Below are 233741 nucleotides of genomic sequence, written 5' to 3'. Positions count from 1 at the left end.
TTGAAAGTGATCTACTTGCTCTTTGGATATGCAAGATACTGTTATATATTATTCACTTGCTGCATATCCTTAAATGTGGTACTGTGTGTACTGTATAGAATAAATGTAAATCTTAATACACAATTTGAAACAAAGTATGTAGTATTTACATAATATATACAGTACATACTGGTGCTATGTTATACAATGTGTGTATGCATGTGTGAGATACCATATAACTGTAAATGTAATGAATGGAGAGATGGACTGAGGTTTCAAGTTGTAGGAAGGAGGTTCCTTGCTTTGGGCCCATCACAGCAAAGTTACAATGAGATGTGAGAATATTATCCCTAAAAGGCGGCTGTTGTATGAGCTGAGGACCCGGAGGTAGTCTCAGATGCAGGTACTAGGAGGTGGTCACTGGTGTAGACAGGGCCTACACTTTTAAATATATATTACATATAAAAAACTACTGTAAAGTATTGTATGGTTTCAAAGTTAAGTTATCAAAAGTTAGGCAATGTCTGAATTAAGGTTGCCTATGCAATTCAGCCTTCTGCCATATGCGTTGTGTTAGTCTTTTAACTTGCAAGGTGTCACTTTTCTTTAACCCCCACAGGACCCTGCCTCTTTCAGTGCACAGAATAGGTAGGGCCCCCGGAATGAGTAACTTTTCAGTATTTCTGTTTATCCTCGTTCATTTGGTAGCCAAATGCATAATATTTACCACATACCATTTAAACCCTGCACTGCATACAAAATTATTCATTTCTTCATGGGCTTTTCTATGACACACATCACTGTAGTGTCAGAATGCTTCACAAACTTTAAGGTAACTTGGTATCATCAACTCCACTTTAAAGATGGGAAACTGACTAATAGAGAGATTAAGGCCAGAATTGTCCGGCACCCAACTTGTGAAACACTTGGGACCTGATTTTTTTCAGAGCATTTTTATAGCACTTTATATGTTCAGTGGATGCACTGACTTCAGTTATGGTTGTAAGTGCTCGGCACTTCTGCAAATCTGGCCCCAGATGTTCCCTGGTGGGCACCTAAAAAAAGAGAGAAACACAATTGGTGGCCACCTATGAATTTTGGTCTAAATGACATAGGAACTCTGTGGCAAAGCAGGGATCGGTTCCAATTCTCAGAATGTCATCCAGTTGTCTTGATCATAAGACTATTATCAAGGTTCCTTCCCCACTCTGAACTCTAGGGTACAGATGTGGGGACCTGCATGAAAGACCCCTTGAGCTTATTCTTACCAGCTTAGGTTAAAAACTTCCCCAAGGTACAAACTTTGCCTTGTCCTTGAACCCTATACTGCCACCACCAAGCGTGTTATACAAAGAACAGGGAAAGAGCCCACTTGGAGACGTCTTCCCCCAAAATATCCCCCCAAGCCCTACACCCCCTTTCCTGGGGAATGCTTGATAAAAATCCTCACCAATTTGCACAGGTGAACACAGACCCAAACCTTTGGATCATAAGCACAATGAAAAATCAGTCAGGTTCTTAAAAGAAGAATTTTAATTAAAGAAAAGGTAAAAGAATCACCTCTGTAAAATCAGGCTGGTAAATACCTTACAGGGTAATCAGATTCAAAACGTAGAGAATCCTTCTAGGCAAAACCTTAAATTACAAAAAGACACAAAAACAGGAATATACATTCCATTCAGCACAGCTATTTTACCAGCCATTTAAACAAAAGGAAATCTAATGCATTTCTAGCTAGATTACTTACTAACTTTTTACAGGAGTTCTGAGCTGCATTCCTGATCTGTTCCCGGCAAAAGCATCACACAGACAGCCAGACCCTTTGTTTCCTCCTCCCCCACAGCTTTGAAAGTATCTTGTCTCCTCATTGGTCATTTTGGTCAGGTGCCAGCGAGGTTATCTTAGCTTCTTAACCCTTTACAGGTGAAAGGGTTTTGCCTCTGGCCAAGAGGGATTTTATAGCACTGTGGACAGAAAGGTGGTTATATTTATATAACCTTCCCTTTATATTTATGACAACTATCCTTTCTCATCCTGCAGTTCTTTGCCTCTTTCACCACATGCCCTCCTCAAAAAATGAGGCAGGCATCTTACAATCAACTGCCTCATTCACTACACAACTCTGATTCATTCCCAAAGCACCATCTACACTGTGCACTGAATGAGGCAGAAGTGCGGGGGGAAAAATAGTATGTGATACTGTAACTAAAGACTGTATCATAATGCATGTGCACAAAGGGACCAAATTAAGGTTGCACAAGCTTATTTCCTAATTTCAGGATGCTTGACTTTGCAGTCGTTTACAGTGGGTTTTTTTTTAATGTAGTTCTTTAACTTAATTTAAGTTTTTTTTTTTTTAAAAAGCAAACAAGGGAAAAGAAAACAAAAAGGAATTCCATCATACGAAGCCATACTGTGACAACACACAGGGCTACTCAGCAGTGTTGGAACCTTTAAATCCACAGCAGACTTCTGCCACTTGAGCTCATAGAGTAACTAGTAATAGTAGTTGGCTGTTATCCTCTCTGGACCAATCGCTAAGGAAGATGAGAGACTTTGCAAGTGGGTTTCACGGATATTTGCTAGACAGCAAATGTTGGGACTCAAAGTCCCTATGTTTTGTTTTACACTTTAGAGGGGAGCATTCTCAAGTGGATACAGACTCTTCTGCCCCTTTCTCCCACTTCCCAGCTTGACCCTTTTCGCTTATCTGCTAGCATCTCCCCTTGTTATCTTGTTTCTCGGCTCCTGTCCATCCTCTAGCTTACACCTGTTTCCCCTCCGCTTCCCCCCGCCACCCCTCTGCTCCTCAGCCTTGTGCAGTTGCGTTAGGCTGTGTCCTCCTGTTGCCTGGGTGTCACCTGGGAAACCATTTAAACACTGGAGAGAAGGTTTCCATGCTTTGTTCTGCTGCTCCATCAGCCTCAGGCTGAGGCAATTGTAGGGAAAGTTCTGCTCCGCCCCTGCAGCCTTGGTCTGGAGCATGGTCGGTGAGCTCTGTGAAGGTGGAATATGCAGTGTAAACAGAATCTTCTGAGATTATTGTTAGGTAGGTCTCTAACAAATCTCTGCTGAGCATGTGCACAGGGTGACTTTCAGAGGCTTGTAATTTGGCCAAATTTGGGTGGATTTTCTCTGCAATAAACATCTTTCTGACACCCCCCCCCATGCCAAATTCCTAGCCCTTGCTCCAAGGCATAGAGGCTCTAGAGCAGTGGTTGGCAACCTGCGGCCCATCAGGGTAATCCGCTGGCGGGCTGCAAGACAGTTGGTTTACATCGACCATCCGCAGGCACGGCCGCCCGCAGCTCCCAGTGGCTGTGGTTTGCTGTTCCCGGCCAATGGGAGCTGCGGGAAGCGGAAGCCGGGCCGCAGGTTGCCCACCACTGCTCTAGAGCTTCTCAGCTAAACTGCTATAAGAATTTTTTAGCATGAGCAAAACAATGTCATTTCATGTAACCTTGATCACAGAAACAAGAACTATTTTGATGAAACGTTTAAAAAAATCAGCCTGAGGCAGACAGACCCTGGCTTGGAGAATTTCAGCCTGGATGGTTAAAGTTTGCAGTTATAAGCAGCTGAAAATCGGGTCTTTATAATGGAAATGCTGGGCTGCCTTGACTTTATTGCAGGTCCTGATGGGTATATAAGTTCTCTCACAGTTGCCTGTAGTGATCCTACCCTCACACCACAATGTACCTTTGCTGGGGTGAGTCCCAAGCGTGGAACTTCTTTTCTACCCCGCCCGCACTTTATGCCTTGTGAAATCTTTCAGGACATTCCCTCCTTTTTGAGAGCATTTGTTAAAGTCGAGGTTTTTATTAATTTTGGGGGTGACCATTGCTCCTGTATTTTATTTTATCTTTTTTCTTTTGTATTGAGTCACCATGTAATCACTTTAACAAGGGTGATTTTTGTTACAATGCTTTCATGTATATTTAAAAATGGTTTTGTTATGTGGTGTCCCAAGCACTGGGGATGGGGGTGGTGTCTTTAGCAATAAGCATTATATACACTGTGTGTATTTGTTATACTTGGAGAATAGGTATGGAGCACTTGACAATGGTGAAAATATACTAGAATAAAGAAAAGCGTGTTTGTCTGGAAGATGTTCTGCACCAGCCTGGGCAACTCATAACTACTGGAAAAATGTGAAATGTACATGGAGAAAATGAATAGTGCAGGAAACATGAATATAATGAACTTCCAAAACATGCTATATAATCAAGACTGTGTGTATGTGCATTTGGGATGCTATTAACAGTAGATGAGTTAACACCGTTTTCTAGCGATTGGTTGATTAACTAAAATCTAGTCTAATGCAAATTAAGCGATTAAACAGCTACTCAGTCTTTTTCAGACTTGCTCACAACCGTCTCCATTCTGTTAGTGCCTCTCAATGCATTGTCACTGAAAGGTCTGAGAGAGGCAGCACTGAATGGCTTAATCTTCCATGAGAGAAGCAAGGTATTTTCTTTTACGGTTTGTTTTATAATAGCAATAATGTTGATTGCATTTTAATATACTCACAATAAAGGCCTATTGAGATTGGTTAAGTGCCTGGGCTCCCTTTTGGTGAACTAATAGTTTCAACAAGCTGATCTATGCTTTATATACTTTGGAGCATTAGGGAACTGTGTCTTAATTGTATAAAGCCTGTCAACTAGTTTTGTGTACACATTATTCGATTACATTCAGAGAGACAAGACATTGATTACTGTTACAGCACTTTGCAACAAGTCTACTTAACCTTTCTAATACTTGCCTCCTTTCAACCAAATTTGTCAGAGATGTAAAATGGGAGGGTACCTTCAAATGAAGTGGCCTTTCAAATATGAAAGATAGTGTGGCTGGGCCAAATTCAGACCCTACTGTAAGCAGCTGCACCATTATTGAAATGAATGGAGGTGCATCGGCGTCTTTATGCCTGGACTGTTTCCTTAATACGCTCCCATTTGGGTTGAAACTCCAGTGGATTCTGCTTCCTTCACCTTTCAGGCATACCCAGGGGTGTGAATACATACAGTTCTATACATTTAGCTTTTGTAATAGCTAAAAGATGCATACAATGGCAATCTGAAAAACTGCACAAGGTCACCAAATGGATACATGAGAGGAAAGCCGTTATTCCTATCTCTCTCCTTTGAAGCATCAGAGATGGTCGTGGCTGGAGATGCTTGGCTGGCTGGTTCATGCTGACATGCTCAGGTTCTAACTGATTGCCATATGTGGTGTTGGGAAGGTCAGATTGGCAGGGACCTTTTGGAGTTTTTTCACTTTCCTCTAGCATGGTATGTGGGGTTAGTTGCTAGGATCATCTGGGTATGTCTCAGTTCATAGAATCATAGAAGATTAGGGTGGGAAGAGACCTCAGGAGGTCATCTAGTACAACCCCCTGCTCAAAGCAGGACCAACCCTAACTAAATCATCCCAGCCAGGGCTTCGTCAAGCCGGGCCTTAAAAACCTCTAAAGATGGAAATTCTACCACCTCCCGAGGTAACTCATTCCAGTGCTTCACCACCACCCTCCTAGTTAAATAGTTTTTCCTAATATCCAACCTAGACCTCCCCCACTGCAGATTGAGACCATTGCTCTTTGTTCTGTCATCTCCCACCACTGAGAACAGCCTAGCTCCATCCTCTTCAGGTAGTTGAAGGCTGCTCTCAAATCCCCCTCACTCTTCTGCAAACTAAATAAGCCCAGTTCCCTCAGCCTCTCCTTGTAAGTCATGTGCTGCAGCCCCCTAATAATTTTTGTTGCCCTCCGCTGAACTCTCTCCAATTTGTTCACATCCTTTCTGTAATGGGGGGCCCAAAACTGGACACAATACTCCAGTTGTGGCCTCACCAGTGCCGAATAGAGGGGAATAATCACTTCCCTTGATCTCCTGGCAATGCTCCTACTTATGCAGCCCGATATGCCGTTAGTCTTCTTGGCAACAAGGGCACACTGCTGACTCGTATCCAGCTTCCCATCCACTGTAATCCCCAGGTCCTTTTCTGCAGAACTGCTGCTTAGACAGTTGGTCTGCAGCCTGTAACAGTGCATGGGATTCTTCCTTCCTAAGTGCAGGACTCTGCACTTGTCCTTGTTGAACCTTATCAGATTTCTTTTGGCCCAATCCTCCAATTTGTCTAGGTCACTCTGGACCATATCCCTACCCTCCAATGTATTTACCTCTCCCCACAGCTAAGTGTCATCCGCGAACTTGCTGAGGGTGCAATCCATCCCATCATCCAGATCATTAATGAAGATGTTGAACAAAACTGGCTCCAGGACCGACCCCTGGGTCACTCCACTTGATACTGGCTGCCTACTAGACATCGAGCCTTTGATCACTACCCGTTGAGCCAGACTTTCTAGCCAGCTTTCTATCCACCTTACAGTCCATTCATCCAATCCATACTTCTTTAACTTGCTGGAAAGAAAACTGTGGGAGACCATATCAAAAGCTTTGCTAAATTACCTTGTATTGCAAGGGCCTCACACATTGGTGCACCTCGGTCCCTCCCATTCTCTGCCTGTGGCATACAAGATCTAATCTCCTGAGGATTGTAGTACAGTAAAACCTACCAAGAGCAATCACTCATGGGAGTTAGCAAAAGTGGTTGCTTGTAAGAGATGGTCTCTCTTCAAAGGTTTGTTGTAAAATGGGCACTTTTACAATGTACAGAAAGGCTATTATTGTTTCCGATGTTTCATGTTTAACTTTAATTGCCTTATAAATGAACATTACATTATGCAATACAGTACTGTATTGTATTTAAAATTTAAAACGGCTGTTTAGAAATATAGTGACAAAGAAATCATCTGTAATTTATATAACTTGATTAATTTTAAAAAAACACAGCCAGAAACAAAAATCAACGTGAAACCAAACCTGACAAAAGCCTGGGAAAAGTGATTCATGCTCAGAAATAAATCTCCCCCTGCCTGTTACAGTACTCTATAATATGCATCTTTCCACTCCTCTTTTTTTGTGAGCTTTAAAGATGGTACTCAGTAACATCAGTCTACGATTTTACTTTCCCTGGACTCATCAGAATGGGATGAGGACTGTTCCCTCAGTTATAAATATGTTTGTTCGGTTTCATAGACTTGGAAAAGCGATGGCATTTTTAAAAAATAGACACTGTGTATGCATCACTTGACAAAGTTGGCCATTTGGCACTGAAAATCCAAAGTTCTCCCTGAGCCACGCTGGAGTCTCCCATTTTGTTTGGCTCATGTAATCGATCGAGGCCTCATTTTGTACACTGCTGGTGTACAGCCAGGCACCAGTGGTAAAATTTTTCGTGCACAAAAATCTTTTATCCAATGGAGCCTTGTGCATGCAGACACCATCACAACTGCACAGACATGTTGGTGCTGGGAAAGTGTGTGGGAAAACTGTGTGTGCACAAGTGGAGACTTGAGGCTGCACAGAAAATCATTTATCCCTAAAGTTTTCATGGTTTTAGGAAGTCACCTTATCATTCCCTTTCTTCCCCAAGCCCAATAGAGAATGCCCAACAAAACTCATAGTCTAGAGTTTAAGAGCCACTATATTTATTTAGTTATTGCAAATAGTTATTGGAAGTCTAAGAAACTGTTTCCAGGGGTAGTTTAATGATCTCTAAATCATTACTGCGTGGAATGAAGTCTGCCAATATGGTCGTCTAAACAGTGAACAGAGACCCTTTCCCAGTCCCTGTCCCCTGCCTCCAATCATTTCTACACTAAATTAAGGGGTACTTCCATCTTCAGTGGAGATAGGGCTGAGGTGATGACAATATTGTGGACCAGTCCATCCTGTCTCCATTTTTTATCATGTTATTGGCTGGGATTCATTTGTTTTGAATTTCAGGCTGGCCATAGACTTCAAATGCTTTTAACCATTTTTGAAGAATGTGGATTGCACAAATTGCTCTGTAAACTACTTTCACCCGCCCCAAGAAGCTGTTGCATCCCATTGAACATGCCTGTACCAAGATTCATGTCTGGGCTTTGACGCAGATCTAGCTCCGCTCAAGTGGTGCTGAATGCCAGAACTCACCAAGTCAAGCTTGAACTCACCAAGCTGAGCTGGGATGGCCCAGGGGATGTTTTAAGGAACTAAAAGTAATAGCGGTATCAGTGATCCTGGCTGGTTCAGCTAGGTATGTTCTATAGTCAGCTTTTACAAGGCTTTCTGCTCCCAAAAGCCAGGACCTGCTGGCATTTCTATTGTACAGACAATAGAAGCTTTTTTCTGTATTGCAGAAGCCACAGCAGGTCTTGGCCCTCATGTCCTGGGTCTTGGGCACAGAAGGTAATAACACCACTTTCTTTGGATAAAATTCATTGACGCCACCAAAATGCACAAGCTGTACAAAGTCACCTCCTGAGGTAGTTCACCCTCAATCCTGGAAATGCCTTCACAAACCGGCCCCCATTCTCATAGGTACAACCCCTTCCACCCTTCCTCATACTTGTCCACTGGGTATTTATTCATTTCAGATTCCCTTTCAAAACTACATTTCTTGCTTTTAAAACCCTCCACAGCCTTGCCTCTCTCCTCCCCTCCTTATTCCTTCATCTGTTAGCCCCGGTCTCCTTTTAATTGCTTTACATACAATCTTCACCCCGGCTAGTGCAAGAGCCTTCTCCTCTGCAACTCTTTCCATGCCTCATCTTCTTTGTCTCCATCTCTTTTCAAATCTCATCTTAAAACACATCATTGCCTCCTTGCCTGTGCTACTTAATTCCTCTCCTGATATTGATTATGAGCCAGCTGTGCCACCTTTCTTCCCAAAAGTCAGCACTGCTCACACAAGTCCCAGTGGAATTACTTAAGCAAGAGCTTGCCAATGAAGTAAGCATTACACAGACAAGTCCTCAGATTTTAATGATGATTTACACATTAGGGGGATTTCAATGCCAGGATCTCATAATATTTCACAGGTATTAATAAGAGAGGCCTCATGTCATCCCTGTGAAATAGCTAAGTATTATTATTCCTATTTTATAGATAGCAAAACTGGGGCAACAGAGAAGTTAAGTGACTTGCCCAAGGTCACACAGCAAGCATGTGGCAGTGGAAAGAAGAGAAGCCAGGTAACCTGATTCTGTGTTTTTTGTAGTGCAATAGTGCCTGCAGGCCCCGACTCTCACTGGACCCCATGGTGCTAGGCACCATGCAGTCACATAGTAAGAACAGTCCCCGCTGCAGAGAGCTCATGTTCTAACTAGACAAGACAGATAAAGGGTGGTTAGCTTTAGTTATGTAAATGTAGTAACACAGCAGACAGAGTGTGTTGGTTATGTGTCTGGTTGGCTTTCAGATGCAGATCTGTACTGTACTGATACTGAACCGTTTTGTGAAGACACACAGGTATAGTCCCAAAAAGAAACTAAACTGCATCTGGTCTGGAGCCAAACATTTTCCAGCTGGGATGAAAAATATTATCCCTTGCTGTGCTGCCACATTTATCACTTATTGCCTGTCAGCAACATGCCTAGCACCGTCCATTCATCTGAGTTAGCCACGGCCTATATGAGTTAGTTCAGATGCACGCAATATATAGCAGCTGACACTCTAAGCTCCCACTCGGCAAAGTCTAGGTCCTTTTGTGCTTTAATTATGCTTTTGCACGTGGGTTAAATTAAGCCCTCCAGTCTCCTCCATTGTATGTTGGCTGTTTGTTCTGCTTGTTCTCCTTTCAGGTGACTAGATGTACAAGTGCTCCCTGGAGAGGAGAGGAGAGCTGGCTGACGAAGAAATCCACTGGGGACGTTCCAGGTGAATGAGGCCCTCAAGATTTTCTTAGAAATATAACCTGCGTCAGTCACCCTATTTAGTGCCCAGTCTACCAGCTCATAAGTGAATCTGTTCAAACAATGGCTGCTATAAAAGTCTGCCAGAAGCCAGTGCAGAGCATGCAGGGTCTTGATCCCTCAGCATAAGAAGGGATCATAGCTCCTGCATTGAAAGATGGGCCCCGTACTTCTCAGCACCCTTTTTTTCTTTATTAGCACAGCATCAGCCAATATATTCGGTAAGTTTAGCTTTACTCCCTCTTGTCCCTTATGTGTGTCAGGCTGGAGCCATGCTGCGCTTGCCTCTGCCTGAGAACTTGGCACTGATACTCCCCTATTATTGATTATTTGTATTATGGCAGCACCTACAGGCTCAGAATTTGAGCAGGGCCCCATTGTGCTGGGCAACACACCATGAAACAAGACTGATCTTATTTACCAAAGAGATGTGCCACTGACTCAGTGGTCACTGCACTGCCAGGGCTTTGAGCTTGGATTCCAAGCTACGGCCCATGCTCCTGGGGCCAGCAAAAGCTCCGATTCTGTGATGTCAGCATGCACCTGTCTCAGGGAGGTGTGACATGGGCTGATGACTCCAAAAGAAGCTGCTGGAAGGACTGACTGGCGAGCACAGATGCTTGGGTGAAAAGTATGGGGCGGGGCAGGGGGGGGAATACAAAGGATCCTGGAGGATGCCCTCAAATTTAGGCACCCCAGTTATTCATATTGATTAACCATTATTCCATTTTATGATGAGACTCGTGATCTCTGGTGCGTTAATGTGAGTACACCAGAATCTCAACTTGCATTATTTAAAAAAAAAAAAAAAAGTTTCTCGCCTTCATGGTTACAGAGAGAGGCTCAAAAACGTGACCCTGGAAGGTAAATAAATATCGCCTACTGGTGAGTGTCTGTTACCTGCCCCCTGCTGTGCTAATCCACAGCAGATGTGAGTTGATACTGCCCCAAGTCTTAGAGGCTTGGTTCTTTCGGTCAAACTGTGGCAGCTCATGATTTTTAGCTCTGGTGGCCTCTGATTCAATCCCTGCTGTGTTGGCCAAGTGGGCAGCCATCAGGCAAACATGACCCCAAATGGATTATTTCTCAGAGTTCATTCTTTTAAGATAATCTCATGATTTTTTTCGGGGTGGGGGAACTAGCTTGTGGTTTTTGATCATTAGGAGTTGGGAATAGCTGGTACAATCTCCTCACTGTGAGGTCTGTTAGACTGTGGAATAATCTCACCAAAGAAGGGGAAACCCCACTGTGGTGTTTAAAACCAGACTCAAAATGGCAGCACAGACGATAGTGTTGGAGATGATGCTGAGCCAGGCTCAGGATCTAACAGGAAGGTAGAGAAATCTCAGTGATCTCCTTCCCTGTTTATTGCATGCAGAGTACCAGGCTGAGTCCCAGCCTCTCCGCCCCTGTGAGCTCCAGAGGGAAAAGGCCTTTTTGGAAGGAGAACTCTACGTCCCCCAGTGCTTGGAAGATGGCCAGTTCCGGTAAGATAGGACAGCCACCTGTGGACCCAATCCTGTACCACTGAGGCAAAGGGAGTTCTGTGGCTGAGTGGGATGGAACCCCAACGTAGTGGATAAGGAGGGCTGTGCTCCAGCTTCAGACTCTGTTGAATGAGTTCTGTCTCTCTCTCGTCTGCAATTATCTGTGGGGTCCCTACTATTAATAAAAAAGAACAGGACTGTTTTAAATGTGGTGGGCCAGATTGTCCTTTGCACAACACACCTGGTGGGTTCCAACACAGGGGGAGAGCATCTTACATGGGGTTGCTACTTTCCCTCCCACAAATGTGGTGTGGTGGGGAGGGGTTGGAGTCAAAGCTTTGCCACCCCCAATGTGCTAGCCTGCATAGCTGAGCTGGAGTGAGGAGGGGGGGAAGTAAACTGTACCAGGTATAGGGCTGGCACAGTTCATGACTTCCTTGGAGTGAAGGTGGAGACCAGCAACTGGATTGGGACTCTCAAATTACCAGACTGGCCTAGATTTGAGCTAGAGCAGAGACTGACCTGTGCAGAGTGGATCTGGATCTGGATCCAGAAAGGAAAGATAGTCTTGTGGTTAAGGCGCAGGACTAGCAGTCAGAGTTCTGCTATCAACTTTCGGTGCCACCAGGGACAAATCACATAGGCCCAGATCCTCAGATGTATTTAGGCACTTAACTCCCTTTGAAATCAATGGGAGTTGGCGCCTAAATACCTTTGGAGATCTGAGCCTTAATCTCACTGTCTTTCAGTTCCCCATCTTCCCAAATAGGATAACAATACTCTCCGACCTCACGGGGCATTGTTAGGGTAAGATCATTAATGTGTGTGTGGTGCTTAGATACAAGAGTGATAGAAAAGCCTATAATTAAAAATTAATGCATTATTTACAAAACGAATCTGAGCTTTCCCTCTATATGGGGCTGTTCAGGCCTGAATCTAAATGAACATATTGTAGATCTGATAAGCGGTTGCACAGCTAGGGACCCATCGTAGTACGGGCTGGGCACTGAACTGAATGAAGACAGGAGGGGCCCTGTGAGAATTCCAAAGAGATCCCATCAGTTAGATCTGAATAGCCTAGAAGCCATTTCTAGGATATAGTTCTTCCTCACGCCATTGCTGTGTTGTCACATTGTTCTTTGTTCTGTGACCGTCCCATTGCTGACAGATATATTTCATATTGATGGACAGTTCTGTTGCCAATAGAAAATGATGATGTGTGTCTTCTCCCCAGGACTGTGCAGTGCAATACGAATGGCCTCTCCTGCTGGTGTGTAGATGCCAATGGTATTGAGGTACCAGGCACTAAACAGACTGGAGTTCCAATAGCCTGTAAGTCAGAGGTCATCACTTTTTTCATGTGTGGTGGTAAAAAAGCTATTTGCATCTCAGTGTGACAACCATTGAAGTCAAGTGGCCTTTGGCCATTGACATCAATGAGAGCAACAGCAGGCTCCTGGTGATTTATCGATCTTCCTCAGTGGAAGCTCTTTAAGTTACTCAGGACCTGATCATGCAAACTTTACTCACCTGAGCAGTCCCTTCTTGTGTGAGTTATCCCAGTTTAATCAATGGTGGCCTTGCAAGGGCACAAGGAGAAAGTGTATGTGGGGGGGGGGAGGGTGAAACAGAGGCCTTGGGCCCCCATTCCTCACAGTTTGAGCCTAAATGGGGCATAAATTTTCAAAAGCAGGTGCCAAAATTTCACATACAAAAAAATTCAAGTAACATGTGGCAATAGCATATGCAAATGTAAGCTCCATGTGGGATTTCCCACTGTTTCCTTTGCACTTCCATGATCAATTACTTGTTTTAGTAGGAACAATTACTCATTTACTTTCTAAGGGCTAAATCTGCCTTCCAGTGCCACACCCAAGTAGTCAGGTTGGGTGCAAGGACCTGGGAGGAATTTACTACAAAACACCTATTGTCTTTAATAGGAACCGAGTGACTATGGCTTTAATAGCAGCTGGGAGGAGAATTTGCTCCTCCTCAGGCTCTTAAGGGAAAGAGCAGGAAATTGACATGATACAGCATTGTTGTGGCTTTAGTCACTCCCAACCTTCTGGTACAATTTCACTTCACATGGCTTCACACCCCCTGAGTTTGGATTTTGAAGCTCAGACCATCGGCTGGTGTAACGTGAAGTAATGTCACCGATATGAACAAGTCAATTCTCATTTAGGCTGGCTGGTGAGTCATAGATTCAAAGGCCAGAAGAGATCACTGTGGTCATCTAGTCTGACCTCAACTCAGTTTGATAATCTGCCCTTGAAAACACGCAGTAGATCTCACCTGAACCAAGCAGGGTTTGCCTGATTTCAGCGGACGTCAGGTAGAATCGCTGTGTTTCTCTTGGGTAACTAAAACCATAAATCCTTCCCTGGTCCCCACAAATGGTGAGTTCAATCTGAAATTTATCCCAGGCTCTCTTGCAATATTTGATCACTCTCCTGGGCAAACCTGGCTGAGCGACAGAACAAATTCATGGTCTCAGTGTGGCCCAGAGAAAACTCAGATGTCCTCTAGAAAAATAAATGGTTTTGTGCCCAGCAATCACCTTCCGCTAATGATGCCTCTTTGGTATTGTAGGTTTATCCTTTTGCCAGCTCCAAAAACAGCAGATCTTGGTAAGTCATTACATCAACAGCAGCAGCACCTCCTACGTCCCAGAGTGCTTGAATTCAGGGGAGTTTGACCCAGTGCAGTGTGATGTGGGGCCGGGGCAGTGCTGGTGTGTGGACTCTGAAGGGATGGAGATTTACGGCACAAGACAGACGGGGAAGCCAATGCAATGTAAGTAAAGTTCAACAAAATGTGGATTTGATTTCATGTTTGGAGGAAGGGAAATAAAAAGCTTGTATGTGATGAATGGCAGGTCATAAGCTTGGCTGCCAGGAAATTTCAGGGTTGTCTTTTCCAAATCATGGGATGATGGTAGCATGTCCAGATAACTTGCATCCAAGAGCTGGATGAGGAGCTTGCTGGACTGTTAATGTTGATTTTCAATAAGCCTGGGAGCACTGGGGAAGTTCCCAAAGACTGAAAGAAAGCTAACATTATGCCAATATTTCAAAGGGGTAAATGGAATGACGTGGGTAATTATAGGCCTGTCAGCCTGACATTGGTCCCAGGCAAGGTAATGGAGCAGCTGATACAGGACTTGATTAATAAAGAATTAAAGGAGGGTAATAAAATTAATGCAAATTAACAGGATTTATAGAAAATAGATCATGTCAAATGAACTTGATATCTTTTTTTTTTAATGAGATTACAAGTTTGGTTGATAAAGGTACTAGTGTTGGTGTAATATACTTAGACTTTTGACTTCATACCACATGACATTTTGATTAAAAAACGAGAACAAATAAAATTAACATGGCATACATCAAATGGATTAAAATCTGGCTGATTGATAAATCTGAAAATGTAATTGTAAATGGGGAATCATCATTGCTCAGGTGTGTTTCTAGTGGGGGTCCCACAGAAATCTATTTTTGGCCCTCCACTATTCAACATTTTCATCAGTGACCTGCAAGAAAACAAAAAATCATCACTGATAAAGTTTGCAGATGACATAAATATTGGAAGAGTGGTAAATAATGTATCAGGTCGGTGATACAGAGTGATGTGGTTCGCTTGGCAAACTGGGCTGTGTTGTCAGGTGTTTGGCTGCATGTGTGTGTGTGTGTTCTCTCTGTGTGCTGCCCCCAGCCCTGCGCAGACAGCTGTCACGGCAGACCTCGAGCGAACCAGCCAATGGCCACAAGATCTGATAAGGTACGAAGGCACCTGGCCAAGTTTGTTGTCGACAGACCACGGTCCTAGCTCCCCGGATCAATGTCTACAGTTACACTAGCATGTGTATGCCCATGACAATTGACACAGCTCAGTGAATGGCGGGACTTTTCATTCCCCCCCTAGACTGGCCAAAGACACTCCCCCTGAGATACCTTTTTATACACCGATAAGAACGAGTTACGTATTGCCCCTCTGACATATCTGGGTGCCACCTGTTGGCTTATACTTATTGGCTCATTCAAAACATTTCTATCCATCATGCTTATCTTTAGGATGGGTCAGCATGTTCCTGTTACCTTTGGTGAATGTGTTTGGTATTGAGGCGTTCTGGTACCACCCTTCTGGAATGTGTTTACGTGAGTGCCTAGCACTACTTAGGAATGTGTATTTCTGCAATATCAGCCCTGTTCTTGCCAGATCCTGTGAGCAGGGCCTGCCTCTTGCTCACAACTTAACTTTGCTTTATATCAGCAAAGCTTGGACACTACTTTAGCCCAGGCCTCACACCAGGTCTCTGATATAAGGGCTTATGTCTCAGGCTCTCTTCCTACTACAGGCTGAAGCAAACAATATGCTTTTGAATAGTTCTCAATGTGAATGTATGCGTCTGGAAACAAAGAACATAGGCCATACTCGCAGGATGGGGGGAGTCTATCCTGGGAAGCAATGACTCTGAAAACGAGTTTGGGATGGGATGGGGGAGCTAATTAGCTGAACATGAGTTCCCAGGTGCTACACTGTGGCCAGAAGTGCGAATGTGATACTTGGATGCATAGACAGGGGAATCTCAAGTCGGAGGTTATTTTACTCCTATTTACGTATATTTACGGAGGCATATTGGGCACTGGTGCAACCACTGCTGGAATACTGTGTCCAGTTCAGGTGTCCACAATTCATGATTAGAAAGGATTAGAAAACCTGCCTTATAATGGCAGACTCAAGGAGCCCAATCTATTTTGCTTAACAAAGAGAAGGTGAAGGGCACTTGTGGGAAGGTGAATTCATGACAGTGGATACTTGTTTTCCATCAGGTCCGGGGAGCTGCGAGATCCGAGACCGTCGCATTCTGCATGGAGTTGGGGAAAGGAGCCCACCACAGTGCTCAGCAGATGGAGAATTTTTGCCTGTCCAGTGCAAATTTGTCAACATGACGGACATGATGGTCTTTGATCTTGTTCACAGTTATAACAGGTAGGAGCAGACATTTCTGCAACTGAGTGGCAATTCTGCAGACCTCTGTGAGTCATTACCTCCTTGCACATTCCAACTGTAGGAGCTTGATGGGTCATCTGTTTCCCAAAAGCGAATAGACATATGTTCGTTTCCTCAGTAGCCGTTTGTGCTTTAAAAACCAGAGCCAGCTCATCAACCCCACAGGCCATGGAACCAGAGTATCCTTACACACTCTCAGCTACCTCAGTGTGATTGTCTTTTGTGCAGTGTCTGTCATCCAAGGCAGCCCTCACCGTACAGAATGAAATAACGCAATGAACGAGCTAGATCAGAGTAGCGGGAGAGAGAAATTAAGAGGGGACGGATAAGAGATGAAAGATGTTCCCACTGGGGAACGGGACACAGATGCAGAATCAGTGAGGAGGAAAAATACAAAGAGGCTGTTTCAGCTCTCAGGGGTGGCAGCTCAGAGGCTCTTGCACCCACAGTGGTGAGGGTGCAGGAAAGGGCATGGCAGCAAGTCAGCCAGTGGGAGATGAACAGAGGGTGCAGAGAGGAGTACAGACGGAGGCCAGGGCTCTTTCATAGCTGAAGCAGGCCGTTGGTGGGCTTTAAAACATTAAAACACACAGAGGGGGCGGCTCTCTTTTTGCACAGCTGCTGCTGAAGTGGAGTCCAGTTTTTCTGTGAAACAGTTTTGCCTGCCTCTCTCTAGTGTGGCTAAATGGTCAGGACTTCAGACTCATTGCTTGCCTCTTTCCACTAGAGGGCAGTAAAGTAAACCTAATGCCTCGCTTCTGGCTAAAGCCTATTCCAGTGAATCTTCTTGTCCTGAGTTTTGGCCTTTAATTTAAGCAAAAATAAAAGTACTGCAAGGCAGGCCAAGTGCCTGGTGCAAAGTTGTCAATGTGTCAGAGGAGGCTATTTTGGTAAGTGAAGGATAATGTGTCTGTGTCACTAGCTGGCTGGTGGGTATGGACTACCAAAAAGGCAACTAGAGTGAGGAAAGGGATGCTTTAAAATGACATTTTGTTGTTCCCATTGGGAGTTTTGCCTGGAAAGTGGCTTCAGGACTGGGTTTGAATAGCTTCCATATCACCGTATAAATCTAAGCAAGATTGTTTTTACTTCCAGCTTTCTACCCTTCTCTCTAAGGAACTTACATAGACAACTGTTACTGCAGCATCTGAGCGCCTCACAGTCTTTAATGTATTTATCCTCATAACACCCCAGTGAGGTAGGGCAGTGCTGTTATCCCCATTGTGCAGATGGGGAACTGAGACAGAGAGAGGCTAAGTGACTTGCCCAAGGTCACGCAACAAGCCTGTGGCAGAACAGGGACTTGAAACCAGGTCTTCCAAGACATAGTGCCCTAACCACTGGGTTATCATTCCTTTGCACCCTAAGAATGATACTCAAGACATGAACATTCTTTTCTACCTAAAAACCCCCCAGCCACAATAATCAAACTTACCCTGAAACAGATCAACCTTACAAGAATGGAAGTAAATAAAATCAACCCAGAAACCCTACTCCAAGCATAATAAGGAGAGGAGCCAGGGACTCAAGAAGTCCATGGGGGACTTCGCTGTTGCTATTGATTTTCCATGGAAGTTGCTCAGATGCTGTGGCGATGAGCAGCAGCACAAAATCCAGAGATAGAAAGGTAAGAGTTGGAGAGCTGAGAACTATTTTCTTTCTGCTTCCCACATCATTTCCTCCGCAGTAAAGATTCTGGGGCAGATCTCTCAGCTGCTGTAAATTGTCATAGCTCCATGAAGGTTCTGCCTCTCTGTGTTGTTTGGTTGTTGAGGTACAGAACACAACTCAGCCACTTTTCTTGACACTGGGTGTGGTCAGTAAATGGTAGACACAATTGGAGCTGCACAGTCTGATGGTAAAAGGGGGCTTTCTTAGAATCACTGAAAAATGAATAACAATGTAAGCCAAGACCCCTGATGATACCAATAAATCTGTGTTTATCTCCTTTACTTTTCCATTTTCTTTACATCTGCTCCCGTCTCAGAACACACAGGACAGAAACACGAACATGGCCACAGTTCACACATTTGCTTCACCATTTTTGTGACAGGGTATGAGAGCTAAGATCTTGGCCATTTTGTCATTATCCACTGCTGGACAAAGACAAGCAAATAATGGGAACAATGGTAAAAAAAGGAACAGAGACTGTAAGGGGTGGATTTTCAAAGCTGGGTGCATGCAGTCCTAGACGCATTCTTATGTGGGCCTGATTTGTACTTTTTGCGTTTTATTTTGTCATATTCTGACTTCAGGACAGAAATGACCGATACCAGGATATGACCATGTGTCTATCCACACATTACACATGGCATAATTTGGTGTGTAGTCCATTTTTCAAATTGAATTATTAAAAGAAAATCCTGTGCAGAAATGTATTTACCCAGCAGCCTTTTTGAAAGCCGTACAGGTTCAGATGCCATGGTGATAGGCATGGAAAAAGAACCTGAATTGACTAGAAGACTCCCATTGCATTTAGTCACACTACTCTCATAAGAACAGAGGATGTGCCACACAAGAGCACACCATTGGTTGAACAAGTGTGGTGACCTTTCTTCTGAAAATGACCAATGCTTGGTGCTTAAGAGGAACCTGAAAGCACCAGCAATGCACCAAGTCACTTGTGCCACTCTGTACATGGGGGACAGGAGCAGAATTCTCTGGCCTGTGCTGTGCAGGAGGCCAGACAAGATCAGCATACAGGTCCCTTCTGGCCTTAATAATTTATTACTGAATTTCTTCCTTATCCCAATAACAATCCAGCTATGTCCTGGGGCATGAGATTTGATTGCTCTTCTTTTATCACGCCAACTTTATTGTTAGTGGGCAGATTCTCTCTTGGGGTGTGGCAGCAACACCAGTGTAAAGGGGCCCCAAAGATGATTTAACCAGCCAGTGGAGTATGAGTGATCATCTGTGGTGTGAAGCTGACATGGGGCTCTTACATCTCTCCTCCCATCTCACTTCTGGAAGCATGGCCAAGACAGCCCTATGCCAGAGTGATACTTGGCTGTATATTTGGCCTCTTGGGAATGTTGCAGCCTGATGTTAGTCAGAGCAGCCCCAAGGCTACTGTAGTATCCACGAGCTACTGCATGGGGGACCAGCCCTGTATACAGCTGCAACAGGACCAGGGGAGTGCAAAGAGGAGCTTCAAACTGCCTTTGTTCCCTGACCAGTATCCCAGGGTGCAGTCCAGTATGTATCTACTCCTCCATCCACCCTGTCTCATGTTTTTATACAGCACGAATCACCATGATATCTAAGGGTGTAATACATTATTTCTGCTTATAAAAGCATCCATCATTGTTGAAAAGCCTGACTAGATTATTTGATTCTGTTTACTTCTTTGGTAGTGAATTTCACAGCCCTTTACTGGATTTCGTCACACAACTGCACACAGCTGGGAGTTGGGTGCCTAAACCACATTTAGGAATATGAGCATGGATGTATAATGCTAATCTCATTGCACTAACACATGGGGAAACTGTTTCATTTGCCATAATACCTGAACCTAGAATGTTGTATCTTCTATTTGCTTGAAGAAGCCCTGATATATCTGTCAGCTAAGACCACACAGATGTTTTTTTCAACTCTGACCGTATTAAGGTTCCTTCTTAAATCATTCCTTTGCTGGAATCTGGCTATCGTCACTACTAGAATATGTTAAAAGAATCCAGAGCTCCTCTGATCTCCAGAAATAAGAGTCAGTCTCACTTGTAATATGTTTAAAAAATAAACTTTCCTTTTAATCCATTGACCCATGTTTTCATCATGTAACAGATTAGTGTTAGTTTTTATTTGCTGTTCCATGCTTAATTCAGTGTGGAAAGCAGATGTGGGGGGGAAAACAACCTCTTTGTTTAGGCTTTCTGCCATCTTGTGTGGCTTTGTGGAAAGCTGCTAATGAGTGGGTATTCGTAATTACATTTGCCTCACTGACACATATTTTACAATTTTTGCTGCGCTTTCAAAGGTTGGACCAGGATACAAAATTATCTGTCAACATTTCTACCACCTTCATCATTGTAGTACATTAGGTACTAATAAGGCTAAAAATGGCCTGAAATCGGTCCAAGAAATGACCTCATTGCCCTTTGCTCATTGGGTTCTGTTATCCAGAACGATGGTGCTTAGGCTCATTTGTTGAGGAAACACATGTATAAACTCTTGTAGCATATAGTGAGCAAGGCAAATCTTGGACTAATCCTGATCTGTGAGGAGCCAGGACACATTGCTCCATAGCCTAAGGCCTTGTTAATAAAAGGAAACACTAAAATTTGGATCACAGTGGAGTAGGGTTGACATAACTAGCCCCAGAAGTGCCATAATGCCTTTGTGCTGTGATCCCTGCAGTGGGAGTTTGGAGAAGAATATGATTTCTTTGTTATTGTCAAAGGATCACCATGAACTTTCCACTTCATAACCCGCTGCTTTTCCTTTTAGGTTCCCAGATGCATTCCAGACATTTAGCTCCTTCAGAAGCATGTTCCCAGAGGTCTCTGGGTACTGTTACTGCGCTGACAGTCTGGGGCGGGAATTAGCAGAGACTGGTAAGTGCCTTCCAAAATCTGGTATGTCTTAGCAACGGGACTCAGAATTCCTCAAAGAAGGGTACATAATGAACAAACACAAGGACCACAGCTTCATTTCAGTGAGAAAGCTAAGGGCTAAGCTGGAGTCATCTGTGAGCAGGCACAGCGGCCGATTGTCACCAGATACATATCTGTGGCAAGATCACTTAAGGATGGATATTACTAGCTACATTTTCTCATTAAGAGAGTGGCTGACCACAGCATCATCAGTTGCATTGGCCAACCCAGGTTGGCATCTTCCTCGGCTGCGTTGCCCAGCCCAGTTTAGCTGTGATCAAAAGTCATTTTCCCATTGTTGTTGAGTCCCTTCTGTCAATAGTCCAGTTCCTACTGGGCTGGTTGCATATCCGAAAGCCACCCTTCCAACCGGCCATCTCATTGGCAATCTCAGCAGAGAGGTGCAGAACTGAATGGACCTGGAGACTGAACTACTTCCTTCCCTGTAGAGCAGGAGTTCTCAACCTTTTTCTTTCTAAGCCCCCGTTCCCTCCCCCAAAGTGCTATAAAAACTCCACGGCCTACTTATGCCACCACAACTGGTTTTCTGCTGGCATTAGGAGGTAGCAAGAAGGGTAATTGCCCGGAGCCCCATGACACGGGGGCCCTGTAAAGCTAAGTTGCTCAGGCTTCGGCTTCAGCCCCAAGTGGTGGGGCTCATGTCCCCGGTCTTCAGCTCCATGCAGTGGGGCTTCGGCTTTCTGCCCTGGGCCCCAGCAAGTCTGTTATAAAGAGGATGGGCCCCAGCAAGTCTGTGAAAGTAGAACAAGAAGTAATCAGCTTAATCTTCAGCAGGGGAGATTTAGGTAAAAATATTAGACAGTAGGAAAAACGTTCATACTATAAGTGTAGTTAATCACTGGAATAGGCTTCCAAAGGAGGTTGTGGAATCCCCATCACTGAAGAATAGGTTAGACAAACACCTGTCAAGGGTAGTCTAGGTTTACTTGGTCCTGCCTCAGGGTGGGTTAGGGACTAGATGACCTCTTGAGGTGCTTTCCAGCTCTACATTTTTGTGATTCTTACACTGTATGTCCAGTCACCCATACACAGTTACAGCTTGCTTAGCTATCACAAAGCAGCTCAACCCAGCCCCTTTGGGGTAGATCATGCAGCCCTTATTCATTTAGGTAGGCGCTTACTCACACAAATAGTCTCCTTTAGCTCAGTGGAGCTACTTGTGTGAGCAAATGTCCATCATCTAGCTTCATAGTTCGACTGATGGAAGAGTTGATGTTTGTCTGGTAGGAGGCATCCATTTCTGTCACCTCTCAGATGTGTATGAATGGCAGATGAAGCCTCTCTTTTTAAAATGCCCCCCTGTGCTGAAAGGCTCTCTTCTCTCACAGGCTTGGAATTGCTGCTTGAGGAAGTTTATGATACAGTTTTCACCGCATTGCAACCTGCCCACACGTTTACTGAGACCAGCATCTATCGGATTCTGCAGAGACGGTTTCTAGGGGTGCAGCTAGCGACCTCTGGCAGGTTCAGATGTAAGTAGCACCAGACTGGAGTCCCATGGGTGACACAAGAATTCTGGAATGCAAGTGTGATCACCACTCTCTTGGCTGGCACACTGGGGACTGAACCAGGAACCTCCAGAGCTAAAAGCATGAGCTGCTTCTACTTGAAATGAAGAGCTAAGCCTTTTTAGCTGGGGCTCTGCAGACCAGGCACAGTGTGGGACTTGTAGCACGCACTCAGCATGAGAGTGTTATGCCTCTGTACTGAAGCAGGTATTCTTTCGGCTACACGGAAATCATTTTGCGTTTCATATTTTCGGTGTTAGTTGATCATTCTTGGGGTCAGGAAGGAATTTTTCCCTCTCATGTGGTTAGCATTGTGAAATAGACCCTGACTGCATATATTCAGACATGACAATTGTCAACAGAGAACAAAGCACGGACTCTCAGCACCTCTAGCACCGTAACAGCCACTAGAGAGAGGCTTGATCGCACGTGCTAAGACACTGTACTACAAGTGGGTAGGTGCATGATGGGAGTTTTACATCATCCTCTAAAGCTGGTACAGGTATAGACCATTATATACCCTCTGGCAGATGTAAAATGAGTTGGTGGCCTTGGATCCATTCCTAATGTACAGATGTCCACAGCACAGACAGCATTCTTCTTAATATTTGCAGCAGAGAGACTAGGGATTGTCCTGTCCAGGAAATGCAAATACCATCCTACCAGGCCCAGGGTAAGAAAATGTGGGACTGGCTCATATTGCCATTGCCTACTCTGGACCCATTGCATGGATAAAGAGAGATTGTATACTCTGTCCATCCACTTGGTACCATTCATTACGTTAAATCCACTTTAAAAGCAAATGCTTGTGTAGCCCTGCACCATTGCCCACTGAATGAGAAATTACTGCATTTACAGTTATGCAATAGCTATTAAAATGGCTGAAAAGTGTGTTGAAGTTTTAGTCTGTATCGTTTACTTTGAGGAAGTAATTCTAACAATTTAAAAAAACCTGAGTATCGGGGCCTTCCCTGAACAATTGTCAAGGAGTTATTCAGACATGACAGAACCAGGACTGAATGTAGATTTGCTCCAGCACTTAACACTTTTCATCCTTAACCAGCAGCGTTTCTCTTCCAGGCCCCTCTAAATGTGAGGTTGAGAGGTTTGCAGCCATTCGCTTCAGACATGCTTATAGTCCGTCTTGTGAGGATAATGGGGACTATGCCCCAGTACAGTGTGAGCAGGAAGGGCCGTGCTGGTGCGTGGACCCTGAGGGGCGGGAGATCCAAGGAACAAGGAGGCAAGGGCAGCTCCCGACTTGTGGTATGTATTGGAGTGATATAGTAATAAATTCCCAGCACTAATTTTCACATAAGGTGTACAAACGCACATTATGTATCCTCCTCAGACCTCCTGGAAGATTTGTTAGATTCTGGGACAAAATACCACAGTTATTGTCAAAATATCCTGCAGGCTTCTATTTTCTCTCCACCCCTTTTTCTTTTCTGGCCCCACAGTTGCACAATACACAGTCCTTTGAGAGAACATCAGCACCACCAAATAGACTTCACTTCCTGCCCACCCAACCCAGTGATGGTCCCCTATCCAGGACCTCATGTCAGCCTCCCTCTCTCCTAGCCTTTATCCTGAAATGGGAGTGTTCCCTGAGTGAAAGGTGCAGCACCAGTTCTCTCCTCAGTATTGCCAAGCCCAAGCATTCAGAAATCATGAATCTGGCACTGAAAATTCATTAGATTTTAAAAACAATAAATGGTGGGTTCCTTTTATTTGACCTCCTGATTTTGGCTCCTTTTGGGTTCAGATTTTCAAGCATTTTCCCCTAATTATGACAGCTAGAAAGTTACATTTGTTTTAAAATAGAAGCTGAGATTCACCTGACTCCAAGAGCTCAGACTTTAAGAAAAACACCCAATATCACAAGGCTTGTGACAAAATTGCAAGTGTTGGTGACACTGCACTTGTGGTTTAACCCTCTTTTTCTGCTGTGATGCCTCTGGTGTGGGGGTGCTTTGCTTCTGTGATGCCTCTGGTGTGGGGGTGCATTGCATTGGTCTCTTTCCAGCCACCTTGTTCCCTATTTCTGTCCCTGTTTTACTTGACCATAAAGGTTGCCAAATCCCATAGAAGCAAATGAAGAAAAGGTGTGTGAGCTGCCATGTCATGAAACGAGGGAGATTTCATTAAGGAAAAAAAATGCATCAAACTGGAGCACAAAATGGAAGATGACAGCAGAAAATGTCAAAGGGGTCAGATGGGGGCAGGGAAGGATTTGTTTAAAACCCTTCATTCTGGAGAGAAATGCCTAAATGTTCAGGTTCATGCTGGAGGGTTGGGGCTACAAAGGCTTAACACAGGCAGCCTTCGGAAAAATTAGTTTTCTGTCTACTAGACATAGTTATGCCATGTAGACAAAGAAACAATCAATTCTGGGTGTCACTCATGATCCAGAGTCACTATAATCTTTAGGCAAAGATGGGCTTACTGTAAAATGAAAATGTTTGCACGCCTTCAAGGCTGACGAGCAAGGATATTGCGAAAGAGCCTCTGAGAGGCCTCTGCATCTGGCGGGGCTGGTTGTTTTCTCTCTGACTGTGCTCCTCTGAGATCTGCTGATGGGTTTTTGTGACATAACTTGAGGCTGCTTGAAACTCAGCTATGCAGATTTTTTTTTTGGCAGACTCAGGAAATCTAAGCAGAGAAATTGGAGATTCTGCCAATGAACCACTGAACAGGAATTTTCACAAGGATATATTCTTAGGGAGACTGTTCTAGCAGCCACATGCAATACAATCATCGCATTTTTTTAATCTACCACTTTCTGATATTACAGTAGTGTGTTGTCAAGCAGACTGTCTTCTCTTTACATGCTGGTGTGATTTGCTTCAATGAGGGGAGGGGAGAGCATTTAAGAAGCATGTATTTGTTTCTTATTGACATTTTTGGGGATGTGAATTTTGTATTGGTGAAAGGTGCTGGCCTATTTGATCCCTTGAAGGACCTCCCCGAAAAGTAACGCAAATAGCCACTAAAAATAAGGAAGGGGAGAGCTACTGTTATACCAATAAAATAAAAACCAGCAGGAGCTTATTAAAGGGAAAAAGGCAAAATACCACATTTATTTGTGAATACAGAAAGAATCATAGTAAGCAGTTAGTTATAGCTATAACATTCCATTCAGTCTCATATTTATTCACACATTCATTCATACAAACACACACACACAGGTTCTGCAAGGTTGTTATCATAGTTACCAGCCTTAGAGTTGCTCATGCCAAGCCACTGGCCAGGTGGCCTGGACATGAGGAGGGAGCAGGGCCTTGTCAGATGCTCATCTGATGCTCCTGGAAGTTGGTTTGCAGAATCAGACCCCAAAGTTCTCACTTTTTAGAGTCTATTTTTATAGGAATTTCTTCCTATGCCAGTCTATGGGAATTGCTTCATCATACTGTTGCTGAATCAATCAGCAGATAGCACATTCCTGAAGGCTCTGTGCTGCTAGATGTTATCTTGTTCTTTGGTTCTCCCATTCTTGAGGCTGTTGGGTGGATTCCAGTCTGCCCTCTGGGGGTCCTCTAGTTATTTTCACTTGACACCTTCTTCAGCTGATGGACACTGGATTCTTAGGCTGGCACCTCCCTGATCATTCAGTTATTATCCACACCAAGCATCCATCCAAATAGAATCATAGAATATCAGGGTTGGAAGGGACCTCAGGAGGTCATCTAGTCCAACCCCCTGCTCAAAGCAGGGCCAATCCCCAATCAAATCATCCCAGCCAGGGCTTTGTCAAGCCTGACCTTAAAAACTTCCAAGGAAGGAAATTCTACCACCTCCCTAGGTAACGCATTCCAGTGTTTCACCACCCTCCTAGTGAAAAAGTTTTTCCTAATATCCAACCTAAACCTCCCCCACTGCAACTTGAGACCATTACTCCTTGTCCTGTCCTCTTCTACCACTGAGAATAGTCTAGAACCATCCTCTCTGGAACCACCTCTCAGGTAGTTGAAAGCAGCTATCAAATCCCCCCTCATTCTTCTCTTCCGTAGACTAAACATTCCCAGTTCCCTCAGCCTCTCCTCATAAGTCATGTGTTCCAGACCCCTAATCATTTTTGTTGCCCTTTGCTGGACTCTCTCCAATTTATCCACATCCTTCTTGTAGTGTGGGGCCCAAAACTGGACACACTACTCCAGATGAGGCCTCACCAATGTCGAATAGAGGGGAACGATCACGTCCCTCGATCTGCTCGCTATGCCCCTACTTATACATCCCAAAATGCCATTGGCCTTCTTGGCAACAAGGGCACACTGCTGACTCATATCCAGCTTCTCGTCCACTGTCACCCCTAGGTCCTTTTCCGCAGAACTGCTGCCTAGCCATTTGGTCCCTAGTCTGTAGCGGTGCATTGGGTTCTTCCATCCTAAGTGCAGGACCCTGCACTTATCCTTATTGAACCTCATCAGGTTTCTTTTGGCCCAATCCTCCAATTTGTCTAGGTCCCTCTGTATCCTATCCCTGCCCTCCAGCGTATCTACCACTCCTCCCAGTTTAGTATCATCCGCAAATTTGCTGAGAGTGCAATCCACACCATCCTCCAGATCATTTATGAAGATATTGAACAAAACCGGCCCCAGGACCGACCCCTGGGGCACTCCACTTGACACCGGCTGCTAACTAGACACAGAGCCATTGATCACTACCCATTGAGCCCGACAATCTAGCCAACTTTCTACCCACCTTATAGTGCATTCATCCAGCCCATACTTCTTTAACTTGCTAACAAGAATACTGTGGGAGACCGTGTCAAAAGCTTTGCTAAAGTCAAGAAACAATACATCCACTGCTTTCCCTTCATCCACAGAATCAGTAATCTCATCATAGAAGGCGATTAGATTAGTCAGGCATGACCTACCCTTGGTGAATCCATGCTGACTGTTCCTGATCACTTTCCTCTCGTGTAAGTGCTTCAGGATTGATTCCTTGAGGACCTGCTCCATGATTTTTCCGGGGACTGAGGTGAGGCTGACTGGCCTGTAGTTCCCAGGATCCTCCTTCTTCCCTTTTTTAAAGATTGGCACTACATTAGCCTTTTTCCAGTCATCCGGGACTTCCCCCGTTCGCCACGAGTTTTCAAAGATAATGGCCAATGGCTCTGCAATCACATCTGCCAATTCCTTTAGCACTCTCGGATGCAACTCGTCCGGCCCCATGGACTTGTGCACGTCCAGCTTTTCTAAATAGTCCCTAACCACCTCTTTCTCCACTGAGGGCTGGCCATCTACTCCCCATGTTGTGATGCCCAGCGCAGCAGTCTGGGAGCTGACCTTGTTCGTGAAGACAGAGGCAAAAAAAGCATTGAGTACATTAGCTTTTTCCACATCCTCTGTCACTAGGTTGCCTCCCTCATTCAGTAAGGGGCCCACACTTTCCTTGGCTTTCTTCTTGTTGCCAACATACCTGAAGAAACCCTTCTTGTTACTCTTGACATCTCTTGCTAGCTGCAGCTCCAGGTGCGATTTGGCCCTCCTGATTTCATTCCTACATGCCCAAGCAAAATTTTTGTACTCATCCCTGGTCATATGTCCAACCTTCCACTTCTTGTAAGCTTCTTTTTTATGTTTAAGATCCGCTAGGATTTCACCGTTAAGCCAAGCTGGTCGCCTGCCATATTTACTATTCTTTCAACTCATCGGGATGGTTTGTCCCTGTAACCTCAACAGGGATTCCTTGAAATACAGCCAACTCTCCTGGACTCCTTTCCCCTTCATGTTAGTCCCCCAGGGGATCCTACCCATCCGTTCCCTGAGGGAGTCCTCTATCTCTATTTTAATTACAATTGTTAATACAACAAAAGGGCGGGGAGTCTCTGGGTGCTGTTTCTGTTGTTAGAGTATTGCTTTGAGTCTCTCTGTGAATTTCTTTGAGAACAGACTCTGTCTTAGAATGTACTAACACAATTAGCAGCTTGCAAGTTTCACACATAGAGGGAGAGAAACGGTACCAAAACCCAAGAGACCTCTTAATTAGTAATATCCTGGAATTTAAACTATGGGGAATCAAACTCATTTGTGATTTTAATACAGAACTTCTTTAATATGATCCAACACTACAAAAGGACAAGGATCAACAAATTAAGGGAGAGAATTCAAAAGCAGGAACGGGAGTGCAGGCTAGAGGATGCAAATGAGGGAACCAGAAGGGGACACCAAGCACAGATCCTCCATCAAGGGGCTGGCCTACTGGAATCCTAGGAGGTGGTGGGTGGATCCCACCAGAGCTAAAGGCCCACTCCCTCAGGTGAGGGGAGACAACAAATGAAAAAACAAGAACAGGAGTGAGGGTTAAAAGTTCAAAACGAGGGTCTGGCATGGGGACATTGACCAGAGAATCTCGGACAAGTTGCTGGATTGATAGCCTAAAGGACCGAAATGTTTATCCACAAAGCAGGTACAACATGTGCAGGATCTGTGCAAGCTACCCCACCCATGTGCCTCAAATCTGCCTTCGGCTCTAGAAATGAAATGGTAGTTTAGTCTCTGTGGCCTCAGCAGAGGCTGCCATGAACACTAACAATGATGACTGTGGGTTCTAGGATCTTTGTGAGATGGTGGATTCTCACCTGCCCCAGGGAGTTCAGCAAAGAATCACTACTGTGACTTGGCCCTCCAGCTAAGCCCCAAATCCTACAGCTCTGAATGTCACCAAGCCATTGCCTGGTGACCTGACCACCACAGAAAGGGGTCGGGATTGGGGAGAGAAAGAGTACTTAGAAAAGGGGTGTGTCAGTATTTAGTTTATAATCCTCTACACCCAAAGTCTTTAGTCCCATTTCCCTATTAGTTCACTTACCTCTCAGGCAAGTCCACAGTTTCCTAGGGAGGCTAGTCCCAGCCAGTGCCCTACCCTCCCCAAACTCATTTCCTTTTCCCCCAGAGTGATTGCCTCTCTTCTTGCCCCTTCCTGGGGCTGTTTTTCCTTTAGCCCTCCTTCACCTCTCTGTCTTCTTGGATGCTGCCTCTCCTCCTCTCTCTCTTCCCCCCCACACCCCCAGGATGAGCTGGGTCTGGTTTATATAGACCGACCCCACAACTCTCCTATTCCCACCAGCCTCTGAGAAGATTGGTTGATGGAATCATCTGCTTGGGGATTTCCCCCTTCCCATGTGACAGCTCATTCTATGTCACCAACTCCAAAATATTTGTCTCCTTGTTTTCCTGTGTCCAGGTGAAGATCGAGCATGTGCCTCAGAGAGACAGCAGGCTCTGTCGAGGCTTTTTTATGGACCCGTTGGGCACTTCAGTCAGCACAGTTTATTCGACACCCCAGATATGAAGTCAGAGAATATAGACAGGTTTTCGAGCACTTGCCCTCCTTCCTTCAAGGAGTTGTTTGTGGACTCTGGATTGCTATCTCCTATCACAGAAAAGCAGGATGCCAGCCAGCTGTTTGCACTAGAATCCATCCTCAGTGATGTTGTCAGAGGGATGTTTCCATCAAGACAATTAGCTCGAGTTGCCCTTCGGTTCACCACCAACCCAAAGCGCTTCCAAGAAAACCTGTTTGGAGGAAAGTTCTTGAAGAACCTGATCCAGTTTAACTTTACGGGAGCGCTCGGCACTAGAGGGAAATTCAGCATTGGCCAGTTTTTCCAGCAGGGAAGCTTGATGGAAATGGACAACGGAGGAGGCTTTGCAGAACGTCCCGAGGGGCTGTCACTGGAAACATCAAAGGAGAGCTTCAATTTGAGTCAACCTCTTGTGGACAGCTTTGGCCGCACAGTTAGTTTACAAAACAATCAGAATGGGGTGGAATTTCTTGCTTCTCTTCTGGAACTTCCCGAGTTTTTTGCCTTTTTACAACATGTTATTTCTGTCCCTGAAAACATCGCTGAAGATTTAGGTGAGGTGGTAAAAATGGCTTTAAAGTCCAAAGATTGCACCGAGCAGCCCATGGATTTGTTTGTTCCGACGTGCACCAAAGAGGGGAGGTATGAGGAAATTCAGTGCTATGCAGCCACATGCTGGTGTGTGGACTCACGGGGTAAGGAAGTCCCAGGCTCAAGAGTGCTAGGCAAACGTCCAAGATGTCCCACTGCATGTGAGAAGCAAAGGGAAAGTCTGCAAAGCTTGAAACAAAGCCAACCTGCAGGGTCTGATCTGTTTGTTCCCTCTTGTACCAAGGAAGGAGACTTCCTACCAGTCCAGTGCCATGGAACGAATTGCATCTGTGTTGATTTGGAAGGCAGGGCTATTCCAGGAACAACAAGAAAAGCTGGGGAACCCATGCAGTGTAAGTCTGGGGACTGGTGCTTTAGAAGGGTTTATTTTTTTGGTAGGGATTGTGCTGCTGTTCATGCTGCTTCTCCTCTTATTCGATACTGGAAATATATGGGCTAGTATGTGAGAGCACCACTGCCCTCTGCTGGAAAGAATCAGAAGTGGTTCAGCACGTGTTCATGTAGCCCTCTAATGGTTGGGGGATCACAGAGAATATTGTATCCTCAAATACTTCTAGAGATAAGGAAGAGTCCCCCTTAGCACAAGTGGGTGTAGGGCCTGCACATTCAGAGCAGAAGGATGTGAGCTCTGTCCTTGTTAATGAGCATGTCTCTGAGTTCTGCCCCTGCTGATGTCCTTGTGGCTAGTGTGAGTGGTATAGCTAGTCACTATGAAACGCAGTGAGTCCATGCAATTGATACATCATGCTCTGCTCACTGTCTCTAGAATAGCCTGCCTTTCAGTAGGGTGGACAGCTGCTTTTCTTGTGGGACAAAATAATCCATGCAACTGCCTTTGACCCACCTTCTGAGCTAAAACTGTGAGCTGGTATTACTTGAACTACAAGACTGTGTCCCTCGACTGCTAGCTGTAGGAAACACGTTAACTTCATGTGTGCACCAGCCACTAAAGGGGACAAAGGCCAAAACACCTAATGTGGGTCCCACAGTCAGGTCAAAACATTGAGTGTCAAATGTTACCTGTCTCTTATATAGTGATTTTCATCATAAATGAATCTGATGATTAGATGTTCTTATGCCTAAGTATGACACTGGGCATAAGCCTGTAAAATGTAATAACAGCCCCCCTCAGCTCTTCTATTAATATGATACAATGGCAGAGTGAAGGGCCTTGGCTAAAAAAAGAGGTCTTATATCGACACCTAAAGCTTAGTGGGCTCGACCTATGGCAGATGGGCAGAGGAAGCTGGTCCCAGAGGCCCAGGCCCCTATTGAGAAAAACCTGCTGCACATTGTGGAGAGTTCAGCAGCAGAAAACAGTAGCAAAGCAGTGGGCAGATTATCACTGCCATGATGGTCCAAACAGGGGGAGAGGGATCTCAATAACTATGTCCTGCAGCATTTAGGGGTTCATTGATTGCAATCTATTACCTGTTTGGCCCACAATCAGAAGCAAACAGGTACCATAGCCAGGGGAGAGCATGGAACACTGGTGTTTTAGGCTCATAATGCTCTGCTGGACTCAAAGAGACGTGCTATTACATTTTGCTGTTTCTATCGAGCCACTAGCAAGTGTTAACAAAATGAGATTTGGCCCTGACGGCAGTCGTGGCCTCCAAAGGAGACAAACTGACGTCTGTGCTTTGTTTGAGGGCTGAAAGTACATCCTACAAATGGCTGTAAAATTTAGTTGGTGAGAGAAGTGAGGCTAGGAGTTGAAATTTCTTTTTAGATTGGGGTGAACACGTTCAGTAGGACTTTGCTACACAAGTATTCCCAATGGTATCTATGGGGCTTGGTTTTTACTCCAGCGGGAGTTATCTGAATAAGGATGGGAGGGTAGATTTTCAAAGGTATTTAGGTACCTAAAGATGCAGGTAGGCACCTCACCTCCTTAGGTAATTTTGAAAATCCCATTTGGTGCCTACCTGCATCTTTAGGTGCCTAAATGCCTTTGAAAATCTGGCCCTGGGTAAAAACCTCAGGATTTGGTCCTCTTTTAATAATGGGACAAATAATAATAATTGCCCCAAAATAGTCATACTAATCATTAGCAGCAATAAGCAATTTCTCTAAATGTGTTTGCAAAGTAACCAAGTTCAGGTCAGCTTGCATCACATACCTATGGTGCATTCCTGAGATGGTTGAATGTATATTTTCCTTTCCCTAGGTCCAAGTGCTTGCCAAGTAATTGCTGCTCAAGTTTTTCTAAGGACGGTGCAGCTACTGTTGTCAGACCCACACGCGCTATCTCAGCTGTCCAGTGTTTATGTCCCACAATGCAGCACCAACGGTAACTGGAGACAGGTGCAGTGCAATGGCCCCCCTGAGCAAGCTTTTGAATGGTACCAAAGGTGGATCACCCAGAATAACGAAGGCAAAACTCTGCCTGTTGTTGACCTGTTGAACATACTACTTGAATATAAAGAATCATCTTCCCAAGGCTTTGCAGCCTTTATTAAAGGCTTGTATGTGGCTGGCCACCAGAATATCTTCCCAGCATTGGCCAAGTATTCTTCTTTTGCTGCTCTTCCCCCTGGAGTGCTGGAGGGCAATGTGACAGTTGTGTCAGAGAACATTTTATTGGATCCATATACATTCTGGCAGCTTCTGCATGGTCAGGTCACCCATTACCCGGGGTCCTACACTGATTTCAATGCCCTTTTAGGCCACTTTGAACTGCGCAGGTGTTGGTGTGTTGACAGCAAGGGAGAAGAACTGCAAGGAACTAAGGCTGAGGCAAACAAGATCCCAGCATGTAAGTAACATGACAGAGTTTCTCGTTCTTTATTTACTCCAGTAAGAAAAAATCATTTAGAGAACTACAAAGTAGAAACTTACTGACTCAGGGAAGGACCCATTGATTCCACAGTCACCGCTAGCAAACAACTGTCTTTTGGAAAAGAATAGATTGCCCCAACTTTAGTATCAGGGAGTGTGGTGTATTGAAAACTGTTCAAATGACAAGCTATCACTTTAAGTTTCAAGAGGTTTCCTGCTTCTGCCTGCAGGCTAGGGAACTCTTTAGGCAAGCATGAAATCTGGGTTTTCTGCAGTCAGTCTGCAGAAGACCCAGTTGGGTCCAAGATGGACTGAGTTGTGCCTTTCTGCCTTAGGTAGCAGCCTGCTCTCTCTCTCGCTCGCTCTCTCCATTGATTGTTGTGTGTTAGATTTCTGGATTCTAAAAAATGAAGTAGTATTAAATTGCAGCCTTTCCGGGGGAGTATTTATGTTTTGTTTCTAACTCTGTGTGTGTATGACGTGAACATAACATGGAGAAATAAAATACAGCAAATCCTTTCTGTGGAAAAAAATGACAGACAGCCTTATACCAGGGTCAAGTAGATTTTATAATAGTTACCATTTTTGGAATTTGAACACAATCAAAACACAGATCATGAGAAGGAGTTGAGCAAGTACAGATGGGTGTGGGTCGTATGGAGGTAATAAATGCAAGTTATGAAAGCGATTTGTTACGTGAACTTCTCATACAAGCATTATGTTAATGATAAAATAAAAGCACTATAAAGTAAGGTCAGAGGACTTTTCTTTGCCATTCTTATTACTCAGTGTCTTTATGCCATCAGCTTGATTCAGAAAAGCAAACCTCTTTAGGAAAGCACTTGAGCATGTGCTTAAGTCCTTTTGAGGCCAATGGGACTTAAGCATGTGATTAAAGTCAAACACATGCTCAAATGCTTTCCTGATTTAGGGCTTTAGTTAGCATGGTGTAGTCGGATGCTGCAGCGATGAGGACCATGTAAGTACCTAGATAGATGGGCTGGATTTTCAAAAGCACACAGCAGTGACCTAATCCTGCTCCCATCAACTCAATGGCAAAACTCCCATGGAAGTCAGTGGGAGAAGAGAAAGGCCAGCGAGGAATGCTTTTGAAAATCCCACCTGCACAGGCTCTGACTTTGTCATTTCCCAGGGTGGGTGTTTGATCCCTGCTCCGTCCCAGGCCCTGCCCCCACAACACCACTTCCCCTAAGGCCCCACCCCCACCCTGCCTCTTCCTGCCCATGCCCTGTCCCACCTCTTCTTGCCTGTGCCCTGCCCCTGCCCTGCGTTTTCCCACCCCATTCTGCCCCCTCCTCTGAGGGCACCCTGCCCTCGCTCCCTCTTCCCTCCACTAAACCGCTGAACAGCTGATCGTGGCAGCCGTGAGGTGCTGGGAGGGAGGGGGAAGAACTGGTGGTGAGGGGAAGGAACTTATCAATGAGGCTGCCAGTGGGTGCTAAGCACCCACTATTTTTTTCCCGTGGGTGCTCCAGGGCTGGAGCACTCACGGAGTTGGGGACTATGCCCACCTATATATCATGTTGCTACCAAAGCAGTGGCGTTCTGCACTGCACCACTTGGGTAGATGAGCTGTGAGATAGCCCTGGGAACTAGAATCACCATCTTAGTTCTTCAAATGCTTGGAGGAAAGGACAAAGGGTGGAAAACTTCCAATGGGGGAAAGAGCACACAAAAACTCAACTATGGGTTTGGGGGGCAGGACTAGAAGAAGGGAGATATTAGATTAACACAGAGATATAGTTGCAGAGAAGCTTGCATGGAGCCTGTTCACAGTATGCCTGTCTATAAGAAATGAGTAAAAGACAAAGTATAGAAAATGCAAATGACAGACCATATGCCAGTCATCACCTTGGACACTTAGCTTGTATGTTGTATCCTTTCTCCCAACCTTTGTCTTAACTGACTCAAGGCAGGGACTGAGCCTTTCTGCCTGTTTACATGGAGCCTAGCACATTCTGGGTCATGCTTAATACAAATAAAGAATAATAATAAATAACTCTTACTGATCACTTATTTCAGGGTGTGTGTGTACAGAGGATTTTTCTTTTAACTGATGCAAACCAAAGTAAATATAGAAAGAAACAAGAAATGTTAAGTAAGAGACTCTTGAATATGAATGTGTGAATCTTTACTGGAGTAAGATAAAGGTTACTAAAACAACCCTTTGCTGTACATACAGGCCCTGGTGCATGCGAAAGTGTAAAGAAGGAAGCTATGCAGTTCATTGATGAAGCAGAACAACTCATCCTAGCTTCGAATGGCTCCCACATTCCTTTGGGACAGAGCTTTTTAATGGCAAAAGGACTTCGACTAACAGACAACGATCTTCTTCATTTTGCGGAGACCTTTCAATCAGGGATCGCGTTCTCTGAAAAGCTGTTGGCAGGAAGTGACTATGCAGTCCGACTGGCAGCACAATCAAGTAGGTTGGGAGGAGTAGAAGTTGGTAAAATTGATTGAAAGTAAACTTTCGGAGAACAGGGCTTTTGCTTAAAGGGGAGTAGTGCACAAACTAGCCCCAAACATGATCTGTCTGTACTAGAGCTCTATAGGCCAAAATCAGCCTTGCTGAAAGTGGATGTAAATCCATCAGAGTTAATGAAGTTTCAACTGCTTACATCAGGGCTGAGTTTGACCCTTTTTCTTATGTAGCACAGTGGGTGACATTAGAATCTGGACATTTCCCATTCATTAAATTTCCCAGTGTATTTGTAATATTTCCCCTTCTAAATAAAGGGAATAGAGTAGGGTGTCGTACATGTGCTTTTTTAAATAGCATCCATTTGAGGAATGGGTATAAGGAATTTGACCACATCCAAAATATCCTGGTTTGTTTATTTTTTTTTATAGCCTTGCATTTCTACTGGCGGAGTCACTTTACTTCAAAAGGTTCTGCTGGACAAGCTACGCTCCTGGGATTTCATCCTTACATTCCCCAGTGTGATGGCCTGGGGAACTGGGAACCGGTCCAATGCTACAAGAGTACTGGTGAGGCATCACTTGCGAAATACTCACTGCTTCTTGTTGAGATGAGTAAAGGCAGGTCAGACTGACATATAATAAAATTAGAAGAAATAACATCACAAGTTATTTCTTAACCAAAAATATATTTGCTGCATGTTATTTTAAATATATATCTGTATTGCTAGGAGAAAGACTATGGATGCAGCATGAAGATACTTGGCCAAATTCTGCCCCTCTGGCTCTCTGTTGTGAGGAATCCCTGGGCAGCATAAAGCTGGCATACCGGGCTTTATCACCCATACTCTTCCAGGTGTAGGGAGTATTCCTGGGGGCCAGATATGGGAAGGCAATCAAATAGCCCCTTGAGGTCTGTTTTACCTGAAGTAATTTAGAACAATCTTTAGGCTAATCTAAATTATGGCAGGGAATGGCTCAGCTGCCGCTCAGCTCTAGCTGGGCTTAGAGTCCCCTTTTCCCCTAACATTGGGCCCATTGTTGACTGCAGCTTGGCCAGACTGAGTGTTGCATGTTCATACAGCAACAACGGAAATAATATTCTGAACTTTGTTATTTTTAAAATTAATTTTCTTATAAACCTTACAGGCAATCAGCCGAATTTTCACCCGACTTATTACCCTATAATAATTCAAGTGATTCCAGTAAAGTCTTGTGGGTTAACTGAGCTCAATGTGTTTGTGCGCTGATCACGTGGTTTACTCTTCAAAAAATGTGCCGGACCGAATACAATAAGAAATACCCTGAATCTTCAGCTAAAGTACAATCCCTCTGATGCAGAAATTGGAAACTTTTTGGTTTTTCTTGCCAAAATGAAAAACTGACAAAAAAAATTAATTTTAGGTGCAAAGAAACATTTTGTTCAACCCCCAAATATTTTTTTTTAGGTTTTGTTTTGTTTAATTCTGTGGTTTTTTTTATCCTTTTAAAAATAATCTAGCTAAATTTAGAAACAAAATGTTATTTCTAAGCAAAAAATCAAAACATTTCATTTAAAAAACGTTGATGCTAAATGTTTCAACTTTTTTATAACAAATATTTCTATTTTTTGGAGGAAACTATTAGCTGAATTTGTCCTGAATTCACAAATAATTTTGGTGGACCCAAAACTGCATTATTATTATTTTGGTGAATAAACTATTCATCCAAAAAATTCACCCAGCTTGCTCTTCACTGATCTGGATTGTGGAACTAACCATTATATTGTTTTCACGGTGATGCTGCCACATGGGCTGTGTTCAGTATTCCAGCCAGCAACAACAAAATCCTCCTGCAGTTCAGATCAGCATGTGATAATAACAAAGGAAAGGGACATACATTTTTCTAATGTACGGCTGCTGCTATTTCTTGCCTAGGTCACTGCTGGTGTGTGGATGAAAGGGGACGCTACATTACAGATTCTCTGATCATACGCTCAGCACACTTCCCAAAATGTAAGTTAATCTTTTCTTCCTACAATTTTCCCTATTCTTAGCTGACACATGCATATATTTTAGGTTTTTTTAATTGAGATTTTTAGTAAATCGCATATAGCATAACACAAGGTTGTTGTTTTTTAAAAAAACCTTCATAAAAGAAAGCAAAGGGAAGACAGATGTTTTGTTTTGTAGCTAGATGAACTGTGTGTGTCTGTCTCACAGACTATTTAGAACGTAAGAACAGCCATATTGGGTTCCTGGTTCATGGCAATGAGTTCCACAGGTTAGTTGTGCGTTGTGTGAAAAAGTACTTCCTCTTATTTGTATTAAACCTGCTGCCCATTAATGTCATTGGGTGACCCCTGGTTTTTGTATTGTGTGAAAGGATCAATAACACTTCTCTATTCACTTGTTTTCCACACGGATCATGATTTTATAGACCTCCATCATATCCCCTCTTTCTAAACTGAACAGCCCTGCTCTTTTTAGTTTCTCTTCATATGGAAGCTGTTCCATACCCTTGATCATCTTTGTTGCTCTTCTCTGAACCTTTTTCAGTTCCACTCTTTCCTGTTTGAGATGGGTGACCAGAACAGGACACAGTATTCCAAGTATTGTGCACCCCATGGATCTACATAGTGTCATTATGATATTTTCTGTTTTATTTTCTTTCCCTTTCCTAATGGTTCCTAAAATACTGTTAGCCTTTTTGACCACTGCTGCACTGAGTAGATGTTTTCAGAGAACTGTCCTCGGTGACGCCAAGATCGCTTGCTTGAGTGGTAATTAGCTGATTTAGAATCCATCTATGTATATGTATTGTTGGGATTATTTTTTCCAATGTGCATTACTTTGCACTTATCACTGTTGAATTTCATCTGCCATTTTGTTGCCCAGTCAGCCAGTTTTGTGAGTTCCTTCTGTAACTCCTCGAAGTCTCCTTTGGACTTAACTGTCCTGAATAATTTTGTATCATCTGCAAACTTTGCTGCTTCTCTGTTCACCCCCTTTTCCAGATCATTAATATGTATGTTGAACAGCATAGGTCCTAGTACAGATTTCTTGGGGGATCCCACTGTTCACCTCTCTCCATTGTGAAACTGGCCATTTATTCCTAGCTTTTGTTTCCTATCTTCAACCATCAGTGATACTTGAGATGACCTTCCTTCTTATCAGTTGGCTACGTAGTTTCCTTAAGAGCCTTTGGTGAGGGATCTTGTCAAAGACTTTCTGAAAATCCAAGTCCACATATTGACTGGCTCACCCTTCATCCATATGCTTGTTGACTCCCTCAAAGAATTCTGATAGATTGATGAGGCATGACTTCCCTTAACAAAAGTAGAACTGACTCTTCCCAACAAATGTTTTTCTGTGTCTGATAATTCTGTTGTTTGCTATAGTTTCTACAAATTTACCCGGTACTGAAGTTAGGCTCAGTGGCCTGTAATTGCCAGGATCTCTTCTGAAGCCCTTTTAAAAAATCTGCAATATTTGACTTCTACATTTACCCTTTTGCTTGATAGAATTTAGGAATGGATGTGTTTTTTTTCAAGGAAGTCTTTTATTTTATTCCTCAGAAATTGAATCTACAGTGTGATTAACTGGGCTAATGTGTATGTGCACTCCTGCACTCTACTGCATGGAGTTGGGATGCTCTGCTGAGCTTCAGAGGCTCTTTACTGCTAACATCAAATAGCAATTCTTGGCCTTGATGTAGCAAAGCATTTAAGCATGTGTTTAACTTTAAGCACGTGAGTAGGTCCCTGACTTCAATGGGACTTGTCACATATTTTAAGGTAATCATGTGCTTACGTGCTTTACTGAATGGGGGTTGTAACTCAAATGGAAAAGGCATAAGCTTTTGGAGTATACGGATTTGAGTTCTCTCACTGCTCTTGTTGTGAACTTGCAGGTGGCATGGTCTGCAGAACACTGATAATAATGAAAACTTAGGTGGCTATAGATTTGTTTCAACAGAGTATAATTTCTTTTGCATCCGAGATGCATTCCTTTTCTGTAGGACCTCTCAAATTCTTTCAATATCTAGGAACCATGTTACTTTTCCCACTTTTAAATTTTGTGAAACTCATTTGGTCTTTCCATATTGCATGGCTGATAATACTGAGTTTTCTGCCAGGAGACATAAAATTTGAAAAACCTGGAATATTTTCTCTTATGATTCCATTCATTGTGATTTAGTTTCTTGGTCAGCTCCAAGACATGTGTTTGTAGGTTCTGATTTTCTTTGAATAGGTGCCAGCAGAGATTATTGGGCCAACTCACCAGAAGTCAATGAAGTTACTCGGGGGATGAATTTGTCCCATTACTACTTCGTCCTTGTTTGTTTGCCACGTTTGCTAATATAGGAGGCAGAATTAACACTTAACAAAGAATTCACATGGCAGCTGCCAATCTGAGACCATGGGATAGTACAAAGAAGATGTGTATGAGATCTGAGATGTTTAGGGTGACCATATTTCCCAAAAGGAAAACGGGGAACACTGTGTGGGGCTTGCTCAAAGCTCCTCCCCCCACTTCCTGCCAGGGCTGGCCCAAGTTGCTTGCCCAACCCTTGCCTGCCCCCCTGCACGAGGCTGGGGTTGCTGCTCACCCGAGCTCTGCCTGCCCCCTGCCTGAGCCCTGCCTCCCCCTTGCACGGGGCTGGCATTGCAGCTCGCCCACCACACATTCCTCCACACTTCACTTTTTGTCAAACACGGCATTTGTCCTGTTTGCTCTTGCCAACTGATCACTTTTGCCAAAAAACTCAGGATGGCCAGAACTTAAAAAAGTATCTGTCCTGGCCAAAACTGGACATATGGTCGCCCTAGTCATATGCTGCCTCATTCAGGAAGGCATGAGGAGATCAGATTTATGTCCTTCATGCAGCCGTACATTTTCTCTCTCAAAGGCCAGACATCATGTCAGCGATCTCGAGCCAATGCGTTAATTTCCAGCTGGAAACAGAGCGGATCAAAGCTCAGCGCTACTGCTGCAGACTTGTTCATCCCCTCCTGTCTTGAGGTAAATGAGTATAACTGGAGGATGGGGAGGGAAGGGGCAAACTGAGCCTTCCCTACCTTGTTTAATGCCCTGGCAAGGACACAGGCAATTGCAGTTCCTGTGCTGAGGCGCTTCCGCCACACCCCCCCGGGGGTTCACATCACCCTTCAGGTGGAGGCATAGAGGTAGGATGCTGAGCAGGGTCTGTGCCCAAAGGAGAGTAGATGTCACCCTCCTTAAAGGATGGCTTAATGTGCTCACCCTCCACACAGGGAGCTGGGGAGGAGACCGTGTCTCCTGAGCTGCCATTCCGGATGAAGCTTTCCCTGGACAATGTGGCTCTGCTCTGGCCCCAATGAAGAAATGTGCCTAAATGACACTATTCAGTTAACTGAATTTTAAGAGGAACTTTCCGATGATTTCTTCCAATGGAGGGGAAGATTTGGGCCTCAGAGACAGAAATCAGTTCTGTCTGGTCCCAGGACAGGCTCCGTGGGGCTTTCTAGTTATATGACAATGATCCCAATGGGGCTTTGAAGAAGGGGACAAAGGATAAAATGTAATTTTAAACCCAGGCTTTTATAGGATTTCCATATGAATTCTTTGTAAAGGTAAGTGCTGCTTCTCTCAGGGCCCAGTTTTCTCTGCTGAATCAAGCTTGTGGGCTTAAGAGCAGCTTTAATTTGATTTTTGTGGTTCATCTTGTCACTGCTTTCTTACATGAAAGTGGAAGATGTTTTTCACTGTAAGGTCCCATTGGAAGAAAATATAAGGGATAAAGGATTTCAGGAAAGCAGGAAGTTTCTCAGGGAGACACTATTAAAGCCACAACTGCAAACTATCCTGATGCAAAGGAAAAACAGGAAGAATAAAAGGAGGCCAATATGGCTCCATCAGAAGCTTCTAAAGTGGAAACATGGATGAATTGCTAAAGAGAATTACAAAAGGATAGCACCAGCATATAGGAACCTAATCAGAAAGGCACATAATGAGTTACCCCTAGAAAGTGTAACCTTTCTGCCAGGTGGAGCCAGGAGCAACCAGGGCTGGGTTCAGTATCTAGGGGTTCCTTTCCACTATTACAACACAGAACTGGCTTGAGTGCCCACCCAGTAACCTGGGAAATTTATACACCACCCCTTGGGCGCCTCTGAGAGGCAATACTTCCCCACTTGCAAGCACAGAGTTTGAGTGTAGAAAAGAAACTTTTAATAAAAGAAGGGAAGTAACTTGCTATTAATTCGGGAAAACACTGCAAACAGGGTTCATAAACATAAACCAGGAGTAAAAGACCCACCCCCAAGTAGGTTGGGCAGTGTCCTTTTCCCCTCAGGTTCTTAAGTCCAGCAACCCAAAAGTCCCTTTCACATGCCCGACCCTTCTCTGCACCCCTCTAACAGTTGCTGTCCTTGGTCAGTGCAGACCCAGAGTTCAGAGGTACATCTGCAGAGTTCACCTCCCCCACAGGTGGCGTAAAGAGGTACCTTATTCACTCCGCTGCTCGGGCACTTGCTCACTGCCCCTCTCTGCCAGCTACCCTGCTGACCGCTCCTGCTGGCCGCCTGCTTGCTGCTTCCACCAGCCGCCTGCTCACTGCTCTCGCTGGGCCTTTCCACCAGCTGCCCTGCTGGCTGCTCGTCACGGCCCTCCGCCGCCACCCTGCTGGCCACCCGCTAGCTGCTCTTGTCGCGCCTCTCCACCTGCCTGCTCCCGCTCATTGTGCCTCTCCGTGGCATTAGCCACTTGTTCACCTGCTGACTGTCAGTCGCCTTCTGCTGCCACCTGCCTCTCTGCTATGACCTCTGCGCTCCAGTCTCTTAGTAATGTTCAGCTCTGTTCGGACTGGGCAGAAACACTGCCCCATCTCCAGTGATTTCAGCTCTCAATGTTTTTTAGCTCTTAGCAGGCAGGGCAGAAAATTGGTTAGTCTCTAAGGTGCCACAAGTACTCCTAGTCTTACCACAAGTGATTTCAGCTCCGATTGAGCATTTAACATAACAAAGAGGCTCCTAATGACGCCTGTTTAGCTCTATTCTTTGAACAGTGGGGAGGAACAGGTTAAACCCTTGATGAGTGCAGCCTCCTGGTTGGATATACCTGTACCCAGCCCTCTTACTTTCACAGGGCTCTGACATGTGAACCCCTGGCTTAACGAGGTTCTTTCAACTGAAGGTGGCCTCCTCATTTGGGACAGATAAAGCACAGTCCTGCTTTCCTCTGTTCCTACAATAATTACAACATTGGCAATCATATTTCACTACCCCTGCATTCAGTAATAAGGAGATTTGTACCCAACACCAGCCAAAGTTGATCACTTTGACACCACTGTATCTGTTGAATATGTAGGCAGAGCAGGAGCAAACGGTATTTAAATAAACACAACCAAATCATTCCCCCTCCCAGCTAGTTGTCAGGGAAGCATTCATTCAGACTCTGCTTGCACAAGGAACATAAAACAACGTTCTCAACCAGGGGTCCATGGCCCCCTGGGGGGCTGTGAGCCGGTTTCAGGGGGCTGTGAGGCCCTGCAGCTGAAGCCCGTGCCCCAAGCCCTGGCACCCCTGTGGGGCTGAAACCAGGAGTGGAACTGTGGGGCTGGAGCCCCATCGCTCCCCACGGGACTAAGACATAAGACTCAAGAGGTCATTGTAGCATTCTCCTTGATGCTGGTGAGGCCTCACCTGAATTACTGTGTCCAATTATGGGTGCCGCACTTTAAGAAAGATGTGACAACTTGGAAAGAGTCCAGAGGAAAGCAACAAAAATGATACAAGGTTTAGAAAACCTGACTTATGAGGACAGCTGGCCATGGTTTGTGTTGAGAAAAGACCTGATAAAAGTCTTCACATATGTTAAGGGCTTTTATAAAGAAGTTGATGACCAATTGTTTTCCATGTCCACTGAAGGTAGGTCAAGAAATAATTAGCTTAATCTGAAGCAATGGAGACAGGGTAGATATTAAGAAAACCTTTCTAACTCTAAGGGTAGTTAAGTTCTGGAAAAGGCTTCTAAGGGAGGTTGTGGAATCCCCATCACTGAAGGTTTTTAAGCACAGGTTGAACAAACACCTGTCAGGGATGGTCTAGGTTTACATGGTCCTGCCTCAGTGCAGAAGGCTGGACCTGATGACCTCTTGAGGTCCTTTCCAGCCTTACATTTCTATGATTCTATGGCCAAGGCTTTTGAAATGTGGGTTCTGTTGCACATTGCGTGTTAACAACAGCCCTGTGTAAAGTACATCATCCTACAGTGACATTGTAATTTGTCCATCTTAGACTGGAGAATATACTACGCTACAGAAATCAGACACAGATACTTGGTGTGTGGATCCCACGTCAGGAGCCATAATACAACACAGCAGCAAGGATTCAGATGGCAGCCCCCAGTGTAAGTACTGGTATTCACCAACTTGCTGGCTAAACCATTTTGAAACTCAACATTTAATGCCTCAGTCTGACAGGTTCTCTATTACACAATGGGGAGTTGAGAGGCCTGGTTCTGTTCCTGGGCCTGCCACTAACTTGCAGTGTTCCCTTGATCAAGTCAACCTCCTTAATCTTATGTACTCGATAGTTGTAAATTGGCTTAATTGAGCTTCACTGATGTATATCAGCTGGAGGTCTGGTTCCTGGATTTTACAGTCCCATGGCTCATACTGAGGTAAAAATTATGAGGAAGTCTCTGAGTACCATTGAACTTCAAAATATCCTCCTCCAAAGGGTGTAAAATAGCATATGCACAAAATCACAGGATGTACAAAATATCATCTATTTACATGGCAATCTGTGGACAAGCTCCAGGCTCATGTGAGATTCCACAGTTACTATGACACCCCAAAATTGTGCCCCGTAGCTCAGTGGAATAGGGAACAGGCCTATTTGGACATCTGGGAACCTTTTATATTCTTAAAAGATAGGTATGAATCTGTCCCTTTTGCCTGTGCCATTTAGGGCTTTGAGTACATTAAAATACATTTAGTTTTTTTATTAAAAAAAATTTCAAGATGCCTTCAATACGTCTTGCTACTGGCTGAATAAATCATTACAAATAATTTATTTAACAAATTTTGCTTTTTTTATGTTTGCAAATTGTCCACAAAAAAGATTGTAAAACCCTTGAATTTATTCTTTTCGCTGAAATTGTTTGTGAATAATTTCTGCTTTCAGACTGTTCATTATCAGTGGATTGTGAATATACACAATTTACATATGCAATACAAGCTTAGTTCCCAGTTCTGCAAGATCTTACATCTATGTAATTTTACATACATGGTCAGTCCCATTGAGTAAGAACCAGGCTGAACACTTTGCCCCAAGCTGGGATTGAGTTGATTGGAACTATTCATTAGTGTATGGTTACGTGTTCATAAGTGTTGGCAGGGTTGGGAGATTAAAATTAGATTTTTTGTGTGTATTAGTGTTAATAAATAGAGCTTGTTGGGAATCTTCTAATGAAATATTTTGGTCAGAAAATACCAATTTGTCAAAACCAAGACAGTTCACAGGAAAGAGTTATAGAATCATAGAATATGAGGGTTGGAAGGGACCTCAGGAGATCATCTAGTCCAACCCCCTGCTCAAAGCAGGACCAATCCCCAATTTTTGCCCTAGATCCCTAAAATGGCCCCCTCAAGGATTGAACTCAGAACCCTGGGTTTAGTTTTCATGGATCTCCAGGTTCAAAATAATTAAACAAATAAATCTGGGGAACAAAAGTTTGAAATTGATGAAACATTTTCAAAATGATAAATTAATTTTTTTTGGTTCAAAATGACTTTTTGTTTGAAAAAATTAATTAATTTATATTTAGGCTTGACAGAATTCGATTTTTATTTTTTGTATAATTTTAATGGATAATATCAATGTCTATCTTTGATCAAAATTTTAATCAGTCAAAATGTTCATAGTTGCTGTAAATTATGGGGTATGTGAGTGAGGCAATGAGAGGGCAGACAATGATTATTTAATAACAGTAGATTTTGAAATTCAAAAAGTTAAAGCTCTGTAAAAACACAAATGGTCAACATCCTATGTCAAAGTGTACAAAGTAAATATCCTTGAATCAGACTCTAAAAGGTTCTCAAGCAGCCTTTTTTTTTCACTTTGACTATCTGTAAATTTTGATTATTATTGATGGAAATATTTTTTCATAAGTTTGTGAAATTAATGTTGACTGATATTTACTAATAAACAAACTACTCCCTCCAAGCCTCTTTATACTAAAATAAGGATTAAAAAAAAAAGAATAAGTTAAATATATAAAAAGGTCAAAATCAAAATGTAACATTTTGAAATGATTAAAATGAAACATTTTTTACTGACATGATCCAAAAAAGTTTGATTATTGTTTTGCAAAAAATTTTGAGATTTCAACTATTTGTACCAGTTCAGGCTGGCAATACTCATGGAAAGTGAACACAGAAAGTGCTCAAGCACAGTTGAAGCAAAACTGTTTTAAATATGAACAAATATCAGTATCATCAGTACCGTATTTATACAAGATCCACTTTATGAAGATTCAGATAGCTTGCATATTAATGGTTCAAAATGGCAGCACTTTGTAGAGATAGTAAAGTTCCATGTATATCTATACTGATACAAACTTAACTATGGTCTCATGACGATTTGTCCATTATAATCTCTCTGTTTCCTTCAGTAATAGCCCCAAATTTAAAGTACCATTATGGTAAGATGTAGCGTTTTGGACAATTACTGGACATTACTGAGGTTCATTTCTGTAATTGCTCAGAGTTTCTCCTTTTCTGCTCTTCTTTCCCTTGTAATCAATCTCTTGTCTTTAAAGGTCCTGGTTTCTGTAGTATGCTGAAGTCCAAAGTTCGCTCACGAGAAATTGGCAAAGGATACATCCCTCAGTGTGAAGGGGACAACGGAAACTTCTCACCAGTGCAGTGCGACCAGGATCAGGAAAGCTGTTGGTGTGTCTTTGAGAATGGAGAGGAGGTGCCTGGAACACGAGTAAGAGGAGAAAGGCCAGCATGTGAAAGTGAGTTGTGGCAACAGTCAAAATAACTTTTACACAAGGTTCAGATCCAGAACAGGACCCTGATCTAAACTTCCCCAACATTTAGCTGTGTTGAGATTTAAGGTTCCTGTTCAATCTATTATAGAGATTTATTTTTATTTATCTATGTATTTAGAGGCTCCAGCCAGGCTGGGCACATTTTCCAAACTTCTTTAAAGTTCAGAGGGTTTTGTTAGGTTGAGCAGGGGAGAGGGCTTTTGGATTCAGTGGCCAATCTTAGTGATAAAGAATAGTCAAGACAGATGAGTCAGTTATGCTAATCTAAGAACCACCCTGAACACTTTGCCCAAGACTTGAACTGAGCCCAGTCTCAGCCTGCCCTTGGATTGAAAAAAATTTAACTGGCTGGGGAAAAAAAAGTATATTTCTGCAATTCCTACTTTTGGCCTTTGACCAGGATGGTAAAGTATATTGGCCAAAACACTACATGTTCACGGTGTATTTCCTGTATCACCAAAGCCACAAAGATCTGCAATTCTGTCAAGATTTCCAGCATGATTTCAGAGAGGTTTGGATAAACTTAATTTCCAATAACTATAATAGATTCCCCATCACTGAATTGAAGCGGAACAAATTAAACATTTTTCAATAATATGGTCCAAATTGCAATGATAAATTCACAGAAATTAGATCTAGAAAAACCTCTTTACAGCCAGAATTATCCCCTGCTGGATAGTCTTGTGCTCTTTGTTCTGTTTTTTAAATGAATGTTGTTGGTAGATTTGAAAAAAGACCAAACTACAAGAAAGTATTTAGGATTCCCTATGTGATTCTGGGATTTGCAGAGTTCTCCCATATCTAACTATTTCAACACAGGGCTGCTGCAATGTATGTTAGTCACATGGATGAATCCTTTAGAAACTTGGAAGCGAATGTACTATATTACATTGCAGCAACAGAGCATTCTGTAGGAGAGATCTTGTGAGAAATCATGACGTTTAGGGAGCCTAGGAAGCCAGGATGCTTTGAGAGCGCCGGGAGAGCAGCAGGGAAAGGTGGAACAGCTTTCGACAGGCTCCAGGAAGAGCATGAGTTGACAGAAAGGACGAGTGGAGAAGATCCATACTAGATCCTAAATTCTGAAGTCCTTTCTCTGTCCTTTCTCCCATTGAAGGTCAATAGTAGTTTTCCCTGAGTATGGGCTGAAGATGGACTTCAGAAGCTACACTCGAAGATGTTGGCAGGTTTTGCATGGGTGCAGGCTCCAATTTTGGAGGCTTCAGTGCCCACTAGGTTTTTCTCCATCTCTAATGGATCCAGGCACAAGAGTGATCAGTAACAATTCATAATTTAGATACTTCTCCAGCCCCAAATTGTTAGAAATACGTATTGTAAAATCTCACAAGAATAGGTTTTCTTGCAAGATTTCTGTTACCTTCTGGTTATGGTCAGGTTATGAAGATACCCTGAGAACAACCTTTCTCCTGGAATTTTGTCACATCTATTTCTGGAAGTGCAGAAAAAAATAATAAAAAAAAGGATAAAAAAACGTTAATGGAATGTTTTTGCACTTAAACAATTTGGTTAGAGTTTAGGATGAAGGTTCAGGGGGTTCTTACATTCCTACAAGTGGCTTGTCCATCCAGCCTGTAACTCCTTGTTGTTAAGAGCTCTGGAATAGGCCTGAGAAGTAGCCCAAGTCTTTATCACTACCCTGGACATATTTCCAAGATGGGAAGATGGCCTGTCAGCAGATGAATAGTGGGAGAGTACAATAAATCCATATTCCTATATCAGAAAAGACAGCGGTAACTTTCAAGTGCACATTGAATACAATATGGTTTTTATTAGACCAATCAGTTCCATAATAGCTGGGTTCCCATAGCTCATTTTCTGCCTCCATATAATAGAGTTTGATAGAATCCAATATTTTCTTGTTGATGTGTATGTCATGTTAATTCCAAGTATTCTTCATATTCCGCACCATCCACATTCCAGCTTTCCACTACTGATAAATGGAGTGGGGCAGAAAGAGAGACAGAATGCCCTGAGTAGATTCAGACGCAAGTCCCTGGATGTGACGACTTTCCTAGGTAGATCGTTAAAAGTGCTGGGGAGAGAGGAGTCAACATTCTATTTAGTGACCATTACACCACAGGGATGAATTGCCAGTGACCGGATGGATGGTGAAAGGCACTGTTCATTCCTCCAACAACAACAAATGGGCTTCAGACATGTAAGAATGACAACATGCCCTTTCTCTCGTGAGCTGCTGGTCAGCCTAACAAGAATGAGGAAGGAGCTGGAGGCTGGACCAAACAAGGAAGTTACTGATTGGGCTCAGTAATGAGGGACCCAAGTTGAAACCTATATATGATACAGAAAATACAAAGGGAGTACAGCCAACAACTCCAAATGTTACGTTCTTTGGGGAAAATTCTGCTCTTGATACACCAGCACACCCCATTAGAATTAACCATACTGGGCCAGTATAGATGAGAGCACAATGTGGCCTGTTGGTTGTGAAAAATATTAGAGCAATACAGAAGACAACAGGTTGGTTTTACATTGACCTGTGTGAAGAGCTATTAATAGAGGTTGCCCTAAACGCCTACGATGACAACAGTTTAACTGGTGGTGATAGAAATTACCTGTGTTATGTGTTAGAACTGATGGTGTTGTGCTGACAATTGTATTTGTCTCCAGAAGTCTCAGGAATTGCTCTGGGAGTTTGTAAAGCAAGCGACCACCTCCCTTCCTGGCCTCTGGCTTTGGGCTTATGAGCTGATCTGGAATCACTAAGAGGATAGGCAATCTTGCAATGACCTTTTTACTGAGATATAGTACACTTCATTTTTTAAAAAGGTGCAATAAGGGAAACTTGTAAAGTAGCATAAGAGCTGGAAATTAAGACAATGAGCAACTGATATTCTTCTCTTCGCTCCACACCATAATGTTCGGCACTGAAGAGTGACAGGAAGAGGAGGTGCTATGACACAGTTAGTGTTTGGGAAAACAAGCTATATTTGGCAAGCAAATGAGCTTTCTGATGGGAGGTCAAGAGAGTTGGATGAAATTGATATGAAGGCCTTTCCACTCTAATGGCCAAATATACTTTCAAGCCATGCATGCAGTAGTCTCTGACTACATCCCAGTCCAATGCCCACTGAAGTCAGTGTAAGTCCTTTCATTGGCTTCAAAGGGCATTGGATCAAGACCATTGACATCAGTGGGAACTACATGCCTAGGTCTAGCACACTGTGTGTGCTCCCCTTGGAGGTGATGAGGGTCATTTGGAGAGTTTATCCTGAATGAATGTTTCATAGTTTTATCTTTCACATGTTCCTTTTCTTCCCATCTTCCCAGGTCCCCAATGCCTCCTGCCTTTCAATGTGTCTTACGTGGTCAATGGAGCACTTTTCTGTGCAATCATCTCTGATCAAAACCAGAGTTCTCAGAAGTGCCAGCTGATTTGTCGTCAAGGCTTCCATAGCGCCTTTTCCAATGCGACATTCCTGTGTGATAGAGAGAGTCGCCGTTGGATCTCAGAACCTCCCCTCTCTCAAAGCTGTCAGAGTAAGTACAGCTGCTACAGAGGAGTGTTCTCTTATTTAACCAGAGATCAATGTTTAGAAGCCACCCATGTTTAGTTCCTGCACCTTCACCAGGGATGATGCAGGGGAAAGTAAATAGATTTAACAGAAGCTGCCCTCATTTTGAATTACAGTAAGAGGAGAAAGTAATTAGATCCGTGGCTTCTAATTAAGATGTGCAGTAGGTCGATCTTGCTCTCTGTCTTCATCCTCATCTTCATCTTTGCCTTTCAGCTGCTCCCATACCTGGAACAGTCTTCTTATTCTGTAATAATAGAGATATAAATAGATGGATATTTAATCTACATGCAGATTTTTCTCTGTAAGTGAAAAGACATGGGTGTCATCAAATGGCTCTGATGGAATCACTTGCTTCTGAAAGAACAGATGAGTCCCAGATGTCTGAATCTGGCAGAACTCAAATGTTTATTTGCATAATCAAGTAATTTTGTTACTTCTGTGTCTTTCTGCAGCAATCTGTTCCCTAAGGTTATTGCCATCTTCATTGGCTGCGGCGTGGTGTTTTTGTTGTGTTCAAGAATAAAAATCACCTCATATCTTGGAAGCTGCATGTGTCGTTCTGAACTCATGTGGCCAGTTCTTTCTTACCACTGGCATTGACAATGATTTGGACAGAAATGGGGTCCGATCAAAATGTCAAAGCTGAACACTACTGAAGTTTGAGGTAATATGGATCAGATCTGGAACTCAACTTTGCAGCTGGTTTCAAACATTCCTACCCACAACAACGCACGCACCCCAGCACACACACACACACACGGCCCACCACCCAAAAAATAAAATAAAAAGTTAAACACACTTGGATCTGGATTCTGGTCTCAATCTAAAATTTGATTCATCTTTCACCCTAAGCCTAAGCAGTTGTCTCTCTTTATTTTTAAACATGTTCTGAATGACTTTAGTGTTTGCAGAACAGGGGTTGATGCAAGATCAAAACTTGGCTTGCGGTGTCAATGGCTTTTCTATACCCCTCACCTAGGTAATTTTGAAAGGCAGCTTTGGTACATGTTGTGTCATAAATATTAAGGGTACTAAACACCCTTTTTTCTTTTTCAGAACTCCAGTTATTTCAGAATGTCCAAGCTCAAACACACTTTGAGCTATTGCTGCCTTCTGAGAAGTCCTGCAGCTCTGACTACGCTGGTTTACTGCAGGCATTCCAGATCTTTATATTAGATGCATTGAAGGCCCTTGGTTTCTGTCACATTCAGGTATTTTACTTCTCTTTTTCTGGATGGGTGAAAAAAGTGTGCAGCATCTTATGTTCTGGACATGAAAAGGTGGAGACAAAAAATATGGGGTCTTATAGATAACCCATTTACAGCTAGCTGATCACAGACCAAAAATCTCCCAGTGATCATTTGGAGTCTGAATTTTTCCACAGACTTCCAGGACTTTAAACAGACTTTCAGCCACGGAGAAGAGTGAGCAGGATTATATTCTGACTCATGCAGCGTCAGCTAACATTACACATTATAATAAATCTCAGTGTTAGGACATTTATTTTGATAATCAGGGTCAAATTGACCATTCTTGAATTTCATTTCATTACTAGTATGTTTTCTCATAGGTGGTCTTGCCTGAATGTGCAGTGCAGTGGCTTTCTCCGAACTATGATATACTTCTCTTATGTTAACCCTTTCTACTGTGTGAACTTCAACCCTTTGTGGAAGACCAGCATAAGGCCTATGCATTGCTTAAGTGGTACATAGACACTATGACAGCCCTTTGCAGAAGGGTGAATTTCACTCCACCATGCATAACAATTATTTCATTTCATACGCAAAATTCCAGTTCTTCTGCTGTCTCTTACCTGTTAAGGTTCCTACAATATAAAATTAAATCAGTATTAAATATGGAATATGAACCAGTTTGATACTTACAGTATTCCATTAATGCTGCTTAAAATTGTTGCTGTACTGTGGTGGGCAGCTTCAGGTCAAGCTGCAGATTCTTCCTGCTTGATAGACCTGTTCTACTATAACCAACATGACATTTACAACAATTACCCTACCCCCCCAGTCCACTCCCACAATACCAGTGAATCCTGTCACAGCTGGGGTGTGAGTGGCTGGTCTAGTGGGTGGAGACAGCATTAGGTCTAGTGGGTAGAGCTGCAGCCAAGGATCAGAGCTGGAGTTGGAAGCCAGAAATCAGAGCCAAAGTCAGAAACCAAAGCAAGGTGAAGGAACAGGGTCTGTCATAGCAGCCAGCTGGGGATCTAGCTAGGTGCACAGACAACTTCCAGGTTTCCCCTCCAGGCTTAAGTAGCATGCCTGGACCAATCAGGGATCCGGGGAGCACTGCCAGGCAGGTTCTCTGTGGGTGGCATATCCTGTGGTGCTTGACCCCATGAGACTCATAGCCCGTCAGTCACTACTCTGCCAGAGCTCTTGAGTGGTGGCACTGATGTGTCAGCAACCAGTGGACCCAGGTTTTAGCCCCACACCTACCTAAGGCTGAGATGCGTATCATCAGAAAAGAGAAAAGGTAAGAAAATTTCGTGGAGCCTACTCGGAACCTTGCCATGCCAGTCAGATAAACTGGAAATTACTCAGACATGAGGGTGATGGGGGCCAGTTCAAAAACCTTAGATAGGGAGTGAAATCTCCTGTGTGTTGCGTTGTCTATGCCACAGATATTGTGACAAAGGAAAATCAGTTAAGCAGTCTTATTCTGGTACAAGTAACAGTAAATACAATAAGTATAGTAAGCGCAATACATCTTAGAGTCAATATCTGGTTTGTGTATAAAAAAGATCTTGGATAAAAATTTCAAAAGCATCCAAGTGATTTAGAAGTCCGAGGTCCATTTTGAAAAGGCACTTAGAAGCCTAACTCTCACTGAAAGTCCATAGGACTTAGGCTTCTCAATGCATAAGTCATTTTTAAAAATGGGACTTAAATGATTCTGAAAACATCCCCTCTTGTCAAATGCTTGTTTTGAGCACAGGCCTGTGTAAATATTCTGATACAGAGGCAGCAGGGAGGGTGAAAAGGCCGCAAACCTTAAAATCTGTCTCTTTTTAAAAATTATTATTAAGGTAAATACGTTTGGAAACCCGGGCTCAGTTTCTGTTTGCGATGATTCTGCTGTGCTGGTGGAGTGTTTGAGTGTGGACCGACTGGGGGTGAACGTCACATGGAAAGTTCAGCTTGAAGGCATCCCAGCAGAGGGTCTCCCGGATTTACATGATATTGGTATGTCTCCTCCCCCGCCCCCGTTGATGTTTCTATTTATGTAGCCTGTTTGGCTGTTAATTCTACTCCTCTGCCTACTCCTGGGAGAGAATAATGAGCTTAAAAACTGTCAGGAATGCCAAGTGGCATTGGGCGGCAGTCCTGGAATGTTTTTCCCCTCACTCTGAATTGGAGTTGAAGTTTAAGGCCTTCAAAATTTGGCTCTGAGAAAAATCAATACATGCCTATTTTCAGGCTGTGACTACACTATGAAAAGGAATCATGTCTGAATATACTTATTAAACAGGGCTCCACAACCGAGCCTCCCTCAGCTGGTGTTGAGAATTGTTGTGTTTCTGACATGGGCAGGCTCATCCCAGCTGTTGCACTGCACTGGTCATGTGCCCAACAGCAGGAACAGCTGTGTTACATGTGACTTGAGTTGGACTCGGTGGAAGCCATAGTTTGCACCTGTTGTCAAACTTCCTCCCCAGTACTGTTGTATTCTATATAGGTTCTTATGCTGCCTTCATCACCATAGTATCTGCGTGCCTAACTCTTTACATCCCAAATCCTGTGTCAAGTACGCACAGTCCATCACTGTGGTTGCTGAGTCAGGTACAGAATCAGGGCAAGGCAATCCTTTCTTGACTAGAAGCTGTGGACACTGCTGGCCTCTACCAACGTAGAAACAAGAGACAGAGCATTTATTCCAAGCTCAGGTGTGCCTCATGCTGGCCTGTCTGCAGTACTGTGGCTTCGGAATGCCATTCCCAGCATTTAAAAAACAACAACCCTACCTCCACAAATTCCCTCTTCTAATTTGGGAATTTCAAGACTCCATGTGCCTTCCAGATCGGAACTGAGTTCAAAAGTCTTTAGAACTTGGCTCTGAGTGGAGTGGTTGTGTGGTTACCGTACAATTACACGGTCTGTTTGTGTTTACATCCGTTTGGGGAAACATGAATATTAAATTGTTTGCGTATGGTGGATCAGCGTACAATTATGTTCAGTTTTATATTCAAGTTTATTCTGAAAAGTCTTCTAGAGTATTGAGAATACATTTTGTCCCTGTCCACGCTACAGTTCCCCCCGCCTCCCACCCTCACCCACCCCGTCTTGAAATGCTTTTCAGGGAATGATTGAACACTACAACAACACAGATGAAAATATGAATTTAGCCTGAATTGATGTAAAATGTCCCATTTTTCTCATACTGGAGCTATTCTATACACCTGAATGACTGCAAGGGGAGAAGAAAGGTCAATTAAAGTTGCACCAGCTTCAGTTTCTTCCTATTGTAACTGTTCCCTGCACACTCACAGAGAAGCATCTTGGTTCTCCTGTCTGCACCTTGGCTGTACTGTATGTACAGTTTGTGAAGACAGGAAGAATTTTCACCTGCATCCCTGGAGCACAAAATAGCTTCACAAGAAGGTGTTCCTATCAAGACATAGTCAGTAACATTACAAAACATTTCCAACAATTTTTCTTCCTCTCTTCTTTTTGTCTTGAGGATGGCTTACTATCCCACTGGAATCCAAGGACCAAAAGTTCTTAGATGATTCACTGATCAGAGAATCTAGGGATTCCCCAGTGGCATAGCAACTTCCATAAAACTGTTCTATCCACTGTATCAAAGGCTATACAATTCATGATTTAGTTGGGGATTGGTCCTGCTTTGAGCAGGGGGTTGGACTAGATGACCTCCTGAGGTCCCTTCCAACCCTGATATTCTATGATTCATATAAAGCGGTGACTGCCATTTGACTGGCAGTTCTACAATGACAGGTAGGGTTACTATTTGATCTATACATGATGTCTCCTGTCAGAACCTCGTCTGTTCTTGTCTTAACTTTGAATCTACCAATTTCTTTATTCTGTCTAGAATAATACATGTAAATACCTTACTTGGGATAAACAGCAATTGAATTCCCCTCCAGATTTTACACTGACTGAGGTTTCTTTTCTTTGGTAGCTTCATTATATAACCATTTTCCCATTTGTTTGGTATTTTTTCTTCTTCCCATATCTTTTGTAAGAGGCCTTTCAAAATATTTACTGTGTTCAAGTCATTGGCTCTACTCTCTATTTCTGCTCTGGGGCTAGGACTTAATTTGACATCCAGATCTTCTCCTTCTTTTGTACCTGGGGGATTGGACACTGACTTGCTATTCAGTAGTTGACTAACGTACTGTCTCCGTGTATTTAATTGTTCTGATTACTTTGTTTTTAAGTTGCCGTTATTGCCTTTAATTGGTTGGTTGGTATTGTTTTTCTTCCTGACAACTGTCTAGTGATGTTGCAGAGTGTCTTTGTGTCATTTTGTGCTACAGTGATCTATGCATCCTCTGCCATTTTGTATATAAAGTCTTGTTTGTCTTTCCTAACACTATTTTTAGCCTCTCTTTCTTTATGGCATATTCCTCCTGGAGTCACTGTATCTGTGTTCTTGTTTTTGCTTGATTTAGTTTAATTTTCTGTCTTTCTTCTATTTTCTTCCATGTATCCTTACATAACCATTCATTGCGATGTTTATTCCTGAATCCCCAGTGCTTCTTCACATGTTTTAGTGAAAGTTTTCTTTACCTGTTTCCATTTGTGTCACCATCTCTCTTCTAGGTATATTTGAATTGAGTTGGATTGAGTTTGTTGAACTGAGCTGTGTGTGTGTATGTCTAAATTTCCTTAAGTTACAGATCATATTAATATGTTGCAGCAGTCCTTAGAACTATTATATTAACAGATTCGTAATTTAGTTTTATATAACTATAACTAACTAACTAACTAACTAACTAACTAACTAACTATATATATATATATATATATATATATATATATATATAAAATTATATATACTAAGTTACAAATCTGTTAATATGATAGTTCTAAGGACTGCTGCAACTTATTAAAATGATCTGTAACTTAAGGAACTTTAGACATGTGCTTGGTGGTTTGATTTTCTGTTGCTTTCCTACATGAGAATTCCCTCCAGCTGTCATTTAGAGATTATTTTTCTTCCGCTGCTATAGTTTTTTTTACTGGAAAATTCAGAGGGGTATCTGCATGTGTAAGAGACTAAGCTGTTTGTTCATGCTTTCAATTATTTAGACAATTTTTGGCAAAATCATTTGCAGAGAGCTAATTGTTATATGGCAAATTCCAGTTACCTGCCATTGATCTCAATATTATTCTTTATGTCTGGGATTTAACACAACTGTTGATTCAATGTGTATCTCAACATTGGAAAAATGTATTGGTAAAAATTAAAGGAACTGTTGCAGTGAGGACATAAGCACTTGGCCCTCTATTGCCCTAGCAAAAGATCTGTGCATATGAACCACTTCAACCATAAGTGAAACTTAAGTGGTGCATAAGCCTTTTGTAGATCCTGTGCACGTGCGTGAATTTCATCCACATATCAGAATAACGTATGGACTATGGATAAGAAAGTGGGGTCACCCATACACGTGTGCTGCAGGTATAGAGTGTTCTTGCAGAATAAGCATAATAATACTACAGTCTCTTCAGTGCAGCCATCTGTACAGAGTTGCGTCATTAGCTGCCTGCACGTAGTTGTGAAATTTTCCCACTTAGTTTAGCTGGAAAGATACTCCTAGGTTACAGCACATAGTTGGGAAACTTAGACACAGAAGACTGCAGAAGTACAATGATTGATTTGAGTTGGCTGCTCTGCTGAAAATAATTTTACTGTAGGATGCACGCTTTCGCATACCTAACTCTCTGTTTATGCACATTTTGCTGTCTTTGAAAACCCAGCATTCACAGTCCGGAAGCTGTCGTTCCATTCAGGAGAACCCAAGTACAGTACAAAATGTACTCCTGGGATGCTTCCTGTTTGCTGTATTACCACCCTGGGCATCAGTTATAGCTATTCGGAGGCCATTTAGAAGCTCTCAACTTGCAAATTCATAGCAACAAAATCCATGAACATTTCAAATGAAGCCATAAAGCTTCTCAGCAAGAGTTAGCAAACAAAATCTCCTCCAAGAGCCCTGCTCTGTCTCTCTCTCCTGGCCCATCCAAACCAAAGAATCCACACATACTTAGTGTAGGAGACTGTCCTTACAGAAGCAATAGGATAGCCAGGTTGTTTGGTCACAGAATAAAGGAAAGGGAAGGATACTCGCGTTCCCCTGGAATACAAGTCTCCAATTAATCTTTATCCTGAACTACAGGGCAGAGGGGCTTGGTCATCTCTGCACAGGTAGGTATCCAATCTTGCGCCGCAGGGCAGTAGAGGCTGGTTGCTACACTGTTAAAGGTCAGGAAGTTATTTGCCACTCCCCACCCCCGCCCGAGTCTGATCTGGCTTCTTTTTTTATCTCCTTCCTCTGAAGCATCAGGGATGGCCATGGCTGGAGATGAGTCACTGGCTGGGGTGGGCCAGCACTCTGAAGTCTCACCAAGCATTCTCTGTCTCAGGAGCTTGGCTGGCTCGTTCTTGTTCACATGCTCAGATTCTAATTGGTCACCATATGTGGGATCGGGAAGGAATGTTCCCCCAGGTCAGATTGGCAGGGACCTTGGGGGTTTTTCACCTTCCTCTGCAGCATGTGGGTGTGGATGACTTGCCAGGGTTATCTGGGTATATCTCACTTAATCGGTTCCCTGACACTGCAGAAGCCTTGAGCATTGATGCATCTTGGTCCCTCCTATTCTCTGCCTGTGGCACATAATAGCTTAGTCTCCTGTGGGCTGTAATACTTTGATCTAATTTTGGTTGTTGGGTTTAGGGTCCAGGTGCTGGGTGGTGGAGGTGGCCTGTGATATACAGGAGGTCAGTCTAGATGATCTAGTGGTCCCTTCTGGCCTTAAACCCTATGACTCTATGATTCTAAGAGAGAGAAAGCAATATCCACTGAAACAATATGTACAGGTTAAATCTGATTATCCAAACCTCAACTCTCTGAAATTCATGTTATCCTGAACTGGATTCTGTGTCCCAAATCTGATAGAAGACTAAACATTGAATTTTGTTCATCTGAAATACCAATTACCCAGAGGTGTTACTAATGACTGGTTATTGTTTGTATTAAATAGCACCAAGCACCCCCAACCAGGTTGGGGCCCCACTGTGGAAGCATTATACAGATGTCTACACATCAGCTGTCCCCTGAGGCATCTGGAGAATCTGAATCTATCTGTACCTTTTCTATAAAGCTTATCAGCCTGGTATTATTTTTTTGCATCTAGATCCAATATCATAAGTGTGCTGCTCTATTTCTTTTTCCTTTAGAAAAAGCAATTGTTGGGGAGAATCTCATTGGACGCTTTGTAGCACTGATTGAAAGTGGTGGCTTTGTGCTACACTTGGACTCCAAACGGTTCCCAGCAGATACATCCATTCATTTCCCCCGAGATGAAGATTTTGACCTATCTCCCAGTGTTCAGCTCGGATGCAGGAGTGGATTTCGAAGAAGTTCATCTCTTGGGAGAGCAATCCCAAATTCCCAAGGATGTGGTATGTTCCCTTTTGACTTTCCCTCCTTTGTTGCTGTGGTTACTGTGAGTCAGTGCAAAGTTACAGTTGGAACATAAATAAGCAGCTTTCATTGGTACACCTCTCAAGTGTCAGTCTTTAGCTATGGGTGGGGTGTGTGAGGCACCAATATGAATTCAAAGCCCTCGCTACTCCTGTGCTACTCTTGCTATCCTTAAAGTGCAGTTACACTCTGAAAAGTGACTCTCTGCAAAGGGCAGCATTAGATTCTGTGTCTGACCCTCAGACTTTATCTGAAATGTGCTCAGTTTATAAATAAGAAGATCATGGTTTTGGAAGTTCAGCCTGGTATCTGAAAGTCAGGGGAGGCTCTTTCTGGCTTGTGCACCACCACTAGTAATGAAGGCTCTGCTAAAACGTCTGGTGGTGATGCATGAACCAGAATAGAATCCAGCTCACTGAGCAACTGCAGAGGTGCCAGCAGTCCTGGGATCTTGTATTCCTGGGCAAAGTCCCAGGCAGCTGGATGAGCCAGTACAAGACGCAGATGGAAGTTCTCTCAGCCCCGGCCAACACACAACCTAATAGCAGCTCTGCCCCCTTATTCCCCTGCTGTTAGGTTTCTGTATCTCCTTCTTTCCTGGACACTGACTCACGTTCCCCCTAGTTCCCCTTCCCTTAGTGACTTTGCTCCTTCTGTCATTTTCCCCCACTATTCCTGCATGCTCCAGTCCTCCAGAAACTCTGACCCCCTCCACTCTCAATGGCCCATTGAGCCCCAACTTCCCCAGGGCCCACATCTCCCAGCTGGACAGAGATTCCTCAGAACTAGAGGGTAAGAGCAGGGACAGCTATCCTCTGGTGCAGGAGCAGGAGATGGGGTTGGCCAATCTCCTGATGCAACGATACTCTTGGTGTGGCAAACTTCAGCATTGTCTTGCTAATTTTTGAAAACTGTATCCATTTAAAGCCCCTGACCATGAATAAATTCATATGAAGACAACCTGCCAGAATAAACTCACAGGGCCCTGTTTTCATTGGGAGAATTCCCCTATGGTTGGCATATTACAGGGGCAACAAAAACACTGAAAGCTGCTTGATGTCACTATGGTCAAACGATCTGACTGGTATAAACAGGGTGAAATTCACCCCAGTACAGAGAGCCAGGCCTATGCACTGCTTAACTCCCACCGAAAGTCTGTTTTGAGGGCTGTGGGTGGTGCAAAGAGGTGAATTTCACCCAGAAGGAGCACATCTGCAGAGTGAGATGGTGCCATTCTGCCACAATCCTTTGTCAAACCCCAGACACCCTTTGTTTGCTTTCCCTGGAGCCTGATGGGAGTTCACTGTTATGTCCGAGAGCAGAGAATAAAAACAGTTATGCCCTGGCTTTACTACACCAGATAATACCGACAACATCTTTAGTTAGTTTCAGTCCCATATTGCTCTGTTTAATGCTCTTTATTAAAAAAAAAATCGCAATGCCTTACAATGCCAGCTAAGTAGCTGGCCTGAAAACACAAGTTGGAGTTTTTATTTTTAAAGTTCTGAACATGCTGCAGCCCTTTGATGCTTTTTATATCTTAAAGAGGAGAAAAAAAAACCAACAATAACAATAAGTAACCAGATGATAAGGAGTGACGCTCCTACCTTGCTGTCAGTGGGAATACTGGCAAAACATTTCTTTTTCTTTCTTGTTTTAAAAGTTTTATGAATTTTAGTGCTGGTGAAAGGTTCTGGGTGGAAAGCCCTGGTGTCAGGTCTACACTATAAAGTTGTAAAGTTTCACTACACCAGGATAGTTAAAGCAGTAAACCCCTCTTATGGTGGCTGTAGCTGCACTGGTATAAAGGTGCTGTTATACCTATTCATGCATGGGAAGAGGAATAAGCTATCCTGATGTAACTGCATCTACCTTCGGGGTTATACCAGTATGACTGTTTTAATAAAAAAAATTCACCCCCCTAACCAAAGTAGTTATACTGGTACAAAAACTGTGGGTTTGTCTTCACTAGGAGAAAACGTGTTCCTAACTCATGTCAGCTAATATGTGGTCACCTAAAGTCTATGGGGAAGCCTAGGATCTTATTAAAGGGGAAAAGGCAAAATGCCACATTTATTGTGAATACAGAAAGAATCATAGTAAGCAGTTAGTTATAGCTATAACATTCCATTCAATCTCATATTTATTCATACATTCATTCATACACACACACAGGTTCTGCAAAGTTGTTTTCATAGTTACCAGCCTTAGAGTTGCTCATGCCAAGCCACTGGCCAAGTGGCCTGGACATGAGGAGGGAGCAGGACCTTGTCAGATGCTCATCTGTTGCTCCTGGAAGTTGGTTTGCAGAATCAGACCCCAAAAGTTCTCACTTTCTAGAGTCCATTTTTATAGGAATTTCTCCCTATGCCAGTCTATGGGAATTACTTCATCATGCTGTTGCTGAATCATTCAGCAGATGGCACATTCCTGATAGCTCCGTGCTGCTAGATGTTATCTTGTTCTTTGGTTCTTCCATCCTTGAGGCTGTTGGGTGGATTCCAGTCTGCCCCCCGGGGGTCCTCTGGTTGTTTCCACTTGACGCCTTCTTCAGCCGATGGACACTGGATTCTTAGGCTGACACCTCCCTGATCATTCAGTTATCCACACCAAGCATCCATCCACATACATCCTCTATCTCTATTTTAATCACAATTGTTAACAAAGCGAGATAAATACAACAAAAGGGTGGGGAGTATCTGGGTGCTGTTTCTGTTGTTACAAAGTATCACTTTGAGTCTCTCTCTGTGTGAGTAGTTGTTACAAAGTATTGCTTTGAGAACAGACTCAGTTTTAGGATGTACTAACACAATTAGCAGCTTGCAAGTTTCACACAGAGAGGGAGAGAAACAGTAAAAATAAGAGACCAAGAGACGTCTTAATTAGTGATACCCTGGAATTTAAACTATGGGGGATCAAACTCATTTGTGATTTTAATACAGAACTTCTTTAATATGATCCAACACTGGAAGTTGCTACAATTTTTTAGTCATGGGTGTCAATTTTATTCTGGGGGAATGTAATCAAAATATTTGGACAGCCTGGACTGTACATCTCCTGGGTTTCAGAAGTCTGAGTTTTGCTCAGCTCAGCATTCTGCAAGGGACTGACAGACCACCAAGAAAACTTAACTTGGTGTTAAGGTAATTTTTTGCCATTGAATTTAATGGAATTCAGTGCACAGAGCAGGAGGACTTTTAAATGTAGTGGATCTTTTATACCTATCATGTATAAATACTACAGAAAGTGAAGATCAGGAATATGTGTTAGCTGTAGCATTAAAAGTACAATTAATTTTGATGGCTCCTGTTTTGTATTGTGGTGATTCTACCAAACTTGAGAAACGGTCAACTGCCTTTATAAAAGAATGTCTTAATGGGCTTATGAAAGAACTGTTGAGTGGGGCAAAATGCTTCATGGTCCAGCTTTTATAGGGATTTCATTTTCTAGTTCTTAGTCTAGAAATGCAGCTGTGCCATTACTTGGTGAAGCCAGTAGGTCATGGCCTAGGAGTCTCTAAACACAGGTTTTAGCAGGTAGAAACTCCTGAGTTCTTATCCTGATTCTGCTATTATATGTTGTTTATGGTTACTAACTATTAAGCATCACAGATGTGCCCTATGGCAAGTCATTTATCCTTTCTGGCTTAGTTTCCCCATACGTAAAATGGGGATGATGATAATATTAGTAACTTATTACTTAGGAGTCTTTGTAAAGTGCTGTGAAGATGAAAAAAACTCCATCTGAGACCGATTCTTCAGTCAAAACCTCAATAGATTTACCTTTACATGCGAAATATAATTAGCAGTGAAAGCCATTTTCCTTGCTCTTTTCTCTCTTTCCTGGTCCAGTTGGTTGTTGAGCTACAAAATATTTTCTCAGATCCTGAGCTTATTTATTTAATGAGTTGTTTTATTTCTCGTTCCATGACATTTTCCCCTTGCTACAGGGCAGTTTGGGTAGCTCTTGATGGCAGTGAGCCATTCTGATGGTCTCAGGAATTTGTTGTGTTCAGTGTATTCCTTCTGAGACATGCACTGCACATTAATCTTCCTTTTCATCTCCATTACATTTTCCTTCCTGTCATCTGGACAAAGAATGTAGGCCATACTTACAGGACAGAGGACTGTATCCTGGGAAGCAATGACTCTGAAGAAGATTTGGGGGTGGTGGTGAATAATCAGCTGAACACGAGGTCCAAGTGTGACACTGTAGCCAAAAGAGCTATTGTGTTCCAGGTGTGTATAGACACAAGAATCTCAAGTGGGAGTAGAGAGATTATTTTGGCCTATATTTGGCACTAGTGTGACTGCTGCTGGAATACTATGTCCAGTTCTGGTGCCCACAATTCAAGAAGGATGTTGATAAATTGGAGAGAGTTCCGAGAATGAGCAACAAGAATGATTGATTAAAGAATTAGAAAAGATGCCTTATAATGGTAGATTCAAAGAGTTCAATCTATTTAGCTTAACAAAGAAAGAGGTGACTTGATTAAAGTCTGTAAGTATCTAGATGGGGAACAAATGTTTTATAATGGGATCTTCAGTCTAGCAGAGAAAGGTATAACATGATACAGTGGCTAGAAGTTGAAGCTGGACAAATTCAGACTCAAAATAAGGAGTAAATTTTTCACGGTGTGAGTAAATAACCATTGGAACAAGCGTCATGGTAGATTCTCCATCGTGACCATTTTAAAATCAAGATTGGATATTTTTCTAAAAGGCATGTCTAGGGATTATTTTGGGGAAATTCTGTGGTGAGTATTCAGAAGGTCAGACTGGATAATCACAATGGTCCCTTCTGACCTTGGATTCCATGAATTTGTTGCTTCAGGTTTGCATGTATTGGAGGTCTATAACAGCATTTTTTCCTGACTGGCAGATGGATGTTTCTTTTTTCGTGTTTGCCATGTCTTAGTTTACTCTTATCTGCTTTATCATTACATTGACTAATCCTAATCTATAAAGTATTTTGTGGATATAGTTCTATGTCAATTTGAGGTGATCAGTTGTTGTTCATAATTGAACCTTGATGAGTGTGGCAACAGAAATCTCATGCTTGTCTAAGGTGTTAGTGGAAAAATAATTTTAAATACAGGCAACTAGTGGCTTTGTGAGCTTGGAAAAGCTTTTAACTTCAGGAGGACAATCTGAGGCCTTTCATGACACCATTTTATCAGTCACTTTTGTGTTTGGTGGTGATATGAGGTTCAATAATATGATATGATACGATATGATATGATATGAGGTTCAATAAGGATAAGTGCAGGGTCCTGCACTTAGGACGGAAGAACCCAATGCACCGCTACAGACTAGGGACCGAATGGCTAGGCAGCAGTTCTGCGGAAAAGGACCTAGGGGTGACAGTGGACGAGAAGCTGGATATGAGTCAGCAGTGTGCCCTTGTTGCCAAGAAGGCCAATGGCATTTTGGGATGTATAAGTAGGGGCATAGCCAGCAGATCGAGGGACGTGATCGTTCCCCTCTATTGGACATTGGTGAGGCCTCATCTGGAGTACTGTGTCCAGTTTTGGGCCCCACACTACAAGAAGGATGTGGATAAATTGGAGAGAGTCCAGCGAAGGGCAACAAAAAGGATTAGGGGTCTGGAACACATGACTTATGAGGAGAGGCTGAGGGAACTGGGATTGTTTAGTCTGCAGAAGAGAAGAATGAGGGGGGATTTGATAGCTGCTTTCAACTACCTGAGAGGTGGTTCCAGAGAGGATGGTTCTAGACTATTCTCAGTGGTAGAAGGTGACAGGACAAGGAGTAATGGTCTCAAGTTGCAGTGGGGAAGGTTTAGGTTGGATATTAGGAAAAACGTTTTCACTAGGAGGGTGGTGAAACACTGGAATGCGTTACCTAGGGAGGTGGTAGAATCTCGTTCCTTAGAAGTTTTTAAGGTCAGGCTTGACAAAGCCCTGGCTGGGATGATTTGATTGGGGATTGGTCCTGCTTTGAGCAGGGGGTTGGACTAGATGACCTCCTGAGGTCCCTTCCAACCCTGATATTCTATGATTCTATGAATTCATGCTAGTTCCCTTTTCCATTTAGAATTTTCTGTAATTTGTATTAAAATTGTTTCAAACAGAGATCAGTCTGAATCAAAAAGCTGCTGGGTTCACAACTGAATTAGCAGTTCAACCCTTTCTCTCTGATAGACTCTACCCAAACACTGGTATCCCCAGACTTTGGGGTATCTCTGAGGTGCCTATCTCCATGAGGTCGAAGCACCAGACAACAATTAGAGGAAGCATTTAGCATATCCTAAAGGAACTAAGAAAAGGAGGACTTGTGGCACCTTAGAGATTAACAAATTTATTTGAGCATAAGCTTTCTTGAGCTACAGCTAACTTCGTCGGATGCATACAGTGGAAAATACAGTGGGGAGATTTATATACACAGAGAACATGAAACAATGGGTGAGAGTGATCAGGTAAGGTGAGCTATTACCAGCGGGAGAGCGGGGGGGAAAAACCTTTTGTAGTGATAATCAAGGTGGGCCATTTCCAGCAGTTGACAAGAACGCCTGAGGAACAGTTGGGGGGGGGGAAATAAACATGGGGAAATAGTTTTACTTTGTGTAATGACCAATCCGCTCCCAGTCTTTATTCAAGCCTAAGTTAATTGTATCCAGTTTGCAAATTAATTTCAATTCAGCAGTCTCTCATTGGAGTCTGTTTTTGAAGTTTGTTGAAGAAGTGCCACTTTTAGGTTTGTAATCGAGTGACCAAAGAGATTGAAGTGTTCTCCGACTGGTTTTTGAATGTTGCTATGGGTACCCGCATGGCCCCACGGTATGCCAACATTTTTATGGCTGACTTAGAACAACGCTTTCTCAGCTCTCGCCCCCTAACGCCCCTACTCTACTTGTGCTACACTGATGACATCTTCATCATCTGGACCCATGGAAAAGAAGCCCTTGAGGAATTCCACCATGATTTCAGCAATTTCCATCCCGTCATCAACCTCAGCCTGGACCAGTCCACACAAGACATCCACTTCCTGGACACTACGGTGCTAATAAGCGATGGTCACATAAACACCACCCTATACCAGAAACCTACTGACCGCTATGCCTACCTACATGCCTCCAGCTTTCATCCAGACCACACCACAAGATCCATTGTCTACAGCCAAGCTCTACGATACAACCGCATTTGCTCCAACCCCTCAGACAGAGACAAACACCTACAAGATCTCTGTCAAGCGTTCTTACAACTACAATACCCACCTGCTGAAGTGAAGAAACAGATGGACAGAGCCAGAAGAGTATCCAGAAGTTACCTATTACAGGACAGGCCCAACAAAGAAAATAACAGAACGCCACTAGCCATCACCTTCAGCCCCCAACTAAAACCTCTCCAACGCGTCATTAAGGATCTACAACCTATCCTGAAGGACGACCCATCACTGTCACAGATCTTGGGAGACAGGCCAGTCCTTGCTTACAGACAGCCCCCCTACCTGAAGCAAATACTTACCAGCAACCACACAACAGAACCATTAACCCAGGAACCTATTCTTGCAACAAAGCCCATTGCCAACTGTGTCCACATATCTATTCAGGGGACACCATCATAGGGCCTAATCACATCAGCCACACTATCAGAGGCTCGTTCACCTGCACATCTACCAATGTGATATATGCCATCATGTGCCAGCAATGCCCCTCTGCCATGTACATTGGCCAAACTGGACAGTCTCTACATAAAAGAATAAATGGACACAAATCCGACGTCAAGAATGATAACATTCAAAAACCAGTCGGAGAACACTTCAATCTCTTTGGTCACTCGATTACACCTAAAAGTGGCAATTCTTCAACAAAAAAACTTCAAAAACAGACTCCAAGGAGAGACTGCTGAATTGGAATTAATCTGCAAACTGGATACAATTAACTTAGGCTTGAATAAAGACTGGGAGTGGATGTGTCATTACACAAAGTAAAACTATTTCCCCATGTTTATTCCCCCCCAGCCCCCCACTGTTCCTCACCCGTTCTTGTCCACTGTTGGAAATGGCCCACCTCGATTATCACTACAAAAAGTTGTCCTCCCGCTCTCCTGCTGGTAATAGCTCACCTTAAGTGATCACTCTCGTTACGGTGTGTATGGTAACACCCATTGTTTCATGTTCTCTATGTATATAAATCTCCTCACTGTATTTTCCACTGAATGCATCTGATGAAGTGAGCTGTAGCTCACGAAAGCTTATGCTCAAATAAATTTGTTAGTCTCTAAGGTGCCACAAGTACTCCTTTTCTTTTTGCGAATACAGACTAACACGGCTGCTACTCTGAAACCTGAATCTAGATAGAACAGCACCAAGTTTCAAACTCATATATGGAAGTGTTAGATCCAAGGTTTTGGTTTCTCCCATTTTAGGGGTATAAAGATTGAGTCCAGAGCTGTAGTTTAGATCTGGGGTTTCTTTCAGGCTCTCCTCTTGCCTGGTTAACATGTATAGATTTTAAGCTAGAAAGAGACTATTATGATTATCTAGTTTGACCAGAATAACACAGGCCACAGAACTGCACCTATTAATTGCTTCATTGAGCATAATTTGTGGTTGAACTAGGGCATATCTTTTAGAAAGACATCCAGGCTTGACAGCTTTATTTTTGCTTTAACCTTTCATCTTTTTTCCTTGCTGTTCACTTTTTGCTTCTATTAAGTAAGAGTATAAACGAGATATAAATCTACTCTGCCTGTTTACATACATGTGATATCAGGCACATACAACTTTCACTCTGTGACTCTACAACAAGAAACAGAGGAGAGAATTCTAAAAAGTTTTTCTCCTTTTAAAACTTTAAATGGTTTAACTCATCTCTCTGTCATCCTCTGCATTCTGCCCCCCAATGGCTTGTAGATTCTTTATTTCATCTGTAAGTAAAAAAAATAGTTTCTTCCCTTCAGGTTCTTTTTTATTTGTATGATCCCTTCTACATACATTGGAAAACCTCTTTAACAAATGTAACAAATAGGTTGGTGTTCTGAACATACGTGAGAGATGAGTGTCCTGTCTCTTCCAGGATTTTGTTCTGCCTTAATTGATTTTAGATATGTGTCGTGCCTGGTTTGCCTGGTTTGGTGCCCATTGAAATGAATCCTCCAGTCCCATGACTATCCCAGACTCTCCTACTGGAACATGACAAATGTGAAGAGGAATGAAGGAAGATGGTTGTTATTAAGCTGTCTGTCATTCTGATTTATCACTGAGGCATTCCAGTGAGTTAGTTAATTCACAAGGCAGCATGTTGGCTGACTAAACGCAAATACAGCACATCCACCCTGTGGACTATAGTGGTAATGGCCAATGTTCTACTAGAGTTACTCTTTGGTACAGGTTTAAATTTCTGTCAACACACTGGGCAAGAACAGAAGTGAAATTTTGCACCATATCATTGTCCCAAAATATACATTTGATGGTTTTTGAAGGAGACCTACATCTGGAAAGCAGCTGTGAAATAGCAAGTAAACACACTCTCTGGTAAATGTGTCTGAGGCTCATCTGTGGTGGTGATACTGGTCCGAGTGATCTGAAAGGAAAGATGGTATTACATGATTGCCCAGAAGACAAGTAGTCATCTGCTTCATATGCAGACTGTCAGCTGGAAAACTTGCTCTTGGTTTTCTGAAATGCTGAACTCAGAAAGGTATTGTTAACCTATGGGGAGGAAATCTTTGTGTTGTGGTTGTCATGTATACAATAAGTTAGTTGTCTTTAATCCAACAATTACTTTCCTGCCTGGAACTGCTTACCAACAATTTCATTACCAGAATTTTTTAATGAAAGCATTACCATATGGTAGCTTTCCCCTGAGTTTTTCAGAGTTTCTGCTAATGTGAATTTTCCTATTTTTGTCTGAAGCCTGTGTTGCATTTTGCAATCTGCCCCCACAATTGTATCTTATTACAGATGGACCTGATCCTCAACATTCACTCTTGGAGTCAGGTCCATCAGAGTTTGATGTGCTCTGGTTTGAGGGTCTTCTTTTAGACCCATCTGAATTAGGACCCTGGTCTAGGTTCCCTGGATTCCAGTCACTGGAGGCTTTAGGTGAACATTTTAAGTGGGGCAGTGTTGGTAAACCCTCCTAAGGTGCACATGTGTTCATCAAGGTCTTGCTCCAAAACCCATCAAAGTCAATGGTAAGTCTACTGAAGCTGTGTTCTGCTTATGAACATGTGTATGGATGTCTGAAATGGTAAAGTTTCAGTTGAATTCCATAGAACTAATAATGTTTTTTCCTCTGTAGTTGTTTGTCCTTCAGGCAGCTCCTTTCAGACTGACGAATGCATTCCGTGTCCTCCTGGGTTCTATCAGTTGCAGACAGGAAGCTCCTCATGCATCAGGTGTCCTGTGGGAAAAACTACCATCTCTGCTGGAGCTTTCAGAGCTGATCATTGTAAGTGCCCTGATTATCATCCTGGAGGAATGTCATTCAGTATCTACTTGGTGAGAGCTTTGGAGCTTTCACAGAGCTCTTCTTCAGGTCTGGGCTTACTCTCTCTCTCTCACCAGAAGAAGTTACTCTAATAAAAGATATTACCTCACCTACCTCATCTCACTTCACTGAAATTTCTAAGGACCTAATCAAAACTTTTCCTTGATAACTGTGCCCTTCTGTAGCACAACTTTTGCCCATAAAGCAGGGATCAATATACTTAGTAATTTGTATACTAGTAAAATCAACCTGAATTGCCTCTGTTGGCCCACAGACCGATGAAAATAAAAGCAATGATGCCTAAAGGAATGCACAGATTAAATAGGTCAGTTTGTTTTCAGTATCAGCCCTTGCGCAGAAAAGAGAGGAAGCAGAGAGCAGAGGTATGTTGATAACGTGGGGGAAGGTATTTGGGTTGAATTGTTGAAGGAGTGACCTTCTGCATTTTGGCTGGTATCTGTTTAGTTTCGAACCTCCATTGAAGTCAAGGAGTTATGCCAGGGTGAATTTGTCCCGTGGTTTTATTCATATAGGTAGCTCTTTGGGATTGATAAGGAAGGGGGCATATTTCTCATTTATGCTTTTTCCATTAGTATCACCTTCTGCATTACTCCCCAAAACACATGTGAGGAGACTGATGTTAGAGTAGACTAGCTCCTTGGGAAAACTTCTCTCTCAATACAGATTACTTTCTGTGGGTGTATGAACTGGGGGGTTTAGTCAATGCATTCCTTGGGCATTATTGTCACTTAAAGCATGATGCCTTTATCCAGTCAGCTTATGATTAATGAAAAAGTGAGTTGCAATCTCAGAGATAAATGCACACTGCTTTCTCATTTTACAAAGCTACTGGGTTTCTTTAATACTCTTAGCTAATTGGGCTATACCAATTTTTGAATAATAATAATAATTAATAAAACCATACTCTTAAATATATGGGCCTGCCCTCTGTAGGTGAATTTCCTCCTAGTGCCATGGACCAGAGCAAAGCATATGCACTGCTTAAATCCCACTTAAGTCATTTTCTGAAGTAGGAGGTGGGATTCAGCAGCACATTGGCCTAAATGCTGGTCCTTTGCACAACAATAAATGTTATGCCTTTGGCTTTATTCCCCTTTCTCCTCTAGCTTGCTGTTGGTAGAGTGCTGTCTCTTAAAAAGTGCTGAGGATTTGCTGGGCTCGGTACGGGGAGAAGAGTGAAATCCTGACTGTCATTATGGATTTGTTCCTTTGTGGAGTGGAGGAGACCTTTGGTCACTTCTGAATCACTAAAAGCTCCAGTTAGCACTGGGAAAAGCATTTTAAAATATAAAGCAAAGCTCTTTGCAATTTAGGAATATCTAGGAGGACTTAGTTCTCCAAGAACAGGGGAATAAAAAAAAATAGCAGCAGCAAATTGGTTTGGTGAGATCTTGTGGCTCCTTATGACTGTTCTTGATATTTCAGCTTCCCATTGTAGTTGGCACTGCACAAACACACATAAAAACATGCTTCCTTCTCTGCAGAACTTGCCTGTGCGGTAGGATCCTAAGGAACCCACCGTAATCTCTCTGTGGCAGGGACTTTGTTTTTGTTCCGTGTTTGTGAATGGTCCATGGTTTGCACATGGTCCATGACTAGGGCTTTTAGGCTCTACCACAATGCAAATAACAATAAAAATCATTTAAAGTGATGGAATGGCAACTGCGAAATGCTCACTGTAAATGACATGAGAGAGCCCCTGCCTTCAGGCAGTAATAAGCATCCATTTCTTCTAGAATGTCGTTGTCCTACTCATACACTGAATGCAAGATACATAGTGGCCCAACTCTTCCCTTTCATGTGACAGGTATCACAGACTGTGAGAGAAACAGGCAGGGTTTACAGTGCAGTGAAGATGGACAGTATAGACCTTCCCAGGCTGATCCCATCACTAAGAAATCCTTCTGTGCTGATAGTCTTGGAATGACACTGGACTGGACTGAAACAGACTACCCATTGACAGATTCCCAGTGCCTAGGTAGGTATCAGAAAACTAATTGCATTCACTTTGATCCTATGCAAGTAACTTCTCCTTAACAAAATTCTGGTTTCTAAGGACAGCTGAATCTGAAAGGTTATGGAAATTCACTTAACTATAAGTCTGGTCTGTTACTCTCTTCCTCATCCCACATGCCTGCCATTTCCCCTGCTGGTGGGTTTATTTACTACACTGGAGAAAACATTATTTTTGAAAGGGAAGGGGGTGAAGTATGTTCATAAGTACCCTTGGATAATTAACAAATTGTTTGTATGAACATCTCTTGTTCTCTGTCTGGTGGAGTCATTACAGTATAATGTAACAGAACCAGGGCAGAGTGAAGGATTTCCTAATGTAAACAGCACTCACGGTTGCTCTCATAAGACCTGCTCTGTAGTGTTAGACAAATGAACACATTGTCACTGTTTATTATCACATTTTGGTACACTTGCTCATGTTGTGTAGTGCCTTACTCCATGAGTGATCCCAGGTAAGTCAGAGGACTGGACTCCAGCATACATAAGGTTAGTTTAATCTGTCCCTTAATGATTAATAATTAGATTTTAATTGATATTTTTTAAAAGTTATTTATAAATGTTGCATTATTGTCAAGATACGAATCTACAGCCACAGACTAGATTGTATACAGCATCCAGAGCAGCGGAACAGGAATCTCAAACATAAAATGAAATAAAACAGATGGTCACTATGGAAGGCTAGGAGACAATCCATTAAAAGTTCACAGACAGAGTAGGGAAAAGCAGCATTTCAACATGCTAATCATACCATATATAAGGAGATGTTAATAACTACAGGAAATAATCCATCACACAACCCAAAACTTGCTTGTGGTCATTTGCAATCATGTTCCTCAGCCAGAAAGCTTGTACTTCCCCCTCAACCAAAGTGATCAGTTCAGCCTATAATTTTGTAACTCTGGGCTTTATCATGCCATCAATGGTGCAATTAATGAGGATCACTACTTAAAAAATGATGGCATGGTACTGTCTTCTACCAGTAATTTGGTAACACATTTTTGGTATGTGTTGAATGAAAGATGTATGAAATGAAAATTTTCAGTAGTGAAGGAATTGACAGAACAATTTCATAGAATCATAGAAACATAGGACTGGAAGGGACCCTCGAGAGGTCATCTAGTCCAGTCCCCTGAACTCCTGGCAGGACTAAGTATTATCTAGACTATCCCTGGCAGGTGTTTGTCTAACCTGCTCTTAAAATCTCCAATGATGGAGATTCCACAACCTCCCTAGGCAATTTCTTCCAGTGCTTAACCACCCTGACAGTTAGGAAGTTTTTCCTAATGTCCAACCTAAACCTCCCTTGCTGCAATTTAAGCCCATTGCTTCTTGTCCTATCCTCAGAGGTTAAAAAGAACAATTTTTCTCCCTCCTCCTTGTAACAACCTTTTATGTACTTGAAATCTGTTATCATGTCCTCCCTCAGTCTTCTCTTCTACATGCTAAACAAACCCAATTTTTTCAATCTTCCCTCGTAGGACATGTTTTCTAGACCTTTTAATCATTTTTGTTGCTCTTCTCTGGACTTTCTCTAATTCTCCACATCTTTCCTGAAATGTGGTGCTATTTTCAGTCCTGCAGCCCAAGCCCTGTGTCAAGGTTCCTCCCCCACTCTGAACTCTAGGGTACAGATGTGGGGACCTGCATGAAAAACCTCCTAAGCTTATCTTTACCAGCTTAGGTCAAAACTTCCCCAAGGTACAAAATATTCCACCCTTTTGTCCTTGGATTGGCCGCTACCACCACCAAACAAATACTGGTTACTGGGGAAGAGCTGTTTGGACACGTCTTTCCCCCCAAAATACTTCCCAAAACCTTGCACCCCACTTCCTGGACAAGGTTTGGTAAAAAGCCTCACCAATTTGCCTAGGTGACTACAAACCCAGACCCTTGGATCTTAAGAACAATGAACAATCCTCCCAACACTTGCACCCCCCCCTTTCCAGGGAAATGTTGGATAAAAAGCCTCACCAATTTGCATAGGTGACCACAGACCCAAACCCTTGGATCTGAGAACAATGAAAAAGCATTCAGTTTTCTTACAAAAAGACTTTTAATAGAAATAGAAGTAAATAGAAATAATAAAAAAAAAATCCCCCCTGTAAAGTCAGGATGGTAGATACCTTACAGGGTAATTAGAGTCAAAACATAGAGAACCCCTCTAGGCAAAAACCTTAAGTTACAAAAAAGATACACAGACAGAAATAGTTATTCTATTCAGCACAATTCTTTTCTCAGCCATTTAAAGAAATCATAATCTAACACGTACCTAGCTAGATTACTTACTAAAAGTTCTAAGGCTTCATTCCTGGTCTATCCCCGGCAAAGACAAAATATAGACAGACACACATACCCTTTGTTTCTCTCCCTCCTCCCAGCTTTTGAAAATATCTTGTCTCCTCATTGGTCATTTTGGTCAGGTGCCAGCGAGGTTACCTTTAGCTTCTTAACCCTTTACAGGTGAGAGGAGATTTCCTCTGGCCAGGAGGGATTTTAAAGGGGTTTACCCTTCCCTTTATATTTATGACACCCTGCAAGCCTGAGTCAACTGACCTGGGCTCAGACTTGGTGCTGCAGGTTTTTCTCTGTGGTGTAGAAATATCCTCACACACCTAGACAGTTATAAAATCACTGCTGCTTAAGCAGTTCTGATTCCATCCAGTAGAGGCCAGTAGCTGATATGTGTACTAGCTTTACACATTATCAACTAGGAGAGCTAGCTAATTTTTTTCAAATTTCAAAATGCTGACGCTTCAAAACTTTAAAATTCAGGAAGAATGTCAATGGCATTTTCATAAAATCCCCTTGATTTCTGAGCAACTCTAGAACTTGTTGATTTTTTTTTGCAATTTCAACCATATTTTGCATTTCAAACAAATTCCAATTTTTTAGTTAAAAAAAAAGGGGGGGGGAATGTGGGTGCTTTTACTTTTTCCATCCTGACCAGCTCCATTAACTATATTGTAGAATGGGACATAATTGTGTAATCTGGGGTGGCTGATACTGCTTCGAGAGAAGATTGATAGTGGAAGGGGGTGGATAAGATTGACCCAATAGCTCTTCTCTCTTTCTAAGCTATCTGTCTTCTGGGGAAAAAAAATCTTCTTCTTAAAATAGAAAGTGATAAATTATAACAAAATCTGGGCCCACCTGGGGTGTCCTCATTCCCCCTATGTTGCAAACTATGGGCACTCAGAATTGTATGGCAACAGCATGGATGGAATCTACATCTTCCTCCGCCAAGAGTATAGACCCTTATCATTTGAATTAAAAAGGAATCTTCATTAACAGTTATCAGAACAGGGCCTATGAGACACAGCTGTGCAATTCTATTTCCATCCCGACAGTGATGAACAACCAACAGCAAATTCATTAACGTTAGGGCTGGTTGAACGTTTTTCATTATGCAGGGTTTTTTTGACAGAAAATATATTTTTGAAAAAAAACCATAAAATTTTCAGTTTTCAACATTTTTTATTTCAATTTTTTTTCATGAAACAAAGTATTTAATTTTTAAAAACGTTTTTGTGTCTAGGTTTTTTTTTGTCCCACTGCTCCCTAACTTTTTTTTTTTACCTCTCTCCCTTTTCCTGTGGAAATTTTTTCTTTTTAATTTTTTTAAAGAGAAAATGGGAAGCTCCTTCCGGGAAAAAGACATTAAACAAACCTCTAACATTTTCATCCAAAAATGAAAAACCTTCCTGAACATTTTCAAACAAAATTTTAAAAATGTAGTTTATTTTGACTTTTTCCTGAAAATTGAAATCTGTTTAAGTTTTGTTTTTTTAACCAGCCATAAAGACAACAGTCATTCAGCCTGTGCATTTGAATAGAAGGAATTAACTGTTCTGCGTGGAATGGTTTTGGCATCGTACTTTAAGAAGGAAAACTTTTCTCCCCCATCTTACCCCCCTCAATCCCCTGCCTTTCAACCCTCTTCCCAGCCTCGTTAAAGTGCAGGATTTTTTGGTGTTATGTTTTTGGCTTACTCCTTTGTTCTTTCCAAGCAGAAAATGACAGTTTTATCAAAAGCACCTGTTGACTCAGCTTTGACAACAACAAACATTTGTTGTCAATTAGCGCTGGCTGTTTTGCTTTAAGAGGACAAATGATTGTTTTAAAAATTGATCCTCAGCTTTTATTCTGTGGTTTATCCAGACATTTCTGGACAAGAGCTCGGCTCTTGGATCCTGGTGTAACATCTCTTCTTCACTATTCCACTCAGATGTGCAGGGGAATGAGAGCTGAGCCTGCAGCTACTCCATGCAGAGAGCTCTAGGGGCTGAGTCCAGCTCAGGACGTCTGGTTGCTTTGGCTGTGTTAGACCCAGGGGAGGCTCTATTGACAGTCAGTCTGAAACCTCCCCTCGGTTGGTGGTCGGCCAAGGAAAGGAGGTGGTCAGGCCAACTGGGTGATGCTGCTGGCTCAGCTCATCCCCTACACTCCCGGAGAGACCTTAGCGGATACTATGGGCCAGAAGTCAATGCTGCTGTGCTGATTTACACCCTCTGAGGATATCTCCCCACTCCCACCCCGGTGGAAACCCAAAGGGAGGATACATTTCACCAGGTCACAAGGGAATTAGCTGGCATGAGAACCAGACTATAATTTAAAACTCTTGGAGCTGTGGTCTGACCTCCCCACCCCTCTGCCCCGCCCCTTGTCGAGTGGCTGAAGGATTTGCAAGGATCCAAGAGGAGAAGTTTCTGCTCTCTCCAAATCTTTGCGTGTTCGTCCAATTTATGCTCTTAGTGACGCTAAGGTAAATCTGTAGTAACTGTTACCCTTAGGGGAGTGGACTTAGTTCCGATTTATATTGGTGTGTCTGAAAGCAGAATTTGCTCCATTGCCTTTGTGTTTCATGTCATCACAAGAAAGAAGTAAAAACATCAGTCACAGCACTTTTCAATCTACCCCATCCAACGGTTTTACCAACCTGCTGGTGACTTTTCTTCTAACGTCACTCTCTCCATTTAGCTCGTATTCCCTGTACTGTAATAGAATCTCCGCTAACGACCAAAGAAAGTCAGGATATTCCACACAGACTTCCACATTCAGTTTTCCCTTGCTTCAGAACTTGCTGTTGTACTGGAGACCATTTCTGGGATATTTGCTTTAGCAAAGTGTCTTTGTGTAGCAAAATGATTTGGACTCTGCTTCCATGACAAGATTGTATTATTTGGAGTTGTTATATATCCAGCATGACTAATTAAATTGTCTTGTTTTCCTTTCCTCCTCTCAAGGACAAATATGACAATCATTTTAGGGTCATGTTCAGTTGGAGGGAAAGAAAAGAAGCATTTATTTTTCACTTTTCCATCTACATGGGAATAAATCTGGCTTTGATGAACCAAAAACCTACCAGGTTTGGAGGGATGCTATCCAGGGCTTTCTTCCCCCCCCCCCCTTTTAAAAAAAATTCACAAGTGAATTTATGGCTATGAAAAGTGATTAACTGGCACTGCTACAGACTGCCATCACTGATTTACATGCAAGCACATCTCTCACTTGGAGGGATAGGTCCATCAATGGGTGACAGGGGATGGATCACTGGATGATATCCTGTTCTGTTCATTCCCTCTGAAGCACCTGGCATTGGCCACTGTTGGCAGACAAGATACTGGGCTAGATGGACCTTTGGTCTGACCCAGTATGGCCATTCTTATGATCTTCACTCAGAGAGAAGGTAGCTCCCTTTCGGTGTATTCTTTAACATCCGAGAATAACAACAGGGAAGATGCCTGGTTCTCTGATGGGCCCAGTTGCATGCTAAGGGCCACATTCAGATGTGATACACACCATATTGTAAATTTATCTCACATTAAATTAATTGGACTCAGTTAAACTCCCTTTGAGCTTCTGACTGATCTTTAAAGGAAACTAATCTTACATGCCAAGGAGACAAAGAGAGTTATAACAAGATATAAATTAATTCTTATTATTAATTATATTCCAGTAACTCCTAGAGGCTCCAAGTGAGATTGAGGCCCCATGGTGCAAGACACTGTGTGTGGTGAGAGAGACTCCTTACCCCAAATATCTTACACTCAAAGGGAACTACAATCTTCTCTGTACATTTGAGGTTTGTTTCAACCAGTGAAAGTGGTCACATTTAGGTTGGGTGGTTGCAGATCCTACGTACACACAATGCGTCAGATTAATAACCTTATTCATTAACTCCTTGGCTCCCTTTTCTCTACTCAGCCCAACAGTAAAATGAATGCTTATCCCCAAATAGAGCTCACAGTTTGCATAAACCTGAAGACTGAAAAGCAAGAAGTCGCCTTCTTGCCCATTTATGGCCTCGTTCTAATACATTCTGCTTCAAACAGAGACCTGGCCCTGAGCATCTAATATCTCCAAGGAGAGTTCTGCAACAGTTTGTTTCAGACGCTTTTTCATTTTTTCTGATTGTTTCACAGAAACCTGATATTGTTTGTCCATTTAACTAATGAATCCTTCCCCCTACACACCGTGAGTTTTCTTTTTTTAAGTAAAGTCTGTGTTGAGTTTCTCTGGAAACTGAGGAGCAATGGAAATAACATGCAGGAGACTTGACCATGTTCTCTGCCTTTTAGTGCTCAGAAAATTTGAAAGAGTTCCTGAATCTAAACTGATCTACGGTGCAGAAGATGCTAGGATCCTTCGCTCAGAAACCATCCAAGGAGACTCCCAGAGTGCACTCTTGCAGTGCATTTCAGGTAAGGGATGGCTCTCAGCAAATGTGTGTGGCATACGGTGGAGGTCACCAAAGAGGACAGCTTTCAAGGACTGAATTTACTGCTATGCCTTAGCCTAGCATTGTCTGACTTTCCGTTCAGCAGCAAATTCACTGTGGGAGGATCAGTGTTTGTTGATCTTCCTCTCATATCAGAGAGGACGTCTGTTTGTGAATGTGCTTTCAATTACCATGTGGCCTTGGACGAGTCATCAATGGTCTGACTTTCAGAAATGCTAAATGTTCATAATTCCTGTTGACTATGGCTGGACACTATGGGTTTCAGTACCCCTAAAAATCAGACCACTCACCTCTCTGTACATTGGCTCTGTACATTGCCTATAAAATAGGGAAAAACAATCCTTGTTTACCTCACAGGGACATTGTGAGTTTTAATATTCATGCATGATCACCTCTGTTTGCAAGGCAAGTAGTCCTTTGATCACCTCATGTGTCCTAACTTTGGGGCTAATTCAAAGCCCATTGAAACCAACTGGGAATCTTTTCGTTGATGTTAATGGCCTTTGGATCAGGCCCTTTTATGTTTGGAAGTGAGAGAGTTAGAAGGCAGAAAGAGATAGGAGAGTGTTTTAAAATCACACAGGAAAGTGAATACAACATCAGCAGGGGCTGCAGTGAGGAGGAGAGGCACAGAAAGGGAGGTGGAGGGGGACGGTGGCTGAGCAGCAAAAAGGATCCTGGTCTGGAGGCACTTGGCATGTGTTTCAGCCCCAGAAAGTGTGGTGAGACTAGTCACACAGCTTGGATAGAGAATTCTGACTACTGAAAAAATGTTTGTGCCAAACCATTCAGGGCTGCAACACACTATGCACAAAATGTTCATTGAACAACTTCCAGTAACAGTCTTGCACCAGTCTCTTGGCAGGCAATAAGTGGAGAAAGAAAAAGGGGCTAAATTCAACGGAGAAATAGTTGGCCAGGAATCCTTTGACCAGCTTTGGTTTCTTGAGCAAAGGCCACAGCACTCTTACAATCCAGGCTCATTACATTACATACCAACTCTCAATCAAGATAGTTTGTCCTCCAGCTCAATCATGAGTAACTAAAGCCTGGTCTATATCCCTGGGAGCAGGTTATCCCATATCTGCCTGCTGCTGGGTTTCTTGCACCTTCCTCTGCAGCAGCGGGAACCGGCCACTGTTGGAGACGGACTACTGGACTAGGTAGATGTGGGGGGTCTGATCCAGTCTGGAAATTCCTGTTTCTTTTACACATTGCACTAGTTTAACTAAAGGTGTGATTTTTAACTGATTTAGCTAAACTGCTGCAAAACTTGTGTGGAGTCTTAAATCAATTTGTACCTGGGTTATGTCAGTTGAGCTCAAGGAGCTTCGTGACCCAGTGACGCTAACTCGATATAAGCTAAATTTAAAGTGATTTAAGAGTGTCCAAACAGGGTTTTGCAGCAGTTTAGTTAAATTGGTATAAATTGATTTAAAAACCTGTTTTAGTTAAACTGGTGCAAGTTGTAATATAGCCGAGGGCTATAGTTCAAATCCAGTAAGAGGAGTCTTTGTGTATATAGAAGACATAGCTATCAGCCAGCTGGAAACATGTGGCTTTGTGTAAACGAAATGGTGAACCTTTACATTTCTTTCATGCTTTCAGACTGTGAGACGGATGAGTCATGTGGCTTTATCACAGTATCTGCTCCAGGTTCTGAGGTGCTGTGTGAACTGCACAGTGCTGCTGAAACCAACTTCAACTGTACCACTTCTGGACTGGTAAATAATGACACTTCTTTAAAATGCATAGCCTGGACAATACCTGATAGCCAGAGAGAGAACCCATTGTCAGAATGCCAGGGAGTTTCCTGACTGTTTAGATGTTGTGTTCTATTATGGTAATGGTGAAGTGCTGGTGGGTTAGCAAAGACATTAGAGTCAAGGTTTTCCAAAAGTGATTTTTGGGTGCCTCTGTGTTTGGTTGCGACACCTTAAAGAGGCTTGATTTTTAGAAAGTGCTGGACAAACACCCACTAGAAATCAGGTCCCTTTAAGGAGCTTTGATTTCAGCACCCTAAAATGGAGGTACCCAAAATCATTAGTCACTTCTGAACATTTTGGGAACAGCAGAGTGCTCTCTAATTCATGCATCCCTGTCATGAATAGCATCCCCCCAATATTGCATCAGAGTATCAGTAAAACCGACAGTGAGATGAATTAACATGTCCAGAGTGTCACACTGAGTCAGTGGTAGAGTCAGGAATAAAACACAACAATCTGGGCTCCAAATCTCCTGTTCTAACTCCTGGACAGCACTGCCTGCCCTTATTGCATGTGAAATAAGGAAACTAATCTTAAATTTGCTGGACTGCCACCTATATTGGTCTTTCCTAGAAGATGTTTGCCTCCCCTGAGCTGATCTGCTACAACTCCAACCAAATCACCATTCACAAACTCCCATTCTTCAAAGATCTAGGCTATGCGAACACTGAAACAGATAATCGTGTCACTTGTCAGATCTTTGTCCATTCCTACAGTCCAGGGTCTTGAGCTAGATGGCATTTTGCCACTTTCTTAAGGCAACTCATTGTTTACGAAACTACGCTGTCATTGTTAATACGGTAGAGTAGCATCAAAGAATTATGCCCTGAGCTGATGGAATTGTGATCAAACAGCAGAACTAGAGGGCCTCAGGGAGTTGTGGCAACTATGAACAGTATATACTAATTCATCATCCTCATAAGCTTGAATAGACTGTATTTTCCCGGCTATGAATTAAAGCACCTTTATAGTGTCTCTGTCTGTCTCAGATGAAAGGTGTTATGGGGAATTCTGATGCCACTAGCATTGCTAATCTTAGCTGCCTGCTTAAAGTGAGGAACCCAGAGAAGGATGAAGTGACCGTGTATCTGAAAAAAGGTAGGTACTGAACCTCCACTGATAGGTCAGTTGTCTAGAAAAGTGAAAAACGGACCCTGCCAACAGTTAGGCCTCAACTCCATAAGGACATAGTCTTTGCAGGGTCAGGCACCGAATAGCAGCACGACAACCTCCGTCAGTCTTCCAGAAATAACGGATAAAGGTTTTTTGATTCTATTAAGATTTATTTTCTTGTAGTGTGATTTATATATAGGGAGCTTGAGTGGGTTTTTTTACCATCCTCTGGGGTGCTGAGCAGGAGTTTAGGATCAGGTGGGTATGTCCCACACTATTAGTTCCTTGGAACTGAAATGTGGGGCTGGGGGTGGAGGGTGAGAGGGCAGGGGCAGATGAGAAGAGTAGAAAGGCATTGGTCATTCTTAGCCTATTCTCTTACTTCTGTGTTTCTGTATGATGGGGAGTCTTTAGTTAGCCTAGGTTTTCTGTCTTTTTATTAATTACAGAAATCCGACACAATATTATAAAGAATCATATACAAAATTAAAATCTTGTTCTAATTTTTCCTCCTTAGTAAAACCTTAGATCATTAAAATGGAATTTGCTTTTCACCATTTATGCTCTATACATTTGGCATTTCTCCTGGCTTGGGCAGTAATACTAGATTGGTCAGTTTTTAAACTATTATTATTATTATTAATTAGTATTACTGTAACACCTCGTCTTAGATCAGAACCCCATTGTGCTAGGTGCTGTATAAACACAACATTCAGGGGAATGTTCATATTTTAAAAAAAGTCATCAAAATTTCAATAATATCACAAAAATATTTCTATTCAGATTAGATTTAGCAAAACCATTTTTATAATATCAAAATATTGGGGCCTAAAACTCAACATTGTTCACCTTTTAGGCAACTACAAAATGTTATAAGAATTATCAATTCCATTGGCGGAAAAGCATAGCAACATGTGGGCATGTAGAATTACTATGTTATGTAGTGCCTCATTTCATATCTCAGGATCAGCTAATGCTCTGTTGTAAGTGTGACTGAAGGTGATTATATCTGAAAGTTTCTAGGTTGATTATTTTAATTATATTATTTCCTCAAATTTTCAGGTCAAGACAGCGCAAAGATAATTATTTTAACAAAATAAATGCAGCCAAACCAACCAAACAAAAACAAACCCAAAGCCCTACAAAAAACACATTTAATAGGGCACCTTTGATGCCTTTTCCTTTACAGTTTGAGTCAATCTTTAATGTCAAACATGAACATCTAAATGAATCACACAAAATTTGCACCTGCACCTCTTGCTTAAAAATATCCATTTCTGTGTACAGAGAGTACACACACAATCTTGTGGATAAGCACCCCCATTCAAACCTGTCTCCCTTAATGTCTCATCAGAAGGAACTCTAGAATCTGCTTGGAGCAGATATACAGATTTTTCACAAAAAGAAAGTTCTTGGCAAAAAACAAGTTGCATTTGATGTGTCACTTCATTGTGTCTGTTGTAGAACTGCATTGTTTGGCTATCTTGGCTCATTTTGACACAAATTGTGATACTCTTACACTGAGAAATACCTTGTTCCCCAGGTAATATCATTGACTTCCACAGGACTTACTCATGGTGTAAGGTACCATTCAGCCACACAATATTAGCTGTCCCATGCGTTTTTTGTTCATGTGGGTTTTTTGTTCACTCCTTGCACAAACTCCAAAGCTCAAAACAAACCATCCCAAATGGCAGAGTTCTACTAGGCCTGGGTCCAAAACATCTCCTTTCACTATTTCATTTGATTTCTATCAGAAATCGTAAACTGAGCTCAGATTTGCTCAAAATTAAGTCAAGTCCCACTTGAACCTGGGCAGAGACTTCTGCCTTGCATCTTGGTGTTTTAGACTATCTGAGATTTGAGAAAGATCATAGTAGCCTGAATATGTAATCCTGCTGGTGAACTTAGTGTGAGTTTCAGATTTGTAATGAAACTTAAAGGCCAGAACGATTTCGCTATGTTGGGCTTTTATTATAAAACATAGAGCCAGCTTAGGTCTGGAGATATTCTGCGGCTATTGCTTTGCCTCCTGCACTTGTTGGAACACTCATTTCTTTTTCTTCCTGTTCTGTTCAGGACAAGAATTCACCATATCTGGTCTCAAGATCTTTGAGCTGACGGATTTTCAGAATGTGCTCTCTGGCGTGTACAGCTCAGTGGTTCTCTCAGCAGCTGGCACGTCTTTGACAGACGTTCATCTCTTCTGCCGTCAGGCTTGCAGCCAGGATCCTTGCTGTGATGGCTTTATCCTCAGCCATGTTGTACTTGATGGAGGTAATATTGTTCAAACTGCAAAGGCAAAATAGTATCCCATACAATGGGAAACTTAACAGAAGCAAACCACTGGGTGCAATTCATGCCTGTGCAGAGGGCCAGTGCTATGCCTATGTGCAACTTAAATCCTATTGGCCTAATTGAGACTTAAGTGGCGCATAGACCTTGGGCTGCCCTTTGTCCAGGGGTGAATCTCACTCCATTATGTGGGCAGGCAGAATGTCTAAACACTGGATGTCTATGGTAGTAATCCCCTTTCTGTATTTGTATACATCTTTTAAATGGCACATACTGCAATAATGAGGGTTATCAGCAAGTTTGCCAGAAGTGGGTACTTGTATGTTGATGGGGGAATTAAAATATAATATGAAATGTTTAAAATATAAAGACAGGTTTCAGAGTAACAGCCGTGTTAGTCTGTATTTGCAAAAAGAAAAGGAGTACTTGTGGCACCTTAGAGACTAACCGATTTATTTGAGCATAAGCTTTCGTGAGCTACAGCTCACTTCATCGGATGCATACTATGGAAAATACATTTCCACAGTATGCATCCGATGAAGTGAGCTGTAGCTCACGAAAGCTTATGCTCAAATAAATCGGTTAGTCTCTAAGGTGCCACAAGTACTCCTTTTCTTTTTAAAATATAAACTGATTACCTTTTTCTATGAGCAGGAAAAGGAGCTTTTCAACTTTTTACATCAGGTTATGGTTTCCCAGATACTCCATAATCACTGGAGTCAAACTAGAACTCAGTGAGATGGATGGAGTGCAAAGCCCAACCCAAGTGCAAAGGCTATTACATTGATCAGGGCAGTCTTGTCCATTCTGTCCTCTCATGCGTTCTCTCCCTTGCCTTATCCGTATCCCCTACAGTCCTTCCTAAAGTTAGAATAACAGAGTTTAAAGCCAGAAGGCACCATCAGATCACCTAGTCTGACCGCCTGTATATCATAGGCCACTAACTCAATCCAGCACTCCCACTAAACAAACATGTATCATCCTGTGCAGTGCATCTCACTGGCTTCAAGACTGATCCCAAATATCTTGGCAAGATCATTGATTCTCTGTCAATCAATCAGATTTATGGTCTATCTGCTGTATCATCTTTAAGGGCTATGCTTACCTGTCATGATGATATTCATTACTCAGTGTACATTTCTGTAGCTGTTGCTCTCTAATATAGTGTATCCTGGCTTGGATATTGGGATATGGTCCGAGAGGTCATATCTTTTGAAACCAGATTGAAGTAAATGGTGGTATTGAATCTGGCCCATTTACCACCAGCACTTAAGCATGTGCTTAACTATAAACACATTTAAATCCCACTGACTTAATTAAGTTAAGCATGTGCTGAAGAGCTGTGCTGAATCAGGGCCTCTTTGAGGCATTTGATTTTACAACACGGGTTCTCCAAGAATTGTTCGACTCTTTCTTGTATTTCCAAGCAGTTGATTGTACTTGGCAATGGGGCTGCTCATGGTAGAAAGTGCTATGAATGGGGTTTGCTCACTGGGACAGGGACAGCATGTCTTGAACATTTCTAAAGAATCATGCACTCTTGTAGTGTAATAGATACAAAAAACTGCATTGACAAATCATCATTAATTCTGCAACGGATGATATGTATACTTAACTTTAAGCACAGTACCATTGAATTCAATGGGAATGTTCATAGGTATGAAATTAAATACACTTGTAAGGGCCTGATTTTCCAAGGTCAGAGCCTGAGACTGCAGCACTTAACAGTTAGAAAATGCCAGATCTAGGGTTGTCCATGCAATCGTGACTTTGCCCCTTGTGCATTATAATATGGTCTTTGATTAGATGGGCGAATACTGGTTTTTTCCCAGAGAACATCTGCATTATTCCGAGCACAGGATTTATTTATGCCATGTGAAAATTCAGTGCTTTGCAAATCAATGGCTTTGGATACAAACTTTCCTTTGTGTCAGAATTATGGAAGAAATGTTAGTGTCCCATGTGGCAATAAATATGTGAAAGAAAGTCAGTTTTTAAAGGAATCTTGGCTGGCATTTTAGCTATCATTTTTCTGGAACTTTAATTCTTGGTAACGGATTATGTGTATTGTACACAAAGTCCAAGTTATTAATGAAGGTCTAACAGAGTGTATTTACCAAGATTGATTTTGTTGGCAGATTTGGGGTGTATTTTTTGGGCAAAATGCCGAGATGAATAACCTTTGATGTTTCAAATTCATTGTTAATATACTTGCAATTTTATTTATGATGTGGTACAGTTAGTATATTTCTGCTCTTTCGGGATTGATACCCTGATATTTGTTTTTCATTTCTACTTCCTGTGTTAAACTTCATGATGTATTTCATTGCTTAGTTTTTTGGCTCATGTCATTTTAAAATGAGAGCTAATGATGCAGACCACAGCATGATGATACTGTAGAAAGTCACGAGTCATTCAACAAAGTGGAAGCACAGCAGGCCTGATTAACTAATGTGTAATCCAGTGTAACTCCAGTGAAGCCACTGGATTTCCATCAGCACAAAACTGGAGTAATGCAGTCGTGAATCAGGCCCATCATATTTCTGTTAAGGACAATACAAAACGAAAAGCAACCCAGTATAGTTTTGTACACTTTGCATGCATTCATTGTCAGAATGAGTTGGCCTCCCTTTTATGTGTTTAAGGTCTTACTATCTGAATGTGTGGAAGAGATTAGGAAATGGCTGCACATTATGAAGCTGTCTGTTTACCTGTGATAGCATGTTTGGGTCAATAATGTCTCAAAATGCAGGGATCTGACTGTTATTTTTGGTTAAAAATTTAGCACATTCACTGCTAGTAGGAAATACTTACTTTTACTTATTGAGTGAATTATTAAAGGACATTTTAAGTACATGTAGAATACCTCTATGTCTGAGCCATGACAGCAGCCACAAATCAAGAATGCAATGAGTCTAGATATTATAGGAGTTACATTGGGAGCCAGAATTCTTGGATTCTGCACCTGGCCATGCCACTGACTTACGGTATAAGTTTGGGAAAGATTTACACCTAAGTTGACTGAATTCAGGCCCCTGTCCAATAAAGCATTCAAGCATATGCCTAAGTGCTGTGTTGGTTCAGGGCCCAAGATTGTAAGACTTCTGAGGCCATGAGTGTGTCTCTCTAGGTCTGCTATGAAATGCCTTGCACACAGTTGGGTGGTGTTAATTATTATTCAATGTTATTTGATAAAGTAGAAGGTATTTGTGGTGCCTAGCATCTCTGAAAACCAGGCTACAAGCTTATATGTCTTAGGCATGAATTTAGGTGCTCAGCTTTATGCACTCAAATTTGTAAAAATTGGCCCAATTTTCTGAGCATCCACTTCTCTCAGTTTAAAAAGGGGATAACACTTATCAGTCTCACTGTGGTGTTGAGGTTTATTTAGTGATTACAAAGGTGCAGTATAAGTATTATTACAAACATACAATTCTCTCTTCAACTGAATCTAGGCACTATCCTGTGTGGGTTGATGAGCTACCCAGATGTGTTGATCTGCCACAGAAATGACTGGAGTAGAAACTCAAAGCCTGGAGGAGATGGAATATGTAAAGGGGTGAACTACAATGAAAAAAAGCAGCAGTTTTTATTCAGTCTGGGAGGACAAGAGTTTGCTGGAAGTAAGTAAATATATTCTTTCATCTTAAATTACGTTTGCTAAATTATCCTATACTCACTGTCCACATAGACCCTCCAGCCCTTTTCTCCGTTCCACTCAGTGAAAGCTCTCCCTGACTTCAGTGATAGCTTTGCTGGAATAAGGACTGCAGGATCTGGCTATGTATGAGCCAAGTAGAATGAATTTAATTGCAATGTGCTTAAATCGCAGCAAGGGCGGTTTAGTTTGGACATTAGGAAAAACTTCCTAACTGTCAGGGTGGTTAAGCACCCTGGGAATAATTTGCCCAGGGAGGTTGTGGAATCTCCATTGTTGGAGATTTTTAAGAGCAGGTTAAACAAACACCTATCAGGAGTGGTCTAGATAATACATAGTCCTTGCATGAGTGCAGGGGACTAGACTAGATGACCCCTCGAGGTCCCCTCCAGTCCTACGATTCTATGAATTATCCGTTAGTCTGGTGCATTTGCAGGGCCACCCTGAGGATTCAGGGGGCCTGGGGCAAAGCAATTCAGGGGCCCTTTAATTAATTAAGCGCCTTCTTAATTTTTACTCACCTGGCAGCGCTCCGGGTCTTCGGTGGCATTTCAGCGGTGGGTCCTTCACTTGCTCCAAGTGTGTTCGGCGGCACTGAAGGACCCGCTGCTGAAGTGCCACCGAAGACACTATAGAATACTATATTCTCGTGGGGGCCTCTGCAGGGCCGGGGCCTGAGGCAAATTGCCCCACTTGCGCACCCCCCCCCTCCCCGGGCAGCCCTGGCATTTTTATGACTTAACCTACAAGATGGGCCCCTTGTACTTTATTGTGGCTACCTGTGTTAATGAAAATGAACAGCGTTCAAAACACATTGTTGTACATTGTTCTGCAAGGGCTTTGTTGAACACTTAATTCAGGTCTGTTCAAGTAAACCATCTATCTAAAAACAAAGGTATCCATTGTCTCATTTGTACTGTAGTCAGTGGCTGCTTCCGGATTTCATGTGATCTAAACTCTTGGCATAAATTAATTTTATGACAGTTTAATTTTCAAGGTTTGTAAACTCAAAACCATGTTTCAAAGCCAAGAGATCCTGTGGCTGTGCAGTTATGTGTTTTTGTTACTTATTTAGATTCAAAGGTCAGAAGAACCTTAGCGATACGCAAGACAGATACCTTGTGTGGTGTGTTGTCTAGAGGAACTAAAAATTCTTATTCAGCTTTTAGAGTTAGATTTTTTTTTAAATAGTGAGGCACTGCAACGGCTTATGTAAATTAATTATGTGTTTAAAATATGGGCATGCAGATGCAACTGGTCGATTGTGTGCACGAAGGTCTTGACTCACCACTCTACGGGAGTGACAGCTGGGTAAAAGCAGAGCAATATAGCAGTGAATCAGGCTCAAAATATGGAGTCTCAGATTTAAACAGGATAACTGCATGAGCAAACAGATGAATGTATGCAACTGCTTTTGTACCCTCAACTATATACTGACGGTGTTCAGTTGCCAGGTTTTACCCATCACCATGTATTATGTATATGGAGTTCAGGTACCAGCTTCTGAAAACTTAAACCCAGCATTATCACAAGTGTCCACAATTTTAGCTGCCTCTCAGGGTCCTGATTTTTCAGAGGTGTGGACACCAACAATTACCATTTAAATTGAGTGGTGTTATGAATGCTCAGAACCTCTAAAAGCCAGCCCCGAATATCTCAGCTTGAGTGGCCAAAACCTGGGGCACCAAAAATTGGTGAACGCTTTTGAAAGTAAGGACCCCAGTACTGCAGCTGGATCTGTCTAGGTAGAGACCCAGGCCCTGTGGCGCTTCATTGAATTCAGTGAGATACCATATGGCCATGGGGTCTGCTTGCATAGATCCCATTGCAGGATCAGGACCTTGGGACTTAACTTGTCTGCCAAAGATTCACCATGTGTGAAAAGGCAATAATTGTGCTTCGGGGTGGGGGGGGGGGGGGAAAGGAGAGGAGAGGAGGGGGTGCTGTGTAGGTCAGTTGATGTTTTTACAGCATTTTTAAGATAAAAGGTGCTGACTATTATAATACAGTCTGTTACCAATGCTTTGACTGGTTAGACAGCATTTAAGATTCTTATTGCTGTGCTTAGCTGCTATGTTGATGGGTGCAGTATCAGAATCTATATGGACAGATAGAGAAATGCTGCTTACGGTACTTATGACTTCTCAACAAACGTCTGGTGGAGGTTCTTATACATCCTCAATTACTGCTGTATCTGAGCACCTCATACCCTTTAATGTATTTAGTCTCACGACATCCCTGTGAGGTAGGGATGTTCCCCCTTTTACAGATGGGGAACTAAGGCACAGAGAGACAAGTGACTTCTCTAGGTTTACATGGGAAGTCTGTGGCAGCACAAGGCTCACCAGACATAGGCTAGCACCCGAACTACCAGGCCATCTTTCCTTTAGTGTCATCATACTGTAATTGTTATTGCGTAGTTGTATTAAGCTTTGGAATGTGTTTTGATATAATGTCCTGGCCATTCAGCATAAACCATTTAATTAATTTTAGCAATTGCACTACTGAACATTTCTTTCTTTGTCAGCTTCTGAGCTCTCAGAAGAAATGGAAGGAGCCTTTAGCAGCTTTCAGAGGGTTTACCTGTGGAGAGGTGAGTTTTATCCTGCTGTCAGTTATAAGAGGTTGGAAAAATAAAAGACCAAAAAAATTGGGGCCACATTCTCTGCCAGTGTAAACTGGAAAAGCCATTTGACTTTAAGGGAGCTACACCAGTAGAAAACTTGGCCTTAGACCAGAGTCTTTTCTCACCTACAAGGCATGATGCTGGTGTAGAATCAGTGTAAGCAAGAGGTGAATTAGGCCCATTGTTTCTTAAATCTATGCGAGAAGCTATGGAGATAAAGCCATTTATCTCATTGTCAGCCCCTAGATACCATGGTAATTTGGCATTTTGCAAATATCTAGATAGATTTGTTTAATTATCATGACTCATCACAAGTTTCCATTGTTCCCATTAGATTTACTGCATGAATATCCCCAAACACTTTTTTGCTACTGCTCTAGGAGTACATAGGGTGACATGCTTCTAGAGCCTTGGTATTGATTATTTCCTGATTATGGATATTTACTGAGTTTAGCGGATTCATTTTGGTTCAGCATGGTGGGATTTTCAAAAGCACCTAAGGCAGTTCCAGAGCTTTTGAAAACCCAACACTCAGAATATAAGAACTTCCCTATCAGAACAGACCAGTGATCATTCTAATCTGGTGCCCGTCTCAGCCAGTGGCCAGTGCTCGGTTCTTTAGAGGTAGTTGTAAAGCCTCCTGTAGTGTAATTCACTTGTGCAGTATATATCACAGAGAGGAATTTCTTCCGAACTCCAGCTGGTGAACTGCTTGTACCCTAAAGCATGGGGACTGATACACTAACTGGCCCCAAAACAGGGGCTAAGTGCAGACACAACTGTTTCATCCTTCGGTGAAACTTCCTAAGCTGTTTGCTTAGATAATAACATTGCACGGTAAAATGTTGTTTGTTAACTTGTTGTGTAAAACTCAGTACCAGCAAACTGTTTAGGAACGAATAGTCAGTGTGTTTCATAGAAGAACTGCATCTGGTATCAATATGAGCTTAAGGGACAGTCTTTTTGTTTTGTGTCTGTACAGCGCCTAGCACAATTGGGGTCCTAGTTCATAATTAGGGCTTCTAGGCACTATATTAATACCAATAATACAAAATAATAAATAGCTCTGATTGTGTTCTAGGTTCTGATATGATTACCCGGACAAAATCCTCTGCATGTGATGCGGCTGTTTTACAAACACAGACTGAGCTAATGTTACCAGGTACTGGGTAGTACGGCAGTAGATGCTGGGTGGTGTTGCTGACCTGTGATGTACAGGAGGTCAGACTAGATGATCTGATGGCCCCATTTGGCTTTAAACTCTATGACTCTGTGAAATAACAAGGGCAAACTTCAGATTTGATACATTTCATGTGACAAACAAGGAGGATGGGCTTAAGACAGCGTAGGAGAATGCAGAATTTAGCTGTGAGTGCCCAGAACACTTGGTGTCAAGCCTATTGTTTTTCTCTTTATTGAAGTACATGCATGGGGAATGAGTGGGTTTGGGCAGATTGGTTCAGACAAAACAAGAACCCCCCTGAACCTTCTGCCCAGCTTCTCTTCCTTTTTCATTTTCGCATGTCCCTGCACTTCCATGGCCAGGACAGAAGCGAAAGGTCTGGAATATCAGAGGAGAGCCTGTTCTCATGACAACTGTACAGACTCAGAGGATTTGGCTTCTTCTGATAAGCTTCTGAATGAACATAATGGTCCATAACTATGCTGATTTGCACCAGCTGAGGTTCTGGCCCACAGACTTTTGGGAGCTTAATGGAACCAAGCCTGAGCTCTGAAACTAGAATCATAGGCCTTTTGTCCATAGCCACCTGCTGTTCCAGATTCTGCTCTTGGTTAGGCCAGTGTAAATCCAAAGCAACTCAACTGAAGTCACTAGAGTTTCTACACAAGTGTAAATGAGAAAAGGATGTGGCCTCTTGATGGCAGCGTTTTGGTTCATCTTTACCAAGTTGTAATCCTTCTGTGAAGCTTTGATGAATGTCTGTGGGAGATGCAGCTGTGATTTAAGGCAGGTAAAATGGTAAAACAGGGCAAACTGTTATTGATTTACCTCATATAATTTGCATGAAAGATGAACTAAAATTCCTGTTTAACTGGCTAAGCTCCCATATGATTAGTGGACCATAAGTCTAGACTTTAAAAGGAGGAACAGAAACATTTAAAACATTGACTGAAATTCTTTTCATTTAGCTGCCAAGACTTGAGTTCAGGGCGTTGGGGTTCTACGTTTTCCCTGCAACAATTGATGATATCATTAAAACTTAAAGCAATGTAAGGAATGCAGCTTTCTGCACCGTGCCTTAGGGATGAGTCATATCAGCTACTGTTTCAAGAGGGGCTGTCCCTAAATTACGCAACACATTTTTGGTGATTTTTTTTTCCAAGACCCACCCACCTCTTGTAACTTTTTGTAACACTGAAACAAACACACCCACTTAAGGACCTACTCACCCACTAATAAATTGTTACACAATTTATGGACAGCCCCAGAGAAACCTAGGAGACTGAAGGCTTGGGTCTTGACAGGTAAAAAGACTTCAAGGTCACCTGTTAAAAATACAGAGTGACTGAGAAATCTGGGGAAATATCTGCAAGAGTGAGACTTTTTATTACCGCACGATCATGTTTAGAGCACATGGCAACATTTCTGAATATTTTATGATAAGGGAAAATGAATAGATACAATAAGCACCCTGCACATGTTCAGCCTGAGATATGTGTGAGGTTTAGCATTTGTGATCCAAGTATTAGTGTCTCTTTGGTTTTGTGTTTCAGTTTTTCGCTATTTTAGTGCTTCATGGATTAAAGAACGTGGGAGTTGTACAGGGCCAAAATAATGTGCGGTGTGGTCTGCTCCTCTCTTTTGACAAATAAGCGAGTGTTAATTGACAAACTGGAAGGAGATCAGTGGAAAAACAACAAAAATGTCCCGAGAGCTGCATGGGCTTATTTAAGGGGAACAATTGAAAAGAGACAAAAATAGCTCAGGGACAACAATGGGAAGGCACCACAGTCTACACGCATTTGAAGACAGCATATGTCAGGGATAGAGAAGAATTACTTAAGGTGCTATGTGGGGGTATTACTGGGAGAAATAGGATTAAATTAATAAAAGGAGCATTTTGGCTAAGTATTGGGGGAAACTTGCTGATAGTGGGCTGTTGGATAACTTCCCAAGGGAACTGGTGGAAATTGCATCACTGCAGGTCATTAAAACTAACTTGGCTAACATACAAGAAAAGATATTGTGAGCAATGATCCTACAATGGCAGGTAGATGGACTGGATAAAGTTAACAGCCTTTCCATTTCTTGCTGGTGCATTTATTTTTTTAATTCCTGGTTGATGGAGATGCTGTGATATGAGCATATTCAGCTCCTTAATAGACTCTTGAGAAAAAAGATAAAATACCAACCCAAACACAGTTCAAATACAGAGGCATTATCCCTGGAACAGTCCTATTTAAAACCAACCTGGATATACATTAACCCTGAGAAAAGGTTTCAGCTGTCACACTGTAGAATTCAGAGTTTTACATATAAACAATCCTCATGTATCCCAGATTGTAAATAAATCTTCTTCTTCTTCTTCTTTTTTTTTTTTTTAATGTGGATCAGATTCTGTTATGGAACTTTTTTCCCTAATGGACAACAGCCTGATACAACTAGACCAAAGCCGCTCCCTCCCATCCCAGCAGTACTGGCTCTTCAAACACAAGTATTCAGCAGAGCAGGCAACACTCTGGTGTCTCACACGTAAGAAATCTTAGACCTTTAGTCTACATGTTAGTAGGGAAACAATAATTAATCAGCAGTTTCGGTAGTTACCCTAGTCACGGGTGTTAGAACCCGCAGCATTTATGGATTTTTTCACAGGGAAGGCGCAAAAATTCACATGGGAGTCATGTAATCGCCAGCCTCAATGAGAAGCCACACAGCCCATGATGAGGCTGGCAGGCTGGCACCACTCCCTTGCCGCTCAGTGGCTTTGTCAATTGTGGCAAAAAAAAAATCACTGCTGGTGCATCTTCACGAGCGGTAGCAGCCGTGGAAGCTATAGAGTAGTGTAGACCGTACCCAACTGTTCATACTACCAAGTTAGATGGCGTGTTAAAATCATCTGAGTCTTGCCTACGTTAATGCTGTGGAGCTGCACCAGTGGTGAATTCCAGAACATGAATTTTTGCCAGGGTAGGCACAGTTGTTTGTAAAAACTTGAGTGAGCCCCTAGGTAAAGAAAAGGACAAAAGTCATGGAGTAATGCTCAAAAATGTTTGTTATAAAAGGTGAAGATCTCTCCAGTTTTCCGTGATGCTGGGGTTCAGATATGGGTCTGATGCTCCTCTCATACTACAGAGTCACTCCACTGACGTCGGTGAAGTCACACTGTGAGGGTAACAATGGGGTAAGAGAGAGGAGAATCAGGCCCTGTGTTTGTTTATTGCCTGTTCATCCATTGTGATGTCCCACGTGCCTGACTTTAAAACATTAAAACAACAAAGAAAGGTGACCTGCAAATGAGGAAAAAATGGTTTGCAGCCATTTTTGCTGTTTTAATGATGCATAAACAAACCCTGAAAGGTTTCTTTTAGCCACAGTGTGACCTGGAAATGGAGTAAAAGGTAGTAAAGAATAAAGAAGGCGATCACTGCATAGTTTTCTCAAGTCATCTTCCTGGCACCTGTTATCCCTCTGTAAGACATCGTTCAAATCAAGTTTATTATCTATAGTACATATTTTATGAAACAGCGCTGGCGCAGTGTAGAAATGTTGGGGGATAACATATTTCCATATTTTGGAAAGATGGGTTGCTACGTCTCTGGCTATGTTTACACTGCTCAGGGCATCAGTCCAGTAGCACAATAATTAGCAAACTGGCTTGATCAGTTCTTTATTTTATTTTTTTAAAAGTGCATTAGCACCTTGGAGTTTTGCAAAATTCCTCTGCTGTAGCAAGGAAGGAAGGCAGCCAGCCAGGGTGTGAATTTCAAGGTAAACCACTAAAAGGAAGCAACTCATATGGTCAATCTGCATAAAAGCATTTTTAGTGTATGAGAGAAACTCTCCAGAAATAATTTTACAAACTTTTCATAGGACATTCTGGAAAATGTTTGCTGATACTGCCTTTTTTATTTTATAAACCAGAAGAAATATGCAATTGTTATTGTAGGCTTAATATATTGAATTAGTTTGGAAATCCTCATATCTGTTTCTTGGGTGTTCTGATCCCTGTTTTATAAAAAGATTGCCTAAAACAAAAAAAGACTGTGAACCAGATCCTATTCTCAGCTTTTTCTGTGTAAACCTGGAGTAACCCCACTCATGCCAGGAAATTATTTTGAGTTTATACCAGTTGAAAGCAGAATTTGTCCCTATTTTTTTTTCTTATACAGTAATAGCATAATAAGATCAATAATACACACCTCAATAAAGAGTATTTGTGCTAAAGGTTTAATATTAAGAATGATAAACGAGTGAGAGAGGGGAATGGAGAGAAGGGGAACACAAATAGCTAAGTTTATAAAACTGAGCTGCTTTCTGCCTCTTAGGTTGTGCACAAGAAGATGCATTTTGTCAGCTGGCAGCTCTTTGGAATACCACAAGCACATATTTTGCCTGCATTCTCTATCCAGAGGCTCAGATCTGTGATAATTACATCAACCACATCCCCCAAAACTGTCAGACTGTATTACCTCAGCAGCTGCAGACCGTGTATCACAAAATAGGTGAGCTTTAATTTCTGTGTTAAATTGTATATTTCAGACAGATGTATATTGTATTCCTGGCAGCATCGATCAGCATCTCAGCTTTTAATTTGAAGGATGTCAAATGGGAAGGTAGGAATGTTATAAACTGCAACAAGGAAGACTAGGTGGCTCTGGAAATAACATAAAGTAGCAATCAAAGACTAACATTAGTAACTGAAAGGCATCATGTCTATGTGATGGCCAATGTGCTGGTGATCTCCCTTCAGTTTCTAGTGGAAGGATATTCATAACGCATCCCTGTTAGCGTCTATGTCAGAGGAGCCAAATGAAGCTGCACCAGGAGTCCTCAGACCTTTTCCTAGTCTTAACAGTATTTGAGTATGGAGATTGTCTTTGGATGCCTCCCTTCACATTCACAATCATTGACATCCCTGTGGCAACTGCAGTAATTGCGTTCATGGGAAAAGAAATGTTAGAAAAGTGTTTAAAGTATTTTTAGCTTCCTTATAGCTTCCAGCCCCATAATATCGCTCTGTTTTAAATGAAAGAACCCAACACCTGAAGTACTCAACATTGACTCTATTAAGAGCCGAAAGGGAAGGGGAAGCTGTATAAAATACCCACTCTGCATTCTTCCAGTCTGTCCAGAGATGTTGCATTCAGTCCAAAGTGGACTGCGTAAGTCAGTGGACTGGAATCACTTCAATACAAGTCCCTGCTAGCCTGGGAATTCAGAACCTGAACTTGAGTCCCTTACTTATCAGCCCATCTAGCTGCCATTATAATGCCTGTTGGGCATTCATCCTGTGTAGAAACAAATCTAACTGTCAAACATATTTATTGTTGGTCTAAATTTATCTTCCAATACACTGAGAAATCAGCACTGTGTCGTAGAAATGTTGCTTTCTCTCTCCTCTTTATGTTCGCTTGATAGTATAAAGAAGTATAGTATAAAGTAGTATAAAGTACTATAGTACTTTAGTATAAAGTATAAAGAATGATGTATAAAGTATAAAGAAAGTATGATAGTATAAAGAAGTAACTTTCCCTTTGATTTTTTCAGTCACACTAGAAGGGACTGTGAAGAGCTTCTACACACGTTTACCGTTCCGTAAAGTAACTGGAATCTCAGTGAGAAACAAGATTGATATGAGCGGGAAAGCCGTTTCCGATGGGTATGATTCAACTCAATTCAGTTTTGTTAGCATGGGACTTTGGCCACATCCAAAATATCAAAACCATATAATGTAAATGGAGAGGATCAGGCATATTCATTAAAAATATTAAAGAGCAGTATATCTTTTTGGGAGAATAACCAATATATTACAAATATTAATCACACAATTTTAAGTGAATTTATAATGTATTCATTGTATTATCTAGGTTGTATAATGCGACACCACAAAATCAGTGATTGGCTGGATAGAACTGTTGTCAATAACACACAAAATGCATCTATGCTAATGTTTTCAGTACAGTCACTCTTCTAAATAACAACAGCTGAACTCTCATACATACAATACAAAGAACTAGATAGTGCAGTCAGAGTTTGCAGAATCTGCACAACTCCTCACTGCAGTGTATTGGCTAAACCCTAGGGACCTGCAGACCTAGGGTTGCCAACAGTCCCATATTACAAGGGACATTCCTTATTTAAATAGAAAATTGCCTATCCCCTAATAAATTAGTGCAGGATGCCTTTTATCCTGTACCTCAACATATTAAAATATTATCAGTATGCAAAACCATTTTTATTATGACCTTACCTTCCAATGAGACAAAGTTTGTAAAATTAGACAATGTAGTAATGCAGAGTCGGTCCCAGGATTTACTGAACTATTGTATGTCTAGCATAGAGAATCCCAAACCGTGGGGTACAGCCCCCCTGGGGGAGCACAATAAAGTTATCGGGGGGCATGAAGACTTAATGGGGCCATGCTGAAAGGCTGGAGTCAGAAGGGGGCTGTGTCCGGCAGGGGAAGCAGACAGGGCTCTGTGCAGGTGGTCTTGGCTTCCAGGACCAGGCTCCTTGCCCACCTTGTCCCCCCACTGCTGCAGCTGGAGTAGCCACCACCCAGCGGTTATGCTCGTCTGCTGAGGATGTTGGCAGAGACTCTGTGAGTGGGGAACAGAAGGCTGCACCCTGGGAGGACTGACAGCCCCTCCCCCCCCGCCGCCAGACAGAGCCCCTTCCTGACCCTTGCCCTTCAGCCCAGCTCCACACAGCCCCATCCACTTGCCCTGCCAGATAGAACTGGTGCAGGGAAAGCAGATGGGGCTGCGCTCAAGGACTGGAGTCAGCAGAGGGCCAGTAATCACTGGTGCATCTTTCCACTCCCGTCCCAACCCTGGCCTGTCAGTGTGGCCCTGTTCACTTTCAGAGCTGGGTCCCAGCAGCCAAGAGTGCCTGCCTGCCTGCAGGGAGAGGAAGGTTTCCTCAACTGCCACACGGTTAGTACGCCCTACCCTTTGTGGTACTGGGCACCCCACCCCTGGCCCCTGTGGGTACAGGATATTCCTCCCCCCAGGGGTGCTAAGAAAACGGTTCTGTATTTTTGAAATACAATGCTGGCAACCCTAGGCAGACCCCTGTCGGAATTGTGAGCAAGGCTATAGTTTCAACAGGCTGTAATTGTACTAAAGTCTGGAGTATTTTTTCTTCTTCCCCCTGTTAGGTTTTTTGAGTGTGAGCGCCGATGTGATGCTGACCCCTGTTGCACAGGATTTGGGCTTTTAAATGAGTCACAATCAACAGGTATTCTTTACTGAAGCAGTCAGGGGGCGGGAAGTGGGAGGGGGCCAGGTTGTTTGGGGAGGCACAGCCTTCCCTACCTGGCCCTCCATACAGTTTTGGAAACCTGATGTGGCCCTCAGGCCAAAAGGTTTGCTCACCCCTGGGCTAGGCCCTCCATTTCTCAGAGGTGCTGAAAAGTTAGCTGAGAGACTCCCATTGACATCAATGGGCTTTGGAACTAACCCTATTTTCCTGATGGTGTCCCCACTGAAATCAACTAACTTCATCACTAACTTCAATGGGAGCAGGATCTGGCCCTAAGTGACCTAATGAGTCTTTTCCTTCTCCGATTTCTGAGCCTAAGGAACTTTCATATAATACTTAGTGGAACCAGAAAATATTAATTTTCTTAAAAGTCTTATTTAAAACAAAGTTACCATGGTGATTTTTGTAACTGGATATTTTCCCAGTAGGTGGTGAGGTGCTCTGCTTGACTCTGAACAGTTTAGGAATCCAGACCTGCACTGAGGAAACGGGAAGCACTTGGCAGATTTCCGATTGCAGCTCTCCAGATGTCAGAATATATCCATTTGGCTGGTATCAGAAGCCTGGTGAGTAATGCAGGTGGTCTGCCATTTAGAACGTCTTCTGCATAACGTTATTTATTTGCTTTATAGTAATGCCTAGAGGCCCCAAACAAAATTGGGAACCCATTGTATTAGGAACTGGACAAACACATAGTAAGAGACAGGCCCTGCCTCAAAGAGGCTACAGCTAGAGGAGGCAGACAAAGGATGTATTTTATCCCCATTTTACCGATGGGAAACTGAGGCACAGAGAGGTTAAGTGAGTTTCTCAAGATCAAACAGAAAGTGAGTGACAGAGCCAGGAACTGAACAAAGATCTCTTATATCCCAGTCTAAGCCCTCAGTTTAGTTACAAGGTCATACTTCATTCCCACCATCCAGATTATACTAAGGTTCAGCAGTCAGTAAACCGTACCAATTTTAGAAGCTATACTGGGGTATGTGGAGGCCAATACTCTCTTATCTAGGTCTTGACTTTTGAACCACTGAAGTCAATGGGAGTTTTGTTCCTATGTTTAGTGAAGGCAGGATTATGTCCAGAGTTTAAATACCAATAATACTGCATTTCTAATGTGCCTTGGAATAATTCAGCCATTGATAAAAGATAGCCTATTTAGGTGAAGGAAGTGTTTCCAGAAGACAAGAACAGCATAAAGAGGGAAGTTTATTGGAACTGGTCAAAATATATTTTATTTTCCATAAAAAATGTCAACAAAACTAAATATTATTTCTGATGAAAATTTTCACTGAATTAGTTTAGGGTCAGGGGTTATATGTTGTTTGTTTTTGTTTTTAAAGAAAACTCACAACCCCATAATTTTCCGTTTCGGAAAACTAAAACCAGGGTAATTTAGGTTTTTAACAACTGCAAGCCAAACTTTTTTTTTTTACAAAAACATCAAAAATGTAAATGAAAATGGAAATTTTCTTGGGAAGATGTACATTTAATCAACAAGCCATTTTTTGTCCAAAAATAAAACTGGAAACCTTTCAGTCATCAATAGTAATAATCAGAGTTTCAAGCTACCAAGTAGCTCAAAAATATAAATTATGGTGTTTTTTCTCTACTTACAGAGCAATTCAGTGACAGTCACATTTCTTTTAGAGAAAGAGAACAAAACACAAGAAAGAATAAAAGTAACATGACTGTCAGTTATTAGCACTTAGATATTTAAGTGCCCTGCACAGAAAATATGGACATAACATTTCCACAGCTAAATGGCCCATATTATGCAAAATCTTTCTTGATGACTTTCAGTTACTCTGCTTACAGTAGCTATATTGGTGCACTTGACACCAAGATTGCAAAAAAATGTAAAAGAATTTAGAACACCGAAATCCTCTTGTCCATTTATCTAGTGGAAAATTATAGTCATGTGTTTTTTTGACTTTATATTCTAGGGAGGGAGGTCCCAGGGAGGATAATTTCTAAGTCGGTTGGGGTGAGGCAATGACAGGAGAGGGAGCAGTAGAGTAACGGGATGGTGCATAGGTGCTGAAAATAGGGGTGCTGCTGCACCCCCTGGCTTGAAGTTGTTTCCATTATATACATGATTTACCGTTTGGTTCAATGGCTCTCAGCACCCCCGCTATACAAATTGTTCCAGCACGCCTGGGATGGTGCATTTTGGAGTGAATGTTCTCTTGCTGGTCACCTGTTTTCTCGGAAGTGGACAGGCTGACCTGAGCTACAAAGTTCAGCTCCAGATCTGGATTCAAACTTCCCTGGATTCTGGAAATGTTTATAGATTCATTCATAGATTCCACTGCTAGAAGGGACCATTGTGATCATCTAATCTGGCCTCTTGTGTAACACAGCCAGAGAGAGGCCATAGAACTTCCGCCAAATAATTCCTGGAGCATATCTTTTTAGGAAAACATCTGGGATCTTGGTTTAGGCTCATTTCTGCATAAAACTATTGTTTGTTAGTTTTTTGTTTTTTTTTGTGGTGGTGGGAAACAGGGAAGGAGGGGTAGTATTGTTTTTAGGAAGCCCTGCTTTACACTAAAATGCTCAGCCACCCTGAATTCTCTCTGTGTGGCCTAAAAAATATGCGCCACAGACCTTAGAGAACACGGGGGGAGATTTCTGCTTGCTGGAGGGGTCACTGAACTCTGTTAGACTTGCAGTCTCTTTTTTAGCTTTGCCAAACTAATTAGAATCCTGCCTGCGGGTGGCTGTTCTGCATGTACCACATTGGAGCCTAAATTGTTTATTTTTTCTTTGTCTTCTTGGAAAGTATTAAATTATTCTGAGCAACAAGCTCTGTGCTGTCTGACTAGCTGACCACAGCGTGTGGGCGGGGTTCCACTTTCTCAGGCTTTCCTCTGATGCAGCAGAAACACTAAGGGAAAATGGAGGCATGCCTGAGCCCAATCCTGCTGTCGTTACTCAAGCAGACTACAGTGGGACTAGTTCCATAGAGTTTAAGGCAGAAAGGACCATTAAATCATCTAGTCTGACCACAGCCCATTTAATATCACCCTGTATTGAGCCCAGTAGAGGTATATGCAAGGATTGCTCATGTGGAAAAGGGATTACTATAGCAGGATCCACTGGATATGCAATCCAATCGGTGTGGGGGCTTTGCTTCTGTGCAGAATCCCACTGAAGACAGGGCTCCACAGGGGTGCAAAGGCCTGCTGGGGTGGATCAAGGCCTGCATTTGTACCAAATGACAGGAGTAAGGACCCAATCCTGCTCCACCCCTGTTGAAGTCAATGAAGACTTTGCCACTGAATTTCATTTAGAGCAGGATCACACTGCCGATTGCTTCATTACTGCTATTTTTAAGTCTATTTCCTTTCTCCTCTGTAATACATAGAAAGCTTTCGCTTCTTGTCTCCTCTTTCCAAGGGAGGCTGTTGAGCTAATTGTCTGAAACAGCATTTGAAAATCCTTCTCTGGGTGACTATTGACAGTTTTGGTTATTAGAATTGAAATAACTGAGCAATGAATCCACTATTTACATTATGTTCTGCATTTCACTCAGCTTGGGCATTGAAATTAGGCTGGTCAGTTATGGTTTATGGTAGATTTTCATTGTTTGGTTCTCATGCACTGGCACAACATTTAAACTATAAAATGTGCTGCAGGGACCAATCCTGCTTGGGCGGGGAGATAATCTAGATGGCCTAGTGCGTCCCTTTCATCTGTAAATTCTAGGGTTCTGCCATAGCAGAAAGCCCAGTGGAGGCTGAAGGTACACCTGCTCCTGTGTTCCGGCTGCACAGAGCAGACACAGAATGTCCTCTTTAGTCTTTTGCAGCTTGACTGGCAAAAACGCCAAAGGATTTGTCCCCATTTTGTAGGTGCCCTGTTGTCTCTGTAATCATCCCTAAAACATAATTCAATTGTAGTTAAAATGATTCACTCTTCCTAAAGGGTACGTCATTCTAAGAGGGCAGATAATTTAAAACTATCAAACTTAGATACATATGCACCTTTTAATGTATTTATCCTTACAACACCTCTGTGAGGGAAGGAAGTACTATTACCCTCATTTTACAAAGGGGAAATTAATGCACAGAAAGGCTAAGTGACTTGCCTCAGGTCATATAGGAAGTCACTGACTGAACGGGGGCTTGAACTCACATCGCCTAGGCTAGTGCCTTAACCTCTTGACCATCCTTCTTCTCACTAACAAGCAACCCTGTTAAAGTCCAGAGGAGTTTTCATTTCATTCACTCCAGGCTTAGGTATTATACGGCAGTTCCATCAACAGAAGAAGTCACTTCTTACTGGACAAAGGCACTGCAGAGAGGAGCCTATGGCATAGGCAAAATGGCAAAATGGGGAGCCGAAGAGAGAATGGAGTTCGCAGCATTTCTTTCTCATGGGAAGGAAGTTTTAATGCGTTCCCACTGCCATGCATCAAGACAAAAGTCTGCACAGATGTTAATGCAAATCAAGATATTTGCAGACAAAAATTTGTATCACTTGTGCAGGTGTGTTCCAGCTCCGGGCACTAGAAGTGGAACAATTATGATGAAAGTTTTGAGGCTGAAAAAGAAAGTGTAAAGTCAGTGGCTGAAATCTGGAGGGCCTTACAGACGCCGATGGACGTTTGCTCAAATAAAGTCCTCTGGCTTTAGCCCACTATAAAATATTTATCTTGCTGCTGAAATTTTGCTGAAATCTTTATATATTTCATGGTATGTTGGTATGCAAATAAAAAAGAGCTAAAATAACAGCAAATATGAACAAGCTCTACACCCTACAGCCAGTGTTTGGGAAGCAAAGATATTAAAGTCTGGTTGGTTTGCGTGGTGGATATGCAAATCCCAGAAATGATATTGCAGGTTCAGAGACGATCTAGTTAGATTTAAAAAACTGTCTACCTTACATTGTTATATCAAACGATGTCTTTTTTTTAAATTTTAGCAACCATGACGAAGACTATACCCAATGCGTGCCCACCTGTTCTGTTACCTCGTAGCCCAGAGAACGGTGAGTGTCATAGTGTATTAGGGCAAAGAAAAGAATTGAGGAAAGGTGTAACCTCTATTTTTCATGCTCTGCATAACAACCACTTGTATAACGATCCACTTATGTTTCCTTTTCTTACTCTGTACAGATATAGCAGATAATTTCTTTCTTATGTATCATTTAACCAAAATAGATGAGCTATTGGCTGGCATGATTAGCCTGTGGAATTCATTACCACAAAGGTATTATTGAGGCCAAGAACTTAGTAGGATTCAAGAAGGAGTTAATCATTTATAAGTGGAATGGTAACATCCACCGTAATATTAAAGATGATTTTAAAGGGATATATATACCTTCATATTTTAGTGCATAAGCCAATCACTAACTGATGAGGTGAAGAAGAAACTTCCCCTCTGGGTAAGTTGTTATTGTTCACTGTGGGGTTTATTGAACCTTCCCCTGAAACATTGTTAGAGACACCATACTGGACTAGATAGACCACTCACAATTGCTATATTACTACGTTGTTCAGGGGAGGCTTTACCAAATAAAGGGAATCCAAATGAGTTTTCAGGTGACATACAGGAGCCTGTAATGTACAGTAGCCAATTCCCAAAACACAGAGTTTCAAAGTATCTGGGTTCCAGAATCTGGGAAAATGGAGGATGAAATTAGAGCTAGGATCCTCAATGCTTGACTCAAATGGAGAGAGAGAAGTGGTACCAGTAAGATGAAAAGGGAAGTCTATAAAACAGTGGTTTGACCAGTTTTAATATGTGGTGTTGAGTGTTTGGCAACAAAGAAACACGAGCAAATGATCTATTCCACTGAAACGCAAGTGTTGAGATGAATGAGTGGTGTAAGGAAGAAGGACCATGTAAGGCAGGTAAGAAAGTCCAACAGATCAACACTGAAGGAGGAAGACAGAGAGGCCAACCCAAGAAGTGGTGGTGGGATGTCATAAAGGAAGGCATATTAGCATGTAGTGTGACGGAGGATATGGCATTGGAGGGAGAGGGCTCATAGAGCAGAGCCCATTTTATGGGATTAATGGAAGGGAGAGGAATACAGTAGCCTGTAATGACTGTACACAATTGCAACTCTAAGTTGAAATCTATTTTATTCCACATAAAGCATTGTCTTTTTTTAAGATTCTCTTTGAAATCAGAGAAGAAGGGTGGTGGTGAATCAGGACTTTCACGGTTTCTTCTTTTGTTGTTTCCTGTGATGGTGGAAATAACATGACAAATGTTGATCTGTTGGTTGTATATTAAATTACATTGATCAATTAGAAATTCCAGTGAACACTCTGTGGTTTGACACAATCTGTCTTGACTATGGAGAGATCTCTTTAATGGATGAAGCTTAACTGCTGTTTGTTGGGACTTTACAGCTGTTGTCTTCCAGAAATGCACATAGACTGTCAGCAGGTATGAGGCTTTGCAGAAATGGCTGTCCATTACTATACCATAATAGAAACACATCTGGAACCAACTACATTTAAACTTCTCTGCCAATGACTCGCTGTGTGGGCTTGGGAAAGTCATTTAGGCTCTTTGCTTCCATTGCTCTATCTGGAAAATGGGGATAATAATACCGACTTAGCGCACAAGAATTAGCTAACACTTGTAGAGCACTTCGTAGATATTTAAAGCAGTGTGTAAGGTTAAAGGTTTTTTATTCTTAACTGTATTATTTAAACTTGGTTGTAAGGTCTGTGTAGATGTCGCTGTGTAACAGGAGGAAAAACAGGTGTCCAGATGGGCACGTTCAGAGATGACTCCTTTGGTGTAATACTGAAGTGAGCTAACATGGGTTTCTAATGGATCAGTGTCAAGCTGGAAAATTCCATTCCTTTGCAAACTATCTTTTCACCTGGAAATGCAGAAAAGGCAGTTCTATTTTAAGCCCTCTCTTCCTCCCCTTGTTAAAGGTGGTACTAACCTCATCAGCTTCCTTTTTCATTCTCTTGCTTTAGTGCAGGGGGCTGGAGTTGATGACCTCTTGAGGTCCCTTCCAGCCCTACATTTCTATGATCCTACGACATATGATATTTAAAAATTTGCAGATGACCAAGCTGGGAGGGGTTGCTAACACTTGGAGGACAGCATTAGAATTCAAAACAACCTTGAGAAATTGGAGAATTTGGTCAAAAAACATTTCCTCGCCGTGGTATCTGAGATACTGCATTTTATTTCTCTCCTTAGAATAGGACATAACTAGTTAACTACATATTTCAGACACCATGACGTAGTGACCATTAATAGAGGTTCATTTTTTAAATGGTGACCTCTACATCTATAAACTGTGTCAGTCTTTTTTATACAGAAATATGATATTCATGGCCAAATCAAACAGGCCCCACTCAGTACAAACTCGGGTAAATCTCCCACTTGCCTCAATGTACAGTAAGGAACAGTCCTACACTGGCCAGGGGATGGTTTAGATGATTCCTTAGGCCTTTGCCATCATCTCCTATGGTTCTAATGGGAGATTTTCCCCAAGGAAGAACTGAACAATGGCTGTAAGGTCCAACTGGCCCCATGAGAATACATTTATCAGCATGACGCCTCCAACCTCAGTACAAATGTTTAAAAAATGTGGATGCACCACAGCATCCAACCAGGAGAGGGAGCAGTATGTTATGCTGGAGACAGCCTGAGCGAGGTCACAGGAGAGCTGAAAGCCAAGGGGAATGGAGGGACCAATTTCCTTCTTTCTCCCCCTCTCCTATCTCTCTCTCTCATTCTCAGCAGGTGAAATTTGCTCTTCTGCAGAGGGCCAACATGAGCAAGCACCTTTATGTCTTGCTGAAGCCCACAGAGATGAAAGTGGTGCCTAGGCTTTGTGCTGACCCTTTGCTGTGGGATGAATCTTCTACTTTGTGAATTAGCCCCAAATTAAAGGGCCTGATCCTGGGAAACCCTATAGTCCTTATCCTTGTAAGCCACCCCATTGATGTAACTGGGGCTGCACTGCCGAGAAAGGGCATCTCACTTGACTACCAGGTCCAGAGAAAGGAAAGGGACTGCTGAGGCAGCCTGCAGCGGGGTGGTCACCCGCTCGGCCCTGAAAGGGTTAAAGCTAGCCCTAGGAGAGGGCTGGGGCTGTGAGCAAAAGCTAGGCTGATTGGGGGAAGCAGCCACAGCTGAGCCATGCCCCAATCAGGCCACACCTGGCCCTGTTATAAGGGCTCAGGGAGGAGCTGGGTCAGGACTCTCCCTCCAGCTTCAGCGGGAGAAGGACCTAGCTGCCTGGGAGCCGAGGGTGCAGGCAACAGAGCAGGGCTGGGGAGCTCGTGCCTGGCAACTCCCCAGGCTGCAGGCCCTGTGCAAGGGCAAGCCAGGTACTGGGGTTGCAGAGGCTGCAGCCCAGAGGGTAGGCAAAGGCAGCAGGTCCAACCCCCCGCCCTTTGCCAATGATGAATGGCTTGTACACTGCAGTCTGCCCCAGGGAGCGGGGGCTAGTGGTGACTGGCAGTACCCATAGACTGAGGGGAGGTGGGGATAGAGGGTTGGGGGTTCCCTGGGGAGGGGATATCCAGAGAGATGGTGTAGTGCCAGGGGGCAGTATCCAATATAAAGGGGCACTGGGGTCTGGGAGGGACATGGGGGGCCTGAGACAAGCGGGACACCAGCCTGCAGAGGGTGCTCTGGAGGCTAGAGAGCTAATTCCCAGGATGACCAGCAGGAGGCGCCACGCCGGTGAGTCCTGCCTTGCTACACAGCTTCACACTGTGTGGCATTCTGCCACCAAGTCAGAAATGGGCAATAGTGCAAACCTGGGCGTGCTGTACAAAAATTGTTCACCCCCATTATGGTCAAAGCCTGTCTTATACTTGCAGGTGTTAAATTGGGTGACCCTGAGACACTTTGCCATGTCAATATAGGCACAATCCTTCAATCTTACTCATAGGAGTGATCCTTGTTCACATGTGTTATCCCACTGACTAGTTGTGTGATTAAGGATTATTTACACAAGCAACAGTTGCAGGAACGTGCCTGGAAGTTATTGAATTGGTCTGATGTCTTCCTCCAAATGCTGTGGGTATATCAGAGGTCTAGAAAAGGTACGAACCTTCCCTTTCTCAACATTCTCCTTCAATGTATTTGGCACTTTCCTTGTCATAGTTTGAAGAGTTGGAGTTTACCCTTTTTAAAAACTGGATAAACATCTGGTGCGCTTCTGTTATTGTCCTACACCACTTACTATAACTGGCACCACTGAAAGGACACTTGCTTCCATTTCACATCTGCGCAACTTCATTACTGTGTCTCAATGCCATAAATAACATCTTTGTGTGTAGGTTAAAGTGATTATAGTTATTATATGATAGGTTTAAGAAAATGGTTTATTCCGATTCATTTATAGCCAAGTAGGTTGGCAAAAATGTGAACAAAACCTATTTTTAAAAGGGAAGTGAATCCACGCTGCATTGATGATCTCCAGGGAGCTGGTTTTGGAGAGCAGTAGAATAAAGGCATTTTCTGAGAGGCATCACTATTAGGCCTGAAGGCGTATGCTATACACCAACTGTGTTGAGTTTTCACTGAGTGTTTCCTACCATTGAGGTAGATAAAGTTCTGGACCCCTTTAAATCTGTATTTTCTAGTCATAAAGTTAGAGATGAATGAATTGGTTCTGAGTGGTGGTAGTGGTGAATCAGCCTTAGCCACCTTCTAAAATGCAGACCAAACTGACTCTGAAGTTCAAAAAGATTGGATGACTTTTTCATTATCATGCATCTTTGCTCTTCTTCCTGGCTCTGCCCCTTGGTGTAGAGACCCTGTAACGCTATGGGAAAAGCTGTTCCCATGATCTTCCCAGCCAGAAATCTCGCAAGACAACTTATTTTCATGAGATTTTTCAATTCCGTGTTGCAGTGTCAGGAGGAAGATGCTTTGGAAAAGAATCTGAAGTGTTATGGCATCAAACCTCTGCATTTTTTGAGATTTGTCCATCGCTAGTAAAGACAGCTGACACTTTCATTCATTATAATCATCTTAAAGAACGGTTTCAGAGTAACAGCTGTGTTAGTCTGTATTCGCAAAAAGAAAAGGAGTACTTGTGGCACCTTAGAGACTAACCAATTTATTTGAGCATGAGCTTTCGTGAGCTACAGCTCACTTCATCGATGAAGTGAGCTGTAGCTCACGAAAGCTCATGCTCAAATAAATTGGTTAGTCTCTAAGGTGCAACAAGTACTCCTTAAAGAAACTTAGCCAATGCTGCTCTGTATCAATAGTGATAGTAGCAAATCTGCAATTAATTTGTCTAGTCTGAGTAGCTCAGATATTGATGGTTGTGTAATTGTTATGTTGGTGCTTAAATAGGATGTGGTGTAATTTAACATCATAGTATTTGAAGTGCAGATACCCTAAAATCATGTTGTACAGAAAATATCCAGTCCCTCTGGTCTGGGACTGTGCTTAGAAGGGAGTAACTTGCAGTAATCTTGTGTACCCCAAGTGATGTTTACATTAAAGTCCTTAAGCTTTGAAATCTCCCTCCACTATGTTTTAAAATGAACCAGCCAACTTTTAGTGGGAAAGAACAACTATAAGAGACAGGGTCCTGTTGCAGAATTCAGATAGAGATTCACAACACCCCAAAATTCAGGGGGGGTTGGATTTGGGATTTCAGCTTGATCCGTTACTATAGAATCATAGAGGTTACTTGGAAAATTCAGTTCTAGATGTGAATTTAAAACACCCCAAAAGGTTGGGATTGCTTACATCCAGGTGTTCAGTTTAGCCCAGTTTAAATATAAGGGTCATTTGTGAAATTCAGAGTTTGTCTTTCGAACGTAAATTAGGCATGTCAGATTCGGGGATTTGGTTTACGCCCATCTCTAAGCACATCATGCATTTTTCTCTGAACTGAACTCTATTCATTACAGTGTGTGTGCGCCTCTACTTCCAGACATCAGGGGTGGGATTGTCCAAAGCTTTGGCCTATCTCTGCTCCACTGAAGTCAGTGGAGTCTGTAATTGACTTCACTGGGAGCAGATAGAGAACAGTACTGAGTGCTTTTGAAAATCCGACCCTAAACCTTGCATACCCAAACCATAAAACATCTGGAAGACAGAAGTCCTCTGTATAGATGTATGTGACATCTGTAATTTTTCTATAAAAGTTACAGAGCTGGATGGATTCAGACCACTATAATTATGCAATGCAAGCAATTGCTAGAATGGGGTTAGGAAGAGTGGCATCTAGCCTATACATAAAACAGTAACTTGTCCCATCAGGTACATTCAGCATCTATGTACATTCAACAAAGCAGCACTTCTGTTGACCTATGTGCCTTGTAATATATTGAAAAAGCAATTTCCACATGAGATAAGCTTAGATCAGACTTGGGAAGGCTTTCCTTTGGGTCATATTGGAGAGTGAGTGGGAATGAACCGGGGACACAGGTAGTTAGCTACCAGTTGGCCGATTAGTACTCCCCTTCTTTCCCCCAAGTCTACAGCAATGTGATCAACAGCACAGCAATTAAATGGGTTCGTCCCAGAGTTCACGCTATGTTTGTCACCCAAATGGTCATGATTTTGCATGTATCTGGACTTGAACTCAGCGGCAGGGAGACAGCGAGAAGACAAAGCTGAAAGTAATTTTGACAGATATTATTTGAGAAATGGAAAACATTCCCATAGCAGTAAAATGGAAAGGACCATACATGAATGATGCCAGGGTCAATTCTTTGAGGATTAAGGCAAAGAACGAACAAGGATTGTGCCTAGAAGAGGACACTCTTCATACACCATGTGTGCTCCTTGTAAGTTTGCATTGTGCTTGTATGATCTTTGCACTGCTCCTAATATGGGTTGCAAAGCAGCTGCTGAATTCTCTGTGTTTTAAACTGAAATGAAATGTTTGGATCACTCCCTTTCACACACGACCACTTGTGCACATACACATATATCACACAGGTGGATAAAATCAATTACCCATTAACTTCTAATCAAGTTAAATAAGCCATTTGTATTCCTTGTTTCCCTTGGGGTATGTCTGCACAGCAACTAGACCTCCACGGCAGGCCAATGCCAGCCGACATGGAAGGACAGGGTTTGGGCGGCAGGGCTGTTTCATTGTTGTGTAGATGTCTGGGCTTGGGCTGGAGCCCTGGCTCTAGGACCCTGCGAAGTGAGAGGGTCCCGGAGCTTGGGCTCCAGCCCGAGCCTGAAAGTCTACACAACAGTGAAACAGCCCTGCCATCCCAACCCCATGAACCTGAGTCAGCTGGCATGGGTCAGCTGCGGGGTTTTTTGTTGCTGTGTAGACATACCCTAGGAATAAACCTTGCACAGCTGCTGTGAGGTAGCTATACTGGGCAAAATTCGACACTGGTATGAATCCAGAGTAACTCCATTCACTTTACTAGAATTGCTCTGGATTTACTCCTGTGAGAACAGAATTTGGCCTACTAAGAACTATTTTGCATATTTTGTAAATGGATAAACTGAGGCACAAAGGATATATGATTTGCCTGAAGTCACACAGTGGATGTTATGGAAATATAATTATCCTAGCGAAAATAGCTTCCAACCTCAGCAATGCACCCCAGACATGTTGACTTGCAATGGAATCCAGACAAAGCTCTCTTTTTTTATTACATAATTAGTAATTTGAAGCTTTGTGTCTGAAGCTAGACAGATCACCAGTTCCATGCTGTCAGAACTAGATTATTGGTACTCTGGGCTCTGCAAAGTTGAAGCGTAATGATTATGTAACAATCTGTAGCTTAAGACACATTGCAAAAAAGCTTCTTTTGTTCAAACAACAATAATAATAAAAACAGAATTTTTGAAAAATTATTTAAGTGGGAATTGGAAAAAGAAGTCACCAAAATTTAACCTAGCAAAAAATAAGACATGGATTTCTAACAGTGCAGGCAAATAACTATTGGAACAGATTATCAAGGGAAATGGTAAATTCTGCATCATTTGGAGATTTTAAATAAAGACTGAATATTTTTCAAAAAGATATGCTCTAGTTCACCCACAGAGTATTGGGCTAGATGTAGGAACCGCTGGGGGAAATTCTTTGGTCTGTGTCTTACAAGGGTCAGACCATAATGGTCCCTTCTGGCTTTCAAACAGTGAAGTCTTACAAATCTTAACAAATAAGATTTGCCTTATGATTCATATCATTCGGCCCCTGAGCATTTTGCCTCTTGTTCTGGCCAATACTCGGTGCTTTGAGCGAAGTTGAAAACCAAAGTATAGTGTACCTGGTATGCAATGCAGGGACAAGTTTACAGTCCCACTGATTGTATTTCTAGTGATGGCTATGCTCATTTGTAACTTGAAATTCTGTGTTCCTTCTTAAATATCACTACACTACCAAATTCACTGACTAATTATTTTTAGTTAATTAGGGACAATCCGCCTCCATCGTCATGGGCACAGGTGCCCTGATGTGTAAGAGAAGCAGCATGGTTCCAAAGTGTGTGGGAAGAAGATTAGTGGAGGCTGTGTATACGGCTCGCAGCTCTTCCTGCACTCCCCATTCACAGTTGGCCAGGGATGTGCCGCTCAGACGCAAACAGGCTGAGGGAGGGGGGTGGGTAGGTAGGTGGATTGATCACTGCATGAATCCACTTGACATTGCTCCCCGAAGAGTGGAAGCGGAGGAGCTGCCGAAGCGTCTGCAGCTTCCAGGCTGAAATGACAGCCATGGCACAGCTTTGCAGCAGCTCTTTAAAGTGTGGGGTGCAATTCATTCTGTCTGATCTTCTCATGGGACCCCCATAGGACAGCCTGACCACGTGGGCTTCACACTGAGCACAGGATTTGTCCTTACTAACAAGGGACTTTTAACAAAATATATTTTGGTTTAATAATCCAGTGTAATAAATCACATATTATTCTGAATTCACAAACTGCACCTTCCCCTCTTGGGTTGCTTACATAGTTCAAAGGGCAGTGTCAAGGTGAAACTCTGAGCTGCGATATTTCTCCTGTGTTACTCATGCCATCTTAGATAAATTCTTCTATTACACTGTGAACAGTGGAACAAGACCAATCTGTCAGTTTCACTTCCTTTTTCTCATGAACTAGCAAGGTGTTTCACTGCTAGGGTGAAGAATATGTCACAGCCCTGTTTATGTGAACCACCAAAACTTTCAGCGATAAGGTGCTTCGGATAATGGAGGAACCTGCTGACCAACTTAGAAAAGGCTCTCTTCCAGTGATGGGAGTCAGGAGGAGAACGCTGGCCATCTTTACAGACCGGCTGTCTTGAAACAGGCTAAATCCAATCTTTATTAAACATACACAGCTATAAAATTGCATCTTGCATGGTAGGTGAACTCAAACAGCAGGCATTGCTGTTCACCAGCAGTCATAACACAGCAGCTGGAACAGCGTTCCTCCACCCTACAATTATAGGGAGAGGGTAGTCCCAGGCTTGCAGGCCCCTCTGCTTTATAACCTGCTGAATTGGTGAAACAAACCGAAGTAATTAAAGACCCATCCTGGCCCATAATTTTTCTACTTCTGAATGTCATTTTCTAAAGGACCCACATATGTTGTTTTCTCCATTTGTATATGAAAAAAAATTCTGACTATATGGGGTGTTTTCCTTTGAAAACTGCTGTGGAAAACACTAGGGCCAAATTAAAAAAAAACAAGAGGTGCCTAAGAGTTAGATCCTAAGTCCATATTTAGTTGTGGGCCTGATGCAGGAATCCCTGCCTGAAATTCTATGGCTTGCGTTACATGGAAGGTCAGGCTAGAGGATCAGACCAGTTCCTCTGACCTTAAAATCTATGAATCCATGAAAAACTCCCATTGACTTCAGTGAGAGTTAGAGTAGATGCTGTATATAAATAAATTTAAGATAAGTCAAGGGGTAAAACTTTCAAAAGCATCTAAGTGACTTAAGAATGCAAGTCCCATATTTAGAAGTGACTGAAGGTGTGAAAGTGCCTAACGATGCAGACAGACACCCAGAGGGGTTTACAAAAGCTCTTAAGTTAGTTGTATGCCTAACTCTCATCACTTTCAATGGCAGTTAGATGCCTCTCCTGCTTAGGTGCTTTTGAAAATCCCATTAGGCACTTATCTGTATCTTTAGGTGCCTAGTTTGAAAATGGAACTTGGTCTCCTCAGTCACTTAAGTTTGCTTTTGAAAAGTTTACCCAAGATCTTCTCAGTCAGCCCAAAGGTAAATCAAGGTCTGCTGATGCACCACACCGCTTTTCCTCCTTGACTAGCTATTCCCTCTGAAGTTTGTGCTGGTCTGCTTATTCTGTTTGTTTTCCTATGCTTTGTCTCATAGTGCCTTTGGACTCCTGGCTGCTCTTGGATGCCTCCTCAGTACTTACTGATCCGTCCATCTTAAACTTTGACATTGCACAAGTCAGCAGAGAGTTTTCTGATGACTTCTCCACTGCTAGAGATTTTTGTCTGTCAGGTGAGGAACTGATTTTCTTATATTGAAGATGGCTGTTTTCTTTGGCTTTGTAGAACCTGATGTACTGGCTTATGACAATGAAGCATGTTGTTGAGAACAACCATTTTTGTTTTTTTTTTTAATAACACTACCCTAGCATTACTTGAATTGGGAAGAGGGACCTGACATAATTTACCTAATGAAAGGCCTAACAGAGAGTCATCTGGTGAAGTGGCATACTTTTCAGCTGCTTTTGGATAACTTTGACACCTCATGTGTTCAGAGACCTTCTAGCATCTACTAGCCACCAGGCAATTTAACGAACAGCAACAAAAAATGTTTGAGGAGCTGATGGGATTAATTTATAAGTAACAATTAAAAGATAACTATGTGTAGCTAGGCTAAAAACTGACTAAGACTAGATGTGACCACTACTTTCAACTTTTTGAAGGCTCCAGGAACTGTTTAGGATGGCACAAGGTGGTGGGGGGAGGTATAGTTAGGAGTAATGGGTTGAAATTTAGCAAAGTTATGTTTAAGTTGGGCCTGAATATCAGGGACAAATCTCCCCAATGGGAAGGCCTACTAAACAGTATATCAAAGTCTTCTCTCTCTAACTTCCTATGCTCAATAAACCTTTATTCCCAACAAGTCCTGGGAGAGGGGCTAATAGAAGAAGAGGAAGCTCTGAGTTTGAGTAAAAGCTTCCATTTGGTGCAGAAGGCGCTCTCTCTCTGCAGTGTCATCCCTCCTATTGTGCAGCTGGAGCTGTAATTCCCAGCTTGGGTAGATGTACAGTCGCTAGCTCTGAGATAGTGTACTAAAAATAGCAGCATGGCTGCAGCAGTATGGGCAGTGGCTTGGGGTAGCCACCCGCATACAGTCCCATTTGAGTTCTTAGGTACATACTTAGGTTCCTAGTTCGAGCCATGCTGCCACAGCTACACTCATTTTACTGTGTTAGCTCGATCAGAGCTAGTGCGTATCTGTCAATTGGAGCTGGGAATTATACCTCCGAGCTGCAGTGCACTACTGGGCTTTTCCATTTTATTTTTTTTAAATACTTTTGACCATTGGAAAGAGTGATTTCCAAAGGCAAAAGATGGCAGACAGTGGCTCAGCTCCATCTGAAAGTCAGGGGGAGTTAGGAGCTTCATTTTCCCCTGTGCCTTTGAAAAATCTCCTCTTAAATTGTTTGGGAGGTTTGATATTTTTAGGGTGACCATACATCCCATTTTTGGCCAGGACAGTCCCTTTTTTTTAAGGCCAACCGTCGGGCAAAAATGGGCATTCGTCCCATTTGCTTTGACTGACTGGATCAGTTGGCAAAATGGGATAAATGCCCACTTTTGCCAAAAAAACGGGGTGTGGAGGGCAAGCAGCAATGCCAGGGTTTGAGCCTCCCAGCCTCCTTGGATGTGGGCCGGTGGAGCTTGAGTCAGCCCCAGCCTCACACGGGGAGCAGGCAGGGCTTGGGTGAGTGGCTCGGGCCAGCCCCGTGTTGTCGGGGGAAGGGCTCAGACTAGCACCAGGTGATGTCCCATTTTCCTTTGGGGAAATATGGTCACCCTTGATATTTTCAAAAGACATGGCATCTGCTTGCCTTGCTTGCTTGCTTTCTCCACAGCCTGTTCAAAGAACCAGTCCTGCACAGTGATTACTCTTGAAATCCAGCCATCAGCGATACGATGCATTTTCTACCCTGATACACAGATATGCACACATGGCCTGCAAGGCCACAGCTGTCGAGTTTTACTCAAGGAGCCAGCGACTTACATCTATTGGAGGCAAGGTAAGTGCAAGGCAGTACCATATTGAAGTAGGCTCCATTGTAGAAGCTTGGGGGCTGTTCCGATAGATGGGAGAATGGTGAAGTATCTGGTAGAAGCAAAGCACTAGAGTTGTCACCCATCTGATTTGTATGGGATGGTCCCAGTTTGGGTGGGGTGGCTGTTCTGCATCCAAAAAAGTATGTGAACACCTCCCAAAATATCTTTCATGGTGAAGCCCAAAATCCTCCTCATTGTGATGTTGTATCACAACAGTGGGGTGCAATCAGTTTGGTCTGCAAAAAGACTTTGAAAGAGGGTAAATCTCTAATAATTTAGTAAAATTTTCATCTGTACCTAAATTACATAGAAGCCTAAGTTCCATTAATGTTTAAAGAGACAGGATCCATGAGGCCTAGATTTTAAAAGGTATTTAGGTGTTGCTAACCTCAGCAACTCTTAACTGATTTAGGAGCCTAAATCTCATTTTCAAAAGAGATTTAGGCTCCTGAGTGCCTAAATCCCTTTTGAAAATGAGATTTAAGCTTCCAAGGAAAACAATAATTTTTTCTTTTTCCCCCCTCTACAAACAGATTCATTTGCACCCATCTCTGCACCTGATTTAACTTCATCCGTGTACATTCCATCCCATGGAGTTTTGCTTGGCAGGTCCCAAGTAATCCGAGTTGGTTCTGAGTGGAGAAATGTTAGTCAGTTTTTTGGGATTCCATATGCAGTACCTCCGATAGCAGAGAACCGGTTTCATCCTCCAGAGCCCTTTACCTGGCTGCAATCCTGGAATGCTACTATGGTTCGGTGAGAAGACGCATTGTTGAATAGTCTTTTGATGTCTTTATTTGGCAGTGATGATCTAAACCCATTCAGGCACTCAGATACCATAATGATGAGCATGGTATGAATGACTAGATATGTTGATAAATGATTGTATTTAGGTGCTAACAGAAAAACCACCCTACACTACACACTGCCCAAAGTTGTATTTAACTGTACACCGTATAATATATTATAAATAATACTGAGATTCCAAAATTAGTGCTGCTTCCATTTTATTTCTTTTTTTTCCCCCTACATCTCTCGTATTTCAGCCTTAGTGAGATCTGGAGGGAGTTGATGCAGTTTGAGGTTATTGGTTTTTAACTCATTGAATCCAACAGATAGGCTCTTGCTCAAATAGAAGTCATGGGCTAGATGCAGGAATTACTGGGTGAAATTGTCTGACCTGTGTTATGCAGGAAGTCAGATTAAATAATCAGAAGGGTCCCTCCTAGCCTTAAAATTCTGTAAAAACACATTGATTGAAATGGTGGGAGTAAAATACAAGATTCTGAACATTACTTGTAATGCAGAGACTGATGTTCAGTGAGAGGAGGGCTTGGTGGGCATTGGGCACGTTACCTTGCAGGATTTCATTCATCTTTGTCGTGTGAAGCCAGTTATCGTTAGTCCAGGAGAGCCAAAGTGACCTGTCACAGATATAAATTGATTAATGAAAGACAGGAGATTCTAATGCAGTTGTACAAAATACCTGTGCATCTGGAATCTTTAAGTGTTGAACTTGGGCAACTAGTTAAAAAAAATGCAACAAAAACAAAAATGCCATGAAAGTAGATATATATTTATTTAAACTATTAAAGGGGTTCCTAGCGCAAAACATCTACATTCTATAAAACAGAAAGTACCGTACAACACACGTAAAACCAATCAAACTGAGCCATGCTGCACCAACACACAGGAAGCTGGCATAGGAGCAAATGAGAGGATGGAGGATAGGTCCATCAATGGCATCCCGAGCCTCTGTTTGCCAGAAGCTGGGAACGGGCAACTGGGGATGGATCATTTGATGATTACCTGTTCTGTTCATTCCCTCTGGGGCACCTGGCATTGGCCACTGTCGGAAGACAGGATACTGGGCTAAAAGGAATTTTGGTCTGACCCAGTATGGCCGTTCTTATGAGATTGCCAAAGACATGAACTTTCGCTTGAGCAAAAGTGATCAATTCCCAGCTGGTACAGAGAACAGCAGACTTTTGTCTTAGTAGATGGAGAAAAACAAAGGAGGAAGCCTAACACAGGAATGTTGTAAAGGCCAAAAATATTACTGGGTTCAAAAAAGAACTAGATAAGTTCATGGATGATAGGTCCGTCAATGGCTATTAGCCAAGATGGTCAGGAAAGCAGCCCCATACTGTGGTGTCCCTTAACCTCTGACTGTCAGAAGCTGGGATTGGATGACAGGGGTGGATTACTTGGTAATTGCCCTGTTCATTCCCTCAGAAGCATCTGGCATTGACCACTGTGAGATACTGGGCTAGATGAGCTATTGGTCTGAGCCAGTATGGCCATTCTTCTATACTTATGTAAAAGGGACATGGACAGAGCCACTGAAGGGCCCCAGCTGACCTTTTCTGGGAGAGAGTCCAAGAATTAAAAACCATTGACCAAGACCCGTGAGGCTAGTAATCAAGAGCAGACCTGTGCCAGCCATGTGGGGGACAGGTAATAGCTCCAGTACTTCGGATCTATGTTATCAAGGTCTTTAAATAACACACTCAAGAAGTGAATGCAACTAGAGACTCTTTTGTGGGTGGTTGAAAGCGCTTGGCGTTCGGTGGTCTTGTGTTGCAACATGCACCTGAGCCATGTGGGTGTCAGCAGCGTAACCACATTAGCCACACAGCTTGACAGATGCTCAAGGGATCTGATGAGATGCAGCTTGTTTATTCAGGTGCACGGTGATTATGTATGGTTGATATACACAAACTGTTGCAGTAACATATACAGCATCAATTCTTGGTGACTGCAGCCAAAATGATGTGTACAGTCATCTGCAGTACATGTTTGGTAAGGGCTATCTGCCTCTACTACCTCCATCTAAAAATCATCTCTTTCCTCAGCGCGAAGAATTTGGCTGAGATTTTCAAAGCTGTTGAGGGGTCGTGGGTGCCTTGTTCCCATTAATTTTAATGGGAACTGGCTGTCCAGATCCTTAGGTGACTTTAAAAATCTCAGCCTTTGTCTTTTGTTGTTTTAAGATCAAAAGCACTGTTCATAATTGTAAGTTTAGATGCAAGGAGGATTGCCATGGAGAATCACACAGACCTTAAACTGCCAGGTCTCCTGGTATAAGTAATAATGCAGATCATTATTAGGGCCTGTAAATCATCATAGCACAATATTTTTGTCTCTTTATAACAAAAAATCAAATTGGGAGGCCAACATTACTGATATGAGAGACAGTTTCACATATATATTTATTATCACGGTTGAGCGGGGTCATCCTTGGATAACGGATCTCCAAGAAACAGCAGGTTGGTGCAGCACCTATGATAATTCAGTAGGTGGCGCTATTTCCTCTGCGTCAGTACGGAACCGCTTCTCTTGTATGTTAGGGGAATTCTGGTGCTGGAGTTGCTGTATTTTTGATGAGATGTAAACATGAGGCTCTGATTACTTGTGATTGTTTAAAAAATCCAACCATTGTGTTTTTCATGAATAAGCACATTAGGGTTGTGTCCTGCCCATGTTCTGACCTGAGGAATGCGTATATTGCCCACCCAGATTTTCCCCTGCAAAGTCAACTCAATGTGCTTCTTCAGTTTTAAACTCTTGCATGGCCTTGTTGTGCTACACAGCTCCCTTGTGGGAAAACTCTGTAGAATTTAACAAAAGACGATAATTTTTCTGTAATATATTTGAACCACCCTGAAGAATTTAATAGCAAATTACGTCCCTAATATTGATTTCTGTCAGACAATTTATAAACAACTTAGAGATAATTCCATAGGCTTTTAGGGTAGTTTCTATAGAACCCTATCAGTTCCATTCTTATTAAATTTGTAAGTCCGTAAAGGGTTAAACAGCACAGATGTGGCTGCAATTTAGTATGTGGGATTCCTCTTAGTCCAAAATAGCCCAAATGGTGGTGACCTTTCGACACACGCAAAAGACGTTTGTTTGATGGGGTTTTTGGAGAGGGCTGACAGTATGCTCTCTGTGATGATGAAGGGGTGGAGAGGAGTGTCTGCAGGTGTCTGGCTGATTGAGTTTCTGCTGAAAGAACTGTTTGAATGCTGCTGGGATTTTGTTGTATTTATTGTATTGTTAATGATTTGTTAGGGCACCTCTAACATTGGATATACATCCTTTTTGTTTTAAATCTAAATAAATATATCCTTTCTTTGCCTCCCAAGGGGGTTGTTAGATGGATGCTAGGAATGTGTTTGAGATGCACAGATATAACGGTGCTGTTGAAGGGTAAAAAAATTATTTTATTGAACTTCAGCTCAAAATAAAACAAGCTGCAACAGTACAAAAGTAATGCTGGTTTGTCAGCCAAAATTAACACCGCCTGTATCTTTAGGGCTAGTTGTTGGCAACCTGGAGATGGACTGCACCAATCTTCTCCTGTCAGTGAAGACTGCTTGTACCTGAATGCGTTTGTGCCTGCCAGCATTGTAAGTATCGGGTTACTGGAACATGGTGCAGCAAAATGTTGTTGTCATGTTGTCTGGAGTGGCCCACGAGTGAGAATACCCACCTCAGGGTAGACTGTTAAAATGCAGGGCACAAACCCCAAATTGGTTGAGAGTTCTATAATTAGTTTTCACCAACCGAGTAACAAATGTGATGTCCTCAGGCACTATACAGCTTTAACATGGAGTCATAGACAGTCCCCTTGGGCATTCTGGTCTATTTTGCCACACAGGCAAGCTTGACTCTGTGGTAGGCGATCACTTTACACCAAAGGTCACAAAATATTCAGGTTGCTTCCAATCCCAAAGGACCGGTCACTTATCCCAGGTCAATTTGCACCTTAGATCTTAGACACCAAAGACAACGCTTGTAGCCAATCCTGTAATACATTAACTAAAGGTTTATTAACTAGGAAAAAAGAAATCAGAATTATTTATGAAGTTAAAACAGATAAACATGCCCATACAAATGAGTTGCAGTCTTAGGTTTCAGGTGGTGATAGAGTTGTTGAAATATGCCAGGTTTATATGTCCATTAGGGCTAACTCAGCTTACTTCTGGGGATGTCTTGCTTATGTTTAGGAATCTTTGCCCCTTAAAGTCCAAACTGCATAAAAAGACCCTAATTCTTTCTGGTCAGGAATTTTTATTCTCATTTCCCTAGAGTCCAAGCTGATGAGACGAGCGTTTCTGCATGTAATCTTTTTGGGTGGGGTGGGGGAGCAGCAATTGACCAAGTCTGTGTTCCACAATGGCCCAGTTGGATTCAGTAGTCCTTCCTGATGGGCAGGAGATAACACCTTCTGTAGGAATCCAGCATTTTGCATTAGGTGAAGTTTTTTCTCCTGTTTGGTGAGTTATGGTTTCAGAACAACCTTTTTATAGTTATAGAGCAAATACTTAAGTATTGCCTTATAGCATGGGATACAGAGATTATAAATAGGATTAATACATGCAGCGTCAGAACACTAAACATATTTTTATAAACATATTTTTGTTTCTCAGCTGTGCATTTGTCAGTATTAAGTGAGGCCTACCGGCCTTGGCAGCTGGTCTGCTAGCGTCACAGTTGAATCATTTGAAAATGTTTTAACCACGATAAGCGGAAGTGTTTAAAATGGTATCCATAGCATCCTCGAAGTAAGAGCTGGAGAAGCCTTAGCAATGGTAAGTCACCTAGTCCAGTCTCCTGCCAGTGCAGGACTCTGCCTTACAGTATAGTTATTTGTGCTTTGGCTAAGCTGTGTCTCAGTATGTCTGCAGAGCAGGAAAGGCGAGTGGGCAGAGGAGGAGATACACAAAGGGCTAGTCTGTACTACACAGGCTCTGCTGATGCAGCTGTCACAGTTCGGGGCAATCACATCTGTATTTCTCCACCGTGGTCCACCACTTTAGATTCCCTGCTCTTCAGCCATCACGTCTTCGGCTGAGACCCATGTGTCTCTCCCTCTTTACTGAGGTTTGTCCAGTCTGCACAGTTCCCTCCCTATTCTGTGAGATCCCTGGCAAGCCAGTCTTCCTCAACAGACCAGCAGCTGCACTTTGCTCTCTCCTCAGAGGCCACAAACACTGCAATTGCTACAAGTTATAAGTTAATACACAGCCCTTTCTAAGCAAGTACGTTTATTTTTAAAGTTAAAGCATTACAGAAAATACATATTAAAAAAACAATAAAAGAACCAGTGCGCCTACTAAACTGCTTTACAGAGGTCACACCAACTCCAGTCTTGGGCTCTGGCAGGTGTCATCCTTTCAACCCTTCCCTAAGGATTTGGGGCCCCCATTGGACAGCAGGTCCTGTCCATTTGCTGGATCAGAAAGAAGGCTCCGAGTCAGTTTAAACTCAGGCTATTTATCCAAAAGTCCTGTCTTTGTCTGTTGAACCAATACATGTGAGCCTCACTAGGTGGTGGTACTTCTCTGGTGGCATTACAATTTGACTGAGGCAATTTGCCTAATCACCCCTCTCCAGCTGTTTTTAATTCCTGGAGGGCTGCAGTCATCACATACAACCCTTGTCCCACAATGATGTATAAACTTAATGCAGTAAGATCTCCTAAAGATACTGCAAGAAATTGTTGTATCTGTCACAACTGCTATATCGGAATAGCTATCCTGGCACAGCTCTTTCGTGTAGATGCAGCGTGTATCAACAGAAGGTGGCTTTCTGCCAGCACAGTAGCACCACCTCCCTGAACAGTATTATCTATGCCAACAACAGATGCACTCTTCTCTTTTGTGTCTGTACTTAGGGTTTTGCTAACACAGCTATGTCAGTCACACCCCTGACTGACATCATTATGCCAACAACATGTTGCAGTGTAGAGCTGGCCAAAGACAGGGAAAGAGAGAGGGGGAGAGAGAAAAGAGGATGGGGAAAAGAAAGAAACTAAGGGCAGAAATAGCAGTGTTCCTAAAAACAAGACTCTTTTCCCAAGGGGCGATACTGAATGCCACACAGCTAATAGTGATGATGACTAGCAGTTTAGTTACTATATACGGGCCATAATCTACCCTTGATCTTTGTGGAAACCTCCCACTGATGTCGGTGGAAGGTCTGCTGTGGATTGAGCGTAGTCAGCAGTGCTAAATTTATGCCCCAGCCCACGGATCACAAAAGTGTTCCTCTCCGAAAATGGGCATGGGAGCCTCTGCACTCAGATAAACTGTCAACTGAAAATTTTAAGTTCATCTTTATAAAAAGTAAAAAATAACCCTTCCCACTGGCCTGGGTAGTCTAGCTGAGCTTTTAACAAGAGAGTAAACAGGGACTGGGGGGGCCTACGGTATTGGTATAGGAATGTGCCTAATGTATAAGCATGAATTTCTGCATTCAGTATTCTTTGAGCTGCTTGAGTGCAACTTCCTGTATCTTTTAGAAGTGGCCAACAGTCTGTTTTCCCACTGCAACGCCAGATTATCGACTTTCTGTGCAAAGTCATTGCATCGTAAAAACTTCAGGTCATCGTCTCGGGAAGCTTGCCAGCTCCCTTTCGCTGCTGCTTTCAGAAGAGCAGGGGCTTATTTGAAAGCATCGTGTTTATAACAACCCCAACTATCCAAATGGGCTCTTTTTTTGAGAGAGAGTGAGTCTGTGGACCTAATACTCCTCTCACTCGTATGGGTGCAAATCAGAAGTAGCTTCACTGAGGTCAATGGAATGTCGCATAGGTAAATCTGATATAATGGAGAGAAGGATCAGGCCCTTTATTTTTACAGCAGAAAGTGGGAACAGGATAATATGCCCCAGACTGTCATTTTCATGCTTTTTATTGTGGTAAACTGTTTTTACCCATGTGCAGAGAGCAATAGCTGATAGTTTCAGTCTTGATGAAGTTACAACAACAACAACCAATATGATGTCCCCTGGAGAGAGACAGAGCCCAGTGGCTTGCACAGTAACATGCTGCATCTGAAGTGAAACACAAAATGGGAGCTTCCTCCTGTAGCTGGGAAGCGACTCTAACATTCAAAACTTCGGTGCCCAGAAAGCAGAACACACAGTTACATGCATCACGTAAACTTCCACGTACAGCTAGTATTTCTGAGCTCCTTTTCCTGCCAGTAACCATCCTCGCGTGTCGCACTAGCAAAGCAGGGCTGGGTTTTGGCTCGGGTTGCCTGATGCAGCTCAAGCAGAGGGATGATGGTAGCATTTTGCTGGCCTAAATAAAGAGTTGGATTAATGTCGGCTGTGCATCCTTCAGGGAAGAATCTTCCTCACCTTCCCAGCCTTTCTGTGCCATCAGAGTGGTGCACAGCTCCTAATGCAATCCTGTTAAGGACTGTCACACATCCTGGAACTCAACTGGTTCTGTCAGGGTTAAAATGCTCCTGCCAAGCCCCTTCTGAAATGCCTTGCAGTGGAGCGGAGAGGATAATTGAAAACATTTCTGAACTCCAGAAAGCCTGTCAGAACTGCCTTTTATTTTCCGTGTTTCATGAAAACCAAAGGTGTCGAGGCTCAGGTCGATCATGATGCCTAGCCTAGCTGTGGAAGGCAAAGACAGTTTTATGCTGCTGCCCATCACCATAGTATGTGAGCTTTAACTGCAGAGTTCAGATCTGTGTTCGCATCCTAGTCCCCGAAATTCAGGAGGGCTCTGCTCCTGGCTTTTGGGTCAGGTCCATTCTATCCTGTCCTGAGTTCAGATCTGGAGCCAGAGGTGTCCAGACTTCACGAACCTACAGCCCTGGCATTGGCACTGGGCACAAAGGACCCACTGGTGTAAAAATTTGGCTAGTCCTAACTCATTCTCTTTCTTTCTTTTATGAGAGTGAGGCTTTATTTTGGGCCCAATCGTGCCAGGCACAAATCTGCTCCTGTGAAACGTTGAGCACCCTCTGCTCCCAGGATCAGGCCCATTGGGACTACCAGCTGAAGGCCAACTGCTAGAGCGCACATAGCCAATTAGTGTGGACCCCAGCTGATGACTGGGCATGTGTGCCCTGCACGTTAGCACAAGGGCGTGCCCTCTGAGTCCTTAGGCAGCAGCAGCTCCCCTGGGTGAACCGAAAGCACCTTTCCCACTAGCTGTGCTAGGCTTGTCTCAGTTGAAAGTCTCTCTGCGTGTTTTACTGCTAACAGTTTGACCGTCCATGTGTCATTCCTAAATGCAAAACCAGAACTGACCAAACAATGTTGGTCAATAGCCACATAGCAATCCTGGCTGGTGCCAGCGTTGTGCGTGTGAGGAAAGTGCTGGCCAGTTTTTCCAGTTAGGTGCAGTGTTTTCTGTAGTATTCTTCTGTGTTGCATGTAATAGGCCAGATTCTACTCTCATTTACAATGGAGCATCGCCATTGACTTCAGTGGAGTTACTCCAGATTTCCACCTATGGTCCAAATTTGGTGTGAACCAAAGGCCTTTAGAGTCCATGGAAAGGGTTGGCTTCACTTGGCTTTAGACCAGGCCCTACATTCTCTCTGCCCTAATATGTAGCTGCCACCTGTCTTGGCTCTGTTGGTTAATTGACTGTAGCTCAGGATAGAGAATAAAGAATGTGATAGATTCCCAATTTTTTAAAAAAAATTATTAGATAGCCAATATATAGTATAAAATTAATTGGATACCAAATAAGAACCTGGACAATACAACACATCTCACATTTTGTATGGAATAGTTCATTTGTAATATAAAAATATGGTAGCATCCTCCTGAAATGATTAACTCCAAAAAGTGAAGGAGAGATGATTAGTGGTTGCTACAATTCAATATAAAGATCTGCTTTAGATGACAGCACTAAGAACCAGTAGCTCTGCGCTTGAAATCTGTGCTCATCAGGGGATCACTACCCAAATTATCCCGTGTGCTTCTCAAAAGGTTGGATTAATGTGCAAGACAAACCAACTGGGGAATTTGCCACTTCTCTGTGCAGAATAACCATGGGGAAAAGGAGCCAGTGTATCTAAACCTTGTGTACGGTAGGGCAGATGCGGAGAGTGGGTGGCATTCTGTTTACCCCCAATACTTGAAGGCTGAATCTTCTCAGTAAGGTGCTCCACATCTGTTAGCACAGCTTCTGCTTTCCCCCGTCATCGCTTCTCCTTCCCCCTTGTTATCACTAGAAAATTAGGTCACGTTCTCTAACACGACTTTAAACACAACTGAGGAGTCAGCGAGACTGGGACCGTTTCTAGGGAATCTCTTCTGGAACCACTATGACCAGCTGACATGATGTTATGTGAGATTTGCCCCTGTGATGTTTAACATTGTGTTAGCTAACATGACTCTGCAAAGTGGTGTGTGTTAGACCAGATTTTCAAGTGAAGACAAACCCTCACATCCGCTCTCTCTCCTTCCTTTGTTCCTCCCCTCCAATTCCTTGGCCAGGACCTGCATAATTCTCTGAATGGGACATTGGGGATGAAACAGTCTGAATTAGGCACTTTCTCTGGAGAAGAAAATGCAGAAGATTCAGAGAACGCAGCACTTTTCAGCACTTCTGGATGAAGGCAGCACATTTCCCAGTCACACTTGATGCTGCTTTGCTCATAATAACAAACGTCTGAACTGACTTTCCACCAGACAGAGGAGGGTGCAACACATTTTCAGTTCATAAATCAGGGTCACCCCTTAACAATTAGAGAAAGCTGAGGGCAGTTTGCTACTTGCTCCTGGCCTCTGTTTTTTCTGGGAACTGACACTCCTGTGATGGTTTCCTCCTGCACGGATGGCCACACGTTTGCTGGAAACAAATGCTCAGCCACCTCTTTCGTCTGTGCAAATGGGATCGTCCTGTTTAGTTAATTCCGTTCAGAAAATGACAGCAGCAGAAGCCAGGGCTACCTAGTTCCAGGCAAAAACAAACACCAGATGTGTTTTGGTGCTGGTGTACAGACCACCAGCCTGTCTCTGAAAAACACTAAAGGCTGTCAGGCTGGAGGGAGGTTACTAATGGGATTCTTCAGGATTGGGTCTTGGGACCTATCTTATATAACATTTTTATTAATGACCTTGCCACAAAAAGTGGGAGTCTGTTAAGAAAATTTGTGGATGACACAAAGTTGGGAGGTATTGCATAAAGTTGGGAGGTATTGCCAATACAGAGGAGGACCGGAATATCACACAAGAAGATCTGGATGATGACCTTGAAAACTGAAATAATAGAAATGGGATGAAATTGAATACTGCAAAGTGAATGGTCATGCACTTAGGAACTAACAACAATATTTTTTTCTATAAGCTGGGGGGCTCATCAGATGGAAGCAACAGAGGAGGAGAAAGACCTGGGTGTATTGGTTGATCACAGGATGACTATGAGCCACCAATGTGATGTGGCCATGAAAAAGGTTAATGCAGTCCAAGGATGCATCAGGCGCAGTATTTCCAGTAGAGAAAGGGAATTGTTCCGGAATATTGTGTACAATTCTGGTTTCCAGTATTTAAGAAAAATAAATTCGAACAGATGCAGAGAAGGATGATCAGAGGAATGGAAAATTTACTTTGAGAGGAGACTCAAAGAGCTTGGTTTGTTTACCCTAAGCAAAAGAAAGCTGAGGGGAGATACGATTGCTCTCTACAAATACATCACAGGGAGGGGGAGGAGTTAAAAATTTTAAGTTAAGCAACAGTGTGGACACAAGAACAAAAGGATGTAAACTGGCCATCAAGAAGTTTAGACAAAGCTTTCTAACCATCAGAAGGTTTCTAATCAACAGCCTTCCAAGGGGGCCCGTGGGGGAAAAGAAAAACTTAACTGGTTTCAAGACTGAGCTTATGGAGGGGACGGTATGATGAGACTGCCTAGAATGGCCTGTAGCTGATCTGCGGCTGGTGATGGAAGACGAGCTGGGGAGAGCTCTGAGTTACTACAAAGAATTTTTTCCCAGGAGTCTGGCCGGTGGTTCTCGCCCACGTGCTCAGGGTCTAACTGATGACCATATTTGTGGTCAGGAAGGAATTTCCCCCCAGGTCAGACTGGCAGAGACCCTGGTGTGTGTGTGTTGGGGGGGGCAATACTGTTGCCTTCCTCTGCAGCATGGGGCATAGGTCACTTGCAGGTTTAAACTAGTGTAAATGGTGGATTCTCTGTAACTTGAAGTCTTTAAATCATGATTCAGTCAGAGGTTATGGGTCTATTACAGGAGTGGGTGGGTGAGGTTCTGTGGCTTGCAACATGCAGGAGATCAGATTAGATGGTCATGATGTTCCCTTCTGGCCTTCAAGTCTATGCCTGTTCACTGAGCAAAGGAGGATGGAGAATGATGTAGGAAGGTCCCAGGGGATATAATAATGGGATGAAACTGAGGAATGGAAAATTGAGGCTGCATATCAGAAAATAATTCCTAACATTAGGGCCAGGCTTCAACCTCATGCAGAAAAGCCCACTGAAGGGAGCCATAAAGAGAAGAGAACTCCAAAAGACTCATCCCATGGAGTTTTCAGGTGAGCCATCCCCTGACTGGGTTTGAGGTCCACTAGGGTTTGCAGAGACCACATGGCCAACTCTTGTTTCTGTTCTGCTGTGGTGGCCTCTCTGCTCCCTAGCAGTGCAGCCTCAACAGGAGGGAGTCCCCCTGTAGCTATTCCGTAGAAAGTGCAGAAAGGACCTAGGGAGAGCTGATGCTGCTTTTTAGACACTACCTATGCTGACGGGCGGGATTCTCCCATTGGCACAGATACATCAACCTCCCTGAGAGGCGGTAGCTAGGTTGACAGAAGGATTCTTCCATTGACCTAGCGCTGTCTTCACGGGGACTTAGGTCCGCTTAACTGCACTGCTCAGGGGTGTGAATTTTTCACATCCCTGAACAGCAGAGTGATGCCGAAGTAATTTTTAAGTGTAGACCTGCCTTCAGGAAAATTAATCTAGATTAATTTAAGGTGTGAATTTAAACTATGTTAAACCCCTCTGTGGACACTCTCATTCAGAATTAAAGTGGTCTTAATTTGATTTAGTTTAATGCACTTTTTGGAAGATAAGCTAAATTGAATTCAGGCCCTTTAATTCTGAATAAGAGCATCCACATGGGGGTTTAATACAGTTTAATTTATCCATTTTAAATTCTCATTTTGAGTTAATTCAGTTTAACTTTCTTGAGTATCCCCATGTAGACAAGCCCCATGATTAGGAGGCTGGATTCAGCTTAATGGCACATAGTCCATTCCAGGGACTGGTAACCAGTCAACAAATCGAATTTAATTCTAGGGCTGCTGTCAGGCAGGCAGTTCTCCTCTCCTCAGTGTCTTTTTTTTTTTTTTTTTTTTTTAGCAGTGCATGAAATTTTGCAGATTTTATTGAATTTGAATACAGCACAATCATCAGTGTCATTGCCAGGCAGTTTTGCATTGCTTGGAATGTTTCAGAAGAGAGGATAATCAGGTTCACAGCAATGACCTGAAGGGGACTATAGCCATAGGAGTATCAGTTGCTTTCATTCTCAGACAGACTCATTGTTGCATTAACTTGTCTGTGATCATTACAGGGCAGAAACATGGCTGTGCTGATGTTCTTCCACAATGGTGTGAGTGGTGAGGGTGAGAAAGGGAGGACGGTTGTAGACGGATCATACCTAGCTTCTGTCAGCGATGTCATCGTTGTAACTGCAAGTTACCGTGTCGGAGTTTTCGGCTTCCTTAGCACTGGTAAGTCTGTACGCTGTCATGAATCTATGAACTGCAGGCCAATCACATTCTGCAATGTTTGCTGCCAAAGTGTGTGTGTGTTCTGCCTTTTCATAAGCCAGAATCTTTGAATAAGTGTTTTGGAAGACACATCCAAGGAAAGTCGGGATTGTTGTGTCAAAGGGACATGGAGAGTAGCATGAGCCAAAAGGGGGCACAAAGCAATCATCCCATTTCAAAAGAGCAGCTTGACTTTTATTTACAGATAAAATCCTGGATGTTTGTATGTACAGTAGAACCTCAGAGTTACGAACCTCAGGAATGGAGGTTGTTTCTCTGAACACAACATTATGGTAGTTCTTTCAAAAGTTTACAGCTGAATATTGATTTAATACAGCTTTGAAACTTTACTATGCAGAAGAAAATGCTGCTTTCCCTTTATTTTTTTAGTAGTTTACATTTAACACAGTCCTGTACTGGTGCTTTTTTTTGTTTTTGTTCTCTGCTGCTGCCTGATTGTGTACTTCCAGTTCCAAATGAGGTGTGTGGTTGACTAGTCAGTTCATAACTCTGGTGTTTGGAACTCTGAGGCCCTACTATAAAGGGAAGTGAGCCAAAGAGAAGTTCTGGCTTTAAATCTTAGGGCCTGATTTCCAGAAGTGCTGCCTGACTGTAATCCTAGTTGATGGCCCAGTGGTTAAGGTGCTAGCCTGAGATTTGAGACACTGTGGTTCAATTCCTTGCTCTATTATGGACTTTCGTATGACCCTGGACTAGTCACTTTATCTCTCTGTGCCTCTGTTCCCCATCTGTAAAATGACAGTACTTCCCTACTTCATGGGACTGCTGTGACAATAAGTACATTAAACTTTGTGTAAGATTAAAGATGGGGATGGGTAGTTGCTTGGCACCTCTGAAAATCATCCCCTTGTCTCCTGTACAGGATTTGGCACTATAATGTTCAGTGACCAGTTAAGGGTTTTTTAAAGACAGCTTCATCATCACCATGTCTCTGCCTCACGGAGCCAACAGAGGTCGCCCACATTATCCTCTGACAGATAGGGAGATACCGTCCATCAATATGAGTTGTTACCATTTTCCATTCCAGACACTACAGCAAAATCACATGGTTCATTACTGCAAGCTGGGAATTTGCACACTTTCCTCATCATGCTCTGTAATGCTGGGGACTTCTGCTTCCCAGTGCCTGCTGATCCAGACTCCTATAAATAAATGGTTTGTTAGGCCAAATTTCCAGAAAACAGGTGCATACCTTGCATGGACAAAGTACCCGGTCTGCCTGCACAAATACATGTTTGCACCTACCTATGTCTGTCTGATGACAGCAGTGCAGGTACCTGCTGTTTGGCTTGGCTTTTATTAGGTGTTTTAGATTCATTTTAAACACTTACAAAATATTTTTCTTTCTGCTTATTTGCCTGGCAGGTTTATTTGTCTTTAAATAGGGGGTGGATAAAGGAATGAGGGGAGGAAAAACAACAACTGAGTCTGGAGTTCTGGCCCCTCTTTCCTCTGGCTACTAGAACACTGTTTATATCCCTGGTCTTATACTGTACCTTAGAGTCCTTGCTGCATGCCTTATAGAGTTTCCTGGATTTCTTCATTGGACCCTCAGTCCCCACCACTGCTTAATTAATAATCTATCCTATGCATCTGTGGGGATCTGAGTAGGGAACTAACTCTTTCCCTTTGGTCTTAGTTAAGGCCGCTGCACCTTGCCACATGACGCTTCTGATGATCCTGAGGTTGAGTTTTGCATGTGTAGTGACTCCGCTGAGTTTTGCCTGGTGCGGGGTTACAGCAGCATTTCCCTTCTAGGGTGTCAGGTGTTTTTGGAGCTCATCCCCAGCAATGCCTGGTTTTAGTTCAGCCACCTGAGAGCCACACACTGCAAACTCCTTGTGCATTTTGGTCTGAGGTTGGCAGTGTGCATCTGGGGAAAGTATCACTATGGTTAGTTTTCTGCGAACCGGATGCTTATGAAACTGACACTTCATATTGGCTAGAGCTAGACAGGGTAGATAGGCATTGTGCAAGCTTCCATTATGCAGCACTGCCCACACATCTGCCACTAACCTCCTTCAACCCAGCTCGTCTTATCTTAGTCTCTTCCTGAGAGGAGTCTGTTAGCTGGGCTGAATATTCCATGGTAGCATTGTGGTGTGGTCAGATGTCCTTCTCGGTACTTGGACGAACTCTTCAAGTCCATTTTCACCTGTATTCCAGTTGGAATTAGAATTTGGGTCTCCAGGGGAGAAAAGGGGCAGTGCACAAACCCACCACCTAGACACCAGTGAACAGCAGCGTCTGTAGCGTTCTTTGCCACTGCTGCAGCTGTCCACAGAGACAGTGACTGATCTGTGTGTGGGTGTGTTGGCAGACAGAATGCAGGAGCCTTCTCCCAGCCCCTTGGTCCAGTTCTCACAGGGCAGGGACTGGTACCATCTCTGTGTTTGGGAGAGCTCAGAGGTGCTTGGGGGCCCAAAGGGGACAGGGAGGAGGTGGGGCCACACTTCACAGCAGCCTAGGCAGACCGGGGAGCAACTCCTGCACAATGGGGAGCATGGGGAGCTTCCTGAATACAATCACTCCTATTTCCCCTGAGGGCAGGGCAACTCCTCATCACCCTCACTGCAGGCCAGGGCCAAAATGGCACATTTTGATCTAGTCTGGGGAGAGCTCACACATTCATTGCAGTTAGAAACTTTGCCACTACTGTAGTTACCCTTTATCTTTCTGTAGCACAATGCAGACTCCCTAAGATGCTTTTCTCTAATGTATAGCTGCAGAAAATTACAGTGAAGGGTCCCCAGCTGCTTCAGATACCGTAAGAACTTTTGCCTGGCACACACACACAGCCCAAATAGAAACTTCTGGGAGGTTTTCCTTTTCAAGTACTTGTTGAATTAAATCCTGGCCTCACTGAAGTCAATGGGAGTTTTGCCATTAACTGCAACGGGGCCAGGCTTTCGCCCCTTGATTCTGGCTAAATATAGAAGTGTGAATATTAAAACGCCATATAAGGGGCCCAACACCACGGACGAAGGTTCTGATTCTCCAAGCAAAGGCAACTTCTGGATCCTTTGTTTCCTTATCATAAATTGCAAACTCAGGAACAAATGGGTTAAAGCTAGTAATTTTCTTGCAACAAAAAAGCTACCTTTTCTATTGCTAGCTCTGCAGTTATTCCTGACTCTTATGTGGCAGAGCTGTTTTAGGGCTTGGTGGGTCATGGGTATATACACGTGGTGGTTGCTTTGAGTGTAGAGAAAACACAGATATGGGTTACACCTGCTTTTCTGTACATATTGAAAGGGCACTGTTGTAGGTATGTCTGGATGTAGGCAAAAAAAATATTGTTTAAACAACTTTCCTCATTTATGATACAAACAACACCTGGGGTGGTTAGAACTGAACAAATCTGAAAAACCCAATCCATTATGTGTTGTGTGGTTTGACAATGAAAATAGGCTAGTGCTTACCTTTAAGTTTGATAGAGTGGGATTACTCAGATATTTAAAGTGAAGCCAGTTTATAAGTGTTCTCAGGAATGGAGTCTTAGTAACTAAAGTCACTGACTGTGTCTGGCATAGTCATCTTTGTCCTGACACCCATTTCTTTTCACTCTTCTGTGTTCCTCAGGAATGTGTTCTTTGTCTCCAAATAGATTGTTCATAAGATTTATATCGAGGCCCACCACCAAAGTAGTGAAAACAATTCCTGGTGGACATGGGTCTTCGGTCTAACTACAGTAAATGTTGGTGCATAAATCCTTTGCTTGAGTTCTTTGGTTCATTAAATACATTCCGCAGCCCGTCTGACTCTTGCCAAGACAAAAGAAACTGGTCATATTCCCCTTGCAGTATTTTCATTGTACTAGTGGCTAGGCCTGTCTCTGTGGTTAAAGAATTTACATGGATTTCACTTCCTTAGGTGAGCTCTCATGAGACTTGCAGCAGTATTTAAAATGAGTGAATTGAGTGTTGAATTGACAGCTCTGGATACTGATTATCTCTATCAATAGAACAGGCTATGGCAGTGAAAGCTTTCCCCATTGCTCTGCCATTGTCTCTCAACCCAACATGGCTATAGGCAAGAAATTCTAGTCTCCATGCTCATTCAGTCCTTGTCATTCTTAGCAGAGGGGCCAATAGCTGTGGTGTAGACACCCTTAAGAACTACTAAAGAACCTTAAGACCACTAAAGTTCTATTCTATTCTGATTCTTATATTTCACCCATCACTGTGGTATTGAAGCACCTCATTATATTATGTTGGGGGACAACTATTACAAGAGGAGAGCTTTAGTCACTATTGGCCAGGGTTGGATTTGAACTATTGATCTACAAACCAGAAGGCTTCATATTCCATTACTAATTTGTTCCCCAGAGTGTTTTTAAATGTATCCTTATTTTAAAGATACATTATTTTGGTCTTGGCAATGGAAGGAACAAATATTTTCACCTAGATTGCTATTCTTGGCTGTTCTGTCTCCTTTTAAAGCTTTTCTAGTTTTGAATATGAAGGTTTTGAAGACAGGTAGGTAAATATAAATAGCCTATTGTGAAGCAAAGTCATAGGCAATGAACAATTATTTTCACTTCCTTTTTGATACTTAACAAGGAATTGCTTATTTCTGCTTTTATTGCTTTAAGTTCCAGTTTCTTAGAAATGAGTGTCATTGGGAAACTAAATGCGGGACGGTTTTGGCATTAAAATATCAGGCACTGTTGAATAGTTGGCTGTCCTTTGGGTAGTCCTGGGGAATGTATGGTACTAGAATGTTCTCAGATTTTTTCATTTCCAAAAGGGCTGTGAGTGGTGAATTTGACATAACATAACATTTATATGGGGCCAAACTCAGAGGTGATGTATTCGTTGGGGTTGTATTAAAATACATATTGTATTTTAGTTAGAAGACTGTAAGGGGGTGCAAGGGAATCCAGAGGGTTGTAATTTTATATGGCAAGGGGCTGGACAGGATGGGTACAGGAGGAAAAGATGCTGCAAGAATATAAGTATTGAGAACTGCAGGTACTTGACATTTTGAAGATGAAGCTACCTATTTACGTAACTAAATACGGATTGAGAAATCTAGCTTGAGGCACTCAATTTAGAAAATCTTGGCCTTGGTCTGTAGATAGTATTATAACTTGCTGGTCGACTAGCTCAGCTGCCCTTTCCTTATTGTAGTTTAAAAACAAACAACAAAAACAAAACCCCCACCCCTCCTGTAATTGTAGAATTCATAGCTGCAATGTCTCTGTTCTAAGCTGTAATGTTTTGGGTTATTATTGGGAAATACTGTAGTACTTTGTTTTATATTTTAATAGAGGATGGTAGATTTTTGGTTAATTTCGTTGAGACAGAAAAGTCCCAGCCGGCAGATATAAAACGAAAACAGAACAACATTCATGATTTTTCCATTTGCAGAAAGAGAGAGGTGTGTTGTTGTTGTTACTACTAAGTAAAAACCTCTTTCTCATGGCAATCCATGCAGCTGGAAAAGCCATTCGTTTTATTCATTTTGTATAAACTGGCAACTCTTATATTTTTGTTAATATTCTCTGGGAGCAGAGTGGAACATGCTACTAATATATCACAGAGGCTTTGAAGAAAAGTTTCATCCGTAGTTTGCTGCTCTCATGGTGTTTTAATTGTTAGCCTGCTGTTTCCAATCATCTCCAGAACATTGCCAGAGAATGCATGAAATGCTGAACTCGTTGAGGTCAGCGATAAAGCTCCTATTGACTTCAACAGAGCCAGGATTTCATCTCATGTGCTTGGCTCCACTTTGCTGCAGAACTTGTCAGTGATGCCCTCAACACCTCCCCCCTCCATTCCTCCTTTTATAGACATTAGAGCACTGGACTGGGACTCAGGACATCTAGGTTCTATTCCTGGCTCTGCTACTGACCTGCTGGGTGATCTTGGGCAAGTCGCTTCCCCTCTGTGCCTCCATTTCCCCATCTGTAAAATGGGGATTATGATAGTGCCCTTCTTTGTGAAGTGCTTTGAGAGCTACTGAAGAAAAGCACTTGATAAGATCTATGTATTATTATCACTACTGTTACTGCTCTGTTGCACTGGGAAATGGGACCATATCTCCCCCAGTCTTCCATCACATTCGAAGGCTTTCTGTCTTTGTTTTCCCATATACTTTAAATCTAAATGACTTTTATTTTAGAATGAGGGAAAACACAAAGCAAAAAAAAAGCAACACTAAGTCTCCCCCAGAGAGAACAGTGTGTGTCGCCTCCATACCTGGCTGCATCCGAACTGAACACAAAACAGCATCAGTGTGTAGCAGACCACTAGAAACCTAAAGGTTCAGTACACAAAACTGTAAATTACATAGTTCCAGTATATGGATGTCCAGTAGCTGTCTCCCAGTTCAATTTGAATTGTCCTCAGGGTTCCCAGTGCTCTCTATGGGTTTACTCACGCCTGCCCCTCTGATCTCTCATCCACTTTCTTCCCTATCCCCTCCACCTCCTAATATGGTCTCTCTATGATATGCTGCACTTGAGGATCCTCTTTCATCTATTTTGCTCCATCTAGCTGCAGTCTCACCCCCTCCCCCACATCTGGGCCTCCCAACCAAATGCCTTCTGCACCCCCAGAGTGGAAGTGGTATAAAGTGTGTGTGGGGGTGGGGGGGTGGGATTCGAAGTGAAGACCATCCCATGGCTCCTTGTGACAGTGTGCTGGCTATAGCACCCCAGGCACTGAAGTTGCTGTAGCCCAGAGAAGGGTGCAGACTTAACTAGAGTGAGCCAAACAACCTGTTTCTAGTGGGGATGGCTGACGCTTGGTGGTAACTGCTGGGCTAATGAGGCAATTGGCTCAGTAACTGGGAGGAGATATAATTGGGAGGAGCTCAGAGGGTGAGCTGGAGGATGAACGAAAGCTGTTCGGGAGATTCCATTTACTGTACACCTGTGCTACATCCTGCTATGTTTGGAAACTGAGGATTGAGGGTACGCAAGGTGCAAAAGAAACACACTGCATATTTGTGAGTAGGAGACTACGAAAGCAGGCTAGGCGATGCTGCTCACTGGGTAGCTGAAGAACTGCCCTGTGACGCTTCTCCATTGCAACTTGCCTCAGCTGAGTCTGTTAGATCCTAGGCTCCTTGGGGCATGTCATTTCTTTGTGTCATGTACAGGGCCAAGTACGCTGCCAGTGCCAACAAATAATGAATAACCACAGAGTCCCCAGGCTTGGTTGTAACAATGATGCAGCCGAGCTCTTAAGCTGTCTACACTACCAGGGCTTTAGCTGCACAAGTATGGTGCCGTAGCTATGCCGTCATAACCCCGGAGTGTAGGCGCTGCCTACAGCGATGGAAGGTTTTTTTTCTGTCTGTGTAGGAACACCCACACCCCGGCCCTCAGAGTAATGGTAGCTAGGTCAGCAGGCGCATCCTTCCATCGACCGAGCTGCATCTGCACTGTGGATTAGGTCATCGTAGCTATGGAGCTCGGGAGGGGCGGGGGGGTTCCACACCCCTGAGCACTGCAGCTATGTCAGATTAAATTGTAAGTGTGCACCAGGCCTTAGAGAAGATGCCCCCACACCGGGTTTGAAATGGAAAAGTTTACATGGTCACAGTCTGTGCCCAACCTGTTCGGTAGGGGAGATTTCTGTTTCCAGGGCTCCCATTCTGGCATCCAGTGCCCAGTCTAAATCCCACTGATGTCAATAGAAACTTTCCAGTTGTTTTTAATGACTAGTTACATTGAGCCCCTATGGAATAAGGCACAGAGCACTGAAAACTGTCTCCTTTTATCTCTTGTAATGGAGGCAGCTCTAAGGGGGGTTGTCTGTACAGTGACTGCCATGGAGGAAGGTGCTATAAGCTGTGGGCCTGATATTAAAAAGGTATCATTCCACCACTTAAATGTTCAAGGGTCTTGCATGTATTTCATGTCTGCTTGCAGAGCAGTAATGGCCCTCTTCCCATTTCGTCTAACAGGTTCTAGTGTGGCCCGTGGAAACTGGGGCCTTCTGGATCAGGTGGCGGCTCTGAAATGGGTGCAGAAGAACATTGCTAGCTTTGGAGGAGATCCAAGTCAGATTTCAATAGCAGCTGATCGTAGTGGGGCAGACATTACCAGCATCCACCTACTTGCAGGTGCAGCAGATTCAAATCTCTTCAAGAGGGCATTGCTGATGGTGAGTCCCATTCCTCTGTATCTTAGTAGTGGATACCAATGGAAAAGATGTGAATTAATGTTAACAGAACTAGGGAGTGTGCTTGCTGGTCTTATTTTATACATATCTGCATTATATATTTTATTTTATTATTTTATTTTATTTTAGCCTCACTAAAATATATTATTGTATAATAGCACCTAGCAGCCTCAACTGAGATTGGGATTGCCTTGTGCTAGGCATTTTACAAACACATGGTAAGACCCATTTAAGTGACTGATTTAATCAAACTGACGTTTTGATTCCTGTCACTGTGGTTTTTCATGTATGTATATACATAGAACTGGTTCATAATTTATACAGTTTCCATTCTGCAAATATCGTTGCTGTTCAGCACTTTTTAGACTACATAGCTGATTTGCCAAACATCCGGCCTCTTTGAAGGATCCATCGTCCTTGAGGTATGTTGCCAGTCCCATGACCGATTCACATTCTAATTTTCACTTTTTTTAAAAAGGAAGTTTCTAGTCTTTGTGATTGTGACAGTAACTTGCTGACAGGGATTGCATGTGCTACTGTTTTACACAGCAAAAGAAGTGTCCCCATTCATCTTAACTTGAAGTTAACTCTTAAAACTAACAATGATGATTTAAAGGTGCAGTTGATTTGCATGTAAAATTACTGCAGTATTTCCATACGAAATGGATAATTGAATTTGCAAATGGCTGAGCGAACAAAGGGCAGAAATAGCACTGGTCCTAAAAGTGCACTGATTTTATTTCTTCTTTTAGTGAGTTCAACTATGACTAGACCCATACCTCTCCAAGTTACCTCATTTTGAGGAAAGTTACTTATTTTAGTCCCAAAGTTCAACATGAATATTGTGTTCTCTCACTTTTGGGGGTGGGTGAATATTCGTTATGCCAGAAATAAGGAATCATGAGACTAAGTTTCTAGCAAGAGTTACTTTCATGAAATGAATAAATCCCTTTAAGCATTTTAATTTTTCCTGAATGAATCATTTTTGTCTCCCTCATTATGGTCTTTGTCACATATTGAATCCCACATTTTGATCTTGGCATGTTGAGAGGTATGACATAACCAAGGCCTTATCTATATTGAAAGTTGCACCCGAGAGAGCACAGGAAATGTGAGTGTCTGCTCTGTAACAGATTTAACAAATTCATTTGAAAACTGATTTAGTTAAACCAGTGCAAAACTCTGAGAGGACTCTGATTTATTTAAACCTGACTAATATCCATTTAGCTTAATGAGGTAAGGAATTGAGTTAAGAAATATATATGACCAAGATTTAAATCAAATTAAGAGTCTTGATGGAGCCTTTTATCTTTCTCTTTTATTGGACCAACTTTTATTGGACAAGCTTGTCTCTCTCACCAACAGAATTTGGTCCAGTAAAAGATATTACTTCACCCACCTTGTCTCTCTAATATCCTGGGACCAACATGGCTACAACTACACTGCATGCAATAACTAAGTCAGTTATTCCACCTTTAGTTAAACTAGTGGAACCTTGATAGAGACAAGGGACTTTTGATGAGACATATGCACTGAAGTCACTTTGGAACTGGGACTTATGCTCCACAGTAACTTACCTGCTTTTGAAAGTTTTACACAAGGCCTAACTAAAAATATAGTTTTCCTCCGTCTTTGTGCATAACCCTGACTTATCAGAGAGAGATCTGCTGTGGATGGAGGGTGGTGTATGATCCTAACTTTGTAGTACCAGCCATCAAACCGTAATTTAAAATGTAATTTGTCCCTTTCATTAGAATGAGTTTGACAGCTCACTACTGTACTGTAAATATTAAAATAGTTTCTTGAAATATTCACACACAAAGAGGGGCATGTGCTAGTAAGCTAAGAGTGTGTGTTGTAATGCCTATATGCTAATGATCCCTCAGGTTACCCTAGACAACAAACTTAACATAGCGCTAAATAGCGATTACATTTTATTTTAATGGGGAATAAATACAAAGACGTGATTTAGAAAATGGTAATGCTTCACATATATGCTTCATTGGTTAAGAGCCGGACCCTTCAGTAGCAATATATTAGAGTGTACAAACATCTAGAGTTCCTGAGTCCATTTTGTTTTGTGGTGGTCACTATTTGTAAGTTACATTCACGTTTTAACGCTCCCAAATGTTTTTAATCAGACTATGGACTGTTTACATAGACCACTGTGAACTTTTATCACTAGTGTAGATGATCTGTTATAGGATCTAAAAAGTACAGACATACACAGATTGTGCTAAAAGACAAGTACAGAAGATATCCATAAAGGACCCAATTCTCCAGGGCTCCCTACCTTGGATAGTCATTTAGACCTGTGCAGAGTGGCTGTATTAAATTAAAAAAATCTCAATTCATGTACATGGATGGTACAGTTTTATTCCTACAGGTGTAAATGACTATCGGAAGCTGAAGGCACTGGAAAATCAGGGTTCAAAGGGCCAAATTGTGATCTCATTTACAGACATACAAAAAAAGACACAAATGCATCAGAAGATACTTAGTCTATGATGGTTCAATCTATTGGTCACTAGATGGCTTTAGGTAATATCTAATTGCAGCTGTTCCCAAACTGTGGGTTGCAACCCCAAATGGGGTCGTGCCATCAGCTGATGGGGTCACAGCCATCCCTACTATGCAGAAGACTCCATTTTGATCTGCACAGCATGACCTTACATGTACAGCATGTGAGAGGTCACAATGCATGGAGAATGCCATTTTGCTCAGAGTGACTTCGCATGCACCATACATATGAGGTCACAGTGTGCAGAGGATGCAATTTTGTAGAGCAAAATGGTATCCTCTCTGTGGTGTGACCTCACATATGGTGTGTGTGTGGGGTCACGCTGTGTGGAGGACGCCATTTTGCTCTTCAAAATGGTATCCTCCATGCTGCCTGGGGTCCTGGCAGGAAATTCATTAAAATGGGGTTATGCAGTTAAAAAGTTTGGGAACCCCTCTCTTATTGCTATTTCATGTATCTTTTCAGAAAAGATGTTCAGAAAAAAAATCTCTCTGTTGCTGCTAAACTATTATATAGTTTAAAATAAAAAGCATTTAATATAAATATTATACATAAATATATGCAGCTTTCAAGAAATTAACTTGAAATCTGAGCACTTTCACACAAATTTCAGACATACTGCAACTCACTGTGACTGTAGGACCTAATCTGAACATATTTCACTTTAAAACCTTTGCTTCCTGGTGTATATTACTAGATTGGGTCGGAGCAGCTGAATTCTACTCTGTTACAACCATGTATCCACTTTGAAACCATTTAGCTCACTGAGAAGAACAACTCCAAGATTGCTCTGTCTTGTGATTTCACTTGGCATTGCCAGCAGCTGGGTTAAACCATTGCAAAGAGCAGGTTTGTTTTGTTTTTTTCGAAGACGACGAAATTCAGTCTAGATTCAGTGTCACCAAAGCAGTTCTTGGAAGCTAGATACCAGCTGCATTTTAATTGTCTTTGGGGAGCCAGGGAGCTCCTGATTTCTCTGCAGCAGAGATGGAAATAACTTTGCATCCAGAAGAGAATAGCCTTATTTCTGAGAGTCTTCTAGTGATGCCGTAAAGGTGATGAACAGCAAACCCATCCTTTTCGAATAACACTATGTAATATTCTCTCTCGAGGATGGTGCCAACATAAGGCCTAGTATGAAGGCTCAAGTGAGTCTTAAGTGGTGCCCAAACCTTGCTCTGGCCCTTGGTGCAGTGATTTCACCTTTTGTTGAGTAGTCATTTGCTTCACTTTATCATTTTTTAGTTAGAGTTCCTCTCTCAACTTAAATTATAACCTGTGCATGAGCAAATTAAAGGTGCAGTGTGTTATTATTTACGTACAGAGTGCTGAGATGGGTTGTTTTTTTAAGTATCTGGTTAACATTCAAAATACATACAAAGACAAAACCAGCATTAATTTTGGCTTCATTTCCTTCAATCTCCTCTTTGATCATCCGCTGGTATGCGTGTCTTTCAGCTGTGGTAGGACTGCCTGGTGATCATGGTTTGCTCTTATATCTCAGTTCTTTTTCTGTGGACTGCATCTGTCTCAGGTTCATTCTTCATAATATGTAGTTGGCAAATGGAGGGTACTCTTGCGTTTGCTTCCAGTGTATATGAGAGACTGGCTTTTTTTCTTTCTAGTACTCAGAAAAGAAGAGTTGTCCTCCCCTGCTAGGGAGATGTAAGAGGCGATACTTTCCCTGAGGCCATAGCTGAGACAGGAATCATCCATGGCCAGTGTGTTTTCTGGTTCTTCGTTACTTATCTGCAGCCTTAAAAAAAAAAATTACGTATACTGGATTTACTAGTTTGTTAGTGCTACATGGTTACATATAAGAAAACTCCTGGCTCACAGTTGATTGTGATCAATTCTGTGTCTCATCTGTTTCCTTAAATGTCCCTCATCACAGTAATATCTGAGCAACTTTGATGTATATAAAATACAGAAAAAAAGAACGAAAATCTTTCTTCCCAGCTTGTAGGAGAAATAGCTTGAGTAGTGTGTGGGTTTTGTCTGTGTGAGCAAGTGAATGAGGTTGTTTTGAGGAGAGGAGGGAGCTGCATAGCTTATTGAGAGAAGGTTAAATTGAAGAAATGAGTTGAGCATGTATTTCTAAAATTGATTATTTCTGTATGGTCATTCTTATTTCTTGTGGGAGTAGCTTTCTCTGTCCAAGCCCAGCTCCATGCTTTCATGAGCCCCTCCCACACTGGTTGACAGCATCACAGGTTAGGTGGATAGTAACTGTCTTGGTAGGATCTAGTTGTGGAGGGAGAGATGATCTCTCAGGTGGCTAGATCTAGCTACAGGCAACTAGATTTGTAGGAAAGATCTCTACAGAGCATGCCTAGAGATGTGTTCTATGCTGAAAGGCTTGCTTTTTGTCTGATATTACCTACCTGAGCCTCTGGTGTGATGCCAAACTATCTCCCTCCTGAAACCTGACAGTCTTTCTCCAGTTCCACTCATGGTTCTACAAATCCCATGGAGGGCTTTGAATATCATGAAAGGCATTCAACTGGGCTCTGTATTAAATTAGGAGCCCGTGCAGAGAGCTGAAGTCTGGGATAATTTGTTCATGGTGGCCTGTGTTGCTGCAATTTGGGCAAGCTGAAGCTTTTTCAGATTATGTGGATTCATTCTTAGATATAGTAGGCCAGATTCTCAGCCAGCGTAAACTGTGTGTGTATGTCTTTATTGGGGGAATATCCTTGGCAGACTTCATTGTCAACCACGTTACCCATAGCAGCCCTATATCTGCCAATAAGAACCTGTGGAGGCAGTTAAATGCAGCAAAATTTGCATCAGTGAACACTTAGACTGAAATGTTCAGTCACCTGAGAGATTTGGATGCCCAATTCCCCTGTTACAAAGCCTTCAGTGGCTTGGGAAATTTGGGCCTTAAGTCTTAATATTGACATCAGCAGAAGTGAATAGTTTCTTATTATTTTCTGTGATTGCAAGTATATATTTAACATGTTGAAAATAAGCATGTAGATTCAGATGCTGTGTGGAAGATGTGGTACCTGTGAATGTTTTTCCAGTTGAAGTTTTTGTTCCTCATCACAACAGGCGGTTCTTGGTTCCTCACTGCATTGTTGTTAGTGCACTGAGCAAGACAGGGTGTTGTAAGGGTACAGCACAGACCATCAGGTACCTCTGAATGAAGAAACCAATACAGGATGAGTTATCCAATATTGCGCAATAGCATCTCATTTGCCATCACCAGTGTTTTCTCCACTAAATGTTCTTGGAGATGAGTGTGTGGTAAGTAGAATAGTCATTTAGACGCTGGACAGTGTGGCATACAATTGTTGAATTGCATTATGGCATACTGTGTTAGGTGGTTTTGTTCTTTGTTACTAGCTGTTTTATTGTAACATGCTGCTATTTATGTTTGGGCCTACTTGCTTACCACAGTTCTTACATTGCTATAACTCCAGTGTAACGGCTGAGGGCATCAGACTTTCTAGAGCTAACCACACCCTTTCTGTTAATAACACTCCTGAGCATAAGGCCATACGAGGCCTGTGCACAACTTATCTCCCACCTAAGCCCTATTTTGAGAGTGGTTGAACCTTGTGCTGGCTTTGGGCTCAGGGTGAATAGCAGCCACAGTGAGTAAAAAACAAATCTATTTGTGGCAATGATGGTATGCAGCTAAGTTCCCCGTAAGCTGCACGGTCATGCAGCACACTATCAAGGGCCACGCAGCCGGGGAGAGGTGCCCCTCCCCCAGCCCAGCCCAGCTCCACTGGAGCTGCTGGGGAGAGGAGCCTCACACCCGGCTGGGCCCAGTCCAGCCCTGCCCCACCCCGCCGGAGCTGCTGGGGAGAGGAGCCCCTCCCCTGGCTCGGTCTAGATCCACCGGAGCTGCTGGGGAGAAGCACCTCTCCCCCGGGCCAGTCCAAGCCTGCCGGAGCTGCTGCAGCCCAAAAGAGGTACCTCTCACCCAGCCCTGAGCTGCTGCGGCGAGAGAGGGCTGAGGGGAGTCCTCTCTCTCCCCGCCACAGCCCTGGGGCAGCCTGCATCCCAAACCCCTCATCCTTGGCCCCACCCCAGAGCTCGCACCCCGCTCCCACACCTCTACCCCAGCCCTGAGCCCCCTCCAGCACCCCAATCCCCTCATCCCCAGCCCCACCCCAGAACCTGCACCCCTAGCCAGAGCCCTCTTCCCCCCCCCCACCCCAACCCTCTGCCCCAGCCCTGATCCCCCTCCCACACTCTGAACTCCTCGGTCACACCCCCACCACACATCACCTCATATTGGTGCACATAACAAAATTCATTCCGCACATGGGTGTAAAAAATTAGAGGGAATATTGGTGCAGTAAAGTGCATTGGGGCAGAATGGATTGAAATATACACATGACAAGTTCTTGAAGCTTAGTTCTATTCCTAATTAGGTTCCTGTTTGAGAAGAGCACATACAGGATTCTAGCACAGTTTAAATGTGTATAATGAGGCTTTTGATTTAGTTATATTCTTAAAGTGTTGGTATTCAGAAGCACCTTGTATCACATAGCTTGTTGAGGTTATGTAGAAGGATGTGGACTCTGACTGGGTATATCAGACAAAAGAGGGGTGTTGATTTGGAGAAATAGAGCCGGATTTTGCACTGCCTTGCCATTTGCACAGTCACTTACACCTCACTGAGGTATTTGTATGGCATCCATTACTTTACCCCTCATCATCGTTAATGCATTTAGCCTCCCAAAACCCTTGTGGGAAGGGAAGGACTGTTATCCCCCTTTCATATGCACCTGAGGCATAGAGAGACTGACTTCCCCAATGTCACACACAAAAATTGTGGGAGAGCAGGGATTTGAACGTTGGTCTTCCTGGTCCTAGGCCAGTGCATTCACCATTAGGGCACAACATGGGTGTAAAATGCTACTATTCTGACTGGGTAGTACTTCCACCTACTCTGCTCTCACTCTGCACTGCTGTACATGACTATGCAAAAGACAAAGCGGCAGACAATCAGGTCCATCATGTGTAACTTACCCAACCAAAGCATCAACACATGTTCACCACTGTGAATACTGTAAAATATTCCAATGTACAAAGTAGAGCTGCCCCTTGACTGCTCTAACCTGTGCTAATGAATAGCACTATGTAATTGGTAAATTCTGGGGTTTTTTCCATACACTTATTTCACTATCAATTTTGTATATTCTCAGAGAGGCGAAAGTCATTCAAAGACAAAATGTTGATCATTGCCATTCAGATGTTATGGATTATAAAGTTTCAGATTCTCATGTCCTTTCTTTACAGAAATACTTTTTTTTTTTTTAAAAAAAGGGAAAAATCAACTAACTAAAACATTTCAGAAAAGAGATTAGTATCCTGTCAAGTTTATTACTGCTTCCTTCCACAAACTGGTCTAAAAAATTCCTTTTATCATATTACTACATCAACATACAAGTCATTAAACAGAACATTTTCCTTCCTTTCTTAAAAGTAGGCTTTTTGGCCTACACACAGTATTTCAATTTGGCCAGCATTATGCAAATATTGTGGCTTCACACCTTTTAAATGATTTCATTGTTGTTATTAATTGAAAGACTAGAACCATTTATTCTTCACAAGTATGGTGTGATTAGTTTATTCCAATCCTTCTTCCTCTTTCATTTTAAACCTTTCTGGTTTTCATATGATGTCATTGCAGCACTTACTTAACTGTGGTATTTGATATAAGACTACTTTCTGATCTGAGTTGCACTGACATAAATCTGGAGTAACTCCATTAAAACCAAAGTAGTTTCTCTGGACTGACATCAGTATAACTGAGATCAGAATTTAGTCCATAATGATTACACAAACTTTGAGGTCTTAGGCCATATTTGCTCTGAGTTACACTAATATAAATCCAGAACTAAGCAGCTAAGGCAATAACAGAGTAACTGACTAATTTTCCCAGCATGCACTGATACAAACAAGGTTGTGTAGTATGGTAGGTGTGAACAAGCTAATACAGTTGACACATCATTCCAGGGGGGAAACGCTGTTGTGGTGCTACACTGAACAGTGTTCGCTGTAACCATTATCAGAGTCTGGTTTCATTTAACATGGCTTTGTCTATCTGTACTGCCTGTACTCAGCTGAGCTAAAGTCTTTCTTTCTGCTGGATTAATAGTGGAGGAATGGGGGAGATATGAATTGAGGTATGAAGTGAAGTAAAAAAAATACAGTGGGCAGAAGCCAAATTTCTCTTATTATTTATTTTGTACTACAGTAACACCTAAGATCCTGAGTCATGTCTCAGGACCCCCCTGTGTCATGCACTGCATGATATCTTACAGTTGCTGGTGAAACCTATTGTATTCCTGCAGTTACAAGTCTCAAGGGACTTACCTGAATAGTGATTCACAAGGTCCTCAAGGCACTGAAATGTTTGCCGTGGAGAGATGTAATACCAGTTATTCGGCAAGCGGAAGATCCTGTAATGTTTCACTTGCCTGTGCCGGACTGACAATGAATATAATCCTGCAGAAACAGGAGAACCAAATGACATCAAGTAGTCACAATCCTAGGAAAACAAAGGCGCATTTCACAGACCTCTGTGGATGCTGACTAAAGCGAGACCAGCTCTGAAATGTGGTGCCACAGTAACAGGTGTGCCCTTGAAGAATCTGAAAAAGCGAAATGACCTTTCTGATTTATAGATCTCAAATATAGACAGATGGAGCAGAGGGTCAGCAGTTATAGCCTTAAATCCCTGAAGGAGAGTCATTCTAAAGCTCCAACAATTTTTCCTTTATGCTTGTTGGTAGGATTTTCAAAAGGGCCCAAAAGAGTTAGATGGGAATGAGAGTCCTTAGGAACTTTTGAAAATCCCCACCTGTTTGTTTTTATTTAATTTCTTCCCCTTGCTGTCTTTCCATGGAGCTCTGAGAATTTTTTCACATTTAATTCTTCACCCTGCACTTTTTGGAAACTCTATATCGGAGCCATGTGAGCAGAAGGACTACTATGGACACTCCCTTTGAAACCCATTAATACCATTCCTTAACAGGCCAGAGGGGGCCCTATTCTATTCATGTTCTTATACTGTGCCCATCACCCTGCACCTTGCAAAGTTAAAAATATGCAAGGTGACTCAATAAAGTTTGTTCACAGTCCTTCCCTCTGGGTGTGAAACTTCTGTGTGTTTGTAAAATGAAAACACTTTGTGTTGCTATCCAACTTATAAATGGGCTACTCATTTGTGAGGAGGGAAGGGACCGAATGTTAAGAAGAAAGAGTACACTCATTAGAACTGAAGCTGGGAATTGCTGAGAGGGGATTTAAATTCAGGCTGGATGAAAAATTTCCAAAGAGTGTTTTGTCAAAAACCTAATTTACTGTCAAAATGTTTCATGAAGAGTCTGGTTTGAGGAAAACTCTGATGCTTTGTCAAAAACACACAAATAAAAACTGAAAAATTGTGCTCCCCAGCCAGACTACATCTCCCATGAAATACTATGGTCAGGGACACCATGATGCATTGCTCGGCAAGAGAGGAGACCATTGTGCATCATGGGAGATGTAGTCCAGCCAGGGAGCCGAGCCTACAGAGGAGAATGAAGGTGTGAGATAACATAACAACTCCCCTGAGGCACCACCCAAATCAATGTTTTTTGGGTTTTGGTTGAAATGTTTTAGGTTTTAATTTTTTGACAAAAAGTTTAAATTTTCCTTAGGGGATGAGCCCATTTTCTGACCAACCTGTCTGGTGGTGGAAGGATGGTCAGAAGAAAATGTCAAGTGTTTAGTTTAAAACAAAACAACCACACAGCTAAATAAGAAGTGTGTTTAGTTACTCTTTATGTATTTTACGTTCCTTTCCACCCCCACCTTTGTGCATCTTTGTGGACTGAGGCAAAGGGTGGGACCCTTTTGCCCATCCTTTGGGTCTTCCTCTCTGTTTGAAATGCCTTGCGACCTTGGGACATTTTGGGTGCTACAACCCAAATAAACAATGTTTAAATGTTTTGTATGCGCCAGTGATTAGGGAACTCTCCAAAGCCATAGTTTTCCATGTTTCCAGCACTGCTTGTTATGTAGGTGATTGCTGAAGATGTTGCACTGTGCAATATGTTGGGGTTTTTTTATTACATATGGGTTAGAATTCTGGACTGATGTGTGTGTGAAGTGAAAAAGGCAGAGAATTAAGAGCTATGGAAAGCCCAGTTGAAAGGAGATGTCGCAGTCTGAGATGGACAGGGGGGAATGTTATGTTTTCTCACCTTTCCTGGTTTCGCTCTCTCTAATCATGAAGGAGCCAACCTTGGTGTCAGGAAGCTGTAGAAGTTCCTCTGCTTTTTCTCTTCCCAGCCCTTCAAATAACCAACTGTGAAACAGGAAAAGAAGTTCTAAAATGACATGGATGAGAAAGAGAGCAGCGTGTGGCCCTTAAAGTGCAGGACTAGCTAGAAAAGTGACTGCAAAAATGACACTGTGTAACCTTCTGCAGTTACTTTCTTAACTATTCCCAGGATTATTTCTCAGTTTATGGGGTAAATCTGCTCTTCTCACTCATGCCAGTACTTTCATTAAGAATGGCCCTATAAGAAAGGGAAAAACCCTTCAAGCTTGATTAATTTGAAACACTAACATTTACTAGTGTTAAACAAAGTCACTGAGTTTAAATAACTAAACCTCTTATTGTTGTGAGTCATTACCCACATTTATTAATCCATGGATAAAGGTGTAATTATTCTGCATATGCTAGGCCAGATTCTGATCTCACTTTACTCTGGTTTTACACCAGTCTAATTCAATGGGCTTTACCGGAGGGAGAGTAGAACCAGGCATGCCGATTTTCTCTACCACCTACTGTCAGGTATCTAATACTTTCGGTAGGAGGCTTCAGCACATGCTTAGCTATAAGCATGGGCTAATTCCCATTGAAGTCAATAGAATTTAAGGACATGCCTAAAGTTAAGCAGGTAAAATGCTTTGCTGAATAGTGACAGACTTAGGCAGATGCTTTAATGGATTTCCTCAGCTGGGGCTGAGGGCAGTAACCAACCTCTGAACCTTCAGTATCTATAATGTGCAGGGATTCACTTCTTGAATGATCTCATTAGCCTTTTGAAGTTTCCCTTCTATTCTAGTTGGTCTGTTTTTCATATGAACTCCAGTTTTGTCTCAGACTGAGTTTTCCTTCACCAGAGGGGAATTCACCCCTGTGCAGAAGACGAGCCTAGGGACCCACTCAAGCCACATTGTCTTAATTGAGACTTAAATAGTGCATAGGCCTTGTGCATAGCAGTGAATTTCACCTGAGTTCTTATAAGTTGGATCTTTTTATGAGTATCTTAAAATTCAAGATGGGCCCAAAGCTCGCAGCTTGGATCCAGAAGTGGATCAGAAGTTTTTCTGCGTGTTTGGAACTGGAGTTTTGCTTTGGTAAAAACAGCTGCTAAATTTAGATCTGGATTGAAATATCCCCAAAGTGAAAAGAAATTCAGATGTAGATATTTAATTCAGGTCATCTCTGCTTGACGTAGATTTTTCTAGCAGACTGCTGCTGCTGGTGGTGGTGGTGATAGTGGTGGTTGTTATACTATTTGGATTATGATAGTACTTAGGGCCCCTAATTAAGGATGAAATGTTGATACGATAAACTATGGTATGTGTGAAATAACAGCACCTGTAGTTTTGGAATGCTGTGGAGAAAGCATGTACTCACCCATGGTAAACTTTTGCTACGCATTTTCCTGGAATGTAGTTTTCTCGACCTGTAGTGAGGGAATGGACTCTCCACCAACCTCCTTCACTGTCAAAGCAAGAAGATGGGTGTGGCCAAATGTGTTTGGGGAGCCTGCCTTCATTTTAGAAACATGCTAAGGCAGAAAATGGGCTAACATGCAATATTTGTTAACTAATCTGAGTATTCAGAAACACACGCATAGATCTACGTTTCTTTTGTTCACATTATTTCATCTTCTAAATCTCACTTTTGCTGCATTATTGTTTAAATTGGTCACAGAAATAAGCTAAATATTAAACAATAAATTTGTTCCATTTGCTGCTTAAGTAGTGAAACCTATTCCTGTAGTCAAAAATAAGTTTCCCATATTGAACATCTTTATTACAGCTAGAAACAGAGCATTAGTAAAGTCTAGTTGGAGATTGGATTTACAGTCTAATAGGACTGATTTACAGCCCACTGTTGTCAATGGGAATCTTTTCATTTACTTCAATGAAATGCAGGTCAGGCACTGACGAATAGGACGGCCTGGTGGCTGAAGCAATAGAACTGGGAGTCGAGACGCCTGGGTTCTTTTCCTGACTCTTCATCAAACTTTCTTTGTGATCTTGGGCAAATCACTTAGGCCAGGTCCACACTACCAACCTATATCAGTGTAACTACTGAAAAATCCATAACCCTGAGCGAAGTAGTTAAACCATCCTATCCTGCCACGTAGATGGTGCTATGTCAGTGGGAGAGTGTCTCCCGTTGACATAGCTACCGCCTCTCAGGGAGGTGGATTAACCACGACGACAGGAGAAGCTCTCCCGGGGCGTACAGCATGTCCACTAAGGTGCTACTGCAGCACAGCTGCACTGCTGTAGCGCTGTACATGAAGACAAGCCCTCACTTACCTGTGTTTCAGTTTCCCCATCTGTTAGAAGGCAACAGCGATATTACTTCTCACAGGGATGGTGTGATGCTTCAGTCATTAATGGAAGGGGTTACAGAAATGATAACAACCGTTGTTTTCCCCCTTGTTTTCTGAGGTTTTGTATCTCTATTGCAACTGTGAACTGCATGCAATTTGAAAGTTCTTTTAGAAGGTTCATCACAGTGCTTAGAGTGAAAATCAGTGTTGGGCTCTGCCTTGCTGTGTAAATCAGCATCACTCTGTTGAAATCAGCAGAGATGTGCCAGTTTACACCAGCCTAGGATCCAGCCCTGAGTGTGTATGCTGAGAGTGAATAGAACCCACTGAGAATAAGAAAGAGGTTCCAGTTTTTGGCATTCTTGTTACTGTCACAGGTGAGCAACAGTGATGGCAAACCTCAGAAGGTTCAGTTTGGTTCAGTAACCCTGCCCCGAACTCGGATAATTATCTGCATCACCCAAGTCTGTCAATAAGGGCTGGAAATCTCAAGGTTGCAGGGTTTTAGTGTGTGAAATCTTTGGGATTTCCTGTTTCTACGTGAGGTAAAACATACCATGAGAATAACTTTGCTCGTGGTATTTTCACATATCCTCTTATTATCCAGTCAGGCAAGAATAATTAAAAAATACCCCCTCAGTCTCAAAACCTTGCCCAGAAAAAAGTCTCTCCTGAGTAGACTCCTATTTCTTCTTTTATCCAAACTAGGACCTCCACCCTGAGTTAACTCTGCCCCTAATGAATGATGTCCAGGGAGTGAGCGGACTGTGAGGGGCTCTAAGAGGTTGGGGGTCTGTCTCATAGTGCACTTTTCCAACTGGACCCCAGCTTGCTCTTGATGAGCCAGTTCTGTCCCTGGGGGAATTCTGCCTTGAACCTTCTCACCCAATCCAAGGAAGATAGTTTTCAGCAGAGTCAGTTGTTGTGGTTTCTTCCCCCCGCCCCCCAGTCTCCTCAACAAACTAATCTCTCCCTCACCCCTGCATAAGTTCCTCAACCCATAGTTCCTGGCTCTTACCTCAGAGCCTTTTGATAATAGGACTTCTTGCAGTCTCCCTTCTGTCCATTTTGTTTCTGGGAGCAGTTCCTCCCAACAGTAGCTCCAGCCTCCGGGAGGTATGGCAGTGCCCTCCATTTCCTGCTCCTCCTTTGATGAGGACCAGCCAGTTAAGCTGGAGGTCTTTTCCCAGGTGCAGTGGGCAAGGGTAATCAGCCAGCCAGTAAGTCAACTGCTGGCCTCTGACCTCCATGGAATGGTATTCCTTATATCTTCACAGGGGCCAATCTGGCACTGCTTACCTAACACTGTTAACCATCTCCAGTTACTAGTGATCATTACAGGTAATCTATTCTGAGTAGATTCTGTGTTTTGTATTGCTGCCCTGACTCATGCAGATGATTACCAGCAATGTTTTGAGTCTCAAGTGAGTGTGGTGATTTCAGCATTATTCCTTGTGAACTGTCTCTCCTTTACAGAGTTGTTTGAATAAAAGGCTTAGAAAAATATCATAACAGGAGCAATGTGTGCAGCATAGAAAGGTTGAGTTTGACCTGGCAGCTCTCCTGTCACTGCTGCTCTAACCAACCTAGCGTCTTTCCTTTTCTTTCCCGGAGAGGTGTATTTCTCGAATGACCTGAGAGAGACTGTACCTCCTGCTAGTGTATGCATACCCGTAGCTCCCATTAACATCCACACATACCCCAGCGGGGAGAATAGATCCTCAGTTTAGGAGAGTTGTGCCTATTTGCATAGAACATTGCAAGGTTTTTTTCTGCACTATACCTGAATCAAAACAGGAAGAGAACTTTCCATTTAATGCTTACTTCGGCACTTGTTGATCAGTACATAACAGACAAACATACAAACAAAAATATGTGCTATGTGTATCTTGTTTTCAAAGTTCCATATTAACAGTAGGACTGTACTATATACTATATGAAGCATATGTACAGTGTGTATATATATATATGGACAGGATCCTTAGCTGATCTAAATCAGCATAGCTATTTTGGGCTGGAATCTCCAGTCTGCTAAGACCATTTAGCACTATTTACACAATGATGGAGAATTGCCCTTATGTAGGGAAACATTCTATCATCAGAAAGCTGGTGGAAGCTCTTCCACCTGCTATGCCAGGGTCCCTCCCCTGATATGCTCTTCTCCTTATGGGACATCCAGGGTAGGGCATGGTCCAGATGGAGAATGGTTGACAGAGCACCCCGACCCAGATCCTCCACTGTTGTAAGGTCCTTTGTACCACTCATGAAAGTTAAAGGAGACTGGTTACTTCTCTAATTTTTGTCAGGACTGGGTGGACAAAGATCAAGGAGCCAAGGCCAAGTTCCTCTGGCTGCCACTCTCCACTACTTCCGAAATATGGGCATAGCGGATCATCAGGACTATTAACTTCAGTTTACTCCAGCTGAGGATTTGGCTCTATATGTCTTTGTGTGTGGGACTAACTGTCTGTATGCCTGTAATACATTAGGGAAGGGTCGGAATGGGACCTGTAAGTCTGCATCCCTCAGAACTCTGAGAAAGTGACGAGTAGGATTTGGATCCAGATCTGAAATTCATGGCTCAGGGTAATCTCTATCTGAGGGTCCAAACAGGTGTCTAAAGTCCAAAGACCTTCAACCTATGGGAAAAGTTTGGATAAGGATAAAGAATTTTTTCCTTCCCAACTCTAAAATTGGTTCAATTTGGTTAAGTACTCAAATGCCTATCCAAAGCTGAATTGGTCTCATGCAAGTAATCCCATTTTATATCCTGCAGGATGAGCCCACATTTTAGAACTGGGCCCTGTATGTTGACTCAGCACCTGGAATTTCCTATCGCTCAATCCTGTGAGGTGCTGGTGGCCTGAGTTACCAGTGGGAGTTAAGCACTCGCAGGATCGAGCTCTATGTGAGTGCCTGAAAGGAGGCGCTCCATCTGGAACTGCACATTGAGCAATAAGCAGCTTTCCCAGCAACAATAGGCCTTGAACGTTCTCCTGTTTAATAGAAACAAAAACCACAGCATTCGTCTACCATCAAATGCATAAACCAGAAGCTGTTCCCTATCTCACATCAGCTGTATCAGGGGTTAATTTAAAAAGGAACAACTTACTCTGATATCACACGTAGTTTTTCTCCTGTGTGAAATATTGGCTGGCTTATATCCGGGGAGGGATAATCACAGAGGACAGCAAGGATATCGCTCTCCTGACCTAGGGAAAAGATGAAAATGTAATTTTTAAAGGATTATAAAATTCATAGCTAGGGTGGATGTCTTCAGAAAGTCACCCTCAAAACCTACTGTACACCAGTGTGAACAGGAGCACCTGTAAGTTTGTAGATCTTTATTTACTTCTAGTTAGCCAAAACCTTCTGCAGACTGACCTTGTTTAATAATTACCATATGTAAAGAAGAGACTCAGTCTGAAAGTAGCAAAATGAATAAATATGTTATACCAATAAATTAAAAACCAGCAGGATCTTATTAAAGGGAAAAAGGCAAAATACCACATTTATTGTGAATACAGAAAGAATCATAGTAAGCAGTTAGTTATAGCTATAACATTCCATTCAATCTCATATTTCTTCACACATTCATTCATATACATACATACATACATACATACACACACACACACACACACACACACACACACACACACACACACACACACACACACACACACACACACACACACACACACACACACACACACACACACACACACACAGGTTCTGCAAGGTTGTTATCATAGTTACCAGCCTTAGAGTTGCTCATGCCAAGCCACTGGCCAGGTGGCCTGGACATGAGGAGGGAGCAGGGCCTTGTCAGATGCTCATCTGATGCTCCTGGAAGTTGGTTTGCAGAATCAGACCCCAAAGTTCTCACTTTTTTAGAGTCTATTTTTATAGGAATTTCTTCCTATGCCAGTCTATGGGAATTGCTTCATCATGCTGTTGCTGAATCAATCAGCAGATAGCACATTCCTGACGGCTCCGTGCTGCTAGATGTTATCTTGTTCTTTGGTTCTCCCATTCTTGAGGCTGTTGGGTGGATTCCAGTCTGCCCTCCGGGGTCCTCTGGTTATTTCCACTTGACGCCTTCTTCAGCCGATGGACACTGGATTCTTAGGCTGGCACCTCCCTGATCATTCAGTTCTTATCCACACCAAGCATCCATCCACATCCATCCTCTATCTCTATTTTAATCACAGTTGTTAATACAACAAAAGGGCGGGGAGTCTCTGGGTGCTGTGTCTGTTGTTAGAGTATTGCTTTGAGTCTCTCTCTCTGAATTGCTTTGAGAACAGACTCTGTCTTAGAATGTACTAACGCAATTAGCAGCTTGCAAGTTTCACATACAGAGGGAGAGAAACAGTACCAAAAACCAAGAGACCTCTTAATTAGTAATACCCTGGAATTTAAACTATGGGGAATCAAACTCATTTGTGATTTTAATACAGAACTTCTTTAATATGATCCAACATAATCCCCCTTTTGACACTAAGATTTATAATCGTCAGTGTCACTTTCTATGTAGCCAATTCAAGAGAAGGTACTGTGAGGCAATTTGAGTTTGTGATTCCAATTCATGCCACATACATGATCCTAGTGATGTATCTTTACTACAAGGTTCTGGGGCAACAGGCAAGGTGAGGCACACCCACTTTTGAGGAGTCCATTCGGTACAACCTCTAGTGTCCAATAGCTTCCCTCCCTCCCCAGCCCACTGGCTCGAGGTCCAGGGTAGCCAGAAGGATCCCACGTGTAATATGGGGAGTGGGCTAACCTTCAATACCTTTGCCTCCAGGGACTGTTGGTGTGCAATTTTGACAACAATTTCTCCCATTAACAAGTCTGGTTTTACAATACTGGAAACATATTGCATCCATTCATATTGATAAGTGTCAAACAATGATCTCTTTCTTTGTTTTAACAAATGCATCAAACCCTTAATATTTCCCAATATGACCCAGAACATTTCGTGTTCCAAAGTAGCTAGTGCAAGTATCTGCATTTCAGTGCATCCCATAGCTATGGCTGTGTGGTTTCCTATTTCTAATATTTTTTTTTTCTTATGCATAAGCCATGTGGTAGTATTAAGCCATTGCCAAAGATTCCATCGGGCTTTTAGGTTACCCAGACCAATTTGGACCAAGTCTACATTGGCATGTACTTGTTTTTGTGTCAGGCTGTCCTGTAGCTGGGTCAGAGAGCTTAATTTATTTTTAAGTACCTGCAGGTCTTTAGTATTTTTTTTTTTTTTAAACACACAACAGTGCTAGCAACAAGACAAAACATAGAACACAAAACACAATTTCTATTGTGACAGTAGATTCATGGTATTGGGTTGCTTTTCAGCTGGCATCAGCTTTTCCTGATTTTCTGAAAGACAAAAAGAACATGTTTCTACCCCTTTTTGGGGTGGCAGATTATTGCTTAAAATATTTCTTTTACAAATACCCTTGCTGATTGCAGGCAAAACAGAGGAATTGCCCCCGTATTTTCCTGTTTTTGTTCTATAGGCAGGCCAGGTTTCAATGGCTTTTATCTTTTAAGGGTTATGGGGAAATTATCCCACTGTTTAGTCATTAAATCCCTGAGTTTTCCTTCTTATACAGAAGACCAAGTTTATAATGTTTTTCCTGCTGTGTTAAGCTTTAAGTTTTATTTACAGGTAATAACTGAGAAGCATCATTACCATACGACCTTAAAGGGTTTTTCCAAAAATCATACACACTATATGTTGTTACAGGGATACTTATTATCATTAAATTTATTAAAATTATCTTGTTATCCCATGTCTTTTATTTAGACAATTTGTTTGCTGACCAGGTGTGTCCTTTATCTGCAGCTCCTTTGTGCTGCTAGTTCTTTCCTTCCTTTATCATTTAGGTAATTTGCATTTTCACAGACACTTCCTGCTTTTGGATTTAAAGCCATCAGCAGCTCAGAGACTCTATCTTAAAAGGGACACAATCAACTTTCACCAGAGTTTTGATTACTTTTAACTTCTGCTTCCAAAACACACAGCAATCTGAAAAAGAAAACCCAACCTATTGTGGCTCCCTTTGGAGCCCTAATAGCATTTTAATTAAGTAGCATGGTACGTTTGCATTTCTTTTGCCCCTTCTACAATATACCCTGCGCATGTTCTGGGGCAAATGCACATTCCTTCCATAGTTTAACTTCTATAACATTATCCATATCAATTTTTACATAAGGTGTAACTATTTCTTTTTTTTTGCTTACAGAGTTTTCATGTACCTTTATCAAAGTGACAGTCTGATTACTCAGAGCCATTTTAAGACTCAGTGTTTCTAACATTGCTTCTTTTTGTTTTGTGCACCTCACCCCTGCTGTTGCTTCAGAGGGCCACTGTCTTTTTTAAATTTCGTATTTATTTATTTTTTTTACTACAGCTCTCATCTGCTATTTTGTTACAAAATCAAACAAACAAACAAAAACCAACCAACCAAACAAAAATAATCCAATTTTTTTTCTATTCTCCAGATTTTGACTGCCCTGCTGCAGCCACAACTTAAAAACATTTTAAATTTTGTAAAGCATTGAGTTACCTTTTAAGGGTTAAATGCCAAATCCCAAAGCCAAACAGCACTAATTACCTGTGTCTAGCAAAAAGGTCTGTCAGTTTTGCAACTTTGAATTAAAGAGTCAAATGGATTTTTAGTGGCATTATTTAAAACAAAAACAAAACCAACTGGTCCTTAGAACTTTACATATTTACACACACACAGATAGATACATACACATTTTCTTTTCTTTAACATCCCTTCCACGTTGCTCTGTTTTTTTACATCTTACATTCCCTTTATACATTTGAGGCAGTTAAGTTCCAATAGAACCCCCTTATGTTCTTTTAGCAAATTTGACTAAATTGTCCAGTCAAATGATTTTAATCAGTTTCTTTTGCCTGGCTAATTTACAGACATTCCTTTGGAAAAGGGCCCATTTTTCCCTCAGAACGGCTGCAAAGAAACCAAGAATGCTCTTTCTCTAACACTTTTTTTTCCTTTTTAACATTTTCACAAAGTTTAGCTGCTTAATTCCCTCCAGCCTCTGCAGAGTTAACTTTTTTTTTTTACTCTTTCTCTTTGTAATTATGCCTGGGGGTGCCATACATAGGACCTTCTCCCCCTTTACCTGCCTCCCTCCAGCCTCTGCAGAGTTAACTTTTTCACTCTTTTTGTATTCCTGGAGTGCCTCTTTCACTATTTTCAGCTGGCTTTGGGTATTTGTAGCCAGCACCTTCCAATTGTCTGCTCCCTTTTCCGTTTGTGCCTTTTCCTCTTTACATGAAGACAAGCGGAGGGAAGAATCCTTACATGCCTCCCACAACAACCAAATTGCTGCTGCATCTCTTTTGGCAGCACTAGAAGGTTTGTATATGAGGATATACTGAGCCAATCTATCCTCTAGGTCCGAAATAGTGCAGAGATCAGCTAGGGCTTGTTTAGTCCAAGGACTGTGCCCAAATTTTTGAAGGTTTTGTTTAAAAGGTGTAATTTCTTTAACAAAAGGTGAGGTTGGAGTTCCTTCTGACTCCATTCCTCCCTCTGGTACTGGCTTACCCTGTTTTCTTTTAAACATCTTAACATGGATATTTCAATCTCTTTGTCACTGCTGGTATTACTTAGCAAGTGACACAGCCTAGATTCTGAAATCATAGCTTAATCTATGCGTTTTTCCCCTGCTACCTTCCCGGAGGCCAGCAGGTCCCCTGCTACCTTCCCGGAGGCCAGCAGGTCTGGTTAACCTATTTCTCCCTGCTACCTTCTCGGAGGCCAGCCGGTCCGGTTAACCTGTTCTTCCCTGCTACCTTCTCGGAGGCCAGCAGGTCCCCTGCTACCTTCTCGGAGGCCAGCAGGTCCCCTGCTACCTTCTCGGAGGCCAGCAGGTCTGGTTTAATCTGTTTTCCCTGCTACCTTCTCGGAGGCCAGCAGGTCTAGTTTAATCTGTTCTTCCCTGCTACCTTCTCGGAGGCCAGCAGGTCCCCTGCTACCTTCTCGGAGGCCAGCAGGTCTGGTTTAATCTGTTTTTCCTGCTACCTTCTCGGAGGCCAGCAGGTCCCCTGCTACCTTCTCGGAGGCCAGCAGGTCTGGTTTAATCTGTTTTTCCTGCTACCTTCTCGGAGGCCAGCAGGTCCCCTGCTACCTTCTCGGAGGCCAGCAGGTCTGGTTTAATCTGTTTTTCCTGCTACCTTCTCGGAGGCCAGCAGGTCCCCTGCTACCTTCTCGGAGGCCAGCAGGTCTGGTTAACCTAATAGAAATGCCTAGCTCACTAGAGCTGGCGGTGTGCACACCAATATTTACAATAACTGAGGTTTTTTACCAATATTCCCCCTTTCGCAATTCTCCACCAAAATGTTATACCAATAAATTAAAAACCAGCAGGATCTTATTAAAGGGAAAAAGGCAAAATACCACATTTATTGTGAATACAGAAAGAATCATAGTAAGCAGTTAGTTATAGCTATAACATTCCATTCAATCTCATATTTCTTCACACATTCATTCATATACATACATACATACACACACACACACACACACACACACACACACACACACACACACACACAGGTTCTGCAAGGTTGTTATCATAGTTACCAGCCTTAGAGTTGCTCATGCCAAGCCACTGGCCAGGTGGCCTGGACATGAGGAGGGAGCAGGGCCTTGTCAGATGCTCATCTGATGCTCCTGGAAGTTGGTTTGCAGAATCAGACCCCAAAGTTCTCACTTTTTTAGAGTCTATTTTTATAGGAATTTCTTCCTATGCCAGTCTATGGGAATTGCTTCATCATGCTGTTGCTGAATCAATCAGCAGATAGCACATTCCTGACGGCTCCGTGCTGCTAGATGTTATCTTGTTCTTTGGTTCTCCCATTCTTGAGGCTGTTGGGTGGATTCCAGTCTGCCCTCCGGGGTCCTCTGGTTATTTCCACTTGACGCCTTCTTCAGCCGATGGACACTGGATTCTTAGGCTGGCACCTCCCTGATCATTCAGTTCTTATCCACACCAAGCATCCATCCACATCCATCCTCTATCTCTATTTTAATCACAGTTGTTAATACAACAAAAGGGCGGGGAGTCTCTGGGTGCTGTGTCTGTTGTTAGAGTATTGCTTTGAGTCTCTCTCTCTGAATTGCTTTGAGAACAGACTCTGTCTTAGAATGTACTAACGCAATTAGCAGCTTGCAAGTTTCACATACAGAGGGAGAGAAACAGTACCAAAAACCAAGAGACCTCTTAATTAGTAATACCCTGGAATTTAAACTATGGGGAATCAAACTCATTTGTGATTTTAATACAGAACTTCTTTAATATGATCCAACAAATATGCATAGTATTAGGAAATGGCCTCCTTTGAATAATACCATCATGCATGAATGACTTAAACTACAATATGAGTAATGCTGATGATCAGGTGTATTATATTAGATAAAGGCATCTTTCATTGCGTTATATGTCTTTACTAATATTTTCAAAGGTACAAAAATAGATTTCTTAAGTGTAGTAAGATGGGGAACTTTTCATAAAATAATAGGAAACCAGAAAATCAGTGTCTCCTTCCTATTACGTTTATGGTTTGTTACTAGACTGAGTAACTAATGGGCTGCATGGTGCTCCTACCCCCCACACTGCAGCTGTCGTGGTGATGGAAGAGAGAGGCTTTTTCATTTTAAAAAAAGGAAAAGTAAATTCGTGTGGTTTCCTCATTCACGCACAAACATAGTTCTGAGAACTGAGGTCAGAAAGGAGGAAGTTTGGGAGGAACGTCCTGCACCAGTCCAGAATTGCACTGCAAGTGAAGCTGCAGGAACTGAAGTTACGCTCTGCAAGTGTTCACATCTTCACAGGGCTGAACCCAAAATGTACCAAGCTTCTACAGCTCCCAGTGAGAGGCTTCTCAGGGCTTCCTAGGATCAAACTCTTAGTGGGGATCTTTCTGCACACAATGCTGATGTGGGGCTTGATGCGCTGGCTTCTTCCAGCATACCCCAGAGTTCAGGTTTCCTGAGTGGTGGAAATTCTGCGTGGAGAAAGGTTGTGACAGTGGAAGGCAACTGCAGTGCCCTCTACTGAGGGGCCTGGAGCCAGCCAGAAAAGCACCAAGAGGTGGGGAGAGAGCGGCATGGTACATTGTGACTTCCATTGGAGCCCTGGTAGTAATTTAAAATTGCTCTTTGGCAGAATAGCTGGCGAGGGTGATGATGGTGCAAACACTACCTGCTCCCCTCCCCCAACCTGGGTCTTAGCAGCCTCTGCTGGGTTCTGGCAGGGACAATTTGTGCCCATTTGCTGTAATGGGGATTGCCTCAAAACCAGTGTACATTACAGCTACTGACCATATTTTCAAATAATGTGATATGACAGTATTCTTTATTTAACAACGACAGACTCAGCTCCCTGGCCTGTGGCGCGCTTGCTGTCTCAGTTCAACTTTGCACAGAAAGGGATTACAAGAAACAAAGTGCATTACGGGAGTGGAAAAGGAAGGTCACAAGAGTGTGCGCTCGCACACACACCTGCATGCACATACATACTTCCTGCTAGGTCTGTTTCTTTCTAATTCCTCTTTAGATAATTTTTAACCCACACAATGTATTAAAATCTGGGGCCAGCATCATGAACCAAGGCCAGGAGGGAGTTGGGCTGGCAATACCACCCTACAAATAATCCTTCATAATAATGACAATAATATTAATGGAAGGCGAACCAAAAGTAGTGGGCTTTGAGGAACAGGGATTTGAAGGAGCTGAGAGAGGTTATTCGTATATTACTGAGGCTGGTGGGTGGGGTACCTTGCTGGATTGAAAATAATTGAAAAAATCAATAATTTCTACATCAGTTTTCATAGAATCATAGAATATCAGGGTTGGAAGGGACCTCAGGAGGTCATCTAGTCCAACCCCCTGCTCAAAGCAGGACCAATCCCCAATCAAATCATCCCAGCCAAGGCTTTGTCAAGCCTGACCTTAAAAACTTCCAAGGAAGGAGATTCTAGATTTTGTATGGATACTTGTTCTCACACCAGAGCCCAGGGGAGAGATGATCTGTTTAGTGGATATATATTTAGGGGATGCTTCAGCGAAGGACAGATTGCCGTTCTATAAGAGTTTGGCCCTGTAAACCCTCACGTTTGGAAGTAGCCCTGTTAGGCAGTTAGGAGCAGTAAGGTTTCTTAAGGATAACCTTAGGTTCTGCACAAGGATTCTTCTGCATAGGGACTTGCAGAGTCAAGCTCTAAAGGAGGAATGAATTGATCAACATGTTGCATGTGTGTAAATGGCGTCAGAAGCTTCTCGTGCCAGTGCCAATGAGTTAAGTGAGGTGGGTTCCCCAGGATGTGCTTTTGGATCAACTCCCAGGTTTTAGCCTAGTGTAGTATGCTTGATATATTGTATAATTTTAAAATGATACTAAGAGCTGAATGGGCCTCGGGTGACCAGATAGGAAGTGTAAGAAATCAGGACAGGGATGGGGGTTAATAGGTGCCTATATAAGAAAAAGCCCCCAAAATCGGGACTGTTCCTATAAAATTGAGACATCTGGTCACCCTAAATTGGCCTCAAATTACCTTTCTGTTATGCAGCAGAAGTTCACAAATCCCGATGTCTGTGAAAGGCTGCCTTGTACATTAGTCTTACAAGACCTGACTTAGTGTATATAGTGCATAATGTAGAATCCTCTTCAGGAATGGCAGAGAAATCATAGAATATCAGGGTTGGAAGGGACCTCAGGAGGTCATCTAGTCCAATCCCCTGCTCAAAGCAGGACCAATCCCCAACTAAATAGATGCAAGGAGATAAATTATAGGGAAGAATACACTGATACACTGAAAAATGCATGCTGCTGCCCTGAACTACCAAAGCAAAGTGACAAGTGACAGTTCCAAATTAAATGGCATTTGCTTAAACTGGTTGCATTTTATGAAAGTATCTTAGTATCACATTTTAAAATCATGAAGCTATTTATGCAAGGTTTAGTTTCCATACTGAGATATGTAGTGGAAAACTAACTGTTCTTATCAGCCCTTCTCGCTTGCTTACATGGTGGCTTGCATTCTGCTATGCACCAGTGGATGTGTTACTTTGTCTCTAGGCTGCAGGATCTGTACTTATTTGACATACTCTTTTGTCTTCTCAAAAAGAAAAGTATCAGAGTAGCAGCCGTGTTAGTCTGTATTCGCAAAAAGAAAAGGAGTACTTGTGGCACCTTAGTGACTAACCAATTTATTTGAGCATAAGCTTTCGTGAGCTACAGCTCACTTCATCGGATGCATACTGTGGAAAGTGTAGAAGATCTTTTTATATATATATATAACCTGGATTTGTGCTGGAAATGGCCCAACTTGATTATCATACACATTGTAAGGAGAGTGATCACTTTAGATAAGCTATTACCAGCAGGAGAGTGGGGTGGGAGGAGGTATTTTTTCATGTTTTGTGTGTATATAAAGATCTTCTACACTTTCCACAGTATGCATCCGATGAAGTGAGCTGTAGCTCACGAAAGATTATGCTCAGATAAATTGGTTAGCCTCTAAGGTGCCACAAGTACTCCTTTTCTTTTTGCAAAAAGAAAAGGAGTACTTGTGGCACCTTAGAGACTAACAAATGTATTTGTCTTCTGTTTTTGTTTCAATTTTGCACATTAATTTGCTAGTTCTGAACCGGGAGGTGTGATCATAGCACCAGCTACATCCTTTTAAAGTGCCTGTGTTTACACTAGAGATGGTACAAAATAACCTAATTTATCTGAACCCTCTCAGCTGCCCCCCCTATTTCACAAACATTGGGGTTCCATTTAAAATGAAATCTGGATCCAAACCTTCCTGGGTTTTGGTTTTGCGAAATCAAAATCACTCTCGGGTTTGCCAGTGGCTAATTCAAACACTGGTACTTCAATGCAGGGACCATACAACCATGCTTCTACCCCTAATGCAAGCTCTGAAGGGATCTGATACATTTGGCCCAGCCCCACCCAAAAAGCTTTTGGTTACGTCAAACTAAAACCTGAGTGATGTTTTTGAAACCCATCCTTTCCTTAGCAGTTTGTTAGTTATATAAGAAGTCTCTAAAATGGAACAGTCCATCAGTTACAAAGGGAAAATCTAAGAACAGTTATTTCCATTGAATCAGGTGCTCTCTCTACAGTATTTATGCCCGAATACATGGTGCATGATTGTTTTAGATACCTATATCCAATGTTCCCTCTAATTTTTGACAGACCATGTGCACAAAAAATTTCTTCTGTGCAAATTTTTGTGCATGCGGTGTTTCACTCTGTGCACGGGGTTTAGGATCTGTGTGTACACACGCACACAGCTTAGAGGGAACAGTGCCTATATCCCCTAGATGTCTTGTGAGGCATGAAGCTAAAGATGAAATATTTTAGGTTACGTCTATACTGTAGCTGGAAGTCAGCCTCCCAGGCCGGGTAAATGGATTCATGCTATCAGGGCTCCAGGTAGCACACTAGAAATAGTTGTGCGGATGTTGTGGCACCAGCTTTGGTTAGTCACGCAAGCTTGGATCCACCCGACCCCCTGGCTCCTAGCTTGGGTGGCTAGCCCAAGGCTTAGCCAATTCTGCAACGGCCACACCGCTATTTTTAGCAGGCTAGCCCAAGCCCCACTAGCACAAGGATGTGGTCCCAGGCTGGGAGACTTATTTCTAGCCGTAGCATAGTCATATCCTTACCCTGCTCGATAAGGACTATATTGTGACTTGCACTATGCACCCATATATGGAAGTAAGGGGGCATAATGCCTGTAACACCCATGCATTGGTTACCTAGACACTGGGGCTACCTACACACCAGCCGATTTCCTCTCTGAAGTAAGTGGGCAGGAAGGGGCAAAGAATGGGCAAAGCCTGGGTCCCACACACAATTGCCAACTTTCATGTGGTAAATAAGCACCCTGACTTTCACAATAAGCCAAAAATCAAGCTAATCCCATTTCAAAACAAGGCCAAAACAAACCAATCCCTAAGAATGCCAACACTGTATGTGACTAGATCCCCCTGGTGTGCAGTCTGGGACTGTGGTGGGCCCGCTGTGCACCCCGACTCCCTCCCTCCCCCCCCTGCTTGCCAGAAGCCAATCAACAAAAAGAAGCAACAAGCTAAAAACTAGTCAACAAGCAATTCACAAGCCAATTAAGCCGAAAACAAGCCCAATTTCAGCATTTTTTCACGGGTTTGGCACACCCACACCCTTGCTTTCTGGCTGGCACAGCTCAGTTGGCAACATCCTGCTGGCATAGGTTGGAGGAAGCAGGGGAAGAATTGTGACTCAGAGGTGCCTGCTAGAGTAGTGCCAAATTACGCAATACCCCTAGCTTAGCGCTGTGCTTAAAATACAAGATCCTCTGTTGTTTGTGCCTTGAGCAGCACTAAAACTGGGGGCAGAGGGAAAGTGTAGGGGTATGACCTGAGTGCAGGTCTGAATGGGAGGGAAAACTAATGATCAGAAGACAAAGGTTATCACCTCAGAACAGCTAGTCAGACTCAAAGTAACGGTCCACTTTGCCTTTCCTTCCTCTTCAGTGTTCTTTCCTTTACCCTTCTGTTTCATTCCTTCAGTTTCAGCATCACTGGTGTCTTGTTGAAATGAGCCAGGATGAAACATTTTTTCCAAAGTATTTAAAATGTTATAAAATTGTGGACCGAATCCTGAAACCCTTTACTCCATTAAAACACCGACTGAGGGAGAAATTCAGTTTTTGGCAGTGTGAATTTATTGTCTGAAAGATGCTGGATTGCCAGCCATAGAGACTAAGGGCCTGGTCCAATGCCTGTTTCAGTCAATGGAAAGATTGCTGTTGACTTCCATGGGCATTGGATCAAGCCCTAAAGCCCTGGGTGTATCCACAGAACAAGTACAGCATGATCAGTAACAATGCAAACTTCACTGCCCTACCTAATCAGTGTTCCCCAATGCCAGCCTGAAAGGGCCGTGATTATGAGAGAAAGAATAGGTCATTTTTCAAGGCCATTCAGTTCTTGCTTTCTGTTGGGAAGACCAACAAGGGCACTGAATGGAAGTTGGACACCTCTGCAAAGAACTGGACTGGGACTGTCATCTCATTTCACACAGACCACGAACCCAACCATCTGACAGTAACAACTTTCAGTAAGTATCAGTCTAAACTGGATTTGAACTGGGGACCTTCCTCCTTATGCCATTACCAATCCCCGAGCTGCTCAGCTTCCCAAAACATCGATACTTTAGATGTGCTGGTTCTTGGCTCGTGCTAAAAATAGTGCTGGAGCTTCTGCCCCTCTTGGCCAGATTGATCCCTTGCCCCGAGGAAGAACTGGCACATAGTTGGGCCATCCTCAGAGAAGCCCTGGGAAAGGAGTATGACTCAGAGTCATATTTGTTTCCCCTACTCTCTTTTTGCACCTGAGGGGGGTGTAATTTTCTGCATCCCTCTATAAGACTAGCTTACTTCCCCCTTGTGCCAGCTGGCCGGCACATTGTGGCGTGTGAGCTCTGCCCATTCCCTACCTACTTGCTTGTGGTGTGGAGTAGCAATGCCACGAGTCTCTTCCCCCTCCCACCTGGACTCACAATCCAGGCTGCATAGTGGGAGGCCTTATACATTTTTTTCCCTGTGGGTCTACATAGGGCCAGTTGACAACCTAGCCCCCACCCCACCCCCTTTGGTAGCTGCCATCCTTGAAATGTGTCATTGCTTCATATAACTTTGAGCAGCATGGAAAGTTTGCTGCATATTAATTTTGGTGCAAATGTTTGAAATGATCAGTGTGAGTGCAGAATTATTATTATTAGGATTCCCAGATTGGGATTAAAACCAACAAAACCTGAGCAAAGGAAAATGTGGGAATAGGTTTTGTAAATCATGCACAGGAAACACCCGAAATGTGCAATTTCTTGTTTATGGAGAAGGTCCGGGCCTCCTGAATTGTGGGAAGCTCATCACAAAGAGTGCTACTAAAGGGCAATTGTTTTTAAAAATTATTTTTTTAAAAAATGACTCCTAGAGAATGAGTTCTAACTCACCTAAAAGTAAATACCTTATACTGTACACCTCCGGTCTTGCATAGCACACTCAAGCATACTTTTTCATATGTCAGACCAGTGAATAAAAATGCATATATGAATGTACCATGGGCTTCCAGTAACTTTTTTCCTCAAAGAAATTAAAAAGTGCTTACCATTTTGGGGTGGCACATTTATTTCTGCCGAGGCTTTTGTTGTTTTCATAGTATTTCCCATTGCTCTCTTTATTTTCATCAATGCACTTCAGAACTAAAACAAAGGAGACATAAAAAGGGGATTCAGGATAGCACCCGCTGTGCCAATGCATAAAAATGACCCAATTTCAGACTCTCAAGTTTTTATATAGTTGGCTTTTGAAAGCTGATGTTTTACATGCATTTGAGTATCTATTTGCAAAACTCTCACCACTTCGGTGCTTTTATCAGGGGAATAGCAGAAAACCACAACTAGGGAAGTTGCTAAGAAGTACTGTACAAAGCAAAAGTTTCCATTACCACTACCTTAGCATAATAGGAAGTCAGAGCTAAACGGTGAACATATACTCATGTATTTTCTGTTTGTATGTACTTCTCAACATTTGGAGTTCTGAAGTGATGAAGCAATTGATTAGATTGACGTATCTGTTGTCAAAGCTGGCTTTGATGTTTCATTGCCAAGTACAGGCAGAATTGTTTTGCAGTTTCCTTTTGACGCAATTCTGGTCTTGCTGTAGGTGCTCAAAGAAATTTAAAAAAAAAAAGAAAAGAAAAAAAGAATGGCTCAAAAATTTTCTGATTCTGAAAGGTCCCATAGTAACATAGGAATTGCCAAACTGGACGAAACCAGGATCCATCTAGTCCAGTATCTTGTCTTGTCAGTACAAAATGCTTAAGAGGAAGATGCATGAAACACTGCAGTGAGCAGTTATGGAACTTGGCTGTAGAAAAAGTTCCTTCTAACCCCTATATAGAAAGTTCCTTTGTGACCTGTTATAAGAACCTATTTAGAACTCAATAGAATAGAACCACCATTAGTCAGACGTTGGCTTATGTTACAGCCTAGTTTCACAGTCAGAATAGTTTAAGTAATGCCTTGTTTAAAATAGCAACAAAACAAAATGTCCTGACACCATTACCTAAAATCAGATGATTTTTATCTCTTTCAGGCTGTTAGTCTGAGAAACCGACAGGATTGGCCCTACAAAATCCTAAGCACAGTGCCTACTGTATTTACCAAACAGTCTATGAACTGTGCAGAAAAAGCTGATTTCATCGATCTTATCTACATTAGGTATTTCAAAGACACCTTAAATCTTGGGGCCACAGTCTGCTGACCATACTCACAATCGGCTAGATTTAGATAATCTCTCATTTTGACCAGAAATTCCGTTCTCCCTCTCAGATTTTGACCAGAAATTCCATCCTGCTCCTGAGAGTCCTTCTCAGTGAAAGTTTCATTGAAATTGATATGTTTCCACTAAAAGTTTCAGTTTTGACACATCAACATTTTCCAACAAAAGATGTCAAAAAATTCCCGGCAAGCTCTACTCCTAAATCACTTAGACCCTCATGAAAATTTTACCCTAAATCTTTAAATATATGAAAACTTTTTAGTCTCCTGACTCTCATTCACTTCAGTGGGAGTTATGTTGCTTAAACCTCACATTAAGATATGTAGAGTGTTCTTGAATGTTCAGGTTTACAAATTTTGGAAATGAAAACTGTTTACTTGAGCTGTATGTAAGACTTTTGTGCATAGCGACGAATATACCTCTTGAATGTAATGTGCACATTAGGCAACTGTATATTCTGCTGAAACTAAGAACATATGGCCAGTTTCTGCATCCTTCTTAGAATCTCAGAAATGTAGGACTGGAAGGGACATTGCTAGGTCCCCTAGTCCAGTCCCCTGCACTGAGGCAAGACTAAGTACTCTGTAGACCATTCCTGACAGGGGTTTATCTAATCTGTTCTTAAAAACCTCCGAAGATGGAGATTTCACAGCCTCCCTAGATAATTAACTACCAGGGCTTAACTACCCTTACAGTCATAATTTTTTTCCTAATGTCTAACCTAAATCTCCCTTACTTCAGTTTAAGCCCATTACTTCATGTCCTGTACTCAGTGGGTAAGGAGAACAATTTATCAACCTCTGTTTTATAACAACCTGTTACATATTTGAAGACTTATCATATCCTCGCGCGGTCTTCTCTTCTCCAGTCTAAACAAACCCAATTTTCTCAATCTTTCCTCATCAGTCATGTTTTCTAGACCTTTAATCATTTTTATTGCTCTCCTCTGGACTCTCTCCAAATTGTCCCCATTTTTCCTGAGATGTGATGCTCAGTTGAGGCCTTATCAGTGCTGAGTAGAATGAAAGAATTACTTCTCATGTCTTGCTTACAAAAGTCCTGCTAATACAGCCCAGAATGATGTTCGGTTTTTTTGCCGCAGTATTACATTGTTGACTCTCATTTAGTTTGTCATCCACTATAACTTCCAGATCTTTTTGTGCAGTACTTCTTCCTAGGCAGTCATTTCCCATTTTGTATTTGTGCAATTGATTATTCCTCCCTTAATGTAGTGCTTTCCATTTGTCCTAGTTTTCAAATTATTCCACGAGTAGCCCTTCTGAGATCAGTGGGACTACTCACCTATTCAGGTAACTGCTCAGTGAGGCTAAAGTTGGCAGAACCTGGCATTTAGAAAACTAAAAAGTTCTGAACGTAAAGTTTTGTGCATTCATGCATTTAGAGCTAGGGTTTTTATGTCACCACAGCTACTTTTTACAATATATCTCGGTGACATTTTCCATGTTAAATTTCACTGCCACTAATGACAGTTGTTTTAAAATAAATAAATAATTTGGGAAGTGAGTGAAAAGTTGTGACTCTTTCCCACAATTCACTTATCCAAAGTGCAAAGAGCAGCCCTTGGACTTCAGTTCATTTGGCACACAATATAGTTTGCCGTTATGCACTTATCCAGAGTAACGGCACATTTTGTGCACTTCAGGGCATGTTCCAAAGCTCCTCTTTCCTCCTAGGCATTTGAAAATGGGAAGGGAGCTGTTCAGAGGGGACGTATTTGCGTTTTCAAATTGCTCCTGGATTGTACCGCAGCTCCTAAGTTGTATTTTTAAGTAAGTTCAAGGGAGTCCAGAGTATATGGGTAGCATCCTTATGTAGTATTTCATTCATCTAAATCAGTGGTTCCCAAACTTGTTCCGCCACTTGTGCAGGGAAAGCCCCTGGCGGGCCGGGCTGGTTTGTTTACCTGCCGTGTCCGCAGGTTCGGCCGATCGTGGCTCCCAGTGGCCGCGGTTCGCTGCTCCAGGCCAATGGGAGTTGCTGGAAGCGGCGCGGGCTGAGGGATGTACTGGCCGCCACTTCCAGCAGCTCCCATTGGCCTGGAGCAGCGAACCGCGGCCACTGGGAGCCACGATCGGCCGAACCTGCGGACACGGCAGGTAAACAAACCGGCCCGGCCCGCCAGGGGCTTTCTCTGCACAAGCGGCGGAACAAGTTTGGGAACCACTGATCTCAATAAAGGGTGGTACACATGGTTCTTCAGTACATAAATGGATTGTGCAGATAAATAGTATGTACTTACAAACAGTGCGCTGCATCAAGATATAATAAGCTAAGCTATTTTTTCTGAATTTTGCATATAACATACACCACTAGAAGACAGGCAGAAAATTGCATAGCAGCATATATTGTGGCCTTATGGATGAGCAGATTCTCTGTCATCTAACTAAATGCCTATGAAACTGTAATTGTTTAGCTGAAATTCACCCGAGAGTGGAGAGTCTACTCCAGACATTATGTACCATGTAAACCCTGTGTAAGCTTGGTACATGGGCAGAGCAAACACACAGGGTTCCATCCCCTATGTGCTATGTTGGCAGGTTTCTATGCCCGTCTCAAAAAGGATGGCGCAGAGAGGCCTACTGGATGTAGGGTAAGGCGTGATTATAGAAGCTATGCTTACATGGCTCCAATAGGCCAATATCCTGCATAGAGAAGTGGAGTTGCTGGAGCTGCTATTTAGGAACAGGGCTGGGAGGACCTCCTGGGTCATCAAGTTGTCCCCTGCTATTGTAGGCAACCCTGTCAGATAGTCCTGTTCATAACATGTTCAAACTCTTGTATTAATCTTATTTCAACCCATAGGCATGGTAGCCACTGAGGTGCTGCACTGATGCCACTTAGTCTGTCTGCAGGTCTAGGAGTGGCTTTCCCCACAGAGAGACCAATTACTCAGGCTCTAACGGGAAAGTTTGAATTTCACCATAAGAGCTGCATTTTCAGTCCCAACGCCATAGCCTTCCTTACATCTGCAAATAATTGTGGCCACAATTTTCTGAAAGCACAATTCAGGTTGCTTTGGCATTTTGCTTCTTGATTTCACCCACAGTTCAGGTATTTAAAGACCTATGACCCCGATCCTGCAGTTAGCTCTCCGTATGGTGCCAAACAGAGCACCTTTGACTTCAACAGGGCTCTGTACAGGCACAGGGGTCAGGCCATATCGAGCTCATTGAAGGACTCGGGACTTAGCAACCTAAATTGTGGGCCCAAATAATTGTGAGCACAGTTTTGTACCAAATATTTGCACCTGCAGAAATGGATCTACATTTGGCTCAAAATATATGTACCATTCAGTTTTTTTCACACGCAATATCTATTTTTAAGACAATGTCATGTTGAGGTACTTCAATTAGTGTTGCATATCCGAAAGTAGTCTGCTTTTTCCCAGAGATTTTTCAAAGATATATTCAGAATGCTCAAGAGATATTGCCCAAAGCAAGAACTTGACTAATCCCAGTTCTCCGAGGAAGTTGCTTACAAACGAGCACATTTCAAATGAAGAATTCCATGGTTCATCATTTATAATATGCTGGGTGTTTTTTCTCCATTAACTGCTTATTAAACCCCTGCATCTTCAAAGAATTAATCATGGAAAGTGTGTGGCTAAATCCCACACATCTTTGGGAAACATAGGGGAGTGTGTCACTTTTATTCAGCACACTCATTATTCCATAACATATACATTTGAAACAACACATTTTACCAGTTTGCACAAATGGTGAAATCCAAGTACCATGCAAAACACAGAGAAACCTCATTTGTGAATCCCTGACAATTTGAGTTTAAGAAATGAACCTGCTGTTATATCTGTGGTGTTTCTCATAGGTTATCGCATGCAAACGTTTGCTTCACCATTGGCCATCTGTCTGCCTCTCTCATTTTATTTTAAGATTTTTTTCGTAGAAATATATAATTTAGGCTCATTTCATGTTTCAGAGTAGCAGCCGTGTTAGTCTGTATTTGCAAAAAGAAAAGGAGTACTTGTGGCACCTTAGAGGCTAACCAATTTATTTGAGCATAAGCTTTCATGAGCTACAGCTCACTTCATCAGATGCATAAAGTTTCCACTTTATGCATCTGATGAAGTGAGCTGTAGCTCGCGAAAGCTTATGCTCAAATAAATTGGTTAGTCTCTAAGGTGCCACAAGTACTCCTTTTCTTTTTGCTCATTTCATGTTTACAAACACCAGCAAGGAGAGGGACTAGAGGATCCAATGGACCTTTTGCATCTCTCTCTTTGATGGCTTTTTATATTTAAAGTCCAAATCCTGCACTGGTTACTGGGACAAAACTGCCTTTAGCTTGAAGGAGGACTGGAAGGTTTGGCCCAGTATGCAGAGAATGCTATCCTGACGGCATCAGAGCAATGATTACCTTTAAATGCTGAGCATGGTATTCCACTTTGCAGGATGTTTCACGAAAGGAGCAGGCATGATGGAGTTTTCATGTTGCTTGCAGTATCTAACTGATCAGGTCGAGAAGCAGCCAGCCAAATGAGAGTGTTGTGAACTTCACCCTATCATGTAGAACGGCACTTGCCAAACAGGCCACATACTTCCTCTGAGAGAAATAAGGAAGGCATGAAGTGTTTGCAACAGATGTGGTTCCTGTTGCTTTCAAGGTGTCAGTGACACTTTTTCTGTGGGCTGTGGAAAACAGGGAGGTTTTGAGTATTTAACACGAGGGTCTGTTTGATCACATAATGAAAATGAGCAAAATAATCTGTGTTTTATGTTAGTTATACATAAAGTGCTGTTCTTGTTTTCTTAATGCATTTATCCAATACAGTTCAACCTCCAAAGCCTATAGCTTGTTTTCTGTAAGGTCCTGCCTTTTCTTGATCTGCAGTTTGGGAGGCTGAAACACAAAGCTTTGCCCAAGATCAGATGCTGAGTCTCGCTCCAGCCAGACTATATCCCAAGACCCTCCTTTATTCTCAGCCTTTTGGTCCAAACACTAGCCCACTCCTATTGCAAAATATTTAATGTTTTTGAGCAGACTACAACACATAAACAATGTTGAACAAAAGCCTGTACATAGAGCACCTTCTCATTTCAATGTCTCAGACTGCATTATACCAAGTAATTAACTAAACCTCAGAACACCTCTGTTGTGCCCAGTTTTATCCCTATGTCTCAGAGGGAGAAACTAAGGCACAAAGCTATCAAATGACCTGCTCAAGATCACTCAGTGAACCCATAGAAAAGGCTTATACATAAAAGTCTGTAGGTTATTCAAGGTAGCTTAATATACCCATTGTTTTTATGACCAGCGTGGGTTCTGAAATGTTAACGTCATATGGCAGGATTAAAAAAACCATGCTAGAGTTCAGCTGTTGATTAATGTTTCAGCCTTAGAATTGCTGCAGGTTAGAAGTTAATTGTCGAGCCATGACGCTTAATGAGATGGAAAAGCTCAACAGCCTTAGAAGCTGTTCGATAGGACATATTGCAACCAAGGGAGAGTGGTTAAATTTCCCTGGTAGCAGGTTGTGCCAAAACTGTGAACCATAGTAATTAGAGGAGAGTTTCCTTATTTTTATGTGCTATGCTAGTGGTTGTTACCTTGAACAGAGGGTAAAGGATTGGGAGGTTTGCAATGGAAGTGGGTTTGCAAGGGTGAGCTCTCACATCTAGTGCTCTTAGAGGGAGGTTTTGACTGCAGCCATTGCTACTTTAGCATTGCATCATTATCACTGCCAGTTAAAGTCTGACTGTAGGATCTTGGAAGCCACAGTTCTACGGCAGAAGGTGCGCCTCCCCTGCTAGAATTTTCCAGACAGATTTTCCAGATCCCAGACTGGGATCGTCAGAGGAGCCCAGGTCCGGTTCTGTATCAGACTGTGTGTGGAGGGGCAGGGCTATGTCTTGCCTTCACCCTTCTACTCCATATCTAACAGCAGCCCAAGCCTGGTGCAGTTCTTGTGTCAAGGAAGTGCAAGGACTGGGATTGTGTGCGGGGATGCAACTGTGGGGGGCTATCATCCCCGCTCCTCCACATGTATATTTGCACTGGGTTAGTCAGAATCTAGTACAGAGTGTAGCAGTTTGAAGGCTGACGAGGACTCTGAACATGAAACGAACATTTTTCTATTGGAGAGGGCCAGGGGAGCATATTGTGTAAGGGATATGGCACTGAGCAACAGATGGCATTCACAAAGCTGGACTGAAACACACCTGTCCTTGCCAAAACAGGGCACAGTCTGATCCAAAAGCAGGCAGCTTACAAGGGTAACATGTTTAAAGAGAAGTAGATCAATTCTTGCTGGAGGGAGTTAAATGAAAATCCCTACTCTACATGTACCCACTTTTGATTGCTAAGGTTGGGCTCATGGATTCTGCACTGCATCTTGCATCTGTGCAATGGATACCACCAGCACTGTAGGCTAATCACATATTTATAAATATGGTAAACAATTAGATTTGATACCGGTGTGGCTGTGCTCCCTTCTAAATCAAAGAGTTTTGCTGTTGAATTCAGTGGGGGGGCTTGTAAATTGTGTTAAAGGTGTTCATATCCTGTTACTGAAAGCTACTGGCTTGATAGAGTAACAATCACGCAAGCAACAAGTGAGTCATTTGAGACACAGGAACACTGTGCTTTGCAGAATCTCCTCTGTTACTAGCAAAATGGCATCTGTCGAGAGCTGTGCAGGAAAGAAAAAAAGAAAAAAAAACCTTACCACCTGCAAAATGTCAGAATTGATGGAAAAAAGTCTTTTTTTTTCCATTTTCAGAAATCTCAGGCAGATGCTTGCGCAGCAAAACCATCCCTAGCTCTGACCCACCATATTTCCCCAACATCGTCCCACCCATCTGCCAACGCTCCCAGCCTCGTCTGTTCATTAGCATCTTTCTTGATCACCTTTGTGCCTTCTTCACTGCAGCCCCCTGTGTTTGGTGTGATCTTCCTGAGCTCATCCAATAGATTCTTCCCACATTTAAGTCCCTCTTGGAGACCCACTTCTGATGTGCTGGGAATGTGGAAGACCTTAACATTCTTTTTTTCAGGGCATGGCCAAATGCCATTTAACTGCTGTATAACATGCTGTACTACTTCCCCTCACTTATGCGTGCGTGTGAGCTTCATGACTCATGGGCTGCGCCTTCTTGCCTCTTTGTATAACACCGAGCACTCTATGGGCACTGTTAACCAATAACACTTCCTGCATTTAGGACGGAAGAATCCCATGCACTGCTACAGGCTGGGGACCGACTGGCTAAGCAGCAGTTCTGCAGAAAAGGACCTGGGGATTACAGTGGACCAGAAGCTGAATATGAGTCAGCAGTGTGCCCTTGTTGCCAAGAAGGCCAACGGTATATTGGGCTGCATTAGTAGGAGCATTTCCAGCAGATCAACGGAAGTGATTATTCCCCTCTATTGGGCACTGGTGAGGCCACACCTGGAGTATTGTGTCCAGTTTTGGTCCCCCCACTACAGAAGGGATGTGGACAAATTGGAGAGAGTCCAGCAGAGGGCAGTGAAAATGATTAGGGGGCTGGGGCACCTGACTTACGAGGAGAGGCTGAGGGAACTGGGCTTGTTTAGTCTGCAGAAGAGAAGAGTGAGGGGGAATTTGATAGTAGCCTTCAACTACCTGAAGGGGGGTTCCAAAGAGGATTGAGCTCGGCTGTTCTCAGTGATGGCAGATGACAGAACAAGAAGCAATGGTCTCAAGTTGCAGTGTGGGAGGTCTAGGTTGGATATTAGGAAACACTATTTCACTAGGAGGGTGGTGAAGCACTGGAATGGGTTACCTAGGGAGGTGGTGGAATCTCCATCCTTAGAGGTTTTTAAGGCCCGGCGTGACAAAGCCGTGGCTGGGATGATTTAGTTGGGGATTGGTCCTGCTTTGAGCAGGGGATTGGACTAGATGACCTCGTGAGGTCTCTTCCAACCCTAATATTCTATGATTCTAATAGCCATAAATACAGCTTTATATTTGACATTGGCCAGATACAAGCATGGACAGTCTCATTAGCTTGAGCACTGGAGTATTTGTTAGACAGATCCCAGTCTTGCCCTTTGGGATTCTTATTATTGTTGATGTTGTTATATCTTCATTCATGTGTATGGTGCGCTTTCAGGCAGAGATCAAGACCGCATGAATTGGCTTCTGCTCCATCATACCTGTCCAGAGTAATTCCGTTAACTTCTGTGGCAATGTGAGTATCTCAGGGCAGAAGGCAGCCCAAGAAGGATGTACAGTTAGTCCAAAAGCACAAGACAAGAACAAAGAGGCCATGGTGCATGAGAGGCTGTGCGGAGGACAGTGATGGAGGGATACTGCTCCCTGGGAGCACAGTTTCTGTTGCAGTGCAGGTGGTAAAAGCCATTTTCAGTGCAGGTTTTTGGCTATAGCTCACTGGTGATTCACCACTGAAAGACTTTGCAGAAGTGAGTTTTCAGAGTCCATGTGAATGAAGAGAGGTGTAATTGTTTGCAGTCTGAGGAAGTTGCCAGTTCCAGGCATACATGAAGCACATAGTATTATTGTGCAGAGACACTGCAGGCTAAAGTGGCTAGCATAATGCCATCTTGTCAAACAGCCATTCATTACCCTTTGTACAATTGCACAACATTCAGTGTAATACTTCCTACTATTACTGTAAATGGGGCTGGGGCCGCGGGGGGTGAAATGATATTAGCTAGGATTGCTTAACTCGAATGCAGCAATTCATTTTCAGTGAGGTAATAGTTCCTGTTTTTTCAAAGGGGTTGACAAAGAGGTCAGATAACTTTCCACAGGACACAGTGAGCCACCCCAGTGCAGATAGCCAGAGCAAGAACTGTATGTGACTTAAATTCCATTTAAGCCCAATTTTGAGTGGGATGTATACAGTGAATTGGTCTCATATTGACCATCTGCACAGGGGCAGTGTTGCTAACTCTCATGATTTTGTTGTGAGTTGCATGATATGTGAGACATTTTTTTCTTAAAGCCTCAGCTCCTGTAATCATATGATTATGTGGGAATCTCAGCTTTCATTTAAAAGGAACTTTCTAGCCCCCATGTGTGTCCAGAAAAAGACTTGAAAATCAGAAGGAAAATAAAAGAACCCCACATTTATTATTTTTAAGCCAATCTCATGATCTTTTGGTGCCTGATTCATGATGTTTGAATGTTTGGAGTTGGCGATACTGGGAATTTCAACCAGCGTGAGTGAACAATTCATTCCAAGTTTCTGCATCTCTCTAAACAGGCCCTCTTTTTTTAAGCTCATGTCCAATTTATCCCTGGTTATTATTATTAATCATACAGAGACAGTGTTTTCTATGGTGAACGTGATTAAGAGAAAAGCAGGACCCTTCACATATGTTTGTTTTTTCATGCGTCTCTCTTTAAATCATAGGCCTGTGCTGGTGTATATAGTATATTTCTGTTAAATATGAAAATTATTTGCTCAAAGTTGAAGCCTTCTTTGTGGGTAGTCTCCAGCTTCTGCTCTCACATTTGCTCCTGAGGTCTGCAGATGCGGATGAAGAAATGATGAGGAAACAAATGTTGTTTGTGAATTTGAATTTTGCTTGCCTAACTCTTTTGTTAACAGGAATCTCCCCCACCCCTTGACCTTCAAGCAAATTTCAGAAGGAGCTCTCCAACAGGGAAGATAAGTCTATCACTTTCAAATATTACTGAATTACGGTCCCCCTCCAAAAAAAAAAGTGATTAACCATGAGGCATAGCATTGGATCTATATTAGGTTTAACGCCAAAGTGCAAGACTTACTTCCTGAATACAAATGTTATCAAAAAAAGCAGACTGAGGAAATGGTCACCACCATGGAAAACAGCAGAACAAACTCTGTGGCTGAGCCTGTTGCAAAACTGCTGCTGTTAGAGGAAGAAAAAACAGATCGCTCCTAGACATGGGTTCCAGAGTAAAACCCCTGAAATGGTCCTGACCTTTGCAACCCCCTCAAACTTCTGGGAAGTTTGGATCTTCATTTGAATTTTGCGGTTTGGGATCAGCTATTATATAATGGAGTGATGCCAGTTTACTCCTGCTGAGGTTTTGGCCCTCATTCTTTCCTCTGCAGGAATAACCTATGGGGCGTTTCAGCTTGCGGAGTTGGCTGTGAACTTTCATGTTTGGCTGGGATGGGGAGAGCAGTGGTTTTCCTCGTGGAAGAAGCTGGAGATCCCACTTGCAGAGCATGTAAATACCCAGAGATCAGGAGGGAATGCAAGGGATTTTCTTGCTTCCGCTCTGCAGCGGCCACTAGTAGAGAGCACAGCTCCCAGAGGAGCCATATGTCCAGGGATTCCTCTGAAAACTTCAGTGTGTAGTTCTGCAGTGCCAAGGGGGAAGCTGAGCTCATCAACACAGGCGCAGGCCATGTCTGGGTCTGCTTGTCTGGCTTTCCCTGGATTTCACATGATGATGATTAGTAATTATGTTTGTTACAGTAGTGCCTCAGGAGCCCCATTGTGCTAGGCGCTGTACAAACATAAAGTAGTAAGCGGTCCCTGACCCTAAAGAGTTGCAATGCAAATAGGCAAAGACAGAGGCTGGGGGAGAGGTCATATTTTCATGCCAAGCCATGTAGTGGCCCAGGTCTCTCAAAACTGGACCGGGTTCCCAGGGAAGGTTTGTGAACTGAATTTCAAGTTAGTGGTGAGTTGTGTGTCATTTCTGATCTCACTGCGAACGTTTCACACATCTTGACTCAATACCCCACATAATGCTCCTGCTCATATAGCCCCACTCCAGAACAGAACTTTAGCCAGGGCTCTGAAGTCAGTCAATGGGATTATTCCCATTCTTCACACTGAACATACACACAAGTGCTTTGCTGGGCCGCAACTAATTCTGAAGCTGGTAAGGATTGTCTACTACTCTGTGTTTGTGCAGTGCCAGCATAACAGGGCCCTATTCTTACTGGCCTTTAAGCGCTACCATAATAATAACCCTGTTAAATAGTCATAACATAGCTATTGCCTGAGCTCTGGGAACAAACAAAGGTTTGGGCTCCTGTAGGAGTAGGAGCAAACTCAGCCCTTATTAAGATGTTCAAGTCAAGGGGCTTCTGATGATTTACCCAAGAGGAAGATCTGGTCAGTTGCTTTCTCAGTTAATTGTTTTCATTCCAGTCCTCCTCAAAAATTGGCCAGTCTGAAAATAGCCATATGAAAATGCAGTAAAGGTGGGCACCTAGAAAGCCATTCAGTTTAAATGAGAGATCAAGGGATATATGCTGTGTGGTTGCAGCTGTATTGATCCCAGGATATTAGCGAGACAAGGTTAATGGGGTAATATCTTTTATTGGACTAACTTCTACTGGTGAGAGAGACAAACTTTTGAGCTATGCAGAGCTCTTCTTCGGGTCTGGGGAAAGGTATTATGGGCTTGTCCACACTAGAAACTTGCATCTGTACAGCTGCAGTGGTTCTGGTGAAAATGCTCCAAGCCAAGAGGAGAGAGCTCTCCTGTTGGCTTAATAACTCCATCTCTGCGAGTGGCGGTAGCTATGTCAGTGGGAGGAGCTCTCCCGCCAACATAGTGCTGTCTACACCAGAGCTTCAGTCTGTATAACTATGTTGCTGAGCGGAGAATTTCACACCCCTGAGCCATGTAGTTATACCAAAGTAATTCTGCAGTGTAGACCTGGGCTAAGAACGTCATAGCTAAACACAAGGCCGAACAAATAGTTTAGCATAAGTAGTTAGCACATATTTTAAGTCCTGATTAACTGAGGGAATAGCTTGCTGGGAAAAAGTAGTCACTACGATTCCTTGAACTGCTTCAAAACAAAATCCTGAAGTGCATTAAGCAGCGAGCTAGACATGGCGCACCAAAACTGCAGTCCTGGCTGTCAGTCAAATTATTAATTATTATAGCCTGTATCTCTTTATCCACCCCCTCCATTGAAACAGCCACCTTTGTAAAGAGCTATTTGACATCAGCCCATTTCTCAGACTGGGAAACTGAGGCTCAGAGAGGTTACGTAACTTGTCCAGCATCACAGAGGGTGCCATCCAGTGGATGCTGAGCACTACTTGAAAAGTGCACCCTCCACTCCTAGGGGTGGGCAGAAGAGGTGGCAATTTTAAGTGATAATAGTACTGTGCAGTCACAAGGCCAGATTCTCAGCTGCTTTTAGCTAGTTGCCTGATTCTCTGCTTCAGCTAGAGCAACCAGGGGACTGCTCTAACTTGCACCTGCTGGCAACTGTCCCTAAAGGGCCATCTGTTACCTGGGAATAGCTGAAGTGTGATATTCATCCTCCACACCTCCACGATGCTTCTCCTCAGCTCTATCCTATCCCCTGTGCAGGGGGCATAGGAACCTGTTATATTGGTTCTACCCCTACTAAAAGCACAGGTTTCTGAGTCAGGGAAGTTTTGGACCGTTTCTTCTCCCTTTGCCCCACTCAGGCAATGCTGCAAGCTAGAGAATCTGGCCTACCTGACACCTTTCCTCCACTGATCTCAAAGTGCTTTGCAATCATTACTGAATTATCCTCACAATATCCGTGTAAGGCTGGGATTATTACACATGTAATTATTTGTCTAAGAACTCCTGGCAGATCAGTGGCACAACTGGGAATAGAATCCATGCCTCTTTACTCCCCCTGGCCTGTGTCAACTCATAGATCCCTTTCTACAGTAACTTCTTCGGCAACAGAAAAGCTACATTCTTGATATTTTGACATTTTCTTTACTTAGCTGCAGCCCTCCTGTAGTCTACCACTAAACTAATGAATAAATAATTATAGTGTCTTTCTAGATCCTTGAAGTTTTTTATTTTAACTTAACGAAAGAGAAAAATCATTAAGGAGTATAGTAATAATGGACCTGCGGAAGCTATCCAAGTGGCGAGCTTGCAGGACTGTCTCAGCATCTAAACAATAGTCCCTTTCTGAGTATATCTGAAAACAGATTACTTCAGGAATCAGACAGGATGCTTCACGACTACAGTCAATGTATATGCTTGCTAGAAACAATTAAATGGACGTGGATGTTTTTAACTGCTATGCATGGCTTCTCAGAGACCAAATATTAAAAATACATTTACTTTTTTTTCTTTGCCTCTGTTTTTGTGTTTTGCTGGGTATATAGTTTTGTATTTAACTTGTTTTATAGTGAAAAAAGCTAATCAGCAGAGGCGATCAGCTTCTCTGGGTTTTTTTTAAAGACGGAAGTGCATCTGAGCAATTATTATAGTAAACTGATCTAAACGTTTGGAAATTAGAACTGAGTCATTTTTAACCATGTCACTGCTTATTCCAGCCCTGATGTTGTAGGTCAGATGCTATCAGGCTATGCTAACATACCTGCATTTTGAATAAGTGGCTTTTGTGGTTACTCAACGACATTATGACATCCTTTCCCAGTGAGCTCTTTTCCAAACACCACCCAGCTGTGACAGGTCTGGGGAAGTGGTCTGAACATGGAATTGGAAGCCAGGAACTCCTGAGTTCTCGTCTGGGCTCTGTGGCTTTGGCTCATTATTTAAATATTGATCCTACTCTGAAGAGCACTGTGATGTTCTATATTCTCTGTATCTCAAAAACTTCCACATCAAGCTTTAAAGTACAAAGGAGATTCCCCACCTCTGCAATTGTTAGTCCTGCAAACTCACCCTGAGTTTTGAAAGTCAAAGCTGGCTTCTCTCCTGCTCATGCTTTACCATCGTTAGTGAAGAATCCATATCATGCTCCCCTAGCATTTTTGGAATTGCAATGCTTAACAGATATAAGAGGCTAACAGCGTATGATAGATTGTAAGATCTTTGTGGGGGCTCATGCCCACCTGTGTGTTTGCACAGTGCCTAGCACAAGGGAGCACTGATCTTGGTTTGCAACCTTTGGTTGCTTGCATAGCACAAATAAGGAATAAGTAATAATTAATAAGTGACATTAAGCAATGTCATTAAGCAAACTTTCATTGAGCTAAACTCCACTAACTCTGAGATTTGTGAGACCACAGTAATAATGTATACCACTTTTCATCTAAAGGTTTCAAAATGCCATGAGGTGGATTATTGTCCCCATTTTACAGATGGGGGAACTGAAGCACAAAGAAATTAAGTGACTTGCCCAAGGTCTCACAAAAAAATCAGTGACAGAGTTGTGAATACCACCCAGCCCTGCTCTCTCCCCATCCTTTGCTTTAATCGCTAGACCATGCTGCAGTTCTTGCACATTCCATTTTCCAGTCAGTGACTGAGCAGATTTTTTTTTCTGTCATCTTCCCATCATGCACCAGGGAAGCACATGTTGACAGGATCAATTGACTCATAGTCTGTTTTCTCTTCTAGGGAGGATCTGCTTTTTCCCCGGTGTCGGTGATTAGTGAGAAGAAAGCTCAGGACCAAGTGGCAGTTCTGGCTAATGAACTTGGATGCCCTTCGTCCAGCAGTGAGGAAATTGTATCCTGCCTCCGCCAGTTGCCTGCCAATGCTCTCAACGATGCACAGACTAGGGTAAGCCATAGCAATATATGTGACTTTGTATTATAACTGAAATGTAGGCTGCATGTACAGAAACTTGCAGGAAGAATTTTTTTAAATGTTGGGCCAGATCCTTAGCTGGTGTAAACTGACATTGACTTCGGTGGAGTTACCCTGATATCCACCAACTGAGGCTTTGGCCCCTTGATACTTATGGCCTGATTCTCATTTAAACTAAGGCTCCTTTGCATCGCTTTGGCAGTGTAAACGTGTCTGGAACTGAGTTTCAGTGATCCCTGTCAGGGTGGGGAATGCCTGACCGAAGTGTAAATGGGAATTAGACCCCTAGTTTCCACGAGAGTTCTCTGCAGAAAAGGCGGCGTGAAAAGATGACTGTGCTTTGCATTTAACTTAACAAAATGTAATTCTTATGAAAGATGCCAAGCTGACAGTCCTGGAGTGTGAAATCCTTCACACCCAGGTAAAGAAGAGACATCAGCAATTCCCAGTCACACCATAGCGTTGGGCCTCACCCCTAACCTAGAAGTAACCAAGCTAGGAACAACAGAGTTGTTTATTCTCTTGGCTCCTCTGCTGAGGCTATCAGCAAGGGCACCAGTTCCTTCCAGTTGTGATTTTGGACTGTGTTACGTGGACACTTACCCCTTATGAGGCCATCAGCTCAATTCATCATTTCAGACAGACAGGCAAACAAGCTGTGGTCAGGTGGGAATGACGGAAAGCGCTTCCTAATCTGGTCCAGCTGCTCACCACTGTAAGGCCCTGTATCTCTTTACCAATCCCTTGGTCTCTAGGAGTGCACATTTCCCATGTAATGGGAGTTTTACCATTGACTTCAATAGCCCCAGAGTGAAGCTAACGCTGAACACTTTTGAAAATCCTGATCATGATTGTACTGTACTATTCTTTGTTCCCTTTCAACACAGCTCCTAGCCATAAGTGGGCCATTTCAGTACTGGGGCCCAGTGGTTGATGGAATCTACCTTCGGGAACCTCTAGCTGCAGCCGTGCAGCATTCTCGACTTAGGAAGGTGGATCTGATCATTGGAAGTGCTCAACAAGACGGGCTGATCAGCAGAGCTAAGGCAATTAAGGTAGACATAGATTTACTGTGCAAAAGAACTATCAACTCTTAAAGCACTTAAGCAAATATTAACAAAGAGGGTCTGTGCTGGCAGGAGAGAGACTTTTTGGCTTTCATAATTCTTGAATTGGACTCCATGCAAATACACCAAAGCATTGTCCTTCATAAAGAAGTCCTGTTTTGACTAGCCAATGGAAATATATATCCTATTTATGCAATAATACTGTAGTTCAGGGAAGGGGCAAAAAGTTGGGAAACAAGGTTGCTTTAGCTTGTATTTTGCATGTGTTTGCATGTATTGTGGGTCTCTCTGAAAAGCACGTAGTATTCATTTCTCCTGTTGTATGTTATTATGTAGCTGATACTTTAATATGGCTGTTGGGTTTCTCTAGAGTAGGGATGGGCCCAAGTCAAACTCCTGCATTTAGACCCTGCTGAACTTTATGGAGGATTCAGAATCTAAACCCAGATATGGGTCCAAAATTCATAGGTTATTCCCCTCTCCAACTCCTATCTTATGTTTTTGCTCATGGATTGTTGCACTGGTTTATTTCCTATATTATTGCTTGTGCTTTTCGGTTTTGTGAATACTCCCCTTTCTTATAAGGATGTTTCCAAATTAGAACTGCCCATGAATAGGAATAGCATCTGAGGATACATGAGCTAGGATAAAAATGAAAAGGGTTATCAATTCTCAAGCATCAGGGCACAAACTGATCATCCACTGGGGACAATTATCTAGCATTACACAAATAGTCCTACTATGGGGTGTTCTACTTTCCTCTGCAGCATCTGGCATTGGCCGCGTTGGAGACAGAATACTGGACCCGGTGGTTAAATAGTTCCTTTATCTAATGGAAATTCCTCTGTTCTTATAGCCTGTTGAAATGATAGAACAAACCATCCAGCCTGTCCCTTTCAGCTTTCTCTTCATTACCCTGCTATGTAATTAACACATGCATTCAAGAGCGAGATACATTCGTGCCCCATAATGCCAAACTCCCTTTAAACTAGTGATTTTTGTTTACAAGTGAGCAGACTTCCTGGAGACATTCTCTCCCTCTCTCATTGTCTGTTTCTCTCTCTCCATATTTACTTCAGTGACCATTTATGCAAGAGTATCAGTGCAAAGCAGTATATACAGAAGGACTGGAGTATTCTTCACTAATTGTCCAGAACATCAAGCAAAAACGTACAGTGGGCTCAATAGTGGAGCATAACCACTGAGTTAATGGGAGTTTGGGTTGTGTACGAAATGGAGAAATGGGCTCAGCAGTGCTACTGGCTGGGAGTCTTTAGAATATCTGCTCTGACCTCCTGTGTTACCCAAGGCAACAGAACTTCAAATAATGTAACTCTTACTAACATTGCTATAGTGCTCGACCATAATGATCCAAAACACTGATGCTTGCTACCATGGGGCCCAGAGATAAAGTCCATTCTGGCCATTAATGCTGGATACCAACATATTTTTAGTAAGGAATCTAAAACAGCAGGAAAGTTTTCATGTGAGATTTAAAGAAAGCAGGAATGGGAGGAAGGGCTCTTGAGACACAAAGGATTAAACTTTACACTTGTGCAGAGAGCCAGACACTACTTAATTTCCACTTTGAAGAGAGAGGCTAGTCCAGTGGTTAGGTCACTAGGTTAGAGCTTTGGAGACCTGGGTTCAAGTAACTACTTTGCCACAAACTTCCTGCATGACCTATGGCACGTCATTTAATCTTACTCTGTGCCTTAGCCCCGATCTGTAAAATGGGGATAATAGCACTGCCCTACCTCACAGAGGTGTGGTGAGGATAAACACATTAAAGATTATGAGGTGCTTAGATACTGTGGTACTGAGGGGCCATATAAGTACCTGAAGCCTGGTCTGCGCTAGAAATTAAGTTGGTTTACCAACGTTGCTCAGAGATGTGAAAAACCCACAGCTCTGAGCGGCATCGTTAAGCTGACCTTACCTCCACCATAGACAGCACTAGGTTGACGGAAGAATTCTTTCGTCGACCTGGTTACCGCTTCTTGGGGAAGTGGATTCCCTACGTTGACAGAAGAACCCCTTTCGTTGGTGTAGATAGTGTTTATACAGCTGTGCCACTGTAGCATTTCAAGTGTAGACTAGCTCCAAAAGACAGAGACCACAAAACAGGGCTTTAAGTGGAACAAGGTCTGTTGCTGTCTGTCTGCAAAGGGGTGAATTTCACCCATTGTGAAACAGTGCAAGAAAAGGGTAAACCCCAGTGCTGCCCAATAGCTGGTTGTGTAACATAAGAGATTTGTACATTCAGAAATAACAACAAAGGATTTGACAGGAATCTCCTGAAAGCGTGTGTTACAACAATTCTGAACAGAGACAAAATGACTGCTTTGGTTCCCTTCAGGATATTTTTGCTTTTGCTTTGATATCGTGTTTTCCTTTTGAATCCTTTAAAAATGACTTTAAAAAGGCCAGGGTCAAGGATGAAACAGCAACCACTGGAGTCAGCCCATAATGATCCCTGTGTTGTGACAGGGGAATGAACCTTGGTAACCTTGGCCCAGGTCATGTGGGTGGGGCCAGGAAATGAAGTCCCCTGTGTGTTTACCACCCCTTTTGTGCATCATGCCTTAATTATAAACAGTGAGTGAAATCCCACTGTGTTGTCTAACAGAAGATTATGCGGCAAACCAGAGTGTTAATAAGGGAGACAGCTGGAAGCTGCCAGATTTTTCTGAGGTTTAGAATTTTTCTCTTTCCTGTTAAGTACTTACACAGAACTTGGACTTCTGAGATGAGAATTTGGAAAGTCCTTGTAATTCCTCACTGCTAGTAGTAGTAATAATTCCAGTAGTGCCAAGGAAGCCCAACCAAGCACCAGGGCCTCAGTGTGCTAATCACTGTACAGGTATGTAACAAAGACAGTTCTGCCCCAGTGAGCTCACATTCTCCATGTTAGACAGGCTGCATTTCAGTCCTTCCCTTTCATCTCCTTTGCCTCTTAATAACTGCTGATTTATTCTCATTTGCTCTGGCTTTGTTTCTGCCTTCTCATGTCCTTAGTTTCTTTCAAATAGGTTCCAGCCTATCTTGCAGGCATCAGGATACCTTACTGAAGAGCTGCTGCAAAGCTTTCTAATTTCACACTCAGTATCTCAGCTCTGATGCGTTCACTGCTGCAAAATCATAGCATGTCCTCTATCTCCGAACAGAGGACAAACTGTTCATACTGTTTCTTACAGCCAGCGCCCAAAGTGCTATGCTGCCTCACAGCCATGATCACCTGCATGGAATCAAAACCTGGTGACAAAATCCAGCACAGGCAACAAAATCATCTAGTGGCATCAGTAGATCCTAGCGTGTGTCTAGGGTGACCAGACAGCAAATGTGAAAAATTGGGACAGGGGTGGGGGGTAATAGGAGCCTATATAAGAAAAAGACCCCAAAATTGGGAATGTCCCTATAAAATCGGGACATCTGGTCACCCTACGTGTGTCTGTCTGTGTGTTGAGGGTGAGCAGTGTCAGCCTGTTCCCCTCCTTCTGGAGTATGTCATGAGGAGGCCTTGTCATGCTGTCCTGCTTCCCTCTTCCTCCTCCTGCATCAGAGGGATCTGATAGAGCCCTTCCCACTTCCCCCCTTCTCCTGTATCAGATGGAGGATGAGAATTAGTAGTGGCCTGCACTCTTTGTAATGGATGGAAGGGGGTTATCATTGTGTCCTGCTGCCTTCATATTCTAACCCGGTTGGGAAAGTGATGTAATGAGTATGGTTCTGCTTCAGACCTTCTCTCTGACCTTGGGCAAGTCACTTCATCTATCCTGTGCCTCAGTCCCCTACCTGTAAAATGGGGTTAATACTTCCCTTCCTCACAGGAGTGTTGAAAGGAGAAAATCCACAGTGCTTGTGAGGTGCTCAGACAGTATGCGAAGTACCTAGATAAGTACCTAGAGAGAAATAGCTGTGTCAGAGGATCCTGGAAAGAGTGAAGCTGGTAAGAGCTTGCTCTTCCATTTACTACAGAATAACTGCTTCCATCATAGCCAGCTGCAGACAGGGGGTGCATAAAAATATATGCCCTGTTGGCTGGGTCTTCCAGCTGTTGGAACTGTTATGGATCACAGTAAAATCTAGTGTCAGAAGCCACGAGAGAGACCAGTTAGTTCCATACCGGCTAAACGTTTGTTTGATTAACATCTCTTTAAGAGCTGTGTTCCTTTCAGGTGGTCATTTATAGTAGCAACTGAACATGAAAATTCTTGCCCAGCGGATGCTGAGTTCGACCTCATGAATCTGACTGTCTGCTGACATTAACAAAGATATTTATTTGCATGAGCTGAAGCAGATATATTACTGATTGGAATGCTTTAAACTTCTCCCCAGGGCAGTTGTCAGAGGCTATGTCTATGCTGGCGCACATATTCGGTTACTTGACTGTATATACCGGAGTGGCCAAACTGTGGCTTGTGAGCCGCATGCGGCTCTTTCGCAGCTAAAGTGCAGCTTGCAGAGCCCCCCACGACACCCTCCCATTCGCCACCTACCAGACTTGGGCAGTGGGGAGCTTGGGATCTCTCCTTTGCAGCAGGGTGGTGGGGTAGGGGCTTCTGCCCAGTGGGGAGGTGGGTCTAGGGGCTTCAGCCCTATGGGGCACACCTGCTGGGGCTCAGAGCTTCAGCAGGAGCAGGGCTGAAGCCCTGAGCTCCCGCAGGTGCCTCCCACGGGGCAGAAGTCCCAAGCCCCAGGAGGCACACCCCAGCTCTCGAACTTCTGAAGATTGTCGTAGGTGGCTTGGAGGCTCAGTAAGTTTGTCCACCCGAATATATATGCTCATGCGTGTTCCCTGTATCCAGGCCGAATGTCCCCATATGCTGTGCTGGACATACATATAATGCTGTGTACATGTGCATCCCCACCTCCAAGTGGCTGCTGTCGCTACAGAACGTTAGCGCTACTATTTCAGAGGTGGTATCCCGGGGTTCTGTGCATCACAGGGGAACGCTCTAGGGCAGTGGTGGGCAACCTGCGGCCCATCCAGTAATCTGATTGTGGGCCGCTAGACATTTTGCTGACACTGACTGTCCTCAGGCACGGCCCCCTGCAGCTCCCACTGGCCACAGTTCTCGGTTCCCGGCCGGGAGCTGTGGGAAGCGGCAGCCAGCACGTCCACCGCAATCAGATTACCCTGATGAGCCGTATGCGGCCCGCAGGCCACAGGTTGCCCACCACTGCTCTAAGAACCACTTTGTTGTGTGTTGTTGGTACTGTCCCATACCTTTCCCAGTGGCAGTTCCTGATCATGCCTGCCCCACCTAATTGGGTGGAAGACATGGACTGATGGGATGATGATGTGGTTCTGCTCCTGTTCCTTATCACAGGACAGACATTTATGCAGTGGAGTAGGTGATCACAAGATGCTGGATGGGATTTGGGAAGAACTTTCTGACATGTCAAAGATGGCTGACCTGGAGGGTGAATGACAGTTCATTCACTCCCATGGTAGAGATATGATAATGCTGGTGTTGCCACAGTTGCCCATGATTGGACTGTTGCTTGTGGTGCAAGAGAACATGCATTGTTTTGGAAACCCGGGATGATGAGCAGTGACTTCAGAACTTCCAAACGAGGAAATCACACCTCATGGAGCTGTGTGAGGAGCTTGCACCAAACCTCCAATGCCAGAACATTCGACTCAGGAAACTGGGTGATTATTGCCCTGTGGAAGCTGGCAGCACCAGCTGTAGGTCCACTGCAAACCATTTCAGGGTTGGAAAATCCATTGTCGGGGTCATGTTTGTGCAGGTTTGTAATGCTATTAACACTGATCTACCCACAGGTGGCTGCCATAAGAAAAGTTCCAGAAATAATAGCTGAATTTGAGAAGATGGGGCTTCCAAACTGTGCAGGGGCCATTGATGGCACTCATATCCCAGTACTTTGCCCACCAAAAGGGGCCAAGTGGTTGTGAACCAAAAAGTTTATTATTCACTCATTCTGCAAGGCTTAGTGGACCACCGAGGCAGATTCATTAATACCAACACAGGAAAGGTTCATGACACTATGGTGCTGAGAAGATTGGGATTGTTCTTGAAGGGGGAAAGAAGGCCCATTATTCCCCAGAAACTATATGGTTCTCTACAGTGTATCTGTGCCAGCTTTTGTTTTGGCATTACCACTCCTAAGTTGGCTCACGAAACCATACCCCAGCATCAATGGGAATTCACTTACAGAATCAGTAGCTGTAGAATGGTCATGGAGTGTGTGTTTGGTAGGCTGAACTCTTGTTTGCAGTGCCTGTGCCCCTGTCTGGATGCCAATGTGACAAATGCTGTTCATATAATCATTGTCTGCTGCACTCTCCCTAACATTTGGGAGGGTAAAGGGGAGTGCTTCCATCCTGAGTGGGCACAGCACAAGTCTGGTTTACAAACCCTGTACAGGCAGCTGGATCCCGTCCACATGGGAGGGAAATCATGTACACAGGCAAGGGAAATCAGGGATTCCAAATGTGCACACTTCTCAGAACAGCACAGGGGCAGAGGGGGGTACTTTTTGAGGGTTTAGTTCCCCTGTAGCTGAAGGTCATTAGCTAATCCACAGATATTCACTTTATATCCGAGGCTCATTTTTGCTGATCAGATGCGGATACAAATTTTGTATTCATGCAGAACTCTAGACACCTTCACACCATAGGTGCTTGAACTAGGGGTGCAGGAGGAGCTGATGCACCCCCTTGCTTGAAGTGGTTTCCATCATATCCAGGGTTTGCAGTTTGATTCAATGGCCCTCAGCACCTCCACTATAAAAATTGTTCCAGCGCCCCTGCTTCTCACCCTGTGCAACTGCTGAAGAGCATGAGGGGACATGGGCACGCACTTTTGGGGGTTGCACAGCTTTGTGAGGGTTTTCTTCCCCTGTAGTTGAAGGTTGTCAGCTATTCCTTCCTGTGACTACTCACACATTACAGATAATTCTAACAAGGCACCTCCCCTGGGTTAACACCTTTTGGGTTAGATTTGTGCTGCCAGGGGGGTGGCCGAGTTGTCATGTGGACATTGTGCAATGCTTTTGCCCTAACTGTTCACACTTCTCTACAAACCTGTTACCAAGTGCACTCAATCTCTAAGAATCTTACACCTACATTTGTTTTGCAGGAGTGTGCGTGTGCTCATTCATTTTTATCCATTTTTTGTCAGCATTGCTAACTGCACTGAAAGGCTATTATGGATAATCACTAATAAGGTTGAAACTCGTCAAGGATTTGCGGCGCGGGTCGGGGGGGGGGACAGCTGTTTAATCACTGATGCCTCTGTTGTTACTTGAATTATGTTTTGTTTTTCTGCATGTGAACCAAGCCGTGTTTATCTCCCCATTTTCTGGGTTAGAGACAAGGTGGGTGAGATAATATCTTTTATTGGACCAACTTCTGTTGGTGATTATCTCATCTACCTTGTCTCTCTGATGTCCTGGGACGGACACAGCTACATCAACACTGCACACATTTTCTGTGTTGTGAGTTCTGGTACTGTCAAGGTTCCTCCCCCACTCTGAACTCTAGGGTACAGATGTGGGGACCTGCATGAAAACCTCCTAAGCTTACTTTTACCAGCTTAGGTTAAAACTTCCCCAAGGTACAAATTAATTTTATCTTTTGTCCTTGGAATAACCACTGCCACCACCAAACTCTGGCTGGGTTTACTGGGAAACGTAGTTTGGACACATCTTTCCCCCCAAAATCCTCCCAACCCTTGCACCCCACTTCCTGGGAAAGGTTTGGTAAAAATCCTCACCAATTTGCATAGGTGACCACAGACCCAAACCCTTGGATCTGAGAACAATGAAAAAGCATTCAGTTTTCTTACAAGAAGACTTTTAATAGAAATAGAAGTAAATAGGAGTAAAGGAATCACCCCTGTAAAATCAGGATGGTAGGTACCTTACAGGGTAATTAGATTCAAAACATAGAGAATCCCTCTAGGCAAAACCTTAAGTTACAAAAAAGACACACAGACAGAAATAGTCATTCTATTCAGCACAATTCTTTTCTCAGCCATTTAAAGAAATCATAATCTAACGCATACCTAGCTAGATTACTTACTAAAAGTTCTAAGACTCCATTCCTGGTCTATCCCCGGCAAAGCAGCATACTGACAGAGAGCCACAGACCCTTTGTTTCTCTCCCTCCTCCCAGCTTTTGAAAGTATCTTGTCTCCTCATTGGTCATTTTGGTCAGGTGCCAGCGAGGTTACCTTTAGCTTCTTAACCCTTTACAGGTGAGAGGATTTTTCCTCTGGCCAGGAGGGATTTAAAGGGGTTTACCCTTCCCTTTATATTTATGACAGGTACGTTTAGAACTAGCAGTGCTTTCTGTGAGCACGTGTCATAAATATAACGGGAAGGGTAACCACCTTTCTGTAGACAGAACTATAAAATCCCTCCTGGACAGAGGCAAAACCCCTTCACCTGTAAAGGGTTAAGAAGCTAAAGGTAACCTCCCTGGCACCTGACCAAAATGACCAATGAGGAGACAAGTTACTTTCAAAGCTGGAGGGGGAGGGGAAACAAAGGGTCTGTCTGTCTGTGTGATGCTTTTGCAGGGAACAGAACAGGAATGGAGTATTAAAACTTGTTAGTAAGTAATCTAGCTAGAAATGCATTAGATTTCCTTTTGTTAAAATGGCTGGTAAATAAGTTGTGCTGAATGGAATGTATATTCCTGTTTTTGTGTCTTTTTGTAACTTAAGGTTTTGCCTAGAGGGATTCTCTCTGTTTTGAATCTGATTACCCTGTAAGGTATTTACCATCCTGATTTTACAGAGGTGATTCTTTTACTTTTTCTTTAATTAAAATTCTTCTTTTAAGATCCTGATTGTTTTTTCATTGTTCTTAAGATCCAAGGGTTTGGGTTTGTGTTCACCTATGCAAATTGGTGAGGATTTTTATCAAGCCTTCCCAGGAAAGGGGGTGGCTTGGGGGGATATTTTGGGGGAAAGACGTCTCCAAGTGGGCTCTTTCCCTGTTCTTTGTTTAACACGGTTGGTGGTGGCAGCATAGGGTTCAAGAACAAGGCAAAGTTTGTACCTTGAGGAAGTTTTTAACCTAAGCTGGTAAGAATCAGCTTAGGGGGGTTTTCATGCCGGTCCCCACATCTGTACCCTAGAGTTCAGAGTGGGGAAGGAACCTTGACAGCACATAACTGCACTGTCCCCATCCCTCCCATGTATCCTTGGGACTTCAGATATTTCTTAATCCGGAGCGTGTCTTCACATACAGTGAAACTGTACCACTTCAGCGCTTCAGTGAAGACACTACTAGAGCTGCTCCCGTTAGCATAGTTACTCCACAGATTTATAAGGCACTCAGATACTGTGGTAATGGGGGCCATATAAATACCCGAGGCCTGGTCTGCACTAGAAATTACGTTGGTTTACCTACGTTGCTCAGGGATGTGGAAAACCCACAGCTCTGAGCAGCATAGTTAAGCTGACCTTACCCCAGTGTGGACAGCACTAGGTCAATGGAAGAATTTCTCTGTCAACCTAGCTACCGCATCTTGGGGAAATGAATTCCCTACGCTGATGGAAACAACTCTCCTGTCAGCGTAGGTAGGTAGTGTTTACGCTGTGCCACTGTAGCATTTCAAGTATAGACAAGCCCTAAAATAGATAAGAGACCTCAAAATAGGGCTTAAGTGGAACAAGGCCTTTGCTGTTTGTGAATTTCACCCATTATGAGACAGTGCAAAAAAAAAAAGGGTAAACCGCAGTGCTTCCCCTATAGCAGGTGTTATAACATAGGATATTTGTACATGTCAGCCCTTGGGAAATATTTATCACAGAGTTCTGTACCCCAGACAGTACTGAGAATGTGTAGGTCATGGTTCTCAACCTGTTTACCACTGAGCCACTTATGCAGCTCTCTGTGTGTTACGTGGGCTGCATCTACACAATACATATACTACCTGTGTGGCCTTGAGGATGTCACATAGGCCGCAGCTGAGTGCTGACTGGGTCACGGGTTGAGAACCACTGGTGTAGATCTACAGAATCTGGTGGTGGGGGTGGTATTTGTAATCTTTCCACTAGTGCCCACAATGCTTTCCAATCATAAAAGGAGGCATGGTCCTTACTCTGAAGAGCTCACAATGTAAGGGCTAGATTTTGACTAGTCCCAGCAAGGCTGCACAGAGCAATATACAGAAATAAGGTCTCCCCCCAGTGCACTGGTTCAGCCCTGTCAGGGATACCTCGATCAAGGTTGGGGTATTTGGTGGGAGAGCAGAGGCTTTGCACCTGATATTTCCTTCCCCTCCTTTTTAGTAAGTTGTTGAGGAAATGGTGGAGACGAGGTGGAGCCATGGCTCCATCCCCCCCAGGCACTGGCCAGAGGTGGTTGAAGTAACCTAATATCTCCCTCAAGCAGAGAAAGTCTGAACAAGATCCAATGGCTGGAAGTTAAAGCCGGACAAATTCAGATTAGAAATAAGGCACACATTTTTAACAGTGGGGGGTGAATAACCATTGGAACAGACTACCAAGGGAAGTGGTGGATTCCACATCTATTGAAGTCTTCAGATCAAGACTCGGATGCCTTTTGGATGATATGCTTTAGTCAAACGTAAGTTATTGAGCTCAATAAAGGGGAAACTGAGTGAAAATCTACTGCCTGTGATACACAGGAGTTAGCTCCTCATACCTACGTCTGTCAGTGGTGTGAAAAAAAACACATCCCTGACTGAAATAGCTGTGCTGACCTGACCGCTAGTGTCGATGCAGCTACATCGATGAAAGAAAGCTTCCATCAGTGTAGCCGCTGTCACGTGCGGGAGTGTAAACTGTCTCTATGCTTCAGGGTTATGCCATCATAGCTACTGCAAATGTAGCTATGCCAGTATAGTCCCTGTAGTGTAGACGTACCCTCAGACGAGATGACCTAAGATCCTTTCTGGTCTTAAAGACGTGTGTGTGTGTGTGTGTGTGTGTACACACACAGTGTCTTTAGTACACAGTAGACAGTACATGTATTGCAAGGAGAGATGCGTAGCCATTGTGAGAGTTGGGATTCTGTTTAGTTGGTGGACTAAGGTTTTGGCTTTTTCTGTCTTTTTCTCTGCTGGTACACCCACCCTAGTACAGACCCAGGCTGTCATGCACAGCCAGGAAACGGGGTGGGTGGATGGAAAGTTAGCGATATTATGCATTTATCCCATATATGCAGTCTGAGCTGTGCAGGCAGTCCCGTACACCCACAGCACCTGCAGTCAGCGGGGCTTCTCAAGAGCACAGGACCCCACCTGCATGGAACCCATTGCAGGAGTTAGTCACTGTAATGACCTCAGGGGAAAAACCTGCTATTAAGCTCCATCTATTATGAGAATTGACTCTTTAATTCCAACTCTTTATTTTGTCTCTTAACTAGCCTGAATCCATGACAGGGTTGTGCTGAGACTCTCACCTTTTGGCTAGCAAGTTTTCTTAATAGTCTCCTGTGAGGGACTTAGTCAAAAGCCATTTGAAAAACTAAAATCACTATATACATTGTTTACCCTTATCCACTCTGTTTGAAAGTTAACTCTTAACGCTATTCTAACACGTTGGAGAGGTACCATTTAGCCTTACAGAAGATGTGATGGTTTGTCTCTACATATGCTACTCAGTTAGGTGCTTTATAATATACTGGGCCAAATTCACTGGCATACTAGAATTTTGCTTCCACAATGAAAGAAACTGTAAACTCAGGGTAACAGTCAGTTAAGCCATGTTTATGACTGCTTCTTGTCACCAGAACAGTGCAAAGCAACACACCACTGAATCTGGCCCATTGTTTTTAATGATTTTCTTACCTAGTTTTTTTTATAATACTGAAGAAAGGCCCATAAGGTTATAATTCCTGAGCTTGGTAAACCTTAGCTCTGAAAGAGTTTGTAGAATGTAGATTATTTGACATAGGCTGCAGTTCTTTCTATCTATCTGCTACTGTCTATTATGTTAAGCCCTCTTTGGAAAATATTTCCTATTAGAGCTGACTGAAAATTTTCAAGTGGAAAATTGTTCGCTGGAATATGCTGAGCTGATGAAATCAAAATGTTTTGTGGGAATGTATCAACTTCACTGAAATTTTCACTGAGAAATTATTTAAAAGTTTCATTTCAATAAGGCCGAGCATTTGATTTTGACTTTATCATTCGGATTCTTTATAATATAATATAATATAATATAATATAGTCAAAATAAAATATTTTGGAATATTTGGTTTTGTGGAAAATTCAACTTTTCAAATCAGGACAAAACCAAATTTCAAAATCTCAGAATTTCAAAGGAGACAGAAATTCCATTTTTCAGCCAGCTCTGTTCCCATGGTGATAGCTGACTCACAAGACCCTAGTGACTCAATTTTATGATCTGACTGCTGAGCAAGGGCACCAAAATTCTTAGGACATTTTTGTGGTGACAAAAATTGTAAGCCAAGCACTATAAAGTGTTCTTCTAAGCGAATGAGCCTGATGTTTCATTGTTCCCTTAGCATCTGTGGCAATTGTTGAATAATATAATGTGTCCATCACTAAATAGAAAATTAAAACATGGAATAAGGGCTGGATCATGCAAGGTGTTCAGCAATTAGCAGGACTGAGCACTATCCATAAAAGATTATCCTCTTTACCCCACTCCTCCCTTTCTAAATTGCTCAAATCCATCAGCACCAATTCTTCAATGAAAGATGCCACCAGATCATTAGAAATGCAGTGATGCAGCCAGCCCCTAAAGACCTGATCTTCCATGGAAGTGAATAGAAAGACAGCTACTGATTTCACTGGGCTTTGAATCAGTTCCATAGTGATAATGTTTCAGTTTCTTGCCGAAAAATGTGCACTTATATACACCATTAATTCTCACTCAGTGAAATGGAAACAAATTAGATGACAGATCTCCTAAAAATAAGAGGAAAAAAAAGGGAAAGAAACCAAGCTGCACTGAAATTGTGCAACAAACAGGGCACATTACCACTCTGTCACTTTTCTTTGTGTTTTATCCCATCACCTAGCCATTATCTAAGGGCCTTTCAGATCCCATGATAACGGTCATTGAAAACTGGACTGGAAAGAACACTAGAATGAGTAGTAAAGACCATCCTATGATGGCAACAGGGGATGGATTTTGTGACTTGAGACTTTTTTTCCCATCTCTAATTTCTGTGAATCTATTGGAAAAGCAATTATTCCTTCTATACCTTTTGGTACATTCTATGCAGGGTGGTGGAAAGATTTTTTTGTGGTGTTTGATGAAAACCAGACGCAGGTCAACAAAATAAAATATTCCGTATAAGTATCCATAGTAATTTGACTGGGAAGATTTAGATCCGTCTTGTTTCAGGAGGGCCAGCCATGATGACAAAGACAGCTTATTAGATGTTTCTATCTGGAATGTTTTAAAAATATCTTACCAAATTTCAACCCCCATGCACCTGTGCAAGTGTCTCCTGCAGAGAGGAAATCTCGATTCAAGCTTTTCAAGAAGTCACTCTGTTTCCAAACCTGGAATCAATTCTGCCATTTAAAAACAGAATGTGAAAGATCTAAAAGGATAACAGATAACATCCCCAAATAACAGAGATATAAAAAGCCTCCAGGACTTGTCGGCTCCATCAAGAACAGGGGCGGGAAACTGGGCATGGCATGAGACAGCTCTCTGCATGCCGATCTCTGGATTCCCATGGAAACAGGAGTCTTTTTGCCTTGGCCCTGTCTCCTCCACTCCTCCTTACTCCTTACACAGAGTGCCCGGAGAGGGGCATCTTTGCGTGACAACAGCAGGGGTTGGAGACAGCACTCTGCTTTCCCATGGGAGTTCAGAGGTATGAAGAGTGCTGTCTCCCTGTGTGATTCTGCGGGGGGTGGTTTGAGCCTATGTACAGGACATTCTGTGAAATGTTTAACTTTTGTTTATTAAAAAAACCCTGATTTTGCTCTTAGAAATTTGAAGAAAGTCAAGGAAGAGCCAATAGCAAAACAGCCTTTTATCAGGCTCTGCAGAATTCCCTTGGAGGAGAGGACTCTAATTCCTTCATTGAAGATGCAGCTGCCTGGTACTATTCCCTCCAGCACTCGACTGCAGATTATGCATCATTTTCCCGGGCTTTGGAGAATGCCACACGGTAAGAAATTCATTTTAGGATTCTGTGGTGTGATTTGGGGTTAAACAGGTTTGGGTTTTCATCATTGTCAGATACACACTTAGATACTATGGTGGTGAGGACCTTACAAGCACCTGCATAGAGAGATGGGAAAAGGGAGGCTTTAGGATCTGGATTTCATAGTAGGGTGGCTGTTTGGGGTTCTTTTTTCTTTTTCTTTCTGTTTATTTTAAATCTTCTAATAGCCATGTGCTGTTAGTAAAAGGAGGGAGATTAAATGGTCTTGGTGCCCTTTTGAAAATAGGTTTTCCACATCAGGTGCATTTTGGAGTAAAAAAAATATTAAGACCAAAAAGGTTACTGGACAGTATTTGTCTAGGGTACCCTTTGCTATTAAAGATGATTTGGTTGCAAGAAGGGATTTTCTCACCCAGGTGATCCTCATCAGAGTATGACAGTTCCTGGGCCATATTTTTCAAAGATAGGTTACTGACGTTAGCCGCCAGCATGCACAATTAGATATCTAAATAACTGGCCTGATTTTCAGGGGTTCTGAGCACCTTACAGCAGCTCCTGAAGGAACTAGACAAGTCCAAAAACTTTGAAAACCAGTAACTTTTATTTAGGTGGCTGAGTGTGGATTTAGATGCCTACTACATTCAGAGAGTCAGACTTCAAAATGTTGGCCTGTGCACTCAGATGTATGTTATCAAAGTATAAAAATATAGCTTATCCCTTCTGGCAAGCTCTCCACAAATGGCTCTCCTATGGAAAACAATGGGATCTGCATACACAGAAGACTTGCAGGTTTGGGCATTAACTAATTATCACACCACCTCTGTGTATTATTGATCCCATTTCACAGACAGCTAAACTAAGGCAGAGAAAGCCTTTGAGCTTGATGCTTCATTTCCTGGCACCTTGTGTAGTCATTTACACCAGTGCACAGTGACTGTAAAATGCCAGTCTCCTAAATTAGAGCACTAACTACTTCCTGGCTCCCTCCATGTACCTTCTCCTCCACTGCACCCATGCAAAGGTGGCTAAAATCTGGCCCTTTCGTGTTATTTGGAATAGATTAGAAAACGCTCCTCTTTGCAAAATCTACTCTTTGCTATCTTTGGTTAGCATACAGATTTGTTGTGAAGATTTCTCCTCATTCCCAAGTAGATGTATTTAGCGGTGGGTTAGTTTAACGTGCTATGTCATTGTCAATGTGAAGACCCGTCTGTTTCACACTTGCTTTTACAGGAGCCCTTGCAGCTGCAGTGTTTTGATTTCCAATGTCTGTGCTACATAGTATGGTACTCCACTTGTGTCACTCTGCATACCACCGGAGGCATGCTTTCCTTTTCAGTAGCCTGTCAGCCTTCATTTGCATTGCAGGCCACTGCCTCGGGAGAGGGAGCTGAAAGTGAGCCAAGGTTAATTTAGAAAATCTGATCCAAGAATCCAATGAATGAATGTGTTTGGGAATGGCCTCTGGGTGGGCCTGGTGTGCCTGTGCATTGCGGCCCAGGGGAAAACAAACAAGGAGCAGATGGAAGGCTGCAGTTTGTTTCTTGAAATGATATTTGGAGTTTTTTTATCAAGAATACCACTATACTGGCTTTTCCTGCCATGTCCATCCATCTGTCATATTTATGGGGTGCCAATCACTGTAGTGTCTACGTACAACTTATTCCAGTATGGATCTTAGTACTAAACATGCTAAAAAACTTGGGGAGAATTATGATAACTTGTGGGAATGCAGCATGGAAATTCTGGTATAGGTAAATCGGTCACTCATAAGAAGCACCACCTCTCAGCCCATGTGATGGCTACTTCAACAAGGAGCCATTATAATAATCAAACTTGGAACTTCCTTTCTGTCACGTCTTTCATCCGAGGCCTGCCTCAAAATGTGCTATATATAGGGCCCCACCAAATTCATGGCCAGGAAAAATGTGTCATGGACCATGAAATCTGGTCTCCCCCTGTGAAATCTGGTCTTTTGGGTGCTTTTACACTATACTATACAGATGTCACGGGGAGACCAGCGTTTCTCAAATTGTGAGTCTTGACCCAAAAGGGAGTTGCAGGGGGCCTCAAGGTTATTTTAGGGAGGTTGCGGTATTGCCACCCTTACTTCTGCGCTGCCGTCAAAGCGTCGCAGCTGGAGACTGATGGCTGTTGGCCGGGAGCCCAGCTCTGAAGGCAGTGCTGTCGCCAGGGAGTGGCGGCTGATGACTGAGGGCCCAGTGCTGCGGACAGCAGTGTAGAAGGAAGGGTGGCAAAACCATACCATGCCATCCTTACTTCTGCGCTGCTGCTGGAAGTGACTCTCCTTTCAGAGCTGGGCTCCCGGCCAGCAGCCGCTGCCCTCCAGCCACCCAGCTCGGAAGGCAGCGCCGCTGCCAGCAGCAGCAGTGCAGAAGTAAGGGTAGCAGTACCACAACTCCCCCTACAATAACCTTGTGGCCCCCCTCCCCTCACACTTCCATTTTGGGTCAGGATCCCTACAATTACAACACCATGACATTTCAGATTTAAATAGCTGAAATCATGAAATTTGCAATTTAAAAAATCCTATGACTGTGAAATTGACTAAAATGGACCCTGAATTTGGTAGGGCCCTAGCTATAAACACTAAACAAGCCCCAGAGCACCCACCGTCCGGGGCGGGAGGGGATATTATTACCCACATTTATCAGATGAGTAAATTGATTCACAGAGATAAGTGAGTTGCGGAAACTCATATAGTGAGTAAGTAGAAGGTCCCGTAACAGAACCCAGGTCACCAAAATTCTAGTCCCTGGTTCTAACCACTAGGGTGGAAGTGTTTACTCCAGGCTATGGCAGACATTTCAGAGAGGAGAAGGTGGTTATATGTACCTTATAAATACTGAAGACAGCTAGATAGGGAGGAAGAAATGTTTAAAAAATAATTGGGTAAATATATAAACCCAGACCAGTTTCATGTTACGGGGCTATAATTTTTCTGTCAAGTTCTAGTGGGGTCACAGACCATGAGAAAGAAGCCTAAGTGGTTAAGTTGTAACCCAGATGCCCTATGTATTATGATGTAGGAGTATTTCTGGGGTTTGGTTTTGGTTTTAATTTGCTTTGGGAGTGTTCTTAGATCTCTTTTCCAGCTTTAAATTGTTTCATCATTTTTTTCTATACAGTATTTTCTGAGCTATAAGAAGGTACACAAACCCACACATACTCTCCATGTTATTTGTCTCTATTCTTAAAATACACAAGGAAACTTTTTTTTCAATTATCCAAGCTTCTTCTGCGCCTAGAATCCTAACAGGTGTTTGCAGAGATACAAAGGGTTTAAAGTGTTGTAGTGTCTCATTTTTGTTGTTTAAAATTTTCCGAAAATATTTTACTCCTTTCCCTGCTCCACCTGCACAGAATTTAGTTTTTAACGGTCCGTTGATTTCAGAATCCTCCTCCAGAACTAATGGTCTCCAAGTGGTGTAGCTTCTGATATTTCAAAATATCTGATAAAACCTCATGCTTACAGGTTTATGAAGAATAGCAGCTTTAGTTTTTAATGGGTGTTGCCTGCCGTTACTCCTACAGAGAGTTGTGATCAGTCAGCCCGTGTCTTTGTGGTCTCTGAGCTGAGGTTCTGTGAACTTAAAATAAATTCTGGTGAACTAAAATAGCTGCCCCAGGGAGGGGCCATGTAGTTGAAATGCTTAAATAAAGAAATGAATTGTGTTCCTCTTACATTATTCTTTCCCCTCACCGCTCGCTCATGGCAGTTCCTAGAAAAGCTCTATGTAGCAAAAAGAAAAGAAGTACTTGTGGCACCTTAGAGACTAACCAATTTATTTGAGCATAAGCTTTCGTGAGCTACAGCTCACTTCATCGGATGCATACTGTGGAAAGTGTAGAAGATCTTTTTATACACACAAAGCATGAAAAAATACCTCCCCCATCTCACTCTCCTGCTGGTAATAGCTTATCTAAAGTGATCACTCTCCTTACAACGTGCATGATAATCAAAGGAGAGTGATCACTTTAGATAAGCTATTACCAGCAGGAGAGTGGGGTGGGGGGAGATATTTTTTCATGCTTTGTGTGTATAAAAAGATCTTCTACACTTTCCACAGTATGCATCCGATGAAGTGAGCTGTAGCTCACGAAAGCTTATGCTCAGATAAATTGGTTAGTCTGTAAGGTGCCACAAGTACTCCTTTTCTTTTTGTGAATACAGACTAACACGGCTGTTACTCTGAAACCTGTCTCTATGTAGCAGCAAGGGTAGCATATTCACTGCAATGAACAAGAATTGAAATCTCTGACTTTCATACCATGTATGCGTATATATCTATGTAGATCTGGATGTACACATACTGTCTTGTGTGAAATCTTTGTGCATATAATGCAAGTGTGTGGTGGTGATTTCTATGTGATACATTTCTGAGCCATGTGGTAAATTAGAGTTGTCATGCAACTGGAATCACTTTACGCTTTACTCTGCCCACAAAACCATCTCTCCCAGACAGCTGCTTATCCTATTCTGTATCCCCAAGCAGTGTCAAATGGATGTCTTTTAAGACATGCCAAATAAATGTTCCTTTCCTTCTCCCAAACGCAGAAGTTCCCTTCAAAATTACACAGAACCGAGATCCAGAATGGGCAGTACTAAGCTTTAATCAATGAGCTATTTAAGTGCTTTCACAAAATGTCACTGAATACATATTTTGCAAATCACTGGAGCAAGAAGTAGGAGATCTATACCATTAGAAAGCCAAGAATCAATGAGAAAATGCTTCCTAGGCATGCAAGCTCCTGAGATATCAGATTTTAAATATGCAACATTATTAAGCATGGAAAAGCATAATTTTAGAGCATAATTTTTAGAGCTTTCTAAACAACATTGGCTATAACTGCCCTCTCCTTCTCCCAGTGGAGCATGGGAGCGCAGAGGATCTCGTTGATCCCACTGGGAAGGAAGGCAGAAGCCATTCTGGGAGACCCGAGGAAGCCTGCTGTCAAAAATAGAAAGATTATTTAAAGTCTTTTCTAGTTAATAATTGTTTCCATATGAGAATATTCTCTTCTTTGCCTCTTTTCAGTGACCACTTTATCACCTGTCCCATTATCAGCATGGCCAAGCACTGGGCTGATAACTCCAGAGGGAATGTCTTCATGTACCATGTGCCTGTGAGCTCCTCTCAGAGCAGGTAAGATCTGTCTTACCTTGTTGTTTGGATGTGGAGTTTGTGAAACCAAAACCAGGGTAGTCTGGTCTGGTTTTGTCTCTGCTCTACATTGGACAAGTCACTGGACCAGCTTTCTCTTCTTTGCATGGTGATGGGCATAAGTCATCCATGGTCACTAGGCTTGCTTTTTTAAGGGTGATGGTTCTTGATAAATCACAAAAGGGAAAGGGGTGGAATTTTGAGATGCGCTCAGCATTGGTTTAAGCCCACTCCTGAGGAAGTCAATGGAGCTTTACCATTGATTGTTTGCCCAACGATGGGGAGCTTAATGATGACCTTCCGACTAGAGAGGATGGATGACCAGGTTAAAGCAGTGGACTGAGACTCAGGAGATCTAGCTTCATTTTCCAGCTGTGCCACAGATAACCTGTGTGACCTTGGGCAGGTCACTGCACCAGACTCTGGGCCCTGAACCAGTCCCTGTCCACCTCTCTGGTGGCACTAACAGGCCACAAAGGAACTCCAATGGTCCCTGGAAAACTTCCCCAGTGCAGGAGCACTTTGTGCTGCGGCCATTCTTGGTTGCAGAGCAGCCCCATGGCAGCTGTGGCAAGACTGCCATATGTTAGAGCAGCCTTCTGGGATGCTATAATTTAACGAGGGTTTGCATTAGTTTCCAGAGCAAGCTGAACCTGGGGCGGGGGTGACGGTCACTTAAAGCCATCTTTCTCTCTCCTCTGCGCCTTGGCTGCACCTTCTGAGAGTTCACTGGGAAAGTTACTCACATACGTGAGTGTTTGCAAGATTGGGGCCTAAGCCAAGCATGTCTGACCTTAGCATGAGGGGGTTCCTTTTTGTGACTCTAGGGGATTACTCACATTATGTGGAGAAGCAGCATCAAGTTTTAAAAGAAAAGGTTAAAACTGCAACTAGAAACAAATTCTCAAACAATTTTTTTAATGGTTTTGATAAGTACTGAAGCCCAACCCCCCAATTCTACTGGGCTGCAAGTATCCTCTTCCATAGTGGATAACTGCACATTATGAAGGTTAATCAGCTTTTACTTGTTTTATCTGAAGATTTTCAAACTTGTTTAAAAATGTCCCTCCAGAGAAGTGAAGGCTGGGCAACCTAGTTTCCAGCTAGTGGTTGGGGCTTTTCACTACCACGAGAAGCACCCCACTGCATTGGTTTCTGATCCTGGTTCCTTTCTTTCCAGGCCAGAAGTGTCAGAGAGTCAGTAAAGGCAACTTCTCACATCATTGCTGCTAAAGACCTCGAATGAGCAAAGCACTAAGCAGATACTTACCCTTAAGCACATGCTTAGAGTGTGTTCTTGAATTGGGGCCATGGTGTTTCTACAGCAATTTTCTCTCTCCATGTCCTCCATTCACCTGGTCCAATAGTGTCTTTTAAGATATATTACATTGTGGCTAGAGCTCTCTCTTTTCCCAGTGTCTCCCTGAGGAGACGGGATGGCTGAGTGGGTAGAGGTTTTGTTTTGGTGGGTCGGGAGGGCATTGTAGCTGAAGTTAGGCTACAAGCTGAGAATACATTTGTTTCCGATTGCATGGCAGAGAGCCTTTTAAAACCAACTGAGATCTGGGCTACAGATGATGGCCACTGTGGTGTTGTAGCAGATACAGTCACTTTACTTAAAGCAGAGAAGAGCTCACTTCCTGGGGAGCCGTCATTTCATCAGGAACTCTTACAGGAACAGTCACACAATGTTCTGTCTGGTTACCAATGTTCTTAGATAAGTGACTTTTACAAGACGCCAAATGGAACAGAGATGCACTCCACCAAAACCCAGCAGGATAAAAAGGAAGGTGTGTTCTCAATTTAGCCAGCAAGTTTCATCTTGCGGGAGAATGGAAGTAGCTCACTCATTGGCTATACTGGGGGGTAGACATGATAGTGTTTGTGGATCCCATAAGAAGTGTTTTAGAACCACAGAAATCAAGGAGGATTCAGCAAACTTTCCCCCTCATCTTGTCCCATTAGAGATCTTGTTTGTATCCGCAAGATTTACTACTTCTCAAACTCCCCATATCAGTAAGCGTTTATATAGCTTTTCCTGGCTTGAGTACACATTCTTGAAATATTTATATGTTAGCCAGTCTTCATCTAAGCCAGCTCTTTCAGTCTTGTTTCATGCTTTCCAGCCAAACGTATTACATTCTTTGTGCTGCCCTTTTGGTCAGTTCAGAACAGATCGTACAAGAAAATTAGTTGGAGCAAAGATTATTAGTTCACTTTCCCATAGCCACTTACAAAAAATCTGGTGCCTGACACTAAGGAGGTAGAAAGGTGTAGTCTAGTGGTGAAAACACAAGGCAGGGAGCCAGGAACTCCTCAGTTAGAATCTCAGGCTCTCTGAGTAGCCTGGAGCTAAGTCGCTTATAATGAGAACTGGGCCCAAACTGGAATGTTAGATCTGAGTCTTCCAAGTGTCAGGTTCAGGTTGGAGGTAAACTTCATGATCCAGGCACATCTTTACTTATGCTTTAATTTAAAAAAAAAAGAAAAGAAACAAAAATGATGTTAAAAGAGTTTTATTTAGGTTGCAAAGTCAAACCCTTACAAGTTAGGAAATACCAGAATTCAGAGCCAGTTGAATGATTGAATGTGAGTAATTCAGATGACACATTTTGGAATATTCATTTGAATACACTATTCATAAACACAGTTTCTCATAATTTAGCTACCTCTATAGATTTCCCAGGCAATTGGAAATTTTTTCATAAATCTCTGAATACATTTTTACAGGTATATTTTTCGCTATTTCCGCAGCTTTCCTTCAAGCCATGAGAAGTTCAGATTTGCACCTGTGTCTAGTTTTTACATCTTGAGCCTAACTCTAGTATATGGAAATGTTTGAGACAGGGAAGCTGCAAGATACGACTCAACTTTATTGACTTGCAGAGTGTTTTGTACAAGCTGTAATAATTTCACATGGAAGAGAGGAAGGACAGCCCAGTGGTTAGGAGCTACCCTGGGACTTGAGAGAGACAGGTTTGATTCCCTGATCTGCTATAGACTTTGTGTGTGACATTGGGCAAAGTCATTTAGCCTCTCTGTGTTGCAGTTCAGTTCTCCATCTGTCAAATGTAGACAACAGCACTTCCCTACTTCACAGAGGTATTGTAAGGATAAATACATTAAACATTGTCATGTGATCAAGTACGACAATACTGGGGACCATATAAATACCCAAGTTTCATAGATAGCAGTAATCATTATACTGTGAAGATGGCTGTTCCCAAACAGGTTGTTGCACAATACAATGATCCCTGCATGTCTTCTAGTTCCTACTCTACCCTGGAGTCAAAACTTAGTGTCCTGCTATATATGCCTTGATACTTTACACACACCTTGTGCATAAATCACACAGTCTAACATGTTGCAAGTCCTGTGTGTGTGGGCCACCGTAATATGCAGTGTAATTGTATCCATGTCAGTCTCAGGATATTAGAGAGACAAGGTGGGTGAGATAATATATTTTATTGGTCCACTAAAAGGCACTACCTGGTCCACTGTAAGTCATTAGGGCTCCCAAAACTTTTTATAGTTAATTAATAAATAACTGCAGAAGGCTAGAGGCATTACAGTATAGAGATGATGGTAAAAAGAGAATGTTGTCTTGCATTAGAATGTTTTTGATATGAATATATGCACACATAGTGTGTGCTATATTATTTTATACGTATACAAACACATGGATCTAGATGGAAAGAACAGTCGACACTTCTGTTTATTATATATGTGCAGAATTACAGGAAACCATTAACTGGGGGTTCTCAAGTAACGAAGTGGAACTTACAGAGGGTGAACTAATATCACTATCCATATGGTAAAATTCTCTCAGCTTGGCGTGACACTGTGTCTGTTTTAGTCTTCAGTTTCTATTTGAGTAAGGAACATAATGCATAGCCAACTCCTGCATTAATGATCTGCAGCAAAAATATATAACCCAGATGTCTTTTTTTTGTTTGTTTTACCATTTGCAGAAGACGTAAGGCCTTAGAGTAAACATTGGTTCTAAACAAAGCAGCAAGAATGTAGCTGCGCAGTGCTGTTTGTGTTTAGAGTGTAGAAATTCAGGATATAATTTTAGTTATAGGAAAATGGAGACAGGATAAGTACATCATGACCACAATGATTCTGTCTGTTTGGTTTTGTAAATAGTACCGATAACAACAAAGAAGCTATTCATTAACCCTTTAGGCTGTTTCTATATAATCCCAGTTGTGATCTGGCTTATTGATTCATTAAGTGGCGCTGCTCTCATTGAATTATTACTATAGCAAAGCCCCAACATGGTTTTCAGGCCCACTGTGCAGCTGGAGGTGCTGTCTTTCAGATGATATATAAAAATCAAGGTCCTTCTCACTTAAAGGGCCAGATAATGAGCTGGTGTTAATCAATGTAATTTCATTAAAGTCAGTGGAGCTACATTGGTTTACGCTAATTGAGGAGGTGTCCCACAGTCAGTAAAAATTCCATAATAGTTCTTACAAGAGTAATTGTTGTTAACCTTGACGTCCTGCCCAAATCCCTGTACCAGGAATTGCATTCTGCTTACTTTCTGTAACTTTAGTTGGGATACTGTATTCTTCACTTCTGTACTGTGGTGTGGGGTTGCTGTGTGCTATTGAGCAGCTGCTACATACTCAGGGTTGGCTGCATTTCAGTAGCAGTCGATAGGATACTCATAAATAAAAGGTATGGGAAGAGTTCTTCATTCAGATTCAGTTTAGATGTGAATCTTCTCAACTGCGAAGTATATTGGTTTTCTGATTAATAACAATAATACAAATGGCTGTAAAACTTACCAATAATATGGCAGCATAAAAGCAGACATTCTATATTTAACAGAATGTATAAATTTCTTAAAATATATGTTTTAAGAAATTTATTTACTTACTTCATTAATTAATGATCACTGATGGGACGATTATGATGATCTAATCCGACCTTCTGCATAACAGGCCCAGGTGCAGTCAGCAGCCTACCATGTTGAGGCCCATTTTGTTAGGCGCTGTACAAGGAAATTGCTTCTAAGAACTTCTTATCTACAAGACAAAGCCTAACAGGTAGATGAGACAAACAGGTGGATTAAGATGGTGGGCAGGGGGCATGGTAACAAACACTGGAGGATGTGTGGAGATCTTAGCCAATCAGGATCAGTAATGAGAGTATATGTTTACACTTGCCAAGGTCTTGTCACTTTTCCCTCTAAAACCCTTCTAAAATCAGCTTTTTTCTCTCCATCGCTTCTGCTAAAACTTGGTTTTCTTCCCCTTGGACTATTATTATCTACTCTGCTCAAACCGCACTTCTCTTCTATCCATCCCATATGCTTCCACTAAAATAATCCTCCTTTCCCACTAATCTAACTATGTCACATCTCCTCAAGTCCCTTTGCTGATTCTCTGACATCTGGTCTACAGATCCAAATATAATCTTTTTTCTAAAATTTCTTCCTTTAGGGTGGTCGTATTCAGATTTGGGGGCCTCATTACTCAGCAGATCCAGTTTCTAATCCCAGCCAGGCTGGGGAGGGGCAGGACTTCCTCTTTCCCTGCATGGGCCACTCCTGGGGCTGGGTCAGACCCACCTCTGGGAACCTCCCCTGGCTGCAGGAAGCTCTGTGGCTGATGACTGGGATCCCAGCTCTGAAGGCAGCATCGCTGCCAGCAGCAGCACAGAAGTGAGAGGTTTCAGAGTAACAGCCGTGTTAGTCTGTATTCGTAAAAAGAAAAAAGAAAAGGAGTACTTGTGGCACCTTAGAGACTAACCAGTTTATTTGAGCATGAGCTTTCGTGAGCTACAGCTCACTTCATCGGATGCATAGCATATCGTGGAAACTGCAGAAGACATTATATACACACAGAGACCATGAAACAAAACTTCCTCCCACCCCACGCTCCTGCTGGTAACAGCTTATCTAAAGTGATCATCAAGTAGGGCCATTTCCAGCACAAATCCAGGTTTTCTCACCCTTCCCCCCCCCCCACACACACACATACAAACTCACTCTCTTGCTGGTAATAGCCCATCCCTCTTTGAAACCTCTCTTTATAATGCGCATGATAATCAAGGTGGGTCATTTCCAGCACTAATCCAGGTTTTCTCACCCGCCCCCCCCACACACCCCCCTCCAAAAACCACACACACAAACTCACTCTCCTGCTGGCAATAGCTCATCTTACAATGTGCACAGCAATAATCCAAGTTTAACCAGAACGTCTTGGGGGGGGTTTGTAGGAAAAAAACAAGGGGAGATAGGCTACCTTGCATAATGACTTAGCCACTCCCAGTCTCTATTCAAGCCCAAATTAATAGTATCCAATTTGCAAATGAATTCCAATTCAGCAGTTTCTCGCTGGAGTCTGGATTTGAAGTTTTTTTGCTTTAAGATAGCGACCCTCATGTCTGTGATTGCGTGACCAGAGAGATTGAAGTGTTCTCCGACTGGTTTATGAATGTTATAATTCTTAACATCTGATTTGTGTCCATTTATTCTTTTACGTAGAGACTGTCCAGTTTGACCAATGTACATGGCAGAGGGGCATTGCTGGCACATGATGGCATATATCACATTGGTGGATGTGCAGGTGAACGAGCCTCTCTCAAGGAATATTTCCAAAATACCTCTGAACAACATAATGATCCACAGAGGCCTGCCTACCAACATTACAAAAAGAAGGATTCTAGGTGGACTCCTCCTGAAGGTCGAAACAGCAGACTGGACTTCTACATAGAGTGCTTCCGCCGACGTGCACGGGCTGAAATTGTGGAAAAGCAGCATCACTTGCCCCATAACCTCAGCCGTGCAGAACACAATGCCATCCACAGCCTCAGAAACAACTCTGACATCATAATCAAAAAGGCTGACAAAGGAGGTGCTGTTGTCATCATGAATAGGTCGGAATATGAACAAGAGGCTGCTCGGCAGCTCTCCAACACCACTTTCTACAAGCCATTACCCTCTGATCCCACTGAGAGTTACCAAAAGCATCTACAGCATTTGCTCAAGAAACTTCCTGAAAAAGCACAAGATCAAATCCGCACAGACACACCCCTGGAACCCTGACCTGGGATATTCTATCTACTACCCAAGATCCATAAACCTGGAAATCCTGGGCGCCCCATCATCTCAGGCATTGGCACCCTGACAGCAGGATTGTCCGGCTATGTAGACTCACTCCTCAGGCCCTACGCTACCAGCACTCCCAGCTACCTTCGAGACACCACTGACTTCCTGAGGAAACTACAATCCATTGGTGATCTTCCTGATAACACCATCCTGGCCACTATGGATGTAGAAGCCCTCTACACCAACATTCCACACAAAGATGGACTACAAGCCATCAAGAACACTATCCCCGATAATGTCACAGCTAACCTGGTGGCTGAACTTTGTGACTTTGTCCTTACCCATAACTATTTTACATTTGGGGACAATGTATACCTTCAGATCAGCGGCACTGCTATGGGTACCCGCATGGCCCCACAGTATGCCAACATTTTTATGGCTGATTTAGAACAACGCTTCCTCAGCTCTCGTCCCCTAACGCCCCTACTTTACTTGCGCTATATTGATGACATCTTCATCATCTGGACCCATGGAAAAGAAGCCCTTGAGGAATTCCACCATGATTTCAACAATTTCCATCCCACCATCAACCTCAGCCTGGTCCAGTCCACACAAGAGATCCACTTCCTGGACACTACAGTGCTAATAAACGATGGTCACATCAACGCCACCCTATACCGGAAACCTACTGACCGCTATTCCTACCTACATGCCTCCAGCTTTCACCCTGACCACACCACACGATCCATCGTCTACAGCCAAGCTCTGCGATACAACCGCATTTGCTCCAACCCCTCAGACAGAGACAAACACCTACAAGATCTCTATCAAGCATTCTTACAACTACAATACCCACCTACGGAAGTGAAGAAACAGATTGATAGAGCCAGAAGAGTTCCCAGAAGTCACCTACTACAGGACAGGCCTAACAAAGAAAATAACAGAACGCCACTAGCCGTCACCTTCAGCCCCCAACTAAAACCCCTCCAACGCATTATTAAGGATCTACAACCTATCCTGAAGGATGACCCAACACTCTCACAAATCTTGGGAGAAAGGCCAGTCCTTGCCTACAGACAGCCCCCCAACCTGAAGCGAATACTCACCAACAACCACATACACACAACAGAACCACTAACCCAGGAACCTATCCTTGCAACAAAGCCCGTTGCCAACTGTGCCCACATATCTATTCAGGGGACACCATCACAGGGCCTAACAACATCAGCCACACTATCAGAGGCTCGTTCACCTGCACATCCACCAATGTGATATATGCCATCATGTGCCAGCAATGCCCCTCTGCCATGTACATTGGTCAAACTGGACAGTCTCTACGTAAAAGAATAAATGGACACAAATCAGATGTTAAGAATTATAACATTCATAAACCAGTCAGAGAACACTTCAATCTCTCTGGTCACGCAATCACAGACATGAGGGTCGCTATCTTAAAGCAAAAAAACTTCAAATCCAGACTCCAGCGAGAAACTGCTGAATTGGAATTCATTTGCAAATTGGATACTATTAATTTGGGCTTGAATAGAGACTGGGAGTGGCTAAGTCATTATGCAAGGTAGCCTATCTCCCCTTGTTTTTTTCCTACAACCCCCCCCCCAAGACGTTCTGGTTAAACTTGGATTATTGCTGTGCACATTGTAAGATGAGCTATTGCCAGCAGGAGAGTGAGTTTGTGTGTGTGGTTTTTGGAGGGGGGTGTGTGGGGGGGGCGGGTGAGAAAACCTGGATTAGTGCTGGAAATGACCCACCTTGATTATCATGCGCATTATAAAGAGAGGTTTCAAAGAGGGATGGGCTATTACCAGCAGGAGAGTGAGTTTGTATGTGTGTGTGTGGGGGCGGGGAAGGGTGAGAAAACCTGGATTTGTGCTGGAAATGGCCCTACTTGATGATCACTTTAGATAAGCTGTTACCAGCAGGAGAGTGGGGTGGGAGGAAGTTTTGTTTCATGGTCTCTGTGTGTATATAATGTCTTCTGCAGTTTCCACGATATGCTATGCATCCGATGAAGTGAGCTGTAGCTCACGAAAGCTCATGCTCAAATAAACTGGTTAGTCTCTAAGGTGCCACAAGTACTCCTTTTCTTTTTTCTTTTTACAGAAGTGAGAGTGGCATGGTACGGGGGGGTCATCACTTGGAGGCGGCAGGGCCAGCCTTACGGGTGGGCACCCACCCATGGTGCTGTGGTAAGGGTGGCGCTGTGGTCCCCCAGCACACACACAGCCAGCCCAAGGCCCCTTTAGCTCCTTTAACAACCTTTAACCCCACGAGTGCTGGGCCTGGAGCCGGGGAGGGGCAGGGCTCAGGGCACCCCGGCCGAGGGCTCCTACCATGTGTTGGGCTTCTACCATACTGCCAGGCTCCACGGTCCCACCTTTGGGAACCTCCCCTGGCTCCAGCAAGCTGCTGCTGACAGTGGCGCAGAAGTAAGGGTGGCAATATCATACCATGACACCCTCACTTCTGCACTGCTGCTGGCGATGGAACTGCCTTCAGAGCTGGGCTCCCGGCCAGCAGCCTCTGCTCTCCAACTGCCCAGCTCAGAAGGCAGCACCAGCACTGAAGTAAGGATTGCAATCCCACAACTCCCTCCTCCCCCCAAGAGCCAGATTTCATGGGGGAGACCAGAGTTCACAGTCTGTGGTGCATTTTTCACAGCCATGAATTTGGTAGGGCCATACTGATGGACAGGGAAGACAGCAGCAATCTAGTGTCACAGCAACACCAAGCTAAAAGTCTTGGGGGACCAAAAAATGCAAAAGTATCCTTTGAAACTGCACACGTCAACCAAAGTCCCAAGTCTTCAAGCATTCAGTTTCCATATGTGCAGTCTGGCATTTGGAATCCACATTTTGGATTGCATAAAATGCATCCATCTTCCTAGCCCTTTATTGGAGCTCTGGCCCTCAGAGTCTCTGTCAGTTGCCATGAGCATGCTTGACCTGAATGGATGTCTTTTTAAATACATTCTCTAGATGAACCACGTTTTATTGGGTTTAATGCAGGAATTACTGGATAAAATTCCATGGCCTATGTTATGCAGCAGTTTAGACTAGATGATCACAATGGCCCATTCTGGAATTAAAAAGCTAATAACGTAAACATTCACATTCTTGACTTGGATCACTGTTTCCATTAGTAAAAAGAAAAAAGAAAAGGAGTACTTGTGGCACCTTAGAGACTAACCAGTTTATTTGAGCATGAGCTTTCGTGAGCTACAGCTCACTTCATCGGATGCATAGCATATCGTGGAAACTGCAGAAGACATTATATACACACAGAGACCATGAAACAAAACTTCCTCCCACCCCACTCTCCTGCTGGTAACAGCAGTTTTGTTTCATGGTCTCTGTGTGTATATAATGTCTTCTGCAGTTTCCACGATATGCTATGCATCCGATGAAGTGAGCTGTAGCTCACGAAAGCTCATGCTCAAATAAACTGGTTAGTCTCTAAGGTGCCACAAGTACTCCTTTTCTTTTTTCTTTTTACGAATACAGACTAACACGGCTGTTACTCTGAAACCTGTTTCCATTAGCTAACATCTGTTTGATTCAATTTGTACATCCCTACTGTATAGTTGAAAACTTTATATATTAGAAGTAAATCGTATATAGTGATTGAATCATAGGAAAATACACAAGAAAGGTCAGGATATTCTTGCAATTCAAATGTATTCACTTGGGCCTGTTTAATACAAGGGTGACAGTTTTATGCCAGTAGGAATGGTCATTCCTGTAAGTTTTTTCCGTATGTTCCGATTTTCCTTAAAGAAACCAAGAGAAATGTTTTTTTCTCTTTTATGTATTCTACCACTTGTCTGAAAGGATTATGTAATATGTGGAGACACAAGGAGCCAAATGTATCCCTGGAGGCTATGAGATCACACCTGGGATTAATTTGGCCCATTACGCTGCTATAAATGTTTAGCTTTTTTTTTCTTCTTTGTCTACAGCCAACTAGTATCTTTTTCACTAGGTGGTTTGGTTTTATTTTTTTGCTAGTCATAAGGATGAACATAGAAATACAAGCAAAATGCTTAAAGTGCTGGAAGATTGCTCCTTTTCTATAAGATTGATTTAGATTGCTGCTGCCAGGGTCATCACCAGACACTGATTCTTTCTCTGTAAATCTATCAGTATTCATTCAAAGGGAATTTAGAAGTCTATACAAAGAAGTGAATTTATCATTTCCGATACTTGAGAAAAGAATTCTGCATTTGTACCATTTGATCTGATTTTCAAAGGGCCAAAAGATTGTGCAAATGTGTGATCCATTATGTATAAATGAAATTTGGAATCATATTCTTCAGCTATACAGCTGGCTTCATTAACGTCACTGGGAGTTTTGTTGTTGATCTCATCGAGGCCTAGATTTCACCCATGTTGTTCTGTCAAATCAGTCTGAAAATGTTACCTTCTAACCATAAATAACCCGTGATTCTTTTCTAATCACATAGAATCTAGTGCCTTTAGCATGAAGCTGGGCACCAGGAACTCTGAATTCTGTTTCTCAGCTCTGACACTGACGCTGACTCCTTCTGTAGCCTGGGGCAAAGTCACTTAAAATTCAGTTCTTCTGTTACAAAGGATTATGTAAAAATGATACTTTTTCAATCCCCAGATCTACTGCAGTCCACATCTAATGACTAGTATAAATCTTAGTACATTGCTTTACTCCTGTTAGCCCCACCACAGCCAAGAAACAGTGCAGGGTTCTATTTCTTCTTGTGCATCAACAGCATTGTTTACTACATTCCAGTTAGAGGTCCAGTTGCACATATGCAAATAAGTCTGCACACATGCCATGTAGGGAATAATTTGGCCTGCAGAACGTTCATGACTGGTGATGATCCAAGAGGAGAAAAGAACATAGCTTGACGCTCAGATCCCCAGCTAAGATTGCAAGGCTGGCAGGTAAATCCACTGAGGCTAATGCTATATGTTATTAAAGCTAATGTTAAAAAAAAGTTATACAATACACAGGTTGGGAAAAGAGTGTCTGTACATCTGGGTATAGTGCTTAGATTATCCACAAATACAACATTAGTTTTCTAAAAGGCATACGATACATAGCGTACACAATCAGCAATAACCCAAATGTAGGTGAATAGATTTAACAATCCAGTTTAGATATTAGAATCCGAATACTCGGATAAATCACTCATGAAAAATTGTACAGAGATTTGGTTGTGGAAAGCAAACTTAGAATGCGACAGTGGCACACTCTAGTGCTGCAGCTGCACTGCTGTGGTGCTTCTTTGTAGACATGCTGACCAGAGGGGTTCTCCCATCGCTGTAGTTAATCTATCCCCCCAAGAGGTGGTACCTAGGACAATGAAAAAATTCTTCCATCGACCTAATGCTGTCTACACTGTGGGTTAGGTTGGCTTAACTATGTGGCTCAGGGGTGTGAATTTTTCCCACCCCGGAGTGACATAGATGAGTTGATCTAATTTACCAAGAGAGGCCAGCCTTCACAGTCTGTCACCTCTTTTAGTAGTTGTCATGGTGGCACTGCCCACTGGGATATGCATAGGTCTGGCTTGGTACCACACGGCATTGCAGGATTTTGCTCAATGTCTGCAACCAAAACCAAGGCAGGGTTGAAGATCTAAGCTTCTCCAAATCAGCTGCTATTCCATGTTTGCCTCAAACATCTCATCAGACTCTATCATTGCTTTGCATTTCCCCCACCCAGGTCCTACCATGCTCACTACCCAAAAGAGCAAGGTTCAAAACAACATAGCTTGGGAAGCAGGGGACTTTTGTTGCCTATAAGTTACTTAGTACCATATCAGGAAATTTGGGAAGAGCTCTTCACATGGATTAAGACGGCATGAATTTTGGGGAGAGGATATCAACTAAATTCCATCCACACGTTATCTGAGCTGTGGCACTCCCCACCCTTGCCCCCGGTTTAAATCCCCATATATTTGTTCCCATTGTGTAGTTATCAATAAGAATTTAATAGCACAAAACAGAATGGAAACATATGGCTAGACATGTCTGTCCTGTTCTGAGTCATACAGCTTAGACAATTCTAAGTCTATCCTGTTAATAGTTATCTCTGCCTTTCAAGGAGGACGATATTAATCATCCTTGTTCAATGCAGTCAGAAAGACATTTTGCAAATAAACATCCTTTTGGTGAGTTTGCTGCTGACCTAGGTTTAGTTCATCTGGTTATTTCCATGGTTTGTCAGTAGTTCTCACTAAAGAATTATGGTTATCTTGTTATTTTCAACTTTAGCATGATTGCAAAATAGTTTACAATTTATTGCCTTTGAATTGCAACATTGATTTATGTTGGATTATATCTTTGTCTGACGGAGAAACCAAAAAAAAATTCACAAAACCAACTGAAAAGTAGAAGAATATGTGACTCCGAATGATGTAAGATTAGCTCAAATTGTTAGATCATGGGGTTAAGGAACATTTGATGGAGAGGAACAAAAGAGAAGGGTTCCATTTCAGAGTCCATCATTCATCTAAAATTCAAACCACTGTACAATACAAAAATGAATGTCTAGGGTGAAATAATGAACTAGATACAGGACATGGATAAAGTTCAGAATTATCTGCATATCTGCTAAGGGGAAATAATACAGAATGAGTCAGAATTTGAATGGGCAACAACAGCTGTATGTGTAGCTAAGATCCTGCTCAAGGAACCTATTGTGGTCTGTCGCATCACACTCTCCTGTTCTAATTGTGTGCCCTGAGTAGGGCTGGACAGAAAACAAGAACTCTACTTCATGAATAGTTCTGAAGTTTTGACATTTGTTTTTGTTCCACACGGGAGAATGAAAATTAGACTTTTCAGCATTTGCGAGAGACTGAGATCCCCATCCCTGAATACGCCCTAATGCAGTGATTAGTACACTCACCTGTGATGTGAGAGATCTAGCTTCAAGTCCAGGGCCGTCCCTACCCATACGCAAAGTACGCAGCTGCGTAGGGCACCAAGAAATTTGGGGCACCAATTTTCCTGGTGCCCTGCGCAGCTGCGTGCTGCTCCAGCCCCTGCCCTGCCTCTTGCCCATGGCCCCCGCCCTTGCTCCGCCTCAGTCCCACCTCTTCCCACCCCTGCTCTGCCCCAGCCGCACCCCCACTCTGCCCCTTCCCCAAAACCCCTGCCCTGCTCCGCCACAGCCCCACCCCCACTCCTCTGAGGACTGCCCCAGGGCTGGGCCTGCACTCACCGGCGGCAGGAAGTGCAGTGGCCCGGCCCCAGCTGTGCCACTGGTGAGTGCTGGGGAGCAGTTCCCCTCTGTCTCCCAAGCCAGCCCTGCCCCCACCTGCCTCTGCGGAGGCCTGGGGACCCATACCCCACCCCACCCCGCGGGACGGCTGCGTAGGGCCCCAGAATAGGTAGGGACGGCCCTGTTCAAGTCCTTACCCCCAGGCTATTCTGGGGGGCTCTCTCTCTCTCTCTCTCTCCAGAAATTCCATTCTGGATTCAAGGACAGTTTTGTCAATGCCAATACATTTTGGAGTCAATGGGCATTTTCAGATGAAAAATATTTAACTGAAAAATCCCCAACCAGTTCCACTCCTGAATTACTGGTTGACCTTGGGGAAGTCTCTTAGTGCCAGACTGTGCCACCTGGCTTTACATATATTGAGTAGTGGCCTTCTCTGTGAGTTCTCCCATTGAAATCAAGTATTGAGCAAGGTACAGTTCAATACAGGTAGTACAATACAGCCCTTAGCTTCTCTGTGGCTCAGTTTAGCAATCTGTAAAGCAGATACGCTTTCTCATAAGAGAGTTATCAGGCTGAGTCGATTCATGTTTGGAAAACGCTTTGAGATCCTTGAATGTAAAGTGCTATAGTAATATTATTGGGTGAAATCCTGGGCCTGTTCCCATTGGCAAAGCTCCCATGACTTCAATAGAACCAGGATTTCACTCATTACGTATATCGTTACAATTGACTCTCTTCATCAGAGGTTTATTCATATAACTGATTTATTGCTTTAAAAGAGGTTTCTTTAGATGGTGCTGTTTTATGAACAGTAGTTTGGAGGGGGATATATTTTAATTTGAATGTCTGCATCTAAAAAAATATTGTTTAAAAGTCTCAGTTGCTGTTGCTCTTTACAGTAGAAACAACGAGTCCTCATTGTTTTTGCTGATACAGACTAACACGGCTACCGCTCTTTACAGTGTGTCCTTTCATCAAAATGTCCTATAAAGACACCCGCTAAATCACCCTCCACTGGGCTCTGAACCTCCCCACTTAGAATCAGGATGGAAGCGGGCCAGTTAAAAGCTAATGTGGGGAGCCCTCTGGAAAAGAGGGAGCGTTGCAAGGGAAGTGACAGCAAAGAAATACTTCCCGAAAGAACTAATGAATTTATTACAGGGACACTACAGACAGGTTATTTTACAGTCACTCAGCTCTGAACCCTCAGCTTCCCACTTCACTTGTTCTGCAAAGGGAGTCAGTGGCTGCTTCAGCTGACTTCCCTTAGCTGCTGGTTTCCTGTCTGTTCAGAGCTCCTGCTGGCCCCAGGTCAACCACAATCTCCAAGCGCTTTACAGCTCCTAGCAATCTCTAGTGCTCTGCACTCAGATACAGTGGTGATGAGTGGCAATACAAACGCTTTGGGAAGATTTTTACCCATGGAAGAGAAAAGTTTCCCAGATATTTGCTGCCTGGTCATCTGGGGGGGACACACTCCCTTCTTCCCTCCCCGTCAGTATTGTCTTTTCTTCTCTGTCCTCTTACTACGGACACCCACTGGCCAACGTGCAGTACTGTCAGACAAGAACAATAAACAAAATCCTACTTCGATCTCAGTTTAAGAGTTTGCTAAACATACTGCTATGAACCTAACTAACTCCATATCTGTGACTACTAGTGCAGAGAACATGATCTCATTGTGCGAGAGGCCTTGGCTAACAACCCGCCTGTTTTCTGTTGAGAGACGATTTCATCCCTGGAGTAACTCCAATAAATGGATGAATTTGTCCCTTAACTACCTCATCATGCCATTATATTCCAGACCGACTCTTTTTCTTAAACATAATGGCTCCTTTAAGTACCTGCTACTTTGACCACAGCACTGATGCCAAAAATTGCTATAAATGTAGAAGGCCAAGCAAGTTATTCTTAAAGCAGAATTATTAAACTCTCCTCTTGCTTAATCCTTTATAAACATTTGGAGAAGAAAAATATGCTTTACTCCAGTATCGGACCTACTTTTCTAGTGAAAAATCTGTAAAAAATTCCATTTCCAGATGCAAAGTATTACTGCGGTTTTATGATAGAACTAAGGAAAATAAGAGCAAAGATGTGTTTCATTTAATAGGATGCGTGGATGTTTTTTGAAATAGAGAATTTGGAGACAGAGGAGCACCACCTTCCCTCTGACCCTGACTTATAAAAGAGTCATCTTCCATTCAGTCTGCCTGCCTAGGGAGTTTTGTAATGCAAGCCTTGTTCCAGGGGAGGCAGCATCTGGGATTTACCAATACTGCAGCACTTTATGTCCATAAATAGTTTCAGTTGTGTACCCAGCTACTGCTTTTGATAGCAACCTTGTGCAGCCACTCACAGACAGAATCTTGCTGAGTGGCTCTAGGTTTTATTCATCCCAGCCTTGCTCCAAAGCCCATTGCTGCAGACTGCCTTAATGTTATCAATATTTGACCAAGACAGAGTAAGGGGTACGGAAAACGACATCTCTGATTTGTGACCCACAGTTCTGTGTTGAGCACAGTTCTGTTACCTCTTTACTGGAAGATTACTTCTGCTGAGCAACCTATTTTGGTTGGTGTCCTGATATACTATAACATATCCCAAACTATTAGGTCCTGGAAGTCTGGCATCATCCTGCCTGCCCAGAGTTCTGTCCCTGCTGGAACACTCCGGGTTGCATGCAGGAATCATTCCACTGCAGTAAAAGAGAGTTGCAGAAGCCTAATCTGACCGACAATGGAATCTACGGCATGTTTGCTGGGCTACCACTCAGAATTCAAGGAGAAGTTGGCTGCAGGGACCAACTTCTCCCCCTTCCCCCCAAGAAACTAGAATAAAACTATGTTTAAAAGAAATTTGCATAAACATCTCCAGGCTTGTCTACACAAACAGCGCACAGCAATCTGGGATGCACAGCTACCTCACACTAGCCTGCTGCATGTTAACTGGACATGTGGACCCTGCTTCCAGCACTAACAGTTCCCTAGTAGGGCACTTTGACCCCGCTTTGAGATGGAAGTAGATCAAAGTGTACTAGGGAACTGTTTAGTGCGTGGCATCAAGCTCTAGTTACTGTGCGACAGGCAGGCTAGTGCAAGGTAGATTTACACCCCAGGTTCCCCACAAAGAAACTGTATTGGAATCCAAAGATTAACGGGTGGAATCCTGGCTCTGCTGAAATCAAAAGCAAAACTCCCATTGACTTCAGTAGGACCAAGATTTCATCCCATGTCTCTGAAATAAACGGAGATTTATTCTTCCATCATTAATGCCACAATCCATGTCACCAGTGATGAGCTGCCAAAATCTTAACAACCGGTTCCCTCTTCCCCCCACGAGGGGATCGTGGCCAACCCCCATCCCCCGGGACTCCTGCCCCGCCTCTTGGGACTCCTGCCCCATCCAACCCCCCGTGTTCCTTGAGGCCCCCCCCGGGACCCATGCCCCATCCACCCCTGTCCTCTGACTGCCCCCAGAACTGGGCAGGAGGGTCTTGTGGGCCACCGTAGTGGGTGCCCACCCCACCCAGCCCCTAAGAGCTAGAGGGACCTGCCGGGGCGCGAGGTGGGGAGTCCTGGCGGTGCTTACCTGGGGCGGCTCCCGGGAAGCATCCGGCAGGTCCCTCTAGCTCCTAGGGGCGGGGTAGCGTAGCTGGGGGGGAGCAGAAGAGTTGAACGCTCTAGCTTAATTTTTTTTAAATGACTGAAAAATTTAATATGATGATTAATTTTAATTTTTTTATTCTGCCTCCCACCCCCACCCCCCAAGTTAATGGATGTGGGGTGGGTCATTACTTTTTTTGTATGTGTATTTTTCAGTTCAGGCCTGGAGCTCTTGCCTGATGTTCAGTATGCCTTTGGGCTGCCATTCCACCCACAGTATGAAGAACAATTTACTCTGGAAGAAAAGAGCCTTTCCTTAAAAATAATGCAGTATATAGGCAACTTCATAAAATCTGGGTAAGTGAGTGACTTTAAAGTATTATCTACTATCTTGTGTGGGGGGGTATATATTAAAAAGCAAATTTAGGGTCCGATTCTGCCCTTATTCAAAGAGTCTCCAGTCACAGGAGTAGGATCTATATAGATGTGTAAGACTTTGGCCAGTAGTGTTAGAAGGCTGTGGCCAAACCTGGATGCCTAAAATAGTCAGTCACCTACATAAAAATAGCCTAACTTTTAGCTGTGTTGAGCACGCACAAATTCCATTGAAATAAATAGGAGCAACCGGTGACTAAATCCAGTTTTAGGAGTTTAACTTTAGGCAGCTACGTCTGACTATAGCACCATAGGGTTAGAAGGGACCACAAGGGTCATTTTGGCCTGGAGTCCTTTTTCAGAAGCACAAGAAGTAGCTGTGCAAGCTTTGTCACACTGCCCCGTGAATATTTCTCTGCACTAGTCAGGTGGGCCCATTTCTGGGAGTGAGAAATATTAGTGAGATGCTTGTGTGGGGTCTCCACTTGGAAACTGCAACTTGCTGTGCCCCTTTTGAGAGTTTCAGAGGATTGTCTTGAGTCTGAAGCCTGCTGAGGTGGCCAGTGAACATGCTAGCCGTGATGGTGTTTGTGTGATGAATGGCTTGTCCAGTACAAATGGATCAGAGATCACCAGATGATCATGCCTAACATTTTTGCTAACCAGGCTTGAATTTGACTCAGTGTCCCAGAGGTGAAAAGCTCCAGTCCCTTGAGCCAGCCAATCCCCATTATACACTGTCCAGATTATAAACTGGTGATGTTTATGCCATTGTTTTCTAATAATCTTTTCTATTTCTTCATTCAGGAATCCAAACTATCCTCATAACTTCTCAAGAAAATTAACTGGAGCTGTGTCCCCATGGCCCATGTTCCTGTCACACGCTAATGGTGATAACTATAAGGAATTCACTGTTTCCTTGCCAAATCATAAAGGACTGAAAAGAGCAGAATGTTCCTTCTGGTCTGATTATATCAAAACTCTCAAAGTTTCTACAAGTAAGTAGATAATATTCTGTCACTTAATAGGGCTTGGAGCCTCTGTTTAAAGTCCTGTCCTTGCTATGGCCCTATCTACACCATAATTCCCTTTGTGCTAGCATATAGTTTTCACAGATTGCCTGTGCTAACGTGGTTGTGCTGATAGATGTGGTAATGGGATAATTTCTTTCTTTAAACTGATTTTTAAAACTTTTCTTGAGACTGCGGAATAGGGACTAAAGTTGAAACCATGTCAACAACAACTGCATTAAGCACGTTGTCCCCCGTCTCCTGTCATGTGGTCTACAATAAAGGTTTATTATAATAGTTACAAGAAAAAAAATTCTTGTCCACGTTGATCAGGGAAAACATAGCAGAGCCCTCTGTGCAACCATTGCTGGGTGCGTTGTGAAAGTGAAACGTGAAAGCTAGTGATGCCCAGGTATGGAATATCCCCATCTTTTAACTAATGGGAGATGTTCAGATACTACAGTGATGAGGGTCATATATGTGGGCGGATGCAAAGATAGGTGGGGGAAGGTAGGAGTGTGGGGTAACCTCTCTGTAGTTAAGGTTGTAACCAGGCTTCCATTCTAAATCCAATTTTGGCTGCCTAACTCCTTCCAAAATCTCCAAATCAGAGTCCTTTCTCCTTCAAATTTCACTTGTGTGGTCTAGAGGGAGAGAACACTGGTTTTTTTGGCCAAACTGGAGGTGAATTGGCCAAATCATTGGCCACAGGCGACCATATACCAAAAAATAGGGTGTAATTAGCTTGTAGAACACTTTTCATGCTGCTTTGCTACTTTAACTGCCCCCCCGAAATGGTGTATCCTAGAAATACCAAATTAGCAGTAATCAGTGTTTCTTCAGCAATATCTAGAGCTTGATCCTGCAAGACGCTGAGTGCTCCTGTCAGGTGTTCCCATCTCCCATTGAAGTCAGTGCTCAGCACCTTCTAGAATCAAGCCTCCAGCATACAGAATCAGTTGAAGCGTTGTAGTTGCATGTATTTAAAGTTATTCATGACTGGGTTAGAAATGGCTGAACATACACACCGCTGAGCTGCTCTCTGTAATTTTACTTCCATGAAATAAATCTGAAATAATATAAAAAGTTCTCCACCTTGAAATAGGTGTTTCATTATGTCACCCAGACCATAGCACTGGGCAATGAAACATACTGTTTGTAGTTAGCATATATTTGGAATAAATGTCTTATTATCTTTACTTGAAGATAATTTTTTGACACTCCTTCTATAAATAGTGCAAAGGATTATTTCATTACTAGCATTGCCATTGGCAGCATATTGAGAAAAGTCTGGGTCTGTTTCATTGTAAATGACTTGTAACCAAAGCTGTATGAACGCTTCCACGTTTGGTTTGAAACTGGTTTGCAAACTGTGTATGTAGGGAACAGTTCAAATGGGGTCAGGCAGATCACAGAATTTGAATTTCAACCAATGGAGTTTTCAGGGTTGAATTTCATAGTGAGCCCACACATATATTTTGTGTTCAGGTTCATGATTGCTCCCATGGGTTTGCTTGGGGTTCACCAAAACCAAAAGTGAGACGTGTAATGGAAAGTGCTAGATGGCTTTTTCCAGTGTCCATGTTACCAACTTGAAATTAACCGCAAACAAAAGCCATGGAATGTTTGTGGGTATCCAGAGATAGTTGCAAGGGCTTCAAATTCCATCTGCATGACAGGGTCCATTCCATTGAATAACACTATGATCCTGCTCTCCCTCCTGCACAACAGGTAGATTTGGGGGCTCTAAGGCTACAGTGAATGGAAGCTAGAAAAACTAGTACTGGATATTTATTACAATTCAGGAAATTGCAGGTCCAATCATGCAGTCGCCCCGTATGAAATTCAAGCGTGGACCTTCCCCACCCCGCCCCCCCCCAGAAAGGAAAACTGCGACAGAAGCTGACTTAGTATAGGACATGAATGAAACACTGTATCTAAAAGGTATAATGGGAAGACTATAGATGCCCCAGAATGTTTTGAGATGTGTGAGATTCTGGAAGGAAAGGGAAATGAATTTACAGTCTGGTAGGCCAGGCTCAAAGGAGCTTCAGGAGGAACTTGTTTTTTCACCGGGATGATTAGTGTGTAGAATCAATTGGTTTAAACATCAATAGCAGGAAGCAAAAACAACTTTTTATAATCTTCGTGCGGCAACCTCCACTTCCGACGCAGGAGGGTCAAGACTGCACCACAGAATTACTGCAAATGAAGGTTTACGTTCCAGTGACAGTTACTTAAAGCATGTTAACACCTTGATAATTAATTTTTATCATTAAAGAATCTGTAATTTCTGCAATGCAGTCTGTGTGTGGGCTGCTAAATGCAAATTAGCTGACTGAGAGGTTTACATCTGTATAAAAATGTTGTTATTAAAATGTCGTCGACGAAGCATATTGCTCTTAGCCCGCTGTGTTTAAATGCTGCCTCGATGAAAAAATATTCCATTTATTTTAATCCTGTTTATATTGTGGTTTCAGGCAGAACAGCTATTGGAGCGCAATCCATGGAAAGCAGTCCCAGTGAAGAACCAGGTGCAGCGTTTAATTCTGAAGACCCACAGAGCCAGTCAGTGGAAGACAAGGCGGCTTACAGCAAATAGAATGTCACACTGCATTTTAGATTGGTTAATCATGTCATTGTACATCTGTGTGACAGTGTCACAGCACACAGGCACAGTTGCTTCCATTTCTGCAATATCTTTCCGAGCATGAAAGCATAAGTTAGATACAGCAACATTCAGTGTAAATATATGTGTGTTATTAAGTGACACACAGCAAAGTAGTCTGTCAGCAATAATGTTAGGCCAAAAGAAACTGTATTTTATGATGTAAGTGTGCAATAAAACTGCAAAAAAAAAAAAAAAAAACCAAAAAACCCAAACCCTAAAAGTCAGAATTTGTTACTTGCAACCCTAAAAAAGTCACTTAGTCAATGAAAGGAAACCTAATGGAGGATGCAATGCTGGTAGCAGTGCCATGTACAAGGTCAGCATTTATACTGAAGCACCAAGAAGTCTCTGCAAAATAGACAAACCGACTGGGTATCTGTGTCCCTTTGGGGTCACCAAGGGGTACAGGGTGAATTGCTACCACCTCTTACAGTGCGAAGGAGCCTTATCCATGCTCACCGGGGGAAACTCGCCCAAAGCCACTGGCTGCTGGCAACATGAGCAGCTCACTCTGGTCTCAGCAAGCCCTGCCCTTTCCCTCTACAGGCCAGCAATTTGCACACACCAACCCTTAGGCTGCCTAAGTAACTCCTTGGGGCAGAGCAGAGGTAACCTGTTGCTAAATCTACGGAGAGAGTTAGCTCCCAGAGTTACGCTCTGGCCGCAGGTTACAAGTCCCAACCTGTCTGTACATCCCACTTTGTATGCTCAAGAGACTGGTCCCTTGACTTCATAGTGCATACACATTTCCTGCCTCCATGGAAGCCATGCCTCCCAGTTCACGAGGTTCACCTCAGTTCACACAGCACTTTGTTGTTCCTTTAGAAAAAACACATAGAAATTTATCTCTTGTTAAGGTCAGAAGGGACCATCATAATCATCTAGTCTGACCTGCTGCACATTGCAGGTCACAGAATCTCACCCACCCACTCCTGTAATAGACCCCTAATTGCTGGTTGAGTTACTGAAGTCCTCAGATCATGATTTAAAGACTTCAAGTCAGAGAATCCACCATTTACTCTAATTTAAACCTGTAAGTGACCCCGTGCCTCATGCTGCAGAGGAAGGTGAAAAATCCCCAGGGTCTCACCAATCTGACCTGGGGCAAAATTCCTTCCTGACCCCAAATATGGCGGTCAGTTGGACCCTGAGCATGTGGGCAAGACCCACCAGCCAGACACCTGGGACAGAATTCTCTGTAGTAACTCAGAGCCCTCCCCTTCTAGTGTCCCATCACTGGCCATTGGGGATATTTGTTGCTAGCAGTCACAGATGGGCCACATGCCATTGACAAAGATTAAAAAATAGAAGCAAGTAGAAGGATTGGAAACATATCTTATACATGTAAGAAATATCAAACACAGTCTAGAGCTTACACATATGAACAAATCTCTTTCCTGTCTGATAAGGTATTTCTCACCCAGTGGTCAGTCCATACATCGCTTGTCCAGCAGAGAGAGCTGAGATCCACTTTCTTTGAAACATTCCCTCTGGAAGAGTGTTGCCGCCATAATGGGTGCTGTCTTGTGCCCTTACTCCTATTATACAGTTCAAGACTTTTTGTCTCTCTTCATAACCTGGGTGTTGTGTTAACTTCAGTTCACCCCTGTGGTCGCCCTATCTAAGATCTTTGTCTTGGGATCTTTTGTGCTTTGTAAAGGTCCAAGCCTGTCCTTTGTCTAGGCTGTCAACCCTCAGCTAGGCCGGGTCGAAAGATGTCAGTTGTTCTAACTCTGGACTGCGCTAGCTCTGAGAACCACCACGCCCTTGGAGATCAGTTTCACTTTTAGGAGCTTTGGAACACCATGTTCTACATGTTACTTAACTTGTAAAAGGATTTCTGTACATACATCTGAGAGTAACCATAGCAACCAGTGAGTTCTCAGCTTTAGGCAAAGACCACACAGGGTTCCCTTCAGTGAAATCCCGTGAAGATGGTGATCACAGGAGAAACACGCCTGTCTGGGCATGGCTAGGCAAATCCCTGAGCATAGACTCGTAACTTGGTACTGCCCGTCTGTTGCCACCATGGGATGCTTGGGCCATAGTATCACATCTGATTTTGTTTTCTTTTTTCTTACTCATCCCATTACAAGCTGCCAGTAGGAATGTGATCCTGATGTGGCACATTGTAGAGAAGCAGGAAACTTGCAAACAGCAAATTTATACAAAAAAAATGGAGGTCCAAGAATAATGGAGTGATATAAGCATTGCCAGGGTGTGTTGTGTGTGGGAATCGAGAGGTATGCGCAGAGATTCATAGATTCTAAGGCCAGAAGACACAATTGTGACAATTTAGTCTGACCCACTGTATAACACAGGCTGTAGACCTTCCCCCAAAGAATTCCTCAAGCAGATCATTTCCTAAAAGATCCAATTGTGATTTTAAAAATTTTCAATGATGGAAAATCCACCACGACCCACAGTAAGATGTTTCAAAAGCTAATTACTCTCACTGTTAAAAAATGTGTGCCTTATTTCTAGTCTGAATTTGAATAGCTTCAACTTCCAGTCATTCGATCACATTACCTCTTTCTCTGCAAGATTGAAGAGCCCATTATTAAATATTTGATCCCCATGTAGATATCTATAGAATATGTGAATATGTATCTACTGTGTCGGGGCAAGGCCAGCTGGCTATATAAAAGTAGTGGGAGATAGATATATTAGCTCCAGGCTAGACAAATCCCTGGTACCAGGTTAAGTGAAATGGCAGCTGCTCCAGGTCAATTAAGACACCTGGGGCCAATTAAGAACTTTCCAGAAGGCAGGGAGAATGCTAGGTTGATTGGGACACCTGAAGCCAATCAGGGGCTGGCTGAAACTAGTTAAAAGCCTCCCAGTCAGTCAGTCAGTCAGGTGGGTGTGCATGTCAGGAGCTGTGGGAGGAAGTTGTGCTGTTGGAGAGGCTGAGTAGTACACACCATATCAGGCACAAGGAAGGAGGCCCTGAGGTAAGGGTGAAGTGTAGCTTGAGGAAGTGAGGGCTGCTGTGGGGAAAGTAGCCCAGGGAATAGTACATGTCATGTTTCTAAAAGGTCAGCTACCATAGCTGATGCTATTAGGGTCCCTGGGCTGGAGCCCGGAGTAGAGGGTGGGCCTGGGCTCCCCCCCCCGACCTTTGCCCCCTGATTAATCACTGAGACCGGGAGACAACAGAGACTTTGCAAGGAAGGATAACTTCTCCTCACCTCTCTTGCTGGCTTATGATGAAAATGGCTCAGTAGACTGTGACCCTTGCCTCTAGAGAAAGAAGGGTTACGTGGAGGGTCACAGTGAGCCTCTGAGGCTAGCGAAATCCGCCAGGAAACGCGGAACCCACGGAGGCAAGGACAGAGCTTTGTCACACTACTATAGGTACACAAATCTATCACCTGTAAGTAATACAGTACACTGTCTTATTGAAAATTGGGTAAAATCCTGGCCTTATTGAAGTCAATGGCAAAACTCCCATTGACTCCAATAAGACCCAGGTTTCACCAGTGGCGTTGAAATGCATTAATAATAAAATTATCCATGAGGTATTGTTTGCTGGCTGGGACTTTAGCCAGTGAATGAGCAATTAGAGCCATCTGCATGGATCTAGGTTTCCAAAGATTTTACTGAGGACAGCAATTCGCTATATAGCATTCCTGGATTTGAGATAAACATCCTGCTCAATAAGCAATCAAAACAATAACAGAAGAATCAAAAGATGTATTACCTAATGATATAAGAAAAAGATACAAAGCGAGGGAAATGAGGTTATCATTTCTCTGTCTTATTTTATAGTGTGTGGCTAAATCATATCAGAATGAAAAAAGATTAGAAAATTTATCAAATTAAGATCTGGGGTTTCATATTTTTAACTCAGCCAAGCGTGCTCTGTTAACAGTGATTAAGGAGACATCAATAGTGACTCGATGGTTCTGATTACATTTAATTTTTCACATAAAGTGTGATCTTGGAAATGTATCACGTAAAGATTTAATTATTCAAAACTGTCCACATAATCTCAAGTAATCCCATATTATAGTTGGTGTGAGTGGAAAGATCTGATCCATGTTTATATTATCTACTCGTCAGCAGTGTGGGGTTGATCCAGAGCTAAGCTTCAGTAGTTCATTATAACAAGAGGTGAGTTTAAATGAAAGCAGGTCCTTCCAGCTCCCTCACTAGATTTCCACTACTGTGACCTTCTTTGTTTTTGCATGACATGACTCTAAATATCAAAGATTTAAAGAACTCTTATTGCGAGTGACAGTCTTGTTATTGGACAATAGCAGCCAACAAAATTTCTATTCTATTCTTTTTCCACTAAACAAATACGCAGGGACTTGTCTGAAACTTATTCAGCCTAAATTTCACTTTGTATGGTGATTCTCCAATTTCTCATTCCAGAGATATGAGACACCTTCTCCCAGGCCAACTCTCAGCCCAGCCACCCGCTGTCTGGTTCTCAAAATGTTTAAATTCTGCAGACCACCAGGGAGATGCCTGTGGAGCAATGGCGACCAAGGGACTGTTGTTTGAGAACTTCTGCTGAATGCAGATCATGTAGTGCCACCTCCAGACTCAAATCATCACTCTGGAGAATAATGGCTCTTGGGAATGAAACAAAACACATTTGACAGCTAAGCAAACATTCCATAACTCCTGCTAAATGAAGGATTCAAAAATGAGAAGGATAATGCATGGACATCACAGGAGTGAGAAAAATGCTTAATATGCAAATCTATAAAATCTCAAATATATTCTAAATGCAAGCCAGTAATGTTCTTTATCTATTGTATATGTTGGCTTATTTCATAGTCTCATTTTGAAACGAACAATTCTCCTAAACTTAAGTAACCTCAATTTCTTTTTAAAACCCAAATCAACTAATAAAACATCTCAAAATACATACCCAATAAATTCCAGAAAGAAAAATGTCATACAATGCTCATCCTAGTTCTGCTCATGTGCACTTTGTAACACAGTAAACCCACTGTATTCAGCACCACAAAATCATAAATACAGCTACAGTGTACAAAAGTTGACTATTCTTTATAAAACTTCACAATCACACCCAGCAACAGAACCACTAATCAGCTTCATTTATAGCTAGTTACCAGATAACAACCTGAAGAAGAGCTTTGTGTAGCTCAGAAGCTTGGCCCGTCCACCAATAGAAGTTGGTCCAATAAAATATATTAGCTGACCTACCTTGCCTCGGACAACAAACATGACAGGATCCATAATGAACTTGTTTTGTGAATAAGTAAATCATCTCCCCCCACTATTTGCCTAACACTAGCATGAGCCAAAATGCTGGATCCAACTCCCCTCTGCTCTTTGGGGGAAGTTTTGATTTAGATGCAAATGCCACAGCTTGAGCTCCAACCCTCCCAATCAGTCTTATCTACCCCGCGTGTTTGATCCATACACACGATCTGATTTCTAGGCCATGCCTCCTGATGTAACAGGCTCAACCTTCCATTTGGTAGACAGGCCATTTGTACGTATCAGATTTTGTAAAGCTTCTCGACATCATTAGTGGCTGAGTGCCCAAAAAATACTCCACATGCACTGGATTAAATGAATCAGTCCTATCACGCTCCAAACTTCTTTTGGTCCCCGCACTCCCCTTCTATGTCTGCTTCTCCTTTCCATGTCCCACTGCTATGCCACCCACCTGTGCCCCTTCATACCACCCGCCATGTCCCCAGTCCTTTCCATCCTCCATGCCTCTCTTTTGCCCTCTGGTCCCTTCCCAGACAGTGGAGAGTGCCGTTTCATACCAGTTCACCAAATACACCACCCACTGCATTTCCCTCCCAGTCCTCTACCCCCCCTCTCCATGTCCCCTATTCCATTCCCGCCTGGACTTTTGACCCCAAACACTGTTGAAGTCAGGATGAGCATTACCATTGATTGATATGGCAGCAGAATTGGTTCTATGGTTTCCAGTCTTTAAGAGTATGTCTACATGGCAAAAAAAAACCAAACCTCCACAGTAGCACATCTCAGAGCGCACATCTCCAGAATCAGGCTTGTGCTACGGCAGTGTAGACATTCCAACTCAGGCTGGAGCTTGGGCTCTGAAACCCTGCTCCATGCTGAGCCAGAATGTCCACACAGCTATTTTTAGTGCCATAGTGTGAGCCAAGTCTGTAGACTCTCTGCCGTGGAGGGGTGGGGGATGGATGGTTTTGCTATATACATGTACCCATGGATAGTACAGTGTAGCTCATTACTGTAGTGGTAGGCCTGATTTTGCCCCCCCTACATAGGAGGAGCAGTAATTAACTCCACAGTAGCCCTAGTGAAATCAGTAGCAGAGCGTGCAGCATAAGATATTGCTTCCCTGAGTAGTAGAGATCATCAGATTTCAATTTGAAATTGATCAGAGACTAAAACACCCCACAGACATAACATGACCAGAAAAGAAAAAACATCTACAACTTATCAAAAGTGAAACCTGCCTTGAAACTTACCCCCCAACTATGAGAAATTTCATCTGAAGAGCATATTTGACAGACAAGTTATCCAGGCTTTGGGTACCTGAGGCTGGGTTGTACCTGCATTTTATGTTTTTGACCATTAGGGCATGGCGCATCCTGTGATACATTTGTATGGAAGATGCTAGGCAACGGTAAAGCATATTGGGAAAGATTCCATTATGGAAAGCCAGCAAAGGTGCTGATTTCTTTCCCTGGGCCAAATGGCAGCTGTAATTGCTTTCATTGTAGCTGCTCTCCAGCAATTGTACTGTATTAAAGACATAGCCTCGGTATCCTTTGTAACTTGCATAGCAGAGACTTATGCAGTAGTAACTGTGGAGGTATGTGCCACTGCTCTCCCACCATCCCTGCTCCTCCCCACAGGCAACATAATGAAAAGCAAACCTCACCACAGAGAACCTGCAAAGCCATAGATCTCCTTCCTGGTTCTGATCTGTTCTTTTGAGCAGAGAGCGTGTCATAGCAGGGATCCTAAAAAAGATTTACGATTCGGGCAGAGAGAGAAGCCAGTTTTTAAAAGAGTTAGAGATTAACCAACAACTTTAACTTTTTTTTTTTCCCACGGCACTGATTTCATCCAAAACCCAGACGATCTGACTCCCTGAACATACACGCTTGGTTCCTCTTTAGCGACACCCAGTCATGCTGATGTGAGCGCCACCTCCCTGTTTTCTAGCTGCCTCAGTCCAGGCTTTCAGGGAATTTCTGGGAAAAGACCTTTCTACCCTAGCAGTGCTAGAACTCAGCAAACCTCAGATGAGATCGGATGTGCTGCTATGGAGAGTTAAAGATGGTTTAAGTTTTTCATCAGAGTCCCTGCCAAATGGCTTACTCAGAAGTTTAGCAGCCTAGCCGTATGGTTGGGTGTGGAAAATACCACGCTCCACAGCACAGCTTGACTCATTATGAAAGCTGGTATGTGTTATTGTTTTAAGCATATCCCCCCTCTCTTATGGATGCTGTATCTCATGCATTCTCTCACGCTAAGAGATGGTATCTTTTAGGAACTGTTCCAGCTGTTTCATAGGCCACCACTCAGCACTCTCTAGTAAAGGACAAAACAACAAAGTCATGACCTCTAGGTTAGTGGCTCTAATCCAGCCAAGTTTAGATGTACCTAAAAGCTATGGGTGTGATTAAGGAATTTGTACATTCAATCCATGTAAAATTAAGAGAGACCTGGGCCTCCTAATCCCCTGGTGGCTTTAAAAATCTTACCCTACAGCTGTGCAGTGGCCTATGTAAAGTGAATTGGAGGGTGTCACTCCAGTTCTTCCTTGGCAAGTGGCGACACTGAAAAACACCATTGCAGCAGGCATTAATAAAATGTTTCCACAAAATGTTTAAACTGAAAAAAGCCACCTTTCCAATGAAAAGCCTCTCCTTCAAAAACAATTTGGTCAGCTTTCTAGCATGAAACTTTATTATTATTTATTATTTCTTGTTATTAATAGCTTTCCAGGGAGGTGAGCTTTGAGCCTCAGATAGTCAGTATCTGTGGGATCTCTCCATTACAAGGGCAATAGCCTTTTGGATGATGTGGCAGTCCAAGTCTTACAACTATATTATACCACGTAATGGTATAATGCATCATTCATACAAGTGTTTTGCAATGCACGCCAGAGATGAAAAAGTGTGAGAGCCACTGAGGACAGAGGCCCAGATCCACAAAGGGACTCAGGCATTGCAATGCTCAATGGTCAGATTTTGCCTGCCAGATCAGGCCCCAGAGGCAAGAGAGGTAGAGGAATGCCTAGCTTCCCGGGGTTCATGGGGTCTTCTGGGGCTTAGGCAGGCGATAGGTGGCACATGCCTAGAGTGGAACAGCAGTGCACATGCCCAGAGAGAGAAACCTAGGCGCCTGGGGAATTTTTACAGTGAGAACATAGGTGCTGAGTGAGCTGAAGTACCTACTGGGTTGGCAGCAGCCAACCAGGGATTGTAGCTTGCAGTGGTGCTTAGAACTGGGACTTGGGCACTTACATCTGGGTTTTAGGCACCTTAGTCCCTTTGTAGCCTTGGGCCAGAAGTCAAGGAGAGGTAGTTAGGCTACGAAGGGTGGTCAGCCACAGGCTATAGATGTATGGCTTCAGAGCCGTAGTTTAAAAGGGGGAGTCCAATTATTAAAGTGTTGGACAGACTGTGCTAGATGGCTGGTGTAGAGGTAGCAAAGGCGATGGGAGCGCTGAACTGAAAGGAGACCGGCAATGGGAAGAGTGGAGTAAGTGAGAAGGGAAATATAGGAAAAGATGAGATCACTGAGCTTCCTATAATTGGGAGTATGGTGATGAAGAGACCAAAAGATAAAGGGACTGATTCTCTAGTGGATACATTTGTAGGGGGAGCAGAGATAGGCCAGAGAATACATCATTTGGAGCTGCATTTTAACCCACCCCAAAGTTCAGGGAATTTCAGATCTGGCATTTTCAATTCAAGACCATCTCTACCTCATAGCTCAGGTGAGTTAAGTACACTGGGGCAGTTCCCCATGTTAGATCACATATAATTTACAGTCCATTTCAGCACCTCCAGGATTCCTTAGCAGCAGCTTGTGGTGTTGACCAGCTTTGCTTGAGTACAGAGTGTTAGGATATAGATATTCAGGCCTGTCTGTAAAGGCCTGTACTCTAAGAATTTAGGTGTATTCTTATCACTTGGCTAGTTCTAGAAGTATAAAAGAAAGAATCAAAATCACTGTCTGCTGGTGTAAGGGCCTTCTCTTACTGTGACAGTCTGAGGCCCTGTGCTTAGGCTAAGGCCTTTGGCTAAGCAGCAGAGGCAGGCATAAGCTAGGAAGCGAACGGTCACATCCTCACATTCCAAACTAGTCACATTGAAATAAGGTGCTATTGGGCTGTTAGGAATACAATCCTGTCCTGAATACAATCCTGTCCTGATAATGCCTATCACCTCCAGAGAAAGGGAAGTGCCTAGAAAATGTAAAAGGAAACAGCATCCTGTCTGGCAAGAACTCACTTATCAATACTGGGATGTGAAATCCTCACGTCTGTATTGTTTTGTCATTATAGTTCCCACTTTGCTATTGTTTGTCTGTATAATCTCTGTCTGGTTCTGTGATTGTTCCTGTCTGCTGTATAATTAATTTTGCTGGGTGTAA

At 42.9% G+C, this 233741-nt stretch overlaps 2 protein-coding genes across 4 annotated transcripts; one reads left to right on the top strand and one right to left on the bottom strand.

Annotated features, from left to right (window-relative positions):
• Positions 1-9932: 9932 nt before the first annotated feature.
• On the top strand, positions 9933-224475 carry TG (thyroglobulin). Its single transcript, XM_074942893.1, has 48 exons — positions 9933-9996; positions 11154-11262; positions 12497-12594; positions 13855-14058; positions 16095-16254; positions 20722-20828; positions 22217-22360; positions 23477-23662; positions 29585-30649; positions 32488-33075; positions 35302-35544; positions 35973-36110; positions 37457-37534; positions 40431-40543; positions 43798-43909; positions 46325-46525; positions 49871-50080; positions 51175-51329; positions 53162-53318; positions 58558-58782; positions 69071-69220; positions 71088-71258; positions 77875-77997; positions 79644-79759; positions 80791-80899; positions 82994-83191; positions 86665-86832; positions 89395-89460; positions 90575-90655; positions 93071-93208; positions 95002-95178; positions 96224-96335; positions 97836-97915; positions 98368-98505; positions 102866-102931; positions 113198-113332; positions 114939-115103; positions 115674-115896; positions 119462-119555; positions 128502-128661; positions 136639-136838; positions 181646-181810; positions 182725-182892; positions 196829-197010; positions 202068-202175; positions 220302-220442; positions 221268-221458; positions 223951-224475. Exons 1-48 carry the CDS (start codon positions 9933-9935, stop codon positions 224070-224072), a joined length of 8304 nt encoding a protein of 2767 aa, XP_074798994.1. The 3' UTR covers positions 224073-224475.
• SLA (Src like adaptor) lies at positions 138983-185717 on the bottom strand. Of its 3 annotated transcripts, none has more exons than XM_074943820.1 (8): positions 185634-185717; positions 166187-166280; positions 153088-153187; positions 149042-149128; positions 147594-147697; positions 145720-145851; positions 142389-142521; positions 138983-141133 (listed from the first exon to the last, which is right to left on the bottom strand). In XM_074943820.1, the coding sequence occupies exons 2-8, from the start codon at positions 166263-166265 to the stop codon at positions 140914-140916; spliced, it is 855 nt and encodes a 284-aa protein (XP_074799921.1). In that variant the 5' UTR covers positions 166266-166280; positions 185634-185717; the 3' UTR covers positions 138983-140913. The 3 variants fall into 3 exon arrangements, with proteins under 3 accessions (XP_074799921.1, XP_074799920.1, XP_074799922.1); XM_074943819.1 differs by lacking the exon at positions 185634-185717 and adding an exon at positions 171757-171824; XM_074943821.1 differs by lacking the exons at positions 166187-166280; positions 185634-185717 and adding an exon at positions 153735-158500.
• Positions 224476-233741: the final 9266 nt, after the last annotated feature.

The sequence above is a fragment of the Natator depressus genome, chromosome 2, assembly GCF_965152275.1.
Source record: "Natator depressus isolate rNatDep1 chromosome 2, rNatDep2.hap1, whole genome shotgun sequence".
Taxonomy (NCBI): Eukaryota; Metazoa; Chordata; order Testudines; family Cheloniidae; genus Natator; species Natator depressus.
This window is presented reverse-complemented; position numbering and strand designations above follow the sequence as displayed.

Coding starts and splice junctions, on each gene's coding strand:
- TG (XM_074942893.1), top strand. CDS start 9,933: ATGGGCCCCGTACTTCTCAGCACCCTTTTTTTCTTTATTAGCACAGCA. Junction 20,829..22,216: donor GCGGGAATTAGCAGAGACTG/GTAAGTGCCTTC, acceptor CTTCTCTCACAG/GCTTGGAATTGCTGCTTGAG. Junction 40,544..43,797: donor TCATCCCCTCCTGTCTTGAG/GTAAATGAGTAT, acceptor TGTCCATCTTAG/ACTGGAGAATATACTACGCT.
- SLA (XM_074943820.1), bottom strand. CDS start 166,265: ATGAAAATAAAGAGAGCAATGGGAAATACTATGAAAACAACAAAAGCC. Junction 153,188..166,186: donor AAATGTGCCACCCCAAAATG/GTAAGCACTTTT, acceptor TCTTTTCCCTAG/GTCAGGAGAGCGATATCCTT. Junction 145,852..147,593: donor AGAGAGCGAAACCAGGAAAG/GTGAGAAAACAT, acceptor CTGTTTCTGCAG/GATTATATTCATTGTCAGTC.